The sequence below is a fragment of the Aquarana catesbeiana genome, linkage group LG07, assembly GCF_042186555.1.
Source record: "Aquarana catesbeiana isolate 2022-GZ linkage group LG07, ASM4218655v1, whole genome shotgun sequence".
Lineage (NCBI taxonomy): Eukaryota > Metazoa > Chordata > Amphibia > Anura > Ranidae > Aquarana > Aquarana catesbeiana.
The window spans coordinates 210,231,108-210,519,465 of record NC_133330.1 but is presented as its reverse complement, the minus strand read 5'-3'; the positions used below and the strand labels follow the sequence as shown (position 1 = coordinate 210,519,465).

General features: G+C 43.9%; 1 protein-coding gene and 1 long non-coding RNA gene across 5 annotated transcripts; one reads left to right on the top strand and one right to left on the bottom strand.

Moving 5' to 3' along the window:
• Window positions 1-15,094: 15,094 nt before the first annotated feature.
• LOC141102524 (uncharacterized) lies at window positions 15,095-48,095 on the bottom strand. Its single transcript, XR_012235133.1, has 4 exons — window positions 47,864-48,095; window positions 47,293-47,499; window positions 27,555-27,747; window positions 15,095-15,892 (listed from the first exon to the last, which is right to left on the bottom strand). It is a non-coding gene; the product is annotated as an uncharacterized lncRNA (long non-coding RNA).
• Window positions 48,096-62,126: 14,031 nt separating this feature from the next.
• Window positions 62,127-218,030, top strand: LOC141103425 (pancreatic alpha-amylase-like). 4 transcript variants are annotated; one of them, XM_073593001.1, is made up of 11 exons: window positions 62,127-62,353; window positions 102,240-102,386; window positions 102,807-103,004; window positions 147,034-147,087; window positions 155,987-156,217; window positions 189,240-189,373; window positions 189,465-189,587; window positions 199,417-199,516; window positions 203,881-204,002; window positions 217,512-217,637; window positions 217,799-218,030. In XM_073593001.1, exons 1-11 carry the CDS (start codon window positions 62,174-62,176, stop codon window positions 217,986-217,988), a joined length of 1,605 nt encoding a protein of 534 aa, XP_073449102.1. In that variant the 5' UTR covers window positions 62,127-62,173; the 3' UTR covers window positions 217,989-218,030. The 4 variants fall into 4 exon arrangements, with proteins under 4 accessions (XP_073449102.1, XP_073449103.1, XP_073449105.1 ...); XM_073593002.1 differs by lacking the exon at window positions 147,034-147,087; XM_073593004.1 differs by lacking the exons at window positions 147,034-147,087; window positions 155,987-156,217.
• The last annotated feature ends 70,328 nt before the right edge of the window (window positions 218,031-288,358 follow it).

Below are 288,358 nucleotides of genomic sequence, written 5' to 3'. Positions count from 1 at the left end.
CCCACAACCACCGGCCAGGGTTGTGGGGATGAGGCCCTTGTCCTCATCAACATGGGGACAAGGTGTTTTTATCAATGAACTTCTATGTGTATTGTCGGCAATGCAATAGCCGCGGGTAGTTTTAAATGAGTTTTTTCCTTCAAAATGTCATTTTGCTATCAGACTGTTCTAAACAGGAAACATGCGCCCCTTTACAGGCATGCTATAGACACCCCCCAGGTACGAAATTTAAAGGGATATTACACTTTTATTGTTTGACTTTAAGCATTATTAAAATCACTGCTCCTGAAAAAACGGCCGTTTTTAAAACTTTTTTTTACATTGATCCATGTCCCCTGGGGCAGGACCTGGGTCCCCAAACACTTTTTATGACAATAACTTGCATATTAGCCTTTAAAATTAGCACTTTTGATTTCTCCCATAGACTTTTAAAGGGTGTTCCGCAGCATTCGAATTTGCCGCGAACACCCCAAATTGTTCGCTGTTCGGCGAACTTGCGAACAGCCAATGTTCGAGTCGAACATGAGTTCGACTCGAACTCGAAGCTCATCCCTACTCCAGAGGACGGTAGAGGCTCTGGAGATATCCTGGAAATGAGCATGGGAGGAGGTTACAAGGGACCTAGAGGGCAGGAGGTCTTGAGAAGAGTAAAGAAGATGGTTTGGGTGATATTTTGAGAAAAGGCTGGTGATGTCATTTGGGGCAGTGTTGTAGATGACTTTGTATGTTGTGGTTAGTATTTTTGGATATTATGCCCTGGGCAAACAGAAGCCAGTGGAGACATTGTTAAAGAGGGTTGGCAGACATTGAGCGGATGGTTATTTGATGAGTCTGGAAGCAGCAATTATTAGAAACTGAAGGGGAATGCCTAAGTTTAAGGAAGAGATGTGACACTGATGTTGATATATACAATTACTGGGTTAGTGATGTTTGCAAAGACAGAGTATGTGAGCTGAGGAGTGGCGAGATAGATTTGTGTGTTGTCGGCATAGAGATGCTATTGGAAATTGTGGAAGGTTATCAACTGACCCAGGGAGGAGGTGTAGATTGTGAATAGAAGGGGCTTGAGGACAGAGCCCTGGAGGACTCCCTGTGGAGCGAGGCAGAGGAGAAAACTGAGTTGTTGATGACACTGAAATTGCTTCTAGATAGGTAGGAAGAGAACCAAAAAAGAGAAGAGTCTTGGTGGTTCAGGGGGTGCAGTTTTTAGAGGAGGAGCAGATGTACTGTATCAAAGGCAGCAGAAGGGTCTAAAGCCCCGTACACACGATCGGACATTCCGACAACAAAACCGTGGAATTTTTTCCAAAGGATGTTGGCTCAAACTTGTCTTGCATACACATGGTCACAGAAATGTTGTTGGTAATTGCGAACAACAAGAACGTGGTGACATGCAATACGTACGACGGGACATTAAAAAGAAAGTTCAATAGTCATGTGCTATCTCCATTACGAACGCTAGTTTTACAAGACCTAGCGCTTTCTGTCTCGTACTTGACTCTGAGCATGCGTGGACTTTTGTGCGTCGGACTTGTGTACACACGATCGGACTCTCCTTTGTTGTGGGAAAATTTTAGAACCTGCTCTCAAACATTTGTGTGCGGAAATTCCGACAGCAAATGTTCCATGGAGCATACACAAGGTCACATTGAACATTTCCCGTTGGAAATTCTGATCGTGTGTACGGGGCATAAGAGCATGAGTACGCAGTAGTGGTAATTTATTTTACCAGTTATGTCATTAGTGAATTTTGATAGGGCAGTTTCTGGGGGGTGTTGTAGGCAAAAGACATATTGAAAGTGGTTGAGAAGGTAGACAAGGCGTTTAAGATTTTTGTAATGTAAATCAGTGCAGGGACATGGGTCATACGTTGTTCAGCAAAAATGTTTTTAGTATGGGACTAATTCATGTTTTAGAGTTGTGGGGAAGATGACAGTAGAGAAGGAGCGATTAGGATGTGAGTTAGAGAGCTTAGAATAGAGCAAGAGGATGTGCCAAGTTGTTGTGAAGGAATATAGGACAGGTGGTTAGGTAGCGTCAGACAGAAGTAAACAGCAACTGGAGGGAAGCATTTTTTTTTTTTTAATCATTTTTATTGGGTTTTACAAATAGGCAAGCTAAAGTACACTGTAGAACAGTGAGGAAAATACACAGGCCTAACAGAATGACTACAACAGAAGAGAGAATCGTTGATTAAGCCAAGTACCTTATTCATGGCTAATACAAAATATAGAATAATATAGGAAGAATGTGTTAAATGTGTTGACAGACATGGTATTTTAGGAGGGGAAGATATCCGGAGAGTGAAGATCCCATCACAAATTACATCAAATTTGTTTTGAAACGATTGGCAATCTCCTAGGCAATGAGTTAGTTACTTAGAAGCAATGGGGATGAAGTGGAGAATTAAAGGTAGAAAATGATTGGACTGGATGAGAAGGTTTTGCCAAAAAGAGATAGACTGAAGAGTAATCAAATAGATCTGTTTGCCAGCACTGAGGCAGGAACTGTATTTTTGGAGGGAATATTTATATAGGGTGAAGTTTTGCAGGGATTTGGTGTTATGCCACAGCCACTCAAGAGTGCATCTTTGTCTTTTGAGAGTTATGGTGTCTACTTTTTACCAAGATTGTAGCTTTAACTTTTTCTGTGTGTGGTGAGAGGGCAGTGTTTTCAGGGATGATAAAAAGCTGTTGTCGACAGAAATGGCAAGCTAGAGCAGGATAAGGGTAAGATTTTGTCAAAAAGACAGTCTATTGCAGAGTAGAGAAGAGAAAGGTTAAAGTGGTGAAGGATTGCTGGTTGGGGGGATAGGGTGTTAAAGATGGGGAGATCAAGAAACTGGTACGGTTGTGGTAGAAAGAGGAAAATAGGTGTTTTATGGTTTGCAAGGAGTGCAATGGAAGATAACAAGCTTAAGGGTGTTGCCACCAGAGTGAGTAGAAGTGTGTGTTCATTGCGTTTGGCCAAAGGATGATAGTAGGTCTTTGGAAAGAAAATATGGTAGACAGGCAGAGAAGTCGTCAAGGAAATGTGACACCTACCCAAAATGGCTAAATATCGCAGCACTTCTCAGAGAAACTAGACATAAGACAAATACAGTGAGCTTCAAAAGAGGAGAGTGATAGAAAGGGAGGTTTGGGATGAACTTGAAACGTGCTTTGTGAGGATAGAAGGTGTGGACACCCTGTTGGGTATTTCCGCCAAGAAGCTGCTTCCCAAGTCCTGAAACACAAGACTAATGGATCAGGAGTACACCAGAAATAGAATGGTTTATTAGAACACGAATAGAGGCTTTTAAACACTTGAGTAGAGATTCCCCCCTCCTGATCATATTATTCTAACAATACAACTGTAACCAGAAACATAAATTAACATGAGCTAATTAACTAGGCATTTTACCAGACTAGATGACTCAGAGATATGACCTTTCAGGTCAGCCTTGTCATCTCCTAGATCACTAACTACAATACACATTATAATAAACATCAACACAGAACTCCTTCACACAATAGCAGAGTTAATTAGCACAAAAAGCAATGGGTGAAAGACCCTTAGACTTATTTACAATAAACACATTATAGCAGACAACCCCAGATAGGTGGCTGGAGTTGATGACATCAGCATCTGCTAAGAGTCCCAACAGTGTGAAGCAGTCACTATTCCTAATATGGCATATAGACCCTATACAGGGTTCCCAGAGTCTGTGTGTCTTGGGGAGACATGGACTTGAGTCCAAAGTAACATTACTCCAAGGGTCCCCAGGCATACACCTCACAAAGAGTAGTATTCCCTTAAAATCTAGGGGCCATAATCAGTAGGCAAGATGCTAGCATTTAGTCCCCTCCAAAAGCCTCTCTCCTAGGTGAGTCTATCACAAAACGAAACCTCGATTTTGTTCACTGGGTTTGGATGAGTGAGTCCAGTGGAGGGCACCATGGGGGAGGGCAGCTGAAGTCAGTAACATAAAGTAGGTTAAAGAAGCTGGAGATAAAAAGTTCATGGATGGAGGTGAGCTTGTTACAGACAAAGCTGGCATTTCAAAGGGCACATGAGGGGGGGGGGGTTTGCTCTTGGAATCAGGAGGGTCATAATTAGATTTTTAGGAATGTGTTTAGTGCCAAAGGAAGAAGAGTTCTACAACATGTAGATGTGGGGGTTGAAAGTAAGGGGACTAAGCTTAAATTAAATATCCCAAGATATTAGCAGGAGCAAGAGGGTGAAGAAGGTAAGATGGGCAAACACATTTTTTTCCTGATTCTTTGTCCTGGTTTTTGTGACTGTATGTGGGTTTAGAGGTTTGGGAGGTAATGGGTGCAGTAATAGGGAGGATAGGAGTGTGGTTGATATATAAGTTGAGGAGTGGAGGAAAGAGAGTTTAAAAAGGGAGGGCACTATCATGGGAAATAAAGTAAGATAGAAGATGTTAGAGGGTGGAAAGAATAGGAGACAGACTGGAAAAAGAGCTGTATGGAGAAATAATAGGTTTAAGTGCAGTCTGTCTGTGATCGAGTTCTGTTGTTTGTAGGAGCTTTCTTAGTTGTGCATTATTTTTAACTGCCCTGTACGTATGGACACTGTCTGTGTCTGACTCCCCTGTCTGTGCCTGCCACCATAAGCTAATCCAAATTTATACTAAGATGGGATTGAGGCCCATTCACACTTGTACATGGGGCTGTGTGTGATTACAGTGGGGTTTCCTGGCAATTAGCGGTGGGAGGCTGAAAGCTCCCACCGCTAATCGTGCTCAATCACACATAACTGCTCATGGAGCGATTAGCTATGAATGATTTCCACTGGACGCAGACAGTCTTTGTCCACGGTCGATCACTCACAGGTAATTCCTTCCAATATAACTATTTACACCAGTACCATCCAGTGGCCATAACAAGATATTTTCCTTAAATACCTCAATCAGGTAAAAAACACCTCATTGGGGTCAGTAGATGGCGCTGACGATCTTGGGAAATAGTCATATTATAAGAAATAGGCTTCTTTGTGTATGTAAATTGGCCAGCTTATACATGTACAGAGGGGAGAACAAGTATTTGGTACACTGCCGATTTTGCAGGTTTTCCTACTTACACAGCATGTAGAGGTCTGTAATTTTTATCATAGGTACTCTTCAACTGTGAGAGACAGAATCTAAAACAAAAGTCCAGAAAAGCACATTGTATGATTTTTAAATAATTAACTTGCATTTTATTGCATGACATAAGTATTTGATCATCTACCAACCAGTAAGAATTTCCGGCTCTCACGGACCTGTTATTTTTTCTTTGAGAAGCCCTCCTGTTCTCCACTCATTTCCTGTATTAACTGCATCTGTTTGAACTTGTTTCCTGTATAAAAGACACCTGTCCACACAGTCAAACAGACTCCAAACTCTCCACAATGGCCAAGACCAGAGAGCTGTGTAAGGACATCAGGGATAAAATTGTAGACCTGCAAAAGGCTGGGGTGGGCTACAGGACAATAGGTAAACAGCTGGGTGAGAAGGCAACAACTGTTGGCGCAATTATTAGAAAATGGAAGAAGTTCAAGATGACGATTAATCTCCCTGGGTCTGGGGCTCCATGCAAGTTTTCACCTCGTGGGGCATCAATGACCATGGGGAAGGTGAGGGATCAGCCCAGAAATACACGGCAGGACCTGGTCAATGACCTGAAGAGAACTGGGACCACAGTCTAAAAGAAAACCATTAGTAATACACTACGCCGTCATGGATTAAAATCCTGCAGCGCACGCAAGGTCCTCCTGCTCAAGCCAGCGCATGTCCAAGCCTGTCTGAAGTTTACCAATGACCTTCTGGATGATCCAGAGGAGGAATGGAAGAAGGTCATGTGGTCTAATGAGACAAAAATAGAGCTTTTTGGTCTAAACTCCACTCGCCATGTTTGGTCGAAGAAGAAGGATGAGTAAAACCCTAAGAACACCATCCCAACCATGAAGCATGGAGGTGGAAACATCATTCTTTGGGGCTGCTTTTCTGCAGAAGGGACAGGACGACTGCACCGCATTGAAGGGAGGACGGATGGGGCCATGTATCGCGAGATCTTGGCCAACAACCTCCTTCCCTCAGTAAAAGCATTGAAGATGGGTTGTGGCTGGGTCTTCCAGCATGACAACGACCCGAAACACACAGCCAGGGCAACTAAGGAGTGGCTCTGTAAGAAGCATCTCAAGGTCCTGGAGTGGCCTAGCCAGTCTCCAGACCTGAACCCAATAGAAAATATTTGGAGGGAGCTGAAAGTCAGTATTGCCCAGCGACAGCCCCGAAACCTGAAGGATCTGGAGAAGGTCTGTATGGAGGAGTGGGCCAAAATCCCTGCTGCAGTGTGTGCAAACCTGGTCAAGAACTACAGGAAACGTATGATCTCTGTAATTGCAAACAAAGGTTTCTGTACCAAATATTAATAATAATATCTGCTTTTCTGATGTATCAAATACTTATGCCATGCAATAGAATGCAAATAAATTACTTAAAAATCATACAATGTGATTTTCCAGATTTTTGTTTTATATTCCGTCTCTCACAGCTGAAGAGTACCTATGATAAAAATTATAGACCTCTACATGCTTTGTAAGTAGGAAAACCTGCAAAATTGGCAGTGTATCAAATACTTGTTCTCCCCACTGTATTTTAATATGTGTAAAGCAGTTTGCAAAGGGTTCATTGAAAAAACTTTTCTTTTTATTCCTGTCAGATGGGATACCAAAACCAACATGGCACACTAAGTGACAATTCACATTCACTAAAATGAGTGAATTTTCACTTTGCAAAGTGAACAAGCTGCACTTAAAACTGGGTAAAACAGTGAAAAGAAATGGAAATGAGAAAACAGAATTTAGAGTTTGCACCCAAATAGCCCAGAGTCCTCTACAGCTTAGAGGAGTCTTAAACATGCCAAGGCACTAAATGTGAATCTTAAAGAATCTGGTGGTATTTTTTAACATATCTCCTTATCTGTAAGAACATGGTCATCTTTCGTAATGTGGTTAATGGTCAAGCTCTTATTAACTGGTGGGATAATGGACAAAATCAAGTTGCTTTTGGACGTGGAAGTGCTGGCTTTATTGTGTTCAACATTGACAATTGGTGAGTAACTGTTCTTCCCAACCCTTCAACACATTTCGGAAAAAAAATTCTACATGTATTAGTGTTTTTTTTTTAATGTATTTAGTGATGACTGTCTCTTGCACCCTGGTGTTTAGGCAGGGTTGTTAACAAATTTAGTTTGCCAGGTAGAAATTGTCCTGCTGGCTGCAGATGTGTTGCCTGGAAAACTTCCCCCTTGGCCGCGCCGCAGAAAGCTTGTGATGCCATTGTGGCGGAATTGTACCTTTTGGCCACTGACCAGGCTGAAAAGGGCCTTCGCCATGCAAAACACAAATTTTATTCTTGTGCGAATAAACCGCGCACTATGCTGGCCCGAAAACGGAACTCATCTGGTCGAACCCATAAACCTATCAGACTCTGATCCACCGGTGGTGATCATACCTTGGATCCTCTGAAAATCATGGAATCTTTTGCTGCCTTCCTGTCCTCCCTCTATAGCAAACCCGCTCCCTTCCCCACTGACTTAGCTGATGTCTTTTTCCAAGATCTTAGACTTCCCTCCTTGCCCACTTGCAAAGGATGGCAAGTAGGGTGCGGAGCTTCGATACGTAGGCACGCTCCGGGCGCGCTCTGGAAACCTCAGCCCTGCCCAGATCCCCGCTCCACTCACGGCCAGCATGATGAGACGCTGAGCCCCCAGCACTAAATGATAGCGCCCGTTCCGCTTGGCGGATTACAGCCCTCAGCACCGGACAATCACGGAGGATTCGCTCGGGCTCCTACCCACCGCTCTGCGACCCTGGATGCCCTCCGACCGCCTATCAGATGAAGCCTAGTGATTTAGGCAGCCGAGGAGATGCTTCCTACCTGACCGGTTTGTGGTGTGGACGCTGTAGCTGGAAGGGGGAGTCTTGCTGCAGGATCCCGCTGCTAGACGTGGAGGAGGTGAGAGTGTTTTTGCTCCTATGGGTGAGGAAACTGCCCTAGATCTCTGAAAAAAAGTGGCCGGATAACCATCTGGAAAAGGTCAGAGAACTTTGCCTGTAAAGGGTTAAAGGTATTCATTTAATGCGGGTGAAAAGACTGCTGTGGAACTTATACCCCCCCTCTGGTGAAATAACGGTATAACAGGTGGTCTGGAGGAAAATTTAGGACTATGCTACTTATTCTATATCCAGCATAATATGACTAGCTTAGGGAACTAACTACCCCCCATTTCATACTCACGCTATAACAAAAGGACTTGGAAGCTGAGGGACAGATGCTGAATGGTGTATGGTGACCCAGAGGTGGCTTCTTGGTTTCTTTTTTGCATTACATGAACTGTGAATGTCTGTTTTCCCAAATACCCGAGCTTTACCAGATGTTAACCCAGGACTGAATAAAAATAACTATATTTATATTATACCCAGCATAATATGACTAGCTTAGGGAACTAACTACCCCCCTGTTTCATACTCATGCTATAACATAAGGACTTGGAAGCTGGAGGACAGATGCTGAATTGTGTTTGGTGACCCAGAGGAGGCTTCTTGGTTTCTTTTTTTGCACTATACGAACTGTGAATGTTCACGTTCCCAATACTTGAGCTTTACTGGATGTTAACCCAGGACTGAATAAAAATAACTATACTTTTGGTAGGTGAATAAACTAACGGTAATGAGGGGGGAAACTAATAAAGCAGGTAAAGGTGCCCCACCTGCGTTAAGCCCTGGAAGTATTCAGCGCTATATGTCCGTGGATATTAGCATAGCGGAAGAAGTACAGGATAGCCCCAGTTGGGGGCCCCAATGCGCTCAGGGACAAAAAGACAGAAGGTGGTGGAAGAGGAGAATAAAGCAGGGAAAGTAAATTATGGTAAAACTATGAGGCCAAGAAGCGATAGGAATAACCCCCAGGGAAGCTCTAAGGCCCAAGAGGGGACACAGAGAAAAAGAGGAGGGGAGGACAAACCATCGGGAGAAAGATCCATGCAATCACTAACGCAGGAGGGAGTCCCGCAAATCAAAGAGATGTTGGCAGAGATGCTGGCAAAAATGGAGGCATCATTGAAAGTGGATATTGCGGCAGTAAGGACGGACATCCAGCAAGTCCTAGGAAGGGTGGAAGAGATCAAGGGCAGATTGGACGATCACCACCAAAGATTTGAGGACATAACGGAACAAATCAGTTACCTCCAAAGAATAAATAGAAGCCTCCTCTACAACCTAGAGGATCAAGAGAATCACAGCCGACGCAAAAACCTGCGAATTAAAGGCCTCCCAGAGAAACATAGGAATGAGGAATTGATAAAAGTATTGCAGCAGCTATTTAACCCTTTACTGGAGAGAGAAATGACAGAGCCCCTGAAAATAGACAGAGTCCACAGGATTACATGGTACCCCATCCAAAGATCAGAGAGCCCGAGAGATGTGATAGTGAGGTTTCACTATGTGTAAGAAAAATCAAAAATTATGGAAAAAATGCGGAATTTATCAGGAATGTGCTTTGAAGGAGTTGAACTACAGGTCTATTCAGACTCGTCTGCTGAGACTTTAACAAGAAGGAGACTCTTAAAACCCTTAACTGAGATGATGAGGGTATCGGAAATATCCTATCAATAGGGGTTCCCAGCCTGCCTGATAGGAAAAAAAGTGGCTGAACTGCAGCTCTGAGATTCCCTGAAGATTTGGGGGATTTCTGTGGCAAACTGGACATACCATCTCCCCCCATACCAGTGACTCGGTTAAATTGATGATAGGCAACTCCTATCCTCATATTGATTAGTGGTTCCAAATTAATAATAACTACTGCAGTAGGGAACAGACACAAAAGATACACTCAGCATCTTTCCAAATAACTGTTCTGCTTTATTATGACACAATTAAAGGTTTTTATGCACATGAGTACGTAGGTATCACATTAACCACTTCAGCCCCGGAAGGATTTACCCCCTTCCTGACCAGAGCACTTTTTACAGTTCGGCACTGCGTCACTTTAACTGCTAATTGCGCGGTCATGCAATGCTGTACCCAAACGAAATTTGCGTCCTTTTCTTCCCACAAATAGAGCTTTCTTTTGATGGTATTTGATCACCTCTGCCGTTTTTATTTTTTGCGCTATAAACGGAAAAAGACTGAAAATTTTGAAAAAAAATGATATTTTCTACTTTTTGTTATAAAAAAAATCCAATAAACTAAATTTTAGTCAAACATTTAGGCCAAAATGTATTCGGCCACATGTCTTTGGTAAAAAAAATGTCAATAAGCGTATATTTATTGGTTTGCGCAAAAGTTATAGCGTCTACAAACTAGGGTACATTTTCTGGAATTTACACAGCTTTTAGTTTATGACTGCCTATGTCATTTCTTGAGGTGCTAAAATGGCAGGGCAGTACAAACCCCCCCCAAATGACCCCATTTTGGAAAGTAGACACCCCAAGGAAATTGCTGAGAGGCATGTTGAGCCCATTGAATATTTATTTTTTTTGTCCCAAGTGATTGAATAATGACAAAAAAAAAAAAAAAAAAAAAAATTTACAAAAAGTTGTCACTAAATGATATATTGCTCACACAGGCCATGGGCGTATGTGGAATTGCACCCCAAAATACATTCAGCTGCTTCTCCTGAGTACGGGGATACCACATGTGTGGCACTTTTTGGGAGCCTAGCCGCGTACGGGGCCCCGAAAACCCAGCACCACCTTCAGGATTTCTAAGGGCATACATTTTTGATTTCACTCCTCACTACCTATCACAGTTTTGAAGGCCATAAAATGCCAAGATGGCACAAACCTCCCCCAAATGACCCCATTTTGGAAAGTAGACACCCCAAGCTATTTGCTGAGAGGCATGGTGAGTATTTTGCAGCTCTCATTTGTTTTTGAAAATGAAGAAAGACCAGAAAAAAAATTTTTTTTTTTTCTTTTTTCAATTTTCAAAACCTTATGACAAAAAGTGAGGTCTGCAAAATACTCACTATACCTCTCAGCAAATAGCTTGGGGTGTCTACTTTCCAAAATTGGGTCATTTGGGGGGGTTTTGTGCCACCTGGGCTTTCCATGGCCTCCGAAACTGTGATAGGCAGTGAAGAGTGAAATCAAAAATTTACGGCCTTAGAAAGCCTGAAGGCGGTTCTTGGTTTTCGGGGTCCCGTACGCGGCTAGGCTCCCAAAAAGTCCCACACATGTGGTATCCCCGTACTCAGGAGAAGCAACAGAATTTATTTTGGGGTGTAATTTCACAAATCCCCATGGCATGTTTGAGCAATATAACATTTAGTGACAACTTTGTGCAAAAAAAAAAAAAAAAAAAAAAATTTGTCTCTTTCCCGCAACTTGTGTCACAATATAAAATATTCCATGGACTCGACATGCCTCTCAGCAAATAGCTTGGGGTGTCTACTTTCCAAAATGGGGTCATTTGGGGGGGTTTTGAACTGTCCTGGCATTTTATGCACAACATTTAGAAGCTTATGTCACACATCACCCACTCTTCTAACCACTTGAAGACAAAGCCCTTTCTGACACTTTTTGATTACATGAAAAAAATTTTTTTTTTTGCAAGAAAATTACTTTGAACCCCCAAACATTATATATTATTTTAAAGCAAATGCCCTACAGATTAAAATGGTGGGTGTTTCATTTTTTTTTTTCACACAGTAATTGCGCAGCGATTTTTCAAACGCATTTTTTGTGGAAAAAACACACTTTTTTAAATTTTAATGCACTAAAACACACTATATTGCCCAAATGTTTGATGAAATAAAAAATATGATCTTAGGCCGAGTACATGGATACCAAACATGACATGCTTTACAATTGCGCACAAACGTGCAGTGGCAACAAAATTAATACATTTTTAAAAGCCTTTAAAAGCCTTTACAGGTTACCACTTTAGATTTACAGAGGAGGTCTACTGCTAAAATTACTGCCCTCGATCTGACCTTTGCGGTGATACCTTACATGCATGGTGCAATTGCTGTTTACATTTGACGCCAGACCGACGCTTGCGTTCGCCTTAGCGCGAGAGCAGGGGGGACAGGGGTGCTTTTTTTTTTTTTTTTTTTTTTTTTTTTTCTTTATTATTTTTTTGCTTTTTTATCTTATTTTTAAACTGTTCCTTTCATATTTTTTTTTAAATCATTTTTATTGTTATCTCAGGGAATGTAAATATCCCCTATGATAGCAATAGGTAGTGACAGGTACTCTTTTTTGAAAAAATTGGGGTCTATTAGACCCTAGATTTCTCCTCTGCCCTCAAAGCATCTGACCACACCAAGATCGGTGTGATAAAATGCTTTCCCAATTTCCCAATGGCGCTGTTTACATCCGGCGAAATCTAAGTCCTAAAATGCTCGTAGCTTCCGGTTTCTTAGGCCATAGAGATGTTTGGAGCCACTCTGGTCTCTGATCAGCTCTATGGTCAGCTGGCTGAATCACCGGCTGCATTCTCAGGTTCCCTGTTGAGACAGGAGAGCCAGAGAAAAACACGGAAGACGGTGGGGGGGGGGCATTCCCTCCCACTGCTTGTAAAAGCAGTCTAGAGGCTAATTAGCCGCTAGGATTGCTTTTACATGAAAGCCGACCGCTGGCTGAAAAGAATGATACCAAGATGATACCTAAACCTGCAGGCATCATTCTGGTATAACCACTCAAAGTCGTGAATGGCGTACCTGAAGACAAAAAAATGGTTAACAATAAAGCACAGTAAACGGTAAAGTATAAAAAATTGCATACCTGAAAAGCAAACATGATAAAACATAATAACAATAAAACATTGCAGAATAGAATACAGTAAAAAAGAGCAGAACACCAGAGAGAGAATAGAGAGAGAGAGAACAATAAAACGACAACTATTTTTTTTTATTTTTGTTTGTGTTTTTTTTTTTTTTTTACACTTTTTTTTTGTAACTGTAACTTTTATAACTGTAACCGGTTCCAGGTTCGGGTCTCTCAAAATGCGATGGCATCTTGGGAGACCCTGTGAAAGTGTGCCTAGTCTGTGGAATGCTGTACCCTACGCTAATACTCAACTAGTGAATGGTAGTGTTCAAAACATTCACCAATGCAAAGACCAGGATTATCAGGACAGGAGGGACAATAATAGCGGGTGTCACGCCTATATCCGCGTTTGCTGCAGACACATCTTTTTTGGGGGGGTTCGTTGGGTAGGGGTACTCGGGAGGACATATAAATGCCTCTCATGCAGCCGACTGCATTTGGTTGGGGATGTGAATGGGGGAAATACGGGCGCTGCAGAAGTGGTGGGTTCCCAATTAGGATTGGCGAATGCAGCAGGAAGGGCATTATGGGCACGACGGGCCTGTGTTTGTCTTTTTGGTGGCAGCGCGACACTACTTGTGCTTGCCACCTCACCAGCTTGAACTGCACTTATGGGACTCGCCACGTCACCAAGTGTTACTGCAGTGCTGGATGTATGACTACGACCGGGGTGTACTAGGCCGCTGGCGCTTGCCAGTTCACCAAAACGCTACAAAAAAAAGTGACAGTGATCGATCGATACTGCACTTGGGTGGGCTGGGCTGGGCCGGGCGGAGGGGCAAAACGCAGGTGCTAGCAGGTATCTGGGCTGATCCCACTAACACTGCGTTTTTGGGAACCCTAAACTGCTGGGGACGCTAGTATAGATCTGATCGGATCAGATATTGATCCGATCAGATACTATACCACTAAGGGAGGTGTACGGTGCGTGCGTGGGTGTTAGTGGTACTGGCGCTAATCTGACGCTGCTTGGGGCTGGTGCTTGCCAGTTCACCAAAATGCTACCAAAAAAACTGTTAGCGATCGCAGGGATCAGGCCTGACTCTGCGAACGCTGCAGTTATGCGTTTAGTGTTTTGTAAGTGACAGTGATCGATCGATACTGCACTTGGGTGGGCTGGGCGGAGGGGCAAAACGCAGGTGCTAGCAGGTATCTGGGCTGATCCCGCTAACACTGCGTTTTTGGGAACCCTAATCTGCTGGGGACGCTAGTATAGATCTGATCGGATCAGATATTGATGCGTTCAGATACTATACCACTAAGGGATGTGTACGGTGCGTGTACGGTGCGTGTGTGGGTGTTCGCGGTACTGGCGCTAATCTGACGCTGCCTGGGGCGACGCATATCACCGCCGGGCAATCAGGGGGCTAAACCTTTATTCGGTAATAAACGGCGGGTGCCCTGACACTAAAAAAAATAAACGAACTAACCAGCGTCACCCGTAACAGTTATACGGTGATCAGTGGTGAAAGGGTTAACTAGGGGGCAATCAAGGGGTTAAAACATTTATTAGGTAGTATATGGGGGTCCCTGTCGCTATAAAACGCTGACAGCGAACCTAAATATTTACGTTCCTAACTAGCGTCACCAGCGACACTAATACAGCGATCAGAAAAATGATCGCTTAGCGACACTGGTGACAGGGGGTGATCAAGGGGTTAAAACTTTATTAGGGGGGGTTAGGGGGGTACCCTAGACCTACAGGGGGCTAATACTAACTGTCCTACCACTGCTAACTGTCACAAACTGACACTATGCAGTAATCAGGAAAAAAACAAAACAAAACAAAAAAACCTGCTTGGTGTCAGTTTGTGACAGGGGGGGGGGGGTGATTGGGGGGGGATCGGGGGGCGATCGGGGGGGGGATCGGGGGTGTTTAGTGTGCCTGGCATGTTCTACTGTGTTGTGTGTGTGTTGGTGCACTTACATGTCATCTCTCCTCGGTGCTGGAACGGAAACTGGCCAGCCGAGGAGAGATGACATCACATCCTCTGCCTCTGTGTACTATACAGAGGCAGGGGATGTTTCTCATTGGCTGGGAGCGATCGCGAGGGGGGGGCCACGATCGGATGGCCTCCCCCTCGTCTCTCAACTCTCCCAGCCAAACGCCGACCGCCGATGGCACCGGGGGGGGGGTCCGATCGGACCCCCCGCCCGCGGGAAGGCAATCACGTACCAGGTACGTGATTTTGCCTGCCTGTGCCGCTCTGCTCACGTATATATGCGTGAGGCGGTCGGCAAGTGGTTAATATTACAATTGTACGTTTATGGCAACAAGGGGCGTAACATAGGCAGGCTAATTCTAATCAGGACTCGAAAGAATGTAAACATGTACTGAAAACATTATTAGTGCTGTGTGCACAGTGAGGGCAGTGTGCGATACATACAAAATACAATACAATTATATACAGAACGTACAAATTTCCATTACAGTCTCCCCTCTTTTGATCAATATTTTGATCACTAACCATACCTGCTATCACCTTTAACCTGGAACCTCCACACGCTTAGGTGGAGGTAGTCCTGGCCAAAGAGGCAAAAACTCCAGTGTGGAGAAAATAATAGCTGAGCAACTTTTTCATTACCAAATTACTTTTCATTGTGAAAAACAAATGATTGATAAGACATATTTACAGAGTACTGGCTGTACACTCCTGTGGCCAGAATGGCCTTCTAGCTGAATTGTGGGCATGCTGACTTATCAGAATATGTAAACACAGACAATTCTACATAAAATGGAAGACGCACAAAAGACAAATATGACTTCAACGTGGCTGCACTACTTTTCAAATATATATATATATATCCCTTACAATTAAAGTAATTGAATCAAAAAGTACCCTAGACTGTGATCACAAGAGGGAAACAAATCAAACACAGAGATTTCTTTAATTTAGTCATTTTTGCAGTGTCTGGTGTGGATCCAGGTGACTTTTCCTTCAAGTTTTGCAAAAACTGTACATGAAATAGATGCTGTATTGAGTCTCCAAACATTTGCTTATATATAAATGTCTCTTAACAATCCACAAGTCACCTGGCTTTAGTTTTAGATCCTTCCAAACTTTTAGGATCTGGAATTGGGGAGAAAACACATAAATGAGTTTGTCAAAAAACCTTAAAAGATCAGCAACATTCTCTGTGAGATCCAAATGAAGGACTTCAGCTGCTGAGACAAAATATAAGCAAGTGAGTAACACACTCCCAAACCAAATCCCATAGGGAGAGAGTCCAACATCCCCCTTAGGGGCTTGATAAAATATAAGAAAACAGTCAGGCAAAAGTTTTCTAGTTTCTTACTCTACTTTTTCCGCTACATCGTAGACAGTAGGGGGTGTAAAAATAAAACCTCTAAACTTCTAGTAAGGACTCTCCTATAAAAAATGATTTCCTCTGTTACTCTCTGTACTTTCTGGCACTCTGTACTTACAAACTACTTCTGATAACACTTTTTACTGTGGCCTTTGCAGTAGCATTTGCCACTGGACATCCAAAAAACATGTCCATACAGACAAAATGCATACTTGTAAGATCCTGACTTGGGCATCTGGATATATCTTTTTTGTGATCTCTGGAAGGGATGTTCAGCTTTTAGTAACACCTTTGGTAACAGGTAAAACAAGAAGTGGTATGTTATAAAAACAACTGTGGAGAACCCTGTCTCTATCCCACGCTCATTTACTAAGGCAGCCATAACTTCTTGTAACTGATGACTCGGTTCATGTGTCAAGCTGGAGGGAAAGAGTGTCTGGCAGACATAAATGATCACCTTTTCCAAAGTCCTGTTTCATAAGAAGTTGCCCCCTGTGGACCACTTGTTCTTCTCGTTCTGGGGTCCTTAAAGTTGAATTATTAATCCCAGCTATACTGGGCCAGAACTAGGGTGGAATCTGTGAGTTGCACAGACCCATCAAGTGTCCGGGGCTGTAAATGCAGCATCCTTAGTCACCTGGTCTGCTTCCATGTGTGAGCTTTAAAGTTAATATGGCTACCTCAGCAAGAACCTGGAAGGCTGAAAACAGCTGATCAAATGAACTTGGCATGCTTGGTTGGTTTACCCGCCGAAGTAAAAACAAACTTCTGGCCCTTTAAATGGAACCAAAAGCTCTCTATATCTTGACTATCTATATAAATATACACTCTTTTTATAGCTCACAGGCTTTGCTAAAACATGGAGCTCTTCTTCTTGAGCTGGGGAAAAAGGATCCAATGACTTTGAATACAGAGTATCCTTCTGGGTGATAAACTGCATACTCAAAACTACAAAAAATTTAATATCTGGGTCTTCAGGGAGTGTGTCCCGCACTGGGCTCACAGCAACTGATTCCTACGTCATCAATTTAACACATGTGTCTTCCTTTGTCTCCAGCCTCCTCCAATAGAGGCAATAAGGTGTCTGGATTCAAATGTACGCATTTTTCATTGTTAGATTTGTACATAAACAAACTCATATTTTAAACCTTTCATTAGACAAACATTTAGTTAGCTGTATATTTGCTGCGCAGAATGTCGGACCATTAAAAATTAAATGTTTGACCAAAACAATAACTAACTTTGTCTAATAGCACCTTTGCATAAAAGCTACAGCTCTGATATATCGGGGTGAACCATTTATTACTGGGTCCAGCTTGCATAAATATATTACAATGGCTTGTTTTCTATCATGCTGTTTGTGTAAGAACTCCAGTTTCATGTTTCAAAAGACAACTTCTTCCTGGCAATATTATAATAAATGATAACAATACCCTGCGGTCATGCAGAGATGCCCATAAATCCAAAATATTCTTCTGCTTATACCACTGTACTTACAAGAAAAAGGGGCACATCATTTCACAATCCACACATTCTGCTTTGGATTTCAAAAATAAAAATAAATAAAAACAAAAAGATCAACAATCTGTATGATGGACCAGAAAGCATCAAAAACTATAAAACAACTGGTTGCAGGTGGCATCTATCCTAACAGGGTGTGTGGACTTGATGTGATGGGTCTGTTATATTTAAGTTTTATTTATTATTACTCTTACATCATGGACCGCACATCAAGTTATTAATAACAACCTCATCTTAATCGTTTTTTCTCTCAATAAGGGCTTATTGTATAAATGTAAAATTACAAAATTGTTATCTTATTATCTATCTAAACTAATCCCATTCATTACAAATTTCCCCAATAACCTGGATTTCATTTCCAACCAAAGGTTGTCTAAACCAGTTTCAATATATCTATATTAATAAAATTGTTAAACTTATATTAGAAATGAATACTCATTATTACTTCATTTTACTTAATTTCCATTTTTAAATGCACTGTTTCCACTTTTTAAAGGATATTCAATTTGTGTAATACACGGTTAAGTTTAACCTTCATTTTACCATGTTTGGAAAACAGATTCAAAAAATAATTGTGATTACATGGTTTACCATTACATTCGTTATCCCGGCACATGTTTTGTCTAAAAAACTGGAATTGGCATGGTGTCCTTCCAGCTTATCACTGACCTCTCAGGGACATTCTTTCAGGAGAGCACAAAGGAGGGGGTCACATCTGTGTACATGACACACACAAGCAATAGAACTAAAGGTCCCAGCATTCGCACACACATACACCAATATCTCTCTAAAATCGCTTACATTTTCCCATTTGTACACAACACATGCATATCATTCTCTCACTTTCTTTTAACTCTTTAATATTTCCCTGCATAAATTCTGCATTCCTTATTTTGTTCAGATATCTTTTATATCTAGCTTCTATGATCAGACGGGCAGCCAGAGTGCTCATCCCATCTTCCCTCTCTGACAACATATAAAGTATTCTGTTTTACCTCTCATTTCTCTGTTTCTGACTTTTACTAATTGTAGTGCCTGACCCCAAATTCATCCCACAACTTAACATGAAAATGTCCCTTTCTATCTAGTGTTAATGTCACCCTTGATCCATCCTGCTCACATAGATAGCTGTTTCTCTAGCTGTTTACTCTGCATGATTCTTAGTCCCTATGGCCTTTGGTAACCCAGTTACCCATTGTGGATCCATGTCCACTCTAACCATTAATATAGGGGCTCAGTATAGGCGGAACCGCACCTTTGGTTCATATATAGCGCTCCTCTTGCGCTCGGCATTTTTGAGGGTCTCTTACCCTTCATTCCCTTACTTAATTCAATGCCCATAATGACTGGCCAGTCTTCTCTCTTCTCTACGTGTGCCTATACCCTCTTGCCTCTAAACTACTTTATCTAGCAGATTTACTACATATACCTGTGAACAGCACTATTTTTCACTTTCTTATCTATAACACTCCAATGGACAATAGACAGGGACAACATAACATATAACCACCAATCAATACAGTTCGATTAAGGGGAGTAAAATAGGTACCCTTTGTCCCGAAAATGCCTTACCGATCAAGGAAGTCTGATAACTCAAATGTAAGCAAAAGGCTTACCTCAGCCGGCTGATTATCAGAAATTCCCGGATCGTCTCAAGCTCCTCGTTTCGGATACTCAGGGTCACCTGGAATCCCCTCCTAAGGCAAAGCTCGCCATGCTGACTCGGTTAAATTGATGATAGGCAACTCCTATCCTCATATTGATTAGTGGTTCCAAATTAATAATAACTACTGCAGTAGGGAACAGACACAAAAGATACACTCAGCATCTTTCCAAATAACTGTTCTGCTTTATTATGACGCAATTGAAGGTTTTTATGCACATGATTACGTAGGTATCACATTAATATTACAATTGTACGTTTATGGTAACAAGGGGCGTTACATAGGCAGGCTAATTCTAATCAGGACTCGAAAGAATGTAAACATGTACTGAAAACATTATTAGGGCAGTGTGCGATACATACAAAATACAATACAATTATATACAGAACGTACAAATTTCTATTACACCAGGATGGGGAGAGGAGGAAGGAGTATTGTTCCCTCAAAGGAAGCTGAGATGGAATAAAGGGGGTGGAGGGGGCTGTTAGGTACCTGGTAGTTGAGCCCGACTGGTAGGAGAAGACCCCTCTTACAACGCTGGTTCAAATCAGGAGTCACTGGAGTGGGAACAGTGGTCTCGTGAGCACAGTGGGTAGGAGTGCCTGGTGAAGGTTTTGCAGAGGCCGGCACGGGAGCTGAGTAGAGATCCTTCGGGGATGGCTGAGCTGCAGATGCTGGCAGGCAGAAGAGAGTCAGCAGACTGGCAGGTAGGAGGTACAGGAGCAGCAAAACCTGGAGCTGGATGAGAAGGCCTGGATGCAGCAACACAGGGCACAGGCAAAAGACAGAGTCAGACAGTCCGGTTTGGCAGGAGATCAGGCAGAAGATACAAATGGGTAATAACAGAGTAGTCAGGCAAGCAGGAGTTCGGCAACAGGTCACAAGGAGATAGCAGAGTCAGGCAGGCCGGGTCAGATTGGAGATAGCAGAAGAGTCAGACGTAGCCGGGTCAGTAACAGTAATAGCAATCAGCAGGCAGATACAGGAACACAGGTACAGAGCTGCAGACGAACAGCACCGCATGAGTGCAGCTGACACACCTTTAAAGGCACCTTGGCGCCAAACAGGAGAACGCCGGGGCACACCAGTGGGAGAATTCTGCTGTATAACCCTGGACAGACCCCGCGGGCACATGCGCGCACGCATATTCCCCTGAAAGGCACCAGCACGTCCTTGACAGGGGCGTAAGAGGGGGAAGAGGCCCTAAATAGCAGCAATATTCAGTGCCAAAGGGAAAGAGTTAGGAAGATTGGGAGTGTGGGGGGGCGGGGGGAAGGGTCGGGGGGACTGGGGGGGGCCTGGAGGGTCTGAGGCGGGAGCCCACTGTGAGATATGGAGACAGGGCGGCATCAGGATGATGTTAGCCAGGCCCATACAGTGAACAAAAAAAGGGGTTTGTCCAGCCTTCCCAGGTGTTCTGTTCCAGAAAGTGGGAGGGAGATTGGGGGGGAGGGGTTTGGGGGGCTTGGAGGGGAGGGAAGGTTTTTGGGGGGTGTGCGGATGTCTTTTTTTTTCTTCTCTTCTCTCTCTCTCTTCCCTTATGGGGTGCCTCCTTCGCTCCACCAGACGCTCCTTACACGGTGAAGTATGGTGGTGGTAAATTTGGTCACGTATAATGTAAGGGGATTAAATACAGCAAAAAAAGGTATAAAGTAAACAAGGAGCTGCAGTTCCTGGGTGCAGATGTGGCGTGTCTCCAGGAGACTTATATTACGCACGCTTCGGGGGCGGCTTGGCATCACACCAGTTCCCAAAGTGGTTTTATGGGGACACAGTATCAATGCACTCAAGGGGCGTGGCCATTGGATTTGATAGGGCGATGATGTTTGTGGATGGGGAGCGTTTGGCCGATCCTGAGGGGAGGTACCTCTTTATAAAAGGGAAATTGTTTAATATGATATGTACAATAGCAAATATTTACTCTCCAAATAAGGACCCTGATAAATTCTTAAAGAAAGTACTGAAAAAACTGGAAACTTTTAAGGAAGGTAAAATAATTTTTGCAGGTGATTTAAACTGGAGTATTTACCCAAGAGTGGATACTTCAGGGGGTGCGCTTAGATCTACAGCTCAAAGGCAGGAGGCATTAAAAAACGTATTGATGAGTTTTCAGTTGCTGGATGCATGGAGGATTAGCCACCCAAAGAAGCGAGACTATACCTATTATTCTCCTGTTCATCGATCATTTTCAAGGATTGACTACATCCTAATAGAAGACCAACTAGCCCCATCCCTCAGGGGTGCAGAAATTAGAGCAATTACTCTGTCCGACCATGCCCCAGTGAAAATCCAATTGGAAATACTGGGGGATGCTCTGACGGGGAAGAACTGGAAACTGAATGATTCCCTTATTCAGGACCCGGAATCAATTAGAAAGATAGAGCAGGAATTGGAGGCCTTTTATGAGATCAATGATACGGCAGAAATATCTAGGGCAACTCTCTGGGAATCACACAAAGCCTTCATAAGGGGGATCTTGATTGGGATTGGAACGGGGAAAAAGAAAGAGAGGAGAAAAAAGATGACACTCTTATATAGAGAGATTCAGGAACTGGAACAAAGAACGAGACCGAAAGGAATCCCAGAAAGGCAAGAAATAATAGTAAAAAGAAGAGAGAAACATAGCTCTACTAATGAAAGAGCAGAAGGTAATTCAACCTAAGTTCCTTTTTATGTGGTGTAGGGAGGAGCTGGGGTACTTGGGCATAAAATTGACACCAGACCAGTTTAAAGTCAACTATATCCCCTTGCTCAATAAGATCAAGGACCAATTAAATAAGATGAGGTATAAAACTCTATCATGGATTGGTAGGATAGACGCAGTACTACCAATGCTAATTTATACCTTCCAAATGATCCCAATAGCACTTCCCCCAGATTATTTTAGAAAACTGCAATCCATGGTATTAAAATATATCTGGGCACGTAAAGCCCTTGGATTGCGTATGACATAAATTGGGTCAATTTAGAAATTTCTCAAAGTAGAGCTGATATAGAGAAAATGATATGGATACCACCACAATTTCGTGATTTGGGATCTAGCACAAACTCTTTGACGAGGAACACATTAAAGATTTGGGATGGATTAAGTAGGAGACACCACTGGGACTATAACTCACCATTAATGTCACTAATAGACACAAATTATTTTAAGCCAGGAAAGGAGGAACACATACAGTATATTTCACTAGGTGGGCTAAAAAAAGAGGTGATACTATGCAAGGTTGTGATGAAGGGAAATAGACTTTGCACTTATACAGAAATCACATGGGAATGGGGGAATAAACCACTTGATAAATGGAGGTATACTCAATTACAACACTTTACACCAGGGCTTTTTTTCAGCGGGAACTTGGGGGAACGCAGTTCCGGCACCTACAGCACTGAATGTACTAAATGGCAAGGAGTGCTGGAGGGTCTATTGATGCTGGCTGCTGGGGGATCTATAGTTGCTGGAGGGGGGGGGGGTATTGTTGCTGGGGGGTCAGTCATTGCTGGAAGGGATCTACTGTTGAGCGCGGGGTCTATTCTTGCTTGCTGGTGGAGGGTCTATTGATGCTGGCTGTTGGGAGTCTATTGTTCCTGGGGTGTATCTATTTGTGCTATGGGGTCCATTGTTGCTGGGGATCTATTGTTGCTGGCTGTTGGGAGTCTATTGTTGCTGGGATGGATCTATTGTTGCTGGGGGGTGGGTCCATTGTTGCCGGGGGGTCTATTGCTGCTAGCTACCGGGGATTTATTTTACTGCTTTTTTATTATTAACAAATTACATAGAAACTACTTAGCATCACAAAATTATACTTTGTTTTGTATTCTCTAAAAGGGGCAGTACTGGGAGGTGGGTAGGCAGTGGAAACAAGTGGGTGACTCAGGAGGCAGGTTCCTGCACCTATTCTCTGAGAAAAAAAGCCCTGCTTTACACAGTCACTTCCACAACCACTGAGGGGTAGAGGTCAATTGAGAGCAATAGAAAAACTGTTAAGCTCCCCCTTAAGCTTAATTAGAAGCATATCTAAAATATACAAAATACTGAGTAGGGAAATAGAATATGAATACCCATCCTATCTGGAAAAATGGGAAAGAGAAATAGGCCCCCTTAGAGATGAGGAACACAGGAATAAGATGCTTAGACTGGTTTGTCTATTGGCAAGAGATACCCAGACATACGAAATGTGCTATAAGTTGATGGCGAGATGGTACGTGACCCCCCCAGAGGGCGCATGGGTTTGGGGTGGAAAACCCTTCAACCTGTTGGAGGGGTTGTGATGCTCTGGGGACTTTTGCGCATCTTTGGTGGGAGTGCACTAAAATACAATCCTACTGGGATGGAATCATAGAAGCAATTTTTCAGATAACAGGTGAACGAATTTAAAAAATAACATGGGTATGTTTGTTTCATGATACGGAGAAGGTGGTGTTCCAGTATAGAAAGACACTAGCCCCATATCTTCTGAACACAGCTAAAGCCCTGATTCCATGTCTATGGAAAACTCAGGAGGCCCCGAGGTTAAAGGAGTGGGTAGTAAGGGTGGAGTGGGTGAGATCTATTGAAGAGTCAATACACTTGACAGAAGACAAATGGGAGAAATACCAAAAGATATGGCAAAAATGGCTTGAAATTAGGAATACGGAGAATTATGTTATTGATGGAGGTATAGAGGGGGGAGAGAGGTGGGGAGTGAGGGGATGGGGGGGGGTTGTTTCTTTTTTTGTACTACTGTATTTTTGTAAGTTTCATATAATATAATAAAATAAAGAATATAAAAAAAATACCTTGGATCCGCTGAAAATCATGGAATCTTTTGCCGCCTTCCTGTCCTCCCTCTATAGCAAACCTACTCCCTTCCCCACTGACTTAGCTGATGCCTTTTTCCAAGATCTCAGACTTTCCTCCTTGCCCACTACCGCCCAAGAGGCCATGAATGCGAACATCACTGAACTGGAAGTGACCCTGGCTATCAAGTCGAACCGTCCTGCAAAGGCCCCGGGCCTTGATGGCTTTTCTGGCCTCTACTTTCGCAAATTCCCCCAGTTACTGGTTCCACACATAGCAGCCTACATTAACACTATGAGAAGGGGCAAGATACCCTCCTCCGAGACCCTCTGAGCTCATATTTCTATGATCCCAAAATCAAGAAGCAGAGGCCCAGGACCCACAGGCCTTTCGGCCAATTTCCCTGTTAAACGAGGACATGAAACAATTGGGGAAAATTTTGAGTGCCTGCGTCAATAAGTACTTTTGCCGCCTAGTCCATAGAGATCAAGTTTTGTGCCTGGGCGCCAGGCAGCTGATAATGTTCATAAGGTGATACATCTTATCACTCTACTGGACCAACGGAAAATCCCTGGGTTCTTGCTTTCACTTGACATTTACAAAGCATTTGATACCCTGTCCTGGGACTATTTCAGATATGCTTTGCAACGTTGGGGCTTTGGGGAGTCCTTTCTGACCTGGCTCTCAGTCCTCTACTCCTTCCCTACAGCGTTACACCTTTCTATATTCCGAGGTACGTGTCAGGGCTGCCCCCTTTCCCCAGCCCTCTTTATTTTGGCCCTGGAACCCCTGTCAGCGGCCCTCTGTTCTGATCCCAACATAACGGGATCCCCTATGCTGGTGAGACTTACAAGGTAAACTTGTTCGTGGACGACACCCTCCTGACCCTCACCAACCCCATAACTACACTCCCTAACCTACACACATTGCTACCCCACATCACGGTCATTTCGGGCCTGCAGATCAACCCTCAGAAAAAACGCCTTAAATATCTCTCTTCTGGTTTCCATGGTTTCTCATCTCCAGACATCGTTCCCATATCGCTGGGGCTGACTCCTCCCTGAATCATCTGGGAATCGGTTTGATCCCCTCTTACACTTCTCTCTTTGCCACTAACTACTACCCCCTCCTTTGTGCTATCACTACCCTTATGGACTCCTGGCGATTCCCTTCACTGTCATGGATAGACTGCATCAATGCCTAAAATCCTATACTTCTTTTGGACCTTACCGGTTTGCGTACCCGACTTCTTCTTGCGATCACTCCAGAATAAAATCCTAGCTTTTATTTGGGCCCACAAACGCCCCAGAGTAGCCCGTACTACTCTTTTCGCCTACAGATTAGGAGGTGGCCTTGGCATCCCAAATGTTGCAAAGTATTACTTAGCTGCACAGCTCTCACAGCTTACAATGTTACACACGACTCCGGATGTTCCATTATAGATACTTCTGGAAATCCCTAATTGTGCCCCTGTTCCAGCCTCAGCTCTTCTGTGCCTTCCCCCAGCCTTGCGCCCCCCCCCTCTCAGCCCTCTAATGGCACACAGCCTGTGTCTCTGGGACTCAACACTATTCGGGCAAATTAATGTCCCCCTTTTTTCCGCTCCTTACCCTCCTGAATAACCCCCTCTTTCCTCTGGGGCTAGACCAACCCCAGGCCTTCGCCTGGTGGTCGGCTCATGGCTACTTCCTGGTCCGTCACTTGGGACTCCATTCACGAGACCCACGATGCATCCCCCACGGAAGCGTTTTGCTATCTACAACTCTGACATTGGATCTCAACCCTCCATCATAACTCTTCATTTCCCTTTCAAAAGATGACCTTTGAACATATCTGTCTTCACTCACCTAGTTCCCAGGGAATCATCTCCTCCGTTTACTCCTCCTTGAATGGGGGGTTAATTTCGCTCCCACTCATACATTTCTAAATGGGAAAGAGACTTGGCGGTCACTATAGATCTAGAGGACTGGAGCAGGGCCTGGTCATCCATAGCCAAATGTTCCTTCAACACAGTCACCATTCTCTTCCACTGGTATTGGGTCCCTGCCCATATAGCCCATTCCAACCCATCATACAATGATAGATGTTTCAGGGGGTGTGGCCAGCATGGAGACAAGATCCATATTTGGTGGTCTTGCCCACGTTTGGTGGGATTCTGGTCCAGGGTCTACGGCCTACTCTTGACTCTTTTTCATGTACTCTTCCCGGCATGCACTTCTTCACTGCCCCCTCCCAGGCCTTTTATCACATCAACAAAAATTGGCCACCTACCTCTTCATTACCGCAAAGTGTGCTATTGCCAGAGCCTGGAGGAGGCCCTTGGATGGGTTTGCAGAGGTGAAGAGCATTCTGACTACCCTCATGTTGCAAGAGAAGGTGACCAGTATACTTCATGACTGTCATGCTAAGGTCCTTAAAATATGGAATCCCTGGTGGTCCTATTTGGGCATTCCGGACCACGTTAGTATGCCATCTAACCCGTAGGCTCCACTCTCTTTCAGCCTAAGCCTACATCTTCTTCTATTTCTGTCTTAATCATTTTTTTTTATCCTCCTGCCTAGACCCGTATCTCTTTCCTTCCTTTCTTGTTCTACTTTGTTCTCACCCTTGCTCCTTCTTCATCCTGTTCCACCACTTGCTCCCTTATTCCTTCCTAACCCACTCCCCCACTTTTTTTTTTTCCCTCTTTCTCCCCCCCTTCCGGAACTCAATGACCTGTAATGGCGTACGCCATACAAGTCAAAACAGGCTTGATGACCAATAGGTCCGGGCAGCGTGTCTTGACAGATGTCATCAGCTTACAGCAGAAAGGGGTATCAGCACGGCTTCCACATCCATAGACACTCCAACATAAGCCAAGTGAATAATTCAAGTACCATGTGAGGAGGTCATTGAGTTCCGGTAAGCCTCTTCATTTCCTGGTGATGGCCTCGGCACTGATTTAAATCTTTTGGTGCACCCACGGTTCTCTCACTGTTCATTCACTTGCTGAAATCGGTTTAACTATCCATCTGCATACTTGGGAGTCATCTTCTCATCATTTTTACATCAATGTTTATGCACTACCCCCATAGACTCTTGGTGGTGTTTTTCACAAAGTTTTTCACAATTTTGAAATGGACTATTACATTTCAGGTTTTCTATATATTATTTGAGTTGTTGAGTTTATAGAACTGTCACTGTTTTCTATATAATAGTCACTATTGTATTCAAGTATAAGGTGTAATATTTATTGCTTCACCCTATAGTGTTGTGGATTTTCCATATAGTGTTATTCACATCCATAGCTATATGTGGTTTGACAATATGTGTTCACTGTACACATATATGTATATATTTTTTGTACACAATTACTGAGTTATAGCACTACACTTTTATTTATTGTTGTTATTTTTTACCTTGAGTCCATAGGTGTGTTAGCTGCTGTTTCAGTGTTCCTTTGATCTAGCACAGCGCTGTACTTACCCCTTTTTCTGTTCCCCATAACTGGTGTTTGTCTAAACTCTTCTGTCCCTCTATGGTCATGGTGCTATCTTCCTCATCCTTAATGTTTGACTGGAGGAATACTTGTGCATTACCAACTTAATCCTTCTGCAGCCAGTCAGAGATCATGTGATCAAATCATTTCTGCTGACCTCTTGTAGCCAGTTTGCAGGGCCTTGGCAGAATTAATAGAGGAGTGGGAAAAGGAAAAGGGAGCATTAACAACTGGTTAAACAAGGATCTTTTTTGCAGGATCACCAGGTATTATTTTAACCAAGGCTTGAGATTTAAAAATGATTTTTCTAATTACAATAACATGTTAAACCTAATATGAGATTTAAGCGGTTGGGTTTAGATATACTTTGATTATTCTATGAGTGACTCATGTTCTAAATTGGGCTGAGATCAACAAATTGATGAGTCTAATGTTCCTTAGCTCTAATTTCTATATAAATAAAAATCCATACCCCTAAATAAAAATACATGTAAAGAACAGATTAATTAATAATAAACAAATCCAATATAAAACTGCTATATTTCTATGCATGAAATCAACCAACATTATGATATACTATATTGTCGAAAGTATTGCGACACCTGCCTTTACACGCACATGAACTTTAATGGCATCCCATTCTTAGTCCGTAGGGTTTAATATTGTGTTGGCCCACTCTTTGCAGCTATAACAGCTTCAACTCTTCTGAGAAGGCTGTCCACAAGGTTTATGAGTGTGTCTATGGGATTGCTTGACCATTCTTCCAGAAGCGCATTTATGAGGTCAGGCACTGATGTGGACGAGAAGGCCTGGCTCACAGTCTCTGCTCTAATTCATCCCAAAGGTGTTCTAGTGGGTTGAAGTCAGGAATCTGTGCAAGCTAGTCATGTTCCTCTACCCCATACTTGCTCATCCATGTCTTTATGGACCTTGCTTTGTGCACTGGTGCACAGTCATGTTGGAACAGGAAGGGGCCATCCCCAAATTGTTTCCACAAATTTGGGAGCATGAAATTGTCCAAAATGTCTTGGTATGCTGATGCCTTAAGAGTTCTCTTCACTGAAACTAAGGGGCCAAGCCCAACCCCTGAAAATCAACCTCACACCATAATCCCCCTCCACCAAATGATTTGGACCATTGCACAAAGCAAGGTCCATAGAGACATGGACGAACTTGATTGGTCCTGACTTCAAACCGATAGAACACCTTTGGGATGAATTATGCCCCGTACACACGGTCGGATTTTCCGATGGAAAATGTCCGATCGGAGCGTGTTGTCGGAAATTCCGATCGTGTGTGGGCTCCATCGGACATTTTCCATCGGATTTTCCGACACACAAAGTTTGAGAGCAGGATATCAAATTTTCCGACAACAAAGTCCGATCGCGTCAATTCCGACCATGTGTGGCCTGTTCCGACGTACAAAGTGCCACGCATGCTCAGAAGAAATTCCGACACGGAACAGCTCGGTCTGGTAAACTTAGCGTTCGCAATGGATACAGCACTTTCGTCACGCTGCAATGTTAAAAATGGTTTAATACAGCGCACTCTCTTCTTCTTTATAATGTGACAAGAATTAAGTAGTTTTGCTGCTCATATTCACACACACTTCTCACAAACTTTTTTGTTTTTTTTCCTTGGGATTCCCTGAATATATTGTTATTTGTCACATCGTTCAAAAATTTTTATTTATTTTTTTTTGATTTAAAGCCATTTTTCTTTTCGATTTTATGTTTGTATTTTTTCAAAGGCTGATCTTTGTTTAATGTTATTTTTAGTTTTACTCCAGACTATTTTTGTGTGTGTTTTGTGTGTCAAGTTACCACAACACCATTATTATCTTTTATTATTTAATCTCAAGGAGATTGTTTGTTGTTGGTGTCCCTTGTTAATTTCACATCGTATTTTTGCAATGTACCTGAATCCTCACAAACAAACTGTCCTTTTTGAAGTAAAACACACATAGGCAAGTATAATTCATACCAAAAATCCTTTATTAAGTGCTCAGAACCAAACAAAGAGGGAGACAATGCTGGATAAACAGGAGAAATTAGCAAAGCCTGTGACCCCCAGGGCAGACATCAATTCTTGAACATCAAAATTGGTGGCCTGAGGAGTACATATGTAAGGGAGGGCAGTCTGGTCCAGAAGTCCCAGAGATCCAGAAAGCAGCAGATGACATCTGTGTCCCCAGGCTGTGGTACCACAAGAGGCTGCATCTTTTGGCCGACCAGACTGGATCCAGGGTCCTCACTTTCTGGTCTTCCTTCCACGCTTCATTCCGGGCTGTGGCTGTGCTGTTGGAGATGTGGCAGGAGGAGGAGTAGGACCTGGAGGAGGAGGAGGACTAGGAGGACCTGGAGGAGAAGGAGGAGGAGGACCTGCAGGAGGAGGAGGAGGACCATGTGTGAGTTCACAAAGGTGTGTATCAGATGTAATTTGGGCCCTCGTCCCCTTATTAGGAGCCTCCAATATTAACGACTCACACATGAGTTGTTGTCCCTCCTCCATCCTCTGCATTTTAGAGGCAATGATGGCAGCGAAGTCATCCTCCACGGTGTGGTGCTCCCAGGGCCTCTGTAGCCCTCCAAAAGAGGCCTATGGCAGCCTCCTCTAAGGCACTCCTCCTCCTGCCACTTTCTCTTTCCAGGTGTAGGGGAGGGACCTGCAGATCAGGCAGCCTGCTCGGCCCGGCCGCCTCCTGGCTGAGACTTCCCTGTGTATGAAAAAGGGACATGGTTTTAGTTTTTGCATCATCAATCACAATCATAAATTAGTACCCCCAACTAACATCTAGTTAACCTCATTGATTGGACAACCTGAAATATTTAGAGGAATGCTCTACCTGGCTCAAGCTGGGCTCCTCCACATGTTGCTGGCTGGAAGGCCCAGGTTGGGCATCAGAAGCCTCAGCTGGGGGGGAAGGAAGCGTGGAAGGAAGACTGGAGAGTGATGACCTGGGTTCAGTCTGACCTGCCAGAAAATGCAGTCTGTCACAGGGGACATAGATGTCATCTGCTGCTCTGGATCTCTGCGAATCCTGGACTTTCTGGCGCTCCCTTACATATGTGCTCCTCAGGCCACCAATTTGGATCTTCAAATATGTGATGTCTGCCGTGGGGATCACCTACTTCACAATTTCCAACAATTGATCCAGCGCTGCCTTCCTCTTTGTTTGGTTCCTGTAATGTGGGTGGTTGATCTCCCACAGACAAGGCAGCTCCCTGAACATGTCAATGAAGATTGCCATGAATCTGTATCATTCAAGATATCCATTTTCACTGCAAGACACAACACAAGACAAACCCTAATGTCAGGCCAAACTCTCCTAATCTAGTTACAATATAGGCCTCAATGTAGAAGCAGTATAGGCACAAGTATGTCTCTTACCTTCGTTCTGACGATCGGCGCCTCCAATGCTCCTTCCTCCGCTCACAGATCGTACATAATACGCACGTGTGGTACGTTTTATACACACTGCGCATGCGTGTAACTCCGCCCGCCCCTGACGTTCTTTCTAGTCTATTCCCCGCCCCTTTTCGTTCTGCGCAGTGGGTGAAGAGCACATGGCGGAGTCAGAGCAGGTGCGTGCTAATTACAGGAACAAGGAGGAGGAGGAGGAAAGCCCGGATCCGGACACGTCCCGATCCAGAAGGAGAAGATTTAGGGCACAAATATGTCCTTTGGGGAGATGTTGGAGATGGTGGACATCCTGAAGAAGGCCGACTATGATGGAAAGTATGGACCTTACCCCAACCCCAATATCAGAAAGGCCAAAATCATTGCAAAAGTGGTCAAAAGTCTGCACAGGAATTTCGGGGTACGACGATCGAAAGATCAGCTCAGGAAGCGGTGGTCGGACCTGAAATTAAGAGACCCCGAGCAGTAATGAAAGATCCGGAGAGTGCTGCAAAAAAGTAAGTAGTTGTGCTGTGTTCCTATTCTTTTTGTCTTTATTACGTTCATGCTGCTCCATATGCTTTTCTTAATTGTTGTACAGTTTAAAATGTCAATTTTAATGTTCATGGGTCCATTATTCGTTCGTATCAAACATTTTTTTTCGGCCTCTAAAACACCATTGTTTAGGCCATATGCATTTTCCTACATTTTTTAGGGCCTACTTGGATGCAAAATATTTGGTTGTGTAGATGGCTTTGTACCTAGAATGAAATGCAAACTAGATTCTGTGTAAGGAGAGGACACTCAGCAGCTGTTTTCACATCTGGACGCTGGAGCACTAGTGTGGGACACAAGAACACCCTTTTTATTAGGGGGCCCACACGGGTGCTCCAGTGTATACTATAGGGGGGTCTCTATCTGTGAAGCTTGCACAAAACAGGTAAAGTATTGCAGGTTGACAAAGGACACTAAAAAAGCGACATCTTGGAACTCTGCTAAAATTGACAATTGTACACCACTTCCAAGCAATGTTTTCTATTTATAGTTCTGCCATCAAATATCTGTGTGCTAATTATACCATTTTTGTTTTACATAGGGGAGAAAAGACTCGGAGGATACTCCTCATCCGAGGAGACCAGAGACCCACCACCTCTGGAAGAAGGTGAAATACCCCCAACACAAGCGGAGCAGGAGGAGGAAGAAGATGTGGTGGAAATTGGCACCACAACAGGTGAGTGTCTGCGACCACAGGCTCAGGTAAGAGATGGATGCTGGCAGATTTTTGATACCTGTTTTTGTTTGGTTTCTCTCTTTTTAGGTGATCGTGAGGTTATGGATCAAGATCCTTTCACATCAGAAAGTGCCCAGATCCTGATCGGGGAGATAATGGGGTGTAATTTAGAATTGGAAAACATCAAGAAAAAAATCAATGATGTGATTCAAAAAAATAATAACATCATTGATGTTTTGGGGCAAATTTAAAACCCCACAAAATCACTTTCTTTTTTTTTGTGGTACAATCTTTTAAATTTTTGAGCGATGTTTCGAAAAGCCAAATTTGGAGGATGCACACAGTGTGCCAACATGTGCTATCTGCCATCACGGGAGATCAATGGACGCGTTTTGTGGGTGCAACACCTTCCTCAATAATAAAATAGCGGTGAGGAAGGGGTTGCTCCCACAAAACACGTCCCTTGATCCCCCGTGATGGCAGCTAGCACATGTTCACATTCGTAAATTGGTGTGCATCTTCTAAATTTGGCTTTTCAAGGGGTGACTTCACCCCATCTGAACGCAATATCAAACACAGTTCCTAAATACTCATGTCTGATATTGCCTTCAAGTTTTACCATATGTGAACTTTGTAAGTTCAAGATTGTTGTGTTTCTTGTTGGTTTTACACAGGCCTGTTTTATTGTAAATGGACATTTCTATTTTTGATAATGCCACCCCAAATATTGTTATACAACAAACATGTTGGTTTGTTTTAAAAACCATTTCTAAATGCACATGTGATTGTGCAGGTATTAAAAAGTTTGTTAATCAAGAATGTGTGGATTATTGTCTCAACGCTACAACACTTTTGTGGTGATGTAATTGCTGTTTTCTGAGAAAATGGTGGTTATTTCCTAAGGGCAAATCCTCTTTGCACTACAAGTGCATTTTCAGTGCAGTTTCAAGAGCACTTGTAGTATAAAAAGTGTATACGCCTTTAGTAAATAACAGCCAACAGTGCTTTGTATAAGGTTACACAATCATCATTTTCAGGACTCCACCCATTGCTGTCAGGGTCAGCTAAAACAAACACAAGCAGTAAATGTCACCAAAGATTAAATTTGTCTTTTTTATTTGATAAATGCTTCACATATTGTCTGGCATATTGATGGCCCCCCTACCCGCAAAGAACTCAAGGTATCTTAACCGGACATCAGGGAGGGCAAGCCAGGACGGCTACTTTCAAGCGCCGTCAGGGTTGTATCATGTAGATTTCCGGCCTCAGGCCCAACCGAGCCAGCATAGTTGGCAGAATGTTGGCGTAAAAAGTTATGGAGAACACAGCACGCCAGGATTAGATGATTAAGTTTATACTCCGCCATATGGATGGGTGTCAGAAATAGGCGGAACCGGCTGGCCATGATTCCAAATGTGTTCTACACCACTCTTCTGGCTCTGGCCAGCCGGTAATTTAAAACCCTCTGTTCCGGGGTGAGGGTCCTCATCGGGAATGGCCACATAAGATGGTCCCCCAGCGCAAATGCTTCATCCGCAACGAAGACGAATGGGAGTCCTTCCACATTGTCCTCTGGAGGTGGCAAGTCCAAGCTGCCATTCTGGAGACGCCTGTAGAACTCCGTCTGGGTGATGACTCCACCATCAGACATCCGGCCATTCTTCCCCACGTCCACATACAATAAGTCGTAATTAGCCGACACCACCGTCAACATCACAATACTATTGAACCCCTTATAGTTGAAATAGTATGACACCGAGTTGGGTGGTGGGACGATGTGGACGTGTTTCCCATCAATTGCCCCTCCGCAGTTAGGAAAGTCCCACTGCTGGGCAAAGTGGGAGGCCACAGTCTGCCATTCCTGTGGCGTGGAAGGAAACTGTTGAGGAAAACAAAAATAAATTAGTATTTTTGCACATAAACATGGCAAGCAGATTAGGCACAAACATTCTTGGCCAACCTCCAGATAGCATTTATTAAGGGGAAATTAACACCAAAGTATAAGGTACACCTATCATATCCCCCCCCCTCTCATGGGCCATTTCTAACATTATAGGGGGGGGATCTTGGACAGGTAACCCTCTCCACTTCATTGAGAGATGAATGCCTAAATACAGGGTATTACTTTGAACAGCCCCTCCTTAGTTAAACTATTGGCAGCCCACTGGACAGGTAAGAAGTGTCATAATACAAAGATATAAATACACACTGTACACATTTGAGCACATTTGGACATTATGATATTACTTATCAAGATAATAATAGAATACAAAAACTTTAAACACTACCATTGGAAAGTATACAGGCAGGCCCTTGCACTACATGCTTTGGGGAATTCATCCATACATCTGACCAGTAAAGAGATGGGTGTAGTGTGTATGGGTTTGGCAAAGTCAGCAGATAGATGATTGAGGATAGATAGAGAATTGGGATCAGCTGACTTAGCAGTTGGGGGGAGGGAGGGTTACTAAAAATGATTTGGGGACACCACAAAAAAAGCCTCTGGCACTCTGCCTGAATTTAAAGCACAAATCAGATTTCTAAACATTTTAGGGGGGTGTTTGGGGTAAAGCGCTACTATGGAGCTGATAAAATACATTGTTAAGTGACTACATGAGGTGGCTATAGGGGCAGGAGAGCGTGTTGGGGAGGTTATTGAAGGCAGATATGTATGAAGGAGTACAAAAATAATTACCTAAAAATCCAGCATGAATGAGGACAAAGGGAACATTTACAGCATATTCCAATCATGGTAATTAGGGAATGAGGAAAGATATACAATATCTTAGCAAACATTAAATACAATAAAATGTGATATTAAAGGATAAAAATCTTACCTTCATATACTCCTTCTGCAGGACCTGGATGATGGCAGAACAGGTCTCTGGGATAATGATCCCCAGAGCCTGGGGAGAGATGCCTGTCGAGAACTTGAGGTCCTGCAGGCTTCTCCCTGTCGCCAAGTACCGCAGGGTAGCGACCAACCTCTGCTCCGCAGTGATGGCTTGCCTCATGCAGGTATCCTGCCTGCTGATATAGGGGGTCAGCAAAGCCAGCAGATGGTGAAATACGGGGTCCGTCATCCTGAGAAAGTTCCTGGAATCATCAGGATTATTCTCACGGATCTCACGGAGCAAAGGCATATGAGAGAACTGGTCATGCTGAAGCAACCAATTCTTGGTCCATGAACTCCTCCCCACCCTGTTCATGGACTGGACATGTGTCAAGGTCAGGACCCCAACACCAAGCCCCCGCACGGCACAAACTCTACGAGGAGTACGTACATGAAACATGGCTAGAAAACGGTCAGCTGCTCAGAACGCACTGAAGAACAGCAAGGCCTGTGAAGAGCGACCTGAAAAACAGTAACGAACGAACAAGAACACAATGACTACTTAAAGTCACGCGGAACTTGCTTGCACGCACTGAAGAGCAGATACAAACCCACAAGCACAAACTGAACCGCAGAAAACGATCTGAAAGCCACGAGTCTGAAAAAGCGCGAATCGTCTCTCACCAAACTTTTACTAACACGAGACTAGAAAAAGGAGCCCAAAGGGTGCCGCGCTTGGTTCTGAACTGGCCTTTTCTAGTCTCGTCGTACGTGGTTGACGTCACCGCGTTGTTGGCGATCGGAAATTCCGACAACTTTGTGAGACCGTGTGTACGCAAAACAAGTTTGAGCCAACATCTGTCGGAAAAAATCCTAGGATTTTGTTGTCGGAATGTCCGAACAATGTCCGACCGTGTGTACGGGGCATTAGAGTGGAGACTGCGAGCCAGGCCTTCTCGTCCATTTCAGTGCCTGATCTCACAAATGCACTTCTGGAAGAATGGTCAAACATTCCCATAGACACACTCCTAAACCTTGTGCACAGCCTTCTCAGAAGAGTTGAAGCTGTTATAGCTGCAAAGGGTGGACCAATGTAATATTGAACCCTATAGATTAAGACTGGGATGCCATTAAAGTTTGTGTCCATGTAAAAGCGGGTGTCCCAATACTTTTGACAATATAGTGTATCTAATGTTATTTTGATAAATTGAAACCAATTCCAATTCAATAAACATATTAATACAATTTATATATAAAACCCCAATTCCATAAAAGTTGTATATCTCATAAACCGATATTTTATTCACAATAGAAAATATATCAAATGTCTAAACTAAAAAAAGTACCATTTTAAGAAAAAAATAAGGTAATTTTAAATTGATGGCAACAACACATCTCAAAAAAAGTTGAGACAGGGCAACAAAAATCTGGCAAAGTGGCAATAACGAGGAAGAGCTGGAAGAACATTATGCAAGAAATTAGGTTAATTGGCTACAGGTCAGTAACATGACTGGTTATAAAAGGGCATCTTAGAAAGTCAGAGTGTCTCAGAAGTAAAGATGGGCAGAGGTTCACCAGTCTGTGAAAAGCTGTGTCTAAAAATTGTGGTAAAAAATGTAGACTAATGTTCCTCAACGTAAAGTTGCAAATACTTTAAACACTGTATATCATCATCTTCAAAAATCACTGTCTGTGAATACAGTTTACTGTGCCAACCAAAAATGCAAGGTAAAGTTCTCATACAAAAAAGCCATATCTGATCCAGAAATGCCGCAATCTTTCCTAGGCCAAAGCTTAATTAAAATTGGTCTTTTGCAAAGTGGAAATCTGTTCTGTGTGTTCAAATGGATTGAAATTTCACATTCTTTTTGGCAACCTTGTGTGCTATGTCTTCCAGACTAAAGAAGAGAGGGACCTTCTGGCTTGTTATCAGCGCTCAGTTTAAAAGCCTGCATCTCTGAAGGTATAGGGGTGCATTAGTGTGTATGGAATGGGCAGCTTGTACATCTGGAAAATCACCATCAATGCTGGAAGATATTTCCAGGTTTTAGAGCACCATACTCTCCCATCCAGGCAACATCTTTTTCAGGGAAGGCCTTGAATATTTCTGCAGGACAATGCTAAACCACATACTGCATCTATGAGAACAGCATGGCTTCGTAGTAGAAGCCTGCCTGCAGTCCAGACCTTTCACCAATTGAAAATATTTGACGGATCAAAAATATGACAAAGAAGACCCAGGACTGTTGATCAATGAAAATATTTTATCAGACAAGAATGGGACCACATTCCTCTCCCAAAACATCAGAAACTGGTCTTCTCAGTTCTTAGACATTTACAGAGTGTTGTTAAAAGAAGAAGGGATGCTACACTGTGGTAAACATGGCCATGTCCCAACTTTTTTGATACTGCCATCAATTTCAAAATTACCTTATTTTTTTCTTAAAATTTCTCAGGTTAAAAATGTGATATGTTTTCTTTTTTCTTTTTCTCAATAAAATATGGGCTTATGAAATTTGTAAATCATTACATTTTTTTATGTACAGTTTACACAGCATACAAACCTTTTTTGGAATTGGGGTTATAAAATAATAGCAATTATTGTCTCTCAGGTGAGTCTGTAAATTACAATTGGTGCCCTACAAGATCTGCTTTTATAGTGAATTCCCCCCTTGTGTCCACAAACTCACCAAATGGAAATTACCCCAAATAAAATGTAATTTATAACCTGATTTTTTTCCAATTATCTGAGTGATGATTTTTTCTTAATATTTTTCTACCAATTGTTGGGTAATAAAGCATCTCTCCTCCTTATTTCTTCATAGAATAAAAGCTCTCATAGCAATACCTTACTTTATTTAAACATTAAAACCAAAATAAAAGAACCACATATTTATGTGCTTCACCATGGACGTCACATACAACTGGCTAAGTCCTCATAACACACGGTTTGATTGTTGTACTAATGAGCGTCTGATTTTCGCCAAAAGTGCGTGAGCAGGATTTTGTCTAGCATACTAACTATCCGCAAATTGTCGTTTGACAAACATGAGCGTAGTGAAGTAGTATGATAGTATAAAGAGGAAGTTAATTTCTCATGCGCCACCCTTTGGGCCCCTACTGCTAATTTTGTACTTTCGACTTTTCTGTGACAATTTCTGTACTGACCATCCGAAAATGAGACGTTGAGTTCACATGTGACAGAAATTTTATAGCCTGCACATCCAGCTTTTGTCTGACGAAAAAGTCAAATCGTCTGTCGAAAGCACCGTACTAATGATCTGAAAATCTGCAGATGGCTCATCTTACAAATTTTCCCTTCTGATTTTCGTATCGTGTGTACGTTGCCTTACTCTCTCTCTCTCACAGATATGGTAAAAACAGCTATGTGAATATGTGATCAGTGTAATGTCACTCCTCCACACTGTACATTTCATCCAAAATGACAATAGAGTGCATTTAATCAAGCAGAGCTTTAATTCTAAAAGGACATACGTGGGAAAAATGTTTCATTTCCAATAATTTTACAAAGGGGAGAGAAAAGTATCTGAGAAAACCATCAATTTTAATAAATGTCTGGTGAGTTTGTGAACACAGTGGTGTTGGTGAAAGCATATACCACAAATGAAGATCTTGGATGAACTTTCATTTTGATTTATGAACAATAATTGCTATTATTTATTTATTTTCAATAAATGCACTTTTTTTATTGATTTAATATTTCAATTACATGAGAGATAACAAAGATGAAAGTGACAAAGTGGTATAACAGGATAAATCACATATGCATTTAAAAAAAAAAAAACAGTGGTATCAACCGAATACAATTCATATGCTATTGTTTTAAGTATGTATTTCACATATGTTTGTTGATTGTGGGAAAAAAAAAAAAAAAAAAATATATATATATATATATATATATATATATATATATATACAGTGGGGATGGGATTTTTGCAGATTTATTAAAAAAGGAAAACTGAAATATCACATGGTCCTAAGTATTCAGACCCTTTGCTGTGACACTCATATATTTAACTCAGGTGCTGTCCGTTTCTTCTGATCATCCTTGAGATGGTTCTACACCTTCATTTGAGTCCAGCTGTGTTTGATTATACTGATTGTACTTGAATAGGAAAGCCACACACCTGTCTATATAAGACCTTAAAGCTCACAGTGCATGTCAGAGCAAATGAGAATCATGAGGTCAAAGGAACTGCCTGAAGAGCTCAGAGACAGAATTGTGGCAAGGCACAGATCTGGCCAAGGTTACAAAAAATTTCTGCTGCACTTAAGGTGCCTAAGAGCACAGTGGCTTCCATAATCCTTAATTGGAAGACGTTTAGGACAACCAGAACCCTTCCTAGGGCTGTTCGTCTGGCCAAACTGAGCTATTGGGGGAGAAGAGCCTTGGTGAGAGAGGTAAAGGAGAACCCAAAGATCACTGTAGCTGAGCTCCAGAGATGCAGTTGGGAGATAGGAGAAAGTTGTAGAAAGTCAACCATCGCTGCAGCTCTCCACCAGTCGGGGCTTTATGGCAGAGGGGCTCGACGGAAGCCTCTCCTCAGTGCAAGACACATGAAAGCCCGCATGGAGTTTGCTAAAAAACACCTGAAAGACTCCAAGATGGTGAGAAATAAGATTCTCTGGTCTGAAGAGACCAAGATAGAACTTTTTGGCCTTAATTCTAAGGAGAAAACCAGGCACAGCTCATCACCTGTCCAATACAGTCCCAACAGTGAAGCATGGTGGTAGCAGCATCATGCTGTGGGGGTGTTTTTCAGCTGCAAGGACAGGATGACTGGTTGCAATCGAGGGAAAGATGAATTCGGCCAAGTACAGGGATATCCTGGACGAAAACCTTCTCCAGAGTGCTCAGGACCTCAGACTGGGCCGAAGGTTTACCTTCCAACAAGACATTGACCCTAAGCACACAGCTAAAATAATGAAGGAGTGGCTTCACAACAACTCTGTGACTGTTCTTGAATGGCCCAGCCAGAGCCCTGACTTAAACCCAATTGAGCATCTCTGGAGAGACCTAAAAATGGCTGTCCACCAACGTTTACCATCCAACCTGACAGAACTGGAGAAGATCTGCAAAGAGGAATGGATCTGCAAGGAGGAATACTGATTTTAGCAAATGACTGCAATATAACAAAGAGTGAAAAATTTAAGGGGGTCTGAAAACTTTCCGTCCCCACTGTATATATGTAAGAAGGCCAATATGGTGACCTGAATTTATGGGAGGAGGCCATAAATTGATATTTAACCAGCCCGCTCGCCTGTGGTTTTTATCGGTTTCCTGTGCGCGATACGTTACATCACTAGGCTGACTCTTCCAACTCGTTGGCGTTTGTGAGTTGCGTGTTCGAAAACTTTCCGAGGCTTTCGGTTCCCGTTCCAGTTTTTCGCATGACATGTCTGGCTCGGCTGTCGCAGGTAGGGTTTCGTATAACATTTCATTTAATGTATCATCATTTGCTAGACATCTGGTGTCGTCCAAACCCCGATACGGAACTTGCGAGTCATTCGTTTAAGAAACCCTGCACGTAGCCGTACTACTTAGCCACTGATTCATGCCTCTATCATGCCTAAACATTTCATTCATTTTTATGTACCTCACTCTGATTCAAATCCAGTCGCGTCCGCATCACACCAGTTCGTTCAGACGTGTCTCAGTTGTTTTTTGCCTCATGTTCATACCACGGTTCGTTGTCAGTCACAATCGTGGCACACCAATTCGTGCCTCTATCATGGCTAATCATTTCAATCATTTTACTCATTTCACTGTCACGTACCGGGCTCCGATTCGAATGCAGTTGCATCTGTGATGCACTGATTCGTTCCGGCTCACCCCAGTTATTTTTCGGCCTCATTTCAGTACATGCTCAGTGTCAGTCGCAGTCACGGCACACCGATTTGTGCCTCTGTCGGGGAAAATAATTTCATTAATTTCACTGTCACGTACAGCACTCCGATTCAAATCCAGTCGCATCCGCGATGCACCGATTTGTTCCGGAGTGCCCCAGTTGTTTGGCCTCATTTCAGTACATGCTCCAGAGTCCAGTTCGTTGTCAGTCGCAGCTGCGGCAAAACCGACTCGTGTCTCTGTCATGGCAAATCATTTCACTCATTTCACTGTCACGTACCGCACTCCGATTGGAATCCAGTAGCATCTGAGATGCACCGATTCATCCCGGTGCGCCCCCGTTTTCTTGGCCTCATTTCATTCTGTGCTCCACAGTCCGACTCATTGTTTGTTGCAGTCGCGGCATACCGATTCATGCCTATATCATGGCAAAACATTTCACTCATTTTTTTTCACACACCTGTCGCTTTGAGTCGAATCCACTCAAACCAACAACGCATCGATTCACACCCATCATTTCAGCCTTAAAGGTATCATTCGCCTTGTTGCCTGTCATTCCCCCCCAGGTCCGGCAGTCACTTCATATTGAGTCCTTCGTGCATTCTCTAATTTCTTAACCACTTGCTTACAGGGCACTTAAACCCCCCTCCTATCCAGACCAATTTGCAGCGTTGACGCACTTTGAATGACAATTGTGCGGTCATACAACACTGTACCCAAATGAATTTTTTATCATTTTTTCACCACAAATAGAGCTTTCTTTTGGTGGTATTTGATCACCTCTGCAGTTTTTACTTTTTGTTAAAAAAATTTAAAAATCTGAATTTAAAAAAAAAAAAAAAAATTATTTTTTTATATTTTGTTATAAAAAATTTAAAACGGGTCATTTTTCTCCTTCATTGATGTACGCTGATGAGGCGGCAGTGATGGGCACTGATAGGCAGCAGTGATGGGCACTGATAGGCGGCAGTGATGGGCACTGATGGGTGGCAGTGATGGGCAGTACTGCCAGGTGGCACTGATTGGCACTACAGGTGGGCATTGATAGGTGGCACTTGTGGGCATTGATAAGTGGCACTTGTGGGCACTGTTAGGTAGCACTGTGGGCACTGTTAGGTAGCACTGTGGGCACTGTTAGGTGGCACTATTTGGTGGCACTGATGAGGCAGATGTGCCTCTTCCACTTGGGGACCGATGTCCCTTACATCCGAGCCGGTTATCGGCTTTTTTTTCTACTCACGCTGTCAGAAGAAAAAAAACACGATTACCGATCTTTTGTTTACATCATGTGATCAGCTGTCATTGGCTGACAGCTGATCACATGGTAAGGGGCCGGGACCGGCCCCTTACTTGGATCGGTGATCACCCGAGTCTCAGTGACTCGGTGATCACAGCGCGCTCGGCGCGCCCAGGGAGTGTGCACAGGGGAGGCCGTCATATGACGGCCTTCCGGGAATTCAGGTCCGCGCTGTGGCCGTCATTCGGCCATAGCGCGGATGTGTAGCGGTTAAACACGGCTCCACGGATGTTCGACCTCTGACGCCTCTACGACACAAAAAAAACACACCCGTCCTTCCTTCGAAGTTCAGTCATGGTCTCGATTCATTCGTTAAAACCTTTGCCTCACTGCTACTTCCCCTTATAGTCGCACAATCCGATTCATGTTGGTTTCATTTCATAAACTTTACAACCGATTCGTATCAGGATTCATTGCATACAATTTACAAATGATTCGTATCGGTTTAATTTCATACACGCTACAGCCCGATTCGAATCTAGTCGCATCGGCGGCACTACGATTCATATCGGATCCATTTCATACTCTCCACAGTCCAATTTATATCGTATTAATTTCATACACTCTACAACCGGTTCGTATCAGATTCATTTCATACAACCGATTCGTATCGAATTCATTTCATACACACTACAACCGATTCATATTGGAATAATTTCATACACTCTACAACAATTCGTGTCGGATCCATTTCAAACCCATCACAGTCCGATTCGAGTCCAGTCGCGCCAGCGCACAACAATTCGTATCAGATTTATTTTCTTACACTCTTGAGCACAGGTACAACCGGTTAGAGTCACAGTTCATTCATACACATTCAATTTTTCTGCTATCCTTGTTTTCGCCTATCAGTAGGTTACTTTCTTGCAGTCGTTGCAAGCACGCCTCCAGCAGCACAAACATCTTGCAATCGTTACAAGTACATGCAGTAATACGAACTTCTCACAGTCACTACAATCACATCTCCAGTGACTTGGACTCCCTTGCAATCGTTGCAAGCACACATCCAAGCACCACTTCTTGCAATCATTGCAAGCACGCTTCCAATCACAACTTCTTGCAATCGTTGCAAGCACGCATCCAAGCATAACTTATGTAATTGTTGCAAGCACACATCCAAGCACAACTTCTTGCAATCATTGCAAGCACGCATCCAATCACAACTTCTTGCAATCGTTGCAAGCACGCATCCAAGCATAACTCCTTGCAATCGTTGCAAGCACACATTCAAGCACAACTCTTGCAGTCTTTGCAAGCACATGCAGTAATACGAACTTCTCACAGTCACTACAAACACATCTCCAATGACATAAACTCCCTTGCAATCGTTGCAAGCACACATTTAAGCACAACTCTTGCAATCGTTGCAAGGCACGCATTTTAGCATAACTTCTTGCAATCGTTGCAAGCACATTCCCAGTGGCACTTAATCGGACACTTGTCTCCAGTGGCATTTTCATACGAGCCACTCACCGTTTTCTGTCTGTCATTTCTCCCTTAGGTCAGTTGAGTTCAGGTTCAATCCTGCACCAGGTATTGTATTGCCATACGCAGCTGGCTCTTTCTCGTAACACTATCAGGCTATACCTAGCCAGCGTCCAGCATTTCCTGTCCTTATAGGACCCCGAAGAGGCATCTGTGTTTACTGCCCATACAGTAAGATCCCTTCTACGTGGTATCCAGAAGCATCAGACCATAGCCAATGGCAAACGCTTGCCCATCACAAGTGCCATCTTTAGGGACATGTCAAAAATCCTCACACGTTCCCCAGTCTAGTCATCCAAGCGGCCATCTACCTGGCCCTCTACAGTTTTCTATGGCCTAGCGAATTCACCTTTAGTGGCACTGGCAGCCAGGTACTATATGGACACCACCTGACTCGCTTTTAAAACCATTACATCCTTCAGCTTGCGGTCTCCAAAACTCAACAATCCGGCTACATTAACTTCTTTCAAACTAACAACTCCATGAAGGCCAGCCTCCCCCTTGACAAGCTGACCCGCATCAGGCAGTTCTCCAAGACTTCACCTGCACACGGGTGTGTACTAAGAAGCAGCTTCAGTCTCTATTGGGAATACTCAATTTTGCAATACGGATCATTCCCCAGGGTCAATCTTTTGTGTCACGCCTCCTGGTCTTCCTCTCTCGGACACAGGACCCTGATCAGATCCTTAATTTAGACACCGCGGCAGTAGCGGACCTATCAATGTGGGAGAGTTCCATACTACATGGAACGGTATATCAAAGTTTATACCATCAATATTGCCCCTATCACCCCAGGTAGTGACAGATGCCGCAGCCTCCACAGGCTTCGCTGCAATTTTTGGCCACCATTGGTTTACAGGACCATGGCCTCCAGAGATACTCCTAAACCCCGGGTTTACCCAGACTTCCTCCCTATACCTGGTCGTGACATCCGCTCAACTCTGGGGTCATATCTGGACAGAACAAACCATGGCTTTCACCACCGACAACCAGGCCATGGCCGATATTGTTAATAAAGGCAGGCCCAAGTCGCTCTCTATTATGTCCTTCCTATGCAGGCTGGTACAATTATCTCTACAGCACCAGTTTAATGTCCACTGTACGTTCATTCCGGGCTAGTGCAACCTCGCAGCAGATGCATTGTCCTGCTTTAATTACACTTCCCTTTTCAGCAGAAACCTGGAGCCGACCTAGTACCAGCCCTTATCCTTCCTTGGTCTCAGCTGACTCTGGACTAGTACAGCATCTGCATGGAGCGACCCAGCTCATCAACCAGTCTCTTTGTCCCACAACACGCTCAGAGCCTTCCACACAGCTTGGAAAGTGTTCAGCAAATTCATAACATCCTGCTCTGCAGAAACAACAACAGACACCAAACACATACTGGCTTTTATTTCATATTGCCATAATCAGTTGGCCCTATCCCATAACACTATCCGACTATACTTAGCCGGTGTCCAGCACTTTCTGGCCTTACAAGATCCCCCAAAACCATCTTTTTTCGCATCCCATGCGATCCAAGCTGTCTTACGTGGCATCCAAAAAACGACAATCCATGATCAATGCCAAATGTCTGCCTATAACAAGTGCCATCTTCCGGGACATGCCTACTATCCTTGCTAGTTCGCCATTTGGCCTTCTCCCCAGCCTGCTCATACAAGCAGCCATTTACTTAGCCTACTACGGGTTCTGGCGGCCTAGCGAGTTCACCTGCAGCAACCCCACAGGCCAAGTCCTGCGTAGACGTCACTTGGCTCGCTACCAAGACCATTTCATCCTCCACCTTGCAGTGTCTAAAACCCAGCAATCAGCAATTCGGGGTAGACATCCATCTCTATAAAACAAACAACGTCTGGTGTCTAGTAACCATACTCGACCACCTACTGTCACTTCTACCGGAACACTCAAACTCTAGTCCCCTACTACCTTTTCCGGTCAAACCCTTGAGTGCCTGCCAGTTAGTCAAACACGTGGGGGTTCTTCTACGCAGCCTACACCTCGACCCCAGTCAGTACTCCGGTCACTCTTTCGTATTGGAGCAGCCTCGGCAGCATCCTGGCATGGGGTCCCAGATCACATCATTAAGAGACTAAGCAGGTAGAACTCTGCCTACCTCACCTGGTACATCCCCAATCCTCAGGTGGAAATGGCACAAGCATTCACCAAACTTGCTCAATAAATAAAGCTAAAACTAATAAAACTACACCCCTACCTGAATGTTTTTGCCCCCTTATTTTGGCATACCGTCCATCAGACCAGGGCACACTTCAGGTCCATTTCATGTTGTAGGTCTTATGGAAAGTCTATGTTGCTCATATCTGTATCGGCCATAGGGCTTCAACCATATGTAAAAAGGCCAGTATGGTGGCCTGAAATGATGGGAGGAGCCCGGGGGGTATTTAACCAGCCCACTCGCCTGTGGTCTTTGTCAGTTTTTCTGTGCGCGATACGAACCCTCCCATCCTCTTTTCAGGGCATTTCTCAAATTCATTTCTCTTTACAAAATATTCATTTCTAATCTTGGGTATGCCCCCTAATTTTAGCATACCGCCCATCAGACCAGGGCACACTTCAGGTCCATTTCATGTTGTAGGTCTTATGGTAAGTCTATGTTGCTCATAAGCGGCCATATGGCTTCAACTATATATACAGGGGGTCCCCGGGTTACAAACAAGTTAGGGACTGTAGGTTTGTTCTTAAGTTGAATCTGTTTGTAAGTCGGAACAGGTACATTTTTTAAGTGTAGCTCCAGCCAAAAAAACTATTTTTAAGCTTTTTGGATAACATAGGGAAGGGTTATCACCCCTGCAACATTTGTTTTGCTGTCTGTGCCCCTCTTCAGAAGATTTCACCTCACTTTCTGTCCCAATGACAATTGGATTTTGAAAATTTTGGGTTGTTTTGGAAACAAGCCTTGGTGATAAAGCATCAGTGGAGGTACCTTTTCCCCATAATAGCTCTTACAGGAGTGAATTTCCCTTCCTAGGGGTAGATTTCCTCTCACTTCCTGTTGTCTCCCTCCGTTTGTAAGTAGGAGTCGTTTGTAAGTCGGATGTTTGTAACTAGGGGACCCCCTGTATATATATATATATATATATATATATATATATATATATATGAGAAAACAAAACGATAGAAATTGGAGCGGGACTTTACATGAGGCATATCAAGGAGTTGATATAAGGTTGTTAATCAAAATTAAATTAAATTTATTTTTACCAATACTAAATCTATAATCCATAGTAGGAGTCCCGCTCCAATTTCTATCCTTTTGTTTTCTCACACAATTTAGGGATGGAGGCATGTCATTGCGTGTATAATGGTGTGGACAGGTCACAACCCCCTATATATATATATATATATATATATATATATATATATATATATATATATATATATAAATATATATAAATATATATATATATATATATATATATATATATATATATATATATATATATATATATATATATATATATATATATATATATATTATACACACACACACACATATATATATATATATATATACACACACATAATGTACAAATTAAATGATATTCACATATTTGGGGGTGATTAGATATATAAGGTGGTTTACTTTAAGTTACTTGTTGCTTGCATCTAGCCCATTGCCATGTTTGTCCTTATTTATCCATTGATTAAGCAAGAACAGATGATACATTATTTACAAATCTTCAAGAGAATTTGTAGTATGAAGCATGTCCTTATAACATTCCAATTCTTTGTCCTCTCAGTAACTCAAATGGTTAATAACCAGGAATTCTTTTCTGTATTCTGCATTTCTACAGCACACTCTGAGGTTAAAGCAAACCAAAAATAACATGTTAATAATGTTCAAAACATCATAAATTACATTACACCTTAAAAAAAAAAATATTTACACAATAGTTTTAAATCAAAATAATTAAGATAATAACTGATTAGGCAAATGTTACAAAAAACTAATTATAGATGCATGTTCCATTTTCTATTAGTATATATATACTATACTTCAGACAAAGCAGCCAATTCGACTGCTATGAGGCCTGGGAGAGGGGGTGGGGTCCCCATCATTGAGGCTGTTGAGGCAAAGTCCACAATCTAGAAATCTTTAGGATTATTAATAGTTACAGACTCCCCTTGATTTATATGTGTTTTTTACAGAATTTGTTCAGATACCTTGGCTTTGTAGATGTATTGCCCTCAGAGCTTTTACCAAGGCTGAGTCACTCTGAAATGAGCCCCTGCCTAATGAAGTCTTCCTGAGGCTGTGGAGAAAATATTTTTTACAGACCACCTTCTAAATGGATCAATATAAAGCCTTGGATTAATGTAACTTAAGTTCATCTACTGTTAATGTTTTAACCGTGTCAACACAGATAACGTTTGGACTTAAGTTGGATCAATATGAAACAGTTAATGATTAAGGCTCGGTTCACACCTAAACAGGCCGCGGATTGCACAGCAACGCTGTCCATCCCTGTTCTCCGTTTCAGGAACGAATCTAGGCAGAATCTTTGCCTGAATTTGGCCCCTAAATGGAGGCAAAGACGCACAGTGCACTGTGCAGCCGCCCCGGAGACATGTGAACCGGCTCCATAGAGAGCCGGTCATATTCTCCTGCTATGTAAATTGGATTTGGGGAAAGCGCATCCAATTCGCATAGGTGTGAACCCAGTCTAAAGCATCACACATTATTGCCACTGCTAGCATGGAGTGAAGTGACAGTTATTGTAGATCTTGTAATTTTCTGTTTTTTTTTTTTTGTTTTTAGGTGTTAATATGTATATAAGCATTTAGTAAATATAGTTGGAACCTATATCTATGTCAGTTCATGATAAACTTGTATATATTTAGAGCATGTGATTGAACAGTGCCTATATACTTTTAGCCCATGTTCACATTAGGCCAATTTGGCATGCGATTTGACATGTCAAATCGCATTCCAAATCGGAGCCTGTTGCCGGCAATGGCACAGTCCCAATCGGTGCAATGCCGACTTTGTGGCACCGTACAGATTCCCAAAAGTAGTTTCTGCACTACTTTTGGCGACTTCGGGGTGATTTCAAAAGACATCTGTGCATGAACCCGCACAGATGTCTGTCAAATCGCCCCTTAAGTTGCTGAACACAATTTCAAACCCGTCTTCAGTGTGAACCAGGGCTATAGAAAACAAACATATTCAGCACAGACTGAGGTCAAGCTAAAACCAACCACACACTGAGGAAGATTTAATAAAACTAGTGCACTCATAATCTAGTGCAGCTGTGAATGGTACCCAATCAGCTTCTAGGTTTTATTGTCATAGCTTAATTCAACAAGCTGAAGGTAAAAGCTGATTGGTTACTATGTACAGCTGCACCAGATTCTGCGTGAACCCACTTTAGTAAACCTCCACTGTGTTAGTAGTAGTCCGATATTGTCCAAACATAACATTTTATATTTCTTTTTAGCAGCTGCAAATAAATGAAAAGAATACTGTAAAGAAAATAACTCTTTTGTTAGAGAACAGATCATGGAGTTGATGGGTAAATAACACATAAAAATATAAAACAATAAAAAATAAACCAAAGTCTTCTCAACCTACAGTATATAAAAATATCGACATGCATCTATTCAGTTTATATATTGTATTAGTTTCAGCATGATTGGTAATCATTAGTATCTCAGTGGGCACAAACATGGCAAAAACATATGATTTACCTTCATTTCTCTGCTGTCCTTGCTTTGATGTCAAATGAGAAAAAATGTTGTGATGCCCGGATCTACCACACTGTTAGTATACAACTCACCTGATTAATAAATGTAAAATGATTATTCAGCCTTTCACCATGCAGCATCGACTACATGGCGCAGTCCATGCGACCAAAAAAACGCATATGAAAAAGGAAGGGGGAGGCCTTCCAAGAAGGTCACAATAGCTGGACACTACGGTTAATTTTATTAAATTTGAATGTAGAAAAAACACACCATAATATCAAATATAGCAGAAATAACAATCTAAGTAATACCTTCCAAGGTAATTTAAAAAGACATTGTCATTAGAAAAGGGGGGAGGGGGTTCACAGCTGCGCATACGTCCTTTCAATCAGACACACAAACGGCTCCAGGAGTTGGGATTGGTTGAAGTATTGGTTTACAACAAACATACTATCATCCAATATTAATAGCAATATCAACTTCCTAATTAAGCGATAAATTGTGGCTAACCCATAGGAGGATGTATAGCTGATTAAGATATGGATGCGTTTATTTGAGCAGGTAGGTGTTGCATGGGCCGCTCTGTGTTCTTATTCTGAATTTACAGTCCAGAGTTCATCAAGGCACATGGGACTAGGGGCTCTCATTTACCTACATGAGGCATAGGCGACTATATTGCACAGGCTATAGTGTCCAGGAAGGAAGGGCTGCGGGGGTAAAACTTGCTTGAGCTTGGGCTAAGATCCATCCACCATCACAAACGTGCTAACATCAGGTATAGTAGCCCAAGCACAAGCAGCATACCGAGGCAGTGGCGAAGGAACCACCAGAAGCCTGTTGGAGCCGGGGATGGTACTTGATATAGTGTATGGATAAATCCTCTGTGGGGATAACCTGGTGACCAATAGAGCAGCGCTCAAACCGGAAGGATGGGTGGAGGTACAAGGAAGAAGGTGAAAGGGTGAGAGTATCTTTAACTGCTACTTTTTTATTGAGCTTTCTGATCAGATGTGGACTGACAATTTCAACTCCCCCTGCTTTAATCCCCCCCCCCCATCCTCCACTATATGGATCAATGAACTTTCCCAAGAATATACCATTCTAGAAGTTTTACCCCCGCAGCCCTTCCTTTCTGGACACTATAGCCTGTGCAATATAGTCGCCTGTGCCTCATGTAGGTAAATGAGAGCCCCTAGTCCCATGTGCCTTGATTAACTCTGCACTGTAAATTTGGAATAAGAACACCGGGTGGCCCATGCATCACCTACCTGCTCAAATAAACGGCCAGCTATTGTGACCTTCTTGGAAGGCCTCCTCCTTCCTTCTTTTTCATTTGATGTCAAATGAGTCAGAAAGATTAAAAGGAATTAAAGATGGAGCATTTTCCCTTGTATTTAGCCATCAACAGGTCACTTAATAAGCAACTAACTAATGCAATTTTTGTAATGCATGTTTTCAACAAGCCGGCTGTTCGCAGATGGGATGGCAGGCAGATGATACTGCAGGGATGTGCGGTGATGTCAGTGGCTGGTGAGGCACTGGCTAGTATCAGAGCCAGATACACACAGGTTATATATGCTGCGAGCATTATGCCGTGTACACACGGGCGGACTTTACGACCGGACTGGTCAGACGGAACAAATCCGTCGGACAATCCGATCGTGTGTGGGCTTCATCGGACCTCCAGCGGACTTTTTCTGTTGAAAATCAGCCGGACTTTAGATTTAGAACATGTTTCAAACTCGAGTCCGGTTGAAAAATCCGTTCATCTGTATGTTAGTCCGACAGACAAAAAAGGATGCAAGGGCAGCTATGGGTTACTGGTTATGAACTTCCTTATTCTAGTCCGGTCGTACGTCATCACGTTCAAATGACCGGACTTTAGTCCGTTCGTGAGTGTGCAAGTCCGGTCATTCGCAAGTCCGTCGTAACTACGTTGAAAGTCCGTCGGAAAGACCGCCGGACGTCTGATGCTGAAAAGTCCGCCCGCGTGTACAGGGCATTAGAGCGAGAGCAATAATTCTAGTACTAGACCTCCTCTGTAACTCTAAACATGTAACCTTTAAAAATGTTTAACCGCTTGCCAACCGGCTCATGGTGATATATGTGGACAGAAGGGCATGTACAGGCATATTAACGTACCTGTACGTTGCCCTTTAAGAAGTGGTTTGCGGGCGTACGCCAGCCGCGTGAGTGTGATCGTGGGTCCCACGGACTCGATGTCTGCAGGGATACCCGCGATCGTCTCATAGAGAGGAAGAACAGGGAAATGCTGATGTAAACAAGCATTTCCCCGTTCTGCCTAGTGACACTGACACTGATCACAGCTCCCTGTAATCAGGAGCGGTGATCAGTGTGGTGTCACACATAGCCCCCCCCCCCACAGTTAGAATCACTCCCTAGGACACACTTAACCCCTACAGCGCCACCTTGTGGTTAACCCCTTCACTGCCAGTCACATTTACACAATAATCAATGCATTTTTAATTGCACTGATCGCTGTATAAATGTGAATGGTCCCAAAATCGCGCCAAAAGTGTCCGATCTGCCTGCCATAATGTCGCAGTCATGATAAAAATCGCTGATCGCCGCCATTACTAGTAAAAAAAAAATATTAATAAAAATGCCATAAAACTATCCCCTATTTTGTAGACGCTATAACTTTTGAGCAAACCAATCAATAAACGCTTATTGCATTTTTTTTTACCAAAAATATGTAGAAGAATATGTATCGGCCTAAACTGAGGAAAAAAAAAATTTTATATATTTTTTTGAGGGGATAATTAATATAGCAAAAAGTAAAAAATAATGCATTTTTTTCAAAATTGTGGCTATTTTTTTGTTTATAGCGCAAAAAATAAAAACTGCAGAGGTGATCAAATACCACCAAAAGAAAGCTTTATTTGTGGGGAAAAAAGGATGTCAATTTTGTTTGGGAGCCACGTCGCACGACCGCGCAATTGTCAGTTAAAGTGACGCAGTGCCGAATCGCAAAAAGTGCTCTGGTCTTTGGGCAGCCAAATGGTCCGGGGCTGAAGTGGGTAAAGCTTTGCCTATGGAGATTTTTAAGTACCAAAGTTTAGCGCCATTCCACAAGTGTGCGCAATTTTAAAGCATGACATGTTAGGTATCTATTTACTTCGGGCTAACTCTAGTGTTTCTCTTTTTTTTAATACCGTATTTATCGGCGTATAACACGCACTTTTTTCCCCTTAAAGTCAGGGGAAAATCGTGGGTGTGTGTTAAAGGCCGATCCCCACTAATTGTGATCTATCGGAGCGATCGCCGCCAACATTCACATAGCGTGTAGTTTTAAATATGGCGCCGCAGAGTTCGGAGGGACTCGGTGGAGCTGAACGAGCACCGCCGAGATCACAGTGACTGGGCGGAGCCGAGATACACATAGCCGAGTGTTCTCGGCTCTTCTCGTTGCCGCTCACAGTCACGTCCAGTCCCGCCATTGGACCTGTGTTATGTCCATCATAGGGCGGGACTGGGCATGACTGTGTGTGGCAACGAAAAGAGCCGAGAACACTCGGCTATGTGTATCTCGGCTCCGCCCAGTCACTGATCTCGGCGGTGCTTGTTCAGCTCCGCCGAGTCCCTCCGAACTCCGCGGCGCCATATTTAAAACTACACGCTATGTGTATGTCGGCGGCGATCTGTCCAAGCATGTAATGGACACTGGGGGCAAGGCTGCACTGACCACTGGGGCAAGGCTGCACTGACAAGGCTGCACTGGGGCAAAGCTGCACTGACAATTCTGCACTGGGGCAAAGCTGCACTGAAAAGGCTGCACTGACAAGGCTGCAACGGACACTGGGGCAAGGCTGCACTGACACTGAAAAGGCTGCAATGACACTGACAAGGCTGCAGATGGACACGATAAGGCTGCATTGATGGGCATTTAAATGTAAGGTTTTTTTTCCTTAAACTTCCCTCCTAAAAGTTTTTTTCCTTAAAATTCCCTCCTAAACTTGGGGTTATACGCCGATAAATACGGTATTCATAAAACAGTTTTTTTCCCACAAAAGAAATGGGTTTGAAAATTGCTGCGCAAATACCGTGTAACACCATTTTATTCCCTAGGGTGTCTGATAAAAAAAATATGTAGCACCCTCTACTTAGGTAGGTGCTAGAGTTAGGATTTTTGTGAGAACAGGTACATTTAAGCAGGCCTAGCTGGAATCGTGATCGGGTGTGGACTGGGAGTTGCTCAGAGCAGCAGCTGTGAGTCACAGACATCATTACTCCATGGTTACCTCCCTCTTGCTTCTAGAGGATTTTAGAAGAAGAGGGGAAGAGGGGAGGAGCAATCTGGGGTGTTTCAGGGAGCCCTGACCAATCCCCAACTAGGATTGGCAGGGGGCAGGCCTTCTTGAAATACCCAGGGTCAGCCCAGCTGGGGAGGAGTTGTCGGGTGGAAGAACTGAGGATGGAATACTAGGCTGTCCGGGCCTTTGAGGGAGCTCCCCACTTTTACGGGGGGGGGTGGGGGGTGGTTATGGGCCTGGGACTCGGGTGCAGGATGGATCCATTCAAGAACATATGGTGGATCGGAACAGGAGGCAGAGAGGACAGCATGAGCTAGTACTGCCGGGCAAGTCTTCAGGAGGGAACCACCAGTTTGCAGCCAGGAGGGCTAGTGAGTGACATGGGCAGTTGGGAAGACTTGAGAGGCATGCCAGAGAGGAGTGAGAGGAAACAGTCAGAGCTGGGTGTGGAGCCAGTGAGGATAGCAATGTCAGGGGCAGTGAAGTTAGGCAGCTGCAGCCAGGAGGGCTGGCAGGGCCTGAAGAGGACTTACAAGGAGCAGTGGTCCACCATAGGACAGCTAGCACTAAAAGACTTTCTATTCCTATTTTTGCTACATTAAAGGGACCCACGGCCCCTGCCTGCAAATGGCAAGTTTTAGGGCTTGACTGAGTCAGTGTTAGGCCTAACCATGTGCTAGCTGTACCTGGAAGTGAAGTGTTGTGCAGGAGAGAGAGAGAGAAACAGTCTGCAAGCAAGTGTTGTGCAGGAGGAGACTGGAGCTGTTATGTATATAGTGTCTCAAATGATTGAAAATACAATTAACCAATTTTTGTTCTACTGGGCATCCCATATACTCCTATCCCTATAGTTCACATCCCTCAATAAAATAACAAAACAAACATTTGGACTGTTCATTGTCTCCAAGGTGATTGGGAAGTGAATGCGGGGCAGAGTGACAGGTGGGCCAAAACTTTCAGCAGCCCCTACAGGGGTACCGCTACATATATATATATATATATATATATATATATATATATATATATATATATATATATATATATATATATATATATATATATATATATACTGTTTGGTGGTTCTGAGTAATTTGCTAGCAAAAAAATGATGTAGGGGAGAAGTGTCAGAGTTGGCCTGGGTTGCAAGTGGTTAATTACCATAAGTATAAGTAATTTGTATAAGTAATATACAAATAATTATTATGTATTGTTTTTAAGGTCATTTACTATATTTTCAAAAACTGTACTCAAGCTGGTGGCTTAACGGACAAATTACTGAAGTTTGAAGTTATAACTTCAAACCAGTAATTTCACAGTAAATAGATAAAAAAATAATTATGTTCTAACATATAGCATAAAAATATGTGATATAGCTTGATTAAAACAATATCTTTTCAGCAGGCAGCAGATTCTCATTCTCCCTCTTAACTGTGTGAGAAAAACATGAGATTATGGGTAAACCCCCAGGTCGCCTAGCTACGACCTTCAAAGTTCAATTGTTTTTTTTTTTTTTTTATGTATATTCGTGGCTCTGCCTCACCTGCCTCACCTGCCTCCCCTGACTGCATGTCCCTGCCATACTGACACTTGTAGTATTCAGGGTACTCAAATGTAAGTTTGCACATTTTTAAGAACAAACACAAGGCCTGTGGGCCAAATTTGGACAACCAGGCCATTTTATGTGGCCCTCGCATCTCTCCTGCAACAGCGGCACCCCCCTCATATCTATCCCACCTTGTCTCAGCAGTCGTCAGCAGAGAGAATGACAGAACTCCTCCACGAGATTCTGTGGTATTTCATGCAGTCGCAGACAGGCTCATCTCTGCCCCCCATCTCAGCAGTTAGCAGCAGAGGGGAGGACAGAACTCCTCCTACAGATCCTGTGCCTGCTTCTGCAGCTGCAGCCCCCCCTCGTCTCTGCCTCCCCTGGTCTCAGCATTCAGCAGACTCCAGCCCTCCTATGGTCCTCCTCCAGAATCTGCACTATCTGCTTTCCAGCTCTGCCTCCAGTTTCTTCCCGGCAGCAGCACAAGGTAGTACATTGTGATGTAAAGGAGGGTAGGAGGAGGCTTCATATTCCTGATATGTGCCTGCTGTATCATGCACTTGTATGAGAAAGTATGCTGTTCCCTTTGTATTGCTTTTTTATGTGAAATCCCTGGTGTTCCTGCCAGTCACTCTGCTTTTTTATTGAAAACTGACCACACTAAGCAGGAGAGCACACCGTGGTCCATTCTCTAGTTATGCTAAGACTTGTCCTGACATGCCACCGCTGCACAGCCATTCACTGGGAAGCTCAGCGTACTGCTGCTTCTCCTTTCCCCAGCTCTTATGCAGCTGAGAACAGAGGGAATGTGATCACTTATAAAAAAGGGGAAAAGGGTATTTATAATGTTTTTTTTTTATATCTATACAAAATGTTTTGCCTTTCATTTCTATTTTAAACTGAATAGGTTGTTTTACAAGGTGATCTTTTACAATCACTTTAAGTCTTAAATTATTACGAAAACAAGTAATAATCAAATGCAGAGGCAAATATTTGATAGGATAAAAAGGAGCTACGTTTATATATAGTCTTACAGATACAATTGGCCCTTTGAGAGCATCCCTAATAATGATGTGGCTCGCAATGAAATTGAGTTTAACACCCCTGCTCTAATAGCTGGAAATACCGCTATTCCAGTGATCTCCACTAGCTTCCAGGTTCTGTGTCAAGCGGCTGCCCTGATCCATTGTGAACACAGGTGGTCAGCCACTGGGCACAGGCGCCATTTAAGGAATGGTTTGTTCTGTGAAAGGTGTTCTCTGATTGGACAAGGCGAAGCGGTTTGGGTGGTGAAATATAAAAAAAAAAAAAAATTAACTGGAATTTCACTTTAACCACTTTACAACAGCAATTTGCATATATGCCTATATGTGGTGGCAGGGAGGGTATGCCTTAATGCCCAACCAATGCATATACGTATCTCTATCTTTTTCTGAGGTACGCTCCATAGGAGCCCCCAGAAATGTCACCAACTCATGATCAACTACCGACAATCAGGAGACAGAATAGATTAGGTAAAATGGGCTCCAGGTGATGGCAGCACTGTGCAGCCAATTACTGTGCCACATGATCGGGAGCCTCACCTACCGGATTCAAGCATTACAATCTATTTAAATTGCCAGCTCCTGCCAGCATAGCAGGGATAGTACTGCCTCATTGTAAGTGCTTTGTGTGTGTGTGTCCACTAGAGGATTAGTGATTTAACAACCAGAGCAGAAGGGGAGATATATTCATTGGAGGCTGATAGACAGGCTTGGTCCCTGGAAGGGTGTGCACAGAAATGATGAGGAGTTTATAAATTATTATATTATTACTATTATGCAGGCTTTATACTCTGTTTACACTTTTACACTTGATAATGGGGCTGTTAGCAATGAGATGCAGGAGACTCAGCGGGGATTCCCGGCATTTAGCTGCGGGCAAAGCCCAGTTGAATTCAATAGGAGGCAACAGCTCCCGCAGATCTTTCCAGCCACTCATATGTAATCGCTCAAGCAGCGATTACCTGCAAATTATCGACCCTAGACTCGGACAGTCCGTGTCCAGGGTCATTCGTTCACAGGTAATAGCTCCATGAGTCTGCATCCAGGGTATTGGCAGATCCATCACTTCAGGCAGTCTGCATTCAGGACCGATCATTTACAGGTAATGGCTCCATGAGCCATTACATGCAAGTGGTGGTATAGCTGTCAGAATCCCATTGCTTTTCATGGGGTTCCCACCCCATAGCTGATCACTGGGAACCCCCATTGGGTCTCCTGCATCTAATTGCTGATTTCCTCATTTGCTTGTGTGAATGGGTCCTTATATAGCACCCACAATTTGTGCAGAGCTTTGCAAATTAAAGAGAGACGATATAGCTTACAACCCAAGACAGAATTGGACTGGTACTGTGCTTACCTTTTTGCCTTGGTGGAGAATTAAAGCGGACCTTCACCCACTTTCTATAATGTTACTCCTTCTCCCCTCCTTTTTTAATATAGATAATAACTAGGTGAAAAACTCCTACTTTATTATTATTTTTTCATAAATATCTAACTCATTTAATCAGCGCCCCGCACGTACTTATTTCTCGCCATATAGCCCCCCTGCTGAATGCAGCCTTCTGGGATACTTATGTCACACATCCCAGGAAGCTTTGGGGTAATCTAAAGGACATATGCATGGACCATGGTGAATCATCAGGGGGTTGGATGCAAGAACCAGGAGGAGACAGCTGGGTCCTTGTAATGTAAAGAAGCAACAGCGTGTGAAGCAGTGGAAGGGCAGATTACAGCAGAACAATGATGGATTTGCTGGGTGTGTGAGTATTATTAAGGATAACTCAGCATCAGGGCTGGTGCAAGGATTTTTGACATCCTAGGCGAAACCTCATTTTGCTGCCCCCTCCCCTTGGCTCTGCCCCTGACTTCACTCACTTTTCCCTGCCCATGTATACAGTGGAGATGGCTGGGTGGAGATTTTTGCGGTGCCTCAGTACAATTTCTTCAGCCGTGGTCCGCAGGCCAGCACCTGCGCCTCTGGACCTGGCCTGAAGACAAATAGTGGTGACACCAGCTCGCTTCCTCACACCAGCCGTGGTAAACAGGTGTATAGACAGGCTAGTATAGTATATGGACAGGCTAGTATATTATATGGACAGGCTAGGATAGTATATGGACAGGCTAGGATAGTATATGGACAGGGTGGTATACGGACAGGCCAGGGTGGTATATAGACAGGGCGGTATATATGGACAGGGTGGTGTATATGGATAGGGTGGTGTATAGACAGGGTGGTATGTAGACAGGGTGGTATATATGGACAGGGTGGTGTATATGGACAGGGTGGTGTATATAGACAGGGTGGTATATAGACAGGGTGGTATATGGACAGGGTGGTATATAGACAGGGTGGTATGTGGACAGGGTGGTATGTGGACAGGGTGGTATGTGAACAGGATGGTATATAGACAGGGTGGTTTATGGACAGGGTGGTATAAGGGCAGGGTGGTATATAGACAGGGTGGTATATGAACAGGGTGGTATGTGGACAGGGTGGTATATGGACAGGGTGGTATATAGACAGGGTGGTGTATATGGACAGGGTGGTCTATAGACATGGTGGTATGTGGACAGGGTGGCATATAGACACGGTGGTATATAGACACGGTGGTATGTAGACAGGGTGGTATGTAGACAGGGTGGTATGTGGACAGGGTGGTATGTGGACAGGGTGGTATATAGACAGGGTGGTATATGGACAGGGTGGTATATGGACAGGGTGTTATATGGACAGGGTGTTATAAGGACAGGGTGGTATATGGACAGGGTGGTATATGAACAGGGTGGTATTTAGACAGGGTGGTGTATATGGACAGGGTGGTATATGGACAGGGTGGTATATGAACAGGGTGGTATGTAGACAGGGTGGTGTATATGGACAGGGTGGTATATGGATAGGCCAGGCCCTAGTCTTGTGGGGGAGAGGGGTAGAGAATGAGGGACAGGAGGAGGAAGAGAGGTGTAAGGAAAAGAGGAGGGGAAGGAGAGAGAAAAAGAAAGGGGGAGAGGGAAGAAGGTGCAGAGCACAAAGTGGTGGGGACAGAGAAGGGGGGTTGTTCTGGGGATGGAAGTCACACTCACTATTTATGTCTCCCCCATTCAGCCTGGTGTCCCTCAGGGCTGTGGAATCTGCTGTTTGAAAAGTGCCGCTCAGCTGTTCACAAAACTCCTCTCCAGCACAGAGCACGTGCATGGCATGCATGTGGATGGAGTGTGGGCGGGGTTGGGCAGGCACAGCGGAGACAGGATACAGCCTGACTCCTGTGTAAGCTGGCTTTTCCCGCTCTCACTGTGTGACTATGACAGGATGCCAGAGGCTGGAGATAGAGGTATAGCTGCTCTCTATCTCCACAGTACAAGTTATGGTGCCTGGGGGAGAAGACGCTCCTCCCTCAGCTGCCCACACAGACTCCGCCTGTGCTTGTTTATCCTTATCACTGTCCGGCTCATCCTCTGGCTTGTCACCCTGCATCCCGCAATAGAGCGGCAATCAGCTTGGTGCCGCGGGTGTGTAATAGCAGGGAGCGGTGCAGAGTCACTTTGTCAGCAATGATTTTACCGCCCCTCCTATCCTGCCGCCCTAGGCGGCTGCCTGTTCTGCCTAATGGTTACTCCGGCCCTGCTCAGCATACAAAGTAAGGGGATTGAAAAATAATAACATGGACAAGGGGGGTAGGGGGTTTAAGTTCCTCCTTAACCCTTTCCCAAAGGCTCTTGGTGGCCCTTTAAATATCAGTCGGGGGAAGTTAAAGTGATTGTAAGGGTTCGTTTTTTTTTTTGTTTAAAATAACAAACATATCATACCTCCACTGCAGCTCATTTTGCACAGAGTGGCCCCGAATCTGCTCTTCTGGGGTCCCCCGGCTTCTCCCCACATCAGATAACCCCTTCGGAGAAGTGCTTCCCTGGGGGGTTTACCTTGCGGGCGCGCTCCTGAATCCAGCATTCAGCATCCATAGCAGCCGAATGTATGACTCGGCCCTGCGTCATTGGATTTGATTGTCAGCAGCGGGAGCCAATGGCTGCGCTGCTATTAATCTAGCCAATCAGGACACGAGACACGAGCAAGAGCTGGTGTGCTCCTCCCCGGTGCGAGAAAAAGAAAGTTCAGGTAAGTAAAATGGGGGCACTGGGGGCTGCTGTACTGCAAGAGGTTTTTCACCTCAATGCATAGAATCACTCTGTCCATTAATAACTGAGCATCATAAACTGTGTTTACTATGCCACACTTTATGAATAGAGAGGAGCCTCTGTCTTCTGTCCATTCATCTTCAGTGCAGCTCAGGCTGCTGAGAAAGTTACTGGGGAACCTGTGTCTTCAGTCCCTTTCCCTGCCTAAAGGGGAGATGTCAGGGCTCTGTTTAGACCCCTGATATCTCACTAAAGCCACCCCCCCCCCCCTTAACAGGGCTGCTAAAAATAATAATAATAATACAAAAATTGTAATAAATATTTAAAAGTTAAGATTGAAAAAAAAAAAAAACACTGACACTGTCCCCCCCCCCCCTTCAATAAAAAAGAAGGCATTGTTGTAAAAAAAAAATATAAATGTAAAAAATGATTAAAAAATAATAAATTGTAAAAAAATAAAGAAACAAAAATAAAAAACTATTGACACAGTCCACGTGTCATCAGTGCCCATCAGTGCTGCACATTAATGCCGCTGTCACATGACATTAAAAAAAGTATCGTTAATCGGTATCGGCGAGTACTTTGTAAAAAGTATCGGTACTTGTATTCGGTCTTAAGTGGTATTGGTGCAACTTTATAAAAAAAATGTCATATAAGTACAGTGTTGCAATTGTCAAAGTGTGACAGTGCTAAAAATTGAGAATTGGCCTGGGCAATAAGGGGTTAAAAGTGCCCAGTAGGCAAGTGGTTAAACCATACCATTTTTAATTAACTAAACAACAAAGGAACAGTTTGCTAGTGCCCTATAATAAAGTAATACAAAACTGCTAAGACCCGGTTCACACAGGAGCGGCTTGTCAGGCGACTTAGCCGCCTGACAAGTCGCGTCCCGTTCTGTACTATGGAACCGTTCTAATAGGAGCAACTCAAGTTGCTCCAACTTAGAAAAAGGTTCCTGTACTACTTTAGGGGCGACTTCAGGTGACTTGCATTGACTTCTATACAGAAGTCGTTTTGCAAGTCACCGCTGAAGTCGTGTGCAGATCGCCTCACAGAGTCGGCCTGCAAGTTGTGTTGCCCCTGTGTGAACCGGCTCTAACAGTTGAACTATACCTCTCCACTTTTTGAGATGGGAACGAGGGACACCTAATAGCAAAAGTATGTAGACATAGGCCACACCCCCTGTCACGCTCCGTTAAAGGTGAATTATACAAAAAAAAAAGATTAGTTAAACCCACAAGTGCTTTTTTTACCACTACTATTCCTTTATATTGGCTTTTGGAATTTACAAATGCAGCAATTTAGAAATTGGATGTAAGGTTTAGCACTGGGAAACACTTTTTTGAAAGATAAAAAGTGCATTTTATTTACAACTATATAAATCAGATCACAATGAGGAACAAATGAGGAGGAAAGAGGGACAGAGGGACTTTGTTCCAAATCAGGGACAGTCCCTCAAAATCAGGGACAGTCCCTCGAAATCAGGGACAATTGAGAGCTACCTCGTCTAGGCACAGCAACATTTCCAGTAGTTCAGCTGAATTTCATGTGCATAGTAAGAACAAATGTATAATGTTTCTCCTATCTGCTGCAGGAGCTAAGGTGAATCTATGTTTTATAGCACCAATATAGAAGCGGGTTGTGGCACAGATTATGTGGAAGCTCACTTGGCATGGTGCCATTCCCAGGGACAGACAAGAGTTAAATATTGGGAGTTCACCTTTTACGCCTCCTTCAGAGCTTTGTAAATAATTAGGATAGTACCTGATGATATGAAGTAATAGATCAGTGTACGATGAGGCTGTGGCTGAGTTTTGTGTTGGTTGGAGCGCTTGCTGAAATCTGTGCTGCTCAGTTTAATCCTAATGTGAAGTGTGGCAGAACAAGTATTGTCCACTTGTTTGAATGGCGATGGGAAGACATTGCTGTGGAATGTGAGCGATACCTAGGACCTAATGGATTCGGGGGTATTCAGGTAATGGGTGACTGATTATCTGAACTCGCATTGCATGTTTTTTTGCAGCAGATTCTTGCATTTGTATTTAGACCCCCACTGGGGCACTTTGCAGGCGCTACAGCACTAAAAATAGCACCTGCAATGTGCCCTGAAAGAGCGGTGCGCTGGCAGGATGCTAAAAAAAGTCCTGCTAGCAGCATCTTTGGAGCGGTGAAGGAGCGGTGTATACACCGCTCCTGCCCATTGAAATCAATGGGGCAGCATGGCTATACCGCCGGCATAGCACTGCTGCGCTTTGCAGTGGTTTTAACCATTTCTCGGCTGCTAGCGGGGGGGGGTAAAAGCGCCCCGCTAGCGGCTGAATAGCGCAGCGAAAAAATAGGAGCGCTTTACCGCTAACGCGCCCACCACCCCAGTGTGAAAGGGGCCTTAGGGTTCATGCACATGGGCACGTTTGCTTGTGCAATGTAAATAGGCTGTGTATTTTTGTTGCCTGCGATGTCCTGGAGCTGTGTTCAAATGCCCATAGGCATGAATGGCTGAACGCGGCTGTATGCAGCTATGTACTGCTATTTGCGCAAAGTAGCACACGTGCACGGATGTTGGGGCATTATGGAGTGCATTTACTAAAGACAAATAGACTGTGCACTTTGCAAGTGTATTGCACTCATTTTCCCCAGGGTTTAGTAAATGTGGTAAAGCTCTGGTAATTTCCATCCTGTGAAAACAAAAATGCTGATTTTTTTTTTACTTTTTTTGCACCTGATTGGGTATTTTTAATAAAGTGAACCTTTACCACATTTCAATTCATCAACGGAAAGGTGTACAAATGCACTTGCAAAATGCAGAGTCTGTTTGCCTTTAGTGAATCCACCCCTATGTCTGTGTGCATGTGCTAAGAGCGGGGCATAGCTATGTACAGCCACTTTCACCCATTCATGTCTATGGGCGGCTGAACGCAGCTCCAGGACATCCTGGGTACCAAAAATATGCAGCCTCTTTACGCTGCATTGGTAATCGTGCCTGTGTGCACATTGCCTTAGAACTTAGTTACACTTAAAGGCATCACATTTATATTACATGCGAGCATACCAATAAAAACTGGACATGTGCTTTTTTACCAGCTTACCACAACGCACAGAATGTAGGTTATAGGGAGCTCAAAACGTGTAAGAGACATCTCCCCAATCGGACACAGATGGCAACAAAATAAAAACCGAAAGGGGTTATAACCCTCCCTTATTCTATCCTCTATACCAGTGTTTTTCAACTCTTTGTCAGTCAAGGCACCCTTTACAACTGTGCACAATCCCGGGGCATACCAGTCTGAGGACTCCTTCAAACCAGAAGCTGCGCTCGAGCGCGCACTTCCACCCGCCCAAATCCCCACTCCTAACACAAACCCCACTCAAATCCCCTCTCCTAGCACACATCCCCCCCCCAATTCTTTCTCCTTTTACAAACCCCCTCCAAATCCCCCCTCCTAGGACCCCCCACCCAGCATAAACTCCCGTTCCTAAATCCCCACTCCTAGCACACACCCCACTCCAATCCCCCCCAACACAGATCCCCCTCCTAGCACAACCCCCCCCCCCCCCCCGCAGTGCAAACCCCCTTGTTCCCAAATCCCCACTCCTAGCGTAAACTCCAAACCCCATTCCTAGCACAAATCCCTCACCAACACCCCCCCCCAATTCCTTCTCCCATTACAAACCCCATCCAAATCCCCCCTCCTAGCACAACACCTCCCAGCCCAAACCCCCCTGTTTCCAAACCCCCACTCCTAGCACAAACAGTAAAGGTTTATCTTTTATATTTAGTATGCACTTTGGAGGTTTTGTTTGTGTACTAATAAGGATTTTTATGTATTTCTATGGAAAATATTGTTTTAATTAACAATTACACAAACATCACATGATGTACAAAATCAACAGCACCATCTTTTAACTCTTTTCCTGCCATCAATCTAAGGGGTATGGCAGTGGCAGCAACGACACAAACTCCTGGCAGCCGGGGTTTGTTTACTTTTTTACAGTGAGCTGTTGGCTTTGTAGCAAAAGTGAATTAGGTGGCTGTAAAGCCACCCAATCAGTTCTACAACTGTGCCCCTTCCCATCCCCATCCATCTGACATTCCCTACCATGTATCCTGGGCTGTCTCCCCTGAGTGCCTGAGACCTCTATGGCAAATGTCAGGGATGGAGAATGGTAAGAGTTTAGTGAGCATCTATCTGTGCTTCTCCCCTGGCTGTAAGCACTTTGGGGTTTAGAGCTGTCAAACCCCAGCCACTCTGACTGGGGTAAATGCCGATCGAACACAGTTTGTGGTTGGACAGCTTCAACAAAGGGCAGGGGTGACATTAGTGGTCCGATATATCATCCTAAAAAAAAATTGTCACTTGCACTCTGCTATTGTGATAGCATTAAAGTTAAACAAATGATAGTATGGTAAAATACATTTAAAAAAGGCCCCCAAAAATGTAAATATCCCCTCCACCCTCACAAAGAAACACATACTGTACAAGAACAAATGAGCATGTTAGTGCTCATGTGTAGGAAAACTAAAAGTGTGCTGCACAAATTTGGTATTACCAGACACATCAGAATAAGATAAATAATTCTAGGGCCATCATTCACTGTTCACTCTAAAATAATGATCTGCAGAGGCTTTTAAAGCATTGCCTATGGACCATATTGGGTATTTTAGATGTTTTAATCTGACTGGCGCCTGCAATTTTGGGGCTTGAGGTATTTGTTATCTATAAACCTGATAAACAGTAGCACAAATATTTTAATTTTATTTTTCATTGGGTCTCTACCGTCAAAAAACACATGTGAGGTTTTAGGTAAAGTTCAGGCCTAAATTTGCAGTTTAACATGTTTGCAAAAAAAAAATGTTAGGGGGGGGCTTTGTATTTTAGAAACTTTTAAGACTGTAATGTGCAAGTACAGTATTTCAAAAACTGCCTGGCCCCCAATGCTAAAAAATGGGAGACAGTGTCTAACAGCAAGATGATTAAATCAACTAAATACATTCCAGGTTCATCAATACAAAATGTTTACAAAGTTCTGTTTCTTTAGAAAGCAGCCACAACCCAAATGGAATGCTCTGCTCTTTTGTGAAAGCAGTGGTCTCTCTACAGTGGTTTGATTTGCCTCCTGCTGAAAAAGGGCTCCAGCTCACCAATCAGCAGGAAGTATGATCTGCCAGACCTCTACAAAGTGAGTACTGCTTCCAATGCAATGAAAAAGGGTCCTTCACTACAGTATGCTGGCAGGGGATAGGCTGTCTTACAGGGATATTAAAGTCTTTTTTTTTTCTAAAATAAACACGTTATACTTACCTACTCTGTGCAATGGTTTTGCACAGAGCAGCCCAAATCCTCCTCTTCTCAGGTCCCCTACCGGTGCTTCTTGCTCCTCCCTTCTGCTAGGTGCCCCCATAGCAAGAAGTTTGCTGTGGGGGCACCCAAGCAGGTGCGCTCCTGAGCCACGTCTCTTTGTGTCTATCCACGTATGGAAAGTGGCTTGGCTTCACCCCCTCTGTCTTCTGTTCAGTAGCTGTGATTGACAGCAGCGGAAGCCAATGGCTCCCACTGCTGCCAATAGCCAATCGGGAGTGCGAATCCCAGAAGAGCCAAGGATCTCGTGGACATCACTGGATCAAGAGAGGGCTCAGGCAAGTATTAGGAGAGCTGCTGCACACAGAAAGCATTTTACCTTCATGCATAGAATGCATGGAGGTAAAAAAAACCTGTGCCTTTACAACCACTTAAAACTGATTTATACTGAAACCTAATTTTATTTATTTGTGGATGAGAAGGGGAGGTGCCTGATCCAGCCCATTACATATCCTTCTGCAGCAACAGATCATATATAATAGTAATCTATTTCTCATTGGTATCAGCAAGACATAGAACACTACTGTAGTGATCTGCTGCCAGAAAGGCACAGCTGTAGAAGAAAGGTATAGTAAGTAAGATTTTGTTTTTCAATCAATAGACACACAATTTTAACAGAAGTTAGAATTCCCTGTACAGACAAAATTAACCCTGATCTTTGAGTCAAATATCCTAAGGATACATTCTAGAATTAACCTAACACATCTGCAAATGTATAATTTGTAATCTCATTTTACTGGAAACAGGATTGCATAAATCATCAGATGACAAAGTGTAACATGTCCTAACTTGTTTGCTTTCTGTCAGTATTTCAACCATAGAACAAACACACCTTTACGAAAAAGAGAGAATGATTCCTTTTAGCCTGGGTTCACACATATGCGATGTGGAAACCAGAGTGATTACAGCGCCGGTTCCCGCATCTCTCCCGCAGGCAGTTCACACTGCCCTCTGCGAACCGCTGCAGGTCTCAATACAATGTTAATGACAATGTTAATGAAAAAATGTTCCTGTACCTTTTTTTTCAATCAGGGTGCAGTGAATAGCTGATTGTTAAGGAGCAGGGCCAGGAAGTGTCCTTAACAACCGATGAATCATCAGCTGTCAATTGGCTTCCCCACTGCCAGCTTAATAAAAAAAAACATTGCTGGCAAAAAAAAGTGAACAAAAAATGGTGTGGGGTTCCCCCCAAAATCCATACCAGACCCTTAACTGAGCACGCAGTCAGGAAAGGGGGGGGGCGCTCGCTCATACCAGGCCACATGGGGGAGTACTTTGGGGCAGGCGATGCTCTGCCATTTCCCCACACCTAAGCACCTTGTCCCCATGTTAATGGCCTCTTCCCGACAACCTTGGGTGGTGGTTGTGGGGGTCTTATCGGAATCAGGAAGCTCCATTTAAAGTGGGGCCTCCAGATCCCCCTTCCCCGTGTGAATAAGCATGTACCCCTACCCATTCACCAAAAAAGTACCAAAATTAATAAAACCCAAAGACAGTTTTTGACAATACCTTTATTAAAAAAAACAATGTAAATGTAGATCCATCATCAATCACGCCGCCTCCACCACCATCCCCCGAAAAAAGAAAAAAAATTGGGGCATGGCTTGACCTAGCTCGAAGATAGATGCTTAATCCCAGAGCTCCCATCGCCACAGGAAAAATCTACCAGCTCACGGAGGTATTCTCGCCTCAGACTCTGCTCAAACTATGGGGACTGCATCCAGGCAATCCTCGGCATCCCGCTCCCACTCCCCCTGAGAACAGAACGGGGCTTTAAGCCAAAATATCCCCGAGATGTTCCGTACCAATAAGGGGAATATGGCGTCTTCCCGCCACGGACATTCTCAGGGACACTCGCAAGCACAATCCCTTCCACAAACAGGACCATCCCTGACAGGAACGACTCCTGCTCCCTCTTCATTCGGCATAGCAGGCAACGGTGGGAAGGATATCCCACCTCAACCCCACTTGAGCATACAAGGCCTGCGGACCATCGACGCAGATATCAAAGACACCCTCTTGGCAGCCATCTCAGAGCTCCGCATAGATATCCACGCTCTCGCAGATAGAGTACACAAAGTGGAGAGGGTGACAGAGAAGCAGGGCATGGTCAAGAAAAATAAATGCCCACACTCTTCAGCTCAGGGACATGCAACGCCACATTGAAGACATGGACAACATGGGAAGGCGCCATAACTTAAGAATTAGGGGCATGCCGGAGTCGATTGAAGGGGACCAGATTTCCACAGCAGTCAACAGCCTTTTAATGGACTATTGAACAGACCGCTACAATCCTCAATCAAAATGGAGCTGATCCACCGCGCCTTGCGACCCAAAGTTAGGGACACAGATCCCCCAAGAGACATCATATGTTGTCTAGTGGACTACAGACTAAAAGAAGACATTCTAATGGGGCGTACACACGGTCTGACTTTTCGACCGGACTGGTCTGATGGACGCCGACGGACCAAATCCGGCGGACAATGCGATCATATGTGGGCTTCACCGGACCTTCAGTGGACTTTTCCAGTTGCAAATCTGATGGACTTTAGATTTGGAACAGGCTTCAAATCTTTACGTCGTAACTCCACCGGACCCAGAAATCCACTCGTCTGTATGCTAGTCCGACGGACAAAAACCGACGCTAGGGCAGCTATTGGCTACTGGCTATCAATTTCCTTATTTTAGTCCGGTTTACGTCATCACGTACAAATCCGTCGGACTTTGGTGTGATCGTGTGTAGGCAAGTCCGTTCGTTAGAAAGTCTGTCGGAAGTCCATCAAAAGTCCGTCGAAAGTCTGCTGGAAAGTCTGTTGGACCAGTCCGGTCGAAAAGTCCGCCCGTGTGTACGCGGCATAAGACAGGCGAGGAGCCGACAGCACCTCACATATGAGACGGTGAACATCCAAATATTTCAGGATCTCTCAGGAATTACTCTGCAGCAGCGCCGAGACTTGAAGCCTCTACTGGACACCGTTCTCACTAAAGGAATGCACTATAAATGGAAATTCCCTTTCTGTTTATCTGCCACTAGGGATGAGCTTCGAGTTCGAGTCGAACTCATGTTCGACTCGAACATTGGCTGTTCGCAAGTTCACCGAACAGCGAACAATTTGGGGTGTTCGCGGCAAATTCGAATGCCGCGGAACACCCTTTAAAAGTCTATGGAAGAAATCAAAAGTGCTAATTTTAAAGGCTAATATGCAAGTTATTGTCATAAAAAGTGTTTGGGGACCTGGGTCCTGCCCCAGGGGACATGGATCAATGCAAAAAAAAGTTTTAAAAACGGCCGTTTTTTCAGGAGCAGTGATTTTAATAATGCTTAAAGTCAATCAATAAAAGTGTAATATCCCTTTAAATTTCGTACCTGGGGGGTGTCTATAGTGTGCCTGTAAAGGGGCGCATGTTTCCTGTGTTTAGAACAGTCTGACAGCAAAATGACATTTTGAAGGAAAAAACTCATTTAAAACTACCCGCGGCTATTGCATTGCCGACAATACACATAGAAGTTCATTGATAAAAACGGCATGGGAATTCCCCAAAGGGGAACCCCGAACCAAAATTAGAAAAAAAAAATTACGTGGGGGTCCCCCTAAATTCCATACCAGGCCCTTCAGGTCTGGTATGGATATTAAGGGGAACCCCGGCCAAAATTTAAAAAAAAAAATGACGTGGGGTTCCCCCTAAATTCCATACCAGACCCTTCAGGTCTGGTATGGATTTTAAGGGGAACCCCGCGCCAAAAAAAAAAAAAAAAACCGGCGTGGGGTCCCCCCAAAAATCCATACCAGACCCTTATCCGAGCACGCAACCTGGCAGGCCGCAGGAAAAGAGGGGGGGACGAGAGTGCGGCCCCCCCTCCCTCCTGAACCGTACCAGGCCACATGCCCTCAACATTGGGAGGGTGCTTTGGGGTAGCCCCCCAAAACACCTTGTCCCCATGTTGATGAGGACAAGGGCCTCATCCCCACAACCCTGGCCGGTGGTTGTGGGGGTCTGCGGGCGGGGGGCTTATCGGAATCTGGAAGCCCCCTTTAACAAGGTGACCCCCAGATCCCGGCCCCCCCCTGTGTGAAATGGTAAGGGGGTACATAAGTACCCCTACCATTTCACGAAAAAAGTGTCAAAAATGTTAAAAATGACAAGAGACAGTTTTTGACAATTCCTTTATTTAAATGCTTCTTCTATCTTCCTTCATCTTCTGGTTCTTCTGGCTCTTCTGGTTCTTCCTCCGGCGTTCTCGTCCAGCATCTCCTCCGCGGCGTCTTCTATCTTCTTCTCCTCGGGCCGCTCCGCACCCATGGCATGGGGGGGAGGCTCCCGCTCTTCTCTTCTTCTCTTCTTCTTTTCTTCTCTTCTTCTCTTCTTCTCTTCTTCTCTTCTTCATTTTCTTCTCCGGGCCGCTCCGCAATCCATGCTGGCATGGAGGGAGGCTCCCGCTGTGTGACGGCGCTCCTCGTCTGACAGTTCTTAAATAACGGGGGGGCGGGGCCACCCGGTGACCCTGCCCCCCTCTGACGCACGGTGACTTGACGGGACTTCCCTGTGACGTCACGGGGAATGCCACAGGGAAGTCCCGTCAAGTCACCGTGCGTCAGAGGGGGCGGGGTCACCGGGTGGCCCCGCCCCCGTTATTTAAGAACTGTCAGACGAGGAGCGCCGTCACACAGCGGGAGCCTCCCTCCATGCCAGCATGGATTGCGGAGCGGCCCGGAGAAGAAAATGAAGAAGAGAAGAAAAGAAGAAGAGAAGAAGAGAAGAGCGGGAGCCTCCCCCCCATGCCATGGGTGCGGAGCGGCCCGAGGAGAGGAAGACAGAAGACGCCGCGGAGGAGATGCTGGACGAGAACGCCGGAGGAAGAACCAGAAGAACCAGAAGAACCAGAAGAGCCAGAAGATGAAGGAAGATAGAAGAAAGATGAAGCATTTAAATAAAAGAATTGTCAAAAACTGTCTCTTGTCATTTTTAACATTTTTGACACTTTTTTCGTGAAATGGTAGGGGTACTTATGTACCCCCTTACCATTTCACACAGGGGGGGGGGCCGGGATCTGGGGGTCACCTTGTTAAAGGGGGCTTCCAGATTCCGATAAGCCCCCCGCCCGCAGACCCCCACAACCACCGGCCAGGGTTGTGGGGATGAGGCCCTTGTCCTCATCAACATGGGGACAAGGTGTTTTGGGGGGCTACCCCAAAGCACCCTCCCAATGTTGAGGGCATGTGGCCTGGTACGGTTCAGGAGGGAGGGGGGGCCGCACTCTCGTCCCCCCCTCTTTTCCTGTGGCCTGCCAGGTTGCGTGCTCGGATAAGGGTCTGGTATGGATTTTTGGGGGGACCCCACGCCGTTTTTTTTTTTTTTTTTTGGCGCGGGGTTCCCCTTAAAATCCATACCAGACCTGAAGGGTCTGGTATGGAATTTAGGGGGAACCCCACGTCATTTTTTTTTTTAAATTTTGGCCGGGGTTCCCCTTAATATCCATACCAGACCTGAAGGGCCTGGTATGGAATGTAGGAGGACTCCCACGTCATTTTTTTTTTAAATTTTGGTTCGGGGTTCCCCTTTGGGGAATTCCCATGCCGTTTTTATCAATGAACTTCTATGTGTATTGTCGGCAATGCAATAGCCGCGGGTAGTTTTAAATGAGTTTTTTCCTTCAAAATGTCATTTTGCTGTCAGACTGTTCTAAACACAGGAAACATGCGCCCCTTTACAGGCATACTATAGACACCCCCCAGGTACGAAATTTAAAGGGATATTACACTTTTATTGTTTGACTTTAAGCATTATTAAAATCACTGCTCCTGAAAAAACGGCCGTTTTTAAAACTTTTTTTTGCATTGATCCATGTCCCCTGGGGCAGGACCCAGGTCCCCAAACTCTTTTTATGACAATAACTTGCATATAAGCCTTTAAAATTAGCACTTTTGATTATTCATGTTCGTGTCCCATAGACTTTAACGGTGTTCGCATGTTCGAGCGAACTTTTTTCCTGTTCGCATGTTCTGGTGCGAACCGAACAGGGGGGTGTTCGGCTCATCCCTATCTGCCACTATACAAGGTCACAAGGCACTGCTCAAAGTGCCAGAAGATCTGCCTTACCTCTGCGATACTTTAGGCATTCATCAAGTGGAGGTCTCTAACTGGTATGCCAATTTCCGTCACACTACTGGTAGGATGGAAAAACAACAGGAAGAACCCAAGGAAGCACAAGACACAAGATTCCATCGGAACCCAGGCATCACACAATACCCCGCAACCCTCATCAGGTTTCCAGTCCCACCAATTCTCCCAGATCCAGGGGAGCTCGGAGAGATTGCTAACTCCTTGTCAGGTACCTCCTCCCAAACAGTTTATGTTGGCCAAGTTTGGCCCCTCTCAGTTCAGCTTCCTACTTATGCTTGCATACCCGCCAGTTTTACAGTTTTTACAGTTTTTATTTCTCCCATCTATAACTGCGTGGCCAGGACATCACATACAAGTCCTCATTCACTCTCTCTCATTATCACGGAATACGAACGCTTTTTGCAACATGAGAGCCTAACAGTCATTCGATGACCATAGAAATTACTCATCTAAGCCGAAACTACAATACCCAGAAGACACCACCGCACCCACACAAAGCAGGATTGAAGGAGAAGACTGCACAGCGTAACCTCTACGAGGTTGCGTGTTGAATGGCGGTCAACACTCCGGAAGCTTCGATACCAATACCCATCGCTGCATCAAGACGCTGCCACACTTCCATGGGTAAACACCACGCTGCAAAACTACTACAACATCCATAGATCCGCTGTGTTACCTGCGCAGATGACATCTCTGCACAAGCTTCATCAGGAAAGCAAACTCGGACACCTCTTTCTTACTAACAGACTGCGGCTGTGTGACACACAGGAATGACTCTGTTTGCCTGACATTCTTTCGGTTCCCATCTGCTGCTGTATTATACTGATTAAATGACTCACACCTGACAAGATTCGTCAAGCAAGTTAAATGGACTTTCGGTTCAAATAACAAAGACTTTGCTAACAGGTATTTGGTTTGGTTAACAAGGTTTGTCTGATATTATTACTACATTATTCCTGCTTTACTATCTGAAGACTAATATGGCCGACAAATCGTTTGCAACTGTTTATAGTATAGACGGATGGTTGAAAAAGTTAATAATGTTACACGCCTTAACCCCTGGCATGAAGTTTCCGTGGCAACCTTTGGTGAGGACTTCATCCCCAGGGTAAAATACATAACGTATCTGGAAGCATGGAAATGTTTGACATGCACAACTCCCTAACCTGTAGAGGTGTAACCTATGTATACCCCCCAATACGCTTACACAGTCACACGACAGCTCCCCATCTTTATAAGCACTTGGGAGATGTACCTCCTCCCTGTTTATCCATAAGCCCTGTGGTGACGTACTACCTCACTTCTACCTGATTACTCTTAGTAGATAGGTCCGGGTCAACCCCCAAACAGAGGCGTATCATGGTATAGGCATTCCGTCAGGAGTGTTTGTGCCACCTACGCACTGTACCTCTCCGATTTGAACCCCTTTTGAGGAGGTTGGACAAGCTCCCCCCCCTCATCATTACACCCCTAGAAGCAACAGCACTCCACATATCCCTGCCTCACAAACAGCTTCACCTCCCCCCCAATACAGCTACTCCAATATTCCCATCCCTTCAACTATGACGGACAACGCCAACCCCTCCACTTCCAGCCACAGAACTGAACTCACTCCCCTAAAACTTAAACTATGCTTGCTTAATATCCGCAGACTTAATGTCCCTGAGAAACAGTCACAATTACTTTATTCACTCCATAAAACCAAAGCACACATTGCCCTAATACAGGAAACTCACTTCAGATCAGACTGCATTTCTAAGCTCCACAATCATAACTTTCCAACAGTATGCCAACGAGGAAGCTAAATCTAAAGGGGTCTCCATCCTGATCTCGAAACACTGCCCTATCCAGATACTAGAGGTCCAAAGAGACAACCAAGGTAGATTCATCTTCCTCAAGGGAATGCTCCATGGTCAGCCAATTACCATCGCAAACCTATACGCCCCGAGTTCACAGCAAGTTTCTTTCTTCCGTAAAACCTTACAACAACTCACAGCCTTTCAATCTGGCACTCTAATTGTAGGAGGAGATTTCAATGTTCCCCTGGCACCCTCCCAAGACATATCTAATGGGTCCCATGCTTGACATACAGAGCCCTTTGTGCTATAAAAACCCAATTCAGTAACCTAACCCTACACGATACGTGGCGCACGCTACATCCAAAAGTAAAAGACTTCACTTTTTTCTCCCCACACCACAACAAATACTCCAGAATTGACTACTACTTCCTCTCACAAAATGACCTATCCCTCCTTACTGAGGCCATGATCGAACCCATGCTACTCTCAGACCATCACCCCATAACCATGACTTTGACTTTCCCGTTAACACGCAACAAATCAACTATCTTGCGCCTTGATGACTCAGTATTAATGGACCTAGAGAACATGCAAAACGTCTCCAAACGCCTCTCCCAATATTTTGCTGAAAACATTGCAGAAGACACTTCACCCACTATAACATGGGCCATGCACAAGTGCGTAATAAGAGACAAACTTATCGCCACTGCGGCTAAGAGGAACAAACTAAGAACAAACTAACTCCTCTCACATTCGGCACTGCCATCCGCATTACCAGAGCTCAACATACCCTTTTTCAAATTTTTCCAAATTAGACATTTTTTTTCAAAACACCCAACCAATCACTCAATGGCATAGAGATTATACCCCATTCGAATACTTATGCAACAGCCCGGAACCCCAGAGACACCTCATATCAACAATATATGCACTACTGTTCCCAGACAACTCTCCAAACACCAAGACAAACCGACAATGGGAGACTGATCTAGCCATTGACCTCTCCAATGAGGACTGGGATCGCATATACGAACATACACACAAGGGATCCATCAACATTACGGCCAAGGAAAATAGATACAAAATTTACTCCAGATGGTATAGGACACCCGACAAGATCCATAAATTCTTCCCCAACATCCCCCCGCTCTGTTGGAGATGCAACTCCGCTCGAGGCACCCTACTTCACATTTGGTGGGAATGCTCGCTGATTCAACCTTATTGGAACGAAATCCATAGACTGATTACACAAATCACATCTTACATCCCAGACTTCTTCCCAGCGCAATACTTACTCCACCATTCCTCCCTACCTCTTTCGACCTACAGAAAATCCCTCACCTTACACCTCATCAACACTGCCACTCAATGCTTACCTGTTCATTGGAGAAGCACCAACCCAGCTACAATCTCTGAATGGATCCACCGTGTAGACAAAATGGCTGAAATTGAAAAATTAATCCACCAAGCTAAAGACAGCCCCAATAAATTTCAACACGCATGGTCATGTTGGATACACTTCAAAGCCACCACTGACACTGATAACCCCCACACCAACACCTGCATACCTATTTAACCTACGTAAGGCAGGTTAATCGGAATCACACCGAACCACATACAAATTCCGTCACTCTCACCCTACCTACCCCTCCTCCCTCATCTCTCCCTACCCATTTCCACACGGCAACCGGGTATACGGTACCAGAGTACTCCGTGAGGGTGCAACACTACCTAACCTACACAGTGCAATATGACGTTATGAATCTCTAGGATTCTAGGACACCCCAGATATGGGAGGTTCCTCTCTACTAAGGGGCTAATACATATAGGCTGGCGAACCAAATCTGAGTATAACACAATATGAACACCAACAGCCCCCGCCCGTTCACAGTTAGATCCCTTTAGAGGTGAACGGGTAATGGGAAGGCATGTCTAGGTTTGCCTTAACACCGCATGCGATGCCCCACTGGTTCATACAACAATTGAAACGAACGACAAAGATACTTGGGTTATAATGGGCTAGCACCCATCAACAGTTCTCCCCTACATGTATGCAATTTCCCCCATTGACATGTCTACTCCTACTTATGTAGTTTATAAGAGATGTACAAAGTTGAATACCTGTAATATTGATTGTACTTTACATTCTTCACATGTCGCAAAATTGAGTTTCATGTTACTTGTTAACCTTTCATTTCTGCTTCTGTTAGTATGCAAAAAATTTCAATAAAAACCGTTTTGAGAAAAAAAAGTTCCGCCATCAACTAAGGCAAACTGCCGAATGCCTGGCTTACCGTTTGACAGTTCTGATACAGGTAAGGGGCAGAGCCACCTGGCGACCTTATCTGGTGGCCCCTCCCCCTTGTGATGTCACGGTGCATGCTGGGTTGGTGACGTCACAAAGGAACACAAGGAGAGGAGGCGCCTCTAAGTGCAGTATTAAAACCAATTTTAATAAAAACTCTGTGCAAAACACTCACATTTTGTAGATTAACATTAAGCATGTAATGTAACTAGAAGTCCAGGAGGAGAGGGGTCCGTCAGGTCTGTCACTAACTGGCGCTGAGTCCTGCTGTGCGTGCGGCTGTGCCCGAACACCGCTGAAGCCGGCCGCGGTGATGAGGTTCCAAAGCGAGGCCTGAGACGCTGATGGAAAGCAGGCGCGGAGCTGTGACGTCACTGGGATGCGACGCGTTTCGTGAGCGTGCAGGCTACGATAGCACGGTAGCCGCGCTCCTTCATCAAAGCTGCAGAGGGATCGTGGAAGTGGTTTAAGAAGAGAATGGGGGCGGGGACTGGAGAGAAAAGGGGAAGAAGGAAGAGCGGATTGACAGGAACACAGTGAGGGGGAGGGAAAAGGACAAAGGATGATGGCTGTGTATCTGGTTTATCCAAAGAATGACAGGGTGTAAATCAATATGTAGGGGAATGTATGTGTAAATAGAATAAAGGTGGATATGTGGATTTAATTAGAAATAAACATGAAAGTGAAAGTAAAAGTGAAAATAAAAATAAAAATAAAAATAAAATAAAAATAAAAATAAAAATAAAATTAAAATTAAAATTAAAATTAAAATAAAAATAAAAATAAAAATAAAAATAAAATAATAATAATAATAAAAATAAAAATAAAAATAAAAATAAAAATTAAAAATAAAAATAAAAATAAAATATAAAAATAAAAATAAAAATAAAAATAAATAAAAGTAAAAATATGCTCAAAGTGATGATGATAATAATAAATGCTAATAAAGATAAATAGAGTTAAATAAAAATGTTGTTGTATCATGAGATGATAGTTTGAGTAAAATGAACATTAAGATTAACATTAAGGTTAAGATTATTAATACATCTATATACATGTACGAATATGTGCATATATGTGCACAGGTATGTATTTTGTCAGGTGCATGCGCACGCATAAGGGGCCCACTGCTAAGTGGCCTCCATGCATGCGCCGCTCATAACAACATAAAGGGGAGAAAGGGGGCCTATTCAAGAAAAGGGGGGGGGGAAGGGGGGAGGGGAGCCCATGTATGTAGAGAGGTACACGGGTTCTATAGAATTCATTTTCTAAAAAAACAGTCAAAACACAGAAAAACAAAAACAAAAAACAAAAACAAAAACAAAAACAAAAGCGAAAACGGGGAACCCATCAGACCTTCGGAGGTCAGTGTATGATTATCATTAAAACAGCTTACTCATTTGGTTATAGATGGTAAACAGATATAAAATAAATAGATAAAAGAGTACATTGAGGTATAATATTGTGTTTACAGAATAGTTGCAATCTCAATGCTTTCGTTGATTCCTCCCGGCGAGAGTACATCTAAGGTATAGATCCAAAAAGTCTCACGTGCACAGAGCTTTTTGAATCTTTCAGCCGCCGGGAGAGACCTCGGAATTTGTTCAATTACCCACACTTTCAGGCCCTCAGTAGAACCTTGGTGGGCTAAGGAGAAATGTCTTGGGACACTATGAGGATCTGTTCCACCTTCTATGAGCCTTCTGTGTTCCCCAAATCTTCGTCTCAGGGCTCTAATTGTCCGGCCCACATACATTAGGCCACACGGACACATTAGGCCATAAACGACGAAGTCGGATGAACAGTTATAGAATTCCTTTAGCACAAAGGTCTTACCCTTAGTGGTAAAGGACTTCTGTCCATGCTGAATGAATTTGCAGGTTTTGCACAAGGCCTTACGGCACTGGTACATGCCTACTAGGGGGATCAGTGTAGGTACAGACGATGCTGTTGGAATGGATCTGAACTTGCTGGGTGCAATCTTACTTCTAAGGTTGGGAGCCCTGTGATAGATCACCTTGGGGCGAATTGGGAGTGATGTTTTTAGATGGGGGTCTTGGTGTAATATCCCCCAGTGTTTTTCCAGAATCTTCTCCATACCTTTGTACTTATTATGAAAGGTGGTTATAAACTTGCTAGACTCACCATAAGTCGACGGATTAGTTTTGGGTTTTGATGGTTTACCTTGCAGGTAATAACTAAAAGCATCTTCCACCAAGGGTTCGGGATATTTTTTGTCATGGAACTTTCTCTTGAGAGTTTCACTTAGCTCGACATAATCTGAATCCTTGGTGCAGTTCTGACGAAGCCGGCAGAACTGTCCTTTTGGAATATTTGTAACCCATTTGGGAAGGTGACAACTGTTAAAGTGTAAATAGGAATTACCTGCTGTAGGCTTAGTATAATTTTTAGAAGTAATGATGGAACCATCATGTCCTAATTCCAGATCGAGAAAAGCAATGGTAGCCGGGTCAGTAACTGACGTGAAGGACAACCCATAAGGGTTGGTATTACAATGTTGAACAAAGGAGTTGATTAGGTCAATATCCCCATCCCAGATGATAATTAGGTCATCGATATATCTACCAAAGAATATGATGTTGGCCGCAAAGGGATTGTTTTTGTAGATGAAATTATTTTCCCATAGACCCATCGCTAGATTAGCGTAAGATGGTGCAAAGTTTGCCCCCATTGCTGTGCCCTGTATCTGTAGGTAGTACTCTCCATTAAAGGAAAAATAGTTATGCGTCAAGCAAAACCTTGCTGCTTGCACAACAAACTCTGCTTGGCGCATGTTAATCAAAGGATCTGCAGATAGGAAATGCTCCAGTGCCTTCAGTCCGAAGTCGTGTGGAATGGAGGTATACAGTGAACATACGTCTAGTGAGAGCCAGATGTAGGTAGGCTCCCACTTGTAAGGGGACAACATTTCCATAAGGTGAGTACCATCCCGAATATATGATTGTAGCTGGGCAACCATGGGTTGTAAGAATTGGTCAATATATAAACTGAAACCAGTGGTGACACTCTCCATGGCAGCCACGATAGGTCTGCCTGGGGGATCCTCTAAGCTTTTATGGATCTTAGGTAGGTGATAAAAATAAGGTACCTGATAGAAGGTCTTATGCAAAAAAGACTTCTCAGTTTTAGAGATAATACCCTTTTGCAGGGCAGTGGAAATCAGTTGGTCAGCTTCCATGGCATATTCGGTAGTAGGGTCCTTAGAAAGTTTGACGTATGTCCTGTTATCTGAAAGTAACCTGTATGATTCCTTGAGATAATCTGCTTTATTCTGTAGTACAATACCTCCTCCCTTATCGGCAGATTTTATTACCAGATCGTCTCTATGAATGATTTGGTCAAGAGCTTTAATTTCTGAGGGGGATAAGTTGTTGGACTTGGAGGCCGAGGAGGATTCGCACAGTTTCTTTAAGTCTGAGAAGACAATTCTGTAGAATGCTTCTATATAAGGGCCCTTAGATTGTGTAGGAAAAAATATAGACTTCGGTTTTAATGAAGTATGGATAATTGGAGGGGATGTTGCAAGATGCTGGGTCAGTATGTGAAGCAATGCGTCATCACTATCAAATACGTCAGAACTATCCGCATCTGAAGAGAGTTCAGGGCTGAGTTCAGGTGGTACTAAAGTGGAACTGATCTGGGCATCGGGGTTGCATGGGGTATTAGCTAATTTTTCGGATTGGATATGAAAGTGCCTTTTTAAAGTAAGATTACGTACATAAGCATTTAGATCTTTAAAAAGAACAAAAGGGTTTGGTTTATTGGTTGGCGCAAAGTTGAGTCCTCGACCAAGGAGGGATAAATCTGCATGGGATAACATATGTGAAGATAAGTTGAATATTTTTATAGTTTGGGGTATTTCAGTGTGTTTGTCTGATTTTCTCTTCTGTCCCCCTCTGCATCCTCTTCTATGAGTTTTCTTTTTCGGGAGGTTTGTGCAAGAGGAGGACTGGGCGCTAAAAAAGGAGATGGTATAATACTGGAAGAGGGTGCAGATGGGGGACCACAAGAGATTGGATTGTTCGGGGTAGATAGTGTCTTAATTTGAGAGGATTCTGGTTTAGTGGGAATGGAGGAATTCACTGGGTTAGGAGTGAGAGAAGAACCACTAGACTTGTTTGGGACCTCAATGGGAGCAACCTTTATTCTATTTACACATACATTCCCCTACATATTGATTTACACCCTGTCATTCTTTGGATAAACCAGATACACAGCCATCATCCTTTGTCCTTTTCCCTCCCCCTCACTGTGTTCCTGTCAATCCGCTCTTCCTTCTTCCCCTTTTCTCTCCAGTCCCCGCCCCCATTCTCTTCTTAAACCACTTCCACGATCCCTCTGCAGCTTTGATGAAGGAGCGCGGCTACCGTGCTATCGTAGCCTGCACGCTCACGAAACGCGTCGCATCCCAGTGACGTCACAGCTCCGCGCCTGCTTTCCATCAGCGTCTCAGGCCTCGCTTTGGAACCTCATCACCGCGGCCGGCTTCAGCGGTGTTCGGGCACAGCCGCACGCACAGCAGGACTCAGCGCCAGTTAGTGACAGACCTGACGGACCCCTCTCCTCCTGGACTTCTAGTTACATTACATGCTTAATGTTAATCTACAAAATGTGAGTGTTTTGCACAGAGTTTTTATTAAAATTGGTTTTAATACTGCACTTAGAGGCGCCTCCTCTCCTTGTGTTCTTTTGCAGATTATTGGGGCTTAGGTTCAGCTCTTCCAGGAAGGCAGCCATTAGTGTGGACTTCGAAATACTTGTTTGAACGTTTTATTTAATCCCCTTTTTTTCCCCACATAGACTTTTGATGGACTTTATCAATTATCACCTCCTGCCATCTACATAATGGGTACATAGGAATGCCCAGCAATTTTGCGCCTTTACTTGCCTACAGTGACGTCACAAAGGGGTGGTGCAACGAGGTGACGTCACCAGGTGGCCCCAACCTTAATGGTAAGAACTGTTAAATGGCAAGCCAGGCATTCAGCGGTTTGCCTTAGTTGACGGCGGAGTGTTTTTTTTTCCTCTTTTGGGTCAGGCGGTGGCTTCAACGTTGTCATTGACGATGGATCTACATAGGGGACACTTTTTTTTATTTTTAATAAAGGAATTGTCAAAAACTGCCTTTTTTGTTATTTATTTTTACACTTTTTTGGTGAATGGGTACTCATTCATGTAGGAGGGGGGCTGGGATCTGGGGGCCCCCTTGTTAAAGGGGGCTTCCAGATTCCAATAAACCCCCTACCCAGAGACCCCCACAACCACCGACCATGGTTATTGTTAAGAGGCCTTTCAACATGGGGACAAGGTGCTTTGGGGTGGCATGTAGCCTGGTATGGTTCAGGAGGGGGGGTGCTCACTCTCCCCCCCTTCCTGATCTGCCAGGCTAAATGCTCAGATAAGGGTCTGGTATGGATTTTGGGGGGACTCCAGGCCATTTAAACATTTTGGAGTGGGGTTCCCCTAAAATCCATACCAGACCCAAAGGGCCTGGTATGGGTTTGGTAGGGAACACAAAGCTGTTTTTTTTTAACGTTTTGCTATTGCCGGCAATGGTATTGTATTGCCTGGAATTTTAATGTAATTTTATTCTTTTTTTTTCTTTAGAAATGTCAGTTTTGCATTGAGCATTAATACATGTCCTCCCGGGCAGTACCCGGGCCTCTATACCCTTTTTATGGCCAATAACTTGCATATAAGCCTTCAAAATTGGGACATTTGATTTTTCAAGTGCGGGTTCCATAGACTTTAATAGGGTTAGTCTTTTGGTTTAGAACTTTTTCTCTGTTCGGGAGGTCTGGTGCGAACCAAGCAGGGGGGTTCCTCTATTATATTCCTGTGGGTGTGGTGCACTTTCTGAAAGTGCACCAAGACTCGTGCATTCAGGAGTTTTGGTGCAATTTCAGAAAGCACACCAAACCCGCAGGATATAATAGAAGTCTATGGCTCAGTACAGGTAACCTGCAGGAAAGCCACAGGCGCACTGCACTGCACCTGGGGATCAGTGTGAAAGCAGCCTAATAGTTGTTAACCCTTATATAGGTGCTAATATACCCATTGTAAACGCACAGTGTATGTGTTGTTTAATACACTGACCTTCTTTTCCTCCTTCAGCTTCTGCTAGCATTGCTCTCCAGACTGCTAGAGGGGTCCCAGGCACCGGTGCTACAGAGGAAGCATTGGCTTATGTGGCTCCTGCTCTCTTCACGGCCATCTGCTTCCGCCGCTGTAAACACTGGCTTGATGCACTATGATTCTCTGGGATGGTGGGTTGGCAATTCAAGATTGCAATTAATGGGTTGCTGACAGGCGCTTCCCTGGTTTGAGGTCGAGGGACACATCAGAGGGCTCGCGGGCCACAAGTTGAGCACCCCTGCCTTAAGCTGAACCTTTGAAAATAGAAATATGGGAGCTGATTTTTGGAACCAGGTTTGGGTCAGTAGCAGGGGATTCTCCACCCTGTAGCTGATGGTAAAAACGGTTAGGGATAGTGGCTATATTAGTTTAATGATGCCATGAGTATTCCTGCCCCTTTGTAACATTAGCTGCAGGCCGACGAATCCTCTGCCCACAGTTCATTGGGCCAGGAATGAAATTAAAGGGGTAAAACAAAGTCATGGCTGCACTAATAGCTGTGGGCTTGTTTTGGAGTTGAACTGTAAAAAGCTCGTAGAAGTGGCTGTCCCTCATGGTTCACATGCTAACTCTCCTGGGGGCCAAGGACCACAAAATTAAGCATCACAATGGAGAGTGGGTAGAGATCAAGGAACTTTCATTCCCCAATCTCTCCCATGTGTAATGCACCCAGAAGCACTAAGCTATAAGCACTTTTGGGTAGTTTTTTTGGGGAGTTTCACATGCAACAGATAGTGTGGCTTGCAAGAGCCGCTCAGTGTGTGAAACTGTCAAGTATTGTAACTGCTTGCAGGGAGAGAGACCAGCTGTCAAAACTCTGTGGCAATGTCGGGATGGGCGGGGCAGAACAGCTATCAAACACCAGCCAATGAATGGGCTGCTTAAGAAAGGGGGCAGAGCCGCATACACATAGAGCCGCCCGGACCCCATCCCATTAGCTGGTGTCTGATAGCTGTTCAGTCCTGGCCCCCGACATCATCGCTGAGTTTTGACAGCTGGTCTCTCTCCCTGCAAGCAGTTACAATACATGACAGTTTCACACACTGAGCGTCTCTTGCAAGCCTCACTATCTGCTTAATGTGAAACTGTTTTACAGGCAGCACAGACTACACAATCTCTTGGATGCAACATTTCACAGCAGCCCAGCAGGCAGATCTCATGAGACAGCCGTCATGCGGCTACACTTACACGCATGGGGTGATTAGCGTGTGCCCAGGCACACCCCATGCGCACACGTCTATGGATAATAGGTAGATATGTGAACAGCATATGGCATATTGCCAGTAATGATAATTGTTCCCAGCAAAAAGCTAAGATTCTTGGACATAGAGTGATCCAACGCATTTTGCAGAGTTACAACTCCGCTTCTTCAGGGAAACTCAATATGAATCTAGATTTGTCTATTGAATTAAAAAAGAACATCATTACAATCACAGATAATCTACGTTTTTTTTTATAATTTTTCATAACACACATTCACAAATAATAATAAGAAAATTATATAAGTATTGTGCTCACCAATTACAAAAAATTCTAGGTATATGTAGCCTCCAGCAAAACAAGGGACTGAGCCATTACCTGACAAATTGGTCAATAGTGTCAGATCTATAGACTTAGTCTGGCAGAAATCGGACCACACTTTGAGCAGAATAAGGCGGACATCACATGTATATCTGGAATATTAAAATATGGAAACTCTATATAGAATGGACCAATGGTGTATATGATGGCAGTCATAATTTATGGCTACACACAATGAGTGCAACAGTAATTACTGCTGGTCCTCCCAATTCCAACGTGGGATGAATATGTGGAGGTGCATGACCAGGTCAGCACAGGATTCATACCATACATATATACCAAACATAACATTCATTGATGGGCCTCAGCGGTAGCCACCCCACCCACCAATGGCCACAGCATCTGGACAACAAACAGCTCCAGCACACATATCCACACCCCAACCCCCCCGACACATCCACATATGCCCAGCCCCCCCCACAACATACACACCAAACACACACGCACACACATATACAACATCCCACCTCACACACACGCAATCACACCAACCACACAGCATAGACATCCCACCATATACAGTGCCTTGCAAAAGTATTTACCCCCTTGGCTTTTTACCTATTTTGTTACATTACAGCCTTTAGTTCAATGATTTTTTAACCACTTGACATCTGTGCTATTGCCGAATGACAGCCACAGAGTGGACCTGGTCCCGGCCTCTTACTATGTGATCAGCTGTCAGCCAATGACAGCTGCTCACATGATGTAAACAAAAGATCGGTAATCGTTTTTTTTCTCTACTCACGCTGATGGCGTGAGTAGAAAAAAAATCCGATCACTGGCTCAGCTGCAAGGGACATTGGTCCCGAAGTGGAAGACACACATCTGCCTCATCTGTGCCACCTGCCATTGCCACCTAACAGTGCCCACAGTGCCACCTATCAATGCCACAAGTGCCACCTATCAATGCCCACAAGTGTCACCTATCAATGCCCACCTGTAGTGCCAATCAGTGCCACCTGGCAGTGCTGCCCATCACTGCCACTCATCAGTGCCCATCACTGCCGCCTATCAGTGCCCATCACTGCTGCCTATCAGTGCCCATCACTGCCGCCTCATCAGCGTACATCAATGAAGGAGCAAAATGACCCGTTTTAAATTTTTTATAACAAAATATAAAAAAATAATTTTTTTTTTTTTTTTTTAAATTCAGATTTTTACATTTTTTTAACAAAAAGTAAAAACTGCAGAGGTGATCAAATACCACCAAAAGAAAGCTCTATTTGTGGTGAAAAAATGATAAAAAATTCATTTGGGTACAGTGTTGTATGACCGCACAATTGTCATTCAAAGTGCGTCAACGCTGCCCACCAGTAGTGCCAATCAGTGCCACCTAGCAGTGCTGTCTATCAGTGTAACTGATCAGTGCCCATTATTGCCACCCATAAGTGCCCATCACTGCCACCCATCAGTGCCCATCACTGCCACCTATCGATGCCCATCAGTGTCGCCTCATCAGCGTACATCAATGTAGGAGAAAAATTACCTGTTTTAAATTATTTATAACAAAATATAAAAAATAAAAAAAATTAAAATGTAGTCTTTTTACATTTTTTTAACAAAAAATTAAAACCGCAGAAGTGATCAAATACCACCAAAAGAAAGCTCTATTTGTGGGGAAAAAAATGATAAACATTTCATTTGGGTACAGTGTTGTATGACAGCGCAATTGTCATTCAAAGTGCGTCAGCACTGAAAGATGAAAATTGGTCTGGATAGGAGGGGGTTTAAGTGCCCAGTAAGCAAGTGGTTAATCTGAATTATTTGTGATGGCTCAGAACACAATAGTCTAAGTCGGTGAAGTAAATTAGAAACATATATACATAAAACTATTTTTCAGAAATAAAAAACTGATAATTGGCATGTGCTTATGTATTCACTTCCTTTGTTATTAAGCCCATAAAAAGCTCTGGTGCAACCAATTACCTTCAGAAGTCACATAATTAGTGAGATGACGTCCACCTGTGTGCAATCTAAGTGTCACATGATCTGTCATTACATATACACAGCTTTTTGAAAGGCCCCAGAGGCACCACTAACCAAACACTGCCTTGAAGACCAAGGAACTCTGCCAAAAAAGTAAGCGACAATGTTGTTGAGAAGTACAAGTCAGGGTTAGATTATAAAAAAATATCCAAATCTTTGATAGGAGCACCATCAAATCTATCACAACCAAATGGAAAGAACATGGCACAACAGCAAACCTGCCAAGAGACGGCCGCACACCAAAACTCACGGACCGGTTAAGGAGGGCATTAATCAGAGAGGCAGCACCGGGACTTAAGGTAACCCTGGAGGACCTGCAGAGTTCCACAGCAGAGACTGGAGTATCTGTACATAGGACGACAATAAGCCGTACGCTTCATAGAGTTGGTCTTTATGGCAGAGTGGCCAGAAGAAAGCCATTATTTTCAGCAAAAAACATAATGGCGCATTTTGAGTTTGCGAAAAGGCATGTGGGAGACTCCCAAAATGTATGTAAGAAGGTGATCTGGTCTGATGAGACTAAAATTTAACTTTTTGGCCATCAAAGAAAACTATATATCTGGCACAAACCCAACACTTCACATCACCCAAAGAACACCATTCCCACAGTGAAACGTGGTGGCAGCATCATGCTGTGGGGATGTTTTTCAGTGGTCAAGACTGGGAAACTGGTCAGAGTTGAGTGAAAGATGGATGGTGCTAAATACAGGGATATTCTTGAGCAAAATCTGTACCAATCTGTGTGTGATTTGAGGCTAGTACAGAGGTTCACCTTCCAGCAGGACAATGACCCCAAAAACACTGCTAAAGAAACACTTGAGTGGTTTAAGGGGAAACATATAAATGCGTTGGAATGGCCTAGTTAAAGCCCAGACCTCAATCCAATAGAAAATCAGTGGTCAGACTTAAAGATTGCTGTTCACAAGCGCAAACCATCCAGCTTGAAGGAGCTGGAGCAGTTTTGCAAGGAGGAATGGGCAAAAATCCCAGTGGTAAGATGTGGCAAGCTCATAGAGACTTATCCAAAGTGACTTGGAGCTGTGATAGCCGCAAAAAGTGGCTCTACAAAGTATTGGCTTTAGGGGGGTGAATAGTTATGCACATTGACTTTTTCTGTTATTTTGTCCTATTTGTTTTTTGCTTCACAATAACAAAAAAACAAAAAAAAATCTTCAAAGTTGTGGGCATGTTCTGTAAATTAAATGATGCAAATCCTCAAACAATCCATGTTAATTCCAGGTTGTGAGGCAACAAAACACAAAAAATGCCAAGGGGGATGAATACTTTTACAAGGCACTGGACATGTCACTATATGAAATCTTTTTCTTCATTTTTTTTCACCATTTCCTTATATTCTACTCACATGTTTACATGACTGTAGTCACGAGGGCATATATTCCACATCCCTCCTTATTTTATACAAATTCCCCTTATATTTCCGTCTTTTATTTTCAAAACAACCATCTATTTCATTTGAAACTTATTTTTACCACCATGATCTTTTATTATCTTGTACTTTGTTTTTTAATATGCTCTAAAGGCAGCCCTTAGTATGATTACGTATACGGGTGAAGCCGCTTCCACTGCACCCCCTGGGTTAACTGCATCCCCTATCTTAACTGACTGCCAGCGTCAGAGTATCAGCTGACGAAGGAGGCGTGCCGAATCCTCCATAACGCGTTCTGATTGGCTACCACAGCAGTGGGCGGCTCCCCAGTGTGACAGCTCTGAACACCTCCACGCCAAAACAACCCAGCTGGTGTCCTTCCAAGATCCCACAAGGCTTCAGCTCCCCACTGACACAAGGCGATTGTGACAATACACCCCCAGGACACAGCGGCGGTTCTGCCTCACATGCTGGATGGGGTAAGCCCCCCACCTACTGAGTGCATAACATTTTTCCTCAAACCTTGTTTTTTATAATTAAAACCTTTTATGCTGCAAAAATACTGCCCTGGCGCTTCTTCCTTTTTTCCTGCTTTCTATATCTCACAGTGTCCAGGTTCTCAGGCCGTCCCTGAAGTAGCCTTGCAACCACCAACAGACTCAATATCATAGACTCAAACACAAGGGTTCACCCCCTAGAACTTTTTATGAAGATTGACTTTTACAGTTTTAATGTATTAAGAAAAGAAAAGGTGCGAAAAAAAAACGCTACAAATAACAATAAATATCAATGTGAATAAGTTCTCTAACATGTAAACATGTGAAAGGTGCCCTAGGAAATATAGGAAACACGCGGATTCTCCAGATCCATGCTTATTTAAGAGTGTCCTGGAAGAGAAGTTTGTGTCTTTGCTGGTTCCTGTATTAACGAGGGGATCCTTCCCTGTCTTCAATCAATGCGAGTTCACCTGCTGGCAGGCTAATGCACAAAGCGCTTTTGATCTCTATGACTTGAGATCCAACGGATCTGGTAAGCAGCCTGTATTTGCATTGTATAACCTGTATCCCAGATGATTGGAATGAGGAATATGTGTCCTGCTCCCTGAGAATAAGTGAAAAGACTCTACATCTTCCAATTTGATAATTCACTGTGGGATCCCTCGTTTTTGATATATTTTTATTTATTTTTTACAAACCATATGGACTCTAATTTTTTCACATGTTCTCACATTAATATATGTCCTGCTTTTTGAGAATAAGTGAAGGACTTTATATCTCCCAATGTGAAGATTCATTGTGGGAAATCCCATCTTTGTTAAAATTTATCACAGTTTATTTATTTATTTTTCATATACCATATGGACTTTAATTTTTGATACACTACTCACCTTTCACATGTTCACATGTTAGAGAACTTATTCACATTGATATTTAATGTTACTTGTAACGTTTTTTTGCGCACCTTTTCTTTTCTTAGTACTTGTTACAGGTTTGGTATTTGACCTATAGAGGTGCAGCATTTAACCACACGTTTATTTAGTCACATTACTTATGCACATATATTGTTATATATATTAACTATTTGGTGGTTAGTGCAAATATTCCCTTCCTTTTAGTTTTATTGTATTGCCTGTTTAATATTCATTTTTTCTTACAATCATACTCATGAGTGTGTTGGTTTCACACCACTCTGGCAACCACTAGGGTTTCTTAGCACTAAGCCTTATGCCCCGTACACACGGTCGGATTTTCCGATGGACAATGTCCAATCGGAGCGTGTTGTCTGAAATTCCGACCGTGTGTGGGCTCCATTGGACATTTTCCATCGGATTTTACGACACACAAAGTTGGACAGCAGGAGATAAAATTTTCCGACAACAAAATCCGATCGCGTCAATTCCGACCGTGTGTGGCCTGTTCCGACGCACAAAGTGCCACGCATGCTCAGAAGAAATTCCGACACGGGACAGCTCGGTCTGGTAAACTTAGCGTTCGCAATGGATACAACACTTTCGTCACGCTGCAATGTTAAAAATGGTTTAATACAGCGCACTCTCTTCTTCTTTATAATGTGACAAGAATTAAGTAGTTTTGATGCTCATATTCACACACACTTCTCACAAACTTATTTCGTTACTATTTATCGGGATTCCCTCAATATATTTTGATTTCTCACATCTGACAACATATTTTTTTTATTTTTTTTGGACTTTAATGTAGATTCTTTTTTTGTGTTTCTCTTTTTTAATTTTTTTTGGTGATTTTGATTTGTACTCCCGAAAATGTTTGTGTGTTTTTTGTGACAAGTTCCCACAACACTATTGATATGTTATTCTATTTAATCTGTAGGAGATTGTTTGGTGTTGTTGTCCCTTGTTAATTTCACATTGTACTTTAGAAATGTACCTGAATCGTCACCAACAAACTGTCCTTTTTGGATGAAAACACACACAGGAGAGTAGAATTTACCTAAAAAAATTTTATTAAGGGGTCACAACTATAAACAAAGAGGGAGGCAACGCTGGAGAAACTGCAGAAGTGGGCGAAGCCTTGGACCCCCAGGGCAGACATCAATTATTTAAAAGCAAAATTGGTGGCCTGAGGAGTCCTTATCTAAGGGAGGGCAGTGTGGTCCAGAAGTCCCAGAGATCCGGAAAGCAGCAGATGACATCTGTGTCCCCAGGCTGTGGTCATACGAGAGACTGCAGCTTTTGTCAGACCAGACTGAACCCAGGGCAATCACTCTTTGGTCTTCCTTCCACGCTTCCTTCCAGCCTTTGGCTGTGGTGGTGGAGTTGTGGCAGCAGGAGGAGGAGGAGGAGGAGGATCATCGATCTCAATGACATCCGTCTTGTGTGTCAGTTCCCCACTCTCCCCCTTACGTAGGACTTTATAAATCAGGTCCTCAGAGATCTTGCGTTGGCCCTCCTGCATGCCCTGCAATTTGGTGGCAGCCATGCAGGCAAAGGCCTCTTCAGGACTGGGGAAGGCTCTGAGGGACGCCGAAGCCTCCTGGATCAGCCTGTATGCTGAATCCTGCACAGGACTGGGAGTCATCTTCCTGGCTCGTTTATGTGGCAGGCGGAGGGGAGGAACCTGAGACTCAGTCAGGCTGCGACTTGTCCCAGGCTTCTCTTGGCTGTCACTTAGCCCCGCCTCCTCCTGGCTGCCACTAATCCCCGCCTCCTCCTGGCTGCCACTAATCCCCGCCTCCTCCTGACTGCCACATTCCACAGCCTCCTCCTGGCTGAGGTCTTCCTGTGTATGAAAAAGGGACATAGTTTTAGTATTGTTTTCATCAATCACACACAATTTTCACCTCCTGACTGCTGCAAATTGAATGTTAACAAATATAACAGACTATCCTTCTGAGCCCAGCATTTTGCATTCTTGTCCCAATTTTGGGTGCCCACTACTGTCTATTGATATGTAAAACGCTTTTTTTAATCAGCAATAATGATCAATAATAACATCTAGTAAACATCATTTATTTATTGCCCAGAAATCTGTAGAAGAATGCTATACCTGACTCCAGCTGGGCTCCTCCACTTCTTCCTGGCTGGAAGGCCCAGGTTGGACATCGGAAGCCTCAGCTGGGGTGGAAGGAAGAGTGGAAGGAAGAGTGGAGAGGGATTCCCTGACTTCAGTGTGGTCTGACAGAAATCGCAGTCTCTCATAGTACCACAGCCTGGGGACATAAATGTCATCTGCTGCAGCTCCGGATCTCTGGGAATCTGTGACCTTCTTGCGCTCCCTAAGATACGTGCTCCTCAGGCCACCAATTTTGGCTTTTAAATAAGGGATGGTTGCCGTGGGGACCACCGGCTTCACCAACTCCAGCAGTTTCTCCAGCGCTGCCTGCCTCTTCTGTTTGTGATTATAGTGGAGGTGTCTCACTTGCCACAGACAGGGCAGCTCCCTGTACTTGTCAATGAACAGGGGCAGGAAATTGTGGTCGTTGAACCCATCCATTTTCTCTGCAAGACACAACACAAGACAAACCCTAATGTCAGGCCAAACTCCCCTAATCTTGTTACAATATAGGCTTCCATTTCGAAGCAGTATAGGCCCAAGTTTAGATCCTACCTTCGTTAGCACGATCGGCGTCTCCGATGCTCCTTCCTCTGCTCACAGATCGTACGTAAGATGCGCGCGTTACGATTTATACACACTGCGCATGCGTATAACTCCGCCCGCCCCTGACGTTCTTTCTATTCTATTCCCCGCCCCTTTTCGTTCGGCGCAGTGGAGGAAGAGCACATGGCGGATAGACAGCAGGATCCTGCTAATTACAGCAACGAGGAGGAGGAGAAGGAGGAAAGGCCGGAGCCTGAAACGTCCCGATCCAGAAGGAGATTAAAGGACTCAAATATGTTCTTTGGGGAGATGTTGGAGATGGTGGACATCCTGAAGAAGGCCGACTATGATGGAAAGTATGGGCCTTACCCCAACCCCAATGTCCGAAAGGCCAAGATCATGGCGAAAGTGGTCAGGAGTCTGCACCGGAAATTCGGGGTACGACGATCGAAAGATCAGCTCAGGAAGCGGTGGTCGGACCTGAAATTATGAGAACGTGAGCAGTACAGAAAGATGCGGAGAGTGCTGCAAAAAAGTAAGTAGTTGTGCTGTGTTCCTATTTTTTTTGTGTTTATTACGTTCGTGCTGCTCCATGTGCTTTTAGGAACTGTTGTACAGTTTAAAATGGCAACTTTCATGTTCATGGGCACATTATTCGTTCGGATCACACATTTTTATTTCAGACGATAAAATACCATTGTTTAGGCCATATGCATTTGGCCACCATTTTGACGCCCTATACTTGTCTTCAAAGAATTGGGTTGTGTAGATGGCTTTGTTACTAGAATGAAATGCAAACTAGATTCTGTGTAAGGAGAGGACATTCAGCAGCTGTTTTCACATCTGGACACTGGAGCACTAGTGTGGGACCCCAGAACACCATTTTTATTAGGTGGGCCACACAAGTGCTCCAGTGTATACTATAGGGGGGTCTCCATCTGTGAAGCTTGTACTAAACAGGTAAAGTATTGAAGCTTGACAAAGAACAATAAAAAAGCTACATCTTGGATCTCGGCTAAAATAGATAATTGTACCCCACTTCCAAGCAATGTTTCATCTTTTTAGTTCTGCCATCAAATATCTGTGTGCTAATTATACCATTTTTGTTTTACATAGGGGATAAAAGACTCGGAGGACACCCCTCATCCGAGGAGACCAGAGCCCCCCCCCCCTCTGGAAGAAGGGGAAATCCACCCAACACAAGATGAGCAGGAGGAAGAAGACGTGGTGGAACTAGTCACCACAACAGGTGAGTGTCTGCGACCACAGGCTCAGATAAGAGATGGATGGCGGCATTTTTTTTAGACCTAATTTATTTTGGGTTTCCTCTCTTTTTAGGTGATCGTGAGGTTGTGGATGAAGATCCTTTCACATCAGAAAGTGCCCAGATCCTGATCGGGGAGATCATGGGGTGTAATTTACAATTGGAAAACATCAAGCAAAACATCAATGATGTTATTCCAAAATATAAAAACATCATTGATGTTTTGGGGCGAGTTTAAAACCCCTCCAAATCACTTTCTTCTTTTGTGTGCTACAATGTGCGAAATGTTTTTGTGATTTTTCCCAAAGCCAAATTTGGAGGATGCACACAGTGTGTCAACATGTGCTATCTGCCATCACGGGAGAGCAATGGACGTGTTTTGGGGGTGCAACCCCTTCCTCAATAATAAAGTAGCGGTGAGGAAGGGCTTTCTCCCCCAAAACACGTCCCTTGATCCCCTGTGATGGCAGGTCGCACATGTTGACATTGTGAAATTTGTGTGCATCTTCCAAATTTGGCTTTTCCTGGGGTGATTTCCCCCCATCTGAACGCAATATCAAACACAGTTCCTAAATACTCATGTCTGATATTGCCTTCAAGTTCTACCATATGTGAACTTTGTAAGATCAAGATTTGTGTCTTTCTTGTAGGTTTTACACAGACCTGTTTTCTATAAAATGCACATTTTGATTTTGGATAATGACACCACAAAAATTGTTATACAACAAACATGTTGGTTTGTCAGAAAAACCTTTGGTAAATGCACATGTGATTGTGCAGGTATTAAAAAGATTGCTCATCAAGAATGTGTGGATTATTGTCTCAAAGCTACAACACTTTTGGGGTGATGTAATTGTTGTTTTATGAGAAAATGGGGGTAATTTCCTAAGGGCAAATCCTCTTTGCACTACAAGTGCAGTTTCAGTGCAGTTGCAAGTGTACTTGTAGTGAAAAGTGTCTTTGCATTTAGTAAATAACAGCCAACAGTGCTTTGTATAAGGTTACACAATCACGATATTTTCTGGACTCCACACATTTCTGTCAGGGTCAGCTCAAACAAACACAAGCAGTAAATGTCCACAAAGAAGAGCCTGGGGGGAGATGCCTGTCGAGAACTTGAGGTCCTGCAGGCTTCTCCCTGTGGTCAAATACCGCAGGGTAGCGACGAGCCTCTGCTCCGGAGTGATGGCTTGCCTCATGCAGGTATCCTGCCTGCTGATATAGGGGGTCAGCGAAGCCAACAAACGGTGAAATACAGGGTCCGTCATCCTGAGAAAGTTCCTGAAATCATCAGGATTATTCTCATGGATCTCACGGAGCAAAGGCATATGACAGAACTGGTCACGCTGAAGCAACCAATTCTTGGTCCATGAACTCCTCCCCACCCTGTTCATGGACTGGACTTGTGTCAAAGTCAGGACCCCAACACCAAGCCCCCGCACAGCACGAACACTACGAGGAGTACGCATACGAAACATGGCTAGAAAACGGTCGGCTGCTCAGAACGAAGAAACAGAACGCACTGAAGAACAGCAAGGCCTGTGAAGAGCGACCTGAAAACCAGTAACGAACGAAGAAGAATACAATGACTACCTAAAGTCACGCGGAACTTGCTTGCACGCACTGAAGAGCAGATACAAACCCACAAGCACAAACTGAACGGCAGAAAACGATCTGAAAGCCATGAGTCTGAAAAAGCGCGAATCGTCTCTCACCAAACTTTTACTAACACGAGATTAGCAAAAGGAGCCCAAAGGGTGCCGCGCTTGGTTCTGAACCGGCCTTTTCTAGTCTCGTCGTACGTGGTGTACGTGACCGCGTGGTTGGCAATCGGAAATTCCGACAACTTTGTGCGACCGTGTGTAGGCAAAACAAGTTTGAGCCAACATCCGTCGGAAAAAATCCTAGGATTTTGTTGTCGGAATGTCTGAACAAAGTCCGACCGTGTGTACGCCCTATTACACCATCACCGTTGTGTGTGTGTGTTTTTTTTGTCTGTTGAGGTTTGCATGTGTTGATCACAGAAGCCAACAAAACATGTATAAGGAATCAGAGGACTAAGAGAAACACTGCAGCAAGGAGGTAAGAATAACTCAGCAGGAAAACTGAAGGCTAAATTGTGATAGAGTGAATATGTAACTGCACAATATTTTTACATAGAGGGATTGACAGCCCTCTTGGGAATTTAATAAAGTTTACTAAAAAATGTAAGGGTGTAAACAATAATAATGTAATAAAATGTATAAACAAGGGTCTTCTCAATGAACATACCTACATACAGTAAACATACATTGTACATGCACCTAGGACACACAAGCATACCTAAATGCCATTTGTGCAACACATGTTTATTTAGACTTTAAATGGTCTATTTATGAATATTTTGATCCAGATCCACACAACTTTTATCCAAGATTCTTTCCTTTTTGAAATTGTATCTTATGTGAAAAATATGTGAATCTTTCTACTGCTTAAGAACTCATACAGGCTCCTAGCTGCCTCTTGCATTCCCTCAGCCATTCTACAGCTACCCACCATATTCAAACATCCTTTTAAATTTAGTTGGTGGTGCAAGAACTAAGAGTAAGCGTGGGTTGAATAGCACATGCTCAGGAACTCTAATCCTTTTGCTCTTTCTACTGTGCTTGCTCGGTGGTTGGTTGAAGGTGGATCTCCCTCCTGCACATGATCTTAAAACTTTTTGTGAATGCATACCTTTATTTTAGAGGAATTCTGACAGGTCAGGGTCCTCTTAACCTTCCCCTCTTCTCCAGCGGTGGGCAGTCTCCAATATTGTGGAGAGCAGACATTAAAGTGGTTATAAAGGCAAAAGGTTTTTTTTCCCTTAATGCATTCTCTGCTTTAATGGAAAAAAAAGTTTCAAAAGTTGCTCCTTAGACACTCGATCTAATGCTGTGCCCATCTGCAGCAGCTCTTCTCCCCTCTCTCTCATCTCACAGGGGACACACAGCAGCAGGAGCCATTGGGGACTATTGCAACAAGGGCTGTATTTAGCCAATTACATTTTTATTGGGGTAAATAGTTAAGTGAAATTCTGCATTAGTTTACAACCCATCCCTTTCCTATATGGATGATAGCCAACTAAGCATTCAACCCAGTTCTTCAAAAACCTAAACTTTCTCTTCCTTCACTGACATTTCAGCCCATGTACCTAATTTCCTGTTGTTTCTTTGACCTCTTGCTGACTGTGCTATAGCCGAATGATGACTACAGTGCGGTCTTCCAGTTCTGGAAGGGTGTCTACTGACATCCTCCCAGAACTGCCCCCCCCCCCCCCCCTGCACGTTTTCAGACACAGCTGTCATGATGTATACACACTTAACAGTTATCTGCATTAATTTCCTCACGTTGTCACAGCATGAGGCGAGGAGAGAGCCAGTAACCGTCAAGTGTCCTGATTATCAGTGCAGCCCCAACAGTGCCCATCAGTGCTGCCGATCAGTGCCCATCGGTGCTGCCAATCAGTGCCTCCTCATCAGTGCTGCCTATCAGTGCCCATCATTGTGGCTTATCAGTGCCGCATATCAGTGCTGCATATCAGTGCAGCCCTATCAGTGCCTCCTCAGTGCCCACCAGTGCCGCATCATCAGTGCCTGTCAGTGCTGCCTATTTGTGCCCATCAGTGCAGCCTCATCAACGCACATCAGTGAAGGAGAAAAATTACCTGTTTGTAAAGTTTTGTAGTGTTCAACATTTTTGGTGTTTGTTTTCATTTGTTTAGCAAAAAATGAAGAACCCAGTGGTGATTAAATACCACCAAAAGAAATCTCTATTTGTGTGAACAAAATGATAAAAATTTAATATCAGTACAGTGCTGCATGGGTTGAAAGTGCTCTCAGTAGTGGCTCTAAGAGTGTGTAAATCTTTCTCTCTTTATCTTCTTGCCCAACCAGTGCATGTGATGCCAAAGGTCTTGCTGCCCTCACAGGACATGTGGGCATCCTTACAAGCACTGGAAACCACAACAAAGAAAAGTGCACACTGACCTAGTGCATTACTAACATAATCATATTTATTTTAATTTCAGTGTTTCTTTATTGGTTTTCAACAAGTTGTCAATACAGAAGAAAGGTATTACTGTATTACGGACATTTAAGACATGTGGAATTGGTTAGCTTCAAAAGTAATGATGCAGGTACAATTTTTGATATTCAGGATTAAAATCGCTAGAGACCATTATTGGTCTATTTATGTTGTCTATACATGTCTGTGGTCAGTCCTAGTATTAACATCTAGGACTGAGCTAAGTTTAAGAAAAAAAGAGAAATGTTGAAGGTGAGGAAACTTAACTGAGTAACCAAGTTAAACAAGTGAAATATAGTCAAAGTATTAAAATGTAATATTTTCTGGATAATAAATCGTAATTAGTTCCTAGGTGTTGTTTCGTACCATTCTACCCATCTCTTCCACACATTATTGGCCTTTTGGTGGCTATTTTGTGCTGAGGCGAACAACATCTCAGAGGCAGCGTAAGTGTTAATTGTCCATATAACTTCTTGGATAGATGGGGTTAGTTGATCTCTCCAATGGCGCACTAATACTAATCTTGCGCTCAAAAGAATGTGGACAGCTATATTTCTGGCATCTGGTGGTAGTGATTCTATGTCTAGTGACAAAAGTGCAAAGCCTGGTGACGTTTTTTTTTGTGTTCAGCACTTGTGAGTATATGAAATACTCCCGTTCAGAAGGTGGTGATAGCAGGGCAAGACCAAAGTATGTGGTATAGTGTATCTACTGCTCCGCAATTCCTCCAACATATATGGGGAGTATGTGGAGAAAATGTATAAATTTATACACTTTTTGTCGCTGCGATGTGATATGGAGCGCCCTTTGCCACTGTTCAGGAGAATAATTAGTGCCTAGATCTTTTTCCCATGCTCGTATGTGGGAGGTTTTGATAAATATCTTTATTATTTAGTAGATTAATAAAAAAAATGATTTCCTTTAATCTTGGTGTTAGATTTGGTATAGTATTGAATTACACGCCATGGTAGTGTTATGGTGGTATTCAAGTTGGAGCGGAGAAGGTGTATTATCTGTACTGTAGATAGGTGTAGTATTCTGAATTGGCTAGGTCATATTCTATCTGTAGGGACCTAAAGGTTTTGGGGCTGGTCCCACCATTATGTCTTCCAATTCCTTTATCCCCTTTTCAACCCATCTGGTTACTTTTAAGTCAGGTGAGTTGGGTAGGTTTAGGAGCGGCAGAGGAAATGAAGAAGGTGTGGAATCCTGGAGGGGAGTGTTTAACCACTTAAGGACCAAGCCTCTTTTTAAGATTTGTTGTTTACTAGTTAAAAACAGTTTTTTTTGCTAGAAAATTACTTAGACATTATATATTTTTTTTTCTAACACCCTAGAGATTAAAATGGCGGTCGTTGCAATGTTTTTTGTCACACCGCACAGCGGTCTTACAAGCTCACTTTTTTGGAAAAAAATACACTTTTTTTAATGAAAAAATAAGAAAACAGTAAAGTTAGCCCAATTTTTTTTTATATTGTGAAAGATAATGTTACGCCGAGTAAATTGATACCCAACATGTCATGCTTCAAAATTGCGCCCACTGGTGGAATGGCGACAAACTTGTACCCTTAAAAATCTCCATAGGTGACATTCAAAAAATTCTACAGGTTGCATGTTTTGAGTTACAACGGAGGTCTAGGGCTAGAATTATTGCTCTCACTCTACCGATTGCAGCGATACCTCACATGTGTGGTTTGAACACCGTTTTCATATGCGGGCGCTACTCACATATGCGTTCGTTTCTGCAAGCAAGCTTGGCGGGACAGGGTGCCACTTTTATTCCTATTACAAAGAATGTAAACATCCCTTGTAATAGAAAAAAAAAGCATGACAGGACCTCTTAAATATGAGATCTGGGGTCAAAAAGACCTCAGATTTCAAATTTACCCTAAAATGCAATAAAAAAAAAAAAAATTGTCATTTAAAAAAAAAAAGACCCTTTAAGAGCTATGGGCGGAAGTGAAGTTTTGACGTCGCTTCCGTCCAGCAATGGTATGGAGACGGGTGGGTGGCCATATTCCCCTCACTCGTCTCCATACCCAGCATGGATGAACATCCGATCGCCTCCGAGGGGCCCTGTCCCGCCGCCGATAAAAGTGATCTCGCAGTGAATCCGCCGCAGAAACCACTATTATCAGAAGCTGGACCGCTGGCCGAAAAAGAGGATACCGGGGTTATGGCAGCTAGGTGCTGCCATAACAATGATAATCCTCTTCAAACTTAGGATGTATATTGGCGTGCGGCGGTCCAGAAGTTGTTAAAAGTGGTCTCCAAGTTTGGAGAGAGGCTCTTATGGTAGGGGAAAATATTGTAGATTTTGGGGTACTATGTTGGCTAGAAAGGAGGAAGTGGTATAGGTTATTTCTCTGTATTTGTGTTCTTTCAAGTTCTTCCCACCTAGTACTGGTACTTTGAGGAAACCAGGCCTTTATTTGCGTTAGGATTGACGCAGTGTAGTAGTCTTTAAATATTACTAGCCCCACTCCACCTGCTTTCCTAGTTGTGGTTAGTCTAGAGAATGCACACCTTGCCTTTCTACCTTGCCATAAATAGTGTTGACTGGGCGTTAGTAAAGAAGGTGTTAGGTACGGGAATAGGGAGCATTCTGAACAAGTACAGGAATTGGGGAAGTAGCATCATCTTAAAGGCAGCCAGCCTACCTGACCAAGAGAGTTCTGTTTTTGCTAGGTTTTGGAGTTTGGGACGTAATCTGTCCAAGAATGGCAAATAATTCGCCTTGAACAGTTCTTCCACTTTTGGTGTTAATGTGATTCCTAAATAGGTTATCCCTGTGACACTCCACGTGTATGGATACAATCCTGCAAGTTTGTGCTGTATAATGTATGATTTGGTGTCATTTACTTTGTGGTAAGAAAGGCCGTTAAACATTTTTAGTACCTGGTGTGCCGAAGCCAAGAAAGTCTCTACGTCTGTGAGCATGAGAATGATGTCATCAGCAAACAAGCTGATGGTGTGTGCTGAATTTTGGAATTTAAACCCGTTATGTGAGGATGGTTGCATATGTAAGTTGCCAGTGCGGGCGGTAAGGTACAGTAAGGTATAAAAGGGGAATAAGATGATGATTCCTAATGAGTCTTGCCTAGGCTGCTTTATAGAATAGAACAGAATAGAATAGAATAAAACAGAACAGAATAGAAAATAAAAGAATAAAATAGAACAGAATAGAAAAAATAGAATAAAAAAGAAGAATCAAATAGAAAACAATAGAACAGAAAAAAATGAATAGAATTGAATGGAATAAAGCGAATATAGCTGTCCTCCAAAATTGAAATCTCTAATAAATAACAAATGTACCAAACAAATCCAAATATACGAAACAAATTCTGAAAACGAATCATTCTAACATAATGAATACAACGAAACAAAATTATTAACGTAGCAAACTAATCTGAAGCAAAAATAAACACATTTTTCCATCGTGCACATCTCTACTAGTATTTCTAGAAATACTGCTACTGGCTTGGAAGTCCTGAAATCAGTTAACCTTCTAAATACACAAAACCATTACAGCATAATTTTGTCGCTGGTACATTCACAATGACCCTGGAGTTCTCCCCAACAAATAACTTTCAATTAAATCTATTGCAGGCTGAACCCAAACTCTTGGGAGACGACACACTAGCATTCCATAGCTTGATGACCAAATGCTTGATATGTCTAATTACGAAAAAACAAGGGGGGTATGTCCATGTTAAACTTTTAGTGGGGATTGCATTTTGCTTAATTTACCTTTGTGCCTTGAGATGAACCTCAGACATGTGGTTTTCACTGAAGGTAGCCTCTGGTTATGCATTTTTGTCATTATATCCTTAGTTTTAACTGCTTTAAAATGGCATTGTGTTATGTTGGGAAAATAAACAATTTATACAGTTTTCTAGTAGTACTAATTCACACTTATTTTAACAGGCAGATTTGCTCTAGGTCGGGGCTGTTCAACTGGTGACCTATGTAGCCTTCTTTTGTAGCTTGTAAGGTCCTAAATACATATTTGCCAATAATTCCAAATCCTGTTATGACAGAACTGCGATTTTGGCCACTGCCCCACAGTGTTTGTGTCTTGTGGGCTGTCTGTAGGAATTGGGGCACATTGCAGGGTACCAATAGGGTTCTGAAAATGCCCTCTGTGTTCCAGCACTGTAAGTATTCCAGCACTGCTTGTCAGGTGATCTTCTGCCCAACAGGAATAGTAAAAATTTTGGCCCCATGTCACTGAGGCAGGAGGAAGCCATGAGGTAGTATGTGTAAGTAACAACTGACCACCAATGGAGGTAGGTTTATTTTTGCCAGCTCTGAACATCAATAATATGGGATGGGCATTATTGCTGCCTTTGACACTAGTGAATGGGGTGATTATTTTTACTTCCACCAGCGGCATTGAAGGGAAAGGATGTTATTGCTGCCACTAATGCCAATGAAGGGGGGGGGGTTACTATTTCTACCACTTTGCTTAGCTGAGTACCACTTTCCAGAAACAATAATGCCCCGTACACACGGTCGGATTTTCCGACGGAAAATGTGTGATAGGACCTTGTTGTCGGAAATTCCGACCGTGTGTAGGCTCCATCACACATTTTCCATCGGATTTTCCGACACACAAAGTTTGAGAGCAGGATATAAAATTTTCCGACAACAAAATGCGTTGTCGGAAATTCAGATCGTGTGTGCACAAATCCGACGGACAAAGTGCCACGCATGCTCAGAATAAATAAAGAGATGAAAGCTATTGGCCACTGCCCCGTTTATAGTCCCGACGTACGTGTTTTACGTCACCGCGTTCAGAACGATAGGATTTTCCGACAACTTTGTGTGACCGTGTGTATGCAAGACAAGTTTGAGCCAACATCTGTCGGAAAAAATCCTAGGATTTTGTTGTCGGAATGTCCGAACAAAGTCCGACTGTGTGTACGGGGCATAAGACTGTTAATAGTTGTGGCATGTCTGTGGAAGCACATCTTTCACGCAAGCTGGTAAGATTCATACAAGCTGATAAGAGTGGTATACAGCAGCAATTTGCAGCTGAGTGGGTGGACTCCAGATAATGGAGCTTCTGGAAATCAGGTCACTCCTGTTAATATGCATGTCTTTTTCTGGTTTTAAGATGATGAATATGAAAGTCACTCATGCCACAGGTCACTTTATTGCCCCCTCTCCCCAACAGCAAATATTCTATATGCTTTTGCTATCCTTCTGTTCTGATCAGACACCAGGAGCAAGGGAAGGGATCCCTATGTAAACTCAGCATTGCTCTAGTAAGACCTTATATAGAGCTGAGGATTTTCTTTCAGCACTGGCTCACCAAACTGTTACATAAGAGATTAGGAGTTACATGTTCCTCTGTACCCAGAAAATACTTTTTACACTCCTGACTGCTAGATGCAGAGACAGGAGCATGTGAAAAATATGTACTGTACTTCTGTGGGATGGGGTGTTAAAGCAAGCCTTTTCCATTAACCTTCATCAGCACATTTGTTTTAAGAGCCTGGGATAAAAGGAGTTGGATTGTCTATAGAATGTAGATGCTGGTTAGAAGACCAACACATTGCATATGTTCTTTAGAACAATTATGGCTTTAATTGGCAAATTGAAGTTTCAGAAATAAGTTAGCAGTTGCCACCTACATGTTTCCCTTTAATAACTGATGTGGATATACCCCTGGTGAACCATACATGTAACATGAAAGCATCAGCAAACATAACCAATTTCTTATCATGGTTCTTGATTTTAATGCCATTTGTATTTCTTAACTTGTTTTTTTTTTCCAGATTTCTCCTCCTAGTGAGAATGTGATCATCAAAAACCCTAATAGACCATGGTGGGAAAGATACCAACCAGTCAGCTATAAAATCTGTACCCGTTCTGGGAATGAGCAACAATTTAGAGACATGGTCACCAGATGCAACAATGTGGGGGTATAAACTTCTATATTCTATTTGATTTTAAATGTGATGTTCTAAGGGGCAGGGTGGCAGACAACTGGGAACTAATTTCAGATTTAGATAAATGCTGATGTGATTTCCCCATTCAGTTTCCAACTGTTCTGAGACAAGCTCCGCATCTAGCATATGCAAACACATCTTCAAGTTGAATGTGATGACTAGAACAGATGTGACTGTTGAAGAGTGATCAGCACCTGTGCATGGAACATTGGCAATATTATAAATACACATTTAAGGTTCTGGAGACATTCAATTAAAGAATCCAAGTATTGGGCAAATGGAAGTAGCAAATATGTCTTATAAAGACCACAAGCATTCCATTAGACTTGTCAGACTGTGTTTTGTAGTACATCCTATCTATTTGTCTCTACATGTATTTATTTTATTTTGTAGGTTTATATCTATGCAGATGCTGTTATAAACCATATGTGTGGAGCTGGAGTTGGAAAAGGAAAATCATCTACTTGTGTCAGTCCATATGATACAATTACCAGGGAATTTCCAGCTGTACCTTACTCTAGTGCTGACTTTAATGATAAAAAGTGTAAAAGTGAGAGTGGTGGCGTTGAGAACTACAATGATGCTAATCAGGTAAAGTACAGTTTTACTTAAGCTACTTTGGGTTATCATTAGGGATATAATGAGTACTATGAGTTTGGTTATTTTGTTCTTCCAGAGGAGAATGTGTTGACGGTATGTTCCCTAATTTTTAGATCACCCAACAGGAACAAGAAGCCAGTGGGAGATTTATCTGTTTACTTTTAAAAGCAAACAGTTGGAAGTAGACATGCACAGTCCATTTCGTTCTGATTCAAAATTTTGACAAATTTTTAGATATCAAAGAATTCAGATGTATTCGAATTTCTGAATCACAATAGGAATGTATTAACACAAAACCAAAATAAATTATAACAAAACTAAATTTGGTTTGAAACCAATTGGAATTTGAAAACAAATTTGAAATGTAAACATATTGCTGGCCATTGCTGATTTCCTTCAAAAACTTTGTTCAAGTGTACCTAAAATAATTGATACTGCTTTGAAGCCAAATGGTATTCAAATATTGACTTCATTTAGATTTTTCTTCTAGAGAAGTGGGGGAGAAACCGCACTGACAAAAAAAAAATCGCTAGCAAAAACAGTCAGATATACTGTGCAATACACTAAAACATAACATATGCAGCCCTAATGATGATAAACATACATGTAAAGGGATTAAAAATACTCACATTAAGTTGAGACAATAAGTATAATGAATCGATCCAAGGCAAACAAACCATGCATGGAGATATTTCAAATCATGTACATGACAGGACAAGCATGGCAACGGCACATACATGTTTTGTCTCAACTGATGTCATTGGGGGCATGTACATGCCGTTAGTAGCCAAGTTATATTTATATGTATCCAGCAGGGGAGGACTTAAAATGCATTGCCAATTATCCAATCGGTGGTCAAATGATGGCTGCTTAAAGTGGATGTAAACACTCACATATACCCAGTGAAGTGAACAGCCTCAGATCATACTTAAGGATGAAACAAATCTCCCTACATAGATTTTACATGTAAATCTGCTTTCTTCAGCTTTATATACTGTTTAGAAAGTTCATATTGTGTTAGAAGATTTTCTCTTCCTGGTTAGCACTGCAGTGAAGCCTGGGCATACAGCCAAGACAGCTGTTTGGAGGAAAGACACACACCCCCTTTACTTATAGTTATAGAGACTTTCAGCACTGTTCGTTGAATTGTTCAGCACTCTGCTAATCTATTTATAACATCCTTCCCTAGACAAAACTCTGGCTGCTTTTATCACATGTGACAGAGAATTTGTCAGAAGTATCAGACTGGTAACAGAAGAATGGAGCAGGAGACAGCTAAGGGACACAGTGCTTTGAAGAGAGATAAAAAAACACTGCAGATATATGTGCCCAGCTCAAATTTCATGAATCGGGTTTACATCCACTTTAAGAAGCCAGGCCTCGATATGGTAATAAACTAGCTGATAGAAACCAGGACATGACCCTCCTGCTCTCCTTCACATCTGGTTGTTTCGTTACCAAGCCTCAATTTAATATAAAATGGCCGCCAATGTGCTCCAAACCTCGTTTTGAAAAGTAAATACATTACGAAATGAGACATGGACATTGATAGAATCCAAACCTCGTTTTGGAGCAGCATGCAATCGGGGCTCAAAAACTAATTTTTAAAAATAAGATGAACGGCCAGTTAAAAGCTAAGACTCATAAAGATAATGAGTCATTAGCGCAAGTATATATATATATATATATATATATATATATATATATATATATATATATATATATATATATGAAAAACATAATGCAAAAACAGAAACTATAAATCGTCTACCCAAAAAATGTGTGTTAAAAATTATAGTTACATTGCCATTATAAAAACATTATTTTGTTTTGTATATCAAATTAAATATTAATACAATTAAAAACAATGCAAGTGATAATAAAGAAAATTATTAAAAAATAGTCATGAAAAAAATAATAATGAATAGTAAAAGCTCAGTAATAAAGAACCTGAAGATAAAAAATAAGTAAAAAATAAAATTAAAAAATGAAAGCCCTCTGCTGGATAAAATATAAAAAATTATACAATTTTACCATAAGAGTGAAATGGCAGTATAATTGTTATGAATGGGAAACCACAGAAATGGAAAATCGGGCATTGTTGACAAAAGCATTAAAGTGTTTGTAACCCCCCCAAAGCATACATAACAGCACAGTGCTGTGTAAATTGGTTCTTTCTATCACCTAAAATATCTGGCTGATCCTGCCTGGTTCTGCCCCCCTGCCAAACTGTTCACGGTTTATCATGGCTGCTGAGCCCGGACACCATGATCAGTTGACGTGTCTCCGTCATCCGCAGCTTTTTTTGACATTTTTTTTTTCAGCACAGACACTAGGACAGATAATGTCAGCTAACAGAGGGGATAGTATGTTTGTAATACAGTGGCTTAACAAACACTTTAATATCCCATTCCACATTCATACCATGGAGACTATAGGATTTTAGTTCATAAATCCACTTGGTCTACAATCTGGAGACCCTCCTCTTTAACCACTTCAATACAGGGCACTTATACCCCCTTCCTGCCCAGACCAATTTTTAGCTTTCAGTGCTCTCACACTTTGAATGCCAATTACTCAGTCATGCAACACTGTACCCAAACAAAATTTGTATCTTTTTTTCATACAAGTAGAGCTTTCTTTTGGTGGTATTTAATCACCACTGGGTTTTTTATTTTTTGCGACATAAGTGAAAAAAGAGCGAACATTTTGAAAAAAAAAAAAACTTATTTTTTTTTAGTTTCTATGATAAAATTTTGAAAATAAGTAATTTCTTTTCATGAATTTGGGCCACAATTTATACTGCTACATATTTTTTTGGTAAAAATAACCCAAAACAGTGTGGATTAAATTGATCACACCTGATGGTACTAACGGCCTATCTCATTTCTTGAGGTCCTGAAATGTCAGGAAAGTACAAATATCCCCCAAATGACCCCTTTTTGAAAAGTAGACAAGGTATTTAGTAAGAGGCATGGCAAGTTTTTTAAGTTGTCATTTTTTCCCCACAATTCTTGGGAAAATTAAATTGTATTTATTTTTATTTTTTACACGCAATTGTCATAATAAAAAGTTATATCGCACATACAGCATATGCATACTTGCAATTACACCCCAAAATACATTCTGCTCTTTCTCCGGAGTATAGCAATACCACATGTGTGTGATTTTTTTCACAGCCTGGTTGCATAGAAAGGTTCAACATGCAGGGAGACCGTAAAGCATTCTAGGAGCATAAATTACACATCCAATTTCCTAAAGATCTATTTGAAAACGCTTCACCCGAGATCAGTCACAACTCAAGGTGTTATGAAAGCAAAAAGATTTATTTCAGATGTACCGGTACAAATGGTTTGTGCTTTACATGCCGAAAAGAAAAGCACAAAATCACACACACAGCAGGATGTGTGACCTTTTTTATAAGATCAACAGACAGAATCTTATTGGCTAAAAGTTCACTGGTGGCTCATGACGCATAACAGCTTTATTGCCAATCGTAGCATCTTTTTACAATCTATTCTCTTATATAGCAAAGCTTGTGGTTTTCTGGTCTTAAGCAGTTAGCAATCACTTTATTACTAAAAACAAGTTAAAGCAACGTGTCCTTAGAAACCATTTTAAAAATCAGTCTCCATTTTAGATGCAATAGTCAAACAATAAACATTAAAACTTTTCAACATTCCCTCCTCTTGTGTGGCTATTTTAGCTCAAAACATTTCAATGGTAGTCCCTGTGTTTTATGCACTTTAGGACTGCATGTCATTAAGTTGAGCTTGAAAGTCCACACAGGTCTCCTCGGAGGCAGGAAGGGCTTCATACGTTGTTTTTGTGACTGCGGTTTCAATCAATTCTTGTGAAAGTCCTCGAATACAGGGATGCAGCAGCACCCACAAGTCACTAAGATGGCTAAAGCCATGGCAATAGAGATCAAACCTGATGTGATAAGCCCAGTCCATTTCCCGAACCAACCTTCAAGCCAGTCCGTGAATGGATCATTGATGCCTGAATTTTTTGCCAGTTTATTCGATAGGGCTGTTAGTCTCTCCAGAGCTCTGGTTACGGTCCCTCCAAGAGCTGTATTCTTGGGAATAAAAGTACAGCACAGACTACCCAACATGTAGCATACCCCTCCTCTTTCAGCTAGGACCATGTCTAAAGCCATTCTATTTTGCCATGCCATTAGTGACGTGGGAGCTAATTGTTCAGCTAAGACTTTTAATGCATCTCTAGTGTAATTCACAAATCGCTGTTGGTTATAATAAATGTAATTAATCCAGTCAACATTTTTATTTACAGTAACCCACCAGAAAAACAGAGACTCAAACCCACTTGGTTCCTGGTATTAAACTCATTTGGCACCCCCCCGTGCAACTCCGATCTCGTCTATGTATACCTGCGAGTCAAATGATCCTTTAGGGGAGGTGTCCCTTCAGTATCGTCGGTGGTTTTTGCTCCATGGGTGTTCTGACAGGATTCTCAGGGGCATAGCTAGCTGGACCATAGCGCAATCCCCTTGGGCATTGGCTGGGATCCTAGCTCGCAGCTTCTTATTCCCGCACATCCACCAGACATCCGCTCTCTGAATGTCATGTTCAACCCAATCACCATTGCGCTTGTTAATCCTCTCCATACAGTAATCATCTGGCAATGACCCCAAGTCTATCCCACTCTCATTCCCTGGGAGTGCAAAACAAGTAAAGTTACCAGAATACGCTGTGACCGCTGGAGTGTGTGACAGGTAGAATTTACTTCCAGCTTATAAATATTATAATATTATAATATTATTATACAACCATAACATACACTTCAAACCTTCTGGATCTGTGTTATTATCTAGAGCAGGGGTGTCCAAACTTTTTTCAAAGAGGGCCAGATTTGATGAAGTGAAGGGCCGACCATTTTGCCTGACATTTTTTGAACCATTAAAATTAAATGTAAATTAACTAATACACTAATACACTGCCCAATGTGGTCTGGCCCCAGCACAAACCAAGCAGTTTTCCTTTTTTAGAGTTTTAACCGAGTATCTCAACCATTCTAACCATTCGTTTTTATCCACATATCCCATCTCCAGTGCTAATGTTACTTCAGTAGTAAGGTTAGTGAAATGGACAATTTCTCCTAGATGTTCTACCTTTAGGTTACCCTCTTCTCCCTTTTTAGTTTCCTCAAGTCTATTTCTATCCTCATGAGTGTCATTTTTTTTATTACTTCCAAGAAGAATTTACCCGTAGGGTCTGTACCCGTTATCCAGGCACCGATAGCATACAGCCTCTGGTCCGTTGGCCTGGGTTCCACCACAGTAATCAATAGTTGATTGCAATTTTTTGAATGAGTACAGGGGGAATTAGCTACTTTCATTATAGTCAGTCTTTCCATTAGGCCACCTATGTGTGGAAGATTATACCCCCAATCTGGATGGGCCATGGTGCACAGAACCTGGTCCCATGTTGAGCACACAGTTCTCCCTGGGAGATAACAAACATATTTGTCTGCAGATAAAATGGTACTAGTTACTCCTTCTATGAATGTTAGGTTCAAAGCCTTTCCAGTACTTTCCCACTCTAGTTCTTCCACTTTCTGCCTCCTCGTATAGACGTCTCCCTTAGAGTCACCAGTATTCCCAAGATAATCACTATCCCTTTCATCCTAACTAGCTACGGAACTCCAGGGGACAGGGTAAGGGAGTTTTCACCGGTTTGAGACAGATTCCACCTTGTGTGAGACCTCCCTTTGTAGCCGGATGGGGTTCCGTAGCCTGCTGACCCTGCTCTGCCTGTAGGACCTTTTTACAATGGGACTTGTGAATCCAGGTAGACCTTTCTGCAACCATTACTGCCATAGGGATGGAATTGAAAAGGGTCCTCCCACCTTGGGGAATGCTAATGCTTTTTCTTTATGACTTTTATCAAGACCCAATCTCCCACATGCACTTTCTCTTCTTCTTGAATTTGACCTTCTGGAACAGAACAGACATCATTATTATGTTTTTGTTTCAACAATCTAGACATGTATTCTGCTAGTGTATGTTCAGACTCTTCAATAGGAGTTTAATTTGGTAATAATGGTATCTTATATGGTCTACCATCTATCATTTCAAATGGGCTTAACCCTTCTTTTGTAGGTGTGATATGCATGCTAGTTACAGCTAATTGTAGATAATACATCCAATTTTTTCCTGTTTCTTTCATGACTTTTCTCAATTTGTTTTTTAGAATGCCATTATGTCTTTCCACCAATCCAGCTGATTGGGTGTCATGGTTATGCAATAGAGCTGTGTCTGTCAGCTTACCTGTCTCCATGTGTTCATCTCTAAAGACCAGCTGACTCTCACCTGACTGCTTTTATAAACTCTCCTCTAGCATGGCTCCACCCCAGCTCCTATCAGGCAACCCTATATTAACCTGTGCACTGCAAGCCAGCAGTGCTGATCAACCATTGTGTGTTAGCTGTCATGTGTACTTGCTGTGTTTCCTACGTCTGATTCCAGTTACCGACTTTGGCCTGTTCTTGACTATTCCTGCCATGCTCGTGACCCTGAAGCTTGGCGTGTGCCCGACTATCCCTGTTTGCCTGTGACCCTGAACCTTGGCGTGAACTCTGTTGTCCTTGTCTGCTTGTGGCCCCGAGCGTGGCTTATTCCCCTTACCATCCATATCCTCCTGTTGCCTACTGTGGGTGTGAGCTGGGGGACCCTGGGGGTTGCGACCTGGAGCCAGTTGCAGCCCAGTCCATCCTCACCACTAGAGGCTCTGGTGAACACCTACTGGCTCTTATGGGGCGTACACACGGTCGGACTTTTCGTCTACAAAAGTCTGACAGCCTGTCCGACAGACTTCCGGCGGACTTTCGGCGGACTTGCAGCAGACTTTCTAACGAACGGACTTGCCTACACACGACCACACAAAAGTCCGACGGATTCGTACGTGATGACGTACACCGGACTAAAATAAGGAAGTTCATAGCCAGTAGCCAATAGCTGCCCTAGCGTGGGTTTTTGTCCGTCGGACTAGCACACAGACGAGCGGATTTCGGGGTCCGTCGTAGTTACGACGTAAAGATTTGAAGCATGTTTCAAATCTAAAGTCCGTCGGATTTGAGGCTGAAAAAGTCTGCTGAAAGTCCGGAGAAGCCCACACACGATCGGATTACCAGCCAGCTTTAGTCCGTCGGCGTCCGTTGGACTTTTGTAGACGAAAAGTCCGACCGTGTGTACGCCCCATTAGACTCCGCGCCCCAGGGAATCCCATGCTCTAACCCCGGTGGGATCCGTGCTGGTGTTCCAGCGGCCCTGCCTTCCTTTCCACCCCGACTCCCATCCGCAGCAGTCAGCTGTAGGGTCCACTACCTTGCGGTGCACTCCTGATCCCAACGGTGTGCATCTGTCACCTAGCCTCAAGGTGACCTGACAGTTTGATCAGCCATGGACCCGGCTGATGTGCCGCTACCCGCAGATGATCCGTTGCAGGGCTTAGTTCGCAGACTTGAGACCCAGGAACCGCATCAGACCCAAGTAATGCGATTCCTTCAGGATTTGGCATCCCGTTTTGAACAGGTTCAGGCCTCATTAGGACCCCCGGTTCGACAACCTCAACCGCTATCTGCTGCTGCACCTATCGCACCAGTCGCAGCCACACATTCATTACAACTGCCAGCTCCGGCCCGTTTCTCTGGGGACTCCAAAGCTTGCAGGGGGTTCCTTAGCCAGTGCACAATTCATTTTGAACTTTAGCCCCAAAACTTCCTGTCCGAACGGGCAAAAGTAGCCTATATTATATCCCTCCTGTCCGGCGAGGTGCTAGCTTGGGCTGCCCCTCTGTGGGAACTGAATGATCCAGTGGTTTTTAGCCTGTCTGATTTCTTGAAACTTTTTCAGAATATCTTTGAGGAACCGGGTCGTGTCTCCTCAGCGGCTAGCGCTCTTTTACGTCTCCGTCAAGAGTCCGCTTCTGTAGGACAGTATGCTCTTCAGTTCCGTATCCTCACAGCTGAATTGAGCTGGAATAATGAGACCCTAGTTGCAACCTTTTTACATGGCCTCTCTGATAGAGTGAAGGATGAATTAGCAGGAAGATCCCTTCCTGCTGATCTGGACGGTGTCATCACCTTGTGTAACCAGATATTCGCTTTCAGGAGAGGGCCCTGGAAAAAAAGACGCCAGCACTCCCCGTTCCTTAGGCAACCTGAGCTCCCAGTCCCTTTTCTTCGATCCGAGGAGCACCCCCTGCCCGCTGAGGAACCTATGCAGCTGGGCTGGACCAAGTTGTCTCCTGAAGAACACGCTAGGTGCAGAACTCTGGGCCCGTGCCTCTATTGTGGGGCCAAAGGTCATTTTTGTGACACTTGTTCTCTTCATCCAAAAAACAATCGGGGCTAATACATGGAAGGTGGAGTATTAGACCCTGAAATATCACCTTCACCTTCTCGTCTACTTCTTTCTGTGTTCCTTCATGTGGGCGCTTCCTCTCGTTTGGTCTCAGCACATCTGGATTCCGGAGCCGCTGGCAATTTCATGGATTGGGAAACTGCATCTTCCATGAGACTTACCCTTTTGCCCCTTTCAACGCCATTGGTGGTCTTGGCGATTGATGGCACTGTTCTCCCAGGGGGTCCTATCCACTTCCAGACCCTCCCTTTTAAGATGTCGGTAGGGACACTTCACCAGGAGTGGATATCCTTCCTTGTCTTACCTAAGGCTTCATCTTCTATCATATTAGGTCTTCCTTGGTTACGGTCCCATTCTCCACACATTGACTGGACTGCTGGACGGACCCTGGCTTGGGGTTCCTCCTGTTCCTCTTCCTGCCTACTAAAGGTTACCCCAAAAGAGAAACTTCGTGTTGCCAACATCCCAGTATCTTCTGCTCTTCCTGCTGCATATAGCGATTTCTGGAATGTCTCCTGCAATAGTCGGGCTGAGGCACTCTCTGGGTCATGTGGCACGCTGGATGAGGAGCCCACCTGTGAACTTGAGCCGATCATTCACTCCAGTTTGCATGGTCATTTACCTTTGCCTGTTCCTGGACCCCCTTGGGCGCACACCCAGGCTGACTCGTCTACCAGTTCCACAGTCGCTACACCCTGTGATGCGATTCTGGTGGTTGCTGCACCTGGCAATGCTGTTTAGTCGGCCTCTGCACCAGTTCAGCCTATGCCCAGTGAAGCTATCCAGTTTAACTTCTGTGACACATCACTTTCTAACCAACCTAGTCTCAGCGATCCACTGGCTTCTTCCCAGTCTGATGATCCTGTGCTGGATGTCCAGCTCATCTTTAAGGGTCTGGGGGACCCTGCTCAGACTCCTGATGGTCTTCTTATGCCTTTACCCATTCCTAAGAAGCCTTTAGCCCTCAATAAGTCCTCTCGTCCTCTCCCTACCTCAGTTTCGCTCTCTGAGGATAATCTTAAGTACGAGGTTACCCAAGTTCTGGATTCCCGGCGCCATAGAGGCATTCTTCAGTACCTTATACATTGGGAAGGGTTTGGTCCTGAAGAGAGGTCTTGGATCACTGCATCTGAGATCTTTGGGCCTCGTCTGTTGAGGAGGTTTCATCTGGAGTTTCCTTTTAAGCCAGGGCCTAGGCGGGGGAGGGGGTGGCCTCATAAGAGGGGGGGTACTGTCATGGTTATGCAATAGAGTTTTGTCTGTCAGCTTACCTGTCTCCATGTGTTCATCTCTAAAGACCAGCTGACTCTCACCTGACTGCTTTTATAAACTCTCCTCTAGCATGGCTCCACCCCAGCTCCTATCAGGGAATCCTATATTAACCTGTGCACTGCAAGCCAGCAGTGCTGATCAACCATTGTGTGTTAGCTGTCGTGTGTACTTGCTATGTTTCCTACGTCTGATTCCAGTTACCGACTTCGGCCTGTTCTCGACTATTCCTGCCTGCTCGTGACCCTGAACATTGGTGTGTCCCCAACTATCCCTGTTTGCCTATGACCCTGAACCTTGGTGTGAACTCTGTTGTCCTTTTCTGCTTGTGGCCCTGAGCGTGGCTTATTCCCCTTAACATCCCTATCCTCCTGTTGCCTACTGTGGGTGTGAGCTGGGGGAACCTGGGGGTCGCAACCTGGAGCCAGTTGCAGCTCAGTCCATCCTCACCACTAGAGGCTCTGGTGAACACCTACTGGTTCTTAGACTCCGCGCCCCAGGGAATCTTACGCTCTAACCCCGGTGGGATCCGTGCTGGTGTTCCAGCGGCCCTGCCTTCCTTTCCACCCTGACTCCCATCCGCAGCAGTCAGCCGTAGGGTCCACTACCTTGCGGTGCACTCCTGATCCCAACGGTGTGCATCTGTCACCTAGCCTCAAGGTGACCTGACATTGGGGATGATAGGCACAGTGGTATATTATTTACAAAGTGTGTTCCATTATCACTGTAGATATTTTTGGAGATTCCAAATCTAGGAATTATGTATCTTAGTAATGCCTTGGCCACAGTCCATGTATCTGCACTTCCTGTTGGGAATGCCTCCACCCATTTGGTCAGGGCGTCTATGATTACCAAACAATATTTCTTCCTTTCACATTTGTCTAGTTCAATGAAATCCATGCAAATGTGGTTTTAAGCCACCTTGGGCATTGTGTTTCACACATATGATACACTGAGAGCAAAAAGTTTTTGAATAATTAGTAAATCCATATACTGTGCATACTTTTTCTAACAAGGCTACCATGCCCCTGATTGACACATGAGTCACTCCATGTGTCAACACTGCAGCATATCTGAACAGAGATTTTAGTAATACAAGTTTGTTTTCAGGAGACATGTAGATGTCAACAGATTTACATCCTTTTGTCTGCCATAATTTCTTTTCACTAGGTGGTGTGACATGTTGCATGTCTTTGAGGATTGTGTAATCTACCTGATCTACCTGTGGTATTTCCTCGTTTTATAAGAGTGTCTGTTGTTGAGCTGCTGTTTTTGCAGCTTCATCTGCTTTTCGATTTCCCTGCGATACCGGGTCGGTATATGTGGTATGTGCTTGACATTTGCAGATGGCTAGCTGTTTAGGTAGCTGAATCACATCAAGTAATTTTAGTATAAAGTTAGTATGTGAGATGGGTTTTCCACTAGAGGTCACCATTCCCCTGTTCTTCCATTGCATATACATGTACTATGGAAAAGGCATACTGTCTGTCTGTATAGATAGCTACTGCCTTACCTTTGGAAAGAATGCATGCTCTTATCAGAACAAGTTTTGCTGCTTGTGCTGAATAGTGATTTGGTAAGGATTTAGCCTCAAGTATGGATGAGTCTGAAACTACAGCATATCCCATCGCACGTGTGCCATCAGGATTCTTTTTGCTAGAATCATCTACATACAGTACCATATCAGGGTTGGCTAATGGTGTGTCACTCAGATCCTATCTAAGTAGCACCTGTTTTGCTATTGCTGCAGTGCAATCATGTGGTTCACCATCAGTTGGTATTGGTAACAATGTAGAGGGGTTAAGAACAGTGCACCTTTCAATTGTTAAATGTGGCTGTGTCAAAAGTACAGTTATGCAAGATAAATGTCTAGCTGAACTAAGGTGGGAGATCTTTTGCTGTAATAGAATTACAGACACTGCATGAGGTACTTTGAGAGTCAGAGGGTGATATAACACAATGGAAGCAGAGGTCTTTATTGCCTCTTTTGCTGCAACCACAGCTTGTACACAAGGTGGCAATGCTCTAGCAACACTGTCTAATTTAGTAGAATAGTAGGCTATTGGTCTCTGTCGCCCATCATGTTCCTGATCAGGACTGAAGTCATGTGTCCTCTCGAGTCTACTGTCTATACAAATGGTTTGTCATAGTTGGGTAGGCCTAGTACTGAGGATCCAGCAAGGACCCTTTTTAACTCAGAGAACATGTCTATAGTCTGATCAGTCCATGTTATATTGTCCTGAGGTGCCATGGGGGTTCCATGGATCAACTCTACCAAAGGTGCTGTTAGTGTGGAGTAGCTAGGGACCCAGGCCCTGCAGGGTGGATGTCTATCTCTATTTTCTTTGTCCAGAAATCTTTCCCCTAGCATTTTGAGACCTTCAGCTAGGGTATCCTGTAAAGATCTACTCATCTTAGTCAGATCTAAGGATGGGCTCCTAGTAAGACCATGAGCACTCAGCTCCGGACATTGGACCGACAGGTCAGTGAGAGATCCCTGTCCACCCGCTTTCCTTGGGGTTTCAACTTGGACTGGCGAGACGGGTGGAAGGGGAGCTCAGTTTTGTTTAGGGGGAGTATACCGTCTAAGGGGGGTGGATGTATTTGGAGTAGGTGGGACTGCTTCTGGGGTTACATATGGGGGCGGCTGCAGAGGGACTTGAGGAGGGCCTTTGGACAAATACGGTGTTCTCATTTTCCTTGTCTAAGAGGGGGAGGCTGTCACGTACAGTGGGGCAAAAAAGTATTTAGTCAGCCACCAATTGTGCAAGTTCTCCCACTTAAAAAGATGAGAGAGGCCTGTAATTGTCATCATTGGTATACCTCAACTATGAGAGACAAAACGTGGAAACAAATCCAGACAATCACATTGTCTGATTTTTGAAAGAATTTATTTGCAAATTATGGTGGAAAATAAGTATTTGGTCAATATCAAAAGTTCATCTCAGTACTTTGTTATATATCCTTTGTTGGCAATGATAGAGGTCAAACATTTTCTGTAAGTCTTCACAAGGTTATCACACACTGTTGCTGGTATGTTGGCCCATTCCTCCATGCAGATCTCCTCTAGAGCAGTGATGTTTTGGGGCTGTCACTGGGCAACACGGAATTTCAACTCCCTCCAAAGGTTTTCTATGGGGTTGAGATCTGGAGACTGGCTAGGCCATTCCAAGACCTTGAAATGATTCTTACGAAGCCACTCCTTAGTTGCCCGGGTGGTGTTTTTGGGATCATTGTCATGCTGAAAGACCCAGCCACGTTCATCTTCAATGCCCTTGCTGATGGGAGGAGGTTTGCACTCAAAATCTCACGATACATGGCCCCATTCATTCTTTCATGTACACGAATCAGTCGTCCTGTTCCCTTTGCAGAGAAACAGCCCCAAAGCATGATGTTGCCACCCCCATGCTTCACAATAGGTATGGTGTTCTTTGGTTGCAACTCAGCATTCTCTCTCCTCCAAACACTACGAGTTGTGTTTCTACCAAACAGTCCTACTTTGGTTTCATCTGACCATATGACATTCTCCCAATCTTCTTCTGGATCATCCAAATGCTCTCTAGCAAAACTCAGATGGGCCTGGACATGTACTGACTTAAGCAGGGGGACACGTCTGGCACTGCAGGATCTGAGTCCCTGGCGGCGTAGTGTGTTACTGATGGTAGCCTTTGTTACGTTGGTCCCAGCTCTCTGCAGGTCATTCACTAGGTCCCCCCGTGTGGTTCTGGAATTTTTGCCTACCGTTCCTATGATCATTTTGACCCCACGGGGTGAGATCTTGCATGGAGCCCCAGATCGAGGGAGAATATCAGTGGTCTTGTATGTCTTCCATTTTCTAATTATCGCTCCCAGTCTTCCCAGCCTGGTGCAGGTCTACAATTTTGTTTCTGGTGTCCTTCAACAGCTCTTTGGTCTTCACCATAGTGGAGTTTGGAGTGTGACTGTTTGAGGTTGTGGACAGGTGTCTTTTATACTGATACCAAGTTCAAACAGGTGCCATTAATACAGGTAATGAGTGGAGGACAGAGGAACCTCTTAAAGAAGAAGATACAGGTCGAGAGCCGGAAATCTTGCTTGTTTGTAGGTGACCAAATACTTATTTTCCAGACTTACAGAAAATGTTTGACCTCTATCATTGCCAACAAAGGATATATAACAAAGTACTGAGATTAACTTTTGATATTGACAAAATACTTATTTTCCACCATAATTTGCAAATAAATTCTTTCAAAAATCAGACAATGTGATTGTCTGGATTTGTTTCCACATTTTGTCTCTCATAGTTGAGGTATACCTATGATGAAAATTACAGGCCTCTCTCATCTTTTTAAGTGGGAGAACTTGCACAATTGGTGGCTGACTAATTACTTTTTTGCCCTACTATACCTGGTGATGGAGCCCAGAATGCAGGCAGCAGCCTCTCGTATGCCTCTGGCTCGAGAACCCCTGGTAGAGTAGACAGGGACTCAGGAGTGCAGAGGAGCACAAGTACCTGACAGGTGGCAGGTGTTGGGGCTAATCAGGACCTCTGAAGCAGCTGAAGAGAGACTGGCAGGAACACAGGAACAGCTGGCTGCAAGGAGGAGCTCTGTAGCTTGGCAGGAACTCTGGAACAGCAGACAGCGAGGAGGTGTTTTGTAGTTCAGCAAGAACACTGGCACAGCAGACTGCAAGGAGGTGCACTGTAACGTGGCAGGAACACTGGAACAGCTGGCTGCAAGGAGGAGCTCTGTAGCTTGGCAGGAACTCTGGAACAGCAGACAGCGAGGAGGTGTTCTGTAGTTCGGCAGGAACACTGGCACAGCAGACTGCAAGAAGGTGCACTGTAACTTGGAAGGAACACTGGAACAGCTGGCTGCAAGGAGGAGCTCTGTAGCTTAGCAGGAACTCTGGAACAGGAGACAGCGAGGAGGTGTTCTGTAGTTCAGCAGCAACACTGGCAAGGTCAGACAGGCCGGGTCAACACTGGCGGGCAGAGCAGGTACCAGACGGAGACAGGAGAGTAGTCGGGGGGGGCAGGCCGGGTCGGAAACAGGCAGTCAGCGATCTAACCAAAGGAAGAGGCACGAGAGTAGTCAGGATAAGCCGTGGTCAGAGACTGGCAGCAAACAGGAGTAGTCAGGAACAAGCCGGGTAGACAGGAATCAGGTAAGCAGGTAACAAGTAGCAAGGGTCTCAGAAAACGCTGTAGACCGGACAGCAAGGAGGCATGGTGACAGACTCCTTTAAATAAGCTTCTTGGCGCCAAGTGCTGTCACACTGCGTGTCTGCATGAACCTGCATGCTCCCGCGTGCACCTGCGCACATCCCGTGCATCCACTCATGCTATTGCGCACCCCGTGCACCAGTTGGCTCTTCTGACGGGGATTCTGCACACAGGTCTTCCACAAGCAGCTGGATTACCAGAACGTCTTTCTTGACAGAGGCACTCTTGTAGCTTCCTCTTAGACACTCACTGAGCATGAATTCTAGCCTGTTCTAACCAGTTCTGAGCCGTGCCCAAACCATACTTTTTTTGTTCTGTAGGTCCCATCTTGCTAAAAAAAAAAATTCAACTAATTCCTCACACCCTTTAACATTAAGCTTGTTATTAAACCCAAACTTCTTTTCCCACTTAGTACAGTATTTAACAGTTGCTGGGTCCTTTTTTTTATGCATACATTTTTTGTCTCCCTCTAAGGGAGTTGCAGGGATGCAGCAGCAGCAGAGACAGGCACATCCCCTTTTACAGATGTTGTTCCCCATGTCTCTGTTTCTTTTGCTTCAGTTTTGAGTTTAGAATACAAGACTGGTAATTCTACTCTCGAACCCTACCAAAATCTCTAAAAAACAACAAACAAAATCTAAACTCCCCAAACAACAGGAAATATATAAAAAAAAAAAATTATACCTTCACCTTTTTCACCACAAAGTACAGTTGGTTAAAAGAAACAGTAAAATCAGTCATCTGATCAGAAATCACTCACATACACATTGTGCACACATACACACAAAAGAGGAAGTGCACTTAGATGTCGGGACAATTCTAACAATACAGCGCTGACTCACAGAACTGTCATACAGATGCCTGTGAGGGGAGGGGGGAGTGAGTTCAGTTTCTAACCGCAAATTTACAGGCACACAGAACATGTGAAGAATGATTTTTTTAAGCTAGTTTAAAACTGACTCCTATTAACACGTATCGCGGTCACATTAACTGACCCTCACTGCCCCCATTCCCCCCTTTGATCATAATCATAGCGATAATTTGAGCGAGATTAGGCATCACCCATCATTATATAACTGCCTTAACAGACCGCTGGGTCTAAGGCATACAACAGCAACACAAACAGGCACATACTGTACTCTTACATATGTTATTACCCATCACAATTAAGTTCCTTTTTCACCGGTAATTCCAATCTAGGTTTTTGACAACAAAAATGATATACAATCAACAAAAAAAAAACAAGAATGGGGTGAACAAACACAAAAACCAATTCACATCTCGATCCGCAGAGGTTGAATTCACCATAGAAAAGGTTAAAAGTGTAAACGTAGTATTAGTAATATCAGACATAAATTAAAAAAAACCTTCACCAATACAAAAGAGGAAGTAGTTCTCATGTTCGTTATGATCACTCACTGCTCTCTAAGTGCTTATTTCTCTAGCGATCAGTATACACTCTATTTCTATTTTTTTTTATTTGTCCCGGACAATGGGCTGCATCTGTTTACCTTAGCCAATGCCCCCAATGGCTCTGTCTTCGACTATTGAAACCTCTGGATCTTACATGAGCATTTTAATATCAGTGACGGTTGCCTTCAGCCTCTGTTTACGGCAATCCTAGCCAGAGGTCTTTCATATCGGTGATGTGAGAAACAATACTCACCGAGTTATTGACCGGAATTCCCTTTCCCAGATCTAGTTGTTGGTTCCGGCTTGAAGGACCAAGATGACAGGAAAACTCTTCACCCAAGATCAGTTACAACTCCGAGTATTATGAAAGCAAAAAGATTTATTTCAGATGTACCGGTACAAATGGTTTGTGCTTTACATGCTGAGAAGAAAAGCAGAAGTCACACACAGCAGGATGTGTGACCTTTTTTATAAGACCAGCAGACAGAATCTTATTGGCTAAAACACAAAGGAGAAGTATAGTTATAGAGCTAGTCTGTTGGAAAGACTCAGTTTAGGCCCCACATCCCTTATTTGCAAAGATAACATAGAAAAAGAGGAATTGGGACTTTTCAATCGCAAACATAAACAAAAATTAGAAAATTAGAAAATATTTATTTAGATTAAAAATACATAGGTGAAAAAAGTAAAACCACAGTACATCAGTAACAAATATCAAACAGAAGTATAATTGTATCTCTACATGTTTCGCCATTCACGGCTTCTTCAGGAGATTTTGTTACAATAAACTCTGTATGCATAGACTGATCACTATAATAGAAAAATATACAAATTAGAGAAAACAACAATTTAGAAAAAAACATACAATACAAAACAACAAACAACAATCCTAAATTTTAGTATCATAAACTGATAAACAGTGAACAGAAGACATGTTCTGACCACGGCACCAACCTTCAAAGTTTCAAAAATACAATCATCAAACAGTTGTGGAAAGGCATGCAGGGCCATTTGGGAGCATCATAGAGAAGGGTAATAGACTGGGAAGAACTGAAAGTCCATCTGAATTGAAGGTAAATATGCAAAAACATAAACATAAATGAATATTTAGACATTTGAGAGAAAAAAAATAGGGGGGGCACTCTCTAATAATAAGAGCCTACCTCAATACATTTTTTCAGAACCAAATAAGGTCTTGATATCACCAGCAGGTTACAATTGCTCCATTTGCAAACAAGGGAGAAAAATAGACTTTTTGAATCTAGAAAGATTCTCAAACGTGTTCCAAACTTCCCTTGAAAAGAAATACAAAAACAAAGTTGCAATAAAAAAAAAAAAAAATTTTTGGATGAAAACAGAAGTAGAAAAGTCTAAATTAATCTTTACCTATTGTTTTCTGGAGCCCTAGGCAGCATGCCTCCTTACAGTGACCGAATCTAACAGTGACGGAAGATTACTTCCTTTTATACCCCCCTCCAGACCGTTTAGCACCAAAAAAATTGGCGCCAAAACATAGTCTGAGGACACACAATTGGCTGGATTTGATCAGAGACCAGTCGCATAGGAAATTACACTTCCATCCATTCCCGCACGCCGGAAGTGACATCATGGCGGCCAAGGGAGCAAAGGAGGAAGTGGAGGATCGCATAAAGTAATCCTTCCACTTCCTCTAAAGCAAGATGGAAAACCTATGGTAGCTGAGAGGAGGAAAAAACAAATAATGCGAGGATGGAACAAAAAAAGGAGCTAGAAGCCCAACCAGTTGGAAAGAATATAAATAATATAAAACAGGGACCCAGGAGAAAACCAGCAAAGGTGGCGTTCACCCAATTGGATAAACTCCTTGGGTGTCCATATGATGCATCTAGCCCACAGCCAAACCTCCAACATCAGAAAACAAGATAAATATCCACGAAAGGTGGAATCAGAATTCCAAAACATATGGAAATCAGAAAAAAAAAATTAATTCTCAATTGTTAATAATAGGGTGACATAGACAATGTTCAGAGCAGAATCAGTCCAAACTATAAATTAAGTAAATACAACCTCAATTTAACAATTGAAAATCCACAAGAAATAATAAAGACAGAGAAATATTAATTTCTCAATAAACAATGGCTGAATCCCTACAGAAAAGGATTGAAGCTCAAAGACTCATTCAGGCCTGGATGCACAGTAGCAGATAAGTTGTGTATCCATTTGGATTCTCGTTTGAAGAAGTATTTTGTTTATATCACCACCCCTACCGAAATCTGGTACATGTTCTAATGCAAAAAATTGCATCTTTGAGACAACGAAGGCATGATAAAGTTCGGAGTTTCTATCTTTTTTATTTAATAACTTGACATGATCTTTTATCCTGTGGAAAAAGGATCTTTTGTTTTTACCCACATAAAATGCATTACATACACACTTCATGTAGTAAACCACACCAACCGTTTTACAGCCAACAAAAAAATTTGGTTTGTAGACTTTGCCATTAGGAAGAATCACCTCTGCAGTATTGGTAAATGGCAGAAGTCGCATCTTCCAGAGGCATAGGTTCCTTTATGTTTAGTATTTGTTCTACAACAAAGATGACTATGTACTAATTGATCTTTCAAAGATCTTGATTTGCTTTAGGTGATTTGAGGATTTTCCCCTACATATTTAGACAAAATTTCATCCGTAACAAGTAAATACCAATATTTTTGAACAATTCCGCGAACCTTTTTATGTTCCCCAGCAAATCTGGTAATAAGACGTACAGGTTGTCCACTCTTCGAGATTCTTTTAGAGTGGATTAAACTTTTTCGATCCTTCTGTTTTACTCTCTGATAAGCTTTTTTTTCAGGCAAGTCTTGGTATATCCTCTATTTAGAAGACAAACTTGAAGTGCCTTAGCCTCCCGCTCATAGTCCTTATCCACACTACAGTTTCGCCTCAGTCGCAAATACTGACTGTAAGGTATACTCTGGATTAGAGAGTCAGGATACGAACTAGTGGCATGTAAAATAGTATTGCCGGCTAGTGGTTTTGATAGAGGGATGAACCAAGAGTACCGTCTGAGTTGGTAAAAATTGTAATGTCCAAAAATCAATAGACTTTTGGTCACAAGATAAAGTGAATTTCAAGTTGTAAGTATTTGATTCAAACTTCTTCAGGAAATGCATTAGTTCATCCCTCATTCCCAGCCAGATGACAAAAATGTAATCTATGAATCTTCTTCATAACAACACCCTTTCAAAATCGGCATAAAATTAATCCAAGGAAAAAATCTCCCGCTCCCACCCCCTCAGGCACAGGTTGGCATACGATGGGGCACATTTGGTCCCCATCGCAACCCCCTGCACCTGGAGGTAGTGGGAGCAGTTGAAAACAAAAATATTGTTGTAGAGAATGAAAAGCAGGAGGTCCAAAACAAAGTTGTTATAAGCCTTGGATTGAGGTCCTCGTTCCGACAGGAAGCCATCGACAACTCAAACCCCCAACTTGTGGGGGATCGAGTTGTAGAGGGCCCCCACATTGATTGCAATAAGCCAAGCTTCCTTTGGGATGGATAAACCATCCAGGGAATGCAGAAGATCTGCCGTGTACTGAATGTAGGAGCTTAGTGACTTTACATGTGGCCTTAGGTAATCGTCAACTAGCTTGCTAGCTGGCTCAGTCAAACAGCCATTGCCAGATACTATAGGACGCCCAGGTGGAAACTGGGCGTTCTTATGTATTTTTAGCAAGTCATATAGAGTTGGCAGCCTGGGAGTTTTTACAGACAGGAATTCACAAGTTTTTTTATCAATTAAATTGCTAAAGAAGGCTCGATTGATCAAAGTATGGTATTTAGTTTGAGCATATTGGACTTGGGCAAATGGAATAGGACGATACCAGTGCCGATTGGCTAAAATGTCCATAACCATCGTTTTATAGTTGTTTAAATCCATCACAACTATGTTGCCTCCTTTATCTGAAGGCTTAATGATCAGCTGTTCATTATTCCTCAGAGACATTAAAGCTTGGCGTTAAACAGAATCAAGATTAGAGTCAGCCTTAGATCATTTCCACTTAGTGCTTAAAATTTCTTTTGTTACTTGCTGGGTGAAAGCCCAAATGTTTGGATTCCCCTGTAAAACGGGGAAACAGCGCAATTTGGGTTTGTATAAAGAAGGAATAGAGAATCAATGGACAACAAGACATCAGGACCAAGGTCCTCAAGGGGATCATCCAGAGGGTTGCTCTCCTCCCATAATTCCATAAGTTCATTTATGGCTCGAATTTCATTTATAGTTTTATCCTTCCAAATTTCTTCGGAAAGATTTTTGCTGGTGGAAGTTGAATGTTCCTTGTCATATATGTCTTTAAGCATCAACTTCCGAGCCCCACATCCAATCACTTTACAAAGCTTGCTGCCTCAACCTCCGCAACATCTCTAAACTACGTCCCTTTCTAACCAATGAAACCACAAAGCTCCTGATTCACTCCCTGGTTATCTCTCGCCTTGACTACTGCAACTCACTCCTCATTGGCTTACCTTTAAACAGACTATCCCCCCTGCAGTCCATCATGAATGCTGCTGCCAGACTTATCCACCTTACAAACCGCTCAGTGTCTGCTACCCCTCTCTGCCAATCCCTCCATTGGCTGCCACTCGCCCAACGAATTAAATTCAAAATACTAACAATAAGTTACAAAGCCATCCACAACTCTGCCCCCAGCTACATCACTAACCTAGTCTCAAAATACCAACCTAATCACCATCTCCATTCCTCCCAAGACCTCCTGCTCTCTAGCTCCCTCATCACTTCCTCCCATATCCGCCTCCGGGACTTCTCCCGAGCCTCACCCATCCTCTGGAATTCCCTACCCCAATCTGTCAGACTGTCTCCAAATTTATCCACTTTTAGGCGATCCCTGAAAACTTTCCTCTTCAGAGAAGCCTATCCTGCCTCCATCTAATAACTGCACTATTTTCTCCATTAGCTCATCCCCCACAGCTATTACCCTTTTGTATAACTTGACCCTCCCTCCTAGATTGTAAGCTCTAACGAGCAGGGCCCTCTGATTCCTCCTGTATTGAATTGTATTGTACTTGTATTGTCTGCCCTAATGTTGTAAAGCGCTGCGTAAACTGTCGGCGCTATATAAATCCTGTATAATAATAATAATAAAATAATAATAAATAGATCGATATCCTTAATGATTTCAAATGAATCAACCTCCTGCTCTGGACAAAATGATATACAAAGGCTAAGAACCCTGATCTGATCATCTGTCAGAGAGCAGGACGATAGGTTGATTACCTGGAAGCCACTTTGCTTGTTAACCTGGAGAGAACTGGTGCAGTGGGAGCCTTCTTGGACTCCATAGGAGGCTGTAGTGAAAAGATTGGGGCATGGCACTGTTCCTCCACAAGGGGGATCTGTGGTAAGTCCCCCGAAGGGGGAATTAGACTAAACTGGAAGGGGGAATTAGACTAAACTGGCTTATCTGTGAGGTAGCCCCAGTTAAAGGAGAAATAGAAGGCATAGAAGAAATATTGCTCCCAACACCAGAAGCCGTGGTTATAGGGGCAGATGAAGCAGATTTACTTTGTGAACGAATACCTGCTCTTATGGTGTCAGGTGGGAGTCGTTTAGAGGCTGATGACTTTTGTGCAGATCAATCCTGTTTACGTTTTTGCGAGCTTGGTTAAGACCTTTGTGTTGAGAAGAAACAGAAGATAGTGAGGATTCATCAGAATCACTAGGATCTAAATTGGAATATTGTCTCTGGGAAAAGGGTTTTCTTTTACGGCCCCCTCCCTCCGATGACCATCTATAAGGTTATTTACTAAAGGAAAATCCACTTTGCACTGCAAGTGCACTTGAAAGTGCACTGAAAGTCCATTTGGAAGTAAAGTCGCTGTAGATCCGAGGGGGACATGCAAGGAAAATAAAAAAGAGCATTTTAGCTTGCATATGATTGGATGATAAAATCAGCAGAGCTTCCACTCATTTCAGATCTACCCCTTAGATTTAGAGCGAGTGCACTTTCAAGTGTACTTGCAGTGCAAAGTGGATTTGCCTTTCGTAAATAACCCCATTTGTCTTTAATTTTGAGGATTTCTCCAACAAATGTTTCAAGATGATTTTCAAGAGCTATTTCAGAATCTTTAAAAGTGGATTCTGATAATAAGACATTGTTGTCAGTATACAATTTTTCAATCTCAATATCTAGTGTGTCAATTTCTTTTGAATAATGCTGACAAAAGGATCTCATCATCAGAAAAAAACAATTCTGGAGATTATCCTCCCAAGCAAGTTTGAACTCTGGTTCAGCCTTGGACAAATTAGGAAAGATCTGCACTTGCAGACCCCATGGTACTATTTTATCCTCAATATATTTTATGAAATATTTTTTGTTCCAAAATAAACAAACCTTTTTTTCCAATAGTCTTTTAAGACTTGCAAAAAAATGTTCTAAAGTCATACATCCAAATGAAGCCCCTTGTGCTAGATGGATTTTGTCCATCAGGCCTTCAAAGCCAGAACCTCTATAGGTTGCCATTGATACAGATCAAACAATACAAATTCAAAACTAAAAAGTACAAAGAAAAATAAATACAAATGAATTTCCAACAGGCTGCTCAACAGATATTAGGTATTTGCAACCCTGGTAAATCACAAAGGAGAAGTATAGTTATAGAGCTAGTCTGTTGGAAAGACTCAATTTAGGTGCCACATCCCTTATTTGCAAAGATAACAGAAAAGGAGGAATTGGGACTTTTCAAGCGCAAACATAAACAAAGATTAGAAAAATAGAAAATATTTATTTAGATTAAAAATACATAGGTGAAAAAAGTAAAACCACAGTACATCAGTAACACATATCAAACAGAAGTATAATTGTATCTCTACATGTTTCGCTATTCACGGCTTCTTCAGGAGATTCTGTTACAATAAACTCTGTATGCATAGACTGATCACTATAATAGAAAAATATACAAATCAGAGAAAACCACAATTTAGAAAAAACATACAATACAAACAACAATCCTAAATTTTAGTATCATAAACTGATAAACAGTGAACAGTAAGCATGTTCTGACCATGGCACCAACCTTCAAAGTTTCAAAAATACAATCATCAAACAGTTGTGGAAAGGCACGCAGGGCCATTTGGGAGCATCATAGAGAAGGGTAATAGGCTGGGGAGAACTGAAAGTCCATCTGGATTGAAGGTAAATATGCAAAAACATAAACATAAATGAATATTTGGACGTTTGGACATTTCATTCTCTTCAACAATATTTTTGTTTTCGACCGCTCCCACTACCTCCAGGTGCAGGGGGTTGCGATGGGGACCAAATGTGCCCCATCGTATACCAACCTGTACCTGGGGGGTAGGAGCAGGAGATTTTTTCCTTGGATTACATTTTCTGCCAATTTTGAAAGGGTGTTGTTATGGAGAAGATTCATAGATGACATTTTTGTCATCTGGCTGGGAATGAGGGATGAACTAACGCATTTCCTGAAGAAGTTGGAATCAAATACTTACAACTTGAAATTCACTTTATCTTCTGACCAAAAGTCTATTGATTTTTTGGACATTACAATTTTTTACCAATTCAGACGGTACTCTTGGTTCATTGGTACCACTAGCCGGCAATACTATTTTACATGCCACTAGTTCGCATCCTGACTCTCTAATACAGAGTATACCTTACAGTTAGTATTTGCGACTTAGGAGAAACTGTAGTGTGGATGAGGACTATAAGCGGGAGGCTAAGGCACTTCAAATTCGTCTTCTAAATAGAGGATATACCAAGATTTGCCTAAAAAAAGCTTATCGGAGAGTAGAACAGAAGGATCGAAAACGTTTAATCCACTCTAAAAAGTCTCTAAAAGTGGACAACCTGTACGTCTTATTACCAGATTTGCTGGGGAAAGTAAAAAGGTTAGCGGAATTGTTCAAAAATATTGGTATTTACTTGCTATGGATGAAATTTTGTCTAAATATGAAGGGGAAAATCCTCAAATCACCTAAAGCAAATCAAGATCAATTAGTACATAGCTATCTTTGTCCTAGAACGAATACTAAACGTAAAAGAACCTATGCCTCTGGAAGATGCAACTTCTGCCATTAACTTACCAATACTGCAGAGGTGATTCTTCCTAATGGCCAAGTCTACAAACCAAATTTTTTTGTTGACTGTAGTTTACTACATGAAGTGTGTATGTAATGCATTTTATGTGGGTAAAACCAAAAGGCCCTTTTTCCACAGGATAAGAGATTATGTCAAGTTATTAAATAAAAAAAAGATGGAAACTCCGATCAGCAAGCACATGGGGCTTTATCGTGCCTTCGATGCCTCAAAGATGCAATTTTTTGCATTAGAACATGTACCAGATTGTGGTAAGGGTGGGGATATAGACAAAATACTTCTTCAATGAGAATCCAAATGGATACACAACTTATCTGCTACTGTGCATCCAGGCCTGAATGAGTCTTTGAGCTTCAATTTATTAAATTATTAAAATGAATATTTCTCTGTCTTAATTATTTCTTGTGGATTTTCAATTGTTAAATTGAGGTTGTATTTACTTCATTTATAGTTTGGACTGATTTTGCTCTGAACAGTGTGTATGTCTGACTGTTCACGGCACCCTATTATTAATGATTGAGAATTTTTTTTTTTTTCTGATTTAGAAATGTTTTTGAATTCTGATTCCACCTTTCATGGATATTTATCATGGTTTCTGATGTTGGAGGTTTGGCTGTGGGCTAGATGCATCATATGGACACCCAAGGAGTTTATCCAATTGGGTGAACGCCACCTTAGCTGGTTCTCTCTTGGGTCCCTGTTTTATATTATTTATTCTTTCCAACTGGTTGGGCTTCTAGCTCCTTTTTTTGTTCCATCCTCGCATTATTTGATGTTTCCTCCTCCTGGCTACCATAGGTTTTCCATCTTGCTTTAGAGGAAGTGGAAGGATTACTCTATGCGATCCTCCACTTCCTCCTTTGCTCCCTTGGCTGCTGTGATGTCACTTCCGGCGCGCCGGAAAGGATGGAAGTTTAATTTCCTATGTGACTGGTCTCTGGTCTAATCCAGCCAATTGTGTGTCCTCAGACTATGTTTTGGCACCGATTTTTTGGCGCCAAACAGTCTGGAGGGGGGTATAAAAGGAAGTAATCTTCCGTCACTGTTAGATTCGGTCCATGGAAGGAGGCATGCTGCCTAAGGCTCCAGAAAACAATAGGTAAAGATTAATTTGGACTTTGCTACTTCTGTTTTCATCCAAAAATTGTTTTTTTTATTGCAACTTTGTTTTTGTATTTCTTTTTAAGGGAAGTTTGGAACACTTTGAGAATCTTTCTAGATTCAAAAAATCTATTTTTCTCCCTTGTTTGCAAATGGAGCAATTGTAACCTGCTGGTGATATCAAGACCTTGATTGGTTCTGAAAAAATGTATTGAGGTAGGCTCTTATTATAAGGGAGTGTGCTTTTGCACCCCCCCTCTTTTTTTTCTCTCAAATATTCATTTATGTTTATGTTTTTGCATATTTACCTTCAATTCAGATGGACTTTCAGTTCTTCCCAGTCTATTACCCTTCTCTATGATGCTCCCAAATGGCCCTGCATGCCTTTCCACAACTGTTTGATGATTGTATTTTTGAAACTTTGAAGGTTGGTGCTGTGGTCAGAACATACTTACTGTTCACTGTTTATCAGTTTATGATACTAAAATTTAGGATTGTTGCTGGTTGTTTTGTATTGTATGTTTTTTCTAAATTGTGGTTTTCTCTGATTTGTATATTTTTCTATTATAGTGATCAGTCTATGCATACAGAGTTTATTGTAACAAAATCTCCTGAAGAAGCCGTGAATGGGAAAACATGTAGAGATACAATTATACTTCTGTTTGATATTGGTTTTACTTTTTTTACCTATGTATTTTTAATCTAATAAATATTTTCTATTTTTCTAATCTTTGTTTATGTTTGCACTTGAAAAGTCCCAATTCCTCCTTTTCTATGTTATCTTATTGGCTAAAAGTTCACTGGTGGCTCATGACGCATAACAGCTTTATTGCCAATCACAGCGTCTTTTTACAATCTATTCCCTTATATAGCTTGTGGTTTTACGGCCTTAAGCAGTTAGCAATCACTTTATTACTAAAAACATGTTAAAGCAATGTGTCCTTAGAAACCATTTTAAAAATCAGTCTCCATTTTAGATGCAATAGTCACATAATAAACATTAAAACTTTTCCAACACTATTACACTTTTGAAGGCCCTGAAGCACAGAGAACATTGGAATTACCCACAAAATGACCCCATTGTCATGTACCAGACTGGAGGCTGAGGTAACGAGAGGGCTCCCCTTGTGGCTGAGTGCAGAGTACCTCTTGAGTTGGTGACAGAGGATGCTATTCCCAGAGATGCACAGGTTGCCTGCAGATGAAGTTGGCTGATGGTTCCAGACACCCTGGAGCAGAGAAGGTGGTCACAGCCAATGATTCTCTGGAGATACTGGCGGATCTTGAAAGATGGGTAAGCAGAAAGCAAAATCAGAAGCCAGGCCTAGGGTCAAACACAGTCAGTCAGGAGCAGAGGCAGGAAGCATAGTCGAGATCAAGCTGGGGTCAAACACAGGATGTGAATCTGAAAGAATCTGAAATAGGCAGAAGCAGGTCTGTGAAGCAAGGCGGGTTCAGAGCCAGGAGAGAAGCCAGAGCAGGTCACGGTAAGCCAGGTCGGTAACAGGTAACAGAAGCACAAGGCACAGGGACACAGGATACAAGCCTGATGATAATCCAGCAATTTGTGATAGCCACTGGTGTCCTTATATAGGCCAGTAAACACTGGTAATTATCAAGTTTTGCATGCGCACGCTTGCTGTCGCATGCCGATCACTAATGCGCATGCGCAAAATAGAATGGCCATATTGGATATTGGCATATCTGCCAGTTCTTCGCTGGATTTTTCCCTGACACCCATTTTAGAAAGCAAACACCCCAACGTAAATTCTATGAGGCATTATGAGTCTTTTTTTTTTTTTTTTACACAAAGTTGTCAATTTATGATATTTCTAAAACATAGCATGTACATAGCAAAAAGTACCCCCAAAAATACATTCTGCTACTTGTCCTGAGTATGGTGATACCACATGTGTGACACTTTTACACAGACTGGCCACATACAGAGGCCCAACATTGAAGTAGTAACTTCAGGCGTTCTAGGAGCATAAATTACACATCTAATTTAATTCCTACCTATCACAATTTTGAAAGTCCTGGAGCACCAGGACAGTGGAATTACCCAGAAAATTACCCCATTTTAGAAAGAAAACACCCCAAGGTATATTCTATGAGGCATGGACTGCAGATAGGTACACGGGTACTCAGATGGGCTGGTGACAGGTACTTGGTTACTCCGATGGGCTGGTGACAGGTACTCGGGTACTCTGATGGGCTGGTGACTGGTACTCGGGTACTCTAAAGGGGTGGTGACAGGTACTCAGGTACTCTGAGGGGTTGGTGACAGGTACTCGGGTACTCTGATGGACTGGTGACAGGTACTCGGGTAATCTGAGGGACTGGTGACAGGTACTCTGATGGGCTGGTGACAGGTACTCTGATGGGCTGGTGAGAGGTACTCAGATCGGCTGGTGGTCAGGTACTCAGATGGGCTGGTGACAGGTACTCGGGTACTATGATGGGCTGGTGACATGTACTGAGATAGGCTGGTGACAGGTTCTCAGGTACTCTGATGGGCTGGTGACAGATACTCGGGTAATCTGAGGGGTTGTGACACGTACTCGGGTACTCTGATGGGCTGGTGACAGGTTCTCAGGTGCTCTGATGGGCTGGTGACAGGTACTCGGGTAATCTGAGAGGCTGGTGACAGGTACTCTTATGGGCTGGTGACAGGTACTCTGATGGGCTGGTGAGAGGTACTCAGATCGGCTGGTGGCCAGGTCCTCAGATGGGCTGGTGACAGGTACTCAGGTACTCATATGGGCTGGTGACAGGTACTCAGGTACTCTGATGAGCTGGTGACAGGCACTCGGATACTCTGATGGGGTGGTGACAGGTACTCGGGTACTCTGATGGGCTGGTGACAGGTACTCAGGTACTCATATGGGCTGGTGACAGGTACTCAGGTACTCTGATGAGCTGGTGACAGGCACTCGGATACTCTGATGGGCTGGTGACAGGTACTCGGGTACTCTGATGGGCTGGTGACAGGTACTCGGGTACTCTGAGGGGTTGTGACAGGCACTCGGGTACTCTGATGGGCTGGTGACAGGTACTCGGGTAATCTGATGGGCTGGTGACAGGTATTCTGATGGGCTGGTGACAGGAACTCTGATGGGCTAGTGACAGGTACTCAGATGGGCTGGTGACAGGTACTTGGGTACTATGATGGGCTGATGACAGGTACTCAGATGGGCTGGTGACAAGTACCAAGATGGGCTGGTGACAGGTACTCGGGTACTCTGATGGGCTGGTGACAGGTACTCGGGTACTCTGATGGGCTGGTGACAGGTACTCGGGTACTCTGAGAGGTTATGACAGGTACTCGGGTACTCTGATGGGCTGGTGACAGGTACTCGGGTAATCTGATGGGCTGGTGACAGGTACTCTGATGGGCTGGTGACAGGTACTCAGATGAGCTGGTGACAGGTACTTGGGTACTATGATGGGCTGATGACAGGTACTCAGATGGGCTGGTGACAGGTACTTGGGTACTATGATGGGCTGATGACAGGTACTCAGATGGGCTGGTGACAAGTACCAAGATGGGCTGGTGACAGGTACTCGGGTACTCTGATGGGCTGGTGACAGGTACTCGGGTACTCTGATGGGCTGGTGACAGGTACTCGGGTACTCTGAGAGGTTATGACAGGTACTCGGGTACTCTGATGGGCTGGTGACAGGTACTCGGGTAATCTGATGGGCTGGTGACAGGTACTCTGATGGGCTGGTGACAGGTACTCAGATGAGCTGGTGACAGGTACTTGGGTACTATGATGGGCTGATGACAGGTACTCAGGTACTCAGATGGGCTGGTGACAGGTGCCCGGGTACCCTGATGGGCTAGTGACAGGTACTCGGGTACTCTGATAATCAAGTGAAACCCACCCACCTGGGTGGAGAGAAAGTGCTGCTAGCCCAAAATATGATTGCTTTTAAAAATTGCTCCCAAGGGCCTATAGGCAGCTAGAAAAAGTTGGACTAAATAGAATATATCAAAAAAGTTATTTATTGCATACAGAATTATGAAAAAAACACATGAATTAAAAACTACATGAGCTCTGGTATGCATGCTATCCAAACATGAGATGTCAATGTTACAAATGTAGATAATAAAAAAGTTTCCAATGTTGGATCGGGAGGTCAGGAGATAGGAGTTGCAGGAAAAGAAGGGGGAGTGATAATAAGGTATGTATGTGGATCCCTTTGGATGATACCTGTATGCCCTTCCAGGTAGTTGCTGTGGCGGTGACAGAGGGCAGAAAGGAGCGAGGAGCATGAAAGTTCATCCAGAGCGCTGCCAGAAGTAGATAGAGGGGTTGCGTGGTTGTTGTGGATTCAATCTGGAGCCAGGAGGGTGTAGGGTGAGATGTCCACCAACGTTTAGCTTGATCCAGGGTGACTGCCTTATGCCGTGTACACACGGTTGGAATTTCCGACAACAAATGTTCAATGTGAGCTCGTTGTTGGAATATCCGACCGTGTGTAGGCTCCATCGGACATTTTCTGTCGGAATTTCCGGCAACAAAAATTTGAGAGCTGGATCTCAAATTTTCCGGCAACAAAATCTGTTGTAAATCCCGAGCATGTGTACACAATTTTGAAGCACAAAATTCCACGCATGCTCTGAATCATGTATGAGACGGAAGCACTCGGTCTGGTAAAATTAGCATTCATAATGGCGATAGCACATTCGTCACGCTGCAAATTTTTAAATCTTTTAATGCACCGCATTTTCTTCTTCTTTATAATGCTAGAATAATTAAGTTGTTTTGCTGATGATGTTCACACAGACTTCTAACAAACTGATTTCTTTATTATTTCTTGTGATCTCATGAATCATGTTTATAATTTTTTTGCCAGATCTACAGAATAATGTTTATATTTTTTTTTCTAGTGATCTACTTTTTTTTTATTAAGATCTCCTGATTTTTTTTTTGTTTTTGTTTTTTTTCTAGTGATCTCCATAATATTTTTATTCGTTTTATGTGTCAAGTTACTACAACACCATTATTACCTTGTATTTTTTACCTCAAAGAGATCGGTTGGTGTTGGTGTCCCTTGTTAATTTGACATTGTATTTTTGAAATGTACCTGCCTACTCACAAACAAACTGTCCTTTTTTAACTAAAACACATAGCTAAGTATTTGTGATAAAAAACGTTTATTAGGGGTCATAACAAAATAAAGAGGAAGGCAATGCTGGATAAACTGGCACACATCAACTATTTGATAGGCAAAATTGGTAGCCTGAGTAGTCCATTTAATAGGGAGCACAATCCGGTCCAGGGCTCTGAGAGATCAGGAGCAGCAGCAGATGACATATATGTCCCCAGGCTGTGGTCATACCACAGCCTGCGTCTTTTGTCAGACCAGACTAAACCCAGGCCACCACACTCTTGTCTTCCTTCCACGCTTGCTTCCACGCTTGCTTCCGGGCTGTGGCTCTGGTGTAGGAGTTGTGGCAGGAGGTGGAGGAGGTGGAGGATGAGGAGGATAGTCCAACTCACATAGGTAGGTTTTGCTTGTGAGTTTGCTCCTCAACCCCTTATTTAGGGCCAGATAGATCACTTCCTCACAAAAGAGGTGTTGGTCCACCTCCAGTTCCTGAATTTTGCTGGCTACCATGCAGGCATAGGCCTTTTGAATATTGGGGGTGGTTCTGAGGGCCGCAGTAGCCTTCCGAATCAAAGAAAACGCTGACTCCTGCACGTTCCTCCCCTTCCTGGTCCTTTTTGTTGGAAGGCGGAAGGGAGGAACCTGGGATGCTGTCTGGCTACTGGGCCCCGGCCACCTCCTGGCTGGCACTTTCCTCCGCCACCTCCTGGCTGCCACTTTCCCCCGCCACCTCCTGGCTGCCACTTTTCACAGCCTCCTCCACCTCCTGGCTGCCACTTTCCACAGCCTCCTTCTGGCTGAGGCTTTCCTGTGTATGAAAATGGGACATAGTTTTAGTTTATTGATCATCAATCAAACACAATTTTGAGAAATATGTTAAACAATGCTATACCTGACTCAAGCTGGACTCCTCCACATCTTCTTCCTGGGTGGAAGGCCCAGGTTGGATGTCGGAAGGCTCAGCTGGGGTGGAAGGAAGCGTGGAAGGAAGGGTTGAGAGTGATGGCCTGATTTCAGTCTGATCTGACAGAAATTGTTGTCTGTCGTAGTACCACAGCCTGGGGACATAAATGTCATCTGCTGCTGCTCCTGATCCTCATGGAATCCTGGACCTTCTTGCGCTCCCTATTATATGTGCTCTTCAGGTCACCAATTTTGGCCTTCAAATAGTTGTTTGCCTGTGGGGATCTGCAGCTTCACCAATTCAAGCAATCAATCCAGCGCTGCCTGCTTCTTTATTTTATTAGTATAAAAGGGGTGTTTTACCTGCCACAGACAGGACAGCTCTCTGTACATATCAATGAATTGGGGAGGAAGCTGTGATCATTGAATCAATCCATTTTCTCTTCAAGACACAACACAAGACAAACCCTAATGTCCGACTAAACTCTCCTAATCTTGTCCCAATATAGGCCTCAATCTATAAGCAGTATAGGCCACTGATGCCCCAAGTTAAAATTGCACCTCCGTTATCACGATCAGCGCTTACGCTACTCCGTCCTCCGCTCACAGATTGTACGTATGACGCACACGTGTTATGCTTTATATACACTGTGCATGCGTGAAAATCCGCCCGCCCCGACCTTCTTTCTAGTATATTCCCCGCCCCTTCTCTTTCGGTGCAGTGGGAGAGCACATGGCGAAGAAAGAGCAAGTGCATGCAGAGGAGAGCAGCAATTAGGAGGACGACGAAAGCCTGTAACCACAAACGTCCTGATCCCGGAGGAGATTTAAGGCCTCAAATGTGTCCTTTGTAGAGATGGTGGAGATGGTGGACATCTTGAAGAGGGCTGACTATGATGGGAAGCATGGACCTTACCCAAACCCAAATGTCAGAAAGGCCAAGATCATGGCTTAAGTTGTGAAAAGTCTGCAGAAGAATTTTGGGGTACGGCGATCCAAGGATCAACTGAGGAAATGATGGTCAGACCTCAAATTGAGGGAGCAGGATCAGTACAGAAGAATCAAGAGAGTGCTGCAAAAAAGTAACTATTTGGTCATGTGTTCCTATTATTATTATTACGTTCGTGCTGGTCCATGTGCTTTTCTTTACTGTTGTACAGTTTAAAATGGCAAGTTTCAGGTTCGTGGGCACAGTAATCGTTCATAGTAAACATCATTCGTTCGCTCACTAATACAATGTTTTTGGCAGATGCAGGTTAACTACATTTGTTCATGCCTATTTGTATTAAAATAAGTTTAGTACATTGTTGTCTAGATGGGTTTGTAACTAGAATGAAATGCAAACTTGATTCGGTGTAAGGAGAGAACCCTCAGCAGCTGTTTACACATCTGGACGCAGGAGCACTAGCGTGGGACACCAGAACAAACTTTTTAGAGTGTCCTACACAGGTGATCCAGTGGATACTAGGGGTGTCTCCATGTGTCAAACTTGCACAAAACAGGTAAGTATTCCAGCTTTAGAAAGGGAAAAAAATAATGTCTTCTGCTTGGAACTCTGCCAAAACAGACAATTGTATGACACTTCCATGCAATGTTTCATATTCATATTTCTGGCCTCAAATATCTGTGTGCTAAGTATACCTTTTTTTTAATTCACATAGGGGAGAAAAGAATCGGGACATCAGAGGATACCAGGGACCCCCAACCTCATAAAGAAGGGGAAGTCACCACACCACAACCTCAGGATGTGGAGGAAGGAGAGGTTTATGAAGTGGGTGAAGTAGTAACCACAACAGGTGAGTGTCTGAGACCACAGCTTCAGGTAATAGATGTATGCCTGCATATTTATAATACATGGTGTTTTTTTTTATTTTAGGTGATGTGGATGTTGTGGAAAAAGAATCTCATGTCACAAGTGCAAGGGCACAGATCCTCATCGGTGAGATAATGGTGTGCAATTGTGATTTATAGAAGATCAAGGAAGACATCAATGATGTGGAAAAAAGACTCAAAAACATATTATTTCAGTTTAAAATAAAAATTTATTTTAAAAATGTTTATCAAACATTTGCTGGCATATCAATGGCCCCCCTACCCGCGAAGTATTCCATATATTTTTGACGGACCTCGTGGGCGCTTTGGGGGGGCAAGCCAGGACTGCCAGCTTCAAGCGCCGTCAGGGTTGTTGTTTGTTCTGGAAATCCGGCCTCAGGCCCAACTGAGGCCACATAGTTGGAAGCATTTCTCCTGAGAAAGTTGTATAGAATGCAGCATGCAAGTATTATTTGGTTTAGTTTATATTCCGCCATGTTGATTGGCATCAGGAATAGGCGGAACCGGCTGGCCATTATGTCGAAAGCATTCTCCACCACTCTTCTGGCTCTGGCCAGCCAGTAGTTAAAAACCCTCTGGTCTGTGGTGAGGGTCCTCATCAGGAAAGTTTGCAATTCCTGTGGCATTGAAGGAAACTGTGGAGTGAGACAAGAAAAAAATAAATTAGTACATTTGCACATAACATTGTAAGCAGATTAGACACAAACATTGGCCAACATAAGTATAAAACATTTATTTTAGGAGTATTTAAAGACAAAAATATAAGATCCACTTATCAGATTCCTCACCCCCTCTGATGGCCCATTGTAAAAATTTCAGGGTGGGGGGGTGTTTTGGACAGGTAACCCTCTCCACTTCATTGAGAGCTAAATGCATAAATAATTGTGTTTTACTTTGGCCAGCTGAATAGGAAAATAATGATGAATCTGCGCAATGGGGGTAGGTAAAAAAGTGGTTCAGAACTGCTGTCTCCACAAATGCAATCACCACCGAAGTAGAAAAAGCTGAACCGAGAAGAAATTAGGTGTGGGTGCGGCACTGTTCTGGTTTTATGGCAAAGTGTTATGACACTGTGATAACAGGTTAAAGTCACCTCTGATAGGTGAGTGAAAGTGTAAAAATGCTGGTTGATAAAAATTCTTGAAAAACTTTATCCCAAAAAAGAAGTAACAACCAAAAGTGATTTTGCATAAAAATAGAAATAGAAAATGATGTATATGTAATTTGCTTCAGACAGTTGCTGATCCTATGCAACTCACTGTCTACCATGTGATGCTGTTATATCAAAATATGCCCATGTATTCATACCGTGCATTGATATAAAGTGCTAAGGTGAGTGGAAGGGAAAAAGGAAGTAGGGGAGAGAGAGGGAAATGGAAGGGAAAGGGGGGAGGGGGAAAATGCAGTCAATGGTAAAGTGACTTGTGCTCAAAATAACAAGTGTGAGCGCCGGTTCACATTAGAAGCGGCACGACTTGCAGGTCGCCTCACCGAGGCGACCTGCACACGACTGCCGCGGCGACTTGCAAGACGACTTCTGTATAGAAGTCTATGCAAGTCGCCCCCAAAGTAGTACAGGAACCTTTCTTCTAAGTCGGAACGACTTGCGTCGCTCCGATTAGAATGGTTCCATTGTACAGAACGGGAGGCGACTTGTCAGGCGGCTAGGTCGCCTGACAAGTCGCCCCCGTGTGAACCGAACCTGAATCAGAAAAAACAATGTTGCTTTGAATAGCCTTAATTAGAGTGCACAGGTGATAGTTATGCTTGAAAGCTTGTTCCTCTTGGTAAACAATATTACTCAATACAATCTTCTTATTCCAGTGTTCATTAGTGACAGTGCTTGATATTCGTGCTCTTACTGTGCAAACACTCACCAGATACTTTCACCCCTGCAGGGGTATTGCGCGGTCACAGTTTATGCCACTGTGCAGCAGTTCCTGGCAATCCTGGATCATGTTATGTTAACATAAAAGAGAAGGGGTGCTCATAGCGTAAAAACGTTTAAAACCTTTATTCCAAAAGTAACAGAATGGTACTCACATTATACAAGTTCAATTCAAGCCTAAAAGATCTGAGTTTAAACCGTCAAACAATCCTGTATTCGTTGGGAGATGACCAACGTCGTGCGTCATCTCCCAACGAATACAGGATTGTTTGACGGTTTTATTACTTCTTACTTTGGCCAGCCCCTCCTTACTTACACTATTAGCAGCCCACTGGACAGGTAAGAAGTGTCATAATACAAAAATATGAATACACATTGTCCAAATTAAAGCACATTTTTACATTCTGTAATTACCTATCAAGATAATGGGAGAACAAAACTTTAAATAGCACCATTTGAAAGTATTCGGGAAGGCCCTTTCACTACATGCTTTGGTGAATTCATCCATAAATATGAACACAAAAGAGGTAGGTATAGTGTGTATGGGTTTGGCAAAGTCAGCAGATAGAGTATTGGTATCGGTTGACTTAGCGGTTGGGGGGAGGGAGGGTTCCAAATGAGTCTGGGACCCTAAAAAAAGCCTCTTGCCCTCTGCCTGAATTTAGGGACAAAAATAACATTTGTACACATTTTAGGGGGTGTTTAAAGTAAAGCACTACTATGGAGCTGACAAAATACATTGTTAAGTGACTAGGCTAGGTATTTATGGGCCCAGGATAGCATGCTGGGGAGGTTAGTGAAGGTAAATATGCATGAAGGATGAAAAGGAGCATTAAAAACTTCCAGCATGCATGAGGACAAAGAGGACATTCACAGCATATTACAATCATGGTAATTAGGGAATGATAAAATAAATACAATACAATAGCAAACATTAAATACACAGACTGTGATTTTAAAGGAGAAAACTTACCCTAATATAGTCCTTCTGCAGGACCTGAATGATGGCAGAACAGGTCTCTGTAATAATGATTCCCATAGCATGGGGGGAGATGTCTGTTGAGAACTTGTTGTCCTGCAGACTTCTCCCTGTCGCCAAGTACCGCAACGTGGCGACGAGCCTTTGCTCGGGAGTGATGGCTTGCCGCATGCAGGTGTCCTGCTTGGTAATATAAGGAGACAGCAAAGCCAACAAATGGTGAAAAACGGGGTCCGTCATCCTGAGATAATTCCTGAAATCATCAGGATTATTCTCCAACAAAGGCATGTGCGAGAATTGGTCACGCTGGAGCAACCAATTCTTCATCCATGAACTCCTCCCCACCCTGTTCATGGACCGGGCTTGGGTCAAAGTATGAACCCCAACACCAAGCCAACGCATAGCACGAACTCTATGACGAATACGTAACTGCAACATGGCTTCAAAACGGTCGACTGGTCAAAACGAACTAACAGAACGCACTGAAAATCAGAAAGGCCTGAGAAGAGTGACCTGAAAATCAGAAATGAGCAGACAAGAACGCACTGAAAATCAAATACGTACTAGAAATAGCATGTACTGAAAACCAGATGCGAACTGACTACCTGTACTGAAAACCAGATACGAACCCACAAGCACAAACTGAAGAGCGGAAACGATTGGAAAAGCACGAGGCTGAAAGTCGCAAATCGTCTCTCACCAAACTTCTACTAACATAAGATTAGCAGAAGGAGCCCAAAGGGTGGCGCACTGGCTATTGAACCTCCCTTTTCTAGTGCCGTCATACGTGTTGTACGTCAACGCATTCTTTGCAATCGGAATTTCCGACAACATTTGTGTGACCGTGTGTATGCAAGACAAGTTTGAGGCAACATGCGTCGGAAATAAATCCAGGATTTTGTTGTCAGAATGTCCAATCGTGTGTACGTGGCATTATAGTATCTTTTGATATTGGGAGCTCCCAGGCCAGCATAGGCTGTGGGGGTGCTCAGTAGAGAGGATTTTAGCCTGGGTTTGTGAGCTGCCCATATAAAGTTGTTGATAATGTTTTGGATTTTGGCTAAGTCGATTGGTAGGATTGGTATTGTCAGCGTCCTAAAAAAGTAAAGAACATGGAGAAGAAGGAACATCTTGGCAAGAGCAATTCTTCTAGCCCAGGATGCTCTGATGATGAACATAGATGAACTGATAGATTGGAGTTTCTGGAACAGAGTGGTAAGATTTGTGCGAAGGAGCATAGAGGAGATGGATGCGAGTTGGATGCCCAGATGTGTCAAGGTTAAGTTGGGAGCCCAGGAGAAAGGGGAAAGTTTTGAGTGAGGTCGGGAGTGAGATCCCGATCATGGAAGATTTAGAATGATTCAATTTATATAAAGAGATCTTGGTGAAGTCCTCAAGTACTTGGCAGAGTGGGGGAAGGGAGCGCAATTTGTCTGTGGGTGAGATGATAATGTCATCTGCATATAATCCAATTTTATGAGGGGTATTTTCTACTGAAATTCGGGAGATGAGATGATTGGATCAAATTGCCTGGGCCAGAGGTTCAATCACCAAGGCAAATATCAGGGGTGGGAGTGGGCACCCCTGACGAGTGCCATTGGTGATCGGGAATGCATCGGAGAGGATGCCTGTGGTCCATACTTTTGCGCTGGGGGTAGAGTAGAGACTCAATATAGCTTGCAAGAATTTACTTTCAATACCAAATTTTTTCAGTACTGCGTGCAGGTACTCCAAGTGTACCCTATCCAACGCCTTCTCTGCACCAAGGGAGATCAGCAGAGAAGGCATTTAATGATGTTTGACCCAGTGTGTAAGATCCACATAACGTCTGGTTCTGTCTGAGGCCTGGTGATGTGGAATGAAGCCTACCTGGTCTGAATGGATAAGTTGGGGCATGTGTTGGGGAGGTGAGTTGCTGGTAATTTGGTGTACAGTTTGAGGTCGGTATTAAGGAGGGGGATAGGATGGTAGTTGGCTGGTTTGTGGGGGATTTGCCAGGTTTGGGGATGGTGGTGACAATGGCTTCATGTGATTCAGATGAGATTTCTCCTGTGGCTAAGAACCTATTGTGGGAGTTGCAAAGATGGGGTACGAGTTGCTTGTGATATGTTTTATAATATTCATTTCTAAAGCCATCAGATCCTGGGGCCTTGTGTAGGGGAAGGGTTTTTATGGCATCCTGGAGTTCTTAACGTGAGAAAGGTTGAGCTAGGGCTTCTAGGTGTTTTGAAGTTAGTCGTAGGAGATGCAAGTTGTATAGTTTGGAATAAAAGGAGCCAAAGTTGTTAGCTACATCTTTGGTGTTGGTGAGTCGTTGGCCCCGGTCATCTAAAAGAAAGGGAATTTTGGATTGTGCTGCCCTGCGCTTATATTGCTGAGCTAAGATTTTCCCTGCCTTGTTTCCTTGGGAATACCATGTGAGTCTTAACTTTGTCAAGTAAAAGTCAAAACCATTATGTAGGTAAGAACTGAGTTCAGTACGGAGTTTGCAGGGCTCAGTGAGAGGGGCTTGTGAGGGGGTTTGTTTGTGGCGTGTTTCTAGGGATCTTCTGTTTTCTAAGAATGTATTAATGGTAGCGTTGCGCTTCTTTTTCTCCTGGGCCCCCAACTTCAACAGTATTCCTCGAATGACACATTCTTGAGAATTCCAAAGGGTGATATTGTTCAATAGAGTCAGAGTTGAGAGTAAAGAAATCACCAATCGCGGCTCTGACCTGTTCCCGATCTCCTTAGTGATCTAAGGAGATCGGGGAACAGGTGATCTTAGTGATACATTGATCTATACTTACAACCTATAGTTCAACAGTTACCGTAATTTATTAGAGATGGTTCGCACCTCTTGGAGCTTTTGGCGCCATATAGGTGGGAATCCACTTGCACATGGCTCTCTAGATGTCACTTTACTATACACCTCTATTCCACACCAATTTGGCTTACAAGCTTTGGAATTCTTTCTCGCCCAGGACCCAGTGCTAAATCCCAGACAGGCTGCATTCATTTTGGAGGCCACCAATTTTTGTTTGCGTCACAACTATTTTGACTTTGATGGCGAGTTCATCCTACAATTACAGGGGACCGCTATGGGAGCCAACTTTGCTCCCTCTTATGCTAATTTAGCAATGGGATATTGGGAAAAAAACTATATTTGGCAAAATAATCCCTATTCAGCCAATATCATCTTTTTTGGGTGTTATATTGTTGATCTAATCGTGATCTGGGACGGCCCTGCAGATCTGATTATCTCGTTTGTCAAACGTTGTAATCACAATTCATATGGATTAGCATTTACCCATGTTTTCGATTCCACCATCCTGACTTTTCTAGAATTAGAATTAAGTCAGGCAGATGGAAATATTATTGCCTGAAATTATACAAAACCGAGAGCCGGCAATTCCTATCTACATTTTCAAAGTTGTCATTATCCTAAGTGGATCAAGAATATACCCAAAGGGCAGTTCTGTCGTTAAAGACAGAACTGTACTTTGGATACCGACTATGCAGCATCCAGCATTCCATTTAAAAAGAAATTTGCAGACAAACAATATCCCAAAGAATTGGTAGATGAAGCATGTGCCCTATACTCAAAGGAAAACCTGCTAGAACTGAAAAAAGTAAGATTGATCTTTCAACCAGATTCATCACCACCTTCCATTTTCAGTACAGAAAGATGGAAAATATAATGAGTAAGCACTGGAGTATTTTTTTTTTAAATCAGATTTTTTTTATTTATAAAGCATAGGAAGATAAAAAACTCTTCCTTAAAACAAAAACAAAAACATACATCAAATTACATTGCCAAGGACATATTATTATCTAAATGTACAACCAATCGGATTGCTTCTCCTGCATAATGTACACACAGCACCCCATATGGACAGAAAAACAGAGAATTGTTGACATTTTTGCAGATTTATTAAAAAATAAAAACTGAAATATCACATGGTCTTAAGTATTCAGACCCTTTGCTCAGTATTTAGTAGAAGCGCCCTTTTGATCTAATACAGCCATGAGTCTTTTTGGGAAAGATGCAACAAGTTTTTCACACCTGGATTTGGGGATCCTTTGCCATTCCTCCTTGCAGATCCTCTCCAGTTCTGTCAGGTTGGATGGTAAACGTTGGTGGACTGCCATTTTTAGGTCTCTCCAGAGATGCTCAATTGGGTTTAAGTCAGGGCTCTGGCTGGGCCATTCAAGAACAGTCACGGTGTCACGTACCTGGTAGGTAGAGCCCGGAATGCAGGGAACGGCCTCTCGTTTACCTCTGACTCGGGAACTCCTGGTAGTGATGACAGGGGCTCGAGAGTGCAAAGGGGCACAAGTGCCTGACTGGAAAACTGGAGCAGAGGGCTGGGTCCTGTAGTCAGCTGGGAGGTGTCTTGTAGACCGGCAGCAGGATGCAGACAGCAGGGAGATGTCTTGTAGACCGGCAGCAGGATGCAGACAGCAGGGAGGTGTCTTGTAGTCCAGCAGCAGGATGCAGACAGCAGGGAGGTGTCTTGTAGTCCAGCAGCAAGATGCAGACAGCAGGGAGGTGTCTTGTAGTCCAGCAGCAGGATGCAGACAGCAGGGAGGTGTCTTGTAGACCGGCAGCAGGATGCAGACAGCAGGGAGGAGTCTTGTAGTCCAGCAAAAGGATGTAGACAGCAGGGTACAGGCAGACCGGGACAAAACACAGGCGGGCAGATCAGGTACAGAAGGGCAATCCAGAAGAATAGTCAAAGTCCAAAGCTGAGATCGGGTCAGGCAGCAAACAGGGTAGTCAAGAACAGTCCAAACAGGTAACAGGTTTCAGGGTACAGATCACAAGTAATAAAGCGGCAGGGGTCTTCAGGAACGCTGTAGACAGGACAGCAAGGCAGCAATGGAACAGTCCCATTTTTATAGTACATCTTTGGCGCCAAGTGCTGTCATAGGGGGCGCGCGCGCGCCGCTATTAGCACTATTGAGCATGCGCGTGCGCCGAATGGCACTTCTGTGCACAGGCATCCTTTTAATCTTTCTATTGCTAGAACGCTTGCAGGAAGTCTTTTCCTGACACACAGAGTTGTTGTGAAGCCACTCCTTCATTATTTTAGCTGTGTGCTTAGGGTCATTGTCTTGTTGGAAGGTAAACCTTCAGCCCAGTCTGAGGTCCTGAGCACTCCGGAGAAGGTTTTCGTCCAGGATTTCCCTGTACTTGGCCGCATTCATCTTTCCCTCGATTGCAACCAGTCGTCCTGTCCCTGCAGCTGAAAAACACCCCCACAGCATGATGCTGCCACCACCATGCTTCACTGTTGGGACTGTATTGGACAGGTGATGAGCAGTGCCTGGTTTTCTCCACACATACTGCTTAGAATTAAGGCCAAAAAGTTCTATCTTGGTCTCATCAGACCAGAGAATCTTATTTCTCACCATCTTGAAGTCCTTCAGGTGTTTTTTTAGCAAACTCCATGTGGGCTTTCATGTGTCTTGCACTGTGGAGAGGCTTCCGTCGGGCCACTCTGCCATAAAGCCCAAACTGGTGGAGGGCTGCAGTGATGGTTGACTTTCTACAACTTTCTCCATCTCCCGACTGCATCTCTGGAGCTCAGCCACAGTGATCTTTGGGTTCTTCTTTACCTCTCTCACCAAGGCTCTTCTCCATCAATAGCTCAGTTTGGCCAGACGGCCAGCTCTAGGAAGGTTTCTGGTTGTCCCAAACGTCTTCCATTTAAGGATTATGGAGGCCACTGTGCTCTTAGGAACCTTAAGTGCAGCAGAATTTTTTTAACCTTGGCCAGATCTGTGCTTTGCCACAATTTTGTCTCTGAGCTCTTCAGGCAGTTCCTTTGACCTCATGATTCTCATTTGCTCTGACATGCACTGTGAGCTGTAAGGTCTTATATAGACAGGTGTGTGGCTTTCCTAATCAAGTCCAATCAGTATAATCAAAAACAGCTGGACTCAAATGAAGCTGTAGAACCATCTTAAGGATGATCAGAAGAAATGGACAGCACCTGAGTTAAATATATGAGTGTCACAGCAAAGGGTCTGAATACTTAGGACCATGTGATATTTCAGTTTTTCCTTTTTAATAAATCTGCAAAAATGTCAACAATTCTGTGTTCTTCTGTCAATATGTGGTGCTGTGTGTACATTAATGAAGAAAAAAAATTAACTTAAATGATTTTAGCAAATGGCTGCAATATAACAAAGAGTGAAAAATTTAAGGGGTGTGAATACTTTCCGTCCCCACTGTACATTATTTCTTCCATATATATATATGGGGGTGGCGGGTTCGTAGCCCAGTAAGTATGTGACCATTCCTCCTCCCTCTTTTTCCCCTTCCTTCTCCCCCAACCCCGCCTCCCCCCTCTCTTCTCCATTTCCCCCCCCCTTCCTCCCATCTCTCCTTCACCTTTGTCCCCCCCTTCCCTACTGATCATGTTCATCATTATATTTCACTAATTATTTTGATTATTATGTATGCTAGTATATGTGCACATACATGCAAATTCTGACTATGTATATTCCCCATTTATCATTCTGACCATCATGAGTGTTACTATATGTGCACATATATGCATATTGTGCACGTAATAGTAGCCTTCAGCTATAGATATATATATTTTTTTCTTATACATATGGCCTGAATTTTTTTTTTTTTTACATACATACAGAGAGAGAGCTCTTGCAGTAGTCCAGATGGCACACCAAGGGGAGATGAAATCACAGATGAAGCCGTCCAAGAATGGTGTGGGTTCCAGAAATAGGGAACATAGTGGGGAGGACGTTAGAGCCGGTCATCAGCTGTGCTGAAGTGTCAACAATACCTTGTATGGCGTCCGTGATGTAGGGGTAACACGGGCGTGTAATCGGAGCCAAAACGAGGTTTGGAAGGCAAACACAGCGTGGCGCCAGACAGTGACGTCACTACTGTGCGACGCGTTTCCGAGTCAGCTCACTATAGGTGGAGAGAATAGCGGCACTCCTTTGTCAACTCATCCATGTCGGACAGGATGTGATGCCAAGCATATATGGACTTGCTGCTACCTGTAGTCCTCCTTCCTCTCTTCAGCCCGGAGATGTACCTGTATTCCACATCTGTTTTTTATGTGAGTGGATATTGCTTTTATAATTAAATTGTTATTGATACATATTCAGTGGTGCCCCCCTTCCTTGTTTTTTCTCCTAACTCATTGGACCTGGCTTCCGGTCCTTTATGGTGGCAGCCCTGATAGACTCCTTGTATACACATATATACATCTATATATATCTATATATATATATATATATATATAGATATATCTATATATATATATATATTTTGCCATTGGATTGAACAGTTGACTGAGGTACCACTGCATTGCGCCTTTTTTACTTGTTTAATCCTTAGTGCCGAGTAGAGAAGAGTTAAGTTGCCACATTTTGTGGAATGTGTTGGAAGAGGGTGTAAATAGAGTGATGGATACGGGAGCGTGGTCGGACCACGAGATCACTCCAATGGAGGAGAGGGTGACGTGTTGTAACAGCACCTTGGAGATCAGAAACAGGTCAAACCTTGAGTAGGTCTTTTGAGAGTAAGAGTAGAAAAAATAGTCCCTCTCTGTGCTGTGTTGACATCTCCATGGGTCAAAATAATCTTCCAAAAGTAAACGAAAGGAGAGGGCTGTGGACATTTTCCTCTTTGAGTTGGAAGTGTCTAAAGTAGGGTCAACTACGTAATTGAAGTCACCACATAATACAATTTGGTCTTTGGGGTAATGTTGGATATTTTGTAAGATCGTTTGTAGAAGGACTTGTGAGGCATAAAGGTTAACAATTATCAGTGTCCTGTTGTTAAAGGAGGCCGACAGTATTACGAACCTGCCAGAGGGATCTTGTTCGACATGTGATAAGGTAAAGGATACCGAGGAGCGAACTGCAATCATAACCTCTCTCACTGTTTTATCAGCCCGAGAGTGATAAATGTGGGGGAAGTGTTTGTGGGTACATTGTGGTGGGTTAATTGAGGAAAAGTGTGTTTCTTGGACACATAGTATGTCAGTATGTTGAGCTACAGCTTTTCGCCATAATAGGGATCGTTTGAAGGGCTGTTAAGTCCTTTAGCCTTTTAAAGTTTAATTTTGAGAGACATTGCTGAAGGAATGGTAGATGTCAAAATGGCACAGAAAAATTATAAGGACTTGTTGATATCGGAATGCACTATATGAACAAGAAAACCAAAGGTACAAATACAGTGGTTACCAGCAAACAATGTATGAAAAAGAATAGCGTTAACAGAATAGCTATGTATGCTGTAGAACAGGTGTAGGCAACCCCGGCCCTCCAGCTGTGGTGAAACTACAAATCCCATCATTCCTCTGCCTCTAAGAGTCATGCCTGTGATTGTCAGGGTCTTGCAATGTCTCATTGGACTTGTCGTTTCAAAACAGCTGGAGGGCCAAGGTTGCCTTCTCCTGCTGTAGAAGCTGCATAAACAATTCAACAATGCAATTAGAAAAATAACTAGAATGCTTTAAGAGGAAAAACAACCTGAGGGGTGCCATGTGCTTTGCACACTGCGGCAGTGGGGTGGGAAAAGAGTACCAACGTGATAGCTGCTTCTTCACTAATTTACGAGTAATACATCCAGCAAAAGGTATAAGTGTCCGTGGTAGGGCACTTATTTGTAAGTGCAGGTGGTGACCTAGGGCACATCCCTGATGGCCCACATATTAGTGATTTTAGATGACTGCTTGTTAGTGGGAGTTTTAGGTGGTGGGTTAGGGATTATGCCCCAGTTATAGAGTTGTTTAATACCATCTTTAGGGGTTAGGATGGAGATTTGTTGATTTTGAAAGGTGACCAGTATGTTGGTAGGAAACCTCCACTTGTATGTGATCTTGTGCTCCATGAGTATTGTAGTGACCGGCACGAACTATTTACATACCTGTGATAAGTTTGGAGAAAGGTTCAGGAAGAGTGTGCATGGACCTAGCCGCCCTCATGATGTGCTCCTTAGCCTGGAAAAAATGGACACGGGCTACGATGTCCCTGGGAAGGGAGGCTGCGAGGTGCTGTGGCTTTTGGATCCTGTGGGCCCGGTCTATGAGCATGTCCTGAGTGGTAATGGACGGTAGGAATTTAGGAAAAGTTGGTGCAGATAAGGTACTATTTCAGCAGTAGATATGGCTTCTGGCACCCCCTAATTTTTATGTTATTCTGCCTGGAGTGGTCCTCCAGGTTGGCAATTTTCAGGTGGAGTTGTTGTATAGCCTCAGAGTGTTCATCCTGTATATCCACTACAGTATTGTGGGCTGCGGTGGCTGTTGACAAATGCTGCTCAGTTGGTTCAGTGCAGTCTTCCAAGTGATCAAGTCTATCATCTAAATTCTCTCTGCATGTCAGCTTGTAATGATAGCAGCATTGCTTTGAGAGAGGGTTCTGAGGCAGGGTTGTCAGAAGTTGTGAATGCAGCTACAGAATGTGTGGGGAGAGCATCAGTCATGGGACAACAAGCCCCAGCACTGTGCTTCTTCACAGGAGGAGGCTTGGCAGATGAGTGTGACGGGGAGAGAGCTGAGTGCTTACCTCTGTCAGAGGGAGAGGAGTCAGTGTGTGGATGCAGCTCCAGCGTCTCATCCATGACTGATACTGCATCCTCGCTGGGCTCAGGCTGTGTGGGCGGCGGCGGCGGGTCGCCGTGATCTTGGGCGGTGCCATCTTGGGCCGGAGGCTGTGCAGGCTGCATGTAGTAGCTCAGGAGCCGGCGTGATCTCCGTAATTGGGATCGCTTGCGGGACATAATCCGGGGGTGATGTCGTGCTGTTCTCCCCTATTCAGAGGGGGATAGGCTCGGATGGGCTGCTGGATGGTGCTGTAAAGCTATGTGGAGGAGCGGAGCTCCGTGTTCAGGTGGCTATCATCTTCCGCAGCCAGGCCACAACCCTCCTTTTACGAATGTTTTGGATGTGTACATTAACATGTGTGGAGAATGTAGTTTGACAATTTTTTATAAATTATAATGTTGACAACTTACCTATAATTTCATGTTACATATTCTGTTGGGTCCATAATAGTGGCTTTCATGTTTTAAAAAACGGAAAATTTATATCAAATACTTACCGTAATTTTCCTTTCCTGATAGGCTCCATGGCAGCATATGTGTGGGTAGGCTCTGCCTCCATAACTACCCAATAGGACCTCCTCTCCCATAAATCTTTGCTCTAGGCTGCTATCCATGTTCCGTAACTAGCCTACTCCAGACATTTGGGAGGGACTCCTGCTGCCATGGAGCCTATCAGGAAAGGAAAATTACGGTAAGTATTTGATATAAATTTTCCGTTTTCCTGACAGGCTCCATGGCAGCATACGTGTGGGAAATAACTCGCCCAAAAATACACACGGGCGGGCAAAAATGTTTGAGCAAAGAAACCAAATTTATTTTACATTGTCAACCGACAATACTTGTAAACCAAAATTAATGGATGACAGAGCAGCAGGCTCAACACAGTAGTGAGAAACAAATGTGTTAATAGAAGACCAGGAAGCCGCTTTACAAATGATTTCAGGCGCGACATGCCGGGAAGCTGCCCACGAGGTCGAGATACTCCTGGTCGAATGAGCTGTCACTGCCTCTGGAGGAGCCAAGCCCTTTGCCTTGTATGCCCTCTGAATGGTCTGCACAATCCAAGAAGAAATTGATCTGACCGAAGCTCGCATTCCCTTGTTTTTACCATGGAGAAGAATGAAAAGGAATTCCGTTTGTCTGAATGGAGCCGTGACCTCCAGATATTGCTTTAGAGTGTGGCCTACGTCAAGTGGATGAACATCCTGATCATCCGTTGTTCTGAAAGTAGGAAGTATAATCTCTTGATTTTAATGAAAAACTGAGGTCACTTTAGGGTTTGACCCAAGCATGGGAATCAACACTACCCTGTCTGGAAAGAAGGTTAGGAAAGGTTCTTCTGAACCTAGACTTCTAGCCGACACTCTTTTAGCCGATGTCACAGCTACTAAGAAGGTGGTCTTGAGCGTGAGATCTCTCATGGAAAGAGGTTTGTCAGGATCTGATCCGAGATTGGAGAGAAAATCCAAGACAATAGGAAGGTCCCATTTGGGAAACCTAGGTCTTCTTTGAGGTTTAAGCCTGATAGCTCCTTTAAAGAATTGACGGACTAATGTGTGATTAGCCCAAGATACCTCTGTGAAGGCCGAGATGGCTGAAACTTGAACTCTTAGTGAGCTGACTGCTAAAGATAGGTCCAGTCCTGATTGGAGAAAACTTAGAATGTCCTGTACTGCTGGAGAATTACACGGATTTGACAGGGAAGACATATGATCAGAGAATTTAGACCAAATCCGTTCGTATACTCTGTTCGTACTTCCCCTCCGGGCACTAAGAAGAGTTGGAATAGCTTCTTCCGGACAACCTAGAGATTCAAGCCTTTCCCTCTCAAGAACCACACCCTGAGGTGTAGGCAAGATGGGCATGGGTGTAACGTCGAGCCTTGCGACAGTAGATCCGGCCTGAGAGGAAGGGGAGCTGGGTCTTGATAACTCAGGAGCGATAACAGAGGAAACCACGGCCTGTTGGGCCAGAAAGGAATCACTGCAATGATCTCCACCTTCTCTGTTCTGAGCCTCCGGAGGAATTGAAGAATCACCGGTACCGGAGGGAAGGCATAAGCCTTCTGAAACTTCCATTGATCTGAGAGAGCATCTATCCCGTAAGCCTGAGGGTCTCTGAACCTCGAATAATATCTGGGCATTTTGTGATTGCATGGAGAAGCAAATAAATCGACCTCTGGAAGTACTCCCAGGGTCAGAAGCCACTCGAACACCTCCTCTGTGGAGAGACCACTCGTTGTTGTCCATTTGCACTTGCGAGAGGAAGTCCGCCTGTACATTTTGAATCCCCGGAATGTAAACTGCCGAGTTGTTAGACAAATACTTCTGAGCCCAGCTCATTATTGGCTCCACTTCCTGCAGCAGAGACCAGCTGTGAGTTCCACCTTGCTTCTTTATGTAAGCCACCGCGGTTGTATTGTCCAACCTTAGCATCACAGATGACCCTACTATTAGATGGCGAAATGACAGGAGTGCCTGAAAGGCAGCCCTCAGCTCCAGAATGTTGGATACAATCCCTCGAGCAGGGAAAATCCATTGGCCTTGCGCCACTTCTGAAAGGCAGTGAGCACCCCAACCTCGATTGCTGGCATCCGAAGTTAACGTGACCCATGAGATTGGCATGATTGAATGGTGATTGCGCACATTCTTCCCTTGAAGCCACCAAAGGAGAGACGTCCTCATGGATGACGTAAGGTGTATGCGCTGGACTTGGCTGGAAGAATCCCATTGTTAAAGGAACCCTTTTTGGAAGGGTCGTGTATGCCATTGGGCCCACTTCACCATAGGAATGGTAGCTGTCATAGTGCCAATTACTTTCAGTCATTGGAGAGCGGAGAGGTGAGACGACGCAAGGGCTGCGTGTAATCTGTCTCGAATCACTCCAATCTTCTCCTCTGGAAGGGAGATGGTGCCTTCCAATGTGTTGAAGTGAGCCCCTAGAAACACCAGAGATTGTGTTGGCTCTAGATGGCTCTTCTCTAGATTCAGAAGCCACCCGAATTCCTGCAGTGTGGAGATGACTAAGCTCCTGTGCTCTAACAGTTGATCTTTGTTCTGAGTTAGGAGAAGTAGGTCGTCTAAATAGTGGTGGAGACGAACCCCCTTGATACGAAGTAGAGCCACAACAGACAACAGGACCTTTGAGAAGACCCGAGGTGATGTTGTTAGGCCGAAGGGTAGACATGTGAACTGCAGATGCTGATTGCCTACCGCAAAGCGGAGGAATTGTTGAAACTCTGTTGCCACTGGCACGTGAAAGTATGCATCGTTCAGATCGATTGAAATCATCCAATCTCCCAGATGTATTGATTGCTGGATCGTAATTAAAGACTCCATTTTGATTCTTTTCGGATAAAGGAATTGAGATGTGTTAAATCTATTACTGGCCTCCATGTACCGTTTTTCTTCTGTATCATGAACAGAGGAGAATACATGCCTTTGTCTTGTTCGTTTTCTGGAACAGGGATGACTGCGCCTTGATCCAATAAACAGCTCACGTAGGTTAATAGGACCTGCTTTTTCTCTTCTGAACCTGGAAGAGATGTGGGAACAAATCTGAGTCTTGGGGTATTGTTGAAGACCCACTTGTGACCGGAGGAGACCGTCTTGATGGTCCAGTAATCTCGGACTGAGGCCGCCCAGACATGCCCGAAGTGGCGAAGACGAGCCCCCACCTGGCATGCCTGAGCGGGCCCAATCTCAAAAGGACTTTGTAGCGTCCTGGTTGCCAGAGGAACCCCCTTTTGTGGGTTTCTTGAAAGAAGACTGCCTGGATTTCCAGGATCTTGAGAACTCTCGACCAGGTCTGTAGCTGCGCGCATCCCTAGCGTGATCAGAGTTTTGTCTTCTAGGAAAACTGCGTTTCTGATTTTGTAGGCATCTGTCTTGAGGGAGGAAACCAGACTTCCCACCTGTGGCCCGGGTTATGGCACTATCGAGCTTATTGCCAAACAATGAAGAACCTTCAAACGGAATTCGGCACCAAGCTTGCTTGGAAGCTGGATCCGCCAACCAGGGACGGAGCCATAAGGCACGACGAGCTGAAACAGCTGCCAACATAACCCGGGACATCAGGCGGATGACATCAATAGATGCCTCCCCAAGAAAGGCTGATGCCAGCCTGATCTCTTGGATAGGAGAATCCTTAGCTGTTTCAGTAGAGATACCTCTTAAGAACTCATCCACATTATCAGACCAAGATTGCAAAGCTTTGGAGACTGCAGCTATCGCAAGTACTGGCTTACATGCCATTCCTGACGTCAGGTAGATCCTCTTTAAATCCGAATCAATTCGCCTCTCCAAAGGATCTTTAAAAGATACAGTGTCTTCTAAGGGAAGCGTTACATATCTTGCTAGTCTCATTAAAGCTGCATCCACTAATGGAGCTCATTCAAGGTGCTTTACTTCCTCTTCCTTAAGAGGATATAGTTTCAAGACCCTAGACTGCATGGAACTTTTCTTGTCCATTTTGCTCCATTCCTCAGAAATGACATTGCCCAGCTCAGAGAGAAAAGGAAAATACTGTCGCTCCTTATTGAGCTGCTTGAAAAACTTCCTCTGTTTTGGGGGGGAAGTAACTGGATCTTCCCACTTCAAGGCCTCTTTTACTGCCTTCACCAAAGAAGGAACTAAAGCATACTCAAACCCCACGCCAGGATCTTCCAGATCCGATTCGCTATCTGAAACAGGAGCAGAAGGTTGACTTGGCTGGGAAGATTCCCATATCTCATGCACAGAACCTTCACCCACTGGAGGGCATAATGGGTCTGATGGGGAATCACGGGGCTGTTGGGCCTTTCTCTCCTGTAGAGATTCTTTCACAACCCGCCTCACCATAGATTCCAAACGCTGGTCTGTACCATCCCTCTCATCTGCAGCTTTAGAGAAGCAGTGATCACAGAGAGATTTGTCTGTTGGAACAGGCATCCTGCATCCCCAGCATGATTTTCCTGAACTCTCTCTAGAGTGAGATGAAGAGGGGTGAGAAGGATTTTTATTGCGCTGTTCAGATCTGGAAGGAGATCTATGATGGCTAGACCTGGAGGAAGATTGCCTGTGGTGTGATTTTGATGATCCACTTCCTTTATGGGAACTACGGTGTGGATCAGACCTAGAAGGGCTGTGAGGAAAGAAACACAAAGAAGACAGAGAAAGAAATCACCTGGTGTCCTAAAATCCTACTCTCAATCCTTGTACAGGCAGAAAAGCAAAACTGCAAACATACCTGCTACAAGCGGGCTGGCCACTAGGGGGCAGTGAGGAGTCCATAGTGTCAATACAATAGGAAGCTGCAGAGACAGATTCACAGATTCAGCTGACTGACAACAGACCTCCACCCCCAGACAATAGAGATTGTCTTACCTTGAATCGCCAAGATAGTTGCCCCGGGAAGTCGCCGTATCCCCCACGATCATTCCCAGTTCTCTGTAAGCTTTCCACAGCTTTTAATGCGCGAACCAAGCCTCGACTTCGTATTGGGTCCGCGCATGCGCAGAGCGCACGCCGGTACCCGGAAGTCACAGAGAGAGCGGCTGCTGGAACGCAGAGAGCGTCAGCGCCGATCTAGGACACCAATGAAGCAGGAAAAACACACAGAGGTATGATAACACATAAACACTGCTGCCATATGTGAATGAATGTAAAAACTTACCCCTCCACCTACGATCACCTGGGCCGAGGAACGCCATCCATACACACACACACCGGACTTGGCAGCAGATAATGGTCGCCTGAAACATTAGGCAAACAGACCGTGCGCACATAGATGAACCGATCCAATCTTCAGCGCTACTCTGCTATACACTCCATACCCTGCTTAACAGTCAGGGCCTATCGGAGGAATCTTTGGCACTCGGCAGCATCGATCGTAGGGAGGTTAATCTTCAGGTAGGAGAACCAACACCTGGTCCTACGGAGGAGGACAAAAAAGGAACATGGATAGCAGCCTAGAGCAAAGATTTATGGGAGAGGGGGTCCTATTGGGTAGTTATGGAGGGGGAGCCTACCCACACATATGCTACCATGGAGCCTGTCAGGAAAAGGATTTTTATCTGATAAAATCACAAATATTTTAACAGTTTATGAACAAGTAGTACCTAACAAATTTTCGGATATTTGATTCTAATTGAATTTGTATCGATTACGGACACAAAAATTTGTATCAAATCAAAAATGAAAAAACAGAAACAAAACAAATTACGAAAACAAATGATTCTTAACAAATATAGCTAAACTATTTTTTTTACTTAACAAATCCATCCAAAACAAAAATGTTTTTTTTTCTGCACATGTCTAGTTGGAAGGACTTACTGGCATATGTTGTAAATCCAGGGCTTTTTTTCAGCAGGAACTAGGGGGAACTCAGTTCCACCACCTCTGGCTCAGGTCTTCTGCTCCCTGCTCACCACTTTCACCTGGTAACACAGAAGTCCAGCTTCTGCATTTACAAGTGGTAGCTTATCTCCCAGTAGCTCCCACAGGTCAGATCTCCTGCGCAGATCCCACTGAGTGCTGGACAGGGACAAGGGAGATACAGAACAGGTGCCCAGGGTTAAGTGCAGTCATGGGTGGGAGAGGGCGCGTGGTAGGCTGCAACCTCTGTGGTCTCCATTTTTTCCCTGGTGACCAGTTGTTGATGCTCCTACTGCATGATCTCCCTTGTAAGTGACTGTAGTATAATATAGTATGCTGGGAGGTACTACAGCCGGATGGGTGCTTCAGCTTAATATTGCAACAAACATAAGGCATGTGGTAGATGGTGGAGCTTTTAAGGAGGGGGAAAAAGATGAGGGCAGTGGAGGGATGGGTTGTTTGCAGAGGAAAGAGCTACTATTTGATGCCATTTGGCAGGTATGTGTGTGTGGCGGGCATGGTTGAGTTCCTGCACCTATTTTCTGAGAAAAAAAGCCCTGTGTAATTCACTCTCCTATATCTGACAACATGCAGGTAGAAAAATCTATTTGAAACTAACTTGACTTGTGATATGATAAATAGAAGATGGTTAATTCCGTTTTTATTTTAGATTTTGTTTGATGAATTTACAACTAGTATGTGTGAACCCTCTACTGTTCAGTTAATTTACATTGTGTATGTAAAATTATAATGTATATATTTTTTAATAAAACTTCAATTATAACATAGTAAGCTTAGTAAACATAAATTTCTATTTGCGTTCTTGCATACACAGGTGAGAGACTGTCAGCTGGTGAGCCTACTGGACTTAGCACTGGAAAAAGAATATGTTCGGACAAAGATTGCAGAGTACTTAAATCATCTTATTGACATTGGAGTAGCTGGGTTCAGGTTGGATGCAGCTAAGCACATGTGGCCTGGAGACATTCTTGCAGTTACCAGGAAACTGAACAACTTGAACACTAGATGGTTCCCGAATGGCACTCAGCCGTTTATCTACCAGGAAGTAAGTTTACCATAAAGCACTGCTGTGTCTACCAATTACCAATGTATCGATTATTGAATAAGTTCACATATTAAAAAGAGTTGAAATACGTGCCTTTAAAGTGGTTGTACACCCTGTACAGGCCCTTTGGGTCTTGTATGGATATTAAGGGGAATCCCGCACCCAAATTAAAAAAAAAGGAAAGGCGTGGGGCCCCCAGGCCCTATATACTCTGAACAGCAGTATACAGGCGGTGCAAGCAAGACAGGGATTGTAGGTTTGTTGTTAAGTAGAATCTGTTTGTAGTTTTGAACTGGTACATTTTTAAAGTGTAGCTCCAGCCAAAAAATCTATTTTAAGCTTTTTGGAAAACATAGGGAAGGGTTATCACCCCTGTGAAATTTGTTTTGCTGTCTGTGCACCTCTTCAGAAGATTTCACCTCACTTTCTGTCCCAATGACAAATGTTTTTTGACAATTTGGGGTTTTTAGTGAAACAAGGATTGTTGATAAAGCATCAGTGGAGAGGAGACACGTTTTTCCCATAATAACTCTTACAGGAGAGAATTTCCCTTCCTAGGGGTAGATTTCATCTCACTTCCTGTTGTCTCCTTCGGTTTGCAAGTAGGAGTCGTTTGAAGGTTGGATGTTTGAAAGTAGGGGCCTGCCCTATATACTCTGCAGAAATTGGGGACTTAGGTGTTGGTGTTGCCACAACACTGTAAGCCCTCACAGTTACTCTTGATGGGCGCAGGAACGGGCCCTGCTGTGAAATATTAGATCAAGAATTGTAATTACATGCCCCTGTTGAACAGGATCAGAAAAATTGGGCCTTAGGCACTGGTGCCACAGCACTGCAACCCCTCACAGATACTCTAGTTGGAGCGCACGAATGAGCCCTCCTGAAAAATATTGCATCAAAAATTGTAATTACACGCCCCTGTTAAACAGGGGCTGAAAAATTGGGCCTTAGGCACTGGTGCCACAACTCTGCAACCACTCACAGATACTCTAGCTGGAGCGCAGGAACGAGCCCTCCTTGCAAAATATTGCATCAAACATTGTAATTACACACCCCTCTTAAACAGGGGCTGAAAAATTGGGCCTTAGCCACTGGTGGCGGTGCCCAGAACCAAAAATATTCTTACAAGCTATCAGCATGATCATTGAGGAGGAAGAGGATAGTCACTCAGCATAACAGGATAGTCCCTCACAATCAGCATAGGCAGTCTTAAAGGGATCTGACATTTCAAAAAAAATTATTTGGTTACATCAGCATCAGGTTCTTGGTAGCTGGTGGTGATCCAAGACTGGTTCATTTTTATGATGGTCAATCGATCGACCGAGTCGGTGGACAGGCGCACCCTGTGATCAGTTACAAAGCTTCCAGCAGCACTGAATGTGCGTTCTGAAAGAACGCTGGATGCAGGACAGGCCAGTAGTTCAATTGCATACTGTGCAAGCTCTGGCCAGTGATCCATCCTCAAGACCCAGTAACCTAGAGGATTTTCGGTGGGAAAGGTGTCCAAGTCAGATCTTGCCCCTAGGTATTCCTGTACCATGTAAAACAGATGCTGGCGATGGTTGCTGGAACCGATTATACCTTGGGGCTGCGGACTAAAAAATTGTCTGAACGCATCGGTCAGACGGCCACCTTCTCCACCACTCCTTTGACTGACTTTGAGCCTCAGAAACACGTTGTTCAGGAACAGGAGTTTGTAACCTCCCAGTCTCTGGGAACGCGTTGCACAGACCTTTCTGCAAGGCCTCCCGAAGATATTTCATCCTCTGCTCCCTCTGCGATGGCAAGATAAGGTCCGCAACCTTATACTTGTAACGTGGATCAAGGAGGATTGCCAGCCAGTATTGATCCCTCTCCTTGATACCACGAATACGAGGATCCTTCCACAGGCATTGCAGGATCAGGGAGGCGCAGGTTTGCTGAGGCATTCGGTCCGGAGTCCTCTGGGTCACTAAGGACGACATGATCTGCAGCCACCTCCTCCCAGCCACCTACAAGTCCATGGGTTTCTTGGGACTGTAAATGATCCCTTAAAGACTGCTGCTGATGCTGAGTGCCAGGCTCCACCTCCATGCTGACACAATCCTCCTCCTCCTCGTCCTCCTCCTGTGTGATCGGCGGGCACGCAGGAACACTGTCTGGATAAAGGGAGCCTTGAGAGCTAAGGAAGTCCTCCTCTTCCTACCTCTGTTCTGCCTCAAGTGCCCTGTCCATTATTCCATGCAGCATGTTCTCCAACAGATGGACAAGAGGGACAGTGTCAATGATGCATGCACTGTCACTGCTCACCATCCTCGTGGCCTCCTCAAATGATGACAGGACAGTGCATGCATCCCTGATCATGGCCCACTGGCATGGGGAAAAAAAAACAAGCTCCCCTGACCCTGTCCTGGTGCCATAGTCCCACAGGTACTCATTGATGGCCCTCTGCTGTGTGTGCAGCCACTGCAGCATGGCCAACGTTGAGTTCCACCTGGTGGGCATGTCACAGATTAGGCGGTTCTTGGGCAGGTTAAACTCCTTTTAGAGGTGAGCCAGCTGAGCACTGGCATTATATGACCTGTGGAAATGCACACAGACTTTCCTGGCCTGCCTCAGGACATCCTGTAAGCCCGGCTACCTGCCCAAGAACTGCTGCACCACCAAGTTAAGGACGTGAGCCAAACAGGGCACATGGGTCAGTTGTCCGTTGGAGGGCGGAGAGGAGGTTGGTGCCATTGTCGCAAACCACCATTCCTGCCTTAAGCTGGCGTGGCGTCAACCACCTCTGAACCTGCCCCTGCAGAGCTGACAGAATCTCTGCCCCAGTGTGGCTCCTGTCCCCGAAGCACACCAGTACTTGCATAGCCCCTTGAATGCCTACGGAGCACCGCTGGTTCCGAGGACAAAGCACAGGAAGAGACCATGGATGAAGAAGAAGAGGAGGAGGTGGAGGAGAGAGGTGTGTCAGAATCACCAGTAGTAGCATTTTGGAGGCGTGGTGGCGGAACAACCTCCAACACTACTACACCTTGTCCTGCATCCTTCCCAGCTGCCAGCAGAGTCACCCAATGCGCCGTGAAAGATAGGTAACGTCCCTGTCCATGCCTGCTGGTCCATGAGTCAGCGGTAATATGCACCTTACCGCTGACTGCCCTGTCCAGCGAGGCCAATACATTGCCTTCCACGTGCCGGTAGAGAGCCGGAATCGCCTTCCGTGAGAAAAAGTGGCATTTGGGAAATGCCACTGAGGAACCACACATTCCACAAACTCATGGAAGGGGGCAGAGTCTACCAACTGAAAAGTCAGCAGTTGAAGTGCTAGCAATTTAGCCAAGCTAGCATTCAACCGCTGGGCATGTGGATGGCTGGGAGCGAACTTCTTTCGGCAGTGCAGTAGCTGGGGCAGGGAAATTTGCCTGGTACAATCTGACGTTGGTGTACCGATAGCAGATTGCCCGCAAGTACTTGGCTGTGACACACCTAATTCTACACCTTCATTCCTCTCAGTGCAGGTCTCAGAGAGGACTGAAGGTATAGTGGGGTTGGAGATCCCAGCTGATGAGAAGAGGTCCTCTTTGTTCTTTGGTGTGGGTCTTTTAGGTATGCTTGCCAACGAACTGCATGGCAGGTCAACATACGTCTGGTCAAGCATGTGGTGCCCAAGCTGGAGATGTTTTGGCCACGCGAGATACGCTTGAGACATATGTTGCAAATAGCAGCAGTGGGATCTGATGCACTCATCTCAAAAAAGGCCCACACCAAAGAACTTTTTGGAATAACGCGCAGAGACAGCAGCGCCCTGCACATGCGGAGCTCTGTGGTGTGATGCAGTCGGTGTGCTGCCCTTAAGCAGGCCCCTGGAGGGCATCCTGCCTCGTTGGTGATGTGCCTCCTCCTTCTCCTCTCTCCTATCAGGCACCCACGTGGAGTCAGTGACCTCATCATCCCCTCCCTCGTCATCACTGGAGCAAACCTGGCAGTATGCTGCAGCAGAGGGAACATGACTGCCAGATTGCTGTCCTTCTTGAGCCCCCCCTTGCTCTGGGCTCACATTATTGCCTTCCTTTAGCTGAGTACCATCATCAGAGCCTTCAAAACGCTGGGCATCCTCCTGGAGCATGTACCCAACACTGTGGTCAAACAGTTCGGGGGACTCCTCAGGAGGACATGGTGGGGCTAGGGAAGGAGTGACTGATGCCATTGAGCTGAGGGAAGAGGCCATGTTGGCAGCTGCTTTGCCAGACAAAGTACCCTGAGCTGGGGTGAGAGTGGATGAGGAGGATGAGGACGGCTTGGTCATCCACTCTACCAAGTCTTCCGCATGTTGCGGCTCAACACGGCCAGCTGCCGAAAAAAAGGACAAGCGTGTCCCACGGCCACATGCTGATGGGGATGCACCGTGTCCATGACCAGCACTGTTGCCTCTAGACACAGAGCCTGCTTGCCCTCTTTTATTGGCTTGTAACTGTCTGCCTCTCCTTGTTGGCCTTCCAGACATACTAATGGCCTACAGTGAGATGTAACTGCACAAAACTGGGATGTATATATATACTGATTATACTGCAGCTAGCAGAATGCCTGCCTGTGGTATTAATAGGATCAGAAAAAGCACACCAGCACTTGTCTTCAGGTAGCTATAGGTGCAACTGTGCAGGGTACACAGTACACTAACTGTAAATACGTCAAGCTGCCTACCTGTGGTATTAATAGGATCAGAAGAACACCAGCACTTGTCTTCAGGTAGCTATAGGTGCAACTGTGCAGGGTAGACAGTACACTAACTGTAAATACTTGAAGCTGCCTGCCTGTGGTATTAATAGGATCAGAAGAAGAACACCAGCACTTGTCTTCAAGTAGCTATAGGTGCAACTGTGCAGGGTACACAGTACACTAACTGTAAATACTTGAAGCTGCCTGCCTGTGGTATTGATAGGATCAGAAGAAGAACAGCACTTGTCTTCAGATAGCTATAGGTGCAACTGTGCAGGGTACACAGTACACTAACTGTAAATACTTCAACCTGCCTGCCTGTGGTATTAATAGGATCAGAATAAGAACACCAGCACTTGTCTTCAGTTAGCTATAGATGCAACTGTGCAGGGTACACAGTACACTAACTGTAAATACTTCAAGCTGCCTGCCTGTGGTATTAATAGGATCAGAAGAAGTACAACAGCACTTGTCTTCAGGTAGCTATAGGTGCAACTGTGCATGGGTACACAGTACACTAACTGTAAATACTTCAAGCTGCCTGCCTGTGGTATTAATAGGATCAGAAGAAGAACACCAGCACTTGTCTTCAGGTAGCTATAGGTGCAACTGTGCAGTGTACACAGTACACTAACTGTAAATACTTCAAGCTGCCTGCCTGTGGTATTAGTAGGATCAGAAGAAGAACAGCACTTGTCTTCAGGTAGCTATAGGTGCACACTGTGCAGGGTACACAGTACACTAACTGTAAATATGTCAAGCTGCCTTCCTGTGGTATTAATAGGATCAGAAGAAGAACAACAGCACTTGTCTCCAGGTAGCTATAGGTGCAACTGTGCAGTGTACACAGTACACTAACTGTAAATACTTCAAGCTGCCTGCCTGTGGTATTAATAGGATCAGAAGAAGAACACCAGCACTTGTCTTCAAGTAGCTATAGGTGCAACTGTGCAGGGTACACAGTACACTAACTGTAAATACTTCAAGCTGCCTGCCTGTGGTATTGAAAAGATCAGAAGAAAAACAGCACTTGTCTTCAGGTAGCTATAGGTGCAACTGTGCAGGGTACACAGTACACTAACTGTAAATACTTCAACCTGCCTGCCTGTGGTATTAATAGGATCAGAATAAGAACACCAGCACTTGTCTTCAGGTAGCTATAGGTGCACACTGTGCAGGGTACACACTACATTAACTGTAAATACTTCAAGCTGCCTGCCTGTGGTATTAATAGGATCAGAAGAAGTACAACAGCACTTGTCTTCAGGTAGCTATAGGTGCAACTGTGCAGGGTACACAGTACACTAACTGTAAATACGTCAAGCTGCCTACCTGTGGTATTAATAGGATCAGAAGAAGAACACCAGCACTTGTCTTCAGGTAGCTATAGGTGCAACTGTGCAGGGTACACAGTACACTAACTGTAAATACTTTAACCTGCCTGCCTGTGGTATTAATAGGATCAGAAGAAGAACACCAGCACTTGTCTTCAGGTAGCTATAGGTGCAACTGTGCAGGGTACACAGTACACTAACTGTAAATACTTCAACCTGCCTGCCTGTGGTATTAATAGGATCAGAATAAGAACACCAGCACTTGTCTTCAGGTAGCTATAGGTGCACACTGTGCAGGGTACACACTACATTAACTGTAAATACTTCAACTGCCTGCCTGTGGTATTAATAGGATCAGAAGAAGTACAACAGCGCTTGTCTTCAGGTAGCTATAGGTGCAACTGTGCAGGGTACACAGTACACTAACTGTAAATACTTTAACCTGCCTGCCTGTGGTATTAATAGGATCAGAAGAAGAACACCAGCACTTGTCTTCAGGTAGCTATAGGTGCACACTGTGCAGGGTACACACTACATTAACTGTAAATACTTCAAGCTGCCTACCTGTGGTATTAATAGGATCAGAAGAAGAACAACAGCACCTGTCTTTAGGTAGCTATAGGTGCAACTGTGCAGGGTACACAGTACAATAACTGTAAATGCTTCAAGCTGCCTGCCTGTGGTATTAATAGGATCAGAAGAAGAACAGCACTTGTCTTCAGGTAGCTATAGGTGCAACTGTGGAGGGTACACAGTACACTAACTGTAAATACTTCAACCTGCCAGCCTATGGTATTAATAGGATCAGAAGAAGAACAACAGCACTTGTCTTCAGATAGCTGTAGGTGCAACTGTGCAGGGTACACAGAACACTAACTGTAAATACTGTAAAAACACCTGCCTGCCTGTCAGCTGTCAGTATATTAGAAAGAGAATAACAGGAACGGATCTAGCTAAACTGAATACAGTGTATATATATATATATATATATATATATATATATATATATATATATATATATATATATATATATATATATATATATATATATACACCAGGGTTGCATATATATATACACAATACACTGTAAGTGCAGCTAACTGACTCTCCTGCCTACTCTATCTAACTTAAATTAAATGACACTGTCTCTCTCTCTGCCTAATTCTCTCCGCCGCCGCAACACACTACACAAGGCCGCCACGCAGGTGGCCTTATATAGTGTGGGGCATGTACTAAACCCCCTGAGCCATAATTGGCCAAAGCCACCTTGGCTTTGGCCAATTACGGCTCTCTGTGCAGATGGCGCTGTGATTGGCCAAGCATGCGGGTCATAGTGCATGCTTGGCCAATCATCAGCCAGCAATGCACTGCAATGCCACAGTGATTTATGGGCCGTGACGCGCCACTCGAATTTGGTGCGAACGGCCCATAACGTTCGCAATCCGGGGAACGGTCGAACACACGATGTTCGACTCGAACATGGGTTCGACTCGAACTCGAAGCTCATCCCTAGCGAACATAAGAGGGAGAACAATAGAGAGAGAAGATAAATAAAACCACAACTACTTTTGGCTTTTTTATTTTATATTTTTTTTGTGTTTTTGTGTGTGTGTTTTTTATTTATTTATTTATTTTCACTTTTATAAAAACTGTAAACTGTGAACGTTCCAGATTAGGGTATCTCAAAATGTGATGGCCATCTCATTTTTCAAAACCCTGTGTTAGTGTGCCCTAGGACTGTGTAGTGCTGTACCCTACGCTAGTGCTCCACTAGTGTGTGGTAGCATTTGAAACCAGGTTGGTCAGGATAGGAGGGACAATAACAGTGTGTGTCACGCCTAAATCTGCATTTTCTGCAGACACAACATCTTCTTTCAGGTGTTCTTTGGGCAGGGGTACCAGGGAGGACATACGGAAAATGCCTCTCATGCAGCCGGCTCAGTGCATTTGCGTTGGGAAGGTGGGGCATAGCACTCTCTGGAAACAGAAGGGCTGTGATGATCTCTTCCTGGAATTTTAGGAAGGATCCAGTTCATCCTGAAGCTTTGTATAGCACAAAAGCATTCAAAGCCAATTGAAGTAAGTATACAAACACTTTTTTGTACCAGCGTCGGGCCTTACTGGCAATTAGGTACTGCACCAACAACTGGTCGTTGAGGTCCACCCCTCCCATGTTAAGGTTGTATTTGTGGACACAGAGGGGTTTCTCCACAACACCAGTCACCGTAGGAATTTGGACTGTCATATCTGTGTGAAGGGAGGACAGAACGAAAACATTCCGTGAATCCCTCCACTTCCCAGCTAACAAATTATTACACTTCAAGCAGGCTCTCTCTCCCCGTCTAAGTCGGGATTCTACAAGCCGTTGAGGGAGGCCCCGGCGATTAGATCGCACGGTGCCACATGTGCCAATTCCATGATCAAACAAGTGACTAAAAATTCCACGTACAAGTGGTACCCCTTTCCGAATAAGGGTGACACCAAGTCCCACACAATCTTACCAGCGTTCCTTATGTAATCTGGGCAGTTCTCTGGCTCTACTTGACTATCTTTTCCCTCTCCCTCAAAAACTATAAAACTATATGTATAGCCTGTTGCCCTGTCACAGAGCTTATACATCTTGACCCCAGATCTGGCACACTTGCTGGGAAGATACTGTTTGATAGATAAGTGGCCAGAAAACTTAATCAGGGACTCATCAATGCAGACAACTTGATCGGGAGTAAACAAGGCTGCAAACTGCTGGTTGAAGTGGTTTACAAGGGGCTGAATATTGTAGAGCCGATCAAATCCAGGGTCACCCCGAGGACGACAGAGTTCATTATCATTGAAGTGCATGAACCGTAAGATTTGCTCGTATCGTGTCCCGGTCATGGAGGCAGAGAACATGGGTTAGGTAATAGGTAATAGGTTTCCAATCTCTGCCAAGGGTCAACTGGGGATTAGCAGTGATGAATTGACCAGCATACAAATTGCTTTGGTCCACAATAGATCTATAGACATCTTCCGTGAAAAACAGCAAATATAAATCAAGTGATGTAAAATCAACTGTTTCCACCTGAATTCCGGGTTGGCCAGTGAATGGGGGAAGTACGGGTGCTGCAGAAGTGGTGGGTTCCCAATTCGGATTGGCAAATGCAGCAGGAAGGGCACTATGGGCTCGACGGGCCTGTGTTTGTCTTCTTCTTGGTGGCTGTGGGACACTAGTTGTGCTAGCCACTCACCAGCTTGAACTGCACTTATGCGACTCGCCACGTCACCATGTGATACTGCAGTGCTGGTTTGACTACGAACAGGATGTACTAGGCCGCTGGTGCTTGCCAGTTCACCAGAAGGATGAGTGGCACTAGTACTGGCTCTCTGCTCCATACAAGAGCCCTGCAGTTCTTGCACCTCAACGACAGCAGAAGAACGGGGTCGGGTACACCTGACCTTGGCAGGGACCACAACTCTGTTGTCAGAGCTATCTGTCAGGGTGCTGCTGCTGTCTACTGGTTCGTATTCTGAGCCTGAATCTGACAGATGGGTGACTTCCTCTTCACTATCTGTCAAGCTGAGAAACGTGTAGGCCTCTTCACTACTGTACCTTCAATTGGACATTTTGGTCTCTAAATTTACTGGTACAGTAGTTAGACTCAAAGGAAAAAGAGCTCCTGACTGTCAGCGACTGCTTCAAATGCTACAAAAAAAACTGTTAGCGTTCGCAGGGATCAGGCCTGACTCTGCAAATGCTGTAGATATGTGTTTAGTGTTTTTGTAAGTGACAGTGATTGATAGATACTGCACTTCGGTGGGCTGGGCTGGGCTGGGCTGGGCTGGGCGGAGGGGCTAAACGCAAGTGTTAGCAGTTATCTGGGCTGATCCCGCTAACACTGCATTTTTGGGAACCCTAAACTGCTGGGGACGCTAGTATAGATCTGATCATATCTGATATCGATCCGTTCAAACACTATACTATTAAGGAAGGTGTATGGTGCTTGCGTGTGTGTTAGTGCTACTGGCACTAATCTGACGCTGCCTGGGGTGACGCAGACCCTATCTGACACTAAAACCTAACTGATATCACCTGCCTGCTGATCAGGGGGTTAAACCTTTATTTAGGTAATATACGGCGGGTGCCCTGATACTATAAAAAATAACTAGCTAACCAGCATCACCCGTAACACTAATACAGTGATCACTGGTGACAGGGGGTGATCAAGGGGTTAAACTTTTATTAGGGGGGTCCCTAGACCTATCTGAGCCTACCACTAAGTACCCTAACAATGATTTTTATCACTAATGACACCAGTACAGTGATACAAAAAAAAAATATGAACACTGCACTGGGTGACACAGTGACAGGGGGTGAAAGGATTATCTGGGGGGGGGGGCGATCGGGGGGTGATCGGGGGTTGATAAGTGTACCAACGTGAACTGGTGTTAGAGTAGTGTTGGTGCACTTACTCTGAGATGTCTTCTCTCCTCTCTCTGGAATGAAAAGACTTCCACGAGGAAAGATGACATCATTTCCCCTGCTGTGTTTACACTTACACAGGCAGGGGAAGGATTTCATTCACCAGGACCGATCACCGGGTCCAGGCCAGAAATCATTGGCCTGAGCCTGGAGACTTATCGGCTCTGAAGCGAATCTGATCGTCACGAGCCCCCGATGTTATAGCTACCACTCTTCACACAGCCGGGCCAACCTGCTGCAGTATAACTGCGGTGGCTGGTCCGGAACTGGTTAAAGGGGTTTTAAAGGTTTGTGTTATGCATTAAGGTGAAAAAACACCTTGCAATGTCCGGACCCCCAGTTTTACTTACCTGAGCCCCGAATTTCCGTGGGTGCGATCCCGTGTCGCTCTCTTCACGGCTTCTTGGCTCTTCATTGGATAGATCGATAGCAGTGCAGCCATTGGCTCCCGCTGCTGTCAATCAAATCCAATGATGCGAGGGGTGGGGCCGAGTCATACACTCTGCGGCTATGGATGCCGAGTGTATGACACGGGAGTGCGCCCGCAAGGTAACCCCCTCGGGTGAGAGCTTCCTAGAGGAGGTTATCTATTGCAGGGAGGAGCCGCGACAGCCGCCGAGGGACCCCAGAACAGGTGGATCGGGCACTAATGAACTGCACAGTGGCGGTAAGTATGACATGTTTGTTATTTTTTTTTTTTTTTTTTAAACTGTAACTTTAGTGTCACTTTAAAGACGTATGGGAGCTACCAATTCAAACTTGTACTACATCCTTAAAAATCCTCATCCTCCATTTTCATTCATGGCACAGTCCAATGCAAACACAAAATTGTGGCCTCTCTAACTTACAGCTCTACTTATGTGTATCAATATTATTCCCTTACTGTTGTGTTTGGTGCACATGTTCCTATCTCATAGTCATATCTTCTTTATATACTGTAGAAGGGTAGCTCACAGAGCCAAATTAGAAGTCCAAAATTGGTAGAGAACTAATTTTTTGGTGCATCTTTCAATGTGGGCTTCATAAACAAAAACCAATAAAAGTCATACCTGACACTAGTGTATAACTATAATAGGAATTTGAAAGGAAAGTACCAAAATCAGTATTTCATGTAGGAATGGACCTTCGACTTTGGCAATTTGAAAGCGGACATTTAATGAATAATAAATCATTATCTGCCTATAGCCCCCTCCTCCTCATGCAAAATCAGTAAGTGTTTAAAGTAGAACTATAGGCAAAACTTTTTCCTGGTGCCTATCCATGGCAGCATACCTGTGACAAGCTCCACCTTGGCTCCTCCCTCAGGACCAATAAATATTGTAAAAGAAAAGGATTAGTGCACTCCCAGCATTCTCCTTGTTTTCCTTATAGTCAGTGAATGGTTGAACGTCGCTTACCTCTGCAGTCGGCAGCTTCTAGCTGGGTTCAAGCCTCTGCCAGGTGCAGTCCCTATTCTTGGGCAGCTAAAGGCACTAATAAGATAGGGAGTCTCTTCTGTGGGCCTTTTTGTCTCTTAACTAAGAGCTTCTATCTGCATTTATTTACTGGCATTTGCTCAAGCCTGCAGCAGAGAAAACAGCTGTATCTATTTTTCACTTAGTCTTATGCTTCCATTTCTCCCTCCTGTCATCTACTCTCTCTTTCCTTTCCTTGAGTTCCTCTCTCTATTTTTCACTTTCTTCCTTCCCCACCACGTTCCCCTCCTTGTGATATTATACTTTCATTCGCGCCTGCTTTTCTGAGTTCCTCAGCATCTTCCTGCCGCTCTGAGCATGCACAGACATCAGGAGCCAGCTCGGGGGCTGGGCTGAGTCAGGCGGGCCGCAAAGGGTCCTAGTGCCGCCGCCATGATTACGTGGTTTGGCCTGAGGTTGTGGTGACCACATGAATAGGGGCAAATTTTACATGTTTTGCCCTTGTTTGTCAAAATCATTTTATAGAGGGTTGTATCTTCCACAGATACCCCACCCCTCTCCATTGTTTATTACTGGGGGCTTTCAGTATGGCATCCTGGTGTCATCTGAGGAGGTTGCCTATGCGGGGAGCTCCTGGAGAGGACCCTGTTTTTTGCCAACGGTAAATGTAATTTCTTTCTTTTTATGTTTACCCAGGAATACCGTTTCCTTGCTCCAACTGAAATACCAGTCACTAACTCCTTTATCCTTCTCTAGCTGCTTTTTCTGTCTGCTGCCTAAAATAAGCAGTACGCCACCCGAACAAGACCCTCTCCAACATTTAAGGTAGGGACCGTCGTCCAGGTGAAAAAAAAAAATAAAAAAGAGCACTAATGCTGGTACGTTTATGTATTTCAGCCTTGTACGCAAGGGGACATAAACAAACCTATGAAGGCCCCAACCAGGGCACACCATCCAGATCAGGATACCATGCAAGCAGCGAGGGTTCGTCCTTGAAAAGACATAGTCCTTCACATTCACCAACTCTCAAATCCCTAAATGAAGAGCATGCGGGGTCATCCCATTACCAGCCAATTGGTCTGCAAAAGCTGTTTTGGTCTGCAAAAACTGAGACTATGCAGCAGACTGAAAGTCAGAGGGTTAATAGGTAAGCTGTCCTACTCAAACGATGGGCAGGGGTTACATACCAGAACAAGCAACAGCAGTTTCATTGCAGAAATTAGCTCAACCTCCTCCAGAGAAGTTAACTCTTCCTGGCCCATCCTCGAGAGAATCCTCTCACCACACAGCAAGTATCCCTCCTAGACATCTGGATGATAGTGGGCCATCTGAGGATACCTCAAAAGAGCTCAGCCCACGGACTTCAACCTTTTCCTAGTCCAGGCTGTAAAGTATGTGAATGGTGATTAGTGCTCTGTGTGGGGGATGTTTCCTCCTTTCCTCTATTTAGGATGGTCGAACGGGGTGGGAATTAGGTCTTTGATAACGCCCTGTAGGTTGGCGAAACATGTCGACGTATTTCCGGTGGCACTGACGTCATTTCCTGCTCCTTGGAACGCACTTCCTGGTTTCTGGAACGCACGCCGTGAGCAGTGTCCGGATCCATCTCTAATCCCTTTACATGCTTGTTTTTATCAACTATTTTGTAAGTACCCATTTGTATATGGAATAAATCCCTTTTCGAACGGTACTTTTCACTATTGGTTCCATTTTTTTCCTTTTTTGGTGCCTGGTGATTCTGCTCAGAAATTCCAACAAGAAATCCTTTGATCTGATGTGCACAACACAACTCCTGAGCTTCTCTGGATACCATCAGATAAGCCGGAAGTGACCCCCAGACTGTAAAGCTGGGGGTCATCGCCATTTGATGAGTGGGGACACATGTGGGGGTGGCGTTTCTGCACCTGAAAAGTCCTGGAGTGTCTGTGGTCCATTGCACTTCAAAAGTTTTTTCCCATTGCGGATCAGAACATTCAGCACATTTATTTGGACTTTATTTACATGTTTTTTGCTTTGTATATTCACATCTGCACTCATCTACACTTGGTCACACATGTTTAATAACATTTGCGAGCGCCACATTTCCATAACTTTACAGGCTGTAAAGCCAGCTATTGGCTGGGAGGAAGCCGACACTACATCTGAGAGGTCAAAGATGTACTTCCCATTTTTAAAGAAGCAGGTTTCCTTCTTTCTGCTCGGTTTCCACTAGTGCAACTTGTCATGCAACTTGGGACTGCAAAATCGCATGACAGGTCATACCCTATGATCTCCAATGAGTACCGTTCAAATCTGTGCAACTTCAAGTCCCAGCAACTTCAAAAGTAGTGCACTGCAGTTCTTTGATTCCACGTTGATGCGACTTGAGGTCCATAGACCTCAAGAATACACAGGCATTGTTTCAAGTCACATCAGAATCGCAGCAAAAAATCACTGCAAAATTGTGCGACTTTCAGGTCGCTATAGTGGAAACATAGTCTTATTCTTATGGATGATGTCAGAGACATTGTTGAAGAAATGAAATTGCCTAGGAAAACTTTATCCACTGTCGGAACAAGATTTTGCAATGCCAGACGGTCCACCGGAGGTAGATTCGGTAGTGGTTTGTATAACAAAGAATTTCATCTCACCAATCGATGTTTCAGTCTCAATTGAGGATCCTTTAGACAGACGAATAGTCCCCAACTTAAAGGAGCTTACCAAATGGCAAGTAAACGCCTGGAAGTCAGCAATTGCCTTATCTGTATCCAAAGATCTGCGGGCATGAACCAAAAACATTGAAACAGTGATTGATCAAAATGTCCCCAGGGAAAATATAGTCAAGGCTTTGGATGAATTATGGCTCTCACCCGACTTCACCAGTAAGACAGCGATGGATACAATTCGATACTTCGCAAGATAAATGTCACTACTTGTGATAGCCATATGGGTATTGTGGTGAGAACTATGGGCAGATGACACTGTGTCAAAACAAAATTAGTATAAATACCGTTTTTTTTTTGTTTTTTTTTTAATGGTAACTCACTATTTGAAGAAAGGTTACAGAAAGCAATTTTCCACGTCACAGGAGGAAAGTCAGACTTGATTCCCCAGAACAGCAGAATTAGGTGTACCCGGGAATTCAGGGATGCTTACTTGCGCACACACCCATACTACAACTGTTACAGAAGTATCTGAGATTTTCGGTCGACCAGGTCCATCTAAAATTCCAGAGTCTCCTCTTTGGACCCTGCAATTCCCTCAGAGCCCTCACAAGGGCTTGGGTCACCATCCAAGCTTCTTTTATGAGAACTGGGTCTCAGTTTTTATCACTAACGAGACAATATCCTCCTTTTATCAAAAGATCCAGCCCAGCTAGTGGAACACAGGTGGGTGCTGTGGTCTACACTATCAACATACGGTTGGATGGTAAATCATCAAACTATTCATCTTTTCTCCAGTTTAGGCGTCTTATTCAACACCGCAAAAAGGACGGTGTCCCTGCCATCTCAGAAAGTGTGGGCAATCATTCAGAAAGTAAGGAGAGTGAGGACATAACAGTGGACACATGGACAATCTAGAATTCCTGAAGCAATTGAGCAAACCCTCTATCCTTGTCCATATATCAAACAAGTTTGATGCACAGGGGTCTGCACTAGTGGACAAAGAGGAAGATGCCTGTAAAGCCATGTCCATTAAGGCATGTCTTCTGGACCACAGTTACCACAGATGCCAATGCAATAGCCTAGGAGGCACATTGCAACCAGATGTTGGTTCAAGAGAGATGGGCGTTCAATGCAGCAGACATCATCACAAATATCCTGGAAATCCAGGCGGCTTATCTCACATCAACAGCATTTATTCTCTCAGATCAAGGACAAATCAGTTCTGATTTGGATAGACAATAGAGCTGCAATATCATATACACCACCAAGGTGGAACCCACAACAGTTCCTTACTAAGGGAAGTGGAACCCATCTCAATTTGGGCAGAGGGGAATCTGAAGGACGGAAGAGTAGTCTATCTTCTAGCCCACTTAAACACAAATGCCAATCACCTATCACAAGGATTCCTGGATCCCAACAAATTGTCCCTACAACCGTTATTCAGTTGGATTGTAGGTCAGTGGACCTTTCCGAACTGCATCCTTTTGCTACAGCAAGCAATACCAAGCTGTGATAACAGTCCTGTCATATTTGTAGGGAGACCCATGATTCCCTAGGGCAATATATCTTAGTGTCCAGCCTCTGGTAAATATTCCTGATACCCTTCTGGCTCAAGGCATCACACTCATCAGAATCCTCACAGATTGAACCTTCACATTAGAATGTTAAAACACAGAGGCTTTAATCATTAGGCTGTTCCTCCAGAGTCTTTAACGAACAATACATATGACAAGGTTTGGAATAAGTTTATATCTTTTGCAAAACGGCAAAACTTCAATCCTGATGTACCCTCTTCCTCCAACTCCTTGACTTCCTGCAAATAGACCTAATTTAGGATTAAGCAATTTAAAAAGGTACAGCAAGTGGCAATCTCTGCTGTGACCACAAGAGATGGGCCGAAGAGCCTTTATTAATCAAATTCTTCAAGACAGTCAAGAAGATAAGCCCGCCCATTAAAAAAAATCTTTCCCACTTGGGATCTCTATCGCTCTGGAGCCCTTATCCAAACAGCCTTTTGCCCCATCTGATTCAGCATCCTTGTGGAATTTCACTTGGAAACTATTTTTCTTTGTGGGGATGGCATCGGGCTGGGGAGTATCAAAACTTCAGGCTCTGGAATCAGAAGATAACATAACAATAAAAAAAAAAAAAACGTCAAAGGAGTTACACCACTATAGTGTGAAAAAGCTGAAGAGGAATATTCAACTGTAATTCCTCAATTCAGCAGCAAAACACCATCACCTCATTAGTGAATAGCCACGAGGTGTGAATCTCTAGATCAAAAAGCAACATATATAGAACGTGGATAAGAATCCAAAGTGAAAGGGGCGTGGCTTGGGTCCATTCCAAGATGTCAGTAAATAAAGTGCTGCGCAATTCATAAGAGTCCATAAATTGATAAAAACACAAGTGGCGTTGGTGTAGATAAACGAGCAAATTGAAGTGCAAGTGACACGCAAGAAACAAATCTCAAAGACGGGTGTCAGTGATCCCTCCACCGCACACAGATGGCCTCTCACCTCCCAAATTCGACCTGAAACAGGTCACACAGCGAGAGTCAGTGTAGCTGACACAGCAATCCAGGCATAACACTCCGGACATAGCCGCTCCAGGATGCGTCTCAGTTAACATAATATGGCATGTGGAAAGAGATAACAAAGCGATCTAATGCTCTCTGTATGTTCAATCTTGTAATAAGGTAAAAAAGATAAGTTGCACTTACATATAACGGCACTCAGGTCCGGGTGCCGGCGCACAAACAAAACTGGTAGTGAACGAGATGGCTGCGGGTGACGTCATGCGAACACCTGACCCCCGTACGCGTTACGTCCGTAGGCGGGACTTCATCAGCGTGGGGCAGAGTGCGCACAGATGACTCGCTTGTTATTTATTGCCCTGGTAACCTATGGTGAGCCAATAAAAGAGCTGGACACAACAACCCAATGGCCAACGCTAATCTAAATATTAGATCAGGCTACAACCGAAGGTAAATAAACAATACAAAGTGCTGCTGTGCTTATATGTACAAATAGTGGTGTAAATTTATTTAAAATTCATATAGGGATGACTCATACCTCATATATATGATATAAATATAAAAAAAGAGGGGAAAGAAACAAACCAAAAAACGCCTTCATTTGCATAAATATAAGACAGGAAAAAATCCTGTGCAGCCCATTAAAAAATAAATATAATTGACAATCTATATAAAAATCTTATATAGAAACATGAACGTCATCCACAGCCATCTCGCTACAATACCATATACATAAAATTAAATATTGAATCAAAATTCATAGACAGAAATGTTTTTTAAAAACAAATATATAAAAAAATATATATATATATATATAAAAATACGGGATAAAAATTCAAATGTAGAATAAAATAAACAAGAGCTGGATACAAAACTGAAATACAAACTATCTGTTTGAAATAAAACAGTTAGGATCAAAATCCACGTTCATTCCTGCAGGTGACATAACTTTGGTTTTGTAGATCCAGAATGATTCTCTACGACTTAATTGTCTTATATAATGACCACCTATCCAGTGATGGGGAACTTTTTCTATACCCCAAAATTTGAGACATTTGGGATCCCTTTGGTGACAAGATCTAAAATGTCTTGAAACACTATGCGTCTTCACACCCCTTTTGATATTGCTGATATGCTTGCCCACCCGTACATGTAGTGTTCTTGAGGTGCGACCCACATATTGTAGGCCGCAATCACACTCAAGCATATAAACAACCCCTACAGATGTACATGTGATAAGGCTTTCAATCTGATAACTTTTCTGGGTAACGCTTGAGACAAACTCTTTACGCTTCTTAATGTTTCTACTGGCATGCTTACAGGTAGCACATCTGCCACACGTGTAGAAACCAGACAAGAATTTGAAAAGCCTGTTATCCGCCATTTTTGGTGGGTCTACTACTCCTGGTGCTAAACGGTCATGGAGTGTGGGTGCCTTGCAATAAATAAACTTAGGGTATGGGGGAAGGGTAGGTCCCAAAATACGATCACATTGAAGTATAGGCCAGTGTTTGGCAATGATTCTCTCTAATTTCTTATATTGGATATTATAATCCAATAGAATTCTATAGCCAGCCGTGTTATCTTGAACATCATTGGTCTTGATCTTATCTGCCACAATGGTACTCCTATCTGTCAGCCTGACTTTCTCGATTTCCGAGTCAATCATAGGCTGTGTATATCCTTTTTCTTTAAACCTAGCTGCCAAAATCTGCGATTGAGATACAAACTCCTCCTCCGAAGTACAATTGCGTCTCAACCGGATGAATTGGCCTCTGGGAATATTACACAGCCAGGACCTATGATGGCAACTAGTAAGTGGGATATAAGCATTCCGGTCAGTGGCCTTAAAGTGGTTTCTGGTCTGGAAATTATTCCCATTCTTGAAAATTTCAAGATCTAAAAAAGTGATCTGTTGAGGTTCTATGGTCCAAGTAAGCTGGATGTTTTTGTTATTGCTGCTAAGTTTGTCAATGAATACCTGGAGACTCAACACATCACCCTCCCAAACCATAATAATATCGTCAATGTACCTTTTGTAGCATGTTAACTGAGGGGGAGGGTCATGGAAAATAACCTCTTCCTCCCAGTGGGCCATAAAAAAGTTGGCCACACTGGGAGCGAAGCGAGCGCCCATGGCCACGCCACGTATCTGCAAGAAATAATCACCACTAAACCAAAAGTAATTATTTTAAGAGACAAAACTCAAGGCTCTCTAATAAAAAGGAGACATGGTCCGCAGATAGCTCAGTTGTAGCTAAGGCCCATTGGACTGAAGTAAGAGCCTCACTGTGATCAATAATGGTATATAGAGATCCTACGTCAGCAGTAATCAATATGCTAGAGGAAGTGCATGGAAGGGTATACAAAATCTGGAGAATATGCTTGGTATCACGTAGGTAGGCCTTAGTTTTGGTAACAAGAGGTTGTAAAAAGAAATCGAGATATTGACCCAGCGTAGAGGTGACTGAATCGATTCCATTCACAATTGGACGGCCAAGCGGTTGTTCAGAATTCTTATGCATTTTGGGTAGAATGTAAATGATAGGGGTCCTACAGTAAAATGGATCTAGGTAGGATGCCTCCTTGGGATTCAAGATTCCCTTCCTTTTCCCATTTTCAATCAAAGCATGTAAATTATTTTTGAAGGTAAGCATCGGATCACCCCTCAACAATAAATAAGTATCCTGGTCATTCAATAACCGTAACATTTCAGCTTGATAGTATGCTTTACTGAGAACCACTAACCCCCCTCCCTTGTCAGCCGGCCAAATAACTATATCCCTCCTTTGTTCCAAGGAACAGATACCTCTCTTAATAACTTGGGAATCTCTGACTTTCTTGATTTTAAACAAATATTACATGAGAGAGGCAGCGCAAGCAACAAATGAACCAAGTAAATGCTATCGCTGCTGTAAAAAAAGTGCTAAAACTTGAAAATTGAAAATAAAAACGATTACAGCACTGATAGACGTGACTTAAATATAAAGTGCTGCGTGCTGACAATAAATGCAAAAAATTAATTATTGGTAATATACAAAGTGCATAGATCATAAATAGTGGACTACATATCACATGTAGTCTAGAAATGAGTATTCGCAACTTTTAGACAACTGCTATAACACAAATAATAAGTGATAAGTGCAATCCACAAAACAACTGCTGATTATCAAAATGACATACATAAGATGCAAGTTGTATAAAAATAAATAAATGTGAAGACCATTAGTGCTACCCAATTGATAAAAAAGTGAAAAACAAACTGACACAGCAATAAAATAAATGCTACCAGATACCAATAGGCTATTAAAGTTGAAATAACATCTGCTCACAGAGTGGAGATAATACTAATAACAAATAGTCCCAAAATAATTAACAACAGCTGGACTGATCACAGAAATCTTGGACAGACAGCCTTGCAATGACACAGCGGCTCGTCAACCTGTAATGTCAGTCTGTCTCTATATGGTTTAACAAGAGATACCTCTAAGGTGGATAGGTGGATGAAATGGCTGATGTTTCAAATCAATAGAGCCATGGACTTGCGATTGACCACCCAAAAATAAAGAAAAAGGCATATAGTGAAGTACTGCGGGGTTAAAAAACCACTTGTGCTGCAAGCTGCTACTCACACTATCCTTGGTTGCAATCAGGCATGTCAGATGCTTCCGCGATCGCCACTGGTAGCGTGCGTTCCACGGAGCCAGGAAGGAAAAGCGGCGGTTGTGTAAAGGCCGGATGTGACGTCGACGCATTTCGCCCCTCCCCCAGGGCGTCATCAAAGGACCTTTGATGGTCCTTCAACCTGTAATGCCAGTCTGTCTTTACACAACCAAGTGACGCTTTTCCTTCCTGGCTCCGTGGAACGCACACTACCAGGGCGATCGCGGAAGCATCTGACATGCCTGACTGCAACCAAGGATAGTGTGAGTAGCGGCTTGCAGCGCAAGTGGTTTTTTAACCCCGCAGTACTTCACTATATGCCTTTTTCTTTGTTTTTGGGTGGTCAATCGCAAGTCCATGGCTCTATTGATTTAAAACATCAGCCATTTCATCCACCTATCCACCTTAGAGGTATCTCTTGTTAAACCATATAGAGACAGACTGACATTACAGGTTGAAGAGCCGCTGTGTCATTGCAAGGCTGTCTGTCCAAGATTCCTGTGATCAGTCCAGCTGTTGTTAATTATTTTGGGACTATTTGTTATTAGTATTATCTCCATTCTGTGAGCAGATGTTATTTCAACTTCAATAGCCTATTGGTATCTGGTAGCATTTATTTTATTGCTGTGTCAGTTTGTTTTTCACTTTTTTATCAATTGGGTAGCACTAATGGTCTTCACATTTATTTATTTTTATACAACTTCCATCTTATGTATGTCATTTTGATAATCAACAGTTGTTTTGTGGATTGCACTTATCACTTATTATTTGTGTCATAGCAGTTGTTTAAAAGTTGCGAATACTCATTTCTAGACTACATGTAATACGTAGTCCACTATTTATGATCCATGCACTTTGTATATTACCAATAATTAATTTTTTGTATTTATTGTCAGCACGCAGCACTTTATATTTAAGTCACGTCTATCAGCGCTGTAATCGTTTTTATTTTCAAATGTCTTGATTTTAAGATGAACGTGTGAGACTAGAGCTCCGTTCCACGAGGTCCTGCATCTTCAGCTTTCCAGCTCACTGACGACCCAGACATGGTGAGAATTTAACGCAGTGCTTCAGCCACCAGGTCCTGCTCCCCCCCCCGGAGCCTAGACACGCAGCTCAGTAGGCAAATTCTGGAGATCTTCCGATCCCGGCCTAGAGGCAGAATGCAGGCCTCACAAGCAGCCTCTTCGCGTGACTCCCGCTCCCTGAGCGTTAGCCCGCACCGCTCTGGAGCGCGGCCGAAGCAGAGATGAGACCGAGACAATCTCCTGCAGTTACCATAGATGACCTCCACAGTGTATCCCCAAATATAAAGAATACACTGACAGCAGTCATCTCAGATCTGAGGTCTGATACCCAGGCCATAACCCTGAGGGTGGAAGAGGTGGAAATAGCCTAGGCCCGCCATGATGCTTCCCTGTGCAGTGTGTAACAGATCACAGAATCACATGCCGTGCACCTCAGGGAGATCAATAGACATATGGAGGACCTAGATAATAGAGGGAGACGCCGCAACCTTAGGGTAAGGGGGATCCCGGAATCGATCGATCCCAGCCATCTTCCCCTGATAGTTTCTAACATCTTTAATGATCTATTAGAGAGGCCACCAGACACTCCGGTTGCTTTCAAACGTATCCAGAGGGCACAGTGCCTGAGGGGGAGAGACACAGACCCCCCCAGAGATAGTTTGCTGTCTCATCAATTTCCCACTAAAGGAAGAGATCCTCCGTAAAGCCAGAGACCGCAACCAGTTACCAAAATAAAATTTTACCAGGACCTATCCAACATCACCCTGCAACACAGGAGGGAACTAAGGCCCTTGCTGGATGTCCTGAGAGCCAGATCAATCATATACCGCTGGAAGTTTCCCTCTTGCCTTTCAGTGACACACCAAGGCCGCACAGCGAACCTCAAAGTTCCGGAAGATTTGGAACATTTTTGCAACACCCTGGACATCCCATTAGTTGACTCACCAGATTGGTACAGTGACTTCCGCCTACCCTCACCCAAGAGAGCTTCTTCCATGGAAGGCATTGATGAAGCAGGCAACTTCAGCATCAGACGCTGCAGGCCTTATCCTCTGCCAACATTCTCTGTACCGAAGGCTCCAGGAGCCCAGCGAAATAGCAGCCCTACAGCATCGCCAGTGCACCGCAGAGCCCACATCACCTAGACAGGTACATGTTCTGCTCCCCCCCCTTTCACATGACCTATCATTATCCCCACAATCAGTTCTTCAGCACCAATAAAGTTTGTTCACATCTAAGAACTTCTGTGGTTGTTCCCACATCTTGGAGTGCAGATACTCACCACATCATGGTCCCAGGAAGCAATGTAACCTCCTTGCCGTCTTTGATTGAGAGGTTTATTTTTCTTTAAGGCCACCATGCCATTACCCACCTGCTCTCTTCCCTTGCCCTTCATCCCCGGTGAGCTATCATCGCAATCACTTTGGCCTCATCCTACAGACTTGCAGTGCCTTTTATTCTCAGCTTTAACTCAGACAGCTGCTCCCCCATCCAAAAGGCCAGTCACAGTCTGTCTAAAGAAGTCTTCTTACCTAAATCCACCCTGACCCCACCGACTAAGCACATATGGCCGTGCTACAACTACTAAAAGCTAACTCATCCTAATATCAGCCCACACTTCAGGAATGACGATCACAACCACCACGGGATACACTCCCACAAGCATCCCCACAGTTTGAGACATGCTCTCCTATGCATCTCTATAGTCCTGTCAAGCTTGGACCTATCAAAGAAAAATACCTGAAGGGGCCACAAACATTAGCCCGCATCATCCACATGCCCCATCCCTGCTCAAGGAATCAACACTTTAACACTTACTTATCAAACTTGATAGTCTATCTATCCCTTTACAAAGACCATAACATGGATCCCAAGAGGCCGTCAACGGAGTCTCAAAGACATTATGCAGCAATTTGGGTCAGGGTAGATCCCCAGAATCCTATAGAATTATATCACGGGGCTCTCCTCCCCTCTTTTTTTAATTTGTAAACAGAGGACCCACTCAACCTTAGGCTGAACTCAAGAGACTACCCCATTAAGCCCAGAGGCAATATCAGCCTCACTCCACCTTACCCACTCGGCTTATTGCTGTCTTTTGTCTTCTCTGTCCCCTCCCCTAAATCTATGCCCCAATCTTAACCCTCTCCTTTTCCTTATAACTTTCTTCATCTACCCCCCTCCTCCCAAGGAATGTAAAAGTATTGGTGCATTATACTCATTTAACATTTAACAAACTGCTTTACTTGTCTTCACCACAGTGGACCACAGTTGATTTAATTGCTTATTTCCCCTGCACTTCGAATGGGACTATGGGTTCTGATGTCTGAGAGGGATATGTTCAGGTAAGGTATGCACCCAAATACTATTTAGTCTTTTTTCCTTTACGGAAAAGCACACACACCCACAGTCGCACAACATTCATACGCAATACCTTATAAACCACCCAGATGGAACTGGAGATTCTTAAACTGATGCCCATTGCGCCGATGCTGAGCATGTCCCCCTCGGAACCAGATGACCCACATGCAGTTCTTATTGTTGTCAGTCTTACTATAAGTGTTGATTGTTATCTTGTTGCAAGTTACATTTCCCACGATGTGTCATGTAACCCCCTTATCTGTCGTTTCAAGTTCAAAGTTTTGCACTGTTTTAGCACACAAAATGCCTCTTTATTGATGCCACCCGTACTCAAGTTCCTCAGCTTGCTTACACCTCTAAACATAATATCACATGGTCTCTCAGGCCTAGGACCTACCCGCGTCAGGAGCACTGACTAAAAATGACCTCCCCTCTATATCTCTAACACCCACTCGCTCACCATGTCACAGCCCTACCTTCAAATGGAAGTTGGGGACCAGAGGAGGATTTCTTCTCCTCTCTGACCCCCAACCGAACTCCCTATAAGCGCCAAGAACAGCATTATTGACCTCACCGGGACACGGAACCTCCCCCCATTGCCGAACGTTTCCTTCCACCCCCACTCACAGCGGACTCTGGTAGACACCGCTGACCCATACCAGACACCCTCTTGTTTGTTTGGTGGGCTTGCTGGTCAACTCCCACATCTGGAATAGCCCTCCTTTCTTCCCTGTCTGAGCTCTCCACACACTCCAGATTCCCACTTCCATTACCCTACTCTCTCCATCCCACCAAATCCTAACACCCCCTACCTAACTAACTTCTTTCCTCTCCCCTTCCTCCCTTCCTCTAGCCTACCTCCCTCTCCTCCCCATCCCGCTCCCCCCATTCCCCCCTCTCTGACTCCCCCTCCGGGGCACAACACCACTGACCCCACACCCACAAAGAAAATGCTTCCAACCAAATCACAAGTTCCCAACCTTTCCCTGAAGCTACTCTCCCTTAACGCCAAGGGCCTAAACACCTCTGAAAAATGCTCCCAAATACTTTCTAACATGCGGTGCATGAAAGCCGATGTAATATTTATACAAGAAACCCATTTCTGTACCAAGAAAACGCCCAGACTGTCTAGAATTTTCAAAAAAAAAAAAGACATAAGCAATAATTTTGAGTTATCTGAAAAGATGTCTGTGACACAATCGATACTATAACACTTGAAGGCATATAACCCAAAGTGATGGAGGAAACTTGTGGGGTTCATGTTGATAGTTCTACCCACGTCTGTATCCTATCTTCCTCAACCCGACACCCCTAATGGGATCAGACTGTGTCGAGGGCAGGGAGAGTTTTCCACCAGTGCAAAACAGAAAAATATAAAACAAAAACACATTCCTTTACCAGTGGGTAGAAGAGACATCTTAAACGTCCCACTTTGTCCCCGCCTTATAAGAAATCTTGGGTAATGTGAAGGTGCAGAAAAGTAAGATGCGAAATTGGTGAATTTCTTTGGTGCACCTAGAATCCTTACGTCTCAACCTTGCTACCATTTACAGATGTTTGCTATAGTTAGACTTGTAGTAATGTCAGAGATGGACTTTCCCCTGGTGTATGCCCACGAAGGCGTACCAGTGAATTCCGGGTAGTTCAGAGTGGAATGTACTGTTTTTCTTGTACCATTACACATGAGATTTTCCTCTTGACAGCAGCTAGGGACACCATAGGCTGTTTCCATGCTCGGGCTATCATAAGTTTGGTGCCCAGCAACATGAAATGTATGAGTGTATGAAGGTGCTTAGGGCATTTTAATGGGCTTCCGTTCAAGAGGGCTATCTCAGGGGTTTTTGGAACTGATATGCTGGTCACTTTATGTATTAAAGAAAATATCCCGTTCCACAATCCCTGAATACGGGAGCACTCCCACCATATGTGGTATAGAGAGCCGGTCAGCCCACATCCTCTAAAGCATAGGGGGGGGGGTGTGCCTGGAAAGATCTTAGCCAGACGTAGAGGTACGTTATACCACCGCGTTAATATTTTGGCATTGGCCTCTATAAGGGAGACATTGGTTATGCCCTTAAAGGCTTTCTGGAATTTGGAGTACCACGTACTATAGTGGCATCCCAAGAGACATTAAGATCCTGTTCCCAACCGAGTGAGTACAATGGTTTCTCAGTGTTCTCCGTGAATGAAGCTTATATTCTAGAGATTCCTCCCCTCTGATCCATGCATCCCGTGCACCATTTTTCATACGCTGTTACCAGCAATGGTTCTGGTTTAGTGCTCCACAGTGAAAAGTTATAATGTTGGATTTGATGTAGATGGTACCTTTCCAAGGAAGGCATGTCCAGCTTGTTACTACAACGGGTAGCCGTAATGGGGCCTATGGGGGACAGAAACTGCCCAATGCAGAACAACCCCTTGTTCGTCCACCACCGAAACGCCGCAATATCCTGGCTCGGGGGAAAGCTGGGGTTGTGAAAGATGTGTGCCAAGGGGTGAGTATCTGATATTAGTTGGGGAGATTTGTATAGCAAGTCACAAAGGTTCATGGAATGCGAAAGAGTGGGAGCAAGAATGGGGGGTCTGTTTTTGTGGGGGATCCAAGCTAGGTAGTCTATAGTGTGCATTGGGATAGCTTTCCTCTCCATGTCTACCCAGCCAGGCCTATTACCCTGTGAATATATGATTGAGAACTGGGATAATTGAGCTGCTTGGAAGTACCTCCATAAAGCCGGCAGACCCAGCCCACCTTGAGAGCATCTTCTAAGTCAGTGTTTCTCAACTCCAGTCCTCAAGGCGCCCCAACAGGTCATGTTTTCAGGCTGTCCATTATTTTTCACAGGTGATGTGATCAGTTTCACTGCCTTAGTAATTACCACAGCTATTTCATCTGAGGGAAATCCTGAAAACATGACCTGTTGGGGCGTCTTGAGGACTGGAGTTGAGAAACACTGTTCTAAGTAATACACTTTTAGGGCAGCGGTATCCCTTGTTACCCCAAATAAAACGGATATCTGGGATTGAAATTTGTGTAGATGTGATCTCAAGATCGGGATGGGTAGGGATCTGAATAAGTATAAAATCCTAGGGAAGAGGGTCATCTTTACCACATTTATTTTGCCTATCCAGGACAGATTCCCCCTTGCCCAGCCAGATAGGTCCTCTTTCAGCTTTTTATACATGGGAGGGTAGTTGGCTTTATATAGTTTATCCACACTGGCTGTCAGTTTGATGCCTAAATATGGAATCGAAAAAGGTTCCCAGGTAAAGATGAAGTTGATTTTGAGACTCTCAATTACAGGAATGGGGGTGGTGACATTTAGAGCTACTGATTTGGCCATGTTTACTCTCAAACCAGAGATCGTGCTAAATTCCCGGAGGAGTTTAAAAATATTGGGAGTGGATATGAAGGGTGAAGTAATGAAGAGCAGCAGATCATCTGCGAATAAGGCGCATTTATGAACATGGGGACCACATTTAACACCGCCAATGTCTGGGTGGAGCCTTATGGCAGTGGCTAGGGTTTCAATCGCTGTGGCAAAAATAATGGGAGATAGTGGGCAACCCTGTCTTGGTACCTCTGTGTATCTAGAATGGGTTGGAGTAGTGGCCCTGTAGTTTAACTTGTGCACATGGGTTGGAGTATAAATTCCGTAATATCTGTGTGAATTTAGGGCCAAACCCCCATCTGTGAGGTATTTCAAAGAGATAAGGCCACTCTATGGTGTCAAGCGCTTTTTGTAGATCCACAGACAATAGAAATCCCTCCTGAAAGGGCCCCCCATCCCATTTAGATTTCAGCAGGGAGATTACGTCCACCTCTCTCCGGATCTGGTCAGGTCCCTGCCTCCCCGGAATGAAGCCTACCTGGTCCTTGTGGATATATCCCCCTATACATTCCAAAAGTCTATTGGCCATGATTTTGGTTAGAACCTTGAGATCATTGTTGATCAATGAAATGGGCCTGTAGTTGCTCACTTCAGAGCTGTCTTTGTTTGTTTGGTTTGGGAATAACAGACACATAAGCTAGGTTGGGGGCACTGTCTAAGGAGGAACTACCCCGGAGGGAATTGTAGAATCTTGTCAAATGGGGAGCTAGCGTGGTTGAAAAGGTTTTATAATAACAGGTGGAAAAACCATCTGGTCCAGGGGCTGACCCCCTCTCTTCAGGGTTTTAATTACTTGCAAAACTTCTATTTCAGTAATTGGGTTATCAAGCAACATGATGTGTTCCCGTGTCAGTGTGGGGATTTCATCTAGAAAGTCCGTGAGGGTTTGGGGACAAGGTGCTTTGAGGGGCTACCCCAAAGCACCCTCCCCATGTTGAGGGCATGTGGCCTGGTACAGTTCGGCAGGGGCGCTCTCTCGCCCCCCTCTTTTCCTGCGGCCTGCCAGGTTGTGTACTCGGATAAGGGTCTGGTATGGATTTTTGGGGGGACCCCATGCCATTTTTTTTCAAATTTTGGTGCGGGGTTCACCTTAATATCCATACTAGACCTGAAGGGTCTGATATGGATTTTGAGAGGGGCCACTACGCCATTTTTTTTTATAATTGTTGGTTCGGGGTTCCCCTTAATATTCATACCAGACCCAAAGGGCCTGGTAGTGGACTGTAGGGGATCCCATGCCGTTTTTTTCAATTACTATTATCTGTATTGCCGGGACCAACAATTCAGTGCAGGGACTGTTCTAAACACGGGAAAAATCCACCACTTTACAGGCATACTATAGACACCCCCCAGGTGCGAAATTTAAAGGAATATTTCACTTTTATTGTTTCACTTTAAGCATTATTAAAATCACTGCTCCCGAAAAAACGGCCATTTTTAAAACTTTTTTTGCATTGATACATGTCCCCTGGGGCAGGACCCAGGTCCCCAAACAATTTTTATGACAATACTATGCATATAAGCCTTTAAAATTAGTACTTTTGATTTCTCCCATAAACAATTCATTATAGCCGTGAGTAGTTTTAAATTACTTTTTTTCTTTTAGAAATGTCATTTTGTGCAGGGACTGTTCTAAACATGGGAAAAATGTGCCACTTTACAGGCATACTATAGACACCCCCCAGGTACGAAATTTAAAGGAATATTTCACTTTTATTGTTTCACTTTAAGCATTATTAAAATCACTGCTCCCGAAAAGACGGACGTTTTTAAAACTTTTTTTGCATTGATACATGTCCCCTGGGGCAGGACCCGGGTCCCCAAACACTTTTTATGACAATAACTTGCATATAAGCCTTTAAAATGAGCACTTTTGATTATTCATGTTCGTGTCACATAGACTTTAACGGTGTTCGTGTGTTCTGCCAAATTTTTTGCCTGTTTGGTATGTTCTGGTGTGAACCGAACCCATCCCTTATGATCACTCAAAGACTGGAAAATGGTTTGTCTCACTCTTTTTAAAAGAAAATAATCTCTTCTTCCCAAGCAATGGATATCAGTGGATCAAGTAATTACTGCTCCAGAAAGACTGATAGATTACATTCCGTATTCAACCCCAAGGGGTGGAGACTCCCCAAATTGAAGATCCACATTTTTACCTTCTGTAACAGTATTCTATCAAAAAAGTCTATAGATGCCCTTTCCAAGGAGACCCCTGGGATCACCCCCATGAAACTTAATGAAATGTTGTGCTAAGGGGCGGTCATTGTCCTTCTTTTGAATACTTTCTGGGTCAACATGTATATTGTCCGTGTGGTTGAGCAGTTAATAAAGCTCTGTATCTTAAATCTCTTTTTCCCATCAGAGCTGGTGAACACATCCGTCCTGTCTACAAATTTACAGATCATACATGTTCCACAGGAATGTGTACCTTTGATAGGTGGGAGGTCCATTAACCAGTTAGTGACTGGTGATCTCTGATACTCAGAGTGGGTTAGACTGTCTCCAAGATTAGGGGATCTACGTGCTGTTCGGAGAGGGCGATCACCCACTATTTCTCCCAGGATCGTCAATCTAGATAGGATACACCAGTGGTTATTGAGAATTCTCTTTACCTGGTCCCATTGTGCCCCAAATCTGGTAATGATCCTGATTGGGGCACTATGTAAATCATCATGTTTGGGACCTGGTGTTGTGCCTAAAAGTTTGTGTCTGTCAATGTTGTGGGTCCGTTTCTTAGCTCGCCTGATATATTTGTGTAAGTAACCCCTTTTACTGAACCAATTGTACATATCAGTTGCCTCTATGGATGCTGGGCTACTCCCGGGATGTCAATTTACCTAATTGCCTAGGACATTTAAATATGCTCATTACCCATCTTTCCGTGCTCTGAAGAAACTCAGGATCTGAGTGAAACATGTCAGCATGACGTCACCACACCCTGTGTAGTAGGGATACAGCCTGACTACCACGGACATTCCTTCACTTTGATATCCCTGGATGCTAATTGAGGCTTAGTGGCGATCCTTTGATGAGAGCGGCAATCACCACGTGATACTCCCAGGCTTGTACTGCTGGTGTGTCACGCTGTGATTGCTGCTTTCCTTCTCCTCCCTATTTCATTCATTGAGGACATTGTTTCCATCCTGGCATGACAGATTAGACGTCTGCAGAGTGGTGAGCTTTTCTTTTTTCTTGTTCCTGCAACTTATTGGAGCCTGATCTCTTTATCACCACAAATACTATCCAGACATGTACCACTTTACTACCCGCTGACTGCGGTAAATGCCGAGGACTCTGTTTGTTTCTCAAAGGGAGTAGGAACTTGCACTATCTGCAATTACTACAGCTCTCGATACACATTAGGAGGATCCCATATTGCCTCAGCACAGGGACTTTGCTCTGAGGAACAACCTAACCTCAGATTGGTCAAATGTCCATTACTGGATCACACTTCTCTATCCTACACTGAAGACTTAAGATGGACTGTGTTTTATAACATACTGGGCTGCGCCCTATCTATTTGAGCGGTCACTCCTGCAACATACCAGAAATCAACTTTACCATATAAGTCTATTTCTATACAATTGTTTAGGATGAGAGTGTAAAGTTTGAATGAATGTGGTAGCTACCTGTATCTTGACAACGTTGTCAAATTTTAAATGAATGTGGTGGAGGTGCAATTTTATCTAATTGTTGAATTTGAATTTTTTTCAATAAAGTATTTTTTTCTATCACCTATCTTTCTCTTTGAAGATTCACTTTGGATTCTTGTCCACGTTCTATATCTGGGCTCAAAAGACAACAATATTATTTTCTGTACTTGGATAAAGTGGAACTTAGAACGATACATGGATTCATCCCTAAATTCTCCTCCTTCTATTATCTCCGAGCCTTGGGCCTTGGGCCCTGCCAATCTTTGCAGATCCAATTTCGATCTTCTTTACGAAGACCATATTACTTTGGTACTAAGACACTATCTTCAAGCCACAACTCACTTCAGACTTTCAGCTAACCTATTTTTAATACCCTCCCCAAAAAAAAAAAAAGGTGCAAAGAAGCATCTGGGGGCCATTTTGGAACTGCGGTATCCATCATGCCTAGTCATGTCTGTGAATATCAGAGCTTTAAAATACCTCATGGGACATGTGGTACTTCGGCAGCTGGGAAGCCATAGTTTGCAGATCCCTGCTCTAGTACAATAGTTTCATGGATAATCCAATTGGTTAAGAAGACTACAGGGCTAGGGGTCTAGAACCCCCTCTTCACTTGGGCTGTATGCCACCCTGTTGTTTTCTGCTTCTTGGATAGCCAGAGCAGATGTATCCATCAAAACAATCTATAGGGTAGCATCATGGTCATCCTAACATGCGTTTACGAGACGTTACAAAGTAGACCCGGCAGCTTTCTCATGTGTAGAAACTGGCAGACAGGCTATCAGGCCGGCATTTCCCTATTTTAAATCCTTTTTCAAATAAATCTTTTACTATGCATCATCCCACCCATTTCAGCCAGTTATTTGTCACAGGCATGCTGCCATGGAGGCACCAGAAAAGCAGAAAATTGTTTTATACGTACCATACTTTTCTTTTCCTGGTGCCTATCCATGGCAGCATACAATCCCACCCTTGGTATGCTATATTACGTAGAATGCTGGGAGTGCACTAATCCTTTTCTTTTATAATATTCACTGGTCCTGAGGGAGGAGCCAAAGCGTAGCTTGTCACAGGTATACTGCCATGGATAGGCACCAGGAAAAGAAAATTACGGTAAGTATGAAACAATTTTCAGTTTTTTTTTTTATTTTGGATTGAGTAAGGAAGGGTTACAACCCCTCTTTTTCGCCATCTGTTTCCCATTACGTAGATTTCCTTTCACTTCCTTTTCCATAGCCAAACAGGAAGTGAAAGGAAATCCCTGAAAATTAAGGGAATTCCTTGAGGACCCCCTTGTCACCAGAGCTAACTAGTGTCCCCATTGGAAGATTCCCCCTCCATTATCTTTCTGGGGACAACCCAAAATTCAGGATTTTTTTTTTACTTTCACGTTCAATGATAATGGTAAACAGGAAAAATAGAGAGGATTAATTTCCTTGACGGGGGCACAGACAGCTTTAAAAACTGACAGGTGTTCTAATCCATCTCTACTCTATCTAAAACTAAAAAAAAACTGCCTTTAGTTATGCTTTAAATAGAACTGGCAACACAGCTCTTTCCTTTAAATTCAGATTTCTTGTCTTTATGTGCCAGTAATGTCACCAAACCTCACTGCAGCCTCCTGGGAAAGCTGAGGATCCTGAATCTCCTAAGAATGTGTTTTGTTTTTTTAAACCCCTAGCAATTTTTGCACAAGATGGGGAAGGGGTTGGAAATACCAGATAGGCAGTAAACTTTTCTCATAAAATGTCCACATAAAGCATTTTCATCATGTCATGTTTCATGATAGAGTGTGGAAACAGAAAATTATTTGGGGCCAATGTCTCAAAACTAATAAGGTTATCTTGCAGGTGATTGATCTGGGTGGAGAAGGCATCTCAGCAAGTGAATACAGCAGTATTGGACGTATCACAGAGTTCAAATACGGGGCCAAACTTGGAAAAGTGATCCGCAAATGGGATGGGGAAAAGCTAGCTTATTTGAAGTAAGAGTATGGCAGGAAACAATGTGCACACAAAGTCATTCTTGCAAGATATGCCGTATACAACAGTTTTTTTTTTATTTTTTTCATACAGGAACTGGGGAGAAGGCTGGGGATTTATGCCCAGTGACAGAGCCTTGGTGTTTGTTGATAATCATGACAACCAGAGAGGACATGGTGCAGGAGGAGCCTCTATCCTTACCTTCTGGGATGCTCGGTAAAGCATACATGTTAATACCTGGGGTACCTGTTACAGGGTAATGTCCTTTTGATTTGTGGATGAAATTGGGATGAATGATATGATATGTAAGATGTATCCACAAAGTACCTCACATTCTATAAAATAATGCTAGCTAACCCTAAAAACTTTCTGATTGCAAACTTGAAAAGGTGAAACCCCCCCCCCCTTTTTTTTTTCTTTTCCTACGCTTTCTTATTTCCATGAAATACCCAAAAGCTAGAGACTGCTCTATAACCCCCTCAAATTGAAAATAACCGAGTGTAGTTTATATTAATACATTTAACTGTCAATCTTGTACATTGATTACTAGTTGACAATTACTGTGGCTCAATTTCAGTGATAGGCTTAATTACTAATTTTGTAATTCTACATGTATTATTCCTTTAATGTGTGAATGTAAAACCATGGAAGCTCTTTTGGAAGATTTTTTACTGCTAGTGCTTGGGGAATGCTTGCTCAGTAACACTAACTTTTGTGTATATACTTGTACTTGTGTCTATACACACATCTGCTTCAGGCTGTTTCTGCTTCACAACCCTGGCATAGTGCAGAGCTGCTGATCGAATATATATTTAACTCTCTCAGAGTCTAACCATTCTCCAAGAAATACAGCCCTGGAGAAGGGGATGCAATTCCCCCAAAAAACACACTGACTGTACTTGTATACTTTTTTCTTTAATAAACTATAAAAAATCATCAAGTGAGACTTTTTTGGACATCGGGCGCTCCTCTCCAATTGCCCAAGTGTTCTCTGCGGTAACGTCCCCATTGTCTTTATCAGAAAGGTAGACCCCTATGGAGTCTATCATCTACCATCTACAATTGGGATATAACTCATTGAAAGCAATTCCCTCTATACCCTTCACACAGTAATCTGCCGCTAGGCAGCCTCCAGTGGCACCAGTCCAGCACTGTCTTCCACCCAAACCTGAATTATCATTGAGAATTTGAATGTTTAGAAATAGTCTGTATAGATTAATGGCAGTAAATCTAGTTGGGATAAAAACTGACTGATCCTTGCGTACCATCTTCTAAATTACTGTTGCTAATCTGTTCACAAGTACCCTTGCTAACAATTTAATGTTGGATGTAAGAAGGGATATCACATGATAAGAATCTGTATGCAGTGAGTTTTGGCCTGGTTTCGGAAGACCTATGATTACTACATCATTCATAGAATGGGGTACCAAGTGATTCTCATAGGCCCCATTTCCAGGAAATCAGACATAAGTTCAGTATAATGCTTAAAGTGTTACTAAACCCACAACAGTAAAATCAGTCTGTATACGCAGTAAAGCATGCTTGTTATACTGACTGTGGAACCTAAGGGGTTAATCCTCTGCATTGTGTAAAAAGGGTGTTTGATCTTGTCTTCTCAGATCCTCCCCTTCCTCCACTGTCCCCAATCCATCTCCTGATAGAACAGAGCCTTTGGAATCACGCTCAGTTTGGTGTGTATTGCTAGAGAGGTTTTTTTTTTCTTGGGAGTCTGCATGTGATCAGCACAGAGCCGATCGGCACTGTCCAGACAGAGGGTCAGGGGTCCTGCAGCCTCATAGGAAAAAAATGAATTGAAAACTCCTCATACAAGCTTTAACCAGACACCGATAGAAGTCACACGACTGCTATATACTGCTGATGAGAAAAGTTATTTAGCTGTTTATAAATACTAAAATAATTGCATTTCCATATTCTGTGTACTGTGGGAGACCATATATAATGAATATGAGGTCCTGGGTTTAGTAGCTACTAAAATAATTGTATTTCCATGTTCTGTGTACTGTGGGAGACTAGATATAGTGAATGTGGGGTCCTGGTTTTAGTAACAGTTTAAGCGTAATAGGGGTATAGCGTAATTTAGATTTGTTTAGATTTTTGGTCAAAAAACTAAAAAGTTGCCTGAATATCTAGGGGGTTGTGAGAAACTGTGTCCTCTGATGTCGAGATAGCACTAACAAAAGATGGAGGTCTGTCACAATCAGGGGTCAGGCTCGGAGACCAGTAGCTATGGCAGTAGAGAGGCTTCCGCAGACCAGTAGGATAAGTATACAAGCAGATTACCCGGATGATTTGGGCTCACCCAAGATGTGGAGTCTAAAAACTAACCGGTGTTTAGCAGAGCTCCTAATTGTGGAGAAGGGTTTTGGTGTGTGTTAGTACCAGGTTGCAGTCCTCAGAATTGCCTCACCTGGAGGAGAGCAAGCCGGGGTCCAGTACCAGATAAAGCAGGTAGGGATCAAGCAGAAGCATAGTCAGTAAACAACCCAAAAGGCAGTAACAAGTGGTTGCAGGTTGGGATCAAGCAGAAGCGTTGTTGTGGAAAAAGCCAAAGGTTGGTAACATGTGGTTTCAGGTTGGAATCAAGCAGAAGCGTAGCCAAGGAACAAGCCAAGGGTCGGTAATGGGTAATAGCAAAGTTACGGACGGCAGCAGGAGCAACAAGAGCGAGATATTGGCTGTAAAGAGCACAATAATCTGGCACACAGGAATTGCAAAGGTACAGCCTAAATAGGAAGTTCATGGGAGGAGCAAAGGTTTCAAGATTCAAGGAAAACAAGAAACAAGGCAAGGTTGTCTGAGGAATCGGCCAAGGAGCTGTCCAAGATCTCAGGTAATTCAGCAAGAAGAGATGCTGCCAGACACAGCAGAGTTTGCAGGTTCAGCTCTGGGTTCTGACAAGGTCTTTGGGAATTAGCAAGGAAGGCTAACAAATGACTGGTATTTTTCCCCTCCGCATAATATCTTTGCTGTGTAAAGAATCTACATTTTTACGCTTATTTAATGGACATATGTTAATAAAGTTTCTGCACCTCTTTCCAATTTAGAGAATTAGCTAGAAGGGGGGGCGGCTGTCACTAATAAATTTAGATTTGGCCCTCTGAACCTCGTCCATCAATGATCCCTCCCGTTATCCCTTGGATTTTTTTATATGTGCTAATTTCCTTAATAATTTTGCCTTCACTGTATCCCATTCCAGCAAAGGGGATGAGAAGGCTTTATTGAGGACAAAGCATTCCTGCAGAGCCTACTCTATGATATCCTGGGATATGATGAGGTTTTAGCCAGGTAGGGTTGACCTTCCATAAGGGCCACTTAGAAGTAATGATATGAAATAGACTGACTTCTGAAGTGTGTGGTCAGATAATCCCAAATGGGGTGTCGTTTTTATGTGACATAATAGATTATGTGCTAAACACCAAACCTATACTGGAAAGAGAGGAGAAAGTGCTAGAGCAGAAAGAATATTGTCTCTCATGGTGATGTAATCCCATTATATATAATAGCCCTAACCCCTATAAGTGCTTAGCAAAGGTCATCTGCTTGCACTATATGGTCATCTGACCCTGAACACCTATCCATAGCAGGATTTATAATATTATTAATGTCATCCACCGGGCACTCCCATATGATCCATGGAGAACCACACCAGCGTTGTGAAAACTTCCCCCCTTTATATGAAGGAGGAATGTAAATATTTGCCATGACACAATGTAGATTATTAATAGCACATCTAAGAAAGACATATCTGCCCATTGAGTCTAGCTGTGCCTGCCTACAGGAAAAGTTAACTTTTAATGAGTCTAGAGTACTTACTCTCGCTTAATTCTAGCAAGTGGAGTGATATTGAAGTAGGTAATACTCGCTCTTGAGGAAATTCGTAGTGTCCTTAGTTAGATGAGTTTCCTGCAGGCAGACCACTGCAGAGCCAAAATAATTCAAAGTAGTAAACAGAGCATAGCACATATTTGGATCTTTTAAGCCCTTGAAGTTCCAGGACATCACCACAGTGTTAGTACTCATACTTGCAGTTAACAACATATGTCCCCAGCAGAGAAAATCCCCCCTGGGTATCACAGAAAAACTGGGGGTCCATTATAAGTAGTGGACATCGTGCAAACGTCCCCAGAGAGATGTAAGAGGCAAAGGACCCAAAGTCATACCCATATGGTTCTTTTACAGTTACAAGACTCTCTGGTAAGAATTAGGTAAAATATATATAAAATGGGTAGTTTCCTCTGTGGTAGGAAGTCAGTTTGGCAAAACTTTGCCAAACTAAAAACATTGTCATACTTCTGAGAACACATAGAGTAGAAAAAAAAAAGAAAATCACAAAATTAATTTCTTTCAAGCAAGCAATAAAGCAATAAAGTCCCATCCACCAGTGTGAATACGTGTTCTTAAAGCGGAGTTCCAGGCAAAAATTAAGCTCCTTTGTAAACATAAGCAGACCCCATTCCCCACCCCCCAAACCCCCTCGTTTTTGGATTTTTTTTTCATACCTTTTTCATTAATTTTATTCTGGACTTCTGTCCCACAGTGCCGGGGCGAGGCTCAGATATGCTCTCCAAATATTCTCCAAATATTCATCGATCAGCAGGCCTGCTTCTTCCCCACTGATGCTGTTTATAACTCTCCAGGGATTAGGTAATGCACACCAGAAAAGAGAAAAGATTCTCATAGTGCAGTATTTATTGACTAGTAAAAATTTTCCACAAAGTATAAAATAATGCACTCACATTCTTTGGTACCCAGTTTTTCAGCACCAATACCTTATCTATACTGTTGGCAATTGATAAGTGTTTAACACACTTAAAGGGGCAGCTACACACTTTTTTTTTTGTTACAAAATAGTTTTTATAAGATAGTCCATTATCTCTGAATTCTGCCTAAACAAGATCATTATGGAGGTTCAGGAGTGATTATGATAGTAAAGGTCCAGGAACTGGGAAAGTTAGGATTTTCATGGTTGGGAGGAAGGTGTTGTTCATTTTTATCCAATATCGCTTGGGGAGTATAGAGTATCAAAGATATAAGTTTTGTCTCCCACTGTCACTCTTAACTTTGCAGGGTATGGCATGGCAGAAGAAAGTTAGGCCGGGAAAAATCCCCTTTTAACATCAATATTTTTAGCTCACTGTCTTTGTACTTCTGCAGAGAAGTCAGGAAAAAAGAGATATTAGATCCATTAATTACTACCCTGCCTTCAGTGCGGGCCAAGTTTAGGATAATGTCTCTGTCCTTGTAATGCAACATCTTTAAGATAAATGGTCTGGGGGGATTGCTTGGTGGTGGAGGCCATGCTAGTATTCGGTGTGCCCTCTCCACCACGAAGAAGAGAATAAACATATCCTTACCCTAAACACATCTAGGCCATGTTTCTATATAGGCAGCCGGATTATTGCACTCAATGCGTTTCCGGGAGGCCGAGAATTCTAACATTATTCCGCCACAACCTTTTTATTCATTTTTTTCCAGATGCTTCTTATGAGCGGCTGTGACCAGACCCGTGGACATATTATCCCCGGGTAAAGGTGCCACCTCAATGGTGCTGCTGCTGCCTTCCAGTACTGATGTACACTCCATCACTTTTGTCTATCATTGTGTCTTCTGAGTGTCTCATCCAACAATCTGTGCCTCATGCACATGGGTGATTAGTGCTGCAGGATCTGCGCCTTCTCCTGTGGCTTCTTCTTTTGCACATATGTACCCGTGTATCAGTGTCTGTGACTGGGAGTGCACAAATCGCTCCAGCTTACTCACTGCCTCCCTGGTTTTCTCCTTCTGTGATTGCTGTGGGAGCAGACTGGCGCCCTCTTGAATTGGTTTGTCTGGTGCATGCTGATCTTCCTTGTTGCAATTAGTCATGATTTGGTAGCTGAATCAGTGGCAAAGGGTGGCAGCAGATGCCTTTGGTCTCTCTGAGTGCTGATGTGTGGACTTCTGCACCTCCTGAGCTGGTAATATGTAGAGGTTCAGCGGGAGCCCCAGAGTAGGCTTCTGGTCACATCAGCAGCCAAACCACACCCCAACACCTTTCTTAAGTGGCATAGGCACAAACCCTGCCCGATAATGATGGCTCTCACAAAACCCCTCACTGATTTACTACAACAAACACGGGCACACGGACAGCTGTTCTAATACTTGCAACTTTGAAATTACTAATATTCCTCACTTAATAGAGCTCAGTTTCACAGATCTCTCACTATGTATGAGACACTATGGGGTTGATTAATTAAAGGCAAATAGGCTGCTCACTTTGCAAGGGAAATTCCTCCAGAAATTGGTTTATGTGGTGGAAATTCACTTTGCAAAGAATACCCAATCATGTGCAAGGAATTAAAATAAAAGTATTTTTCCTTGCACATGATTTGATGATGGAAGTCAGCAGAACTTTACTTAATTCACTAAGCTTTATATAAAAAAGCAAAACTGTGCTTAGTGTGCATAAAGTGATAAAAAATATATAAAGTGAAATCAACAGCAGCACTCACAATAATGTACACAACATTATAAATAGAATATATATAAGCAAACGTGTTGCACTGTCACATGTGATATATTAACCTTCACAGTTAATATATATTATAAACATAAAGTCCACAAAAAGGAATAAAAATAAAGTGTCCATAAAACCAGCAAGAGTCCATATGGTGAGAAAAAAGAAGTGTCCTTCAATTCTCAACAGGTGTAACACTCAGTGCTCCCCAAAGGATAGACAGGGCAAATATATCCTCCTACCAGATAGTAAGACCTATCAAGGTCTGTATGCGCATTAGTGAGTAATCACCCCCCACTTTGGGTATAAGCCCCCTCTCCTGTTCAGCCTGCTTACTGCCTCACAGAAGATGTCCCATTAGACGAAACGTACGTCAGGCAAGGCAAGGAATAGTGGTGATGTTGTGGTGCCCCTGGAGGCTGTAGGACAAATGCTTGTTTCCATATGCCTGTTAAATATTTCCTGCTGTAAGTAGACCAAATTTTCAGAATTTTCCATCGCTTCTCCGAAGATTGAACTTCTTTCTGTTATATCAGGCCAAAAAGAGCTTGATTGCCGTATTTATCAGCGTATAACACGCACTTTTTCCCCCTTAAAATCAGGGGAAAATTGTAGGTGCGTGTTATACGCTGATCCCCTGCCGATTGTGAGCCTTTTGGTGGCTCTCGGTGGCTTTCAGCCGCTCTCTGCGACTTTCGGCCACTTTTGGCAATTCTTGGTGGCTTTCGGCGGCTCTCGCAGTCCCGCGTGAGCCGCTGAAAGCCGCCGAGAACAGCCATAAGCCGCTGAGAGTGGCCGAGACATGCCGAGAATGGCCGAGAGCCGCCGAGAGCCACCAAGCCATTTTTAAATGGCAGTAGTCTGCTAATGACACAGGGGCAAGGCTGCAGATGGACACTGACAAGGCTGCAATGATGGACTAGGCTACAAATGGACTCTGACACTGACAAGGCTGCAATGATGGACAAGGCTACAAATGGACACTGACACTGACAAGGCTGCAACGATGGACAAGGCTACACTGACACTGACAAGGCTATAGATGGACACTGACAAGGCTACAGATGGACACTAACAAGGCTGCATTGATGGGCATTTAAATGTAATTTTTTTTCCTTAAGTTCCCTCCTAAAAGTTTTTTCCTTAAAATTCCCTTCTAATCTTAGGCAATGGCGTCCCTAGGGTGACCCCCCCCCCCAACATTATGCTGTGCCCCACCATGTGCCCCCCCCCAATTAAAAAAAAATATTTTTTTTTTTCTTTTTTTTTTTTTTTTTTACAAAAAATCAGTGTCTAAGAGGGAGAGAGTCCCCAGTCAGCTGCTGCGGGTGATTCCACCCCCTCTCTCTCCTCGCTGACACTGCATAATGCGAGCGCTCACACATCCACAGCCGCCCGATCTGCTCCTTCCCCTGCATCCTCATTGGCAGGGAGAAGAGCGAGTTGCAGGAAGGACTCCACCAGGACTCTCAGTTACTGAAAAAACAGACTGATTTCTCCCGTCCTTAGGACAGGAGAACCAGCCTGTAAATTCCAAGAGATGCCAGACCAGCGCTGTCAATAGCAGGGGCAGGACAGCAAGAGGAGGCTGAGGAACCCCACAGTGGCAGAACACCAGGGCTCGGTGGCAAGACAACCTTTGCAACCCTGATAGTTCTCCCATTGCTTTGGACCCTTATATTTTCTTGGTATGCTGGTGACATATATCTCTTGTTTTCTGCCACCCTGGGGGGCCCCAATACAGTAGAAAGGGAGCTCACTGGAGAACATGTGAAAGGGCTGTTGTGGGGTCATAGTAAAGGGCCCCAGGATATATATACATATATATATATATATATATATATATATATATATATATATATATATATATATATATATATATATAATTGCATTTTATAGTTGCCCCCCTACTTTTGTCCCTGTCCCCCCATGTGCCCCCCCTAAATATGAAAGCTGGAGACGCCACTGAACTTAGGGTGCGTGTTATACGTCGATAAATACGGTCATTTCACTGAAATTCTACAGTTGTCCTGTACATTCAAAAATGAGTACGGAACTATGTTTTTGTAATGAATGTGAAAAGACTCGCAGCCTATATTGATGATCATCATGATCACTTTGATGGGCTGTGGGTGCCTTGGATCATCTATATAGTTTCTGACCATTTTTAAAATTTAAAATAGCTTTGTTATACACCTGTCCCTGTGTATGAGTTTTACCTGCTCCACAAGTCTCAACAGTATTACAATTTTTTTTATTGTTAAAGGCTTGTGATAATGTCACGTCTATCCCAATGCAGGTGGTCAGACACTATAGCTGGCTACTGTGTTCTTTACCTATAGCAGCCCCCTTTCCCATAAGGCAAGCAGACCTACCCGTACTCGGGTGCCCCCAGGTCTTATACAGAATGCTATACTGCCTGGCCACCATGCCAGGGCAGGGCGCGAACTGAGCAAAGCAAACAGGTACTTGTGGTGGGCAGACAGGCAGTGTGGTTCTATGACAGTTCAGGTAAAAGGCAGGCTGAGTTCAGGGAATAGTCCAAAATCAGGTCCAAGGTCATACACAGGGAAATCCAATCTAGCAGAGCAGGGCAGACAGACAGGGGGCTTGATCAGGAATTACACACATATCACTCTCTATCACAAGAATGAGACTGAAGGTTTGGCTTGTTTATAACAGGTTTGGTTTCCACCCAGAGACTGAATACATCAATCAACTTGCAGGTGGACATAAACAGGGAGAATGCCATAGCCAAAACAAGGATGCTGGAATGGGGAGCAGGAGCGCTAGACGCTCCTGACAGTAACAAGCTCAAACAGTCCATGTGGGCTTCTCACTTTGCTTATTTTCTTATGCTGCGTACACACGACCGGACATTTCGACAATGAAATCCTGGAATTATTTCCGATACACATGGTTACGCAAATGTTGTCGGAAATTCCGAACGTCAAGAACGCGGTGACGTACAACGCGTACGACGAGCCGAGAAAAATGAAGTTCAATAGCCAGTGTGGCTCTTCTGCTTGATTCCGAGCATGCGTGGAATTTTGTGCGTCGGAATTGTGTACACACAATTGGAATTTCCGACAACGGATCTTGTTGTCGGAAAATTTGAGAACCAGCTCTCAAATTTTGTTGTCGGAAATTCCGACAACAAATGTCCGATGGAGCCTACACACGGTCAGAATTTCCAACAACAAGCTCCTATCGAACATTTGTTGTCGGAAAATCCGATCATGTGTACTCAACATTAGAGTAATGTTAAGGGGCTAAATGTATCCCTGCAAGTGCCCAAATAAAAGCCAAGACTCCTAATAGTGCCCAGGGAATCAGATATGATGATCCCATGTCTTATTTTCATACTGCCTGTAATGACATCAAAAGCCAGCTGTTCTTAATGCATGGATAAAAGTATAGATTCCAACTACACAACTAAAGTGACTGTATCTTGATAAATGTCTTACTTCATTAGATGCAAAAACTCAGTATTTCATAAATCATTTATTTTTTTCCCCCGGAAATAAGCTTATACAAAATGGCAACTGGGTTCATGTTGGCGCATCCTTATGGATTTACACAAATCATGTCAAGCTTTCGCTGGCCAAGGAACATTGTAAATGGAAAGGTAAACCTTTTATAATTTGATTATCTACATCACTCTCTTCTTCCACCCGAAGCTGAAATGCAAAAAAAATGGGAGTTTTTAGTCCTTTTATTCTTTTTATCCTTGTTCTTAATGGAAAGTTAGTTCTGATATTTGCTTCCATTTGAGCCCCCCTCAAGTCTTATTCCTCAAGCTGTACAGACATTTTTTTTCTGCATTTGTGCTAATTTGTGTTGTCACTTGATTAACTCACACAAGTGTCTTCTACAGAGTTCCCAAACTTTGTAAACCTTTTTCAATTATGTGTTAAACTGTGATGACAGACTTGAATGTGCTGAGTAGGGATGAGCTTCAACTCGAACATCGGCTGTTTGCCAGTTTGCCAAACAGAGAACAATTTGGGGTGTTCGCGGCAAATTCAAAAGCCGCAGAACACCCTTTAAAAGTCTATGGGAGAAATCAAAAGTGCTAATTTTAAAGGCTTATATGCATGGTATTGTCATAAAAAGTGTTTGGAGACCCGGGTCCTGCCCCAGGGGACATGGATCAATGCAAACAAAAGTTTTAAAAATGGCAGTTTTTTCAGGAGCAGTGATTTTAATAATGCTTAAAGTGAAACAATAATTATAATAATATTCCTTTAAATTTCGTACCTGGGGGGTGTCATTAGTATGCCTGTAAAAGGGCGCATGTTTCCTGTGTTTAGAACAGTCTGACAGCAAAATGACATTTCAAAGGAAACAAGTAATTTAAAACTACCCGCCGCTATTAATGAATTGCCGGTCCGACATTACACATAGAAGTTCATTGATAAAAACGGCATGGGAATTCTCCACAGGGGAACCCCGAACCAAAATTATAAAAAAAAAAAAAATGACGTGGGGGGTCCCTCTAAATTCCATACCAGGCCCTTCAGGTCTGGTATGGATATTAAGGGGAACCCCGGCCAAAATTAAAAAAAAAAAATTAGCTGGAGTCCCCCTCAAAAATTTATACCAGACCCTTCAGGTCTGGTATGGATTTTAAGGGGAACCCCGTGCCAAAATTAAAAAAAAAAAATGGCGTAGGGTCCCCCCAAAAATCCATACCAGACCCTTATCTGAGCACGCAACCTGGCAGGCCGCAGGAAAAGAGGGGGGATGAGAGAGCGCCCCCCCTCTTGAACTGTACCAGGCCACATGCCCTCAACATTGGGAGGGTTCTTTGGGGTAGCCCCCCAAAACACCTTGTCCCCATGTTGATGGGGACAAGGGCCTCATCCCCACAACCCTTGCCGGTGGTTGTGGGGGTCTGCGGGTGGGGAGCTTATCGGAATCTGGAAGCCCCCTTTAACAAGGGGACAGCCAGATCCCGGCCCTCCCCCCTGTGTGAAATGATAAGGGGGTAGTACCCCTACCATTTCACAAAAAAACTGTCAAAAATGTTAAAAATTACAGGAGACAGTTTTTGACAATTACTTTATTTAAATGCTTCTTCTTTCTTCTATCTTCTTTCTTCTATCTTCTATCTTCCTTCGGTTTCTTCCTCCATATTCTTCTTCTTCTGGTTCTTCTGGTTCTTCCTCCGGTGTTCTCGTCCGGCATCTTCCTCCGCGGTGTCTTCTTCCCTTCTTCTCCTCGGGCCGCTCCGCATCCATGATGGCATGGAGGGAGGCTCCCGCTGTGTGCCGCTTCTCCTCTTCTGACGGTTCTTAAATAACGGGGGCAGGGTCACTGGGTATGACGCATGGGGACTTGACGGGGACTTCGGGGACTTCCCTGTGGCATTCCTTGTGATGTCAGAAGGGGGCGGGGTTACATAACGGGTGAAATCAAGGCTCGGTTCTTGGACCCCTTCTCTTCTCTATCTACACCTCCTCCCTTGGTCACTTAATAACTGCCCACGGCTTCCAATACCACTTATATGCTGATGACACCCAAATCTATCTGTCTACTCCTCACCTCACTCCTTCAGTCTCCTCTCCCAATACTAACTTACTAACTGACATATCAGCATGGATGTCGCACCACTTCCTTAAACTAAATCTCTCTAAAACTGAGCTATTAATATTCCCCCCCCGCCCGTGCCCCCCTCCATGACTTTTCCATCAAAATCAACAATGCAACCATCAGTCCCTCCCCTCACGACTTGTCATTTCAGCCTCAAATCCAATCGCTGTCAAAAGTTTGTAGAATTCACCTCCGTAACATCTCTAAAATTCGCCCTTTTTTAACAAATGAAACCACCAAGCTCCTCATTCACTCCCTTGTTATCTCTCGCCTTGACTATTGCAACTCCCTTCTCATTGGCTTACCTCTCCATAGGCTATCCCCTCTTCAGTCTATCATGAATGCTGCTGCCAGACTTATCCACCTTACCAACCGCTCAGTGTCTGCCAACCCTCTCCTCCAATCCCTGCACTGGCTCCCAATCACCCAGCGAATTAAAATCAAAATTCTAACCACAACATACAAAGCCATTCACAACTCTGCCCCAAGCTACATCACCAATCTTGTCTCCAAATATCACCCAAATCGACCTCTCCGCTCTTCTTAAGACCTCCTGCTTTCAAGCGCTCTCATCTCCTCCTCCCATGCTCGTCTCCAGGATTTTTCCAGAGCCTCTCCCATCCTCTGGAACTCGCTACCTCCATCTATCCGGCTATCCCCTAGTCTTGATACCTTCAGGCAATCCCTGAAAACTCATCTCTTCAGGAAAGCCTATCACGTCTCCAACTAATCTCCTACCACTTCCACCAGCTCATTCCCCACAGTTACAACCTTTTGTACCACCTGCCCCACCCTATTAGATTGTAAGCTCTTCTGAGCAGGGCCCTCTTAATCCTATTGTATTGTATTATAACTGTATTGTCTCCCTTTTATATTGTAAAGCGATGCGTAAACTGTTGGCGCTATATAAATCCTGAATAATCATAATAATTCCCCATGCTTCAGAGGGGGTGGGTCACCGGGTGGCCCCGCCCCCCCCGTTATTTAAGAAACGTCAGAAGAGAAGAAGCGTCACACAGCGGGAGCAGCCCGAGGAGAAGAAGGGACAAAGATGCCGCAGAGGAAGATGCCAGACGAGAACACCAGAGGAAGAACCAGAAGAACCAGAAGAAGAAGATGGAGGAAGAAACTGAAGGAAGATAGAAGATAGAAGATAGAAGAAAGAAGATAGAAGAAAGAAGATAGAAGAAAGAAGAAGCATTTAAATAAAAACTGTCTCTTGTCATTTTTAACAGTTTTGACAGTTTTTTTGTGAAATGGTAGGGGTACCCTTACCATTTCACACAGGGGGTAGGGCCGGGATCTGGGGGTCCCCTTGCGGTCTTCCAGATTCCAATAAGCCCCCCGACCGCAGACCCCCACAACCACTGGGCAAGGGTTGTGGGGATGAGGCCCTTGTCCCCATCAACATGGGGACAAGGTGTTTTGGGGGGCTACCCCAAAGCACCCTCCCAATGTTGAGGGCATGTGGCCTGGTACGGTTCAGGAGGGGGGGTCGCTCTCTTGTCCCCCCCTCTTTTCCTGCGGCCTGCCAGGTTGCGTGCTCAGATAAGGGTCTGGTATGGATTTTTGGGGGGACCCCACGCCATTTTTTTAAAAAATTTTGGCCGGGGTTCCCCTTAATATCCATACCAGACCTGAAGGGCCTGGTGTGGAATTTAGGGGGACCCCCACGTCATTTTTAAAAAAAATTTGGTTCGGGGTTCCCCTGTGGGGAATTCTCATGCCGTTTTTATCAATGAACTTTTATGTGTATCATCGCACCGGCAATTCATTAATAGCCGCGAGTAGTTTTAAATGACTTTTTTTCCTTTGAAATGTCATTTTGTTGTCAGACTGTTGTAAACACGGGAAACATGCGCCCCTTTACAGGCATACTATAGACACCCCCCAGGTACAAAATTTAAAGGAATATTACACTTTTATTGTTTCACTTTAAGCATTATTAAAATCACTGCTCCTGAAAAAACGGCCATTTTTAAAACTTTTTTTTGCATTGATCCATGTCCCCTGGGGCAGGACCCAGGTCCCCAAACACTTTTTATGATAATAACTTGCAAATAGGCCTTTTAAAATTAGCACTTTTGATTATTCATGTTCGTGTCCTATAGACTTTAAAGGTGTTCGCGTGTTTGAACAAATGTTTTGCCTGTTCGCAAGTTCTGGTGCGAACCGAACAGGGGGGTGTTCGGCTCATCCCTAGTGCTGAGTATTTAAAACTAGTGTAAGGAAAGGTTGTCATTTATAATAACCAGTTTTATTTTGTCTTTCTTTGAAATGAAAGTAAAATACATCTGGCTGCCATCAGAACAGTTGTGTTTTATCTCCTTTGCAATAGTTTTTTTTAATGCAATCCATAGGTAAGAAAAATAAAACATGATGCTGTTTTATCTGCAGGATACTAATGATTGGGTTGGGCCACCAAGCTACAATAATGGGTCAATCATGGCTGTCACAATTAATGAAGATACAACATGTGGCAGTGGCTGGGTTTGTGAACACAGGTGGCGTCAGATAAAGTAAGTTACTGCATTTGCACAGCCCTTTAGAATGGAAAGTTATATTATTATTATTATTATTATTATTTACAGTAGAATTGCTTAATGCCAACTCAACTTCCTCCCTAGGTTCAGAGTCCCTGACTTAACAATCATAGAAAATCCCTCATTGCTGGACTCTATTGAACCAAAGCACTAATGCATACTAAATGTGAAAAAGAAAAATAAAGTAAAAAAAGAAAACAAATTGCTGGAGCTTTATTAGGTCAGAAAGCTTAATTCAAATTTTTTGTTACCCATCTCTGGACTTGTTCTATCCGTATCAATATCTTTTTGTAAGTGAGGTCTCCAAAACTAGACACAGCTAGTCAGGACCTCCTTCTTCCTGCTGGGACCCCTCTAGTGATGCATCCTAGAACTCAATTTTTTTCTCCCAACACCTGGCCACACTGTTTGATCACTTTGCAATATGTACTCCCAAATCTTTTTCCTCTGTAGTGCTAGCCAAAACTGCACCCCCAATATTGTACTTGTTAAAGGATTCTTTTTCCCTAGGTGCATTATTTTACATTTAAAAACAATGAAGTGCAGTTTCCACTGTATTAACCTATACCAGCAGTGCCAAAATCATGTTCCACGTTGCAGACGTCCCAGGGATATCAACCCTATTGACCTTTGTGTCATCGGCAAAAAAGACATACCTTACCCACCAACCCTTTAGTTATATCACTTACATATAGATTAAAAGAACAGGACCTAGTACAGAGCCTTTTGGTGCATGACTTGTGACTGGTCTCTGTTCTGAATTAACCCATTTACAGCTACTTTCTAGTATCTATCCTTTAGCCAACTGCATATTTACTGAACCACTCAAGGTTTAAGTCCTAGATTGTACAACTTTTTTATCAGATCGTTATGTGGAACTGTATCAAATGGTTTGCTGAAATCAAGATAGGCTATGTCCAATATTAGTGATTAAAGTCAAAAATTTCAGTCAGATTATTCTAACATGATCTGTCCTCAGTAAAGCCATGCTGCTTTGGGTCCAGCAAGTTGTGCGTTTTAAATGATATCCTTTTTTTCAGGAGTGATTCCATTAACCTACAACGGATTTTTTTCCCCTTCTTTTTATTGTCATTTTAAAATAAACATACACTACATACAAAAAACATCAAGATCCAGGACATATTACAGTAGTATCATAGATTTTACCATGTCAGGCATATTATCAGACTGATATAACTTTATGTGAACTCAATAAGCACCCTTCATATTTAATCCACTTAAAAACAGAAAAAGCAAAATTGACCTCTTGTTGATTCTATAAACCTTTATACCCCCTCCCACCCATCAACCCCCCCTCATCTCTCCCTGTGTTGCAGTGTAAGCAATCATATCCGTGCACGTGTCTATTTGTGTTATAAATAGATATATTGTGTATATTTTGTTTTACTCTCCTTTCTCTCTCTACGCTCCCCCCTCCCCGTCCTCTCTACTCCTCCCTCATCTTACTATCCACCTACCCTTCAATCCACCATCTCTACCAACCTGTTAACCGCCTCTATGGTGGGCAACCCATTTTATCTAACCATGGCTTCCACAGCTTTAAAAATCTATCGAAGTTCCTTCGTCTAGTAAATACCACTTTTTCTCTCCATACAGTGGCATCCATCACCTTAACCCATTCTTCAAGTGTCGGGGGTCTCACTGATTGCCAATTCTGGGCAATTATCTTTCGTGCTTGGAAAAGGCATACTATTACTGCCATTTTAATATTTACAGTCGCAGTAATTTCCTCTATTTTTCCCAGCAGACATACCATGCCATCCAGCTCCAGCTTGCTCCCAAAAGTATTATTAATGTCTTCCAATATCCCTACCCAGTACCTAAATAACTTTGGACACATCCACATCATATGGATCAGATCACCTGTATCTTGACACCTTGGACATTTAGCGTCAGCTCTGTAGCCGAACTGGAAAAGCTTCTTTAGGGTATAATACACTCTATGTAGCAAAAATACATGCAACATTTTCTGTGAAGGGGAAACTGACACCTGGGGACTCCGTTCCAATATCCTCCTCCACTGCTCTTCTGTTATTCTTTCCCCCAAATCCTCTTCTCATCTGTTTTTATTTTTGGCCAGTCTTTCCCCAGTAATAGTTTTGCTACATATCTGTTCATATATCTCGGATATCAAACCCTTGGAAGATCTTGTTTTGACTATTTTTTGAATAAGAGGAACTTTACACCATTCCACGGTTTGGTTTTTAAAATGAGCATTCAAAGCATGTCTGATTTGAAGGTAAAGATAGAATGAATAGTTTGGGATACCATACTCACTCCTCAACTCAGCAAATGACTTCAACGTACTCCCACCATATAATTGAACAAGTCTTCCAATACCACACACTTCCCATTCATTTATTTTATCCATAGGGATCAAGTCTGGTAGATATTTGTTATCCCAGATCGGGGTATATGATATTGGCCCCCTATATCCCATTACTTTTTTAAGTGTCTGCCAAACTTTTGTGATTCATTTTAATGTGGGTCTCCCCAGGAGGACAGAGTCAGCTTCCAGGGCTTCAACCAAACTACCATGCAGAGCTCCCTGCAAGATCATTCGTTCCCTTTTATTCCCCTCCCCCGATATATCACATCACCTCAGATGCTGCAGCTGAGTGGCTAAAAAATAACTGTGGGGGTGAAGGACTGCCGCTCCTCCCTCTTTTATTGGTAACTGCAATATCTGTAGTCCTATACGAGGTTGACCCCCCCTTCCAAATTAGTTCCCTAAACAATGTTTCAATTTTCTTGAACCATTCCATTCTGATCCAAACTGGGGAGTTATGTAGCTGGTACAGTAATTGTGGCATCCAAATAATTTTTATCAAATTGTTTCATCCAGCCACAGAAAGGGGAGGCGGCTCCAGATATCACACTTACATCTAAATCTAAGCAGGAGAGGAACAAGATTGGGTCCCCGTTTGGGTCCCTTGTTAGCCATATTCCTAGGTACTATATCCTATCCACCACCCTTAATTGCACAACCGAAGGTGGCAGGGAATTTATTGGGTCTACAGGCATCAGGGCGGATTTCTCACAGTTTATTACCAGGCCTGAAAATCGCCCCAAATCTTCCATAATACTCCACTAGGGGTGTGTCGGTATCACCAAGGAAAAACAGGATATTTTTTGCATATAATGCAATCCTGTCTTCACCCGTATCTCTTTTAAATCCCCGTATCCCCCTTGCTGATCTAATCGCAATTGCTAATGGCTCTATTGCCAAAGCGAATAACTGAGGTGACAGGGGACATCCCTGTCGTGTTCCCCTCTTAAGCTGGATTGGCTCGGAATGTGCATTGTTAATCCTTATCCTGGCACTTGGGGACTTATAAAGTGCTTTTACCCAGCCTACAAAATAGGTCGGAACCCAAATGTCTCCAGAACCCGCCATAGATAGTCCCACTCCAAGCTATCGAAAGCCTTAGCGGCATCCAAGGAAATGATAGCTCGTGAACCCTTATTTACCGTTGGTATCTGCAGGTTCAAATACACCCTCCTAATATTGATACTGGTAGATCTGTTGGGGATAAACCCAGATTGATCTGGGTGTATAAGCTTTTGTATATATTTATTTACTCTAGCGGCCAGTACCCTTGCCAGTATTTTGGCATTTGAACATAGCAGTGATATTGGTCTGTACTACAACAGATTTTAAACTCACTGGCCTGTAATTGCCAGCTTCTACCTTGCTATCCTTCTTGGATAAGTACGAAACTAGCTATCTGTCAGTCATTAGGAACCTCTCCTGTTATAAGAGATTGATTGAAAAGATCCATTAATGGTCCAACAACTATACATCGAAGTTCTCTTAGAACTCTGGGATGAATACCATCAGGGCACAATGCATTATTACACTTTAACCGAGCCAGTTCCTCTGCTACCTCCAGGAATCCTGAAACTGAACCGTCATTACTACAACTAATATGATCCCCCAACTTGTTGTTGTTATTACATTTTACTTCTGTGAAGGCTGAACCAAAGTAATTGTTTAAATGGTTTGCTACATCCAGTTTTTCCTCGACATAAGTGTGCCCAATCTTAATTTCAGTGATCCCATTGTATTTTTTTTTCTTCCATCATTGATGTACTTAAAAAAAGGTTTTGTCTCCATCCTTAATAGATTTAGCAATTTCCTCCTCTTTCTGTGCTTTGGTAGCACTGATAATATGTTTGGCCTCCTTTTTTCTATTTTTATACATTTACTTATCTATTTCATTGAATCTCCTATATGCAGATTTTTTTTTTCTTCTTTACTTACCAACTTACCTCTTTAGTGAATTGCATTGTTTTTTTCTTCTGTTTGCTCTGACTAATTTTCCTGACATAATTTAGTTACCTGCAGGGTGATAGACTTTAACAGTGCCCACTGATTTCTGACTGTCGTTTTACTCCAAACTTTTAATTCATTTTTTAGAAATTCCCCCATTTCAGCACTGTTTAAAAATCTAAAACTTTAGTTTTTGTATATGATTCTTCAGTTCTTAATATCAAACCAAATGCATTGGGGGTCACTAGAACCCACATTTTCTCCACTTCAACATCAGACAATTCCCATTTTTCAGTACTAGGTCTAGAATCAGGCCCAGACTGGGACAAAAAATAGGCCCTGGCATTTTAGAGCAGCCCAGTGTAATCCCCCAAGTGTAAATTCCCCACACTGTAATCGCCCCAGTGTAATCCTTCTAGTGTAAATCCCCCCAGTGTAACTGTGTAAACCCTCCAGTGTAAAACCCCTGCAGTGTATTTTCCCCCCATCTAAATCCCCTCAGTGCAGTCTCCCAGTTTAATCCCCCACAGTGTAATCCCCTCCCATGTAAATCCCCCCCCAGCATAATCCCCCATTGTACTGGTATCGTTTAAATCCCCCCCCAGTGTAAATCCCCCCATTGTAGTTCCCTGCGGTGCAGTCGCCTCCAGTGTAAATCTCCCCTCCCAGTGTAATCCCCCCAGTGTAACAGTGTAATCCCCCCCAGTGTAAAACCCCACCTGTGTATTACCCCTAAAGTGTAAACTCCCCTAGCGTAATCCCCACTATTGTACTCCCCCGTGTACATTTTTTGTTTATTACAAATCTTACAAACATACAACATAATAAAAACATATTTATATATATACAAAATAAATTAAAAAAATGTAAATAAACAAAAATAGCTTACATCAGCATAGAACCAGAAAATTGATTTTTTTGCCAGAAAAAAAGTAAAGAAAACTAAATATACGAACCAAGACATATTTTAATATTACTATTATCATGATGCTCTTCAACAAAACTCAGACATCCACCTTAAACACATCCTCAGGCTAAAAAATGATTAAACATTTAACCTATTCATGCAGCCTTTTTCCAGGGGACGTGAAAGGTGAGAAAGGAAAGCCGAACACCCAGAGACTGACAGACAGCAGCTATGGGGACCCGACATTCCTCCACGCCTCCCCCATGTACTCCCCCCCAGTGTAATCCCTCCAGTTTAAAGTGTTTATTACCCTAAAAAAAAAATATATTGATCCGGTTCCCTTAAAGCATGTTATGCAGCACAGTGCTTGTGCTGTGTAATTTGGTCCCTTGTATCACCTTAAAAACCTGGCTGATCCTGCCTGGCTATGCCCTCCCCTCTGTAAACTGACCATGGTTTATCATGGCTGCTGAGCCCTGATACCATGGTCAGTTTTTACGTGCCTCCATCTTCCGCAGCTCTTCTGTCTCTCCTCTGTTCTCCTCACCCCCTCCCTTCCTGCCTGTCAGCTCCTGTGTCAGTGCCTGCCCCCTCCCCTCCTGCTGCTGAAGTTTCATTAAAAGTTTTATACCATTCTCTGTGTTTAATAATCCTGTGTGCCCCTGTGTCTGTGCCTTATAAAAATAAGCCGCTCTTTACCTGTTTTCAGAACGCAGCTTGGTGCTAACATGACCAGCCAGCTCTTTCCTCCTCTTCTCCTCCCCTCCTGACTTATGTGAAGTGTTTCTCGTTCCCGCCTTCTGCAGCTGTCAGACAGGGAAAGCAGAGAGGCGGCAGGTCACGTGAGTGCCGATCAGTGCTCTGAAAACAGGTAAAGAACGGCTTATTTTTATAAAACACATACACAGGAGCACACAGGATTATTAAACACAGAGGATGGTATAAAGTGCATAAAGTGGCTTGACAACCACTTTAATTCCCCATAGTGTAAACACTCCAGTGTAAATCCATACAGTGTAATCACCCCATTGCTCTCCCATGTGTAATCCCCTGCAGTGTAATCCCCCCCATTGTAATCCCCCACAGTGTTAAGTTCCCCAGTGTAATCTCCACTGCAATCCTCCCAGTGTAAATCACCCCCGGTTAATCCTTGAAATGCGATCCCCTGTAGTAAACCCCCCCAGTGTAATCCTCCTCACAATGTAATCCCCCCAGTGTAATCCACCTAGTGTGATGCCCCAATACAATCCCTGCAGTGTAAATCTGCCCAGTGCAACTATGCTCAGTGTAAATCTTCCTTTACTCTGCTAAGTGTAAATCTCCCTTCACAGGCCTCAGATTAGTGCGGCTCTGTCCACACACATGTCCCTCCCCCTAGGCTCCTCCTCATATTGTGGATGGACCATCAGAGTGGAGGAGGAGGCAAGGCTCCATTGACTGTGTGCCCTATGACCAGTCCAGGCCTGTCTGGAATATAATCACTGTGGGTTGGGCTCTTTACTAAATACTGTTTCAGAGAAGATCAATTAATTGCCTCCATTACATCCCTCCTGTTCCTGCTTGACGCTTGTAATATTAATTTGAGAATTCCAGTTCATGTCAGGCATGTTGAAGTCACCCATAATTAAAACCTTTCCCTTTCCCTTTTCCTTCATTGCCTCTTTAATTAATACGTTATAATAATATTCAGTCTGTCCTGGGGTTTGTATACTACACCATATCTAAGGGAAGATCCCTCAATGGTTGGTAGGCAGACCCAGAGTTTCAAGTATTTCATTTGTTTTTTGAATCAATGATAGCCTTACGCTATTTTTGACATACTGTATATGGCAACTCCACCTCCCATCTTCCCTACTCTGTCCTTTGTGTATTGTGTGTACCTTGGTGTAGTTATTTCCCAATTATTTGGATCCTTGAACCATGTCTATGTAATTGTAATAAGGTCCCTAGACATAAGAGCTGTCAGCTCGCAAACCTTCAAGTGGATGTAAACCCTCACATATACCCAGTGAAGTGAACAGCCTCAAATGATACACAGAAATTAAACAAATCTCACTACATAAGTTTTACATGTATATCTGCTATCTTCAGCTTTCTATATTCTTTAGAAATTGCACATCGTGTTACAGATTTGTTCAGCACTGGGAGTTGGATTATTGGCATACAGCCAAGGCACACCCCCCCACTCCACATTGGCAAAGGAAGGAAGTAATGTGCAGAGCTCTGCTCTGAATCGAGCAGCACTCCGCTAATCTATTTATAGCAACCTCCCACGACACAAACTTCAGGCTGCTTTTATCTCCTGTGTCGGAAAACTTGTCAGAAGTTATCATGCTGATAACAGTGCTACAGGACAGAAGAAACACGCGGAACTCAGTGCTTTGGAGAGAGATAAGGAATACTACATATATATGTGCCCAGCTCAAATTTCATGAATTGGGTTCACACCCACCTTAAATAAAATGTATGTAAAATCCGTGCTCAGGTAAAGTGAAAAAAAAAAAACAATCAAAACGTGCCACAGCAATCAATATGTCTATCCAAATGTAATCCGTGCCAGTATGCAGGGTTAACAGAAGGAATCCACCATAGGTAAACTCACAAACTGATTACCACAGCATTTGGAGTATCCCATACCATCTCCTGTTACAAGTTTATACAAGCAATAAATACTAATAAGACAAATCAGCACAGGGAGATGGGTCAGTGGCGGAATTACCAGGGTCGCAACAGTCGCACTTGCGACTGGGCCCTGGCATTCTGCCAGTGTGGGGGGGCCCCAAGACCCCGCACCTCCCCCTGTACCTCCGGCTGGCATCTAACTATACAGGGGAGGGGGGCGGGAGGGGGCAATCGGCAGCGTGATGTCTGCAGGATGTCCCTCCAGGCAGCACAGTTCACTTCCCGAGTATCAGTGTATACAATGGAGAGGGGAGGGGCCTCGGACTCGAGCAGGCACCAGATTCAGGGCACAAGTTTGTCCCTCTGCTTGTACACTCTGAGTCTTGCCGATACATGCTCGGGTCAGAGGCCCCTCCCCTCTCCATTGTATACACTGTGCTGCCTGGAGGGACATCCTGTGGACATCACAAGGAAGCATGCTGCTTCTTCCATATGGACTTCTCATGTAAGTTAAGCACAACACTGCCCCCCACCTGTCTCCTGTCACACTGCCCCCCCACCTGTCACACTGCCCCCCACCTGTCTTCTGTCACACTGGCCCCCACCTGTCTCCTGTCACACTGGCCCCCCACCTGTCTCCTGTCACACTGCCCCCCACCTGTCTCCTGTCACACTGGCCCCCACCTGTCTCCTGTCACACTGGCCCCCACCTGTCTCCTGTCACACTGGCCCCCCACCTGTCTCCTGTCACACTGGCCCCCACCTGTCTCTTGTCACACTGCCCCCCCACCTGTCTCCTGTCACACTGGCCCCCCACCTGTCTCCTGTCACACTGGCCCCCCACCTGTCTCCTGTCACACTGGCCTCCCACCTGTCTCCTGTCACACTGGCCCCCACCTGTCTCCTGTCACACTGGCCCCCCACCTGTCTCCTGTCACACTGGCCCCCACCTGTCTCCTGTCACACTGGCCCCCCACCTGTCTCCTGTCACACTGGCCCCCACCTGTCTCCTGTCACACTGGCCCCCACCTGTCTCCTGTCACACTGGCCTCTACCTGTCTCCTGTCACACTGCCCCCCACCTGTCTCCTGTGACACTGGCCCCCACCTGTCTCCTGTCACACTGCCCCCACTTGTCTCCTGTCATACTGGCCCCCCACTTGTCTCCTGTCACACTGGCCCCCCACCTGTCTCCTGCCACACTGGCCCCCACCTGTCTCCTGTCACACTGGCTCCCCACCTGTCACCTGTGACACTGGCTCCCCACCTGTCACAATGGCCCCCCACCTGTCTCCTGTGACACTGGCCCCCCACCTGTCTCCTGTGACACTGGCCCCCCACCTGTCACACTGTCCCCCCACCTGTCTCCTGTGACACTGTCCCCCCACCTGTCACCTGTCACACTGCCTCCCCACCCGTGACACTGACCCACCACCTGTGACACTGCCTCCCGACCTGTCACCTGCGACACTGGCCCCCCACCTGCCACATAGCCCCTCTTTTATCACACTGCCTACGTCATACTATTTCCCCATCACACTGCCCCCCACCTGTCATACTGCCCCCACCTGTCTCACTGTCCCCTGTCACACTGCCCCCCTTGGCACAATACCCTCCTGTCATACTGCCCCTCCATCATGATGCCCCCTCGTCACACTGCCCCCTTCTGTCATATTTACCCCCCTCCTGTCACACTACCCCCCTCTTAATACACAGCCCCCTCCTTTCACAGTGCTCCCTCATTACACTGCCTCCACCTGTGACACTGCCCCCCCACCTGTCTCCTGTGACACCGGCCCCCCACCTGTCACCTGTAACACTGGCCCCCCCACCCGCCACCTGTCACACTGGCCCCACCTGTCACACTGGCCCCCCACCTGTCACACTGCCTCCCCACCTGTGACACTGGCCCACCACCTGTGACACTGACCCCCCACCTGTGACACTGCCTCCCGACCTGTCAACTGTGACACTGCCCCCCCACCTGTCATACTGCCCCCACATGTCTCACTGTCCCTTGTCACACTGCCCCCTTGGCACAATACCCTCCTGTCATACTGCCCCCCCTGTAACACTGCCCCTCCATCATTCTACCCCCTCATCACACTGCCCCCTTCTGTCATATTTACCCCCCTCCTGTCACAATACCCCCCTCTTGTTAAACAGCCCCCCTCCTTTCACAGTGCTCCCTCATTACACTGCCCCCCTCTTGTAATACTTCCCAGGTATCCTTTTCCTGTCACACTGCCCCCCTCTTGTCACAATATCCCCCTGTCACACTGCCCCCCTGTCATACTTCCCCCCTCCTGTCACACTGTCCCTTCTTGTCACACTGCACCCCTTCTTTCACAGTGCCCCCTCTTATCACACTCCCCCCTCTGGTCACACTTTCCAGATACCCTTCTTTGGTCACACTGCCCACCTCCTGTCAAAATACCCCGTCATACTGCCCCTCATCCTTTCACAATACCCCCCACCACCATCATACTGCGGGTCAGGGGCCCTTCATGGTTTCTTACACTGCGGCCCTTAAGGTTATAGTTACGCCTCTGAGATGGGTCTTACGTTGTTAGGACAAGAGGAGTTCAGCAATTATTTTTTTAGTATGGGGGTGACTAGTTTATGTTTTAGCGTGGTGGGGAAGATGTCAGTGGAGGGGGGGGGGGGCTTAAGATGTGAGTTAGAGAGCATAGATAGAGCAAGAGGATGTGCTAAGTTGTTGTGAGGGAATAGAGGGCAGGTGGTTAGGTGGCATCAGACAGAAGTAAAGAGTAACCACCTCTGTGGTAACAGGATCAAACAAGGGAAGCATTTTTTTAAATATTTTTTTTATTGGGTTTTACAAATAGGCAAGCCACAGTACACAGTAGAACAGTGAGAAAATACACGGACCTAACAGAATGACTACAACAAAAGAGACTAATTGATTATGCCCAATACACTGTTCATGGTTAATACAAATTATAGAACATAGGAGGAAGGTGGTAAATGTGTTGGTAGACATGGTATGTTAAGTGGGGAAGATATCTGGCAGCGGAGATCCCATCATGAATTGCATCAATCTTGTTTTTGAAATGATTGTCAATCTCCTGGGTAGTGAGTGAGTTACTTGGTAGAAGCAATTGGATTAAGTGGAGAATTAAAGGTAGAGAAGAGTTGGTATGGAGGGGATGAGAGGGTGTTGGCAGAAAGAGATAGATTGAAGAGTGATCAAATAGGTCTATTTGCCAACACTGAGGCAGGAACTGTATTTTTGGTGGGCATATCTATATAGGGTGAAGTTTTGTAGGAATTTGGTGTTATGCCACAGCCACTGAAGAGCACAAATATGTCTTTTGAGATTTATGGTGTCTACTGTTTGCCAAGGTTGTAGCTGCAACTATTTCTGTACGCAGTGAGAGTTAAAGATGGGGAGAACGAGAAACTGGTATTGTTGTGGTTAGAAAGAGGAAAATAGGTGTTTTATGCATTGCAAGGAGTGCAATGGGAGATCACAAGCTTAAAGCAGAGTTCCACCCAAAAGTGGAACTCTCGCTTACATGCTTCCTCCCCCCTCTGGTGCCACATTTGGCACCTTTAAGGGGGGAGGGGGAATGGGGAACCTGTTTTTGACAGGCCCCCTTCCCCATTTCTGGAGACGGGCCGTGCCCCGATCTCCCAAGATTTCGCCCTCCCTCCTCGTTCCCTGCCACCGGGCCAATTAGAATGCACAGCGCGCTTTGCGCATGTGCAGTAGGGAACCAGGAGTGAAGCCGAAAGTCTTCACTGCCTGGTTCCCTTACCAGGAATGGCAGCGGCAGCACCCGGGAGTCGATCCGAAGATCGGCTGGGGTGCTGACATCGTGGGCTCCCTGGACAGGTAATTGGCCTAATATTAAAAGTCAGCAACTACAGTATTTGTAGCTGCTGACTTTTAATTTTTTCTCATCCAGGCTGGACCTCCTTTTTAAGGGTGTTGCCATTAGAGTGAGTAGAAGTGTGTGTTTATTGTGTTAGGCCAAAGGATGATAGTAGGTCTTTGGAAAGAAAATATGGTAGACAGGCAGAGAAGTCATCAAGGAAATGTGACACTGCCACAGATGCCAATAAATCACAGCACTTCCCAGAAAAAGTAGACAAGAAAGAAAAGGGATAGTAAGCGAGGTGTAGGATGAACTTGAAAAGTGTTTTGTAGGGATAGAAGAAAACCTCTGTTTTGTTTGCTGGGTTTGGATGAGTGAGTCCAGTGAAGGGCACCATGGGGGAGGGCAGCTGAGGTGGCAAAGTCTGTTTCCTGAAGATAAAAAGGTAATAGATGGAGGTGAGTTTGTTACAGACAAAGCTGGAATTTCAAAGGGCACATCAAATGGGGGGGTGGTTGCATTTGGAATCAGGAGGGTAATAATTAGATTGTTAGGAATGCGGATAGTGCCAAAGGAAGGAGGGTTCTACAAATGTAGGTGTGGGGGTTGAAGGTTAGATGGCAGGGGGCTGAGATTAAGTTAAATATCCCCAGATATTAGCAAGAGCAAGAGGGTGAAGAAGATAGTGACTGTGTGATGGTTTAGAATGAATGAGAGGTAATCAGTGCAGTAATAAGTACAGGATAGTAGTGTGGGTGATATATAAGCTGAGAGGTGGAGGAAAGAGAGTTTAAAGAGATTGGACACTATAATGAGAAATAAAGTAAGATACAGCATTTTAGAGGGTGGAAAGAATAAGAGGCAGATCAGAAAAAAGAGCTGTATGGAGAACTACAGCAATAAGTTTACTTGCAGTCTGTCTGAGGTGGAGTTCTGTTGTTTGTAGGTGCTTTCGTAGTTATTATTTTTAAGTGCCCTGTACTTATGCAGAGATGTAATTAAAACAGAGATGGTCTCTGTCTGTGCCTGCCACCATAAACTAATCAAAACTTATACTGAGATGAGATTAAAGTCCCATTCACACTTGCAAATGGGGCTGTGTGTGATTACATGTGGGAACCACAGCAGGGGTTCCTTGTGATTAGCTGTGGGAGGCAACCTTATTAAAAGCTATTGGAGGCTGAAAGCTCCCAATCACATATAATTGGTCATAGAGCGATTACGTAGAATGATTGCCACTGGACGCAGACAGTCTTTGTCCATGGCCAATCACTCACAGGTAATTCCGTATAATATAAATATTTACATTAGCGCCATCCAGTGGCCATAATGAGGTATTTTCCTGAAATACCTCAATCAGGTAAAAAACACCTCATTGGGGTCACTACAAGGTGCGGATGATCTTGGGAAATAGTCATATTAGAAAAAATAGGCTTCTTTGTATATGTAAATTTGCCAGCTTTTAAATGTGTTTTAATCTGTATAAAGCAGTGTGGAAAGGATTAATTGAAAAAAGTTTCCTTTTATTCCTGTCTCAGATGGGATACCAAAACCACAATGGCATACTTAGTGACAACTCATATTCACTAAAATTAGTGAATTTTCACGTTGCAAAGTGAACAAGCTGCACTCAAAACTATGTTTTAAATAGAAACAGAATACAGAAATGGAAATGAGAAAACAGAAGTTAGAGTTGGCACCCAAATAGCCTACGGAATGTACAGCTTACCAGCTTAGAGGAGTCTTAAACATGCCAAGGCACTGGATTGAAAACCTTAAAGAACCTGGTGGTATTTTTTTTAACAATCTCATTTTCTGTAGGAACATGGTCATCTTCCGTAATGTGGTTAATGGCCAAGCTCTTATTAACTGGTGGGATAATGAACAAAATCAAGTTGCTTTTGGACGTGGAAGTGCTGGCTTTATTGTGTTCAACAATGACAATTGGTGAGTAACTCTTCTTACCAACCCTTCAACGCATTTCGGAAAAAAAAATCTACATGTATTACAGTGTTTTTTTTATGTATTTACTGATAGCTGTCTCTTGTATGTGTAGCCACAATTGTTTATATTTTATTTAAAACCAGTTAATATGGTATTTTTTTCAGGGATATGGATGTTACTCTGGACACTGGACTTCCACCTGGCACATATTGTGACATAATTTCAGGCCAAAAAGAAGACAACCGTTGTACAGGTGAACAGATCAGTGTAGGCAACACTGGCTTGGCCAATTTCAAAATTAAAAGTTTAGCTGAAGATCCCTTTGTTGCCATCCACATCAATGCCAAGTTATAACAATGCTTTCTACTTCTAATAAACAAACTGTAACTTACTTTATACAGCATGTTTGTGTTTATTTTTTCTTCCTAATTGTTCATGAATAAGTATTTTTGTAGAAACTTATGTTTTTGTTTTGTTTTTTTGTTCATTATTGGCATCACATCCCAAGCTTTAAATGTACATGTTTTTCTATTCAGAGCTTGTAGTTTTTGGTTCAGATTAGATCCCTTTTTTAAATCAGGAGTTCCATTACAGAAATGCTATAAAGAGTTGGTGGTTGGGATGCCTCAAATTAGGATCTTGAAGTATTTCTAGTAAAGATATAAGGTTCAGAAACAACTCAGCATGTAAACAGCAGAAATTACGAAGTCTACACTAGATGATCTCTAGATGAGCCTTTTTTTTACGTCTGTGTTGATGCGTTGGTCATTTTGATCTGTATTAAGTCTCTGCAGTTCCAGTCATGGGAAATTCTCTTTTTATATATAAACTAGAGTTGTTTTATGCTATTTTAAATCTTGAAGATATATCCATTTGCTTGGCCCTGTAACTTCAACCTCCAACTTAAAGTAGAGTTCCAGCTGGACCCATGCTTATTAAAAGTGAGCAGCTAGAAAAAGTGTAGCTGCCGACTTTGCCATCTGAAGCCTCCGTTCTCTTCTTCGTTCGCCTGCCTGCGGCATCGGCATTGCAAGTGTGAGCACTCAGCTGTTACATTTTGTGGCTGCACAGCCGTTGTGCACCGTGCATAAGCAAATCTCGATGTGCACCCTGAATGGCTGGACAATCTTCTGGGACCTGTGACTCGTCCCAGTAGAGTTTTGATAGCTATGACATCTCTCTCATCACAAAGTCCTCCTTAAGAGAACAATTTTGAGAATTGGTCGTATAGTGTTTAAAGCAATAACTCAGCAGCTTCCTTTTAGTTTTCCATATTTGGAAGGCAGACGAGAAGCTAAGTATATTACTGAGCTGTTTAGTCAGAGCAGCTACTGCTAATAACTTTGGCTCTGTAAATTCTTTTTCTGGCTTTAGTTCAAATGAAGATAATGATTTAAAGGGGTTGTAAACCCTCAGGGTTTTTCACCTTAATGCATTCTATGCAACCTGGGGGTAGACTTCCAGTTGCAACCACAGCATGTGTACACTCCCAGCTGCTGACTCTACAAAGGGTGAGCAGTTGGGAATGGTAAAAATGCAGCTCAAGAGAGTGGTTTTACCACTCTCCAACCTCACATGTGAGCAAGCCTTTGGTTCACATCTGTGAATTTCAATGGGCTGTCCTGGAGAAACACAGAAAAAAAAAAATCCCTGTCCTTTTTTAAAAAAATTTGCACTGAAAACTCACCACATTTGCCAATGCATGGGGTACCATTAAGAATAATTGACACCCTTGCATGTCTGATAAAAGAGCACTGAGTTTGTCTGCATGTTAGGAATGCACAATATTTTTGTGCGCATTTCATGATTCGCAGTAATGTGAACCAAAAACTTTAGACTGGGGTGCCTCACAACTGAAAATACTTTTTAAGAATGCCCCACTGGAAAATGGTTCAAAACACACTGGGTTAGCTTATGTAATATTAAAAAAAAAATCTGTGTGGAAAAATCAAGTATGGGCAGGGCTAAAGGTGAGGTTACATATTTTGGCCACAGCATTTTGGGGAGCAAGTGAAAATATGTGTTTACAATGCATGCAGGCAAGTGATCACTGTGCATCAATGAATGGGAACCCTTTACCCTATGACACAAATGTAATAGGACCTACTCCAACTGAACAACAAATGCATTTATACTGACCACCAATCTAACAGGGAAATTTGCACAACCATCAATGTAATGGAGATATTTACACTGACCATTATCATACTGGAGGCATTGGTGGACAGTGTAAATGACCCTGTTATATTCATGGTCAGTGCAAATGCCTCAATTGCATTGGATGCAGTTCACATGTGACCACCACCTGTGAACTAGCAACCAATGATAACATTTACAATATTTCTAAATGTCACCTTTGCTTTAGTGGAAGAGAGAAAGAGTGGTCCACTTTTTTAAGAGCAGCTATTTTTTCATTACAGTTGTAAAATAATCTGATCTCCTCACCAGATATTCTAGCTGTCACTGCATATGCATGTAAAATGCATTAAGGTTTAAAATGACCATACATGCATCCATTTTTTTTTTCATTCAAGTGGGCAGAAAAAACTGACCCCATTCCACTGTCTACAAATTTGATGTAGATAGGGGAATCCTCCTCGCTGAGTCATTGTGTTCTGACAGTGGGTAGGCTCCCTCTTTGTCAGAATACACAGATCAGTTATAGCCCACAGCGCTGATCAAGCAGATTTTTTTTCCAACAGAGTGGTTGAACAGAAGTCAATTGGTAGATCGACTTCTGTTGAACCACAGTGGCAACACATGGATCAAAATTCAGCTGGTTCCTGATGAACCAGACTAATTGTGATCCATGTATGGCCAGCTTTAGGTATATGAGCACACTGCACCGGTGCTGGTGTAACCTAATCTCCGATCCTCCCTGTGGAGTCTGGCTCTGAATCCCATGTATAGAGGGAATAGACAGCTCACAAGCCACTGTGTGATTCTCCCCACTCAGTACGATCATGTAATGAACTCAGATTCTAAATACTCAAAGTACACTTTATAGTATGTGTTTCTGTGCAGAGACATCAGAAACTATATGTGATTTCACAGTGGCCTTAACTAATACAAGGCAGCCATTAGATTTAAATATACATCCACTGGAAATGACAGACAATTTTTCAATAACTCTAACCTTGCTGTGGAAAGTTAATATCAGGTTAACTGATGAAAAAAACTAAAATGATTCTACAACCATTTAAGCTAGCACGGGAGCAGCAGCAAAGCCATACATTTTGCCAAGCTTGCATTAAAACATTGGGCACGTAGGAGATTTAGGAAAATTTTTTTCTTCCATTCCAGCAGCAGAGGCATTAAAAAAGTCCACACTGCAGAACTGTATGGACTGGACCTGGAAATAGCATTGGCTTGTACTTATAGGACAGTACCACCAGGTGAATTAGGGTGGCTAATTTCTCAAGCTCTCAGCAAGCTGCCCCAGTCACCAGGCAAAATTCTCCCTTGTTGCTGCTCTGCTCTTCTTTTAAAGTTTTCCTCCTCTCCAATTGGTTGTACGGTATGTCATCTCATCATCCATCCATACTCTTTGCTGTAGCCCACTTCCTATTAAGCTCCAGCTGCTCAAACATCACTCCCTCTTGTTGCTTTTAAACTGATGTCCCTTGACTGGTGTGTCTAAACTCTTCTGTCCCTCTATGGTCATGGTGCTATCTTCCTCATCCTCCATGTTTGAATGTAGGAATACTTGCGCATGACCAACTTAATCCTTCTGCAGCCAGTCAGCAATCATGCGATCAAATAATTATGCTGACTTCTTGTAGCCAGTTTGCAGGGCTTTGGTGGAATTATAAGAGGAGTAGGAAAAGGAAAAGGGAGCATAAGCAGCACTTGCAAACAACTGGTTCAACAAGGATCTTTTTTTGTAGGATCACCAGGTACTACCAAGGCTTGAGATTTAAAAAACGTAAAAATTATTGTTGAAATCCCATTAATAGGGATGGGCGAACGGTTTGGCCCGAGCATAAGTTCAGGCCGAACTTTGTTTGATCGGATGTTCTGCGAACACCGAACAATATGCAGTGTTCAGGGCAAATTCGAAAGCAGCCGGAAGACCGTCTATGGGACACTAACATGAAAAATCAAAAGTGCTAATTTTAAAGGCTTATATTCAAGTTACTGTCATAGAAAGTGTTTGGGGACCTGGGTTCTGCCCCAGGGGACATGTATCAATGCAAATTTTTTTTTTTTAAAAACGGACGTTTTTTTCGGGAGCAGTGATTTTTTTAATGCTTAAAGTGGAACAATAAAAGAAATATTCCTTTAAATATCGTGCCTGGGCCGTGTCTATAGTATGCCTGTAAAGTGGCACATTTTTCCCGTGTTTAGAACAGTACCGCAGCAAAATGACATTTCTAAAGGAAAAATTGTCACTTAAAACGGATCGCGGCTGTAATGAATTGTCGGGTCTCGGCAATATAGATAAAACTCATTGAAAAAAAGAGCATGCCCCCCCTGCAGTCCAATACCAGGCCCTTTGGGTCTGGTATGAATATTAAGGGAAACCCCGAACCAAAAATTACGAAAAAAATTGTGTGGGGGGTCTCTCCAAAATCCATACCAGGCCCTTCAGGTCTGGAATGAAAATTAAGGGGAACCCTGTGCCAAATTTAAAAAAGAAAATGATGTAGGGCCCCCCTAAAATCCATACCAGACCCTTATCCGAGCACACAACCTGGCAGGCCGCAGGAAAATAGAGGGAGGGATGAGAGAGCGACCCCCCCGAACCGTACCAGGCCACATGCCCTCAACGTGGGGAGGGTGCTTTGGGGTCTGACCCCAAAGCACCTTGTCCCCATGTTGATGACCCCAAAGCACCTTGTCCCCATGTTGATGGGGACAAGGGCCTCATCCCCACAAGCATTGCTTGGTGGTTGTGGGGGTATGTGGGCGGGGGGCTTATCGGAATCTGGAAGCCCCCTTTAACAAGGGGACCCCCAGATCCCGGCCCCCCGTTTATGAGAATTGGTAACGGGGTACATTGTACCCCTACCATTTCACAAAAAAGTGTCAAAATGTTAAAAAAGACAGGAGAGAGCTTGGGACAAGTCCTTTATTAAAAAAAAAAAATGTCCCGCGATAAACCCACGGCGCCCGACAGACTGAAAAAGAAGAAAAAAGCAGCAACCGTTCCGCCTCCATGGGAGGCTCCAGCCGTAATGACGCTTCTTCTGGATGACCGTTCTAATATAGCTGAGGGTGGGGCCACCCGGTGAAGTAAATGGGTGACCCTGCCCCCATCTGATGCCACGGGGAAGGAGGGGGGTGCTCTCTTGTCCCCCCTCTTTTCCTGCGGCCTGCCAGGTTGCCTGCTCGGATAATGGTTTGGTATGGATTTTGGGGGGGGCCCTATGGCATTTTTTTTATTTTGGCGCAGGGTTCCCCTTAATTTCCATATCAGACCTGAAGGGCCTGGTATAGATTTTACGGGACCCCCACGCAATTTTTTTCTTTAATTTTGGTTCAGGTTTCCCCTCCATATTCATAACAGACCCAAAGGGACTGGTAATGGACTGGGAGGGAACCCATGCCCTTTTTTTCAATGAGTTTTATCTATATTGCCGAGACCCGACAATTCATTACAGCCGCAATCAGTTTTAAATGACAATTTTTCCTTTAGAAATATCATTTTACTGTGGTACTGTTCTAAACACGGGAAAAATGCGCCACTTTACAGACATACTATAGACACCCCCCAGGCACGATATTTAAAGGAATATTTCATTTTTATTGTTTCACTTTAAGCATTAAAAAAATCACTGCTCCTGAAAAAACGACGGTTTAAAAAAAAAAAATTTTTGTATTGATACATGTCTCCTGGGGCAGGGCCCGGGTCCTCAAACACTTTTTATCACAATAACTTGCATATAAGCCTTTAAAATGAGCACTTTTGATTCTTCATGTTCGTGTCCTATAGACCTTAACAGTGTTCGTGTGTTCTTTGCCTGTCCGGTATGTTCTGGTGCGAACCGAACCGGGGGGTGTTCGGCTCATCCCTACCCATTAACATGTTAAAGCTAATATGAGATTTAAATGATTGGGTTTAAATATACTTTAGATATACTTTGATTATTTTATGAGTGACTCATGTTATTACAACAGATCAGATTTGGGCTGAGATCAACAGATTCATGAGTCTAATGTACCTTAGCTCTAAGTTCTATATAAATAAAAATCCATACCCCTAAAACAAAACAAAAAAATACATGTAAAGAACAGATTAATTAATAATAAATAAATCTAATATAAAACTGCTATATTTTTGTATTTTGTATGAAATCGACCAACATTTTAATATCTAATGTTATTTTGATAAATTAGAACCAGTTCCAATTCAATAAACATATTATTACAATTTATATATAAAACCCCAATTCCATAAAAGTTTTATTCACAATAGAAAATAGAAAACATATCATATATCTAAACTGGGAAAATGTATCATTTTAAGAAAAAATGAAAGACATTTTGAAATTGATGGCAGCAACACATTTCAAATAAATTGGGACAGAGCAACAAAAATCTGGCAAACTTAGTGGCACTAACAAAGAAGAGCTGGAAGAACATTATGCAACTACTTAGATTAATTGACAACAGGTCAGTAACATGATTAGGTACAAAAAGGGCATATTATCTAACAAGAAAAAAAAACAAGCCAAATATAAAAACACCTATAGAAGGTGAGTACATAAATCACCGCCCTAAAACTGGTGCTGGAAACCTGCCAACTGTTTGTTGTCACAAAACGAATGTATCTGATACTGTATGACATAGCATTGTTTCCGGATTCACCATCAACACTTTTCACAGCTGGCACCTCTTCTTCAGGATGAGGAGGTGTGTTTAGAGGTGTGTCTAGTACCTTTAGTAGGTGTGTTTAACATTGCATTATATCATAATAGAAATTTAAAAAAATTATCACAAACACATCTGTAAACATTGGGCAGGACAAGTGACGGGTGACGTCATCACGCCAGATGCCGCAGCCATCTTGTGGAATTTTCCAAGCGTTTTTTTTGTTGGCAGAGGTTCACCAGTCTGGGTAAAGCGGTGTCTAAAAATTGTGAAAAAAAATCAGAATAATGTTCCTCAACGTAAAATCATAAATACTTTAAATATATCATCATCTTCAAAAAACACCGTCTGTAAATACAGTTCGCCGTGCCAACCAAAAATGCAAGGTAAAGTTCTCATGCAAAGAAGAAGCCATATCTGAACATGATCTGGGTCAAAGCTTATTTAACCACTTGACCTCCACAAGATTTATCCCCCTTCATAATCAGACCATTTTTTGTGATACGGCACTTTAACTGACAATTGCACGGTTGTGCAATGCTGGCTGTAATGTAAATTCCCCTTGCATGGCCTTTTACCTTCAAGATGGCAACTTCTGCTGGTTTCTGAAAGGCTCCAAATAGCTGATCCATGAATTTTGCATGTCTCACTGGCTTCCCTGCACTAGTCAGTAAGTTCAGTGCTTTCCAAATAGGCCCAAAATCATGAGCTATTCCAAATGCATATCTGTGGTGTAAACTTATCCCATTTGATTCTATAGGAGTTGACATGCTTTGACTACAGCACGCAAGTCAGCTTCCTGTGCTGACATCTGGGGTATCAATGCTTCTTGATGTAAAACAGTGTCTGTAGTGGTTACAGCAAACCCCGTGTGTGGCTGACCATCATCAGTGTAAAATCTGGAACCATCTACGCATAAGTGTGTGTCACAATCTGATAAAGCTCATCTTTTGCTGGTATGACAGAGGCCCTTTCTGCCTCCATCAGAACCTCCATCAGAACCATACAATCATGAGAAACACTCTCATATTCTACATCAGTACCATTTGTTGCGTCTTCCTCATTAGTTATAGGAAGAAGAGTAGCCGGATTTAAAGTAACACATTGGGGTTGATTGGCAGAGCAGTCACTGTAGATCTGAGGGTAGATCTGAAATGAGGGGAAGCTCTGCAGATTTCTATCAGCCAATCATGTGCAAGCAAAAGTTTTGTTTTTTTAATGTCCTGACTCCTTGCATGTCCCTCTCAGATCTACAGCGATTGCACTTGGAAGTGCACTTGTAGTGCACAGTGGATTTGCCTTTAGTAAATAACCCCCATTGTTTGATTGTTAAATTTGATGGAGCAAAAAGAGCAGACTGGTACTTGTCAAATCTACTGGCAGACACATGTCTAGTATTTACTTGATTCATGATTTCCTGTACTGCATGTGGCACATGCAGGGTTAGAGCAGAATCTAGTACAAGCTCAGTTACTTTGTCTAGCAGCAAAATGCAGGCTGCTATGGCTCGCACACAACTGGGGGAGCCTTCGATGGCAGGGTCTAATGAGGCTGATACATACATCACAGGTCTTTGTTTGTCTCCATGTAGCTGGGTGAGTACACCTGCAGCAAATCCATTGACTTCATGACAAAACAATAAGAAGGTCTTAGTATAGTCAGTAAGTCCAATAGTGGGAGCTTCAGACAAAATTTTAATAAGCTTATTCATCTTCAATTAATTGTCCCATGTGAGTTTGAAAGGGTTTGTAGTGGTAGCCTCAAAAAGAGGAGCCATAAGTTCTGATGCATTTGGAATCCAGTCCCTACAATATCCCACTAACCCCAGGAAGGCACGTAGTTGCCCTACATTTCTTGGCATTTCAAATTTTTGTAGCGTTTTAGCTCGATCTGGGGTTAGGTGACAGATTCCATGTGAAATGCAGTGACCCAGGAAGATCACTTTCACATATAGCAAATTGTCTATTTACTGAAGCAAAACTGTGTTTGGGTGTGAGGGGGACCATTGGTCCAATAATTGCTTTAACGCAGTATTATATTCAGATGGGCTACTCACACAGCCTTGGGGAAATCTTGTCCATGCTAACTTTTGAGCAGTGTCAGTAGTTGTATTTTTATTCTTTTAAAATATTTTTATTTTGTAACATTTTTTTTTTGGATGAAATATCAGTGGTCTAAACAGGGGGGAATATGCACCACACAAGGCGATTAGGGTGTGCCTAGGCACACCTGGCACACCCTGTGCGCACGCCTATGGGGGCAAGCAATCTGGGTGTAGGGGCACCAAAAAAAAGCATTCGCAAGATCAATCACTGTGAAGCAGGTGCTGGAGGCAGGTATTCCGCTTAGTATAGGATGGGAGTTGGGCACGATTGGGGTGTCTGCCTCAATTATATTGTTAATGACTCTCAAATCATGCACCATGCGGTATGTCACTTGCCCACCCTTCTTGTCTGGCTTCTTTGCAATTGAGAACAGGGGTTTAATTGGTACAACAACCCCTGCTGCTTTCAATAGAGTGATCTGATTCTTTATCCCCTCAGTCTGAGCAATACTCAGTGGGTACTGTTTAATTTGTGGGAGATGGGCTCCTGGTTTAATTTTTATCATAACTGGGGTGCAGTCCAGCAGACCTACATCATATTTGCTGGTGGCCCATAAATCAGTGGGAATCACTTCCAATGCTGGTGGAAATGGTGGAGTGGAGTCTTGGATTAAAAACACTCCACAGGTAGAATTTAAAACTTCTCCTGACAGAATACTGACCACTTGAACTCCTGTAGGAGTGTAGTCTATGTTTGCTAAAATTTGGTTCAAAATGTGAGGTCCTAAAAGATTGGTAGGAACTGTGTCTAAAACTAACACTTTAGTGACAATTTCTGTCTGCTGTCCTAGCCTGAGTTTAAGTGGCTTGGACTCAACCAAATCAGTAGAGGTCCCGGTTAGGCCAACACCAGAGATAACATTTTCAGATAATAACCCTGGAAGTAAGTCCTCTATATTAAAAATGCTTCAGCTTGCACCACTATCCATTAAACAGGTTAATTCTGTTTCTCCTCCAAAATAGGGAAGTTCTTGTAAACATACTTTTACTCTGGCCTCGGGACCATTGTCTCCCCTATTTAACATGATTGATACAGGCATGTCATTTTCCTAGGCCTGATCCACTGCTTTTTGCAGAGAACTGGGATCAGCATGAGGGATCTAAGCTCCTTTCTAGTCTACGGTCAGGAAGATGACAGGATTTGGCTATGTGTCCTTCCCCATTACAATTGTAGCATATGATTGGTTCCTGATTGCCATGATTTCTGAAATTGCCTTTGCCTCTTCCTCTTCCTTTTCCCTTCTGCTTCCCCATGTACATAACTTTGAGTTTGCTGTCTTTCTAGTTAATTCTATTTTCTATGGATACCAGGATAGGCAGGAGGTCTTGAATAGACATATTGCCTGCCTTAGGGCTTGCCGTGAACAACTTTTCTTCCAACTGGGGTATTAAACCATCAAGAAACCTTTGTTTCACCAGTTGTGTAGATGAACTTGCAGTTTCCCCCTTCTTTTCTTCTTCTATTTTAAGGCCTGCTTCCTCAGCCATATCGCTTAGCCGCCTTCAATAAGCCTGTGCGGCTTCCTCTTTCCCTTGCTTAGCATTCATAAATTCAGCATGTCTGGTTTGTCCATATATTTGGGCAATTTTTCCTTAAATTTTTCACAAACCTTCCATCCACTTACCATCTTATCTATCTTTGTGACGTCTACACCACATTTTTTAAGTATATAATCCACTTCCCACTGCTTTAATAAGAAGCTGATGAATGTCAGTAGCAGAAGCTTCAAATGCTTCCTGTGCAGCACTAAATTTGTTTGCAAACCCAACTGGAATCTTTCTAGGATCTCCCAATCCCTCTAAGATGGCTCTCATTTCTTGGGGACTAAAAGATGCATGCCATTTAATTTGAGATCATATAGAGGAAGTACCCCCAATGGAAATACTATGGGACTTTAACCACCTCAATACAGGGCACTTTCACCCCCTTCCTGCCCAAGCCATTTTTCAGTTTTCAGCGCTGTCGCACTTTGAATGACAATTGCGCGGTCATGTTACACTGTACCCTAATGAAATTTTTATCATTTTTTCCCCACAAATAGAGCTTTCTTTTGGTGGTATTTGATCACCTCTGCGGTTTTTATTTATTGCGCTATAAACAAAAGAAGAGGGACAATTTTGAAAAAAACACAATATTTTTTACTTTTTGCTATAATAAATATCCAATTTTTTTTTTTTTTTAACAAATTTTTTCCTCAGTTTAGGCCGATACGTATTCTTCTACATATTTTTGGTAAAAAAAAATTGCGCTAAGCATATATTGATTGGTTTGCGCAAAAGTTATAGCGTCTACAAAATAGGGGATAGATTTATAGCATTTTTATTATTTATTTATTTTTTACTAGTAATGGCGGCGATCTGCAATTTTTATTGTGACTGCGATATTGCGGCGGACATATCGGACACTTTTGACACATTTTTGGGACCATTCACATTTATACAGCGATCAATGCTATAAAATTGCATTGATTACTGTGTAAATGTGACTGGCAGGGAAGGGGTTAACACTAGGGGGCGCTCGAGGGGTTAATGTATTACCTAAGGAGGTGATTCTAACTGTGGGGGGAGGGGACTGACTGGGGGAGGTGACCGATCGCTGTCCCTATGTACAAGGGACACGCCATCGGTCTCCTCTCCTCTCTGACAGGACGTGGATCTGTGTTTACATGCACAGATCCACGCTCCTTCTCTGTTACCCGGCAATCGCGGGTGCCCGGCGGACATCGCGGCCGCCGGGCACGCGCACCGGGTCCCGAGCGACGCAGCGGGCACGCGCGCGCGCCGCCGGCGGCGCGCGCGCGCCCCCTAGTGGCTCGGAAGGCGAGGACGTCATATGACGTCCTCCCAGAACAATAGAAGCCTCGTCCAGCCGTCATATGACGGTGGGCGGTGGCTTAGCGGTTAAGGGCAACTGATCAAATAACAAAATATTAGAAAATAGAAATGTATTATTGATATAAAATATGTGGTGCATACATCACCATAATCGAATACATAAAAACAAAAGCAGAATTATATCATGTAAGTGCAGTTCCTTCAGTATTGGGCCCGACGTGTCTCAGGATCTGAGTAGAGTCCTTTCTTCAGGGGCATTCCATGCAAAGTAATACTGCTATACAATATTCTATAATGAGACAAAATCACACATCAAGATCAACATCAGGGACAGAGAAATGAGCATCATTGAAGCCAAGTCCAAAAAACATACCAGTCAAGTACAAGTATAAGATCTGCGATAATGTACCACCTGATACAGAGCCGAAGATGGAGACATGCTCGGTTGCTGTAGGGAAACCTGGGTGAGTATGGGACCTGGAATGGTAATCGTGTTTGTTGAAGTGTTTGCGAACATCAGATAGGTATGAATAGGTAGAAAAATATTTATCCACAGCACAGGTTTATACGGTGTTGCTGATTGTTATTGGTGTTGACAAATGCCCAAGGAACAGAAATGTTTCTGTAAAAAGAGCAGGTTTTTTGTTAAAGTATGGTTTTACATATGGTTATTTAAAGGACAGATTCACTACTGTGGCAGATTAGCTACTATTGAATAATATATTTCTGCAATTTGGTAGAATGGAGCTTTAAATGTGGAGGGTATATGAAGACCAAATACAATGATAGAAATTGAAAATCATTTTATATATATATATATATATATATATATAATTATTATTTTACATGTATAGGTAACCAGTATGGAATATAAGCCTATTTGTAAATGACCAAGTAAAACAATGTATACAATAAAAATCGCTAGAATCAAACAGTGCAGACCAATCCCAGTAGTGACAACTATACATCAAATATGGACTCCAAACTGACCTTTTGTAGGCAAGAAAGATGTGCAACCAGGTCCAAAACAAGCAAATGTGTTCCCTGCAGTTTGGGTGGAGGCAGATGGGAGGAATAACTGTTCTTCCTTATATAGCCCAGAGAGAGACGCCCGCACATGTGCATTAGGTAATGCGTCAGGCTATTGTGCGGCATCATGAAGGACTGGGTGTGGTTAACAGGCAGGAAGTTCAAATGTGAATGCTGTGGGCAGAGATCGTAGCCGCCGACGCATCACGTAGAATAAGGAGAGATGTGAGTGTCAAAGGGAGAGGGGCGGAACAATGTGACGACATCGCTGGGGATCCTTGCATCGCCTACGTCAGCCCGAGCACCTCCCTCTCCACACATGCAAACATGCAGTACGGGGGAGGGGCTGAAGAGAGTGACAGCAACTAAGGGGACGAACTCCGCCTGGCCCTCAAATCAGGAGACACAGGCGGGCCGCGTGCAACCCACACTATCCTCCCTCACATAGAGCAGGGGGAAGTACATGTAACAGGCTGTATAACTCCCGATCGAAGAACATGACCATATACAGGCAACGATCTAATGATCGCTCATACGGGGGGGGGGGAGTTATAAAGTAAAAAGTGTAAAAATGAACCCCATTTATCCCAAGTTAAATATAGAGCCATAGCAGAGTCACAAACTATGCTAAATGTTCCCTAAATGATAAGTAGGGAAAAAATACAAGGTATCTGTGCATGATATCACAGACTGGACTCTAAGTGACTACGGTTTAAAGGCTATTTCAAATGTGGCATGAAAGGATGCGACTATTGCCGCTTTATTAAAAAGGGCAATAGCGTATGTTCCAGCAATAATGGCTAAATTTCAACTTTTATCAATCGCAACACTACATTTTTAGTATATGCCATCACTTGCGAAACATGCCACATTCAATACGTAGGCCGCACTACACGGAGGCTAAAAGATAGATTGTATGATCATCTATACGACATGGAAAGGAAAAAATCCACCAATGTGGCTAAACATTGGAACGATATTCATCACAAAGATGTCAGCAGTCTTGCAATCCAAAGAATAGAAAAGATAGTGATCCCAAAGCGAGGGGGAGATTTATTCAGAATGCTTTGCAGACGCAAAGTGTTCTGGATATTCTCCTTAAATACTAGGATTCCATTGGGGTTAAACTTTGAGGGTGATGAGTCCCATTATTATGACTAACCCCTTACATTTTTTCACCATCACGTCCATACTCTTTTTGTAGCTTCTTTTTGACTATATGTTTCACCCATATGTGAGACAGGCCGGTTTACAGTTTGGTAACGTTATTATTCACATACGCCCTTATCCATGATCGTTGACTTCGTGACATATACACATATCTTAACCTATGGGTTTTTATTCTATAATGCACGCGCATACGTATACAATTGGATAATGTGGGTATTTACAGATATGTGAATATACGGTTTGCTACATATATAGTCTACAGTTCTTTCGTTTCTGTCCAACTTTTGTCTATCTTAGATCATATATATTCACCTGGTCTTTAGATGAGTTTTTACATTGTCGTTCTATGCAGTGAGGGTTCTGTTTTCTAATTCGACATGTGCATCTCTATTCCCCATTCATTCCCTTGTCTATTCCCCCGTTCTTTTTTACATATAATAGATTTACCTATACGCTTTCGTTTTTCATTGTCCATATTTTTTGGATTGGGATATGGGGAATATACATATACATGAGTGCATTTTGAAATTTTGTGGCTCTTTTAACCACTTCAATACCAGGCACTTAGACAGGGCCAATCCTAGGGTCACCAGCACCTGGGTGCAGAAATATTTCTGGCGCCCCCACATGGGCGTGGTCATCTTACCAACTCCTCCCCTTTACAAATGTTTCTATGGCAAGGACTCAAACACAGAGGTGCTCCCCTAAGAAGTCTGTTACTCTGGGATACTCCCATGATCTTTTAACAATAAAAAAAATACAGGAAGAGCGTACACTAATGAGACCTGGAGGGGGTCTCTCTAATGCACACAGAGATGGCTTCTGTTAGAGAGTCTGTTAGAAAGAGCCCCCAGACATAGTACAGGAGATGGTCAGACTGCAGACATGGTACAGGAGATGACCAGAGACTGCAGACATAGTACAGGAGATGGTCAGAGACTGCAGACATGATACAAGAGATGATCAGAGACTGCAGACATAGTGCAGGAGATGGTCAGAGATTGCAGACATACTAAAGAAGATGATCAGAGACTGCAGACATAGTACAGTAGATGGTCAGAGACTGCAGACATAATACAGGAGATGATCAGAGACTGCAGATATAATACAGGAGATGGTCAGAGACTGCAGTTCCTATGGACGTTAGTAGATAATGGCCGATCGGCCCTCTCACCTGACCCAGCGATACAGCAACGGTTCCTCTGATCAGGAGTCAGCTCACTCTGAATTGCCAATGGCGACTCCGCTGGGTAGCACCCAGATCTGTATTCCTGCAATGAACCCATTTCTTTCTCCGCCAGGGATGGCGCTAGGCTGTGTGGCTTTCCCTCTGGTGGTGCAGGGCAGCGGGGTTCTCTCTCTGATGGTGTTCTCTCAGCACTGTCCTCTCCCTCTGGAGTACTGGGTGTACTTCCCTGAAAGCTTTCCCGGGCTCCTGGCTCTCTCTCTCTCTCTCCCATTCAGCTGAGCATGCTGTGTGGGCTGCAGTTTCTGTGTTACAGTGGGGCTGCCAGTCCTCGGGACTATATGTCCCACAATCCTCTTCTCTGCTCCTTTTTCTATTCTGGTTCTTCCCTGGGCATATGAAGGCGGGGGAAGATACATAGCGGGCGGCTGTGCTGGCAAGCACCGCTCACTAGTACAGCAGTGCGCGCGAGAGGGAGGGGGGAAAGAAGAGCCCGCAGCTGCATTGGCATCACTAGAGTTGGGGTCACCCCCTTCCACCAACTATAGTCGGTGGAATATAGTATAGACCCCCCTCCATCAGTGCAGAACCCGCACTAAGTATAAACCCCTCCCTCAGTACAGACCTTACTCAGTACAGACCCCCCCTAGGAAAACCCCCCCTCCATTAGTAAAGACCCCCCAAGGACAGATCTCCCCCTCCATTAGTACAGACCCCCACAGGACAAACCACCCCTCCATTAGTACAGACCCCCCATTAGTACAGACCCCCCCGGACAGACCCCCCCTTCATTAGGACAGACCCCCCCATTAGTACAGACCCCCCTCCATTAGTACAGACCCCCCATTAGTACAGACCCCCCTCCATTTGTACAGAGCCCCCCTCCATTAGTACAGACCCCCCTCCATTAGTAACGACCCCCCAGGACAGACCCCCCCTTCCAATAGTACAGACCCCCCAGGAGACAGACCCCCCCATTAGTACAGACCCCCCCTCCATTAGTACAGACCCCCCAGGACAGACCCCCCTTCATTAGTACAGACCCCCCCTCCATTAGTACAGACCCCCCAGGAAAGACCCCCCTCTATTAGTACAGACCCCCAGGACAGACCCTCCATTAGTACAGACCCCCCAGGACAGACCCCCCTCAATTAGTACAGACTTCCCCTCAATTAGTATAGACCCCCCCAGGACAGACCCCCCCTCCATTAGTACAGACCCCCCCAATTAGTATAGACCCCCCAGGACAGACCCCCCTCTATTAGTACAGACCCCCCCAAGACAGACCCCCATCCATTAGTACAGACCCCCAGGACAGATTCCCCCCATTAGTACAGACCCCCTCAATTAGTACAGACCCCCCAGGACAGACCCCCCCTCCATTAGTACAGACCCCCCAGGAAAGACCCCCTCTATTAGTACAGACCCCCAGGACAGACCCCCCATTAGTACAGACCCCCAGGACAGACCCCCCAATAGTACAGACCCCACCTGGACAGACCCCCCTCAATTAGTATAGACCCCCCAGGACAGACCCCCCCTCCATTAGTACAGACCCCCCTCAATTAGTATAGACTCCCCCAGGACAGACCCCCCAAGAGACCCCCCTCCATTAGTACAGACCCCCCAGGACAGACCCCCCTCCATTAGTAATGACCCCCCAGGACAGACCCCCCTCCATTAGTACAGACCCCCCTCAATTAATATAGACCCCCCAGGACAGACCCCCCCAAGACAGACTCCCTCCATTAGTACAGACCCCCCAGGACAGACCCCCCATTAGTACAGACCCCCCCAGGACAGAGCCCCCCCCCTCCATTAGTATAGACCCCCAGGACAGACCCCCCTCCATTACTACAGACCCCCCAGGACAGACCCCCCCATTAGTACAGACCCCCCAGGACAGAGCCCCCCTCCATTACTACAGACCCCCCAGGACAGACCCCCCCATTAGTACAGACCCCCAGGACAGACCCCCCCTCCATTAGTACAGACCCCCCTCCATTAGGCTATGGTAAAAACACCCAGGCGGCAGCTGGAGAGGAGAGGACAGTTTACAGCCGCGCCACCCGGGTGGAGAACAGAGCAGTAAACAGCAGGCAGGAGTGAGAGACACAGAGAGGAGAATGTGTCAGGCACGGACCGCCCTGCTCCCCCACGCGCGACATCACTGCGCGGCTGGTCTCTCTCCACACAGAGACCAGCCGCTCTGCCTCCATTCTCATCTCCGGCTGGCTGTTCTCCTTCTCTGACAGGAGGAGGGAGGGGCTTGAGCAGTTAACACAGCGGCGCCTTTTCTTCTTAGAACACCGGTACTGGACACAAACAAGAGGAGGAGGAGGAGGGAACGGAGCACTCTGGCGCTTCAGCGCCCCCCACCTCTCTGGTGCTCGGGTGCACTGCACCCCATGCACCCTGTCTGGGATCGGCCCTGCACTTAGACACCTTCCCACCCAGACCAATTTTCAGCTTTCAGCGCTGTTGCAATTTGAATGACAACTGCGCGGTCATACAACACTGTACCCAAACAAATTTTTTAACATATAGTTCCCACAAATAGAGCTTTCTTTTGGTGGTATTTGATCACCTCTGCAGTTTTTATTTTTTGCGCAACAAATAAAAAAAGACCGAAAATTTTGAAAAAAAACAAGTTTTTCTTTGTTTCTGTTAAAATTTTTTGTAAATAAGTAAGTTTTCTTCTTCAATGACAGGCACTGATATGCCTGCACTGACGGGCACTGATAAGGCGGCACTGATGGGCACCGATGAGGTGGCACCAATGAGGTGGCACTGATGAGGTGGCACTGACGTGCACTGATGATGGACACTGATAGGCGGCACTGATGGGCACTGATAGGTGGCACTGATGGGCACTGATAGGTGGCACTGGTATGCGGCACTAATGGGCACTCATAGGTGGCACCGTTGGGCACTCATAGGCGACACTGATGGGCACTCGTAGGTGGCATTGATTGGTACTTATGGGTGGCACTGATGGGTACTTATGGGTGGCACTGATAGGTAGCACCAATGGGCACTAATAGGTGGGCACTGATGGTCACTGATGGGCACAGATGGTCACTGACAGGTGGCACTGATGGGGACTGACAGGTGGCACTGATGACACTGATTGGTGGCACTGAATAAACTGATTGGTGGCATTGCTGGGCAGACCTGAAACATGTTGGTGCCAATCAGTGCCCATTTGTGGGCACTGATTGGCACAGATTGGGCACATTGGGCACATGTGGATGGCCATGGGGTACATACCTGGCCATCCACATGTTGCCCCTTCCCTGGTGGTCCTAGTGGCGATCCTTGGTGGTCCAGTGTGGTGATCTGAGGGGGGGCTGCGCTGATAAACAATCAGCACAGACCCCCCCTGTCAGGAGAGCCGCCGATCGGCTCTCCTCTACTCGCGTCTGTCAGACGCGAGTGAGGAAAAGCCGATCAATGGCTCTTCCTATTGACATTGTGATCAGCCGTGATTGGACACGGCTGATCACGTGGTAAAGAGCCTCCGTGGTAAAGAGCCTCCGCCGGAGGCTCTTTACCAAGATTGGTGGAGTGGTGTGTCAGGCTGACACACCGCTCCACCTATTGCCGCAATGCGCGCCCCCGCGGGCGCGCGGCGGCATGTTATCCTGCTGGACGTCATATGACGCCCAGTCAGGATAACTGAACCACTACCCGGCCGTCATCTGCTATGGGCCGGGCGGGAAGTGGTTAAAATTATTTCATAGCGTTGTTTAGGTTGAATACATTTAACTAGACATGTTATCATAAATAACATACTTTTAACACATTTTGGGGATATTGATTCTAGCTAATAATACGGGATAACCTTTGGTCATTTATGTTTCATTCAGATTCTAGTAAGATCAGTTTTTACAGTTCTACATAGCATAGCTGGATGAAACTGGAGACAGCATGAAGAGCTCCAATTACTTAATTATATGCTATTTTTGTTGTGTTGAATGCTTGATTTCTAGCCATTCAGTTAGATACAGCAACATTTGTTGTTTTTACTGTTTTATATATAGCGGAGCTGGATATTATTGGACACAGTATGAACAATTTCAACTACTTTTTTACATGCCATTCCTGTTGTGTTGAATGTCTTATTTCTAGCTACTGGTCATGCCCTTAACGTAATATATATCAGTTTACAATATGGGATAACCTTTGGCTATTTATGTTTCAGTCAGATTTAATAACATTAGTTTTTACCGTCTTATATAGCGGAGTTGAATGTAACTGGAACAAATAACTTCAATCACTTCATTATATGCCAATTTTTGTTGCGTTGAATACTTGATTTCTGGCCACTCAGTCAGATACAACAATACTAGTTACAGCGGAGCTGGATGAAACTGGAGACAGCATGAAAAATTCTAACTACTTCATTATATGTCATTTTTTGTACTAAATGCTTGATTTCTAGCCATTGGCCATGCCCTTATTACAATATATATAATATTATTAGCATTTTATCTGTATCTGTTTATGTTATTGTGTCTATAGCGTTGTATATGTGTTCACAAAGAAAAATGTTTTTACACATTTTTTATATATATTTTTTTATATTTTGGATCTAAGCACATGGAGAGATCATGTATTTTTACATTTATATACACCATTTACGTGCGTTTAGGTTATTATCCAACATTTATTCTTTGTTTTACATATACACATACACGTTATTTGTACATCTTTTTTGTATATCCTTTTCTTTTCTAACCTCTCCACTTTTTGGAGTTTGGTCAGTATGACATAATTATATTATATGTTTGATATCTATTAAGGATATTTATTCATTTGGATATACACAAACACATTTTTGAGCTTCACTTTTTTTCACTTTTGTTCTTTTTCCTTTTTACATCACTTATTCTATGCATAATTTTTTGAGTCAATATTTTTCGGCAACAAAGAATTTTTTACACTTCCTTTTTCCTTGCATTTTTTGCATCTTTTGCACATTTACCTTTTTTATTCATTATTTTTAATCACCTATATTATTCAAAGGAATTTCATAGGCACTACTTTTTCACAGTTTCAGTTCCCACTTCCATTTCAGTCACAGCTTCTTTGAGTTTGTAGATTGATTACCACTAATTAACTTCCTGGACACATGCTCAATGAATATTGGTATATATATAAGGGATTAATTCATGGGATATTTAGCTATGATTAAGCACTGACTACAGTGTGAAACGCATCAGCTTTCCTGGTTTGTGATGCTGTGGCATGTATTTTTATGATCATATTTAAATAAAGATCGAAGATTTCTTTTGAGTGCGGCTGTCCAGGATTTTTTGTTTACCTCTTAATGGTGTCCTCAATGTATGAATATACATCTTTGTATAATACCATGGTTGACGCTCATGCTGCACACTCCAAAGAATTTGCATGGTTAAGGGACAAAGTATCAGACCTAGAAGACAGGTCTAGGGAAAATAACATCAATCTCAGAGGGGTTCCTGAGTCTGTGCCTGACTCCCAGCTGCAACAGCTTGCCCACGACCTTTTCTCCTCCCTGGTCCTATCCCTGACGATCCTGGATCTAGCTATTGACAGGATACATAGATTGCCCAAGCCTTCTTTCCTCCCCTACAATGTACCACAGGATGTGCTACTGAGAGTACAATTCTTCCAGGCAAAAGAGATGATTATTTCCGCATCCTGCCAAGCAGTCAGCCTCCCGGAGTTTTCTCTGAGATTCAAATGCTCCCCGACCTCTCACAGCATACTCTACAACAGCGAAGGAACTTGTCAACAATCACAAAAGTACTGTGTAACCACAAAATTCTCAACAAAAGGAGATATCCTGCCACGCTCTCCATCACCCACAATGGAGCAACAGTAATGCCGCGTACACATGGTCGGAATTTCCGACAACAAATGTTCAATGTGAGCTTGTTGTCGGAAATTCCGACCGTGTGTAGGCTCCATCGGACATTTACTGTCGGAATTTCCAACAACAAATGTTTGAGAGCTGGATCTCAAATTTTCTGACAACAGAAATTCTGAGCGTGTGTAGACAATTCCGACGCACAAAATTCCAGGCATGCTCTGAATGAAGTACAAGACGGAAGCGCTCGGTCTAGTAAAACTAGCATTCGTAATGGAGATAGCACATTCGTCACGCTGCAAATTTTTAAATCTTTTAATGCAGCGCAGTCTCTTCTCTAATGCAGCGCTGAATCAATTGCTGGAATTGGCGAAGCCGCAGATCCCCACGGCAACCATTCCCAATTTGAAGGCCAAAATTGGTGGCCTGAGGAGCACATATAATAGGGAGCAGAAGAAGGTCCAGGATTCCATGAGATCAGGAGCAGCAGCAGATGACATTTATGTACCCAGGCTGTGATACTATGACAGACTGTGTTTTCTGTCAGACCAGACTGAAATCAGGCCATCACTTTCAATTCTTCCTTCCACGCTTCCTTCCACCTCAGCTAAGGCTTCCGACGTCCAACCTGGGCCTTTCACCCATTTCTTGTCCAAAAATTAATGATGTTAACTAGATGTTATTATTGATCACTAATTTCTGATTTAACAAAGTGGTTTACATATCAATAGATAGTAGTAGCCAAAAATGATTGGGACAAGAATGAAAAATGCTGGGGTCAGAATGATAGTCTTTTCTATTTGTTAACATTCAATTTGCAACAGTCATGAGCTAAAAATTGTGTGTGATTGATGAACAAAAAACTAAAACTATGTCCCTTTTTCATACACAGGAAAGCCTCAGCCAGGAGGAGGCTGTGGAAAGAGGCAGCCAGGAGGTGGCTCGCCCAGAGGCCCGATCGAATCCCAGGTCCCTCCCCTCTGCCTTCCACCAAAAAGGCCCAAAAATGGAGGAGTCAGCACTTGGTTTAATTCGGCAGGCTTCTGCGACCCTCATAACCCCCCCCCAATCTTCAAGAGGCCTGTGCCTGCATGGCAGCCTGCAAAATTCAGGAAATGGAGGTGGGCCAAAGCCTCATTTGTGAGGAAGTGATCTTCCAAGCTCTAAATAAGGGTTTGAGGGGCGAACTCACAAGCAAAAGCCATGTTTGTGAGTTCGACCATCCTCCTCCTCCTCCTCCACCTATTTTTTATCATTAATGCATTACATACATTAACAACAAAAATAATGTGTGTGTGTAGCAGACCCACAACATAATAGTTAGCTGAAGAAGAGATTGTCACCTTATGTATCAAATAAATTATGTTTGCACTATTGAAGAATATGGCCAAAAAGAAAAGCTCATTGGAGAATCTAGGAGACAGCTAAAAGATACACAAGCAGTAAATCACATGAAATATTAGCTCGTTTTAAAATAAAATTTTATTTTAAAAAAGTTTCAAACATTTGCTGGGGTGTGTGGTTGTCTGACGGTGAAAAATGGGGTCCATCATCCGGAGATAATTCCTGAAATCACCAGGATTATATGAATGTACAATGTATATGTAAATAATATATATATATATATATATATATATATATATATATATATATATGTACCTGAAATATATAAAATAAAATAAAAATATTCTCCTGGATCTCCCGCAACAAAGGCATGTGAGAGAATTGGTCACACTTGAGTAACCAATTCTTCGTCCATGAACTCCTCTCTGCCCTGTTAATGGCCTGGGCTTGGGTCAAAGGTAAGAATCCCAACACCAAGCCCCTGCACAGCACGAACTCTATTCCGAGTACGTACCCGCAACATGGCTAGAAAACGGTCGGCTGGTCAGAACTAACTAACAGAATGCACTGAAGATCAGAAAGGCCTGAGAAGAGCGAGCTGAAAATCAGAAACGAGCGGACAAGAAAGCACTGAAAAACAGATACGAACTATAAATAGCACGCACTGAAAAACAGATACGAACTGACTACACGCACTGAAAAACAGATACGAACCCACACACACAAACCGAAGAGCAGTAACGAACTGAAAAGCACGAGGCTGAAAAACGCGAATCGTCTCTCACCAAACTTCTACTAACATGAGATAAACACCAGATTAGCAGAAGGAGCCCAAAGGGTGGTGCACTTGTTATTGAACTTCCCTTCTATAGTGCCGTTGTACGTGTTGTACGTCAGCGCATTTTTGGCGATCAAGATTTCCGATAACATTTGTGCGACCATGTGTATGGAACACAAGTTTGAGCCAACATCCGTCGGAAAAAAATTCAGGATTTTGTTGTCGGAATGTCCGATCGTGTGTACGCGGCATAAGAATAACAACCTTGGATGAGGGTTTCTGAGCTCTTCAACAATGGGGTATCCTTCCTGACCCCCTCCTGTGGTCTCCCACCATCACAAACCCGAAACCCTGATCTCCAATTGGCAGGTGGTCTCCCACAAGCGGTCACCAAAAAGAAAAAAAAATCTATCTCAGTCACACAGACAACCACACACCCCAGCTGAGGGAATGTTTGATTGTTTCCTTAGGCCCCCTCTTCAAGTGAAGAAGCAGACTTCTCTCCAAGAGACACCTTTTTATGTTCTTATTTTTTTATTTTCTTGTTTTTTAGAATGTTCACATGGTTATATGAAGTTCGTTTTCCTCACCGTTCCGAACCAGTCCTCTGGTTCCATGCATTGTGCCATCTTTGAGCAAAACACCTGACAGGTATGTAACCACTGAGCCCAGATACTCCTCCACTCACTGGTATCAACATGACCCTGAAATGCCTTTCCCTTAACATAAAGGGCATCAACCACCCTGCCAAGAAGTTTTCCCTCTGGAAAGAGGCATACAAGGCCAAGGCAGACATTGTTGGTATACAGGAGACTCATTTCCATAACGCAGCCTCCCCTAACTGATCACACAGAGACTATCCACACATCTTCATGGCAATCGCTCCAGAGAAGAAAGGGGGTGTCTTGCTAGCCATCAAGTCAGTGTCCTTTCAACTCAAGCAATCCCACCTAGACTTGGATGGTAGATTTATTATCATTACGGGTGACCTTAACTTCAAGCCAAATACTTTGGTCAACATATACGCCCTGAACTCACATCAACTCAGGTTACTGAGAAAAGTCTTCAAGATCATCGCTTTGTGTAGTATGGCCAACTATTGATGTTTGGGCACATCACAGTGTACCCACATCTGGACTCCAGCTCTCCCACCAAAAGACGTTCCCCCTCATTGAGGGACATATGCCACAAAGTGGAGGTCTATGATGTCTGGAGGAGACTATACATTTTTCTCCTCTAGACATCATACATACTACCTCATTGACATGTTTTTATCAGGCAAGTGGCTACTCCAGAGAATTTCCTCCTCTTCCATCCTAGACATAACATGGTCGGACCATGCTGCTATTGTTGTTACGATAGAAGAGAAGGAACCTACTCACAGATTCTCGATTTGGCGCTGTAATGTGAAAAATTTGCGAGATAATGTTTCATCCAAAGCTATAGTTCAGCATCTCAGGGAATTCTTCTCTACCAATGTAAACTCAGCCTCAGACCCTTTCATCCTATGGGCTGCACACAAGGCCTTTATATGGGGCATATGTATTCAGCAAAGCTTCAGAGCCAAGAAACAATACAACCTTACCCTTACTAAACTCCTATCTGACATACATGACTTGGAAGTTGGTAACGAATCCATACCCTCCCACACCACCTCTACCTCCCTTACTAAATTAAAGGGGGAGTTACGTTCCCACCTTGCTGAACAGTACGATAAACATCTTAGGCACCTCAAATTTACCTCCTATGCTGGCTCAAAGCGGGGAAATTTCTAGCAAACGAGCTCAAAGCTACCCAAGCGCCATCTCCGTATATCTCACCTCATTCATCCCTCTATCAACAACAAAATAACAAATCCTCAAGAGATAGCGGAAAAATTTGCCAATTACTATAAAGCGCTTTTCTAATTTTAGAGAAGACCCAAACACTCCCCAGCCCTCTGCCCCTGACATCCAATGCTTTCTATCTAACTTAAACCTCCCTAAGCTGTCAGATGAACATCTCCAGATGCTCAATGCCCCAATATCAGAGACATAGATTACCAATACCATCTCTTCCATACCCAATGGGAAATCTTCAGGAACGAATATTATAAAATCTTTGACCATACTCCTACCCCACATTTAAGAGCTGCGTTCTCTAAAGCAACTCAAACCTCCTCTTTCCGTCCTGAGATGCCCAAGGCCCAGGTTGAGACCTTACCTAAACCAGGGAAGGACCCTACCACTCCTGCTAACTTTCACCCAATATCTTTACTAAACACAGACGTAAAGATTTATGCTAAGCTCTTGGCTAAGCATCTGATGCTTGTCTTACCTTCCCTGATTGGAAAGGACCAAATGTGCTTTGTCTCAGGCAGACAGACGTCAGATGCAACAAGGAGACTCCTGAATATCATACACTATGCCGAAACAAATCACATGCCCTCTCTGCTGCTGTCAATTGGCGCAGAGAAGGTGTTTGGTTAGGGTACATTGGACATACGTGTCCATGGTCTTAACTAAGTTTGGTTTCAATGGATCTATATTATCTGCTATATTAGCACTATATTCAAATCCTTCCGCACAAGTCAATGCCTCTGGTTTACTGTCTAAATCCTTCACTATATCTAATGGTACCCGACAAGGCTGTCCACTTTCGCCCACAATCTTCAACTTAATGATCGAGCCGCTGGCTGAAGCCATTCGCTCAAACCCACATATCATGGGCTTTGACATCCAAAAATCTCTCCATAAAATTAACCTCTTCGCAGATGAAATCATCCTTATCCTTACCAACCCTGAGCAATCCTTACCCCAAGCTTTCCAAACCTTGAGGGAATTCAGCCAAATATCTGTCAGGGCTGGGCTCAGCCCTTCCTTCTCTGAGCTGGCCCCTCAGCTGTCGGCTAATTGCCAGCTCCTATCTCTCCACAGTGACTCATCTGTTGATAATATCCTGCCCAGCAGTCCTGCCTACTTAAGTCGTCCAGCCCAGATGATCTCTGCCTTCGCCTTGGTCAACATCACAGAGACTATCTCCTGCGTTCCTGTTAAAGACTTGCTTAGCTGACATTCCTTCTGGATCCAGATCCTGCTTGCTGTTCCGCTACACTGTTCCCTGGCTTCCTGACTTTCTGGCTTGTCTGACTATTTGTTCCGGTCACCGAACTTTGGCTATGTTTTGACTATGTTTGTTCTATTTACTTTTATTATTAAATGTGTGATTTAACTGTACTTCTGTCTCAGTCTGATTCATGGTTTCTGGCAGTAGGCGAAGGCCATGAATTCAGAAGATGCAGTCAATCCACTTGTTGGTAATATTTTTTCCAGATTGGATGAGCAGAATCACTGCATGGATCAGTTTGCCATGGCGTTAAAACGCTCCTGAGTCACACGGTTCAACTGGAATCTCCCACTGTGGCTGCTCCGGCACAACCTGTGTGGCAGGCCATCCCTGCTGCTTCTGCAGTTTCTGTAGCAGGCTCCCGCCTCGAGTATTACCTCTATAAGAGGTATGTCTGGTTCCGCTCTGCTTTCCCAGCGATCTGGGGGCGATCCAGTCCAATGCAGAGGGTTTCTCAACCAGGTTGAGATATATTTTGGGATGCTGCCCCAGGCGTTTCCCACAGACAAAAGCAAAATAGGTTTCGTGAGCTGAGGTTGCTTGGAACAGTGAGGCCCTCGTGACTGCTTTTTCTCATGGTCTCGGATACCTTCAAGGATGAGATAGCATCCCGAGATATACCCACTGAGCTGGAGAATTTGATCACGTCTGCCATCCTCATTGGCTCCAGACTCAGAGAAAGTCTCTCTTTTAAGGAGCGCATGCGGAAGCCTCCTGTACATTTGTTTCTTTTCAGTCCCACCCTTGCCTCCCTCACCTCCCATGCCTCCTGGTACAGAGTCGGTCAGTGAAGATGAACCCATGCACTTGGGCTTCATGCGTCTCTCTGCAGATGAGAGAACCCTTAGGAGGAGGGAGAGATTATGCCTTTATTGTGGCCAGGCAGGTCACTTTTTGAAGTCTTGTCCTACCCGTCCAGGGAACGTCCGCGGAACACCCTTTAAAAGTCTATAGGAGAAATCAAAAGTGCTAATTTTAAAGGTTAATATGCAAGCTATTGTCATAAAAAGTGTTTGGGGACCTGGGTCCTGCCCCAGGGGACATGTATCAATGCAAAAAAAAGTTTTAAAAATGGCCGTTTTTTGGGGAGCAGTGATTTCTAATAATGCTTAAAGTGAAACAATAAAAGTGAAATATTCCTTTAAATTTCGTACCTGGGGGTGTCTATAGTATGCCTGTAAAGTGGCGCATGTTTCCCGTGTTTACAACAGTCCGAGAGCAAAATGACATTTCCAAAGAAAAAGAAAGTCATTTAAAAGTACTAGCGGAAGTGCCGGCAGCTATAATGAATTGTCGGGTCTCTGCAACACTAATAAAAGTCATTGAAAAAAACGGCCTGGGGTTCCCCCACAGTGCATTACCAGGCCCTTTGGGTCTGGTATGAATATTAAGGGGAACCCCGAACCAAGATTTAAAAAAAAAATGCGTGGGGGTCCACCCAAATTCCATACCAGGCCCTTCAGGTCTAAAACATAACCAGGTGACCCCGCCCCCCTCTGACATCATGGGGAAAGCCATAGGGAAGTCCCCGTGAAGTCCCCATGAAGTCCCTGTGAAGTCCCCGTGCGTCAGAGGGAGGCGAGGTCACCGGGTGGCCCCGCCCTCAGTTATATTAAGAACTGTCAGGAGAACGAAGCAGGGAAGAAGACACAGGAGGAAGATGTGGACGAGAAGACCGAAGGAAGAAGCAGAGGATCAGAGGAAGAAGAGGAAGAAGCGGGGGAAGAACAAGATGGAGGAAGAAAACCGAATGAAGACCAGAAGAGGATGGAAGAAGAAGCGGGGAAAGAAGATGACATTAATAAAGGAATTGTCAAAAACCGTCTCTTGTCTTTTTTAACATTTTTGACACTTTTTTGGTGAAATGGTAGGAGTACAACCCCTCTTTTAATTGGCTTCGTGCTGAGGTTCTCTCCTGGTTTGCCACAATGCAGTAAGACATGCTTCCAGAAGGTAGCCAAGGTCCTGCGCACCTCTTCACTTTAATCCCTGCCGGAGGAGTACTGCGATTTTAGCGATGTCTTTGACAAAGGTCAAGCCAGTATTTTGCCTCCACACCGGTCGTATGATTGCGCAATTGATCTTCAACCTGGCGCAATTGCGCAATTGATCTTCAACCCCCTCGTGGCCAGGTTTACCCTTTGTCGCTCTTGGAAGATAAGGCCATGGAGGAGTATGTTGCAGACGCACTTTCTCGAGGTTTCATCCGCAAATCCTCGTCTCCTGCTGGTGCTAGTTTTTTCTTTGTGAAGAAGAAGAGTGGTGACCTGAGACCTTGTATTGATTATAGGGGTCTTAATCGTTTCACGATTAAGAATGCCTATCCGATTCCGTTGATCACGGAGTTATTTGACCGCCTCAAGGGAGCAACGGTTTTCACAAAGCTTGATTTGAGAGGGGCATACAATCTCATGTGGATTAAGGAGGGCGACGAGTGGAAAACGACGTTTAATACCAGAACAGGCCATTATGAGTACCTCGTAATACCTTTTGGCCTTTGTAACGCCCCGTCAGTTTTCCAGGAATTTATTAACGATGTCCCCCAAGATTTGTTGCAGTTATGTGTGGTGGTTTATCCTCATATTTTCCAAGTCCCTGGAGAGCCACCACACAGATGTCTGTCATGTGCTTCAGAAACTAAGAGAGGACAATCCCTATTGTAAATTGGAGAAGTGCGAATTCCATTGTGAACAGGTTAAGTTTCTGGGTTATGTCATTTCCACTGGTGGTTTTTCGATGGACCCAGAAAAACTTTCAGTAGCCCTACAGTGGTCCCGACCCGTGAGTTTACATTCTCTGCAGTGTTTTCTTGGCTTTGCCAACTATTATCGAAAGTTTATTCATAACTTCTCATCTCTGGTCAAGTCCCTGACTGATATGGCCAGAAAGAACGGTAACCTACAGAGTTGGTCTCCGGAGTTCATTAAGGCCTTTGAGAGTCTCAAGGCTGCCTTTGTTTCTGCTCCTGTGTTGGCACATCTGGATCCTGCGTTACCTTTTATCGTTGAGGTTGATGCTTCTGAGACTGGAGTTGGCACCCTTCTGTCTCAACTTCCTACCTATGAAAGCGCTATGCATCCTTGTGGCTAGTTTTCCAAGAAATTGTCACCTGCGGAGTGCAATTACGAGATTGGTGACAGAGAGCTGTTAGTGATCATTTTAGCCCTGAAAGAATGGAGACATCTCCTTCAAGGTACCACTGTGCCGGTTCTCATTCTTACTGATCATAAGAATCTCACATTCTTGTCTGAGGTTATATAACTCTCTCCTAGAAGGGCGCGATGGGCTCTTTTCTTGTCTAGTTTCAATTACATTGTCTCATTCTTACCCGGTACTAAGAATGTAAGGGCTGACGCTCTGTCACGATAATTTTCCTCCACTTCCAAGATGGAGTTGGTTCCGGTTCCTGTGATTCCTCCTGATCGTATTCTGGCTACGGTTCGCACCAGTCTCACTTCTCCTTTGGGTGATAAAATTGTTGACTTCCGTGGGTGCATACAGTACCTGGTACATTGGAAAGGGTATGGTCCAGAGGAATGCTCTTGGGTTTCATCCTCAGGCGTACATGCCCCTGTCCTCCTTCATGATTTCAATAGACGCCCTAAAGCCTGGTGGTCCTCCTCCGAGGAGGGGTCATTGAGGAGGGGGGTACTGTCAGGGCTGAGCTCATCCCTTACTTCTCTGAGCTGGCCTCTCAGCTGTCGGCTAATTGCCAGCTCCTATCTCTCCACAGTGACTCACCTGTTGATGATATCCTGCACATCAGTCCTGCCTACTAAAACCTTCCAGCACAGATGATCTCTGCCTTCGCCTTGGTCAACATCACAGAGACTTGGTCAACATCTCCTGCGTTTCTGTTAAAGACTTGATTGGCTGACATTCCTTCTGGCTCCAGATCCTGCTTGCTGTTCCACTACGCTGTTCCCTGGCTTCCTGACTTTCTGGCTTGTCTGGCTATCTGTTCCGGTTACCGAACTTTGGCTATGGTTTGTCTAGGTTTGTTCTATTTACTTTTATTATTAAAAAAGTGAGATTTAACTGTACCTCTGTCTCGGTCTGATTCATGGTTTCTAACAATATCATACTATAAGGTTACCACTTCGAAATCTTCATCTTAGATCTGGGGATCAACAAAACCATGAAAGGTATTTTCTGATCTCACCTCCCATTCAAGTGGAGTTCCGAGGGGATTCAATACCTAGGTACGGCAGGCTAGCAGCTCTAAAAATGAATATTCTTCCTCAAATATTATACTTCTTTAGATCCTTGCCCATACCCATACCGAACCAACACTTCAAAGCCTTGTCGGGTACCATTCAGAAGTTTTTATGGCAAGGGAAATGGGCCAAACACAAATCTGTAGGTGGTGCAAGTCTTCCGGACCTACAGTAAAAGGCTACTATTGGGATACTGTACTAGATCAACTTAAACACTGGTTTCCTCACAATAACCACTCTCGTTGGGTAGAATTAGAAGCATCCCATACCCCCAACAGAGACCTATACCTGTTCCTCCTAAGCGACAGCTGGCGAGGAAAAGAACTTCTACCTCTACCCTTACCAATGCAGGCATGGAGGCACCTTAACTCCCCCAAATTGGAAAAAGGAGCACCCATTACCCCCCCCCCGCCTTCCAATACATATCTTTGAGTCCCTAATTCTGTCTATTTCTAATAAAGCTCTAACCCAATATGGTATATCAGAAGTATCTGACCCCCTGAATGGAGACATCCCCCTCAAATTGGAAGAACTGGAACAAAAGTACGGCACACCTGTCCAACTAAGATTTACGTGCCATAGGATACTCCACTTCCTTGCTAAACATCCCCGTCCCAAACTAAATCTCCCTCCTAAAGCCTGGAACTTCTTTACCCAAGTTAAGCCCAACATAAGAGGTTTCTCCCTTTTCTACTCTACCCTCCAGGATAAGCTCACGTTTAGCAAAACCAAAGCTATGCTATTATGGGAACGAGACCTCCATATCCCTATTACTCCCTCTCAATGGCGAACCGCCATAAAATTTTAAAGCCTTGCATTGCACTAACCACTCTGAGTTAGCTAAATCACCAATAGATGGTATTATACCCCAGGTAGAGTGGCCAACTTTTCTTCTTCCTTATCCCCTTTATGCTGCTGCAGTTGTGGACAAGTAGGGGCCCTTCTACACACCCTCGGGGGATGTCCCAATCTCACCAGCTTCTGGATGCAAGTCTTCCAATTACTCGCCCATTGCACTTGGATCCTTAAAAAACCCGACTCTGCCTTAGCCATACTCAACATAGATCTTGTCACAAATGTCATGTCTACCTCAAAGCAGGTGGTCAGACACTGTAGCTAGCTACTGTGTGCTTCACCTGTAGCAGCCCCCTTTTCCTTAAGACAGCAGGCATACTGGTACTTGGTTGCCCCCAGGACTTTTACACAATGCTATAGTGCCTGGCCACCACACTAGGGCAGACGCGAACTGAGCAAATAACAGACTAGTTGCAGTTTAGCAAACAAATAGCATGGTTCTAAGACGGTCCAGGTAATAAAGCAGGTTGAGTTCAGGGCATAGTCCAATATCCGATCCGGGTCAAACACAGGGGAATCCAACAGCAAAGCAAGGCAGACAAATGGGTGGCTAGATCAGGAACAATGCAGGTAACTGTCTCTATATGTTCGGTTTGCTTATATCAGGTGACTGGTCAGATCAATCACCTTGCAGGTGAACACAGACGGGGTAAAACAACAGCCAACACCCGGGTGCTGGAATGAGGATGTAATAATTAGGCTGACCCGCTGTGCTTCAGAACCAGAGGAGTGTTGTTTGAGCTTAAAGTATAGCATACAACATTTTTTTAAGTTAGAAAACACATGGGGATCACCAGAAAAACAATCAGGCGGGTTAACTTTGGGCTCTGGCTCCTGCATTACTGATAGAGGTGCGCATACATGCAAAGACAATTCCTGGCCTTGGCGTGTCAGTTTGCACATTTCCTCGGCAAATAAACAGGCCTTTGCAGAGTCCATCTTGACAGAAAATTTTGTTAAAGGCTTGTGATAATGTCACAAATGTCACGTCTACCTCAATGCAGGTGATTGGGAGAAGGAGATACCCCCCAAGGAACTGGGACTTTAACAGCAAAAATATACAAAAATACAAATTTTATTAAATAAATATACATATATACAAAATAGAAGTATCAAACCACTAAAAAAAAAATAAATAGATGACAATAATGATGAATTCCCATAGGGTCCAGCCAGCCCGATGCGTTTCAGGACACAAACGTCCCTTCATCAGGGTAAAAAGTCAGGAAGGAATCACACTGTGTAGAAATCATTACATAAATGAGAAACAATACTTTCAAGAATTATTTGCATCATAGGACATACAGCATGAAAATGCATAGAGGCATACCCTGAATGGTCATCATGTAGTTACACTGCTGGACCGGGGGCAAAAATGGCATTGCAGACATAAACCAAGGATGTCACAGGGACACGAATGTACCGAGTGGGTCAGCAATCATCCACACAAGTCCCACACTGAGGCAGCAAGAAATGGCGCACAAGTGAGTGTAAATCTCAGAATTTAATGAAAAGGCTCCAAAATGCACAATCTGACAAAAAAGATAAAAACGATATTTTATATATAAAAAGAATTTATCAAACTGCACCATGTTTAGGAGACTTAGTCCCTTATATAGAGCATCGTACCTTCCTGGAATCCACAGTGGGAGTGAGGCGGAAAAGCCTCAGTAGTCAGAGACATCAAAACATATGTCAGTCTTCAAGTTTGGGTATAGATCTATGAAGATATATAAAAAGAAAACATCCCATAGTAACCAAACACTTTTAAATGCAGACCATGTCAGAGGGATTCATCCTCTACAGACATGGACTCTGCTGTAAAAGGTAAAGGGAAAATTAGCCCATCAAGGGCTTGGTAGAGCAGACAACATACCTTACGGAGTATTATCAAGCATAGGATAAGCTAATGACTCCCTCCGTGCAGATCATCAAGCGTCAGATGCATGCACCAGCCATCATTCACCATGACAGTGCATACACAGCTGACGCTAGCTTTATAAGGGCTACGAGGGCGGCGTTTGGCGTGATGACATCAACGTGCATCACATCACCATAGCAACGAGTGCAACGCTATCACGCCAGCAGCCAAGCCTCAGTGCTCTCACAGCGCGAGCGCGCAAGAAAATACCGGAAGAGTGTGCACAGCAGTTGATATGGCAACCGGTAAAAAAGGAGAAATCAAAAATGAAACTAAGACAGAGACCATGCTGAGCATATGCCAGAGAAACATGCAAATAATGCAGGGGGCCTGTCCTAACACCTAACAGTCAAGAGTGCACCAAAGTTGCCACCATAGGGTGATGACTGCAAGGGCGCCCCCCACAGAGTCAAACCGAAGGGGACTGCTCTGTGAAAACGGCGCCCTGCAGGTACCACCCACCAGTGCAAACACCGGCCCATGACAGCAGACAAAGCTCAAGGCGCCAAGGAAGCCAAAGACGCAAGGCCGCAAGTCAGGTCGCAAACAAAGGCCCCCATAAAAACTGCATTGGGGGCTTTTGTGTGCCGGGTAGGATGAAAGGAGACCCACAAAAGTGGTGTAAAAATCCATGATACTGGCCACCAGTCCAGATGGAAACCCATAAAAACAGGCAGAAAAAATGGGAAAAGCACATTATACATATATGCAAAAATAGCCCTAGTGGACATTGCAAATATGGAAACCAGATCAGAAAAAAACAAATGCTAGCAACATGACATATTTGATGACTTGCCCAGAGAAACATGGAATTAATTCAAATAAAGCATCCCTACGTCCACATAACATGAAAAATAATAAAAAGGCCGCACCCAACAGTAAAGGGGGGATAATGGAAGGATATAATGGCTGAACTCTGGATGCAAGAATAAACAACTACAACATTATTCCTTCTCACAACCACCCGAGGAAAAGCCCTCAAGAAAGGGTCTTAAACTGAGGTTTTCATTGAGTCTGGGGGGTGAGGTGGCCCTAAGGTCGGCAATCCAACAAGCCTCTCGTTGAAGGAGGACCTTGTTCCCCAAAGGGAGCATGGGATTAGCAGTATTCATGGAGGTTACGTGTCTCGATGCTCTGATATAGAATTTCAACTTAGTTTTGCCAACATAAAATTGATGGCACTGGCATGTCAAGAGGTACACCACCCCCTTAGTTTTGCAATTGAAGAAATGATGCGGTCTATACGGCCGTCCATTAGCGAGTACTACATCCTGCCTGGTATTCAAGTATTGGCATATGGAACAGCCGCCACATGTAAAAGTACCCAACCTCTTGCAAGGGTCCTTACGGAACTCCCCTACAAACTCACTTTGGACCAATAGGTCCTTTAGTGAGGCAGCCCGTCGATATGTAATATCTGGGCTCTCTGACACATAGGGACTCAGTAAGGGGTCTCTGCGCAAAAGATGCCAGAACCTGCCGATAATTTGCCTGACTGCTTTGTGTTGATTACTGTATTTAGTGATCACTCTGATGACTTGAAGATCATTTGTTTTTGTCTTGGTGCCGAATAGAAGCTCTTGTCTGGACCGTCCATTGGCCCATTTGAAGGCCCTTTTCAGATATGTACGAGAGTACCCTCTCAATAAAAGCCTATACCTCAAAGCCCTAGACTCCTGTATGAAACATTCCTGACTAGAACAATTCCGTTTTAACCTAAGATTATGGCTATACAGAATTGAGTGTAGGAGAGGCTGGGGGTGTGAACTGGAAGCATGTAAATCTGTATTCCCTGCCATGGGTTTACGGTAGAGTCCACTCGAGAGAATACCGTCATTGTTTTTGGTGATAGTGATGTCCAAAAAGGTAATGCTGGTTTCACTGAACCTTACAGTAAATTTTAAATTAAATTCATTTTCATTCATGGTGGCAATACAGTCCTCCAGTTCAGTCACAGAGCCCTCCCACAGCAGCAAGATGTCATCTATGTAGTGGAACCAAGCCGCTACATGATGCGTATGTGATTTATAAGATTCATCTCCCAAAAAAGACTGCTTCCAACTCCCTCAGATACAGGTTGGTGTACGATGGGGCACACACTGTCCCCGTCACCACCCCCTGCACCTGGAGGAAGTGGGAGCCAATAAAAGAAAAAATGTTATGGAATAATATGAATTCCATGGAGATGTTGATAAATTCATGTAGCTTCTTGTCATCTCTGTGTGCTTGTGAGATCACATTTCTGATGGCCCTCAGTCCCAAATGATGAGGGATTGAGCTATAGAGAGCTTCTATATCAATGGCTACCAATAGAGCATGTTGGGATATGTAAAAGCCTTCCAGGTTCTGTAAAAGATGTATAGGGGGTGATTTACTAAAGACCTGCGCCTGTGGTGCAGTGGAGAAATTGCAGCAATTGCACAAAAAACAGGACTCAAGACATTTATCAAAAATTATGGTGCACTTATATGCACCAAACCATATTTACATAGGAAGCGCTATTGCGCACTTGCACAATCCTTCGCGCCTACCATTAGCAAGTGCAGCCAATGTAATCTTCTACATTTTTGTCTGAATACTGTGGATAACTTTACTACAGTTTATCATCTTCTGTTACCAGGCTAAAAAGTATGTATATAATATTGTTTAAATGCACAAATTCTGTCCAGAAATTGGGCACTTGCTCATTGTAGTTCTAATCATGTTAATGAGCTTTTCCTTATCACATGGAGAATATTGCTTGCAGTTTTATTCCATTCATTCACTTCTTTTTGAAACAACTCAATATTCATTCTAGAGATCTTCCTCCTATCAACAACTGTGCGGATGTTCCCTGGACTTGTAATTGTGCATTTTATGGTGATAGTCTATAATCATTGGTGGAGCCGAAATTTCCACGAAAACATCTTTTCAATACATGTCTGTGTACTGTGCATTCTGGACAATTCATTTCCCCATACACTGTGCAATATGATTGGATAACGTATAAATCTACTCATCTGTCTGAGCAATTCTATTCCCATACACTGTGCAATCTGATTGGATGAGGTTTAAATACACTCATTTGTACGAGCAATTAATTTCCCCATACACTGTGCAATCTGATTGTTTCCCGTGCTTAGAACAGTCCCTGTGCAAAATGACATTTTTAAAGGAATAAAAGTCATTTAAAACTGCTTACGGTTTTAATGTAATGTCCCGTCCCGGTAATATGGATCAAAATCAGTGAGACAAACGGCATGGGGAACCCCCCCAGTCCATTCCCAGGCCCTTTGGGTCTTGTATGGATATTAAGGGGAACCCGCACCCAAATTAAGATCAAGAGTTGTAATTACATGCACCTGTTGAACAGGGGCATAAAAATTGGGCCTTTGGAGTGCGCATGCGCGGGAGTTCCAATATGGCTGCTTGAGCCAGGAGCTCCGCTCCACCCCGGACCGCAGAGCCGCACTACGGCAAACACAGCCCTCACCGCCGCTTGCAGCTAACCCTCCCGTATCAGGGATCCTCCGGGGAACCAGCGGAGATGTCCGGCCCCCCGGTGAGGAGAGATCTCGGCCCGCTTTTCGATACGGCAGGAGCCGACGGGAGTCCCAAGATGGCCGCCAGCACGGACTCCACACAGCCACACGCGGCCCAGCACCTCAAAGCTCCGGTACACAGGCCAGTATTAACCCCACCGACTCTCACTTATGCCCAGGCAGCACAGGGGCCCTCAACCACCCCTCAGACTTCCCACCAAGGCTCCCAGAAACCCCAGGCCTCTGCAAAGGCCTACACAGGCTCCACAAGCATGACGCCCCAGGAGTTTTCTACCCAGGCCCTCCCCATACAAGCCCAGCTCTCAGGGGCAGCTCATCAGCCCTCAGGCTTCTCACTCAATGACTTTACCCAAATGCAAGAAGACATGTTTCTTAAATTCTCCTCATTGCTGGAGAAAGGCCTGGCCAACACGGCACATCAGATCACTAACACGATCAAAGCTGACCTATCAAGTATAGGCTCAAGAATAGAAGCAATAGAGGAAAAAGTGGAGTGTACGGTCTCTAAAACGAATCAAAATGCAGCCCACCTACAGTCTGTTCAGGAACAACTAGATGTGGCCCTTTCCAGGATAGACGAACTCGAGAACAGGTCCAGGAGGTATAATTTCAGAATTAGAGGCCTCCCAGAAACCTTCACCGATATTCCCTCCATGGTACAGGACATTATCTCTGAGATCATTCCTAATATCCCCACCCAGCGTCTCGAATTAGACAGGGCTCACAGATCCCTCGGTCCCCCCAGACAAGATGGCTCACCCAGAGACATAATTGTGAAACCACACTTTTTTGCGACAAAGGAGGAAGTCATGCGACAATCCCGTCAGAATCCCAAACTGGGGGTCATCAGATCCAGATTTTTGCGGATTTAGCACCCTCCACCATTCAAAGACGCAGAACTCTAAAACCTCTTCTCTTGATCCTATCACAAAGGGACATTAAATACCGCTGGTCCTTCCCTTTTGCAGTCAAATTCACGCTGCAGGGTAAACCCCACTCCTTTTCCAGCTTCCCAGAAGGTGAAAAACTGCTGCTGTCCCTGAACCTCATCTCACAGGAAGCCCCAATGGACTTTTCTGCACCCTCTTCAGGCTCAACAAAACGCCCTCCACCAGGCAGCCCTGTTTCCCCCTTGTGGAATAAGTTTACGTCCAAGAGGAGCAAGGAGGGAAAAACATCATAAGGCCAGACTGGCCTCTTCTCTTTTCTCTGTCCCGGCAGGGACTTTTGCTCGGGGTATTGGTCCCCACAGTTGACGGAGCGGGAGCTCCACACCCCACCACGGTTTAAAGGCTGGAAAAGCCCAGCAACCGTACTACACCTCCCAATGCACTGTATAGCACCAATTCTCCACAACAAAAAACCCCCCCACAGGGGCTAGGAAGTATCCTTCCAGGACCAGAATTTCTACATTTTTTCCTACAGCGGAACTGTCCAGCGAACTCTGACGCTCTCCAGCAGAAGTTCGGATTTTCGGGACTTTAGGCTTAGCGGTCTGTGGATTGGTATTTGTCTTAATGTATTCTTGGTACCTAGCCTCACTCTAGTATAGGGCAAGATTCCGTGAGGGTCTGGCTAATAATGACCCAAAGTACACGAGATATGCCCAGAGGGTAAAGGCGTTCCTCTTTTTTTTTTCTCTCTTCCTCCACAGTGCAGAGCCCGGATAGTCCAGGTTCCTCACCAACTCAGATTGGGGGTAGGGAGGGGGGTGGAAGTGCTTGAGCGGGTGGGGTGTTATCCTTTTTGATTTAAATACTATGGTATATTTCCAGTTATCCTGGCACGTAGCGCCATGAGTTAAGGGCTGTTTGAATCTTATTTCAGTTGCTCTTTTATGTTAGTGTGTATGTATTAATGTGTTACAGTGATAAAGATAGGGTCCGGGGTGGATCCCTTGTGCCTCCTCTCACTGCCGAAGAACCTCAGTGTCCTTTGGTTTTGGGACTTCAGTCGGCCTCCCAGCTGGACTGAAGGTTTTTTTTTTTGGGTCTGCTGTGGAAAATTTTCCACAAGATCCCAAGGGTCATATTTTGAGACCCATGTTGCTACTATTATTGCTCTTATATGTCTGTTTGTCCTTTTCTATTCTTTTTCTCCGCTCATCACCTCTCTTTTTTCCAGCCGTCCTGCGGGCGGGAGCCTCGCACCCCCCTGAGTTAAACATAGAAGACACCCATTTCGTATCTTACCCGGAAATGCATGGAAGACTTCCATTGGTGAGTGACTGCCTGATCCTGTGTTCCCCTCCCCTCTGCTCAGATGACTGACACACTTACACTAGGAATCGATCTCAAGGTGGCCTCTCACAATGTCCAAGGACTGAATTCACCTAGAAAAAGGAGACTAGCCTTGGATCACTATAAATCTTTAAGACTCGATGTAGTGCTCCTTCAGGAGACTCACTTTCCCATCCGGTACACCCCAAAGTTCCTCCACTCTTACTATCCGTCCTTCTTCCTAGCGAATGCCCCTAACAAAACTAAGGGGGTGGCAATCCTATTTTCCAAGAACAGCAAATTCTCCTATATTTCTGATTATAAGGACCCGGAGGGAAGATTTCTGGTGACCCTGGAAGGAGTTATATACACAATCATTTCATATTACGCCCCGAACAAGGGTCAAGCATCCTTCTTTCAGGGACTCCTCAGTGCAATAGAACCCCTCCTGGAAGGGAAGGTCATTATGGGTGGGGACTCTAATGTGGCGTTTGACCAGGGCTTGGACAAAACGAGACCCCCCAAGGACCAGCTCACACGCCCCACGAAATTAAGTACGAAAATAGCGAAACTGCTACATACCCACGGACTCATAGACATCTGGAGGGAACTAAACCCCAGAAGTAGGGACTACACACACTTCTCTGCCCCCCACCAATCCTACGCCAGGATTGACCACATACTTATCCCTTCCTCACTAATACCCCTCTCCAAAAAAGCCACAATATTAGACACAGCCTGGTCGGACCATTCTTTGATCCTCCTTACCCTGAGAAACGTCCTCTCGGGGCGAGGTGGATCCTACTGGCGCCTAAACGAATCCCTACTCTCTGACCCCCGCTACTGTAAGGAGATAGCAGACTCCATTAAAGAATACTTTACCCTGAATGACATAGACAATATCTCCCCAGAGACCTTGTGGGCTGCCCACAAGGCAACCATCAGAGGCACTCTGATTAGGATCGCGTCTCAATACAAAAAGGAGCGCTTAATAGATATTCAACGCCTTGAAAAAACATTCCTCACCTTAAAAGCTGAACACAAAAAACACCCGAACAGGGCCATTTCAGAGAGGTTGGACGCGACTAGACTTGAGCTGAACCTCACCTTAATGGCCAAAGCAGAGAAAAACATCAGGTGGAGTGGAGCTAAATTTTATTGCCAAAAGGACAGATTCGGCTCAATGCTAGCCTCCAAACTCACCCCGAGGTTCCGATCTTCTTCCTTCCCTAAACTTAGAATCGCAGGTCATCCCCCGACAGCTAACCCCAGTAAAATAATGTCAGCCTTTCAGGAATTTTATGAAAATCTATACAAATCCCCTCAATCAGGGAAGGGCCCTTCAACCATGGCCTTTCTGGACAATCTGCAGATCCCTTCGATCTCCAAAGATTGCAGGGACCTAATGGAAGGAGCCTTTTCAGTAGAGGAGGTCAGGGCGGTTATAAAAGGTTTAAGGCCCGGATCGGCCCCAGGGCCAGATGGCCTCTCGGTCCCTTACTACAAACAATTTGGAGAAACCCTAGCTCCGTACTTGGCTAAATTTTTCAATTCCATTAAAACAGGTAACCCCCTTGATACACAACTGAATACTGCATTTATCTCGGTCATCCCCAAACCCAACAAAAATCACGAGGAAGTGGAAAATTACAGGCCAATCTCCCTGATTAATAATGACCTCAAAATCCTCACCAAAATCCTAGCCAACCGTCTCTCATCTTTTATCAATCTATATATACACAAGGACCAGGTTGGTTTCATACCAGGGAGACAAGGTCCGGACCAAATTAGGAGAGCAATAGACATTGTCTCCATCCTTCAATCGAATTGGGAAGGGGGACCGAAACAGGAAGGTTTCCTCCTCTCCTTGGACCTCCATAAGGCCTTCGATTCTATCGAATGGCCTTATCTCTTCTCCTTACTGGAGAAATGGGGCTTTGGTCCTGGGTTTCTTGGGACACTAAACGCCTTATACTCCACCCCAAAAGCAGTAATTCGCTTACAAGGCCATTACTCCAAACCTCTATCTATAGCAAGAGGTACTCGACAGGGCTGTCCTCTATCCCCCTTAATGTTTGCCATTGCGATTGAAACCTTAGCAATCGCAGTCAGATCAGATCCCAATATTTTAGGGGTGAAATGCGGCGAACAAGTCCACAAATGCGGGCTATTCGCCGATGATATGCTCTTATTCATCACATCACCAATCACTTCCCTACCAAATCTGTGCAAACTCCTAAAGGAGTTCTCACGGATTTCGGGTCTACAGGTAAACTACTCAAAATCATCCGCACTGAACATTTCCCTCAAACCGCATGTGGTCTCCTCCCTCCAGAATGCCTTTGAGTTTAGATGGAGCGACACTTTTATTGACTATTTAGGGATCAGGCTCACCGCGAAAACTGAACTACTTTATTCGGCCAACTTCCCTCACACATACCGCAAGCTAGAGTCAGACCTAGGCAACTGGGCTAAGGGAGGAATCTCTTGGCTAGGTAGAGTTCATGCAATTAAAATGACCTTACTTCCTAGACTCCTCTACCTTTTCAGGGCCCTCCCGATAAGCATTGTAAAAGATCACCTATCTGCATTCCAAAGGAAAATCATCAGGTTCATCTGGGGAGACAAGGGGCACAGACTTCAGCAAAATACCTTATACTTGTCCAGATCACAGGGGGGATTAGGTCTCCCTCAGCTCTTCTGGTACTATCAAGCTGCTAGACTCGCCCAGCTATCAATAGTCTATGGGAAGACAGAAAAACCGGATTGGATCCAAATAGAGAGGCAGGCTGCACCGTCATACACCCTAGATTTCCTACTATGGGTCCCCCCTAGAAAACGTCCCTCAATTCTCTCACCAACTCTTTCTCAATCCTTTAAATTATGGGACTCTCTCAGAAACAATCGGAACTTGACCTCAAATTGCCACCCACTTGCTCACATATTTAACAACCCGGACTTCGTTCCAGGTCTAGACATCAAAGCATTCCGTTGGTGGTTGGATAAGGGGATGTACCGGATCGGACACTTCTATATGAGTTTAGGCCCTATTACCCTGGCCTATTGTGTGAGCCAATTGGAGATGCCTACCTCGGAGCGATTCAGATTTCACCAAATTCGTCACTTCCTCGCCCACAACGGGGAGGCAAAATTGGCCCCCCACTCATTCACGCCATACGAACTCTGGTGCGGCAGGTCTTCTGAGCAGAGGGGAGGCATCTCCGTCATATACCAGTCACTCGCCAATCAGTCAACCAAGACGCCATATATGCTAGCGTGGGAGTCAGACCTATCTATGCAGTGGGACATTGATAAATGGAGAACAACCTTTTTCAGGGCTTACAGGGGCATTAAGAATATCTCCATGATAGAGTCTAGTCTTAAGGTTTTTACCAGGTGGTATCTATCTCCTGACAGATTAGCCAAAATGTTCCCCTCGGCTGACCCAAGTTGTTTTAGAGGATGTTTACTTAGGGGTACATTGGTCCATATATTCTGGGAGTGCCCAAGACTGAGGACATACTGGAATAAGATCTTCCTCCTGATAAAGAAAATTACCAAGGCCCATATCCCGAAAATACCATCGATCGCTCTCCTAAATGACAATTTGCCCAGATTCCCGAAGCTTACCTGCAAACTTATCCATTTTATTTTCCTGGGCGCTAAGCTCACCATAGCCAAGGCATGGAAGAAACCCAGAGTATCCCTTAAGGCGACGATCCGGAAAATTTCCTGGATCATGGCCCAAGAGAAGCTCGCTAGCATTCTCGACAGCTCAAAAGACCAATTTGAAGCTACTTGGGAACCCTGGGCAAATTTCATTGGCATCTCCCTGATTCCGGGGGTACAACCATAACTCAGCTTGATGTTACGGGGTTGTGGGACTTCTCCCCGCGGGCTGGCTCCTTTTCCTCTCTTCCTTCTCCTTCCCCTTCTCCTCTCCTTTTCACACCCTTCTCTTTCTTGCTTATTACTTGTCTTAAAGTTTCGAATCACAGACAGTTTGTTGATCTTAGTGTCACTCTTGATCCCTGTAGGTTCCTGTTATAAGGGGTTCAAGTAATATGATGTTGTTCCACTATATGGATATTCACTTTTCAGCAATGTTTACTGGGCGGTTGGGGGGGGCTGTGGGAGGTTTCGCCGGTCACAGCGAGTTCCCTTTTGGGGTGCCGACGGAATCCCTCTGGCCTCCTACTCCTACCCCAGGGAAAGCCTAGGGTTTTATCCTCTCTATAGCTCTTTTCTTATGGTAAACAGTGTTGTTCTTTCGAATTTTCTGTTAAAACCACAGGCCGGAACCTAACCCCTCACACCTATTATTGTTTTATTTTATTTTCTGGGTTTCGTTTGTGATTCCTCCTCTTTTTGAAATACCTACCCCACTGGGGTCTAACTGTATGTGTTATGTCTAATGTACATTTACGATTCATTGACTGTACAACTTACTTATTGTTGAAAAATCCAATAAATACTTTGAAAGGAAAAATTGGGCCTTTGGTGTTGGTGGTGCTGGTGCCACAACACTGTAAGTCCTCACAGTTACTCTTGGTGGGCGCAGAAACGGCTCTGCCTTAATCAGAATCAAGAATTGATTAGAATCAAGAATTGATTAGATCAAGAATTGTAATTACATGCACCTGTTGAACAGGGACATAAAAATTGGGTCTTTGGTGGTGGTGTTGCCACAACACTGTAAGTCCTCACAGTTACTCTTGGTGGGAGCTGGAACGGGCCCTGCTGTGAAATATTAGATCAAGAATTGTAATTACATGTACCTGTTGAACAGGGGCAGAAAAATTGGGCCTTTGGTGGTGGTGGTGCTTGTGCCACAACACTGTAGGTCCTCACAGTTACTCTTGGTGGGCGCAGAAATGTGCCCTGCTATGAGATATTAGATCAAGAATTGTAATTACATGTCCCTGTTGAACAGGGGCAGAAAAATTGGGCCTTAGGCACTGGTGCCACAACACTGCAACCCCTCACAAATACTCTAGTTGAGTGCAGCAACGAACCCTCCTTGCAAAATATTGCATCACAAATTGTAATTACACGCCCCTGTTAAACAGGGGCTGAAAAATTTGGGCCTTAGCCACTGGTGGCGGCACCCAGAACCAAAAATATTCTTACAAGCTATCAGCATGATCATTGAGGAGGAAGAGGATAGTCACTCAGCATAACAGGATAGTCACTCAGCATCAGCATAGGCAGTCTTGAAGGGATCTGACAATTCAAAAAAAATGATTCGGTTACATCAGCATCAGGTGCTTGGTAGCTGGTGGTGATCCAAGACTGATTCATTTTTATGAAGGTCAGTCGATCGACTGAGTCGGTGGACAGGCGCACCCTGTGATCGGTTACAAAATCTCCAGCAGCACTGAATGTGTTTTTCCTGAAAGAACGCTGGATGCAGGACAGGCCAGTAGCTCACTTGCATACTGTGCAAGCTCTGGCCAGTGAGCCATCCTCAAGACCCAGTAACGCAGAGGATTTTCGGTGGGAAAGGTGTCCAAGTCAAATCTTGCCCCTAGGTATTCCTGCACCATGTAAAACAGACGCTGGCGATGGTTGCTGGAACCGATCATACCTTGGGGCTGCGGACTAAAAAATTGTCTGACGGCATCGGTCAGACGGCCACCTTCTCCACTACTCCTTCTTTGACTGACCGAAGCCTCAGCAACACGTTGTCCAGGAACAGGAGTTTGTAACCTCCCAGTCTCTGGGAACGCATTGCACAGACCTTTCTGCAAGGCCTCTCAAAGATGTTTCATCCTCTGCTCCCTCTGCGACGGCAAGATAAGGATTGTAATTACATGTCCCTGTTGAACAGGGGCGGAAAAATTGGGCCTTAGGCACTGGTGCCACAACACTGCAACCCCTTACAGATACTCTAGTTGGAGCGCAGGAATAAGCCCTCCTGTAAAATAAAATTGTAATTGTAATTACACGCCCCTGTTAAACAGGGGCTGAAAATTGGGCCTTAGGCACTGGTGCTGGTGCCACAACACTGCAACCCCTCACAGATACTCTAGTTGGAGTGCAGGAACAAGCCCTGCTGCAAAGTATTGCATCAAAAATTGTAATTACACGCCCCTGTTAAACAGGGGCTGAAAAATTGGGCCTTAGGCACTGGTGCTGGTGCCACAACAGTGCAACCCCTCACAAATACTCTAGTTGAGTGCAGCAACGAACCCTCCGTGCAAAATATTGCATCAAAATTGTAATTACATACCCCTGTTAAACAGGAGCTGAAAAATTGAGCCTTAGCCACTGGTGGCAGCGCCCAGAACCAAAAATATTCTTACAAGCTATCAGCATGATCATTGAGGAGGAAGAGGATAGTCACACAGCATAACAGGATAGTCACTCAGCTTCAGCATAGGCAGTCTTGAAGGGATCTGACAATTAAAAAAAAATTATTCGGTTACATCAGCATCAGGTGCTTGGTAGCTGGTGGTGATCCAAGACTGATTCATTTTTATGAAGGTCAGTCGATCGACCGAGTCGGTGGACAGGCGCACCCTGTGATCGGTTACAAAACCTCCAGCAGCACTGAATGTGCGTTCCGAAAGAACGCTGGATGCAGGACAGGCCAGTAGCTCAATAGCATACTGTGCAAGCTCTGGCCAGTGATCCATCCTCAAGACCCAGTAACCCAGAGGATTTTCGGTGGGAAAGGTGTCCAAGTCAGATCTTGCCCCTAGGCATTCCTGCACCATGTAAAACAGACGCTGGCGATGGTTGCTGGAACTGATCATACCTTGGGGCTGCGGACTAAAAAATTGTCTGAACGCATCGGTCAGGCAGCCACCTTCTCCACCGCTCCTTCTTTGACTGACCGAAGCCTCAGCAACACGTTGTCCAGGAACAGGAGTTTGTAACCTCCCAGTCTCTGGGAACGCGTTGCACAGACCTTTCTGCAAGGCCTCTCGAAGATGTTTCATCCTCTGCTCCCTCTGCAATGGCAAGATAAGGTCCACAACCTTACCCTTGTAACGTGGATCAAGGAGGGTAGCCAGCCAGTATTGATCTCTCTCCTTAATACCACGAATACGAGGATCCTTCCGCAGGCTTTGCAGGATCAGGGGGGCCATGCAGCGTAGTATTGCTGAGGCATTCGGTCCGGAGTCCTCTGGGTCACTAAGGACGACATGATCCGCAGCCACCTCCCCCCAGTCACGTACAAGTCCATGGGTTTCTTGGGACTGTAAATGATCCCTTAAAGATTGCTGCTGATGCTGAGTGCCAGGCTCCACCTCCATGCTGACACAATCCTCCTCTTCCTCCTCCTCCTCCTTCTCCTCGTCCTCTTCCTGTGTGATCGGAGGGCACGCAGGAACACTGTCTGGATAAAGGGGGAACTTGTATAGAGAAGAAGAGGGGGGGGGGGAGGAAAAAACGGGCAAACCCCCTCCTCAAATTGATGGGACTTTAGAGGAAAAGACTGAGTTGCGTAGGTGAAAGTCAAACAAGCTTGATAAAATTTAACAATATTTATTGAAATATGATAAAAGATAGTATGTCAATACATATACAAACATATGACCATCCAGTAGTAGAATCCAGAATTCGTACGTGACGCATTCGTACGCATCCTGCGGCCATCCATCGCAAACGGTGGACACCCGATCCTGTAATTAGGAGCCATTACAGCCCCCCTCCCTCTACTCTCTACACTTAGGGTACGGGTTATCAGCCTATAGTGCCCTGAATGTGTGGTCCAGGCCTCCTACTGGTATTGTCTGCCTGGGATCTGGCACCCAGAGACAGTCCGTATTGGTTGGTTCAGCGGTTGATGTCTAATGAATGGTGGTAATAGCCTTATTCCTTTGAAATTGTAACAGTAGTTTAAATGAATCAATTGCATCGTGTCTAGCCCTGATGAAGCGAAAATTCTTTTGCGAAACATGTTGGCTTTAGTCACGTACGAATTCTGGATTCTACTACTGGATGGTCATATGTTTGTATATGTATTGACAATACTATCTTTTATCATATTTCAATAAATAATGTTAAATTTTATCAAGCTTGTTTGACTTTCACCTACGCAACTCAGTCTTTTCCTCTAAAGTCCCATCAATTTGAGGAGGGGGTTTGCCCGTTTCCCCCCCCCCCCCCCCCTCTTCTTCTCTATACAAGTTATACTATAATCAGGGATGGAAAAACTGCTTGAGTTGTTTTCCTGATATAGTCCAACCATCTCTCTTTTATTACATTTATGGATAAAGGGGGACTGGAGAGCTAAGGAAGTCCTCCTCTTCCTGCCTCTGTTCTGCCTCAAGTGCCCTGTCCATTATTCCATGCAGTGTGTGCTCTAACAGATGGACAAGGGGGACAGTGTCACTGATGCATGCACTGTCACTGCTCACCATCCTCGTGGCCTCCTCAAATGGAGACAGGACAGTGCATGCATCTCTGATCATGGCCCACTGGTGTGGGAAAAAAAACAAGCTCCCCTGACCCTGTCCTGGTGCCATAGTCGCACAGGTACTCATTGATGGCCCTCTGCTGCATGTGCAGCCGCTGCAGCATGGCCAACGTTGAGTTCCACCTGGTGGGCATGTCACAGATTAGGCAGTTCTTGGGCAGGTTAAATTCCTTTTGGAGGTCAGCCAGCCGAGCACTGGCATTATATGACCTGCAGAAATGCACACAGACTTTCCTGGCCTGCCTCAGGACATCCTGTAAGCCAGGGTACCTGCCCAAGAACCGCTGCACCACCAAGTTAAGGACGTGAGCCAAACAGGGCACATGGGTCAGTTGTCCCTGTCGGAGGGCGGAGAGGAGGTTGGTGCCATTGTCGCAAACCACCATACCTGCCTTAAGCTGGCGTGGCGTCAACCACCTCTGAACCTGCCCCTGCAAAGCTAACAGAATCTCTGCCCCAGTGTGGCTCCTGTCCCCCAAGCACACCAGCTCAAGCACTGCATGGCATCTTTTGGCCTGCGTGCTTGCGTAGCCCCTTGAAAGCCTACGGAGCACCGCTGGTTCCAAAGTCAAATCAGCACAGGAAGAGGCCATGGAGGAAGAAGAAGAGGAGGGGTGGAGGAGAGAGGTGTGACAGAATCACCACTAGTAGTATTTTGGAGACGTGGTGGCAGAACAACCTCCAACACTACTGCACCCTGTCCTGCATCCTTCCCAGCTGCCAGAAGAGTCACCCAGTGGGCGGTGAAAGATAGGTAATATCCCTGTCCATGCCTGCTGGACCATGAGTCAGCGGTAATATGCACCTTACTGCTGACTGCCCTGTCCAGCGAGGCCAAGACATTGCCTTCCACATGCCGGTAGAGAGCCAGAATCGCCTTCTGTGAGAAAAAGTGGCGTTTGGGAACCTGCCACTGAGGAACCGCACATTCCACAAACTCACAGAAGGGGGCAGAGTCTACCAACTGAAAAGGCAGCAGTTGAAGTGCTAGCAATTTAGCCAAGCTAGCATTCAACCGCTGGGCATGTGGATGGCTGGGAGCAAACTTCTTTCGGCGGTGCAGCAGCTGGGGCAGGGAAATTTGCGTGGTCGAATCTGACGTCGGTGTACCGATAGCAGATTGCCCCCAAGTACTTGGCTGTGACACACCTAATTCTACACCTTCATTCCTCTCAGTGCAGGTCTCAGAGAGGACTGAAGGTATAGTGGGGTTGGAGATCTCAGCTGCTGAGGAGCAAGGAGAGGTCCTCTTTGTTCTTTGGTGTGGGTCTTTTAGGTACGCTTGCCAACGAACTGCATGGCAGGTCAACATATGTCTGGTCAAGCATGTGGTGCCTAAGCGGGAGATGTTTTGGTCACGAGAGATAGGCTAGAGACATATGTTGCAAATAGCAGCGGTGGGATCTGATGCACTCATCTCAAAAAAGGCTCACACCAAAGAACTTTTGGAATAACGCACAAAGACAGCAGCGCCCTGTACATGCGGAGCTCTGCGGTGTGATTCAGTCGGTGTGCTGCCCTTAAGCTGGCCCCTGGAGGGAATCCTGCCTCGTTGGTGATGTGCCTCCTCCTCCTCCTCCTCTCTGCTATCAGGCACCCACGTGGAGTCAGTGACATCATCATCCCCTCCCTCCTTATCACTGGAGCAAAGCTGGCAGTATGCTGCAGCTGGGGGAACATGACATTGTAGGACTTAAGCCCATATGCTTAATACCATCCTACCCGTACATACCCTCCCTCCAAAAACATCAGGGATGACTCGGACTAGTTTCTGGAGTAAAATGGCCTTGCGGCCTTTTATTTAAAACATATAATTTAACATAAATATATAAATAACTGTATTTCCTTAAATAACATGTTAAGGTAACTTACTCAGTAAGAACTATGACTATGACCTAGGTCACTGGTACAACCTCGTTAATTTAAAACCTGCCAGTCGGAAACCCCGGACACGGCATTATAACAACATACCCCAGTGACCTGCCATTTTAACTCCTGCAGGTTAACCCTTAGGGCCTGAAGGTACCAACTACAATCCCCATCCTTCCATGTATGGGTACCAGCAAAACTCCCATCATCTGGATGGGTACAATCAAACAAACCCCCATCCTTGGATGGGTACACATGTTACAACTTGTAACAGAACTTATCCTATTCAAGGAACAAACAACTACTGCCAACCATTGGGAGGGTGGGTGGGAATCTCGTCCACCACCACACTCAAACTGACATCACTTCCCCTTCCTACATCTCCTACACAAAACTTCCTGCAGCCCCTCCCCTTCTCTAAAAGGAGAAGTGTAACCCTTTCAGGGACAGGCAGATGTGCAGTCCAGCACTGTCATGCCGTCCCTGCGCTTAGGGTCCCCCTGGCTCCGTGACTCTCTTGACATTGTAGGACTTAAGCCCATATGCTTAATACCATCCTACCCGTACATACCCTCCCTCCAAAAACATCAGGGATGACTCGGACTAGTTTCTGGAGTAAAATGGCCTTGTGGCCTTTTATTTAAAACATATAATTTAACATAAATATATAAATAACTGTATTTCCTTAAATAACATGTTAAGGTAACTTACTCAGTAAGAACTATGACTATGACCTAGGTCACTGGTACAACCTCGTTAATTTAAAACCTGCCAGTCGGAAACCCCGGACACGGCATTATAACAACATACCCCAGTGACCTGGCATTTTAACTCCTGCAGGTTAACCCTTAGGGCCTGAAGGTACCAACTACAATCCCCATCCTTCCATGTATGGGTACCAGCAAAACTCCCATCATCTGGATGGGTACAATCAAACAACCCCCCATCCTTGGATGGGTACACATGTTACAACTTGTAACAGAACTTATCCTATTCAAGGAACAAACAACTACTGCCACAGCACGAAAGGGGTAACCCCTTACCCTTACGAGCACCTCCACACACTAAGCCCTCTCTGTATGCCTTCTTGCAAGCCTAAAGACCATAGGTCCGTGCCCACCTCATTGAGATGTACACCATCGCTGCGCAAATAACGCCATGTGTCAACCTCCAACTCCCTGTGACGAATGGCTAAGCCCCCATTCCTTATAAAAAACCGGCTCACTTCTTTATTAACCTTTATCCTGGCCCTATTCACTTTTTTATCTGATAGGGCCCAGCGCCAAGATAGCCTGCCTACCATGTCAGACCACACTAATACCATCTTGGGATAAGCAGCTTTTAAACGCAGGAAATCACACTTGATGTCCCTGATAAGGTCCCTCATGGATCTAGCTCCCATGTAATTTCCACCCACGTGTAATAACAATACATCAGGGGCCCTGTCCAGGCGAGAGAATCTATGCACTTCCCCCAATACCCTATTCCACTGCATGCCCGGAACCCCAATCCACCTGATGAGGGCCTCTTGTCTGGGGATGCGAAGCTGTCTGCCGTTCGGCCGAACGTCCGCTCTCTTGGCCCCCCAAAACACGTAGGAGTGACCGAGTATCCAAACCAGACACGCATCTGGACCTGTAGACAAATTAGATAATACAACCTCATGAACTTTAAACCCAACACCCCACTCATCAAACAACCCCAGCTAACATTACATTTGAACCATGTTAGGGCAGACATACAGTTTGAATCTATCCGAATCCCATCTGCCAATACGTCTAATCACCTCCTGACTCAAACCTACCCTAGCCGCCTCTGTGGCCGCCCCAATCCTAAAAGAATGTGATGAGAATTGTAAAGGGTCACATCCCACCCTGGCCACGCATTTCCTAAAAACTGTTACAAACTGGCATTTTGAAAGGCACAAACCGTCCACATGTATCAAGAAGGGGCCAGTAACGGCAGGCCTAACCGTCATGAAAGCTCCCACAAGCCTAACCGGGCATATGTCATGCTCTGCAATCTTCCCAAACTCCAGATATTTTCCTCTCCCTGCTTGATCCGTTTTTGACCTATGAATCCATATGCGGACTCTATCTTCCCATACTTCAACCTCCCCGTGGAAAAGCCCGCCCGGAACCGTCTTTGACGGGCTCACCAACTCACTTATCCTCAGCGCCCCAAAAAAGGCCAGCGCGAACGCTGCTTTGAATAATGCGCATTCGTACTCGGATCTGCTGACCCTTTCCAAACTAAGCATCAACTGCTTAAGCATTTCAAAAGAGACAGGGCGCCTCCCGTCCCTCTGTTTATAAGCTTTTCTATATCCCTTGACTGCTTGCCGTAACCAAAATTCCTTCGTATGGTCCCGACTCCCTTGCCACTTAAAAAGGAAGGCCAAACCTGCCAATTCACGATTGATGGCAGCTGCCGAGATACCTTTTTCAAAGTCCCTAATTATAAAATACAGCACTGCCTTGTCCACGTCCGGATCATCTGATCCCATGCCCAAGTCCTGCAGAAAGGCGAACCACTCCTTCCATACCTTAGAGTAGGCATTCCATGTAGCCATACTTACGGATCGCTGAATCCATTTTGTTGCTGTTCCAAGGCAATGTTCCATATCCAGCTGGGACAGGGGACCCCCTGATGATCTGCCTCTGGTGCCAACCTCCAGAACCTGTCCCACTGAAAACGAGACAAAGCGTCAGCCAAGGTGTTCTCCGACCCTGGTAGATGCACGGCATAAATGAACACATTCAGTTGTAAACAACGAAGTACTAGATGGCGCAAAAGCCTGACCACCGGCACTGATGCCGCAGTCAGCCGATTAACCACTTGCACCACCCCCAGATTGTCACAATTGAAGCGAACCTTCAGGTTTCGCAACAACTCGCCCCATAGCTCCATGGCCACCACAATGGGGAACAGCTCCAAAAGTACCAGGTTCTTTAAGAACCCAGCCTCCCGCCAAGCCGCCGGCCACATAGCCGCACACCAGTGGCCCTTACAAAAAGCACCAAACCCCATTGACCCAGCGGCGTCAGTAAACAACTCTAGGTCCCAGTTGCTGACCGGCCCTGACATCCATAAAGCCCTTCCATTGAAAGACTCCAAGAATACCTGCCACACCCGTAAGTCCTCCCTGTGATCTCCAGTCAGACTCACGAAGTGTGTCGGCGCCCGGATCCCTGCAGTGGCGGCTGACAGCCGCCTGCAGAAAATTCGTCCCATAGGGATGATTCGGCAAGCGAAGTTTAGCTTACCTAGCAAAGATTGGAGTTGGCGAAGTTGCAATTTCCTAACTCCAATGGTCCCTCGAACTTCCTCTTTCAACTTCGACAGTTTGTCCTGCGGAATCCTGCATTCCATCCTCCTTGAATCTATCTCTATTCCGAGAAATGTGATAATCGCCGTTGGACCTTCTGTTTTTTCCGGGGCTAGCGGCACCCCAAATCTTTCCGCTAGATACTGCAAAGTACCCAAAAGCACTGCACATATGTTGGAACCCGCTGAACCCACACATAAGAAGTCGTCCAAATAATGGATGACTGAATTGATACCAGACACATCCCGTACCGCCCATTCCAAGAACGAACTGAACGTTTCGAAAAGAGCACAGGATATAGAGCATCCCATTGGAAGGCATCGGTCTACATAGTAGGCCCCTTCCCATTTACAGCCTAGCCATCTGAAACTGTCGGGATGAACTGGCAACAGCCGAAAAGCCGATTCGATATCGGACTTGGCCATTAATGACCCCTGCCCATATCTCCTAACCCATGAGACCGCTGCGTCAAAAGATGTGTACGTAACCGCACAATCTTCCGGGGCTATAGCATCATTCACCGACCCTCCCTTCGGGAAAGAAAGGTGATGTATGAGTCTAAACTTATTGGGCTCTCTCTTTGGTACCACGCCCAAGGGAGAGACCACTAACCCTTGTAGTGGTCTTTCCTTAAACGGACCCTCCAAGCGTCCCAATGACACTTCTTTTTCCAATTTTTCAGAGACCACTGCTGCATGCAGCAAAGCTGACCTCAAATTTTTGGCCTCAGGCGGCACCTCCGCCAAGGCACAAGGAATGTGAAAACCCTCCCTAAAACCTGCCTCCAGCGTGGCGGCCGCTGTTCGGTCAGGGTACCTACTGAGGAAAGGCCGCATCCTTTCCACCCGTACCGGGGTCCTCCCTCTTACCTGAAGTATCTCCAGCGCGTCCTTTTCCTTTTTTGAAACATTTAGCCAATGCATGGGATCCCCCACAGCCGGAACACAAATGCTTGAAAAGACAGTTGGCTCCAAATCTGCAAGTTCCCTCATTAAATTGCCAGCAATATCCCCATTTTTTTTTGGCCGGTTGTCCTGGGGTTGCTGAACCTCCGACCCCTGCCTGAAAAAACTGACTAGGGGCCCTCGCTGCCGTCATCAACCTCATCCACAAGCTGATGTCCTTGTGATCCCAGCGTAGATTCGGTCCCACAGCCATCCTCTGACGAAATTGCTCATCATAGCGTAGCCACGCCATGCCCCCGTATGTTCTATGGGCCTCACTAATGGCCTCTAGGTACACAAACAGCGCTGAACAATGTTCTGGCACTTTTTCACCTACCACACTCGCCAAAATGGCGAACGCTTGTAGCCAATTGGAGAACGTTCGTGGGATCAAGCGATACCTATGCTTCTCCTCATCCTCCTTTTTTCCTTCCACCGGTTTTAACCTATCCAGATTACATTTTTCTAGCGGCAGCAACGTGAAAATTTCCACGTACTCGCCTTTCCATATTTTTTCCTTTACCTCTGCTTTTAAATGAGCCCCCAAAGGGCCCTCAAAGCAGACATATACCTCGCTCCTTGCCGCATCTGCTAATCTAACTGAATCAGCTTTTTTCTCAGTTGTCTTCACCTGGTCCCCCGAAGTCGTAGCCACCGCAGTGCCAGAGGGGGGCACCACGACCGCTTAAACAGCTGCCTCCGCCGAAACCTGAACCTCACCCGCAACAGATGGGGTGGTCCCTGTCTGTGGGGTATTCCTCTCTGCTGTCCACGCAGTCGCCGGACCACCTCCTGACCCTGATTCCACCCGTGCTACAAGTTCTTTTTGGCCAGTTAACAACTCCCGCAACCCCTCATTCCCTGTTTGAGGCGCTGCTGCTGACGGTGGAGCTGATACCTTCTCCCCCCCCCCTGGCCTGACTACACCCCCCGACCGTGAACTACCCCCCTGCACATTTTGTCCCAATAAATTATGTAAAAGAATAGTAACAGGATTAGAAGAATCGCACTCACCGGGCTGCACTGGACCGCGCCCAACAGCCGCCACTCCTGGAACCAGCGATGCTTGATGTCCCTGATCGTCGCCTCCGTCAGACCCGGACAGCTCTCCTTCCGACCGATCATCGTGCTCGTTCGTCCTGCCGATTTCTCGTTGCACCCCACTTGCGGATGCAGTGGTTGCCGAGGGCCTGCGGTGCTGTGTACGGCCACTCCTCCCTTGGATACCGCTAGGCCCGCTGGATACCCCTGGTGATGGACTCCTGCGTCTACTGCTGCGCGGGGTGCGTGCCGACCGTCTATTACCTCCCCTCACGTTGGCACTGGCGTCTCTCTCTGACCCGCTATCACCCTGCGGCGGACTACTGTCCATCTCGGTCGCCCGTGACCCTCCTCCACTTGCCGCGGTGCGTTCTTGTGCATCCCGTGCCCTCCGTCCCTCTCCTGCTGACCTCTCAGGGGGCTGTAAGCATTTGCGCCTGGCTGGGGGGGAAGAGCCGCGTGCGTTGCTGGGCACCCTTCCCCCAGTCCCTCCAACTTTCCTCCGATTCCCCCGGGCCTCTCCTCGTCCATCCCTCTGCCTGGCCTGTATGATGGGTGTCTGGGCCTCTCCCGCTGCCATCCCCCGCTGCGCTGTTCTAGATGAGCCCATATCAGCCTCAGGGCTGTATCTCTCTGGTGGACGTGATCGCCTTGCCCTGGGAGTTGGTGACCCCCCCCGCTCACCGTCGCCCCGCCGTCCGTGATCAAACGCAGCTGCTCCTGGAGCCAGTCCGCGCCGTTAGCGGTAACCGCCGCTCTCAGCTGTTCTACAAAACCCTCCATCGCTGCCATGCTGTGTATCAGGAAGGGGAAGGTGGAGAGCTGTGAGGTGTGCTTCTAATCTCGTCCACCACCACACTCAAACTGACATCACTTCCCCTTCCTACATCTCCTACACAAAACTTCCTGCAGCCCCTCCCCTTCTCTAAAAGGAGAAGTGTAACCCTTTCAGGGACAGGCAGACGTGCAGTCCAGCACTGTCATGCCGTCCCTGCGCTTAGGGTCCCCCTGGCTCCGTGACTCTCTTGACTGCCAGATTGCTGTCCTTTTAGGGCACCCCCTCTCTCTGGGCTCACGTTACTGCCTTCCTCTAGCTGGGTACCATCATCGGAGCCTTCAAAACGCTGGGCATCCTCCTGGAGCATGTACCCAACACTGTGGCCAAACAGTTCGGGGGACTCCTCAAGAGACATGGTGGGGCTAGGAAAGAAGGGACTGATGCCATTGAGCCAAGGGAAGAGGCCGCGTTGGCAGACAAAGTACCCTGAGCCTGGGTGAGAGAGGATGAGGAGGATGAGGATGGCTTGGTCATTCACTCTACCAAGTCTTCCGCATGTTGAGGCTCAACGCGGCCAGCTGCCGAAAAAAAGGACAAGCGTGTCCCACGGCCACGTGCTGATGAGGATGCACCGGCTCCATGACCAGCACTGTTGCCTCTAGACACAGAGGTGCACACTGTGCAGAGGACACAGTGCACTAACTGTAAATATTGTAGCTGCCTGCCTGTGGTATTAATAGGAGCAGAACAACAGCAACTGTCTCCAGGTAGCTTTATGTGCACACTGTGCAGAGTACGCACTACACTAACTGTAAATACTGTAGCTGCCTGCCTGTGGTATTAATAGGAGCAGAACAACAGCAATTGTCTCCAGGTAGCTTTAGGTGCACACTGTGCAGAGGACGCACTACACAAACTGTAAATACTGTAGCTGCCTGCCTGTGGTATTAATAGGATCAGAAGAACACCACTAATTTTCTTCAGGGAGCTTTAGGTGCATACTGTGCAGAGGACACAGTGCACTAACTGTAAATACTGTAGCTGCCTGCCTGTGGTATTAATAGGAGCAGAACAACAGCAATTGTCTCCAGGTAGCTTTAGGTACACACTGTGCAGAGGATGCACTACACCAACTGTAAATACCGTAGCTGCCTGCCTGTGATATTAATAGGATCAGAAGAACACCACTAATTTTCTTCAGGTAGCTTTAGGTGCACACTATGCAGAAGACGCACTACACTAACTTATAAATACTACAGCTGCCTGTGGTACTCTACTAATAGGATCAGAAGAACACCACTAATTTTTTTCAGGTAGCTTTAGGTGCACACTGTGCAGAGGACGCACTACACTAACTTGTAAATACTACAGCTGCCTGTGGTACTGGAGATAAAACGCTGAGCCAAGCGAATGAAGACCACACCTCTCATAATCCATACCGGCTGTGATAACCTATGAATGCCCAATTACAATGACAAACAGATAAACAATTAATTAAATATAAAAGAAAAATAACAAGTTTAAGGAGACACAGTATATGCATATGTGAATTTTCATAAAATGGGTAACATGAAATACAATCATGGAAAACTAAACAGACACGAAACAATAATACAATGTAGCAATACATAAAAAAATGAATGAAAAACAAATAATGAAAGTAAAAAACAAATAATGAAAGTGAAAAACAAACATATAAATTGTTATGTTTAAAATAAATGGTGTCACCACGACAGACATAATCCAAACTTCTGCTAATATAGAAGAGTAAAGTATTTTATGTTGATGCGCCTGTCAATGAAACACCATTAAACATCATAGACATGCTAGATAATATTATTCTTCATGAGCCCAACCACCATATACCAGACAAATATCCAAAAACACCAATAACATAGAGCTGACACTGGAGCATATCGGAACGGAATCGCCAGAGATCATCGAGAGACCGATGAAATCTGTGGCAGCCATTCCCAAATCCAGTGTCCAGAAGCCTTATTTAAACTATATCCCAATAGAACTAAGGAATATGTCTGAGTACGGGGGGATCAGAAAAATCGAACAAATAACCAATATGTGCTCTGGTATTTTAAAAAAGAGCAAAAAATATATAAACGTATACATGTATATCCCCCAAAGGGTGGTAAAACGCCAGGAACAAAGAAAAACAAAACTATATGCACGTATTGAATGACCAAAGTAACCAAAAATCCTATATATAATATACCATTCGTAAAAGGAAAAAGTGGTACAAGGGTTAGACTATATAAGTTATAGATACAAATCATAATCAATGAAATACAACTCGAAAACCGAGAAAAAAAAATACTGTAGCTGCCTGCCTGTGGTATTAATAGGAGCAGAACAACAGCAATTGTCTCCAGGTAGCTTTAGGTGCACACTGTGCAGAGGACGCACTACACTAACTGTAAATACTGTAGCTGCCTGCCTGTGGTATTAATAGGATCAGAAGAACACCACTAATTTTCTTCAGGTAGCTTTAGGTGCACACTGTGCAGAGGACGCACTACACTAACTTGTAAATACTACAGCTGCCTGTGGTACTGTACTAATAGGATCAGAAGAACACCACTAATTTTTTTCAGGTAGCTTTAGGTGCACACTGTGAAGAGGACGCACTACACTAACTTGTAAATACTGTAGCTGCCTGCGGTACTGTACTAATAGGATCAAAAGAACACCACTCATTTTCTTCAGGGAGCTTTAGGTGCATACTGTGCAGAGGACACAGTGCACTAATTGTAAATACTGTAGCTGCCTGCCTGTGGTATTAATAGGAGCAGAACAACACAATTGTCTCCAGGTAGCTTTAGGTACACATTGTGCAGAGGACACACTACACTAACTGTAAATACCATAGCTGCCTGCCTGTGATATTAATAGGATCAGAAAAACACCACTAATTTCCTTCAGATAGCTTTAGGTGCAGACTAGGGTTGTCCCGATACCGAAACTAGTATCGGTATCGGCACCGATACCGAGCATTTGCCCAAGTACTTGTACTCGGGCAAATGCTCCCGATGCTTCCCCGATACCTAGAGGACAGCTGTGATCGGCGCGTGGGGGAGTTACAAGATTCTCCCCCAGCGGCTTTCACCAGCTTTAGTGACATACAGTGGTGATCGCTCACCGCTGACTGTCACTGCATCCTCCTCCATGCCCCCTCTGTTCCTCTGTGCCTCTCCGCTGTCCCCTGCATTCCTCTCTCCTTATCTGTCCCCCTCCGTACTCCCCCTTCGTTCCTCTATCCTTATCTGTCCCCCTCCGTTCTCCCCCTCTGTTCCTCTCTCCTTATCTGTCCCCTGCATTCCTCTCTCCTTATCTGTCCCCTCCGTTCTCCCCCTCAGTTCCTCCGTCCTCCCCCTCCTTCCTTTGTGTATGGATAGAGTCAGCTGACTCTGTCCATTCACATAACTGAAACATTGTAATCTCCTGTGATTACAATGTGTCAGTTTATGAATGGAGAGAAGCCGCTGTCTTCTCTCCATTCATTCTCAGTGCAGCTAACGCTGCAGAGAAAGGGACTGGGGAATCTCTATCCTCTGTCTCTTTCTCTGTCTCAAGGGGGAGATATCAGAGGTCTGTTAAGACCCCTGATATCTCACCAAAGCCCCCCAACAGGGCTGATTAAAAAAAAAAAAAAAAAAACAATAAAGAATAAAAAAATATTATTGTAAAAAATAAAAATTGTAAAAAAAAACAAAAAAAACACACACACGTACAACGTTCACCCCCCCCCCCCAAAAAAAAAATAGCAAAAAAAAAACTGTCACGTGACATTAAAAAAAAAGTATCGGTAATCGGTATCGGCGAGTACTTGAAAAAAAGTATCGGTACTTGTACTCGGTCCTAAAAAAGTGGTATCGGGACAACCCTAGTGCAGACTGTGCAGAGGACACAGTGCACTAACTGTAAATACTGTAGCTGCCTGCCTGTGGTATTAATAGGAGCAGAACAACAGCAATTGTCTCCAGGTAGCTTTAGGTGCACACTGTGCAGAGGACACACTACACTAACTGTAAATACTGCAGCTGCCTGCCTCTGGTATTAATAGGATCAGAAGAACACCACTAATTTTCTTCAGGTAGCTTTAGGTGCACATTGTGCAGAGGACACACTACACTAACTTGCAAATATTACAGCTGCCTGTGGTACTGTACTAATAGGATCAGAAGAACACCACTAATTTTCTTCAGGTAGCTTTAGGTGCACACTGTGCAGAGGACGCACTACACTAACTTGTAAATACTACAGCTGCCTGTGGTACTGTACTAATAGGATCAGAAGAACACCACTAATTTTCTTCAGGTAGCTTTAGGTGCACACCGTGCAGAGGACGCACTACACTAACTTGTAAATACTGTAGCTGCCTGCGGTACTGTATTACAGTTTTTCTCCATTGTTTTGGCTCATTTCTTGAAACAGAAATGACATTCTCAAAACTCTAAGATCATTTGGCAAAACAGTATTACAGTTCAGCACAACACTATAACTCACGTGCAAAAGCTCATATCTCTCCCAAAACTGTTCACTCATGCTTCAAAACCATATTCCTTTCCCATATCAAGAGTCAGTGCCCCCAAAATGGCAAAGATTTTTCTCAATTGCTTTGGCTCATTTCTTGAAACAAACCAGACGTTCTCAACTCTCTTGGTGCGTTTGCCAAAATAACCTGGATGGTTCGGCACAACAGCATGGTTCACCTTCAAAAGCTCATATCTTTCCCAAAACAGTTCACTCATGTGTCAAAAATACATTTCTTTCTCATTCAAATAGGCAGTGCCCCCAAAATGCTACATCCCTTTGGCATTGTGTAAGCACTGCAAGTCAAAATGTTTAGATGTTTTGTCTCTATGGCAGAGGACCATTGAAATATCCCTCATGTCCACCTTTCAGTCTTAGCCCAGTCCTTCATTGACAGACGTTACTGTACTGTTTTTGTCTAAGTAACTGAATACAATTGTGTATAAAACTGAAAAAAAGAAAAGATTTTAGGGTAAGAGTAGCCTCCAAGGTTTGACATCACACATACTGCCAAGGAAAAATGACTTTACAGTATTGTAACCATTATCATTCACACACACAGTAACTTCCATACATCAGAGTAAAAAGAAAATGTATACAGCATAATATACAGAAATATAAACACACAAACAAAAAAACAAGGAAAATTACATTTAGCCTACAATGCTGTAAATAAAGCTGGAGTTTCACAACTACTGTAACAGCTCTTCACTGGCCACCATCCTCACCCTCCTGCCCATCCACACGCTGCTGTCTGTCTGGCCACAGATTCTCGTCAACATCGCAGCGTATATCCTCCCTTGCGATGCAACGAGGGAAGAAACGGTGTGTATGTCGCAACCATCCCCTACACTGATCTCTTGTAATATCCTCACAGGCAGCGTCCATTGCATGGAGCAGGGACCTCTGATCTTGAGCCCGATGTTCATACACTCTCCACCTCCAAGTGGAGAAAAACTCCTCAATAGGATTGAGGAAAGGAGATTAAGGTGATAGGAACACCATATCCATACTTGGATGAGCAGTGAACCAGGCCCTGATTTCCATGGTGGAAATTCACGTTGTCCCATACAATGATATATTGTTGATTATTGGTGAGGCCCTATGAGACCTCTCTCATTTTCAGGGATCAAATCCAAATGAAGGCGGTCCAAGAAGATGAGGAGCTTCTGTGTATTGTATGGGTCAAAACTGGGGATGTGAGTGGCCACACCATTCTCAGAAATGGCAGCACATATAGTTATATTGCCCCCTCGCTGGCCTGGGACATCCACCGTGGCCTGGTGGCCAATAAAATTACACGAGCATGTGAGAGGTCTTGTTTCCTTCCAATGCCATTATTCTCTACAATAGAGTAAAAAAAGAAAACATCAAATCAGTCATACAGAAGAGTCATACACTACAGTTACAGACAGTTACATAGGAATGTTCTACACAAGTTCAATATACTACTGGCCAGTGTTCCAGTGGTTCCAAACCTGGGGTACATGTACCCTATGCAGAGGTACTACAGGGGGTATTTGGCAGAAAGGGGAGGGGAAAAATTATCAAGGAGTAGACTTACTGAAATGTTACAGTAAAACCCACAGTATTAGATAGATTTACATGGGAGGCACTACTGTATTTGAAGCTCTTTGACCCTTTTTCTTACTATATTGTATGTTATATTCTTCAAAATAAGGATTATAATAATAATTGCATCATACAGTAAGCTGAAGTTTTTAGGCAAAATGTTTATAAATCAGATACATAAATCAAATACTTTCATACCTGGATTACCTGGATTCAAAAATTAGGTAAAGTGGGAACTGAATCCAATACATTTTGGGAACCACTGCTTACGGTAATTGTAAAAAGGTTATCTTGATGGACAACCAGTGACTGATTTACATGTACATACTGGTACCGCAGCTTTTTCACACTGTCAGAGTTCCTCTCAAAATGGTACCCTGTTTGCTTAATTGTCATCTGATGCTTCTTCAATATGCGGGCTATTGTGGAGATGCTTACAGAGTTGACATTTTGGAATATGGCATTCTCTTGTAGGATTGCAGTACGGATCTGTCTCAATGTGATGGCATTATTTGCAAACACCATGTTACAGATCTCTTGTTCTTGTTGTTCATTGAGAAGTTTTCCTTGGCCACCTGTGCCAAGTTGTCATCCAATCCTAGACATAGAATTCAAAGGACAACACTCCATTCGTAATTTATACCTTATGTATTCTGTACAGAATGAGTTACCAATGTAATAGTATTGTTGTTTTACTTACAGTAACTTTACCACAATTCTAATGCATCACTGCGCAGTGACTGGAATACTACTGTAAACTGTATCATCAATATTGTAGAAAATAAACTATTCCATACGATTTCATAGTTTATTTTCTACAATATTTTTCTTGTCATTGTTAGTATCATACGTAACATCCTACTGAGGTAAGATACTGTAATACTGTAGGCCTATCACACACACACACACACACACACTAAATGAATACGTAAATGAGTAAATAAACATATTTGTTGCTCTATGCACGGTGTCCTGTCCTATACATTATATAATTTCATCACTGACTGACTACATACCTGTATTCCCTGCAAAAGGTTTGAATGATAGAGGAGACTGTAGAGCGAGGCACATTAGGCTGCACTCAGCCACCTACTTCCGCCATTGTGAGGCCATGGTTGATGACATGGTCTATAATTGTGGCCTGAATTTCATCAGGGACAGCATGGTGTCTTCGTGCTCCACGGCCTCTTCCCCCTATTCCACCACCAGGCACCCTTACTCTTCCTGCTCTTCTTCTTCCTCTTCCTCGAGCAGGCAGTTGCCCTTGTTCATTTACTTGGCCAGGTGCCTCCATGTTCAGAAATTGTACTGGTCCTGCATGGTCAAGCTCTATATCAGTGATGGCGAACCTTGGCACCCCAGATGTTTTGGAACTACATTTCCCATGATGCTCCACTACACTGTAGAGTGCCAGAGCATCATGGGAAATGTAGTTCCAAAACATCTGGGGTGCCAAGGTTCGCCATCACTGCTCTATATATACATGTTTGGCAGCATTCATAATCATGGACAGCACCTGTCAGGCAACTAAACATACTGTTTGATTGGTCATCTGAGACCAACTCCAACTCCTCCTTTGTTAGTCAAGTTCTAGTTGCACCTGACTGTCAATTGCTGTAATCATTTTATCAAATGTTCCAAGAGATTCATATATGGTATTCATGGTATTATGTTCCTGAATAATTTTGACAATTGAACAGACTATTGTGCATGTGATGACTTAAACAATGAAATGACGCTGACACGTTTTGGAGAGAACAACCATTAGACTAAGAATTGACAATCAGTTTAGATCAACAAGATCTATTCACTTGGAAATTGTGCTAAATGTAGGCTACTTGTACTTAATCATATGAAAGATGTACTGAGACATTGAGACATGTACTGAGACATTTGCAATTTGATGAAATGAATGAGAAATTCAGTTCAGTTGTGAACAAATGCCAAGTGGTTTGGAGATTTGTCCATGTTGTTTTGAGAACGTCATTTCTGTTTCAAGAAATGAGTCAAAACAATGGAGAAAAACTGTAATAAGATCAGAAGAACACTAATTTTCTTCAGGTAGCTTTAGGTGCACACTGTGCAGAGGACGCACTACACTAACAGTAAATACTGTAGCTAATAGGACTAATAGGATCAGAAGAACACCAGCAATTTTCTTCAGGTAGCTGTAAATACTGTAAAAACACCTGCCTGCCTGTCAGTAGTAGGAGGAGAATAACGGGAACGGATCTAGCTAAACTGAATACAGTGTATATATATATATATATATATATATATATATATATATATATATATATATATATATATATATATATATATACAACACCTAGAATGTATACATATATACACAATACACTGTAAGTGCAGCTAACTGACTCTCCTGCCTACTCTATCTAACTTAAATCAAATGACACTGTCTCTCTGTCTATCTATCTCTCTCTCAACGCTGGAACACACTACAAAGGGCCGCTGTGCAGGCGGCCTAATAGGGCGTACACACGGTCAGACTTTGTTCGGACATTCCGACAACAAAATCCTAGGATTTTTTCCGACGGATGTTGGCTCAAACTTGTCTTGCATACACACGGTCACACAAAGTTGTCGGAAAATCCGATCGTTCTGAACGCGGTGACGTAAAACACGTACGTTGGGACTATAAACGGGGCAGTGGCCAATAGCTTTCATCTCTTTATTTATTCTGAGCATGCGTGGCACTTTGTCCGTCGGATTTGTGTACACACGATCGGAATTTCCGACAACGGATTTTGTTGTCGGAAAATTTTATCTCCTGCTCTCCAACTTTGTGTGTCGGAAAATCCGATGGAAAATGTCCGATGGAGCCCACACACGGTCGGAATTTCCGACAACACGCTCCGATCGGACATTTTCCACCGGGGCATTAGGGTGTGTATTAAACCCCCTGAGCCATAATTGGCCAAAGCCACTCTGGCTTTGGCCAATTACAGCTCTCTGTACAGACGGCGCTGTGATTGGCCAAGCATGCGGGTCATAGTGCATGCTTGGCCAATCATCAGCCAGCAATGCACTGCGATGCTGCAGTGAATTATGGGCCATGATGCGCCACTCGAATTTGGCACGAACGGCCCATATCGTTCGGATTTCGGCAAACGACCGAACAGGCAATGTTCGAGTCGAACAGGCAATGTTCGAGTCGAACATGCGTTCGATTCGAATATGAAGCTCATCTCTAATGAAGACCCCTTTCACACTGAGGCGTTTTGCAGGCGCTAAAAATAGTGCTTGCAAAGCGCCCTGAAACAGCCGCTGCTGTGTCTCCATTGTGAAAGCACTCGGGGCTTTCATATTGGAGTGAATGGAGCAGCTCTTTCAGGGTGCTTTGCAGGCGCTATTATTAGCGCCTGCAAAACGCCTCAGTGTGAAAAAATTATTGCAATGATATCCATTGTACTCTGCTAAAAATCTATATAATGTTTGAGGGTTCTAATTAATTTTCCTTGTCAAAAGAAGTTTATTGAGTATACAATGTTATAAAGATACATAAAGTAAGTTTACAAGGATCTATAAAGTAAGCTCATTGTTTTACAGTAGGGTTTATATAGGTAAATATCATGAAATTTCAAATATTAAACATTGGGTTCACGTAAACCTAAATTAAAGATATATATCATTTCCTTAGTTACTTTTGTAGGTATTTAAATGATTTATACCTACTATACATATTGTTTACAAGTAGAGTGTATATAGGTCAAATAAATTCTGATAATGAGCTTTAATCATAAGGTGGAGAAAAGGAAAGAGAAAGAAGAAAAAGGTTTGAAAGGTAGAGGTATGGTCCACAAGGTTGTCCCGCTCGTCAGTTTATTATTCTTTTTAGTTCTCTTTGAAGCCTTAGAATGGGTGTCTCTGTAAGTCATTTAATCTGTTACCATGGCAACAGGACAGAGTCATTGAAGTTTGACAGGAACTGTTGTTTTATCCAAGGATGCCAAAGTTTTTCAAATTTTGGAATTTGATTTTGATCGATGGCTACCATCTTAGCATGGGACATTGTATTATTCATTCTGTGAATTGTTTCTGCTAGTACCAATGTAGGAGATTTCCATGCCTTGGCCACTGTTTGTTTTGCAGCCATTATTAGTTGGATCATTAGTTTGAATTGAGAGAGTGTTAACCATTCCGGTTTTAGATTAAGTAAAGTTAAATATGGATCTGGTTGTATTATTTTTTTAAATATTTTAGATGCAATCACGAAGACTTCCTTCCAGAAGGTTTGGATTACTGGGCACGTCCACCATATGTGTAAATATGTGCCTATTTCTGGGCATCCTCGAAAACAACGAGCTGAGGTATTAGGTGAATATTTTGCCACGCTAGCGGGTACAAGGTACCAGCGAGTTAGGACTTTATAATTTGTCTCCAGTGCTAAGATGTTGGGTGAAGATGACTTAGATGTGAGCCATATGTTAGACCAGTCCGTGTCTTCTAAAGTTCGTCCCAGGTCCTCCTCCCACCTCTGAACGTAAGAGGGTCTATTAAGATTTGCTACTCCATATAATTGATTATAAAGTGATGAAATTGTACCTTTAGCAAATGGATCTTTTGTACAGATTGATTCAAAAATGGATAATTGGGATAATGGTGTATCCCCCTTTAGGAATGGTGTATAGAAATTTTTGATTTGGAGATATCTAAATATCTCAGAGTTTGGTAGATCATATTTTTCTCTAAGCGATGGGAATGAAAGGAATGATTTAGATGCTATGAAGTCATTTAGTGTCTGAATGCCTGATGTTGTCCAAGCTTTAAAAGAATTTGGGTAGATCCATGCCGGATAAAAGGCCAGATTTCTGATAAAAGAAAGGAGAGGATTGTGTGGAGATTGTAACTGATATTTGGTTTTTAGTTTATCCCAGAGAGATAAGAAGTGTTTAGTTATGGGATTATGAATTTTAAAGCGGTCTTTAGGATCAAGCCATAATAAATTTGATATTAATAGAGGGTCATTTTCTGAAGCCTCTATAAATACCCATAATGGGATTTCCTGTTTTGCATGGTATTTGGACAGACTGGCCAAATGTGCTGCTCTGTAGTAGTTAGTAAAATTAGGGTATCCCAGGCCTCCTTTATTTTTGGGAAGACGTAGTGTGTGTATAGGTATACGTGGTTTAGAAGAGCCCCATATAAACGAAGTTGCTCTTTTTTGTACTATTCTCAAAAAATAGGAAGGAATTGGAATAGGGAGGACTCTGAATAGATAAAGCAATTTGGGTAGAATAGTCATTTTGATTGCATTAATCTTCCCCATCCAGGATAAAGGAAGTTGCGACCATTGTTTTATTAGATTTGTGATCTGTCTTAATACAGGAGGATAATTGGTTGAGAATAAGTCAGAATGAGATGCTGTTAAATGAATTCCAAGATATGGGATTGATTTTTCTGCCCATGTGAATGGGAGTGCAGCCCTAGCCGGGATCAATTCTATGTTTGTGAGTGAAATATTAAGCACTAGGCATTTCTTAGGATTAATCATAAGGCCGGATAGGGCTGCAAATCCATCAAGAGCTGGTATTAAGTTAGGACCAGAGACCTGTGGTGATGATAGAAAAAGTAATATATCGTCTGCAAATATACATAATTTATGTGTAATACCTCCTACTTCAATGCCAGTTATAGTTTGGTTTGTTCTGATGTATTGGGCCATGGGTTCGAGTATAAGGGCAAATAATAAGGGAGATAATGGGCAACCCTGTCGGGTACCTCTTTCGATATTAAAGGCTTCAGATTTGTATCCAGCATATTTTATATAGGCTTTGGGTTTATTATATAATGCTTTGATCCATGTTAAAAAGTGGGGTCCAAAACCCCATTTTTGTAATGAATATTGCATATATTGCCAGGATACTGTGTCAAATGCCCTCTTAATATCGAGAGATAGAAAACATAAAGGGATTTTCCGTTTTTTAGCAATATGTGCCAATAACACTGCCCTGCGTATATTATCGCCTGCCTGTCTATTTGGCATGAAGCCTACTTGATCTCTATGTATTAATTTTCCTATAATGCTATTGAGGCGTTTTGCTATTATTTTTGCTAATAATTTAATATTGAGGTTTAACAGAGAGATAGGCCGATAATTCACACAGGAAGTATCATCAGAAAGGGGTTTTGGGATCATACAAACAATTGCCATTAGTGTTTCTTGCCGAAAAGAATGTCCATCTAGAAGTTTGTTAAAAGTTTCAGTGAGAATGGGAGAGAGTATTTCTGAGAATGTTTTATAGTATAATGCCGAGTAGCCGTCTGGGCCTGGTCTTTTGTTAAGTTTTAGGTCTTTTATGGCGTTAGCAACTTCATCTATAGTTATAGGCTCATCCAAACTGCTTTTTTGATTCCGAGATAACTCAGGTAAGGTTATTTTTGAGAAGAAGGATTCAGCCTCTGTAGGATTAAATTCATTGTTTGTCTTGTATAAAGTTGCGAGATGTGAGTGAAATTTATGGACTATTTTAACTGGATTACAAGTGTAAACATTTTTTGATAATTTCAAACGTATTGGTTTGAAAGATTTGTTAGTTGAATTTAATGCCCGAGCCAAATATGTACCTGGTTTGTTTGTATTCATGTAGAAATTGTGTTTGGAGCGTTTGAGGGATTTATCAACGGACTCAGTGAGAAATAGATCGTATTCCAATCTAGATTTTTCCAGATGAGATTTTGTACTCTGAGATGGATTATCTTGAAATGATATGTAGGCTGCATTAAAATTGAGTTCTAGTTTTTTTGCTAGATTTTTGCGTTCCCGTTTAAATAGTGCCATTTGTCTTTGTATTGTACCACGCAAGACAGGCTTATGAGCTTCCCACAGTGTTATTGGGGAGATGTCTGTTGTATTATTAATTGATATGTATTCCTTTAAAGCTTGTTCAATGGCCATCTGATGTAGTGGGTGTTTGAGCATTATGTCCGGTAAGTACCACGTTGGGTCATGCGCTTTTGGTATGGCTGAGGCTATAGTAGTGTATACTGCATTATGGTCAGACCACGGAATCGGAATTATATCTGATGCAATAATTTCTGGTATCATTCCTATTGTTAGAAAAATATGATCTATTCTGGTGAAGGTTTGATGAGGGTGCGAGAAATAAGTGAATTTCTTTTTCATTGGGTTACTTTCTCTCCATGAATCTACCAGATTGTATTTGGAAAGAAGTTGAGAAAAAGGTAATCTAGAGGTTATTTTGGATGGTGTAAAAGGTGATTTATCTAGAAATGGGAGGAGGACCTGGTTCGAATCCCCACACATTATCACTGTTCCTATTTTGTGTGTATTAATCACTTGTAATATATGTGAGAGGAATGGTGTAGGTTGTTTGTTAGGAGCGTAGTAGGAAATCACCGTGATTGCTGTATCCATTATATAACCCATGAGTATCAGGTATCTACCTTCTGGGTCTTTAATTTCTGATGATAAGGTGAATGGTGTGGATCGGTGAAATGCAATTAGAGTTCCCCTTTGCTTGGTACAGGCAGAAGCCGTGTAAATTTGTTGATAAAAAGGAGAAATATATTTTGGAGTAGAATCTTTGGTGAAGTGTGTTTCTTGGAGGCATACTATGTGAGCCTTCTTGTTATGGAAAGTACGGAAGGCTTTGGTCCTTTTTTGAGAGACATTTATTCCCTGAACATTCAGGGAAAGTATATTCAGTGGTGCCATGGCAATAGATCAAATAGTTTTGACTTACTTTTTGTTATGCAGAGCTGACTGCGCAGATCAACCTGTGTGGACTGAAGAGATGAATAGATAGAAAAGAAACCAGTGAATTCTGGAGTAAAGAGTAAACAAAAAACATATGAGATTAGATGATACATTGTATAAATTATTTTTTGCAAGTAATCACAATTTACCCGTGAAAGAGAATAAATATCTCTCTCAGGGGAATAAGTGCCTTCGTCACACTCCCACATAATATGGTTGGGAGAATGAGGAGGGCTAATGGGGGTACACGGATCTTCCGCTTACAGGAGAGAAGTGCTATGTCAAAAGACATCAAAATGATGTTTCATTAATTGGAGTGCAGAATATAGTTTTTGTTGAAATTATTTATTCCAGGGTGGTTGTATATGGTTAGTCTTGCCCTAGGCTAAATAATTCAGTTAGAAAGGTACTGTTAATAACTTTGGTATTGATGAAGATAGTTTGAATTATTTTGGGATTTTAACCCTTTTAGAGTAAACAATTACATATTTTATTCATATGTAACTGTTTAGATATGTTAACTCATAAAATTGAGGTTGTATTGCTTCAGATTAGAATAAACAAAAACATAATTCTAGGAACTAGTTAGGTAATAATATATTTGTTTTAAGAAAAGAAAGAAAAAGCTTCCATTACTTCTGGATTATTGAACATATTTGTCCTAAAAAGTAATAAATCTATTGTTATTACCTGATAATATATAAATGAACAAGAATTTCCTTATTTCACTTATATATTCTAAGGCTATATGAATCAGAAGTAATAAGAAATATAACTGGAATGTAACATGATCCCACACAGTGTGTGACTATCAGAATGCAGTTACATTCAGTTATAAATACAGGTTTTTTATAGAGAACCATCTCTTAGTATAATAAATGAAGAGATATCAGGAATTAGGATGTCAGTCCATTGAATCTTCTTGGTCCATGGATGATGTGGCATAACGGCCTCTTTTGTGAGAATAATGATTCCCATTTTGTTCTGAAATTTTCTGGGTGCTGCCTGAAGGTGAAGATGATGCCATTCTTCTGCGTGTGGGAGTGTTGCTGCTTGTGGGTTCTGTCAGATTTAATTTTAAAAGGGTTTGTTGTAGTTCATCTGCTGATCTGCTTCTGTAAATTGTACCTTGGTAGTTAAATCTGACTGAAAAGGGGAAGCCCCATTGATACATAATGTTGGGGCGTTGCAGTTCCATTAGTTGGGGTTTCATGGATCGTCTTTTAGTAATAGTAAGTTGGGATAGGTCAGCAAAAATTTGATAATTGTGTCCTTGAAAATTAAGTTCCTTTTTTTCTCTTGCAGCAATTAGTATTTGTTCTTTCGTTCTGTAATAATGAAATTTTGTGATTATATTACGTGGGTGTCCATCTTTCTTTTTGGCTGTGAGGGCTCTGTGTACTCTGTCCAGTTCTAAACGTTCAATAGGGATATCTGGCTTTAGTTCTTGTAATAGAGCAGTAATAGTAGATTGCAGGTCTGTCACAGTTTCAGGTATTCCCCTTA

What these genes read in the sequence shown, in the direction of transcription:
- LOC141103425 (XM_073593001.1), top strand. Translation starts at nt 62,174, where the DNA reads ATGAGGCTGTGGCTGAGTTTTGTGTTGGTTGGAGCGCTTGCTGAAATC. An exon ending in ATGGATTCGGGGGTATTCAG is followed by an intron (nt 62,354 to 102,239) that starts GTAATGGGTGAC and finishes TTTTTTTTCCAG; the next exon opens with ATTTCTCCTCCTAGTGAGAA. An exon ending in GGAACATTGTAAATGGAAAG is followed by an intron (nt 199,517 to 203,880) that starts GTAAACCTTTTA and finishes TTTTATCTGCAG; the next exon opens with GATACTAATGATTGGGTTGG.